Raw genomic sequence first — 288,358 nt, forward strand, 5'->3', positions numbered from 1 at the left:
ACAGAGCTTCAGTCTGTGCACATGTGTGAGAACCTGTCCTGGCTCTCAAGGGGAGGGATGGGCCTAAGCATTTATGCTTTGACACATACCACCAGCAAAATACTAACAGATTTTTACCTTATTTAATTATCTCAACTTCACAGGATATCCATAAACACCTTAGTCAGCACCATTCGTCACCTTTTGACCTTTATGATATTAATAACTCATAATTACACCACAAGGTCATGCCCACCTTGACAGTTTGCTGCACCCCCCTTAATCGTTGGTCACGCCCACTTTGATCCATCAATAAAATTTTGACAGGTGGTGTTTTCTATCCTCTCCAACGTTGAACAGTTTTAATAAAGCTTTATTAATCATGGACTGAATTACAGAGTCTTTATTGCCGTACAATTATTTCTTTTTTTTTTTTTTTTTAAATGATGATCCTAAGGAGAGAAATCCGTCCACTCCATGGTTGGGCGTCATTTCTTTCTTTTTTTTTTTTTTTTTTTTTCTCCCCCTCATTCGATGAACAGAGGGGGACTCGGCAGTAGCATGCGTCTACAGGGTCCCAAAGTTTCTGAGTCTCCTAAACTGCTCATGGGCCTGGGGGTTAGTCAGAGAGCTCTTAGGAATATTAAGCTCTGACAGAGTACTTCAAAATTCTATCCATCCGGTGGCACTCATTCACTTTCTTAAAGGAGCAGGTTAGATGTTTTACCAGATCGAGCAGACGAAACCCTCATGACTTTACCCCTGTAGATAAATTCACCTTTTGGCATCCAGCTACTGTGGCTCTTGGATAGTTTTTTTTTTTTTTTTTTCATCACCTACTCTGCATTTTTTAACTGCATGTCGGAAGGCTTTTTAAAACATCTTCCTCCTCCCCCACCTCCTTCGTCCCACCTTTCATCTTTGCATTCTCTGCCTGTTGTACTTCTTGTTGCGGTAGACTGGTTGAAGTTCATTCTCCCCTTGTCTGCTGAGGTTGAGATAGTGTTGGAGCAAAGTGTTGTACTTTTTAATTTTTTTTTCACAAGGATTCAAATCTTTACATCCCAATCTTGCTGGGTTGTTTGTCTGATGGTGCTGCCTGTGGGGCAACTGTGGGCTGACTCAGATGGTTTAACTGATGTGGGGTCACCAAAAACATTTTCTGCGTCTTCAGAGCCATGGAAGTTGGAGGAAGGGCTATCGTCTAGCGAGTCGTCCTATTAATTCCCCGATAATGGGGATGGCCGCTGTAAGCAGAGGGAAAAGGAAGCCTCCTGTTTGCAACACCCTGCGTTTACGCTTCACACTGGTTTTGTTATCGGTGATGAATCTGATATTTTGGTTTTTCTTCTTGTCTTTTTAACTGCTGGTATACAAGAAGGCTTAAGCTCCAGGAGTGGAGGAGCTTGAGCTCCAGCGTCCCGGTGTCCCCTCTCTTCACGCAGCCACCACGCCACCGTGTGACTTTCAACCAACAGATTAGATTAATCCTCCTACAACTACTACCCATTAACAGTACCCAGCTAGCCTTACCTTTAGCATGCTCCCCAGTTAGCATGTTTCCTCCTTAACCACAGTCACTTGCTTGCTCACTTGCTACGCTGCCAGAGAGATGTTGTTTACAGTGACCCTCTGTTCTTTCCTGTGAATGCCCAACTCGTACAGGAGAGCAATGGTGGATTTTGCAACAAATCCACGGCAGCCGACCTCCACTGGGCGAACCCGGGCGCTCCAACCTCGCTGCTCAGCTTCCGATGCCAACTCCACGTGTCTGTCTCTCTTGCACTTATTCGCCTCCTCAACTCTGTCTTCCCAGGGGACAGTTAATTCCACAAAGTACACTTTCCTTTCTATCTCGGACCACAACAGCAAATCCGGTCTTTCTCGGGTCACGACTATCTGTTGTGGAATGCTTAACCTGGCATCTAAATTGGGCCTCAGCTCCCAGGATCCAGACACACTTATCCGCCCCGCGCTGTGCCTGATTCTAGCTTATCTGGCCTAATCTCCCTCCCAAACAAACATAATATGCATATTCTCCTTTCTAGCAGATGAGGAATTTGCTTCAACCTGTTTTTCTTCAATTGCAGCTGCTAAGCATTTCAGAACCTGGTTGTGATGTCAGGTATATCTCCCTTGGGAGAGGCTAACCCTGCAACCTGTCAGAATGTGGTTAAATGTACATACACCAGAACAAAGTTGGCAGGCAGCATCCTCCCATAACCACTGGTTTAGGTTCTGGGAAGATGGCAGCACATCCTAGATGGCCCCTATGATAAATCTAATCCTACTAGCCTCCATGCTCCACAGCTCTCTTCAAGACAACTATCTTTTCTCTACACTTTACCAGTTTAACCACTGTCCTTGCTTTGCCTGCAACACTGCCTTAGCACATCTTACTGATTCCTCTTGCTTAAGAATTTCTTCCACTACCATTTTCCTCTTTTCCACTGCAGATGCCTTGCTCCACAGAGGTTTCCCTACACACAGTCCCAGGCCCCCACGCCCTTGTTATACATGACCTAAGATTTCCCTAAGCCTGAGGGCAGCCTGTGCTTCCTGAACCGCGTCTCTCAGATTCCACTTCCTCCCTGTTTTAACCATGGGGCTGTACGCCTATCTACTGGATCTTTTGACTAAAAGTAATCTCAAGTCTAGCCTAAGCACACTTAAACTCCTCTGTTAGACTAGTTACTGAGAGCTCCAGTATGCTTTTCCCATACAAGGCTGCACTGCTTAAGAAGCGTGGGATGAATCAATCATCCTCTCAAGCTTCTCAAGCTTTGTCAGAGGGACCTCATATACTGTGACCACATTAGTCGGGGCAATAACCCAAATTGCATACACCATAACCTCAGCTTTCCTGGGAGTCCTTACTGGACTATGCTTGAATCATTTCTTCTCTTGTCTCACTTTGCTAACTGAAGTTGGTGCCAAATCATGCTGGTGTGCACTAAGCATCCAGAAAAGCCGGGGATTCCAGCCTTTTGGACCACTATATCAATCAAGCCATTTTCCTCCAACTACCTGGACAGCCTCTGTGCCACAACACTGAAGAAGACCTTCTCCTCAACATTGAGCAAACTGATCAGTCTAAACTGATTTATCTCCACTGATATGGGACTCCATTAGGTCCCAGGGCTCTTGCACGCCTCACCAACTCCTGAACCTTTTTCCACCTTGGTGGGCTATTGTCAAACTGACTACCTATTTCTCCAATTGGTGGAATATCAGAGGGGAGTGTCATCTTCCTAAACCTTTCCTTATCTTTGTGTACCTCCATTACTCAAGTTGTCTATGGCACCATCAGGCTGCCATTCTTCTCTTTACCAAATAGCGACTTCACAAATCTAAATGGATCCTTGAATGCTACTCCAGCCTGCTCTGTCCTTCTATTTTTCCAAATGCCTTTCTTCTCCTCTGTAGCCTTCTTCTGCTGCTTCTTAAACATTCTCCTCTCCTGTATAAGTTTATCGATTTCCTGCTGACGCCTAGACCCAACTACCTCTCCCTCTGGTTTCTTCTGTTTCTCACTAATGCCAAATCTTTCCGTACCATAATCATAGATTATATTTTCCATCCTGCTCAGAACCTGCTCAGTCTTGCTTGCCATGTACCTCATACGGAATGGTTTAGCATAGGCTTGGCTACTGCCACAGTGAGGTGTTAACCCACTATAGCCCCGGTGGGGACTATTCCCTCCTTTCAGCTGTCTTAATCTCTTGTGCTATGATCTGAGGCAAAACTCCTTTAGAAGCCCAGTCCAACTGGAGAACCGGCCAGCAGACCAGCGGTCAGCTACTAACTAGCCTAGCCAGCAGCAGTAGGTAATAGAGATGATGGGACATGCAACTACACTTCAACCAAACACCTCTCCCTTCTGCTAATATCAGAAATAAGATACCAGACACCAGATACATTGCATAGTCCTAGCAGGAGGTAATGAGAGGTGGTGGAACATGCAACTACACTAATATATCCCTCTGTCTCTTGGGTGTGGCCTTGGGCAGAATTTTAAGCAGTGTAATGCTGTCAAAATTAATTTCTTTACAGCTCTCACAGTTCAGTGTGATACCGTTCATGCACAGTGACACCCCCCCCCACCCCCACCCCCCGGGTCTGATAGGCTGCAAACTCTTGAATGCTGTTCCTGCCCATCTCGTCCGTCAGCTGCCCCAAGTAGTTACAGTGGGGGAAATAAGTATTTGATCCCCTGCTGAATTTGTAAGTTTGCCCACTTCCATAGAAATGATCAGACTCTGGTTTTTATGGTTGTTTACTGGTTATGGGTATAGACAGAATATCAGTTGAAAATGCATAAAAAACACACAATCTAAAAGTTATAAATTGTTATGTATTTTATTAAGGGAAATAAGTATTTGATCCCCAACAATTCACTTAGAATTCAGGCTCCTACAGATTGGCTGGTGCGCATGTGGCACACAGCTGTGCTCAGTCAACTAATTACCAATACTCCTGATCTTAACTCGTCATGTATATAAAGCACACCTGCTCTAAGAATCAGTTTCTTACATTCCAACTTCTACAGCACCATGGGCAAGACCAAAGAGCTGTCAAAAGATGTCAGGGACAAGATTGTAGACCTGCACAAGGCTGGTATAGGTTACAAAACCATCAGCAAAAGGCTTGGTGAGAAGGTGACAACTATTGGTGCCATTATTCGCAAGTGGAAGACCCATAAAAGGACCATCAACTGTCCTCGGTCTGGAGCTCCCCGCAAAATCTCGCCTCATGGAGTGAGGATGATGATGAGAAAGGTGAGGGAGCAGCCTAAAACAACACGGCAGGAGCTTGTTAATGATCTGGAAGCAGTTGGGACCTCCGTCACCAAGAAAACAGTTGGCAACACACTGCGCCGTTATGGATTGAACTCTTGCAGTGCCCGCAAGGTCCCCCTGCTCAAGAAGGCACATGTACAGGCCCGCCTTAAGTTTGCCAGTGAACATCTAAATGACTCAGAGAAGGCTTGGGAGAAAGTGCTGTGGTCTGACGAAACCAAAGTTGAGCTATTTGGCATTAACTCGACCCGCCGTGTTTGGAGGATGAAAAAACGTGAGTATGACCCAAAGAACACCATACCCACGGTTAAGCATGGAGGTGGAAACATCATGTTTTGGGGCTGTTTTTCAGCAAAGGGTACAGGGCAACTTCACCGCATTATGGGGCCAATGAATGCAGCCATGTACTGTAACATCTTGGACAAAAACCTTCTTTCCTCAGCAAGAACACTGAAGATGCCTCGTGGGTGGGTTTTCCAACATGACAATGACCCAAAACATACTGCCAGGACAACAAAGGAGTGGCTCAAGAAGAAGCATATTAAGGTCATGGAGTGGCCTAGTCAGTCTCCAGACCTTAACCCAATCGAAAACCTGTGGAGGGAGCTGAAGCTCCGAGTTTCCAAGAGGCAGCCAAGAAACTTGAAGGATTTAGAGACTGTCTGTAAAGATGAATGGGCCAAAATCCCTCCTGCGCTGTGTGCAAACCTGGTGACCAACTACAAGAAACGTCTCATCGCTGTGCTTGCCAACAAAGGTTTTTCTACAAAGTACTGACTTGTGTTGTGCTTGGGGATCAAATACTTATTTCCCTTAATAAAATACATAACAATTTATAACTTTTAGATTGTGTGTTTTTTATGCATTTTCAACTGATATTCTGTCTATACCCATAACCAGTAAACAACCATAAAAACCAGAGTCTGATCATTTCTATGGAAGTGGGCAAACTTACAAATTCAGCAGGGGATCAAATACTTATTTCCCCCACTGTACCTGTGGGAAGAGGCGTCTCTCCCTCTCTGATGTTAATGAAGTTGTCTGTGTCATAGTATACAGAATCCTCTCGGGATCATGTACCATTTCCACATATCTGTACAGAGTCAAACGAGTGTAGGATGTGGTAAACAGTGCAATGAAAATGTTGTTGCTTTTCCCAGGAGAGAGGACATACCCATACTTCCCACGTTCCCATACTGCCACTGCACCAGAGCCACCTCATCATTCAAAGCCAAAACACTTGACATTGTATTGCTTTGAAAACAGAAACTTGAAAAACTTTTCAGGTTTTCTGATGAGGCTGGGCTGACCTAATTTGGTTCTCTGTGCAAATTTACCCCAAAAGCTGTCGAGACACAGTTTGGCTCTCTCTGTCTTTTTGTGGGTTTAGGTATGATTTTAGTGCGGTTTAACTCAATACCTCTGGTGGCTGCGTAGTCTCTGATGTATTTATTTTTGCTAGCCTCATCTGGGGCTTCGAGGGGAAACCTGAAGCCTCCTGTTTCCCCTTGTTGATGTAGCCCCTAAAAATGGTCGCTCTTTTGATTGAAATGCCAGACTTCTGTTATCTGGGCTACGCAATATCTACTGTCTAGGGCTTTTGTGAATTCGGGCATCATCCAATTACTGGTTAAAGCTCTGTCTTCATCACTATGCGTGTACAAACTGGCTTGATCGTTGATTTGCAGTGCACATGCGGCAGAGAGTAAACACCTTTGCTCAATTTTATGTGGAAAAGCGGGTAGAAACGGCTTCCGAGAAGGATGCACGACAGCTTTAATCAGGCCGAAGTATTCACGCGGATCTTTAAAACCCTGACAAATAATTTCAGGATGGCCGAGGGGGTAGTCAAAGTGTGCATTAACGTACAGATACAAGGATGCAACATCAACGAAACGAACCTGCTCAGTCTTGCTTGCCATGTACCTCACACGGATGGGACAAGTTCTACCTCCAAACAGCGAGGTTTAAAGGGCTGCGGTGCACGATACTGAAGGAGGAACTGTTTCACTCCATGAGATTTTGTCATTCGGGTCCACTCATGCTCATGAACTGTACTGAGACATGCAGCTTTGATCGCAGGTTTAGCAGCTTTGCTTGCTAGGCTGTGTAGAGCTGCTCAAAGGGATTCTGCGTCAGAGGATTAACTGCGCTGGGTCAGTAACACTTTGGACAGCCGAGTAACTCCCATGCTTGTTTAACACTGTAAATCTCTGCATAGCCGTCCACAAAGTATTTCCCCAGTTTTTTCTCTCCTCTGTTTAGAGTGTGTCAAACAGCGAGTTTTTCGCTCTGTGAGACCCACTCTAACCACTGAATCCCTGAGTTGGAATAGTTTTTGAATTGCTGGTTGTAGTTATTGGTGGAGGGTAGAGCCAGCATGTTTGGAGGGAGGAAATTTGTTTTAAAGACTTTCATGCAAGTGTAACCAATTCTAATGCTAAAGAGTCAACGCTTGTCTCTCGGATGAATTCTTCTTGAAATTTCAGTGTCGAGATTGCAATAAAGCACCGCCTCTTTTCTCAAATTGAATGTACAGCCAGCTTTGGTGGTGTACCAGGCTCTGAACTTTTTCAGTGTGTCTGGGGGCGTAAGGGCCAACATATAAGTGAGCTTCTGAACTGAAAAGGTGGTGAAGAACCTTTGCTTAATTATTCGTCGCCTGGAGCATTCACAGCATCGAGGCCCTTTGCTCTGGGCATGTCTACTTTGCACATGATTAAGGAGATGTATATTTGATGGAACACTTCGTCCACCATCAGCAGCACCTTGCTGGGGTGCCATACTTTGATGAATTAAATGATTGAGGAGTAGAGAACTGTCAAAACCCTTAGCATTATGAGCTATGAAGATGTAGCCTCTGTATTCCTGTTTTCTGAAATGTTTAAAGAAGCTAGCTGTGCAAGTCATGGCCCAGGAACGCCATTTCTTTCCTAGTATTGTCTGTGTACTGATGTAAAAGGGTACGTGTCTGCCTGATTCGTCTACAAATATTTCAAAATCATAAAACACTACACGCTTCGAATAGTCAGTTTCAGAGGAGTCATGTAACACAGATGGTCCTCGCCTGTGTCCTTCATGGAGCAGACCAGACATGTCCTGGCTCGACATTTGTGCAGGGCGCTGCTCCCCTAAATGCAGCAAGCCTTGATACACGCATCACGGAAACACCCCCTCCCATACTCGGCACACACTTCGAAGGAGGAAGAGATAGGGTTTTAGGATGCGATCCTTCGCATGTTTGAAATTTAGAGATAACACACTCACCCTCCGCTCTGAAGAAGACGACGATTTTACAATCTAAAACCTGTTCAAATTTAATGTTACCAAATGCCACAGGAGTGTCATGTGCTAACCCCACCTGATTCTGTAGCACCCCGTAGCACTGCTCAGTGGCCTGTGATGTGGTTAATTCACGGTTTAAAAGGAGTGCGAGGTTAATGGCAAAGCAGAGTTGGTTTCTAGAATTGATGACTATATTCAGGCAATTGTTTTTTTTTCCTGCAGATTTCATCGTCAAGGATGGTTTGCAGTTTTCTTTTAACACCCCCTCGGGTACTACGTACCACCTGCACAAGCAACTCCATCTGATCTTCCGGCATAATGGACATGTTTGATTGCACTAGTCAGTCGAGAGCCTCTTGACTTTGGCTTAGAGGTGGACTGCTGTCGTATGTGGTGATGACAGAGGTGCAGTTTGATGTTTCCCCCCTTAATTCTAGTTGTAGTACATCCCCCTGTCTGGGATAGGACACAGCCCTTTCTACTGCTGTTTGGAGAGTCTCCATCACATTAAGGTAAAACTCTGCATAATTAGTCACCGGATTGGGAGAGTTGACTGAATGGTGTTGCAGGTGGGAAGTATGAGGACGGACCGGGTAACAGATTGTTTAATGGATTGTTTACAGGTAGAAGGTTAGATGGGCCAGTCACCAGATCTTCAGATGGACGAACAGAGTGGGCCTGGGAGGGTTGAGGTAATGGTACATCGGATGGACAAATGACGCAGGGTTGGGAGGGAGGAAGTAATAGCTCGGGAAATGGAGGACTGAATGAAGCTTCTCTTAAACACTGAAGGGCCACATCAACACTTTCAAGATTCTGTAAATTAGAAGGGGTGTGGTGTGTCTGAGGCTAGTTTAAAATCTCTAAATGTTGTAATTCGATCAGTGGAGGTAAAGTTTGTGGTTGAGGGATATGTCTTTATGCTTAAACCGCTGACTGTAGAAATAGTAGAGCTGACTGCGAAACCGAATTTTCCCCTTGGTCATTCGTCATTAAAACACACACAGAGACACACAACTCTACCTAGTCGAAGCTGTAGCCAATTCCCAAACAGAAGTCACCATCTTCCAGAATGTCTTCAAAACTTTTGATTTTGATAAACGTTGAAACGTTTCTTCAGCTATCAAAATCATGTTAAAATATCACAATGAGTGACATGGCATTTTCGATGCTGAAAAACAGGTTTGGGAGACTATGTTAGGTCTAGTAAAAGGAATCGCCCAATAATAAAGGCATGGAGACTACTTACCCAAAAATGTGCTTCTTTGGAGGCTTTCAGACAAGACTGATCTCAGATGCGATGTCTTCAACGGCAGTCTGTGATGACAATGGAAAACCTATTAACTAATCACTGCAACTAAGTGTGTGAGAGCGTGCATGCATGTGGGCGCCTGTGGGGGTCCCAGCAGCCAATGGAGAGAGCTTCATATCCAGCCCAAAAGTATAGTTCATGTATGGACTCCTTGCTGCGAGTAAAACTTTATCATCTTTTGATGAAAGAATGTAACTGTAACTGAGTTGCAGTACAGCCTTAATTGTTCGTGACTCATGCTCTGGACAACAGATGTTTCACTTAATGAAAAGACTTTAAAATAGACCCCAACTTCTCGCCCTCAAGGTAAGTGGAGTGCCACAAATTAAGTTTCCTGAATGACGCTCACAGGCGTCTCACTAATGATACTGGAGTGTAAGCTCTCTTGCTCATTTTATTTTTCAAACCTGGCGCGGACTGGAGAATAAACTGCAACGATCTTCTTAGCTCCACTTGGCTGAGAGCATGGGCGGGGTCAGATGGCTTGTCTAGGCCTATACGAAACATCTGTCTGTCTGTGTGCGCGTAACACATACACAACAAACACTTAAATTACTACCGTATGTCACCTTTGACCTTTATGATATTAATAACCCATAATTACCCCCAAGATCATATCCACTTTGACCTTAAAAGTCAAGAGGTCACCCATCAACTTTTTGATAGAAAGTAGCTTTTTATATTTTTCAAGTTGGAAACTTGACAGCAAACAATAACTGTGATTGGGAGTATTTGGACTCAGAAGGAAAGCCCGCAGAAAGTAACACACTAACAGTACCTGATCCCCAACGATCTCCAGTAGCAACTCATGAGTGACCAATTTCCACAGGACTGGGCCCACCCAAAAAATATGGAAGTCAGGCACACTGGAACTACAGAGGCTGTTCCCCTCAACCCAAAAGACCCAAATTCCCCCAGCAACACTAACACCACTAATGGTCCATGTCCATCCTCTGATGAGTCACAGATGTTTTGGAGGCACAACGGGAGGCCTACTCAATATTAGGAAGGTGGTCATAATATTATCCTCAGTGTATGTTGTTGATGGTAGATAGATAATAGAGCAATGCACTCACTTTTTACAGTGGGGGAAATAAGTATTTGATCCCCTGCTGAATTTGTAAGTTTGCCCACTTCCATAGAAATGATCAGACTCTGGTTTTTATGGTTGTTTACTGGGTATGGGTATAGACAGAATATCAATCGAAAATGCATAAAAAACACAAAATCTAAAAGTTATAAATTGTTATGTATTTTATTAAGGGAAATAAGTATTTGATCCCCAACAATTCACTTTGAATTCAGGCTCCTACATATTGGCTGGTGCGCATGTGGCACACAGCTGTGCTCAGTCAACTAATTACCAATACTCCTGATCTTAACTCGTCATGTATATAAAGCACACCTGCTCTAAGAATCAGTTTCTTACATTCCAACTTCTACAGCACCATGGGCAAGACCAAAGAGCTGTCAAAAGATGTCAGGGACAAGATTGTAGACCTGCACAAGGCTGGTATAGGTTACAAAACCATCAGCAAAAGGCTTGGTGAGAAGGTGACAACTATTGGTGCCATTATTCGCAAGTGGAAGACCCATAAAAGGACCATCAACTGTCCTCGGTCTGGAGCTCCCCGCAAAATCTCGCCTCATGGAGTGAGGATGATGATGAGAAAGGTGAGGGAGCAGCCTAAAACAACACGGCAGGAGCTTGTTAATGATCTGGAAGCAGTTGGGACCTCCGTCACCAAGAAAACAGTTGGCAACACACTGCGCCGTTATGGATTGAACTCTTGCAGTGCCCGCAAGGTCCCCCTGCTCAAGAAGGCACATGTACAGGCCCGCCTTAAGTTTGCCAGTGAACATCTAAATGACTCAGAGAAGGCTTGGGAGAAAGTGCTGTGGTCTGACGAAACCAAAGTTGAGCTATTTGGCATTAACTCGACCCGCCGTGTTTGGAGGATGAAAAAACGTGAGTATGACCCAAAGAACACTATACCCACGGTTAAGCATGGAGGTGGAAACATCATGTTTTGGGGCTGTTTTTCAGCAAAGGGTACAGGGCAACTTCACCGCATTATGGGGCCAATGAATGCAGCCATGTACTGTAACATCTTGGACAAAAACCTTCTTTCCTCAGCAAGAACACTGAAGATGCCTCGTGGGGGGTTTTCCAACATGACAATGACCCAAAACATACTGCCAGGACAACAAAGGAGTGGCTCAAGAAGAAGCATATTAAGGTCATGGAGTGGCCTAGTCAGTCTCCAGACCTTAACCCGATCGAAAACCTGTGGAGGGAGCTGAAGCTCCGAGTTTCCAAGAGGCAGCCAAGAAACTTGAAGGATTTAGAGACTGTCTGTAAAGATGAATGGGCCAAAATCCCTCCTGCGCTGTGTGCAAACCTGGTGACCAACTACAAGAAACGTCTCATCGCTGTGCTTGCCAACAAAGGTTTCTCTACAAAGTACTGACTTGTGTTGTGCTTGGGGATCAAATACTTATTTCCCTTAATAAAATACATAACAATTTATAACTTTTAGATTGTGTGTTTTTTATGCATTTTCGACTGATATTCTGTCTATACCCATAACCAGTAAACAACCATAAAAACCAGAGTCTGATCATTTCTATGGAAGTGGGCAAACTTACAAATTCAGCAGGGGATCAAATACTTATTTCCCCCACTGTATATGTAGTGGTTGTGTCAAGATCACTGCCTGAGGGAAGAAGTAATATACGCATGGAAATGATGGGAAAAAAGCACATGCTGTCCAAAGTGACGCGGGCTAAATGTGAGGCACGTGATTAAGCACACTCACTTACAGTAACAATATAGTGGTATAACTATAGAGAAAACTGATCACACATCACGAGTAGAAGGCTGGAGCGGGGAAAGGTCAGCGGAGTCTAGAGTCAGAAGCAGAGATCCTCTGAAGACCATGAAGATCCACACTAGACTTCAAAGAATTGCTACTTGAGTTGATCTTGATGAAGATAAATGAGATGAGATGGCGTTCTTTTCATAGACTCGGCTGTCTACAAGTTTTATTGGCTGATTTTGGACAAACACAGGAGCAGTTTAATCTGTGAGACCTTTTTGGTAATTAATTCAACTGCCTACCAAGCTCCTGTGAGACATGCTTTTCTGAGTCAGACTGAAAATCAAGCTTAATTGACCTTCAAACTGATATTTAATCTTTGCCAGATTGCAGCATAGGTGGTTGAGGAGCTCTCGCCCTGTTACTTGCTGTCAGTTTGAGTCACCATAAATAACCAACATAGACTATAAAACTGACATCCACCCTCAATCACTACGATGTGTAGACCGTTGTATTTGCCTCATCCCATACAGCCAGCTGCTAAAAGCCAGTCTCATTGTGGGTCTCACAGTATTTGTGTGGAGCATATCATGTCATGATGGGATGTAATCGAGTTTCTTTTCAGTGAAGAATCTGTGTGGCCTGACGCTGCCTGATGAGTTCTTTGTGCGCCAAAGACTTCGAGCATTTACAGGCAGACGTTCAAACAAGAGTTCAAAAAGAGGAAAGAAATCTTTCCATTTGGCAACCAAATCACAGCATTTGTCTCGTCAGTGATGCACAAGGCATCAAGGACAAGCACCAATTTCCCAGTGAGTGAAGGAATACACCAGGTTGCCTTTTTATATGCAATTCCAGATGCCTCATTAGGGCTTGATGTCTTTCATCATTATTCTTTCATGTAATTCTGTAGTACACAGCATCTGCACTCTCCTTGCAGTGTTTGCTTTTTGATGAAAATGATTTACATAAATAACAAATAAACAACCGTTGGGGGGAAAAAAAATATATTGAAATTGAAAATTGCAAGGTGAACAGACAACATTGGCCCAGTCTTACGAAGTTTACAACTTACACAATCAAGAAATGGAAGCACCAGCTGTCTTTTCCCATCCAGCAGCAGGTGTCTGCTGCTCATTTTCATTTGAGCTATAGCATGTGGAGGCTCCTACAACCACACAACAATCTGAAAAATGTTAGTTTGACTCAAAATAATTCCAGCGGAAAATAACCTTCCAACAGATGACACTGACGTACGAGAAACCCCTTCACTAGTTTCTTGTGTTCTGTTTTTTTGAAGAGGTTGGCAGCATTAACAGCTGACATTTAATGGAGCAACCTGAAGCCTCAAGACGGAATGAAAGGAAGATGCATAACATTTAATCTTAAACAAGCCTGACCTGATGTGTATATACTATAATTATATCGGGCTGCTTCAAGAAGTAAACACTTTGACAATGACGCTGATGATGTGTTTTGACATCTTGGGTAAGAAAGTGCAGACCACAAATCTAATAAAGCTGTTGCCTTTTTTTTTCCACTTGTGTGCCATAATGGAAACATTAGTATTCATGGTTACTGTGACATCAGACAAATGCCACTTGTCTTTTAGCTTTCAGACGTTTTTTTACAGCTGGAAGTTGATCTGTAGCTTCATACTGATTAAAGATCTGCTGGGATAATCAAATCATTAGGTTGGGCTTTATGCAGCGATAGGGGGACACCACGTGGGTTTCATTGCAGGCATGCAGTAGGATGGTCTTCCAATCAATAAGACTCATTTTGTTGGAAACATTCATCTGGTGCTCAAATGCCATGAATGACAATGTTGCAGGTACTCCTCTGTGGTGTGTGATTATCTCTTTGTGGATGAGGATGGTGTACTGTTTGGACATCATGGTCAATAATGGATAAAAAGTCCAGAGCTTAATATATCTTGAGTTGATATAATGTATCTGTATCTGTATTTGAAGATCAGTTTGATAAATCCTGAACAATAAAGATAAAATGTAGTCATGTGATGGGGCAGCAAATGGACTGACAAAACTTACCTGGAAGAATGAATGAAGGTAGCCAGTTTTAAAAACTGCGTCTATATTAAACAAACAACACCAGTGATGTAGACCTGAAGAACTTGGTTGAGTGGAGAAATATCTGTTTTTTTTTTTTTGTTTTTTTGATAAACCATGACCTGAATCACTGACAATCTTTAAAGATATACTGTATATTGGATATAATTCAGTTTATGGAATAACTCGGTTGGAAAAACAGCCATCAACGTTAAACTGTTTCTGACAAATGCTGTTCAACATCACTGAGCGGGCTGTCTCTTGTGTATTTCCATGCAGCGTCTGATGGGTATAACTTTATTTCAAGGTTTCTCACACGCATAGGTGCATATTCCCAAAGAAGCTCCACTCTGCTTTTACGTGATTGATGTTGCTTTCCTTTTTTTAAAGTCAGAGTTTATTGGGGAATAAATAAACCTCAAGGTGTGCCTTGCACTGTTTATCTCCAACAGCCCAGCTGAATGAGACTACAACATGTTTCAATGTATTAGGAATCCACCCATGCTGCACTGTCTCCAGTTTAATGAGACAAAGTGGCACTTCAGCCAATCTTTGAGCCATCCTGGTATTTCAAAAAAAAAAATAATAATAATAATAAAAATATATATATATATGCCAATGTATCTGCATCCAAACAAGGTGCAACAATAGAAAGTGGAACAGGGCTGGGAGATCTGCATACACCGTGACACAATGGCTTCAGACAGTTTCCATATGGGGCTTTGGAACCAGTAAAATTGAAAATGAAAGCACAGATGCTGTCGCAATACATCGGGGGACTCGCAGTGCAACAAAGACTCTTACAACTGTCAGGATGTGACTTGTGTCGCTGAGCAGAGGCACCTTCTGACAGCTTCACTTAGTGCATCATCCCAGTTTTTATGGAAACAAAATTATCATCATATTTCGTATGTCAGTCAAATATGAAAAGATGGCTCCTATCCACCGGATAAAGCAACTGTCTGAAGTGTTTTTCAGATACATAATCTTCTTTATAAAGTACTTTAATGATTAAAGACTTTAATACGTTTCAATCAATTTAGCCCTCTTAAAAGTAATCAAACTTAGCAAATGCCTCAGTATCCCTTAAACTTATCTTTTAATGGGTTATTTTAATTGGTAGCGCTAATCCGAATATCTAAATTATTATCAAGATGTGGCGATCATATTGATGTTAGACTCTGCATCTGATAGGTCCACCTCATCTATCTCTGCAGCCATGCTGAACCCTCTAATTGGCCTTGTGACCTTCTTCTGTTCACAGTTTAGAATGTAGCTCTGAGGCTCCGCAGATGCTAGAGACGTGGGGTTTTAGGACTTAAGCTTATGGAGTATAAAGCCCAGTAAATGTCACTATCACATTCCTAAAACAAATGGGGCTTGACACTGCAGAGATTTAACATTTAACAGAAACATGCCTGTGAAGGTTCGCAGGCAGTGGTTGACTGATATATCCATAAAACTAAGCTGAAACGAGGGTGACTGAAGTTGGAGGACACAACCAACAAATGTTGTTAATAAAACCCTGACTTCTCCACCATTCATTTAGAACTGACGATAGTTGGAAGAAACATCTTAAAGTCCACTGGCCTTTGTTCTAGCTTTGTCCGCAGTCAAACACATTATAATTATAATTTCTATAACATGTTGATTTTAAGATATAGATATAATATACTGTATATTGTCACCTGATTTGACATTCTTTTTAGTGACTTCTATCTCATCATTCTGACTTGCTAAAGCAGATATGGTTGTGTGTATTCATAGGTATAACGGGACCCCTGTGTTCTATGTGTTCTGGATGAGATTGATGCAGTTATTCTTGCAGGCGAATATTTTATTGTTTCAGTGTATGTGTGTGTGTGGGCATCACCAGCCCTCCCTCGGAGCTAGTTTGTTGATCTTTAATGAGTAGAGCGACCTTGTGTGGCAGGAAGGACAGTGCTACACCTCAGTGAATATGGGGAAGAAAAAAAGGACAGGAGATGTGGAAGGATGGACAGGGGAAAGGAAAGGGGTGGGATGAGGATGCAGACCCTGGTTTAGGTAGGGAATGGAGATTAGATATACAGGACTGACAACAACCAACACATCCCAACACAACCCTGTTTCAACCCTTCAAACTGCGTTTTATCACTGAGACTTGCATCATACCATCTTCCCAAACTCTTCACTGGCTTCTCTAGCACTGTGGGCACCACCTCATAATTTATAACACACCTCTTGTTTACTACTGTTAACACTTGAAATACTCCTAGATTTACTTGGCTACACTTCATCATAGCCCAGTTACTGTTTAACTTATCCAGCAGTCTGCTAGTACATTGAGCAGTTCACATTGGAGTCTTCATATCATCCATGTAAGCCCTAATTGGAGGGAAGCCCTCACTGCATCTTTTCTCGACCTGTCACCTATTTTGAAGCTCTAATCACCTCCACTGACATTGTAAAAGTTAGTGAGACATTGTACACCTCCCACCTACCTAAACCTGCCTACCCCTAACTGCTGTCATACTGTAGTGTACTCTGCTGTGGTAAAGAAGAGTTGTATATCTGAAAAATAGGCTTTGACTAGGCCTTTGGTACTACCTGGACTCCAAAGAAGTCAAAAGCTTCCCAGAGCTGACTGTGAGATACTGATCCAAAAGCATTAGCCAGGTCCCTCGTTTCAGTAACTGAATTTAGTGCCAAATCATGCTGGTGTGCCGGGGTTTCCAGCCTTTTGCACTGACGTATCAATCAGTTCATTTTTCTCCAAGTAACTGGACAGCCTCTGTGCCAAGAAAACTTTCCCATCAATATTAAGCAGACTGATTGGTCTAAACTGATTTATCTCTAAAGAATCCCCCTCTAGGAACAATCCCCCCTGCTCTGCACCATGCCATAGGCAAAACCTGTTCCTTCCGTATTACCTTTATCAACTTCCAAATCTGGTGCACTCTTATACAGACGATGAAGGACAATATTAGGTCCCAGGCCTGAAGAGGCTCTTGCATGCCTTACCACTTCTTGAACCTCTTTCCACCGTGGTGAGCTGTTGTCGCACTGACTACCTATTCCCCCAATTCACGAAATCCCCCCAGGTGCTCCCAGGCCAGCTGGGAGAAATAATCCCTCTATCATGTCCTGGGGAGACCCCGAGGCCTCCTTCAGATGGGACAAGCCCAGAACATCTCTAATGGGAGGTGTCCGGGAGGCATCTTCCTCCAGATGCCCAAACCACCTCAACTGACTCTTCTCGGCGTGGAGGAGCAGCGGTTCTACTCTGAGCTTCTCCTGTGTGACTGAGCTCCTCACCTCATCTCTAAGGCTGAGCCCATCCGCCCTGCAGAGAAAACTCATTTCGGCCGCTTGTATCTGTGATCTTGTTTTTTTGGTCATTACCCAAAGTTCATGACCATAGGTGAGAGTTGGAACTTTGACCACTAAATTGAGAGCTTCACCTTTTGACTTAGCTCTCTCTTCACCACGACAGACCTGTTCAGTGCCTGCATCACTGCAGATGTGGCTCCGATCTGTCTGTCAATGTGCTGCTCCATCCTGCCCTCACTCGTGAACAAGATCCTGAGATACTTGAACTCCTTCACTTGACGTAGGACCTCCTCCTCAACCTGGAATGGGCAATCCACCCTTTCCCGATTGAGGACCATGGCCTCAGACATGGAGGTACTGATCTTCATCCTGCTCAACTTCCTGCTTCACACATCATCCGCAGGGACGAAATCATCCGGGCACCGAACTCGACACCCTTCACCACCCAGCAGTGCCAGGAGTGTCCATGAAAGTTATGAACAGAACCGGTGACAAAGAGCAGCCCCGGTGGAGTCTAATCCTCACCAGGAATGAGTCAGATTTATGGCCGGCTAAACTGACCCTAACTCGTGCTCCTTTGGTACAGCAACTGCCTCTAGCACGGGGTCATCCACCCTATACTCCCGGAGCACCTCCTACAGAAAGGCCCAACATGGCCCATTCGACCTCATAGTCTTCCACCTGCAGTTGAAATGTTGTCGGATGTGGGAATTAAAAACCATTTTGTCAGGTTCTCCCACCAGGCGTTCCCAGAAGACCCTCACTATTCGTTTGGTCAGTCTTCGACCTATGACCTAGGCCATCATAGTGCCAAGAGCACCGATGAACAACGCTATGTTCGAACATGGTGTTTGTTATGGCCACACTGCAACTCATATAGAAGTCCAATAACAGAACACTGCTTGGGTTCAGGCTCCAGGTCATGCTATCATTGCTAGCATGAGCGTTGAAATCCCCCAGAAGGACAATGGAGTCCCCAGTTGAAGCACAATCCAGCATCCGTCCTAGGGCCTCCAAAAAGGGTGGGTACTCTCAACTGCTGTTTGGTGCAGAAGTGCAAGGTAGCAACCCTTTCATCCACCCAAAGTGAGGCTAGCCCATGTACCTGGTGCTGGGCAAAGGTCTGGCAACCATGGGCTCGCCAACAAGCCCCAGCCCCAGGCCTTGCCCCAGGGCTTGCCCCAGGGTGGTGCCCGGTATCCCTCTGCACCGGATACACTATCCCTTGTTTTTTGTCGTCATCTGGGTCTTCTGAACCGCTCTTTGTCTGACCCTTCACCTTGGACCAGTCTGCCTTGGGACACCCTACCAGGGGAAAAAGACAGCATAGACCCTAGAGTCATTAGTGTACTCAAATTCAATAAGGTGATGGTTCAAGGAGGCCCGCTCTTTTCTTTTACTATTTTTCCTAATATTCTCCACCCTTCTTAATGCTGCCAAGCGCTCCCTCACACCTGCCTGGAAATCAGTATCTTCTTCTCTGTAGCTTTCTTCCACTGCCACCTAAGCATTCTACTCTCCTGCATAAGTCTATTGATCTCTTGCTGACACCTAGATCTAACTACCTCTCCCTCTGGTTTCTTCCATTTCTCAACAATGCTAAATCTTTTCTTACCCAACTTACTCTCTGCTGTCTCTTTCAGCTTACCTACCGCACTAGCCAAGTCATTATTGATGTCTTTCCACTTCCTGCACCTGGTGATGTAAGCCCAGTTTCTGACCACTGATATTTTCCCTCTTTGGCTTGCTGGTCTCACTGTTTGCCTCAGTGGACTTCAACCAATTGACTTGATACACTTAAGAAGTAGCTATCAATGCAGTGTCCCTGGGTTTCCAATCACTCCCTTGATGGATTCTGGGGCCTCTCACCATAGTTAACCTTCGCTAGCCACACACAAACCTGCCACTTCTTCCCATATCCATCTGAACTGCTAGTTTCCACTAACATGGTTCGCCTACTCATTGTCAAGTCCGTTCCAGAGTGAAAAATCATATTAGCCAAAGGTGAGTCATCTTCCACCCCTGCTGTCGCTGTCTTTAGGGGAATTGTATCACTGTTCAGATTTGTAGCAACATTGGGTGTAGCCAATGGCTTAGCAGAACCTTGGCTGCTGCTATAGTGAGGTGCTAACCCACTATAGCCCCAGTGGGGACTGTTCCCTCCTGTCAGCTGTCTTTCCATGCTATCACAAAGTCTTTCCCTAGTCATCAGCTGCACTGTTCACAGCAGTTGAGCATTCATTATTACACAGGATAAGATGTTACAATCCCTTGTGCCAAGATACCAGGCAAAATGCCTTTAGACCCCCGGTACAACTGAAAACTAACCAGAAGGCTAGCTGTCAGCAAAAGCTTAAATATGCTGGATTCATGTTAACATGTACTTAAAGAAATATAAAGTGTCTAATCAACCAAAGCTTTTGTGTACCTCCACATAGGTATGTTTTACAGTGTAGAGATCACCTCCCTTTGACTTTGGACTTTGCAGACTTCTTACGTTCTCAAAATCTATATAACACAAAGTCAAGAGAAAATCCCACAGTGCATAATGTGCCCTCTAAGTTGTTAGGTAGTCAACTTGTCAGCTGGGAGTGAGATTCTCTCAATACTTGTATCGATTGGGATTGAGTAGCTCAAGTTGGGGTTGACGATAAGATATGCTACCTTCGCTGAAATCAATGAAGCACAAGACAAGGGAAAGCATTTTGGATCAGACATAGCCAATGTAGTGTTACCACAATGCATGTTTATAATTCTGGGGAGGTGCATGCTGGTTTGGTAGTGTCCTGGCTCACTATGCCATACCTATGGTGTCCGAGTCCTTCAGAGAACAGCCAACAGCATGACTGGGTGGCATGTCCTGATCTAGGCAGTTTGGAAATTAAAATGAACTTATGGATCATAGTGTTCAGGAAAATACCACCTCTCTCATACACAATATGATTCACGGAGATGAAGATGAAGGTGAAGGTAACTGTCAAATCAATATTTTTACAGCACTCCTCAAATGAACATTGGTGGTCCACAGCAACATAAAAATCCACAATTTAAAAATGTTTTTTAAAAAATTTAAAAACAAAGTAATACAAATAAAACCACAAAGATACAGTTAGTGTATGATTTCAATGAAATCTTTCTAAATACCTCCTTTCGATACGAGTTTGTGGACAATAAAATAAAAACAAATGAAATAATGAAATCCAGAAGATTTATTCCAAAAAAAAAAAAAAAAATTTAGAAATGCTGTGATGGCAGCTAGTCTGCAAATAAGGCAAAATGAGAAAATAGAAAATGAAATTTCAGTCCCAGTTGGATATTTGTCAAGTCAAAACGTTTAAGGTGGAAACAGTTTCCATATGATATGAATACCTTTTTCTCGAAGCAAAACTTCTCCGCTTTCTCCACCGAGGAAAATGAATTAAGAATATGAAACCCTATTTTTCTTCTTGCACTCTCAGAATATGAAGTGACTTTATTGGGTTATACAGTATATCCATTTTGAGATGGATTTAATTTTCTTTTTTTTGTGTGTGTGTGTTTATGTTTTCCCGCTTTGTAGAAGCAGAAAAAGACTCCTTTCTGATGGTATCATATTGAAGATAATATAAACACCTAAAGTGACTCAAACTCTGGATTGTTTTTTTTTTCTCTCTTTGAATAACTTTTTCTCATTTCCATTCACACTGCTTTCTAAATAGCACCTCGCCTACATGTGGTGTGTCTGTAATTACAACCCTTCAGCTGTCAATTTCTCCACAACTGACAGCCAGGTTTGCTTTCTGCAGTATTTGACTCGCAGTGAAAACTCTTTTTCTCATGTCAATAAAATTCAGCTCTCACGGAGCTACCTTAGAACCTGTAGTCCAATGAGTTCTCATTGAGAGTTCCTGCTCTCAGTTTGTCTACAAGCTTCTGGGACCATGTTGAATCCAGACACACATTGTTTACATTGTTTGCTTTTGTTCTGAAAGCTTGCATTTAGGCCGCTGTAAGTATTTTAAATGGGACTGAGTTGGATAGAAATTGGAGAGCATAGCTTTAATTTGTATTTTGACCTGTTGGTGGCAGTGTCCTCACAATTTCCAAATGTAAGTAGACAATATTCAGCTTGAGTGAAATCATTCTGATCAGAGATTTGAATTTAATGGTTTACATGGACACATTTGGTGTAAATAAAGTTATGTTTTAGAACATGTAAACAAATACATGTTTATCTGATCAAAGTGGCTCTGCTGGTGTAGACCATCAAATCTGTGGGAAATAGTTTGAACTACTGGTTGTTTTGTTACCTTCATGTTTCTGTTCCTCCTGGAAGTGCATCACTCACGTTTACCACACGTGGAGCAAATGCACTCAGAAAGAATGGTTTAATTCCAGCCAGAGAGAAACCATCAGATCAAGTGTGTACATGGTTATTAGGAGATCAGATTTTCTGATTAAATGGATTATCAAAGATTTACATGACCCCTCTCAATCTGATTTGACTCCTTATGTTCAGACTGAAGTGGTTACAAGAATGTCGGCCTGGTAGCCAGTCTGAAGCTCCATCTCTGGGGGAGGGATTTCAGTCTGATCCGGTCAGAATTTACTATCTCTGGCCAGTCAAATGGTTTTGGCGGGCAAACATATCATCTGAGTGCTGTGGAGTTGTGTTTGTTAACAACAACATGTCTGTCTGAGAAGGAGATGTGATTCCACTCTTACCTGCTGACAATGAAATTACTTTAAAGGATGAACCATTAACCACATAATTTCTCTGATTGTTTGTAGGACTATCAGTTTTTGACACTTGTTGATACGCACATTACTGTGGTGGTTAGCACTGACGCCTCGGGTGAAGGGTGACTGGGGCCTTTCTGGGTGGCATTTGCATGTTCTCCCTGTGTCTGTGTGGGTTCTCTCCGGGTGCTCCAGCTTCTTTCCATTGTGCATAGGCATGCTCGTTGGGTTCATTGTTGATTCTAAACTTGCTGTAGAGTTTGAATGGATGTCTGTCTCTCTTTTCTGGATCATTTGCCATGTTTAAATGGAGAATTCGGATTATTGTCACAGAAACATGATGAAGCTGCAGCTAGATACAAATTCAGTTCTTCTTTGTTGATATTGGCTCTATGGAAACAAATTATTCAGGTTTATCTTGATCAGAGATCATAAATCAGGAAAAAAGTGACTAAATGGTAACAGTAATGATAAAAGTATTGAAGATCAAACATTTAAATGGTACTGTAAATTGGCACAAACCATCTCAGACTATTCCTACAGTCATCTGGTGAAGCTGAATTTAAATGTGTAATCGATGGTCTCTTTTTATCCGACTTCCTTTCTGCGTTCTTTCTGCACTGTCTGGTTTTCGTCAAAAAACCCCAAAACAAAACAAAAGAAAAGAGCAAGCCTATACCTGTTGTTCTATATTAAGTGTGCATCGCTACCTTGTTCTGTCCCTCCGTCCTGACCTGACAGCCAAGTCTATCAGTAACCCGCACCAAGGGTTAGAATGTGTTCAGGATTTTAAGCGGCCTGAAATACATTGTATCAGACTCCCAAGGTGAAAAGGAGATACAGGCGCCCGAGATTAATTCGAGCCACGGTATAATGAGGCTGCTCTCAGACTTCCCCGGTGAATAAAGACAAATGGCTTTTGTTTGTGCCAGCTTTGCCATCTTGCTTTGATAACTTCAATAGTTCCATTTCATGCCCAAGCATTCTCATCTGCCAGCTAAAAAAAAAAAAAGTGAAATAAACTGTAATTGAGGGAGGCTTTTATTAACTGACAGGGTATTTTCATACTCTAGTGGAAGTAATCCCAGGGGGTGGTGGTGGCGGGTGGAAGCAGGGAGAGCGGGGGCTGGTGGAGCTGGGATGACAATGCTGTCCTCTCTCTGGAGAACGGTCTTTCATCAAGCACAACAAATATCTCAGTTCCAATCGCTCTGCTCTCGGCTGAAAGAAGATTTGCATGCGTGACTCTTGTGCAGACGCCAACACATTAAAGGTTTTACCCGTCAGGGTCAGAAGATGCTGAAACAAATCAGGCTTCCTTACAGTGAAGTCATACAACCACTGTGATGATCATTAAAGCCCCAATCAATAAACGCTCTAACTGCACCAGTGCTTTCGCTCTCACTGTCATATCGGGGCTGAGGATTCACGGTCTGCAAGGTCACAGCCTCCACACATGGGCTGCATCAGTCATGTCTTTACGCGACCACAGATTTGACCCTAACCGTCTTATGTGCAGTGACCGGCTGACATCGCGAGTGAAATTCTCGACTCTGCTTCAGGTTTCTGTCATTCTTTGAGTTGGCTTTATTTACTGCATCTCTGGGGGACTTATGAAGTCATGTTGCCTTCAGAATTGATCAGGTTTAGTAACTTTATGAGATCACAATATTATGTTTCAGATATTTTGAGTATGGAAAAGAAGAGTAAAATAATAAAATTAAAATGTTCAGGTACTATAATGCTCAAGTGCATATATACTAGCAGTGCACCGATCAGCATATGCAGATGATCACAAGGTTCTGCCTGACAATATTAGAAAAACAAAACGTAAAAAAAAAAAAACTTTTTTGATTTTGGTCTATTCTCTGTGGTTCCAATACATGGTTAAAAAGAAACAAAAAACATTGTAACGTGCATGTTTACACGTGTTACCCAGGGATACTGAAGACACACAAACAAATCCCAGTAGATGATAAGAAACCAAAAACTTTTTCAGTAATGCAGGTTACATTACAGACGAGGAGAAAAGTTCTTCTCTTGATTGGGTCTTTTGTCATTCTGATTTTAAAAACAAACAAACAAAAAAAACACTTGGCTGCAAAACTGTCTCCAGTAGATGTTGATTTGTGCTGGCTGCTGATGCTAGCATACATGTCACACAAGGGGCCAGATTATGGCTCTCTGGGGTTCATTATTGATATGCGCCAGAAAATTGATCATAAAAGCCGATCAACTGACACATGAATCAAAATACAGATTTCTGTCGAAGCTGATAATTGGTAAACTCTCAAGAACAGTAACTGCTGCATGTATTTAATTATCTTCAGTTTGTAACTATTGTCAATTGTTTGAGAAAAAAAACACATCACAATAATTGATTTCAAAATGAAATGAGCCAAATGAGCAGCATGTTGACGGACGTCACGGATGCTGTAAACCCCGTCACAGTTAGACAATGTGGGGGCAGCTGACACTTGAAATTAACACCTGCTTCTTACTGTGTGGTGAACTATATATTTTTATGTTTCTGTGGAATATGAACACGGCAAAAGAAAAATAAATGGTTGCATTGCAGTAGTTCAGAAAACAAACTTACTTCTGAAGGAGCCCTCTATAGAAGGAGAAACTAATAAATGCTGCCTATACAATTTAACACCTTCTTTTGTCGCAAAAAACGTTTCATTCTTATATTGTATTAAAAAAAACTGCACTACTGTCACACTACTGTCTGCCTCTGAAAAACTTTTCGCTCTGAAACTCTGAACCTTCACCAAAGGCAGTGACGTTTAGAAGCATCTTCTGTGTTGTGGTTTGGCAAGTTATCTTTTCCGGATCTCCTGAATATTTAGCTGATGTGATGGGACCCTTTCATGTCGGCTAGCTCTAAAAGGGAGTCAACTGTGATAAAGATCCCAGTTAAAATGTCCAGCTTCACAGAATAAATACATGTCTAATATCTGAGAACCTCTTTAATATACTGTTCAAAAACTGGTTTGTTCAGACTGCATGTAAAGAGGCCGATGTCTCTCCAGCTCCTCTACAACTTGTTACGTACTGAGAACTGAGAATTTTCCCAACGAGGGCTGTGAGGAGTCATTCTCTTCTCGTTTAGGAGTTCTTGCAACTTGTTCTCTACACCTGATCTGGGCAGAACAACTGGATGCAGTTAAAGCAGAAAAGTATTCATTCTCAGTCTCTCTGCAGTTGTCCAATAGACTGTTTTGAGGATCAGCATCAGCTGGCGGAGGCAATTTAACGCACAGTTGTCGATCCCATTTTATAGCTAGCGGCCATGCTGCTCTGTGAGCTCCCAGATGCCAATATTAGCGGCGAGACCGCTTATCTCGCCTGGGTAAAGATCGACATACTGTGTGTGGGCGCATGCTGAATGAGCGGCGTGCCCTTCGTCATCAAGTTGTTTCTATCAGATTTATGCAATCATTGACGTGTGTGATGTATGCTGCAGTGGGTGGGAGCGGAGTTTGTCGTGAAGTATGAACAACTTGGGCATGATGAACCGTTTTCGTGAGGTGACGAGAACAAATTTCTCTGTTCTTGCAGTGGCTATAACAAGTTTGCTGTACAGATGTGAACTAAATGTGGCAGAAATAGGAGCTTCTGTCTTGTGCAGTAATGATCAGTAATGATCCTGTTACACCCAAATGTGAGCACACACCCTTTAAACTTCCGGCAGAGTCCCCAGCCTGCTTTAGCTCCACTTGCGCTCTACCTCTTCGATAATATTTGAATGACCAAAACACCATGTTGAGCTTCAAAATCACTCCTCAGGATGGGGTAGGGTTCATCCATCTTTATATTCTGATCTGAATAACATGACCACCTTCCTAATATTGTGTTTCCAGAACAGCTGTGACCCATCGGGGAATGGATATGGGCTTCTGAGGGTGTCATCTGAATGTTGTTAGTGGGGGTCTTTGGGTCCTATGGGTTGAGGGGAGGGGTCTCTGTGGATCATCCCAGACATTCTTGATCAGTTTGGGATCTAGTGAATACAGAGGCCAGATCAACACCTTGTGGTGTTTTTCATGTTTTTTTGAGTTGTTCCTAAAATGTGTGTGTCTGTGGGGATGGCTGCTGCTCTCAAGGAGTGTCATTGCTATGGGGTGGGGGGTGTCTGGCCTGGTCTAAGTGGGTGGTACATGTCTGAGGTACATCCACATGAATGCCGGGTCCAAATGTTTCCCAAGCAGAACACTGAATCATCACCAGATGGTCACTGTTATTTACTTCTCCTGCCAGTGGTTTTAATGTTACGGCTGATTTGCATGTACAGCCACTGGTTTTACACACAGCCTTCTGCATTAATAAGCACAGCATTAAGCCTTTGTCCGGTAGTGGTGTCTGAACATTCGTCAACTCCTCCACATCGGGCTGTTAATATTAAACGGTGACGTGCAGACTAATTCTGTGTCAAGGAAACTGGTTTTAGCTCTTCGCCTTCTTAGACGAATGTCAAGGTGACTTTTAAACGAGGTTTCTTTCTTGTGGAGCAGAACCTTGAGTCTGCTTTGGCAGTTTTTCGAAAAAATGCTCAGCAAGTGATGCGAGTTTTCACTTTGTAATTAATCAATTTACTAGCGTTGGAAATCTTGTTGTACGTGACTGTTATTAACAAACAGGACAATGGACATGGTGCTTTTTTTTTTTTTTAGCCCATCTTTGTGGTTCCGTAGAGGAGACAGAATGGTGTAATTCTCAGTGAACTTCTTTGAAATCCATCACCCAGGTGACAAAAGGGCTGATGTACAAAAATACATTTATTTGAAACAATTTCAAAATGACAGTTCCCTTACAGTAGAAATATCAAAATAAAGATGAAACAGAACATTACCGATGATGCATGCAATGTAGATTTTTGTGCACTGAAGAACATTACGACACTTTTGCCTGCTGAAAAGCCACCAATGCAAATCTTTCTCCGTCCATGTGTGGGTTCCTCTGGAGATCCGGTTCTTCCTTGATAATGTAACGTTTAAGATATCAGATGAGACAGAAATTTCCACTGATCCGAGTGACGACCGAATGAATGATGAGGAAATAAACGCGTGGATTTCACTGGTGACAGTTCCAATGTGTCTGCGCAGATAAAACACAACAGCTTTCTGCATCAAGCCTTTACAGAGTTATATGGGTTGCCACATTTTTAGAGTGCAGTGCATATCTTACACATCCTTCACAAATTCAAACGGTCCAGAGGAAAAAGAACAGAAACAATACAGTATGCAGTGTTAGAGATGCAAAAACCTTTTTATATTTTCTTTTCCTAATAAGAATCAGAACAGAGTGACACCATCAAAGCCTCCCACCCATGTAACATCCAGGCAAGCAAACAACATTTTACTTTTGATGTGTTGAATACAACGAAGCTAAAAAAAAAAACAAATTCTGTTCAGTGTGTTCTGTCTGCAGTAACGAGGCTTGGCTGTCTACATTTCTCTCATCTTCGCCATGGTGGATATCAGGAAGTTAGCCTGAGTCCATGTAGCTTTTGTGAGTCTGGGGAAAGTTGGGGTATTGGGGAGTTGAACTCTGTTAGGACAATACTCTGTCCTTTCAGCCAATACGCAAAGCAGTGAGTGGAGTGTTGGGAGGTAAATGTCGGCTGATGGCAACGGGGAGTGTGCGTAATTGACATCAATTTAGCCCCACTGGATTCTGTCTGCTTTGTTTGCACACTGTGAGTTCTAAACATAATTTGTTCCAGTCAGAATAAGAGATAATACTTTTGTGGCTGACTGCTGTTATTTAGGCAGCGTAAAGACTGGTACAAGAAACAGAGGGGCTAATGACAAAAGAGGCGCTGCACTAAAAGACGACTTAGAATATCCAAAACTCTTTATAGTTAGAAGTTTAAAGTTAACGGGTTTGATATAACATAATCGATGTCATATACATTAAAATACCTATGGTCTGTTGGGCCTTGAGTTGGACTCCATGTCCCGCATAAAAATTTAAATATTCTGAAACTGATCAGCGGACTTGTGAACTCTTCACTGTAGTGAACAAAATCTGTTGCATTTAAAGTGTAAAACCATGAGAATTAACCTGTTTTACAGCCTTCCACCTGTCACTAGCTGTGTTTCCATTTTTTTTTTCTTTTCCCAATATAAAAGCGATATTTCTGAAATTTCGCTAAGGTGCTTTGTACGTGTTTCCATTGAAAAGTGTTTTGCGAAGTGTCATCTTGCGATATCCCATAATTCTCATCAAGCGAAACTTCACTTTGAGGAAGTTTCATTTGAAACAAACTGGTCACATGACCCCCTGCGTCATCTCCGGTGACGGGGAAATGTGACAATAGTGTTTCCATTGCACTTTCACGATACACTTTTATATCAATATGTCCGAAAAACCACCTCATGAGACCGTAGAAATGTTTTAGCGTTATGTGAGTTTTTTTTTTAAATGTAGGTGTTTTCATTACCATTTTCTATTATTACTATTTTATTTAGGTTTTGCACATTTCTAGGGGTAATGGAAACACAGCAAGTGTTTGCTAACGGTACCAACCCTTCTGTTGCTCTGGTTAAGTAATAAACAGTCTATAGCCATGCTTTGTTTAGTAGTGAGCCAAATGCTAATGATAGTATGGCAGTGGTAACATGTGGATCTTTAGCACATTAGCATGCTAACATTCACCAACTCCCACTTATTGCAAAATGCAGCCTAAGTGATGTTGTTAGTTTTGCAAGTCTGTGATCTTAAATTTATGTAGGGGAACTTGCATGAATGCAATTTCAATATAATCCATCAGCTGTTTCTCAAAGCCAGTAATCCTCTGCCACCTATGCCTAAACATAGCTGAAGGATTAAAAAAAACAAAGCGTTTAATTTGAAATTCATTTGCTTCATTTTGCAACGCAGAGGAATTGTATCCCAAATGTGAACCCAACTATATAGGCCTACAAGAATTTTAGAGGATGTTCATGTAACCTATAAAATCACATTTATTATTATTATTATTATTTAGAATGAACGTCACCATATTTCTGTAAAATATTGTAACTTTGATCATAGGTTGTACAACAGGAAAAAAAAAAACTTTGTATGCTTTTGTTCTGGGGCTAAATTGGAGACACTGACTATGTTTTCACATGGACAATATTAAAACCTGATCAGATTCCAAATGTCAATCAGTATAGCAAAAAAAAAATGTTTAGACCTTGCATTAAAATCTGAAGTAGGTAATCTGAATAGAAATGGCTCGCTTTAAATACCTGCGGTTACACCTTACGCCCAGCTACCAATCGAGGTCCGATCTCAGTTTCATACTCTGTATGCAAATAAATGCCATTTTTGCCACATTTACGGAGCATACCATATTGCATACAGTTGCTCTCTAAAATTAAGGGATGTCATAGTAGTTCTTGTGTGTGCATCTTGAAATGATACATATTTTGAAACAATTTTGAAAGCTGTGAACAAACGCATTTATTTATCAATCTCTGCCTCGGCGTTAGTTATAAATTGAGATTTTCCTCTGAAACAACTGAACTCTTAAAGCTTTCATACACACCGTAATTTCATCATTGTGCTGTTTGAAGCATTAAATCTGCAGCCATAACTAAATAAAGACAATGCTCATTATTAAGAAAATACTAAATGAACTTCACGTGACTCCCCACAAAAAGCCAGAATGTTTTTTTTTAATGACAGAATCACACACAGTGTACTCATTAAATCATTTTGTTTAATTCTTGTTTGGATTTATTTATTATTTAGTTAACAGCTACGAGGGCGGAATATTTTAAAAGGCTCTCATTACTAATTAACGACATCCCTTGCAGTGCTTTTTTTCTTTTTCTGGCTATCTTTTTTTTTTTTTTTTCTTTCATTAAATGAATGAGGCAAAACTTTTCACAGAGTACACTACCAAAAGATAATGGGGTCAAATGTGGTCTCAGATCGAATCACTCTGTGCGTTTACACACATACTTTAAGCTGATTGCAGGGACAGATGTTAATGCAAGGTCTGGTCGGCGTCTACACTGATTCCAGCTTCATTCATATTTTCAAACAGTTGGTGGTTTTAATACCTCCATGTTTCTGTTCTTGTCACGTCACATGTTGTTGAAGATTTTCAGATTTAATGGATTTATTCCAACCAGGGAGTAACCATCAGATCAAGTGCTTGCATGGTTATTAGTTAGGATCATAGTTTCCTATTAGACGGATTATCAAAGGTTTACACCGCCACTCTCAGACTGGTCCAGTCTGTTCTGAGTGAGGTCATCACATGAGACACTTTTAATCTGATAATTGGAGGCAAGTGTAATGCAATAATGTCTGTTGCAAATAATGTTTGTCATCAGGGAATCTAGCTCAAAACTATTTCTATATGACATTCTGCTGAAAATATAAACATACTCAACATGATCTGTTCACGTTAATCCTATCCCGTTCATTTCCAGACGCATGGAGAGAAGCTAAATCTGTCTTCTTCTGATAAAGTTGTATCTGCATTAACTCATAAATCCTTTCTTCTAGATACACGTCACCCGACAGTAAGTGGCGAAGATCGGAACATAATGTAGGAAGAGCTGACTGGACTCTTTTTGACGAATGATTAGAAAATAACTATTTACAACACTTGCTTATCTACAACACAGAAATCGTGTCCTCAGTAAGAACATGCACAAGTCAAGGACCTTAGCAAAACAAAAAAAAAATTCATTTCTTTAAGTAATGTTTGAGCTTTTAACACACTTTCATAAACGGATTACTGTCAGACCTTCTGTCGTCGCCATGGTACTCAGACTACAAGCATGTAGAAAGTAATAATATATACATTTAACAGAACAAATGATAGTATTGTACATTTCAATAATATTCCCTGTGTGATTGGAGACTCGGACATTATAGTCCATATATAAGCAGGAATGATTTTCAAAGCAACGCCTTAGGAAATTTACAGAACTCTTCATAGTTTCCACGAAAGATATCTCACTCTGCAAATGAATGTTGTTGTGTAGCTTATACATCCACAAAACTCAACAGGTTTTGTCAGTAATTACAATGATCTCATTGAGTAAATTGACATTTGCTGCATGGATGTTGCTAAATGACACATCCATGCAAGTCTGTATAAATGAGGTCCCTTAAAAAACTATTAACATCGGTTGTGTTGAGAATTACAAAACAGAAAAAGAGAACCCCCGACACTGTAATACTTTGCTCTGTACATACACTTTTGAGGTGTGGCTTTACACACTAGTACAATTTGGAATCTCCCTTGTGCTCTCGCAGGCATTTCCGACTCCTCCTGAGCAGAAATAAATGAAACAAAAGAAGAACAAAGACGGTTAGTTTGACTTTGTCGCCTTAATGCCTGCAAAACCATTGACTGGTGTATTGATGTGGATGCCTTGTCCTTAATTTCCAATCAAAGGATTTGAAGCTGTTTAAAAGCCTGGAAATTAGAACGTGAACTCTTTTGAATAAATGTTAAAACGAAAGAAGAGCTTTTAATAGACAGCAAAGATAGACTGATACAGTCCTGTTAAGTAAAAACTATAAAAACCGATGTGAATATATCAGTGTTCAATGATCTTTATATAAGAAAGCTTGTGTTAGAAACTGGTCTTGTTGAATTTGACAGATGTGGGCTTTTACCAGGCAAACGCTCCACTGAAAGGCCGCACTTGTGGGGAATTCAGTATTCATTGATTCTGGCAGAACAGTGCTTTTGGCTTTGATTTTAGACCATTCTTATAATTCACTTCAACCTGATGGGAGCTCTAAATCACTGCAGTAGCCCTTTTACATCTTAACTTTCCAGGGCTGCAACTGCTATTTTATCACAAATGAATCTGGGAGAAAAACAAAAGGTTTGCATTTTAGCCTTAGATTTTATTTTGGGATTTTTGTGTTTTTGCATTTTTTTTTTCTTCATCTCTGCACTTTGGTGACCTTGTTTTACAACAGCTTCCTGTTCAGTATGGGCCAGCGTTCTCACCTTCCTCTTGTGTTAAGTCAAGGCACTACAAGGTGCTCTGTTAGATTCTGCATTAGGTCAGTATTCCTCCAGAATGAACACAGAGGTGAATAAAAAATATTCAGCTTGTGGCCTTGGAGCTTGAGGGTGTTCCAACATTTCAATTCTCTACTACTACTCTGAATTTCAACAGGCAGGTCAGAAGCAGCCGGCTCTTGGAAACAGCGAAGCTGCAGGAGTTTGTTGGATTCATTTGCCTCAGACATGGCTGACAAAACAACTTGGTGCCAGATGACCTGCAGTGCTTTCTTTCAGTAACAATGCAAATCAGACTCTGTACATCATAGGTGGTCAGTAATATGTTCATGGCAACTGATTGACTTGTTTATGACACGTATGAACCTTACTTACACAACAGGCAAGTGGTTAGGGACACTGTCTCATGCTAAGATACATGCTAAAGCGTGTTTGATTAATAAATTAGGATTTAACAATCTGCCATAAAATTAACTTGAGTTTAACATTTAAAAATCTCTTTCAAGTAAATGTCTTTGACGGTGATGTCAGCAGCAACGTTTTGACTGATCCCACACGTCATTAAACCGTGACTTACGTTTGACCCTGGCATCCAGCTCCTTCTCCATGAGTTCTTTGGATGTGGAGAACTCACTCAGTGTGATTTTTGGCGTGCTGTCGCCTTGGCCCACCGAGCCAATCATCTCCTGCTCTTTCTCCTGGTTCACCTCAGCGTATATGTTGATCCATGGTATTTTTCTATGAGGAGCAGGGGAAAAAAAAAAAGATCAAGAAATGAGCCTCGGAACAAGATGTCATGACGGCATCCTTCAGTAAAAACAAAAGGGTTTTATAAAGTCAGCATATTCCTTTTAAAGCTTTGACATCCAAAAACACAAGCTGAAGGGTGTAGGGCTTCCTCAACATGTTTCATGTCTCAAGTATCAGAGAAACTCTGTATCCCAGTGAACTTCTTTTTCACCACAAAGATGAAACATCCTGGGATGTAAAGATTACATCGGTATAATGATAAACCGCGGGAAAATTTCCGACACTTAATATTACCCTTTCAAAACTTGAAACATGTTTGATGACTGCACTTAGAGTAATTCACGGGTGATACGGCTCATTTCTCGAGAGGCAGCAGCACTCACTCCCTCAGATGCAGGTGAAAACTCGGAACCACTCTCTATGCAGGTGCCTTCCGCCATGTTTCCAGAGTTTTTTTTTTTTTTTTTTTCCACTAAGAGGACAAAGTCTGAAGTCTGGAGATATTTTGGATATATTAATAAGGCAGAGGGGAAGTAATTGAAGATGGTAAACCTGTCTATAGAAAATGCAGAGAAATAGATGCCACGAAGGGAGGCAACACTTCTAATTTAAAGAGCCATCTCTGTGAACACCACCCACAAATATACAGTGAGCGCTGTTTAATGTGTGCACATTTGATTTCTACCTAAGGTACTCCCAACAGTGAAAGTGTCCATCTTTAATGCATATTATATCATATGCATATTTTTATTTTATGGTATTGTGTTTACATTGTTTCAAATGCTAGTGTTGTTTTGATATGCACATTTGATTTCTAGTTGAGGTAAATTTAACAGTATTATTGGTTCTAATCTACAATTTGCACAAAGTGGAGCTACCTCTGAGGGCCGTATGATGTCGTCTTTAATTGGGGTTTCTGCAGGTTTGAACTAGTGGAATTGAAGACTTTTTAAGACCTTTAAGCCGTTAAAGGTTAAATTTAATACCTACACGATGTAAGACAAATAAGAAAAATCAGAGACCCAGAATTACTTTAAAAATAACACAACTCCCTCAAATCAGTATGTAGTCACTGGTGAGTGTCGGAATATGGGAACATCTTAAACTAGCTAGCCGAGGGTCCGTCAGTCTTTTAGAACTGAAGAAGCTACTTGGATGAAAAATCTTCAAGAGACCCTACAAGTCCAGTTGCATTTATACCATGAGATGAATGACTGAGAACCTTCAGACAAATTGAAAAACTTCTTTAAACTCCATTCATGATTTAAGCAATCTATTAGAATCTGGAAAAAAAACAAGAAAAACGTGCTCTGGTGCTGATAGAGGCGTCCATACTTTAAAATTGCCCCAACTATAATTACAGTTCAGTAACTAATTTAGAAGGAAATTATAGTGACGTTGGCATCTCTACCCATCTGCATTTGTGACACCTAATATACAACTTTATTTAGTCATCATTCAATTTATTTCCAATTATTATTCAGTATGGCTATTAATTGCTCTGTTCTGTCAACAGGCAGATTTTTTTTGATAAATGCGTCCATTGGACTAATGGGGAAAAAATCATATCCATAATTAATGACAGCTTTTCCATTTCCCTGAAACTTTTCAACAGAATAATTTTGAGCATGAATAATTTATTCAGCAAATAAGAGGCAAGGCACAGAAGCCGCATATTAAATCGTTTAAGCTCGGTTTGCTTTTGCATTTTACCACTGGCTGGCCCCACGCATTAGAATCAAGCAGAAAGATGGATCCAACTTCTAGAAAGACTCGCGGCTAGAGGTGATTGGTCCGGACTGTGCTCATCTGGTGTCATCAATAATTGAGGACGTGGTAATAGATACACTGTATAGTGGGGAATCTACACGGGCATGCTGTGTGTGCGGCACGCGGAAGTAATCAGGAAGATGCGCACCTCTTAAATTTGTAGATGAGGAACACCGCTAGGCCCAGGAACACCACCGATAGGAGCATGAGCATTGCTGAGCTGCTGTGTCTGGGGCTGGAGTCCACCAAGGGTGCTGTGGGAAGATGGAAGAGCATGATGAGGATGATGTTAATAAATATATGTGAGGTAATTTAACCCATCCCACTCACTGTAAACGAGAGGAACCTAATCAGATTTGGAGAATCGCACAAAGATGCATCATCACCTTTTTTGTCAAAGTGCCAGACAGACTGACAGCTGTGGATAATTTGGACAGATGACTGAAGCAGCATGAAGCGTCATACTGGCCCGAGCTGTAGATGGACGTTTTCTATGAGAATGAATGGGTCTTTCAGATCTGTAAAAGCTCCTGCCAATTGGAGAAGAAACCGATCAACTCTGTAGTTAAGAACCCTACGTTTGTTTCGTAAGGGTCGCATACAGTTTTGTTCAGGTTCTTGGCAGGTTTTGGGTTGGGGTTGTCGCATGCTTTTTTTTTTTTTTTGCTTTGTTTTTAAGCTCTCAAATGACAATGTGTAGTAGCGTAAAATTGCTGCTTCTGCAAATATGTCTTTTGAAATGGTTAAATGCACTTACATTTATCGCCGCCAAGCACTTGGTGTTATTAATGTCGCCGTGCACAGTTTTTCTTACGAGGCCTTCACCTTAAATTGTTCAGTTGTAGAAGAACAATGTCTGTCATTGAAGGGAAAATCACAACGCAATTTCCACCTCTCTCCTCAGAGATGAAGGTGCACACGCGGCTGACCTTTCTCAAGCAGCTTGAAGGCTTTTTAGACCTTTTGTAGGAGGCGAGATATAAAGTCGCATCCAGCTGGGTACACCGCCAATGTCATTAGAGGGCAACACACCAAATAAAAAAAAATAAAAAAAACAGCCTGGCATGTGATGTCCTGTGACTAACACCACATGCAACTCATGGCTATGTGTCCTCAGAGATGTTTACCTAATGACATCAGCTAAGCAATGAATCCAGGGAAGGGTGTGTCCAGCTGTTGGACATGGGAGTTGATGTGGAGTCCTGCACCATACGCCCAAAAAATACTTTTCCACCCTGTGTTCCTACTGTCACCGTGATTTGATCCCACAGCCTCCCCATTCCTAGAATTTGGGAAACATTGCTGGCTTCTCGAGCAATTGCTGAATTCTGCCTCTGCCCTCAAATTGTACAGTGTTCTTTCTCAAGGACTAAATAATCAACATAATTATACTCTGTGTAACACTCATTTTGTGGTTGGATGGCTGTAAAAGAAACCGAACAGATGTTCAGCTTTTGATGGCGGGCATAAAAGATCCCTCGTCTCAAGGAGCGCTACTTCAAATCAAACCCCTCCCATACTCCCCTGGGCTTTTTTTTTTTTTTTTTCATCTGGGATGGAGACAGGCTGACAGGAATTTTAATTGGTGGACCAAAGAAAAATTTCCATTGTCAAAACATGGTTATTGCTGTTGTGTTTCGCGGAACTGCCAAATGAAAAATAGAGAATCCTATGATATAATGGAATTACCCCTGGATGTTAATGTGGAGGATGATATAATGGCAGTATTGAAAGCGAATGTTTCTTACCCAGAGTTAGCTGTGTGTTGTACACAATCACCCTTACTCCGGGCTTCAACTCGAACTCCACCAGGTTTTGGTTCAGCGCACTTACGATTATGTCAGACGCCTGGTAAACAGATACAACAGGACACGGCTTGGCATGATGATAAAGCAAGTCAAGTGTTAAATTTGTCAAGCGAAGTCTTGTATCCCGTACCCGCTCCAGCTCTTCCTCACTCTTTTTCTTGCCCTCTGATTGGTTCTTGTGAGGTAACAGGAAGAGCTCAGCAGCTGTCGGGACCCCCGGGAACACGGCAACTAAGAGCTTCTCCTCCGGGAAGTCAGATACCTGTCACAAAAGGTGGAAATATGCATTATCACGCTGTGACACAGTGGGTATAATGACAGCATTGGCTTTGTCATATGAAAAAGAACACAAGGACACATCAGTTCGCTCAGCTGCTCCTATGGGATGGATCGTTTTGTGAATATAATATATTGACTATTCTGGGGATTGAAGGAAATGTGAAACTCTGTATAGCAGGGTGGCGGTGATGGTTTCCCTACAGAGGAAAGTAATGTGAAGTAAACCATTATGAGTTCATATTTTCTTTGGTAACACCCGTCATTGTACACACTAAATGAAGCAAAGAATGACAGCTTGCGAGACAATGAAAGGGCATCTTAATTAATTAACAATTGTCATTAGAAAAGTAATCTCGGGGTGGTTTATATTTAAATGCTATTTGTAGTGGATCAGAAATTGCAGGATTCGGTATAATGTTCCACGAAAAGTTTCCTTTGTAGTCTTAAGATGGAACTAAGTGATGTTCTCTGACTTTCATTCAAGATGTAATTGCCTGCCTGCCTGCGAGCCTCTGCTGGAAGCTAAGAGGTTGTATTCACTCAGCGTTAAAAGCACAGAGGGTTCAGACGTTCAAAAAGATTTTTCTTTTTTTTCTTTTTTGTCAGTCTCTTAAAATTTCCTGTCATTAAAACCGGAAAGAGGCCTATCGTTTTAAAGCAAACAGCAAATCATCAAACAAAACAAGACATTAGAATTTTTTATTAATTTCTTTTGAATATTTAAAGCTGATATTATAAATATGAAGACAAGTGAAAATATGACGTAATATGATGAAGTAATCACACTTATCAACTTTACCTGGTAACAAAAACATAGAAGAAAATTGCCAGAAAACATGGGACTCAGTCTGACTGGTCAGTCTAATTCCAAATTTCCAAAGATCTCGTTTCCAGTCTCTTTAGCAACACCTATGGCAGTTAAGCAAGTTTCGACCTCATTTCCAAGACGTCCAATAAGTGTGACTTCGTCAGGCTGTTAAATGTCCGCTCTGCCTAATGTCTCTAGCATTGGAAGGTCTCCACGGAAACTCGGTTTCAAATACTGTAAATGGACGTATTTTAAGATTTCATTGGTGGGTCATATGCTCCATCACCATTTTGCTCCTGCATTAACACCCTAACACCAATGGATGTGTTTGAGACCTCTGCACCACCTGCATTATCTACAATCTGCATTTGAGACTTGTCATCTGCCCCTGGTGGATACGTCAATTTTTTAAAGTTTTTTGCAGCAATCTTAAGCAATTACTTAAGCAATCCTAGTATTGCTTTATTAAAGTTGAAAAAAGTGCAGATATTTTAGTAAGACGGATTCTTCATACTTTGTAGATAATGTTATCGTAAAGTTGTTGAAAAGTTGTGCATGACATATGATGATTCAGGTTCAGTCGGTGATTACTGTCTTCTGTTGTCTGCAATTTTCAAAAATTCTATCCGTACATGATTATCTTTTTGTTAACCCTATGAAGTCTGACATGAAATAGTCGTTAAAAAAAAAAAGATTGCCAAAGACCAAACATGTATTTAAATGGACATCTTTGACATTGCTTACTTATGTACTTTACTCAAATATGATAATTTTCACACTTCATCAGTGCATTAGTGTTGCAGCCAGCCACAGTCATCACTCTGGGAACTCTACACCTCAGATAACCAATACTTTTTCCTTGCACCAGCAGCAGGTCTGTTCTGCTCCACAAGAACGAGCAGGAGGAGAGATGGAGATAAACATGGTGCTACAGAGAGACACAGAGTGTTGACCTTTATCTCCAGCCAGGAAATGTAAGCACATGCCACTTTTCCAGCGCAATTTATTGGAAAAGGGTGGGAAAAGAAAAAAACAAACAAACAAAAAACGCACAGAAGGCCTCAACACTCAAAGGCAACGTTTCTCAGTTGGACATTTCAGTAATTCACACTTGGTTAAGGTTATAGACCTATTGTATTAATTTGAATAGAAATGCCACGAGACAGCGTAAAGAGAAAACACAACTCTAGACATTAGGAGGGTGCTAGTCTTTAGCCCGTAAGACATGTCCAATGTCCAATATGTGGATTAAAACACAACTATTGCACTGACTGCCATAAAATCTGGCACACATTTGCACAGTTCATAGGATGAACCCAAATGCTCTGAATCATTTAGTTTATCCGTTAATATCCACAGGAGCAAATGTCCTAGTCTGGAATCCAGACAAACTTTCCCACCCACAAATTTACTGTGACGGAAAGTAGATCTGGACACGCTCCGCTGGGAAGGCCAATCAAATAACTTGGGCGGGCTTTGTGAGGCAAGGGACAGGTGAGTAAACAGCAACATTATCGTATACATCATTCGTCTGGAGTTTTTTGATAAATAATAATACAAGTATTAACAGTTAACGGTATTGAGCCTCAAGCCCTTTCAGATGTTTAGCTTTTAATCAGTTTATTTATGAGAAAAGCGAGACAGAACACAGGTGGCAGTCAGAGGCCACCTGTGTTGTTGTGTTTTCTCTGATAATTTATGTTCTTTGTACCCACTCCTTTGTCCGCCCATACACAAGCACTGAACTATTTGAGTGCCAAAGTAGTGGACAAATGATGGCTATGGGCATGCCTTCCAGTGAGAGAAAGGGCAGTGGAGGGAGAGATAAAGGGAATAGGATGACAAAAGAGGCAATAGCCACTGGAAAAAAAAAAATCAATACACTTGGACCGTGTTTACTCTCGCTGCAATCACTCATTAGTTTAAAGATCTGGCTGACTCACCGCTGGAAACAAAAATCAGGCCGAGATGGCAAGGAGGGAGAGGGGTGAGATCCTCGGTATATCCCAGCCTGCTTTGAAAGAAAGGGTTGCAATACTCTGCAACTTTATTTGAAGAAATACTATTTGAAGAGGATGAACTCCAGAGGGACATTAATTCTACAAAACCATATTTTGCTTTGAAACATTTTAGTTAAAATGAGAATCTCATGGATATGTGCCATCTCACTTTTTTAGGAATTCTATCTGTGATATTTATTGAGCTGTCCAAAAATTGTGCAGGTCACCCTTGTGCATCCAAAACTGTTGTCTCTCATCTTTGGGTCCTCTGGATTGGGGAGAGGGGCCTCTGTGGATCAGGCTTGTTCCAGTGCATCCCACAAATATAGATTTTTGAGTTGTAATGGCTGCTGCCATCAAGGAGTGTCATTGCTATGGAGTGGTGGTGGTGTGGTCTAGGCGGGTGGTACATGTCTAAGTACCATCCACATCAATGCCAGATCCAAAAGACCAAGTCCAAAAGCAGAACATTGCTTTGTCACAAAGTGTTACTTATGAAACCTGTCGGTGGTTGTAATGTTTTGGATGATCAGTGTATATCACCATCCATCTTCTGTCTATTACCACACAAAGCCTGCCCAGTCACTTTGATTGGCACGGCATATCTTCCATGGAGCGCAGTCGGTGCCAATGGAGTGACTCCAGACCGCTTTTAGGCAGGGAATCTGCAATAGCTTCCAGGCTAGGATTTAGCCAGATCTATAATGGTGTACTTCAGCACAGTGGAACAAATCAAAAGCTTAATAAGTGAAGTTAAAGTGAAACTATAATCATCATCTCCTCTGTTAGCAGGTTAACGAAGTTCAGCTGAGGTGAATGAGAATGTCATTTGTCTTGCAGGTATTTGGTGGACGAATCATAGCGTGACCTGATCCTGGCACCAGCTCTAAAGTTAATTTCAACCAGCCTGAAGGAACAGACCTGCTAGTGGTGCTACAAGAAAAATCCAAACCAATGGCACCAAATAATTGGAAACTTTACCTTCGGGTGGTGTTAGATGTCAAATGAAAGTAAGCTGACAGAATTAATCCATTGGGGAACGCAAATGCCTGAAACTAATTTCATGGTGATCAATCCAACAGTACTCATAGCTCTTTATTCAAATGACTAATCAAATTATCAACCTCATGCTATCCATGAGAGGAAAGGTCAAAGGGATTCATCATCTGAGGAAGATGATTGTATGACAAATGTAGCCATGAAATATTTTAGTCTGGGTCAAGGTACTGGATGAAATGACCGTCCTTCTCATTCCATTAGGTACAATCACTTAAAGCAAATCATATCTCTCATGTATTTATGAAATTCATCCAAATGTAATTCTGATTGCCCAATATGTTTTCTAGTAACTGGAGTTAATTATTAACATTCTATTATCTGTCAGAGGGAATCACTGTGCATGATTTACCAGGCATCCGCTGCATAAAAAAGTATTTCAGCGCCTCTGGGGGAAGCTATAAGGAGATTATATCTATAGCTTCCATTAACTTTCTGGGGAAGCTGAAAGGGAGCGTGAACATTGTAAACTGACTCCGAACTGTGAAATGTTAAAGGAAATGTAAGGGGGAGGTGGCTGGAGATGGACAGTGGAATGAAATAACCTCCATTACTGAATGTGCATTCATGACAAGTAGAGACAGCGGTGCCGAAATGAGGCGAGTGAAGAGCGCAACGTCACGACTTGAAACATTCGGCAGCCGAGACACAAAGCACTACACCTCCGGTAAATGGACCCTGACTTTAATTGCGAGTTGTTCCCTCTCTCATCTCCTCTTTTATTGTCTGGGAGTTGTTTACTGTGTTGAAAAGCCATCAGTGGTGGACTGGCCTCTGTCTCAGGCAAGACTTCTCATCCATGACAAAATGGTGGTAAAATAACCCTTCTTCTTGCCACTTGGACGCAATGCTTGCCTGGAAATGAACGCTGTGTCAGCTGCAGTACCAGATATGAAACAAGAATGATCACGTGGGACTACAATTTTCCCTACAGAAACAAGCTACCTGTATTGCTTGTTATTGTTTGTATGCAGACACAAAAAAGGCATTACTATGCAGCCCTGTGTAGGTTAAAACTGACATAAGGGAGGAGAGAAGAAGTTAAATCAGACTTAACATGACTCACACTGCTGTATTGAAGTTGAAGAGCACTGTAAGGTGTACAGTATATTTCTTCCCTGCGTGCTAATAGCGGATCAGAAGTACTTCCACTGTCTACTCATTGTTTTATTGTTTCAGTTTGGTAGGTGGTTCTTATAAAGTTATTACATTGCTCCTATTACATTTATGTTTCCATATTCAGTGATTACTTGCTCAGATACATCTAGCTCTTTTTATTCTTTCTTTTTATTCATGAAGTGACCACACACTGTCTCTAAACCCACACATTGTACTTTTTGAGCCTGTTAATCTCTGTGACTTTACAAATAAAGCACAGAATGTGTATGCACTCTTTTTAAGATCCATCTGTCCATTTCTGTTTGTTTATCTAAAGCTGGGTCATGGTTTACAAAAGTCCACACCTTAGCAGCATTTTCTAGTTGCTTGTGGGGGATCCCACGGCGTTCCTCTGCCAGATGAGGTATGTAATGGTTCCAAAGAATTCTGGTTGTACCTCAAGGTCTCCTCCCTACTGTGCCCATTAAACCTCCAATGTAAGACGAGACACCCAGGAGGCATCCCCACCAGACGCCCAAGTGACTTTAATCGAGCCCTTTCGACAAAAAGAGCAGCAGCTCCTCCTCCTCACCCCAGCTCTAAAACTGAGCCAAGCCACCCTACAGAGGAAAGTAATGTTGGCCACTTGTGTCGGCATTACCCAAAGTTCATGACCGTAGGTGAGGGTGGGAACCGAATGCTAAATCAAACGCTCTCCCTTACACCTCGGGTCCCTCTTACACCCTAAAGGCCCATTCCAATCTAGCCGTCCATCTCTTGCTCCACTTGACCATGTCCTCATACTTAGATTTCCTCATGTGGGGTAGGAACTAACACTCACACTTTTCAATTTTTTCATCTTTAAATAGCTGTAAGAGCTCACAGAGCACTCTTAAAGTGTCCATCTTTCTTAAAAAAAAATCACATTTGCGATAACTGAAGCACAAAAGCATCTAATAACTGGAGAAAGCATCAATAATTGCAAAGATTCATTTAGAAGGGAGTTGAGACATTCACAAAACAAGTCAATTCAGCCTGAATAATTTAGCAGAAGCCTGTGACCTCTGTTGAATGGATAAGTTGTAGTAATAAAAAGAATCACTATTTAGACATATTTTTACATCATGTGACAACACGGACCTGCACTTTAGAGCCGTCTTTTCCTGAGTCAGGGTTAACTGGGTTACTCATGAGATCCCCTTCAACCATTTTAAATATTCCTCCAGCAGCACCCACCTGCAGATTTAAAGCTCAATATGCCGGTAAGACGGCTAAGAGCACAGTCATCAAATGCAGCATGCTATTCATGAGCAGTGAATGACGAGATGAGTAGCACTTAACAATGACGGGTGAGCTTCCCACACACACATTGGGAACGCATGCACCCGTCCTACAATCAAGTGCACACACCCACGCGCACACACGCACGAAAAAGTGAAAGACATCAGTGCTCATAAGACCCTGCCACAACCCCGGCGCTTGAAGTTCTGAGAAACTCTTTATCTGTGACTTTTAAGATGAAGGAATTGGCACTCATGAAGCGATCTCTGGGGAGAAGGCGGGCACGGGCGTCTTCACACCTGTCTGATGATGAATCACGGGGTGGCCCGAGGGCGTTCTCTTGTCGCACCAGTGAGCCCAGAGTATTGGGCAGCAGAGGGATATAGGAAATAATTGAGGGGAAAGAAGAAGCAGGATGAGGCAGAAAGGGAAGGAGCGGAAGACGAAGGGACAGAAGGATGGAAAGGGAGAAAATATGAAAATCACTCACTTGAAGCACAGCCTTCTTAATTACTCTCCCCACATCCTGCCTCCACTCGGGTATGTCGGGGTTGAACTCATCCAGATTAGGCGAGAAAGATAAAAGCAGAGATTTGAAGAATTCTGTCGAGAAGAGGCGAGGGAGAATTGGCCATTAATTCACTCGGATCCGAAGGCATTATTCTCAGCGAGCTGTGCCAACTGTCATTTTGCTCAACTTGAGATTCAGGTAGTTAACACTTGATGAGAAGAAGAGGCTTTCTCATATCCCCCCACACGTCCCTTCGGCTAAATGTACCAGATGCACTTCTAGATAATTAGAAAATGTCACAGCTTTACGCCGAGCGATCCGCTGGTAATAAATCAGTGCATTTTACAGACACTGGATGGTGGATTACTTTAAAGAATATGTCTTCATTTGAAAGAGTTATGTGATGTATCTCCTTCAAGTGGGAATTGCTTTATTTCAGAAATGAATAGAGACTTACACTTCTTTCCATACAATTCTCTGCCAATTAGTATATACTAATGGTCATTAGATGGCAGTAGTGACATTGTGTTCCAGGATCAGGGTGAGCAAATGCTGACCTTTGACTGCTATGGTCTTGGTATCCTGCAGTATGGTGTTGGCTGCAGCCACTTGGACTGTGATGGTGTGCATTCCCTCGCTCGAAAAGGTGTATGAGATGCTCCCATCCAACGTTATCACCGGCTGAAAGCACAGATTTTAAGTTATAGGTAAATATATAAATCGTGTCATACCTCTCAAGCACCTTTTAGGTGTCTAAACCTAGCCGAAGGAAAAAAAAAAATAACAGTGGGAATAACTCACATGATTGTATCTGTTGTTGAAAGGACATAAAGGATAAAGGAGTGAGGACCCATGCTAGAAGCACAAAGTGACTCTTCTATAATTAATGACGTAGTCTCTAGAGGAAAAGTCAGATCATCAAAGTAAGCAGGGTTCATCCTCTGGTCATATTTGCATGAATCGGAATGTGTGGCAAACTGTAATGCATGTAGGGATAGATGTGTTGATATTTTAAATGTTTGACCTGCCGGTGGAACGAGTAGAAATCAGGATAACGTCATAAAAATCCCCTGGAAACCTTCAATCTGTCTCTGTTCCTCTACAGGCAATCGGAGTTATTTCTCCTGTTTCTTTCTGCTCATAACTTCCAAACCTCTCACACTGTCAAAATCAACATCTCAACAGCATTACTCTCATCCAGCGACCTGTGTGGCCCATCTATTCTCAGTCAGTATCCTTTAAATTCATTTAAATCCTGTCACTCCGTGCAGCCTTCGTCCTCCTTATATGCACCTCATCCTGGATGTCCAGGGTGACGGAAGTCTCTATCAGCCGGTCTCCTCCACCACAGGCTAAAGCGTCTAGACTCCGGGGGATCCTGTCCCTTTCTGCTACCTTCATCTGGGACTCTGCTCTTTCATGTCACTTCTCATCAATCTGCCAAGTTATTCTCAAGCTCTTGTTACTTCAATTCTGTGCTTTACTCCCAAATGTTGCTTCGCTGAAAAAGCTTTTTTTAAGATTTTTAAGTCTGGACCAAAGCAAAGTCAACGGATCAAAGCTAAATCACCATACCCCCCAATATGGTTGAAAGGGTTTAGAGTTAGTGAGCGGCATGATGCTTGAATGCTAGATAGTCTATTACCTTGGTAACAAACTTGTTTCCCTGTACAAAGCCTTTGTAGAATTGTTGACACAGAGTGGCACGGCAGAGAGGAGAAACATGCTTTCCAATTCTGATAGATTTTAAACTCACCTCTTAGCTGTGGCGAAAGTTAGAAGACGATAAGGAAAGCTACTTGAGGATAATAGTTTGCTTTTATTCACCACATCCATTTGGCTTGCTGTTGCACCTCGTACAGCTTTAGAATAATGACACAGCTAAAAGCCAACGCTGCAAGCATCAACAGTTAAAAGCAAACTTGTGTTAATGAGCACTGCCCTTCGGTGATTACCTCAGTGTTGTTGCCTAACCACCAGAAGTAAGTGACAGTGCGTGAGTGGCTCGGTAAGACCACTGCCGTGATGTTCACCTCCTTGTTTCTTATGACCACAAATGGGGTGAGAAGTTGGACATGCTCCACTGGACCTGAGAAGGAAACAGCACAGAGAAGATATTATTTACAGCTCACTCTAATGAGCCCCACTTGAGAGTGTCCTCCTCATTCAAATACGAAAAAAAAAACATTTGGCAAGATCACAAAACCGATGTCCACAACGTGTGAAGTTAGTCTCGGGGAGAGTAATACTCCAAACAGTATCACTTTTATTTGACCATTTAGGTGTGAGTGGGTTTTTGGCCACAGTCCACAGACCTACAGCTGAGTCGAAATTCTTAACAGTCCAAAGGTGTGAATGTGAGTGTTTGTCTGTAACTTGTGTTGTGCATTATGAAACAGATCCAGCCCAACTCCACAAAACAGTCTGAACAGGATGAAGCATGTAAGAAAAATGGATAGGTCATATACGCCGATCAGGCACAACATTGTGACCACCTCCCTAATATTGTGTAGGTCTCCCTTGTGCACAGTTGTCACTCATCACAGAGTGGACATGGGCCTTCTGAGGGGGTCCTGTGGTGTCCGACAACAAAATATTGTTAGTGGGAGTCTTTGGATCCTATGGGTTAAGCCATATATGAATATGTTTGGGGAAACATTAACCCTAAGGTTTGATGGATTTAAGTAAAAACTTCTTTCTTTCAAACCATTTTGTCGACTTATGTGACATTTTAACAAGATAAAGAATAAAGAAAGCAAAACATTCATGTAAAGCCAATATTAAGATGACATAATAAATCCTGAATCAAACTGTGGCATTTTCTCCCAGTTTGCAATTACCACAGTATAGAAATCAAGCAGTAAAGTGAGTCAGACAGACTTTTCCCAATTAGGCTGTCTGAGCCTCATGCTGGCAGGTGTACTAGGATTGCCTAATAGGTAAGACATATATGGCAGGGCGCTTTAACAATGCGCATGCTGTGATGGCAGGAGATGAAAGACTGTATGTTAGTGTGATCTGGGTCTCGGATGCCTCTTTATTTCTGAATCCATCGAGTTGTGAGACCGACAACAATTATTATAAATAACAATGACTGTAAGTTGGCTGTTAGTCTCTTTTTAATGTTATCCCTGAATGTTGGAGAGAAAATACTCCTCAGAAGGAAAACTTTTCTTCCTGCCTGCTGTGTTTTTGAACAAATGACAGCAGCTGATGTTTTTTTTTTTCAAGAGGGAAAGAAAGTTTTTTAAAAAAGAGTTTGCATTTGTTCACATTCTGGTTTGATAAACCGATGAGTGAAATTACAAAGCTGTTTTGTTCACTATTGTCACTATATCCCAAAATACATTTTTATGGTTTTCTAACATTTCTTATATGTCAAGAAGTTTAACAGAAACAGCAATTAAGTTTGACTAAACTATATAACAATCCTGAATCCTTGGTAGAATTGTGGTCATAGCAAAATGCAATGGTTGTTTGTTGGTGCTACACAGAGATCACCAACACAATGAGAATGTAGGCTACTCCCTGTTAGCGCTGATAATTGTATGTAGTGGAGTTAAATTCAGTTGTACCATGTAGCTTTTGTTGGTTGGAGGACCGTACGCAAGTGTGTGTTTGTAAACTCTGTGTGGACGTTGGTGGTGCCCATTTGAGTACATCAATGTGTCTCCAGGATAGGTGGGATCTTTAGCAATCAGTCAGTCCATCCTTCTCCTCCAAATTGCATTCATATGTAACATCATGTCAAATGTACAGTATTTGGGGGATGTTTTGTCTTGATTGTGGTCACTGGACACAGAAGTAACTGGGAAGAGTTTCGGATGGCCGTTGAGTGTACACAGTGACAATGACACCCGCAAGTGTCCTGTGTATGTGATTATATTTGGGATCCAACATTGTCATGGTTCAAGTCCCGAAACCATTGTCTTGGCTAAATAAAGTAGTTGTTATTAGTATTTTGGCAAGTAATATATATCTCACAGCAATTTGCATCACTGTAGATGCATAGGTTATGGTGACTGTTGCTCAGTGTGGTTGGCTTCACCAATTTTATTACCGGAAGAAACGTCATGACAAATGACATGAGTCTGAATTGACTTTTTATTGGCACTTTTCAGTCACTATTCATCTTGAAAGCCAGATGGGGACGTGCAATTGGTAAAAAGCATTTGCCACAGGATGGATTTCAAAACCCTTAAACAGTTACTGTCAGAAGTCTTTTTATGTTGACGTACTCTTAGAGCCCTGGCTTCCCATCAAATATAGTACAAACCCCCAAACAAAGATATACTTGTACCGGATGAACTGTGAACACGAAGGCTGTTGGAAAGATATGGTGTGATATTTATTTATTGATTTATTTTAATCTTGGACTATGTGCTAACTCACACTCCACCCTATAAATGTCCCTACTAATTCATATTAGCATACAGTGCATTACTGATTTCAGTGCATAGGTAATTTCAGTACTTACTGCTGTGACCAATGAGCCAGAGAATACATTTCATTATTGTTCTATATATATAGAGGCAGCACACTCATGCCCCACAGCAAAGTTCAGCTCCGGGTACTCCTGCTTCCTCCCACCATCCAAAGACATGCTCCATAGGTTCACTGGTGATTGTAAACTGGCTGTACGTGTGAGTGTGAATGGTTGTCTGTCTCTCTGTGTTAGCCATGTGATGGACCCTGCTTCTGGCTCAATCACTGGGATGGGCTCCAGCGGTTACAGAAAATGAACGAAACACCAAATGTACCAAACCATGACTTTTTACTATTTACTGTATCTATGAAGGCAAATGATACAGGCAGAAGCTACAATCGGTCAACTATTTCTGCAGACAGACATGAATGGATGTGTATTATAGTTTATTATATTGGCCTGCAATGACTAGAAGTCTTTATGCTGTCCTCTGCAGACCTGGAGGATAAAAGGCCTGGCCAAGAGGGGCAATTTTTTTTGTATAGCTGCTGGAACAAAGCTATTGTGATATCATTCCACTTTAACTTTTTTTTTCGGGCAATCCTCATTTCCTGTTTTGTTTGCTTGTTTGTTTGTTTCTATTGTGGCACAGTCGGGTGGTATTGTATCTCCTGAAGCACTCTCAACTAGAAAAATAGCCAAATAAACCAACAAAAAAAACCCAAAACAAACAAACTTGAGAATGCACATGAATCCAGACAGATATTAATCTAAGAAACTCTAAAGCCTTCTTCAAATGCATTCAACTAATCACGACAGAAGATTTTCACGTATGTTACCGTGGCAGACATTATAAAGTGATGTCATGACTAACAGGTCGTGTTGAGTCTGTTACTGTGGCTGATGGCAGCCAAATAAAAGTCCCTCTCTAACACTGCAAATACGTCAACGCCGTCGAGTATTTTTGACATGACACCTTAAGGCTAATGCTGTAAACCTCCCCACTAAGAAACTAATAGGACCTGACAGGGGTCTGGGTTGCTTTACACTAATCTCAGGGATGACGTTTCCTGTGGTGGACAGATGTAATGCGCTACTTTCGGGGAGAAACTCCAAAGAAAGGTTTGTGTAGTGCCGCAGTCGAGGGGTGCTCGTCTTTCCGCGGCTTCGGTTCACCCTCATCCTCTTTCACCAGGACTAATCTTTATCCCCACTTTGAGATGCCTGGTGCGTACGTGCGTGTGTGTGTGTGTTCCTGTACGTATGTATGAATGAGAGGAGGTGAGAGAGTCGTGCCATTAAATATACTCAGCTGAGAAATCATTGCGGTACTTTTTGGCATTTCTCCTTGACAGCTTCACCTACACTGGGAAATAAATCCAGCTAAAATTACTGCTGTCGTAAAACTTGATGCAGAGCACACTGGCTGACACATCACAACAGCAAGAGGTTAAATTAAAATGGATTGAACCAGTGAAAGAGTAACTAATAAGACTGAGAGACAATTCAACGTTCGGTGAAGGAAGCTTGAATAATTCCCATGGGAAATTTAAATAATGTGGCTTTTCACGGCAGTCTCAACGAAGCTGGACAGCGTGACGATCCTGGAATTTGTTGGGTGAAGCCTGCCGCACTTAAATAAACCATTGTTCTGGTGTTGTGTCCTCAGATAACTGGCTGTTAGCTGATCGGCCTGTCTGCCCACAGTGAAACCTTGCATAAGCATGTTTGTCATGACCTTTTTTCTCCCAAAGTTGTTTGTGTTTATCACAGCTGCTGTGTTACATAATCCCGTGTATAGGTCAGTGCAGTTCACTTCAGAGCAGTTCAGCATGGATCAGCAGCGTGGCCGTCATTCAGTTGAACATGTTTGAGCACCTGGAGCTGCCATGAAATACACAAATGGAAAGAGCATGTTGCTGCTGCCTCCTTTGTGAGCTAAAGCTGGAACCACACAACAAGCCAGCATGTAGATTCATTTCCAAGTGTCTAAATAGCGGAGAGCTGCTGGCTTCAGCTGACGTCATCATTTCTGAGGGGCAACTCTGTAATTTATGTAAGCTACCTGCTACACCTGCCAGTAAACTGCAGCATCATTCAGCAGCACCATTACGTGTCAGTTAATTCTTGAATTGCGTTCCACTTTTCAGTAGCCACATCATGAAGAGAAAATAAATAACATTATCCTGGGAGCTGGACCAAATGAGCCTGCTACCATCTCTGTTGTCAAAGATATTGACAGAGAAATAACTTTAAAGGACAAACAAGTGATTAATGCATTAGTAGAGAATGCCTCATTCACTTAACGTCACATCATTTGTTGCTTTGATTGATTGTATCCAGTCGTATGTGGAGGTATATTTTCTCTGTATTGGATGAATCACTGGTTATGGTTATGCAAGGCTAAAAAGAAACATCATTTAAAAGTTGAATTCTGTCAGCACATACTTTTTTCTAGCTACATACAACCTCAACCACCTTTACCAGTTATGTACTAGGGATGTGCTAATCGATCCAGAAATATCGATACTTCCGATCTGGACCTGTTTTGTAGAATCGATCTTCACATCAACACATCAATACCAAGTTCGCTTTCACAAGTAATGTTAATACTTTCATGACACTGAATCTGTAATCAATTCACACACACAAAAAAAAAAAACGTGAGAGAGGAAGCGCAGGCAACTGCTCCTCACACCAGGGATAGACCTCTATGGTGGAAGCCCTTCAGAGAGGCAGAAAATATTCAGATATATTATGAAAATCCATCACAGCCGTATACACATTAACAAAAACATATAAATGGGAAATGATAGAGAATGTAGAATGAGACCTTCTGTCAAGTTCTAACCTGACGCCCTCTTTGTCTCGTCCAAAAATATTTTTTTGTAATTACATTCACAAATGTTCACTGTAAAACTCTTTATATACAAAAGTGGACGTCTAAAAGCACTGGTGTTGGGATATTAGCCTTGGCATTACTTGATATTAGATTGAAAGGAAAGATAGTGGCATCGCACATCCCTATTATTTACAGCACGTCATGTCAGTAATGGTCTACAGTCTGCTGCTGCCTCTTAACTGATCTGAGCTCGCGCAATACCTCAAGGAGACTCTGGAGGATTGTATCGACAGTTTCATCTTTAACGCAGGGCTTTTTGGGGAACGCTATTCCCTAATTCACCATTTCCCAACAGTCCAAAACCTCCAGAACTGTTTTGCAGACTCGGATTCTAACTATCAAACATGTCTGATATTAATCTGAGTCAGTACTTTAACAATACCCGATGAGAGAAACAAGTCTACGAGGACAAGGGCGAGTGGAAGGTGTTGCAAAGCAAAAGGAAACTTCCAGCCCTCTAGGCTAATGCTAGTTAGCATTCTTCTGTAGACGGATATTAAAACTGGCACCTCCGGTTCTCTGATTTAGCCTTCTGATTTGGTTCTTTTTCTTTCACTGCAAAACATTAAACAGCAAGTTGTTTTCCCACAGTCTGTTTCATTTATTTCCTGTGATGCTGAGATCACATAAGGTGGTGCATTTAATACTCCCTGATCTGACACAATAATTGCAATATTCTGTGCTCTAGTTTCAGGTTGAGAGAAGAATACCAGCCCCTCGCCCCCCAGGTCAGTTAGTTTGGTCTGGTGTGAACACAGCTATTGCACTCCATCCTCCAACAAATCAAACTGAGAGACCAGTTAGAGAGGGTGGTCCTGGCCAGCTCGCAATCGTGTCCTTGAAAGAGTGGACACCCCGACAGAGTCAAAGAATCAAACTCTGGATCAAGCTGAACAAAAGTAGTACATAGATCACAGGAGCAGCAAGAAATGCCACTGCCCGCATCCACTGCTGCTGCTCTATTTTTGATTCGATCATTACCAGAAATCCATTCCCCCACCCACAAAATGGTGACCAATCTAGACATAGTGCTTGTCTTGATTGCTTTGTCTCGATTGCCCTGGTGAAAAATGTAAGTTTTGATTCGAACAGTAAAAGGGAGGGGGGGAAATGATACATGTGCCAAATTACCTCCTTGACAACAACCCCACATCTTCCTATGAAGTATATTTCAGTACACAACAAGAGAGGCTCTGGTGGTTTTATTTAAAGATGTGGACACTCACATGTGACGTGCAGGTAGAGCGTTGTGCTGTCATAACCCAGCGCGTTCTCCGCCAGCGCGGTAACACGGAAGATTCCAGCAGACTTGTAGACATGTTTGATGCCCTCCTCGGTCCAGCTCAGGTTGGAGTATGACACGGCGGTGCCGTCACCGAAGTCTAGCTGGATGTTCGTGCGCAAGGAGTCCCCCTGAAATGCAGCACAGCAGGACTTTTATTCAGCTGCACATGAAATCAGATCACTACCACAGAACAGACAGACAGAACGATCTCATGGCTGTTTCGAAAGGAACGTACTACAAAGGCCATGCAGATATGCTCCATAGAGTATAAAGGAACATCCTGATGCAAAGGATCAATCAGATATGAACAGTGAGAGTGAGTATATTAAAACTGGTTTCCAGAATCATAAGCAAAGGCCTGTAGCAGCATGGTTCAAACGGCTAAATGAGATTGGTACTGGAGTGGTTTGTAGCTGGAGGAATACAGTCCCAGCAGGTAGAACACATTAGTGTTTTAACACTGACCAACCACAGATATAATATAACTCCCCAAGGAGTTATATTGTTCTCCCTTTTGAAAGCTGGCAAGGTACATTTACAGCCAGCCAAATAGGAATAATCAGCACAAAGAAATATAATATTCAGCTTCAAACATGAATGTAGAAATGCTACTGGCACTTTAATTATACTGCGTGGCTTTGTGGGTGGACACAGACCCCGTTTCCCATAATAAAATAATATTTCAGGAAATTTCTTTTTGTCCTTAAATAGAAATTATATCCGTCAGGGGTCACAGTGACACAGCTGGAGGAAAGCCGGTAAATACAGGGGAGCGTTTAGCAGCTAACAACAAAAACATTAATTCAGGAGGCAGTGGAGGCTTATCAGGATATGACTGTGCTAAAGCTCTATTCGGATTTCATTACGGGGCGGGTGTCAACCGTTACAGCAAAAATAACAGCATCCATACAATTGAATGGTTTTCAATTTAATTGTAGACATAATAAACTCCATTGCTCTCAGATGATGTATGATGTATTACTGTGTTGCCATAAAGCCCATCCAAACAACCCAATGTTTTCAAGTGGATCTTTGCCAGAACCTAATCTGTTCCTAAAGGAGAGACTCCTGACCAACTTTCTGCCGCAAAAATCTTGTGGGAAGCATGGGTTAGGCTAGGTGGAGACCAAAGCAGAGCTAAAATATATTGAAATTTGTTTCTATAGGGCATCATTCAGTATGTCAATACGGTGTTAACAACTGGTTGGCACTTTCCAAAGGTAGCAAAGGTAGCACAAAACATCAGCTACAGCAGCTTAAAGTTTGTTAAAAGTTGAACCTTTGCATGCAATTTGATAACTATTGCATGACTGAAAATACATGTTGTAAATGCGTTTGTTTGAATGTTGTTGTATACACAGGTGTGTCTGCAGCACAGTCAAAGAGTGGTTTTAAAAGATCATTCCGAAATCATGTGAAGACAATCCTCCCCTCAGAAGTCTGCTTCTGCACCCTTCGTCACTACAAGTGCCAAAACTTTCTCCCCTCCCTAATCTGCTGCTGGTCTCTGCACCCGGCTAAATCACTGACCCAAAAGATCTCCGTCTGTCTTGATTTGTTGTTGTGGAGGCACTCCTGAAGCTGACTTTAAAAAGGTACAGTGGAGCACTACTCACATCAAATCACAGACTTATTGACATTCAGATTGGCCTAACTTTTCAAACGGGGGCAAAGACTGTAGTGTGATTGAAGCACCTGAGGATGGTTGATGGTAGACAGAACGGGAAATGAGCACAAGCGCTAATCCAGGTCGGGGTTCCGGACATGAAACATTCAAAAAGTATTACTGACAATGGAGGGAGTGCAAGGCCACCCCCTGCATTTTGCTGTGCACCGATGTTTTTAAGTAACCCCTATTTACTTTATTTATGATCGTATACACAGATCAGCCACAGCACTGATCATCTTGTGACAATGTTCTACTGGGAAACTTTTAAACCTGGCATTCGTTCATGTGGATGTTACTTAGACATGTACCACCCACTCCATAGCAATGGGATTCCTTGATGGCAGCAGCCATCCCCAGCAGGATGGAGAGAACTACACAAAATTAGGTAGGTGGACATAATGTTATGCCTGATTGGAAATATCAATAAAATGAATCTTAACGGACCCTCACTTCTCACTCTAGTTAAACTGGATCATCTATAGCCTCATCAAGCTTGTTCTGGGAGGAAGCACTGTCTGTTCATGACCTCAGCAATCGTGAAAAAGGAAAAGAGTAGGTTTCAAGATCATTTTCACTCTTGCATAATAAGAAAATTGGAGCATCTCTTAAAAATCATTACACAATCCATCAGAATAGGCTACAATTATCAGATGAAACCTCTCTGAGTTCTTGGTACAATTAATGGAGAATAGAAAGTTAGAGTTGGCAGACCTTTGGTTTTTTTTTGTTTGTTTTTTTTTTTTTTTACTTCCACCAGTCCTTTTCAGGTGAATACAATATACACGAAGCTGCAAAGATGGAACACTTTTTCATATTCAGAATTAAGTGGATCAAATTTCCGTGCAGCACATACTGTAATGTATGCCATCTGTTTACACATCCACTGGGAGCTTCCGGAATTTAAGAAAATAACAAATGCAGCTCAACAGTCTGTGAGGTTGTCTCCATTTAAATGATACACTGAACGTTTTCTTGCTCCTTGCGAATGTGTTCATTTTCATCAAAGCAACGGTAGCATCTATAATCATAGTTTTTAGCTTTAATTACATGACTAGATAATTACAGTTCTCTTAATCATTTCTCTCATCGGATAAATGTACAGATGTGTCACATCCCTTTATGTGACTGGTCTTAAAGTTTTGTGTGACTAGTTTTCATAAAACAGATGTTTGTGCTCTTTGATCTGATTCAATATTTATATATTAAATACTGCAAAACTCCCTCAAAGCTGCTCTTTGCAGAGAGTTGACTTGCTGCAAGTTAATTTGTGAGGGAAATAATTCAGTAGTTGTGGGATTCAATCATTAATACTAAACATTATTGATGTTGGATAGTGACTTTTTGGATATAAATTGGATATAAAGGATATAAAATGATTTATTTTTTGTACACGTGTATGTTTGCCCTTGTGTGGTGTGTAGTATTCAGTATTCAGCTGCCTGCTCGGTTTTCTCTGGGAAACACATCTGGCACAAGATGAGTAGCAGTACCGCGCCAGTGTTGGTGGCTCCTGATGCCACAGCTATCATCTCCGTGCTCATCCTCTCAGGCCTGTGTAGTCGAACTCCCAGCCTCCCCATCGGCACATTGTAATGCAGTGCAACTGGGACCTTCATTTGTGACGCGGCATTAGGATGCTGCCTTTGCCAAAACTCACAATAAAGTGAAATTGTTCTTGTGCTCTTTTCATCTCTCGCTATCTGAGCGTCTTCTTTGTGTGCGAAGACTCAGGAGGTTTGGTGGAAGCTTTTGGGGGCATTTTGTGTTACTGGTAAATTACATATTTCACAAGTGACAGGACAGAATAGAGAACAGCTAAAGACAGGAGCTGACAGCACGGCCATTGTTAAGAACTGTAATGAGCTGGCAGGCTAACAAGACGTTTGTCTGGTGGCGCCAATGTCACTCAGCTCTTCTCAGTGTCTGCCGTCCATTCTGTCCTCATACTTGCTCTCAATATCAGCCACAATGGGACTCACTAATCTGCATGAGAGTGATGCTGACCCATCCCTCTAAATGTCACTCTTTGTGTGAGTTTGTCTCTTGGGGCTCAGTGGATCCAAACACATCTCGGCTGGAGCCTGGAGACTGGGACATCACTGCTGTTTGAGCTGACAGGGATTTGGATACAGGAGGCCAGCATTTGTTCAGGTGTGTGTCAGATCTGGACCTAGAGAGTCGGTGTGACATGTGACGACAGCAGAATTTGTCTCAGTCAAGTCTCAGTCTCTGTGTTCCTCTAAGTCCGAAGACCACCGTCCATCCACACATTCCAGCCCTCATATCCACTTCAGTTAAAATGACCTCTCATCTGTTTGCCTTAATGCAGTTTGCTTAAGGTGGAAGGAAGCCGTCCAACCCTGATGCGGAACAAACAAGCAGACCGTGACAGTTTTACAGTTTACTGTTTTATCTTCGCAGTTGTAAGCAATCAGTCACGGTCTAAAAGAGTTTAGCTTGAAAGCAAAGGTGAAATTACCAATAAATTAATCTGCTGTTTGTGACCTTTAAAGGACTCTTCTAATTGAGGTACGATGAGGTAATCTGATTACTACTGCAAAAGAGCATCAATGACGTTGATTAAGTTAGTACTGTAAATTAGTCAGTTTGCGTGTAATACATCAGTACATCTCAATTTTTACAACAATGACAATCACAAATCATGGCAGCACAGCAAAGGTTAAAACATTACTCATAGAAGTTGTTGTCTTTGTAAGGTAACTGAAAGATGATTTGACTAATAGGAAAAGTATGTTGCAGCTCTAGTGTCATGCCCTCTGCCCTGTTCAGACCTTGCATTAACATCTGTCCTGGGGAATCTGATCGCAAGTGACCAGTAAAAAATGCAGGTGTGATAATACCCAGGATGGATTGAGGCCGCATTTGAGAGATCCAAGTTCAGACCACATCTGGAGGTGGACCGAGTCGCATTTGTCCACATTTGACTACATTCCCTTGATAGATTTAACACACGTCCCAAGTCAAATTATGTCATTAAATGAGGCATTCATTCAAAAAGACTTACAAACACGCGCCTGCTATTTGTTAATTATCATCTGCAAAGGAAAAGGCACTGACTAACCAAATAATAAATAAATCTAATCAAATTAAATTTGTGAATATGAGTGCACCGTGTGTGATTTTTGTCGTAAAATAATGTGACGGTATGTGTTAATGATTACTGATGCGACCATACTGATGTATGAATAAATATTCAGCTACACCTCAAATGATATCGGAGTTTATTTGCATACAGAGCACAACGCTGAGATCGGATCTGGAGAACTGCGAAGAAATGCATGTTAATGCCAGGTCTGAACACAGACACTAAAACCTCCTGCTAGCATTTGCCTGTACCTGTGCCTGTTAGTTTTGGACCCACTGGAAATTGCAAAGAATACACAGCTATACACAGCTCAACGTCTTTCAAACGAATCCTGGTGCTTGTTGTGTTCTGGTTCTGAGTTCAATGCTTAACTTTCAGCCAGGCACCAAGTTTTGTGTCAAGCAGAGAAAAATAAGAGATGACAGATTTTAAAAGGACTTAAATAAAGTACATGGCCAAAACCACAACAGCTACTGAATGCTATTACTACAGTTTTTTGGGCATAGTCAAAGGTAAAAGGTTTTAATACACTGATCAGCCACAGCATTAAAACCCCTGACAGGCGAAATGAATAACATTCACCATCTTATGACAATGCAATTGGGAAACATTTGGACTTGGCATTCGTGTGGATGTCATTAGACATGTACCGCCCACCTAGACCACACCAGGTACCCCCACCCCATAGTAATGACCCTCAAAAACAAACAAAAAAACATGGAAAATGGTACAAGATGTTGACCTGGCCTTCAAATCACTAGATCCCAAACTGATCAAGCATCTGTGGGATGATCCACAGAGGTCCCTTCCCTCAACGGGACCCCCATTTACAACATCCTGTTGCCACAGACACCACAGGACACCCTCAAAAGCTTCATGTCCATTCTCTGATGAGTCACAACTGTTTTGGAGGCAGAAGGACAACCCACACAATATTAGGAAAGTGGTCATAATGTTGTGCCTGATCAGTGTATGTCAGTGTGTGTAAGAAAAAAACAATTAGTGCCTTTTTTTTAACAAAAAAACACATTCAGCCAAATCACCCATAGTGACGCATTATTTTGGACCTCAGTTGAATGGTTGTTTTATATTCAAAAAAGAAGAAAAAAATAGAATAAGAACATGCCAGTCATTGCAACGGGCCAACAAAGTCAACAAGTCAGGGTGTGTCCCTCTAATACGATCGCACACAGCTTGATAATGGATACTGCAGTTAATATTTAAGCTGGGAACCCTCAGTAGTTGCAGCTGTCATGTTTGATCACAATGTTCGTCAGCAGGAGACTCATCAGGCTCCTCCAGCGGGGCAGAAATAGGTTTCACAAAAAGATAACATGAACACGAACAACTGTGGAACATTTTCTCTCTAATATGAGTGCAGTGTGAAGCAGAAGTGGCTGATAAAAATTCAAACTGACAAAACAACCGTTAGGCAGATCACAGGGAGCTCATATTAACAGAGATGGAAACACTGTGAGCATTTAAAACTTGTGCCGTGTTTGGTGAGTACTGTTTAATGGACTACAGATTCATATCAAGTCGACTCTAAGTAACTAAAATGATTCAGTAGATATGAATAAATCCTTTCAGGAGTTACACACCTTACGGGGATAATTAAAAAGTGCCAGTAAAATAGCAGAAGAATGTGTTTCTAATGAAAGAACAAAAAATGAAGTATGTTGTCACACCTTTATTGTGGACTGAAGGTGAACACCTCATTGCCAGTTTGCACACTTCACCTGACTCAATGCCAAATTTCCATATTATATACAATGACATTTGGGTGCAGTCATTGCAGTACTGATTTTTGCACTTTTGCACTGTTTTTTCATTTATTTTATGTATATATTTATTCAGATTGGTTTATCCTATGTTACTTATTTTAACGGAGCTTTTCCTCTCAGTCTTATGTCGTTGTTGCCTACTCTGTGTGCCCTCAATTAAAGTTTTTCTGAATCTGAATCCGTCAACAATGTCTACTCTCTAACTTAAGCACAGAGAAAGAAATGAAGCCAAATCTCATCCATGACAAGACTGAATGGAGGGGGAAATCAGTTTATCCAGACAGTGCTCATTCTGTCACCATCTGATTGAATCTTTCACAGTTTGGTAAGACACAGGAATTGAGTCAGGATTTTAAAATGCCAACGAGTCCAGATCCCCTCAAGACAATGGGCAAAGCTACACTCCGCTGTTCTCATTTATCTCTGTACTAGAAAATGTCACACTAACCGTTTCCACCCTGGACTTTCATGCACTGAGACCAGGCTGATTCCACTTTGATTACATTTCAAAAGGTGGTAAAGGAGAACACATTAACTCAAGTGGCTGCCTGGTTTTACTAAGACTGAAGGGAATGCAGCATTGTTGTGTTTCACTTATTTTGGCTAAGATCTGGTAGAGTTGCAGTTAACAAGAGGCAGAAATATAGATGTCCATATTAGATGTCACTCTTATTTGCTGATGGAGGCACATCCTATGTTTTCTTACATCCATCCATCCATTTTCTTCAGCTTATCTGAGGTCGGGTCTGTTGCAGTGGCAACAGAATAAGCAAGGAACTCCAGATGACAGACATTCAGACATTCAGACATTCCCAGGCTAGACCAGATATACAATCCCTCCAACGAGTACTGGGTCTACCCCTTGCAAGTGTCTGTGCAAGTGTGTCCAGGTGCGCTAGAGGCATCCAATCCAGAAGTCCTCACCAACTTAGCTAACCCCTTTTGATGCAAAGGAGCAGTGACTTCGCTTTGAGCTCCCACCAGGATGTCCGAGCTTCTCACCCTCTAAAGCTGAGCCCAGCCATCCTTTAGAGGAAACACATTTCAGCCAAAGATCATCTGGTAAACTGAAAGCTTTGTCTTACTGCTCAGCTACAGTCCAATACAATGGCTGCATTTCTGCAGCTGCACCGAACCACCTGTCCATCTCTTGCTCCACTGTTCCATCAGTCATAAACAGCGCCCTGAAATACTTGAAATCCCTTCGTTGGGACAGGAACTTGCCCCAACCCGTAGGGAACAATTCTGAATTCTCATCTGGCAGAACACTTATGGTGCTGACCCTCATCCCAACCACTTCACATTCTGCTGAAAACTGTTCCAGGGCTCCTCGGCATGTTGAAGCCAACAGAACCACGGCTGCCAATGAAAGACTGAGATAGTTATTCTTTTTGTGTTATTGGTTGTTTTTTGTCTGACTTGTCCTTGTTTCTTTGTGCTTTGAACCAATCGACATGGGTTTTAGTCTTTTGTGCTGCTTTTATTTTGTTTTGTTTTTTTTCTGGACCTTTTGTGTGTGGCTGTGGAGTTCATCGGAGCGGCCATGGTGTCCGTTGGTGTATTCCAAAGAGTTAAAAGTGAAAGAGCGGAGGAGGTTCAGCACGGCGGTGCCATCTGTGCTAAAATGTGTCTTTGGCAGCAAAAGGGATAGCCTGTGTGCGCTTGTTGGGACCACAGTGCGTCTGTGCCCGGCTTGGGGACTCTACGGGCAGATGGAGACACGCTCCTGGGTATTGGAGTTTACATCCCTACCTCAGTAGACAAGGAACACTGTGTGACCCCGATCCATGCCACTGTTGTATAGATGTAACGATATGAAAATTTAATTTCACGATTATTGTGACCAAAATGATCACGGTTATCATTATTATCATGGTGAAATGTGCTCAAAATGTTCAAAAAGAACTTATAGGAAAGATTTACTATAGCGTTGTCAAAGGATGCTACAGGAAATCTTTCCTGCCTCAATCCATACGCCTGTTTAATTCCTCATCTGCATGTGACAGATAACGCTCTGAACATTATTTCTTTTCTCGCCTTGTATTCACTTATTTCAACTGACTTATTTCCATAATCTTGTAAATATTGTGTAAATAGTAGATTGTTATATAGGATGTATGGTAACACTTTCTATGAAGGTTGTATTTATAGTGCCCTATGAATACACTCATAATGTTTTATAAGGTGTCTATAAAGCATTATAATGGTCATTATTACATCTATACATATTCACAAGTCGTTATAACCAACTTCATGATGCATTATGACAACTGGTTACGAATGATTATAATTTTAATCTGAATAGTGCATTATAAATATGTCAATATCTGCCTAGTCACTTGTTAGTTTTATAATGCATCATAACTACTTTGCTTTGCTAAATGTGCATAGTGATGCATAATGACTTTTGACTTCGCCTATAGTGCTTTATATCTGTAGTTATAAGTATATGTAATAAAGTTATAATAATTCTATACATCTCCCTACAGCACACTGTTATAAACAGCCATGCAATATCATAAGTGCTATTTGTCAGCGCTAAGTAAAGTGACAAGAATATGACACTATTATTAACAGATATAAGTTACTATGAGTAATTAAAAGGTGCAATGAACTAAGTCCTGAGTCTGGCATCTTTACCCCATATGCACAGTGTTAATATCATAGGTGTTATTTGTCAGCTTTAGGTAAATTAGAGCAAATGAAATGCCTGGACAGTAAAGACAAAATAAATGCATTTAGTTCACTTTATTTTCATTTAAACCAACACACATAAGCAGAATGATTATCAACGCTCTGAGCACATTACACAAACACATGAAACAGGCCACAAAAGTGGCACGGCGTGGTCCTAGAGATGTGGCCTTAAAAGTGCCTTTGGGTTGGTGAGGTGATTCAGGGTCAGAGGTCAGGAGATGGTTTGACAGCAACTACAAGAAGAACAGAGGCAAATCTTTAGTGCTCTAGCTGGGTTTGTTTTTATGCAGAAAGGTTTGATTGAAAACACATAAGCAGATCAGGGTTTTTTTTGTTTAAAGCAGCCTAATGAAACATTATGTTACCGCATATCGTGCAGGCAGCGCAGATTACCCGTAGGTGGCTTAAACTAGCTACACGAAAGTTACCAGACACGGCTAGTTTTAACTCACAAATTAGATCGTTTTCATATTCTTGAGTTTAATGATTGAAACCATTCGAAATCATTGCTTTAATATGTAAACGATGTGCTTCATGTAAGCAAAGTTAGGCATTAGGTCAAAAAACACTAGCAGGACAGAGAGACAACATACCTGTCCTGGAGAGGACTCAGAGGAGAAAGGAAAGAAAAGTCGCTTTACGACTAGTACATGCAGTCAATGCTTTACGACAGTGGGAGGAGCTGGGGACGGAGGTGGGTGGGTGGGGTCAGAGGTCAGGGGTCATGGACTAAGGAATGACACTTCTACAATAATAAAAATAAATAATATAAATAAAAACGATATCAAAATAATATCTGACGGCATTCAATAAAGGCGGACATTTCTAGCGATCCTGTATAAGAGACCGATATAACAAATAACCATTAATTTTTTTTCGAATCTCAAAGTGCCGAATCCTGCAGCAAAATTGACGTTACATTAAAAACCGAAATAAGACCATTACAAATCTAGTCTAAATGAAATTAAATCAAACCTCTTCATTGCGCAGTGTCCCATTGACAGTCGTCCTCATAGCACGAAATAACTTCCAATTGAAATACATCAGTTTGAAATTCGTTTCGAGCGGCATGAAAATTTGAGAAAAATCGGCAGGCACCAAACAATAGATTAATTTTCGTGACAGTTTCACATCCACTGTGACACCGGGTTGGCATTTAACCGCTTCTTTATACAGGATCGCTAGAAATGTCCGCATTTATTGAATGCCGTCATATTATTTTGATATCGTTTTTATTTATATTATTATTATTATTGTAGAAGTGTCATTCCTTAGTCCATGACCCCTGACCTCTGACCCCACCCACCCACCTCCGTCCCCAGCTCCTCCCACTGTCGTAAAGCATTGACTGTATGTACTAGTCGTAAAGCGTCTTTTCTTTCCTTTCTCCTCTGAGTCCTCTCCAGGACAGGTAGGTCGTCTCTCTGTCCTGCTAGTGTTTTTTGAGCGAATGCCTTACTTTGCTTACATGAAGCACATCGTTTACATATTAAAGCAATGATTTCGAATGGTTTCAATCATTAAACGCAAGAATATGAAAACGATCTAATTTGTGAGTTAAAACTAGCCGTGTCTGGTAACTTTCGTGTAGCTAGCTTAAGTCACCTACGGGTAATCTGCGCTGCCTGCACGATATGCGGTAACACAATGTCTCATTAGGCTGCTTTAAACAAAAAAAACCCTGATCTGTTTATTTGTTTTCAATCAAACCTTTCTGCATAAAAAACAAACCCAGCTAGAGCACTAAAGATTTGCCTCTGTTCTTGTATTAGCTGTCAAACCATCTCCTGACCTCTGACCCTGAATCACGTCACCAACCCAAAGGCACTTTTAAGGGCCACATCTCTAGGACCACGCCGTGCCACATTTGTGGCCAGTTTCATGTGTTTGTGTAATGTGCTCAGAGCGTTGATAATCATTCTGATTATGTGTGTTGGCTTAAATGAAAATAAAGTGAACTAAATGCATTTCTTTTGTCTTTACTGTCCAGGCATCTCATTTGCACTAATTTACCTAAAGCTGACAAATAACACCTATGATATTAACACTGTGCATATGGGGTAAAGATGCCACACTCAGGACTTAGTTCATTGCACCTTTTAATTACTCATAGTAACTTATATCTGTTAATAATCTTGTCATATTCTTGTCACTTTACTTAGCGCTGACAAATAGCACTTATGATATTGCATAGCTGTTTATAACAGTGTGCTGTAGGGAGATGTATTCATTATTATAACTTTATTACATATACTTATAAGTACAGACATAAAGCACTGTAGGCGAAGTCAAAAGTCATTATGCATCACTATACACATTTAGCAAAGCAAAGTAGTTATGATGCATTATAAAACTAACAAGTGACTAGGCAGATATTGACATATTTATAATGCACTATTCAGATTAAAATTATAATCATTCGTAACCAGTTGTCATAATGCATCATGAAGTTGGTTATAACGACTTGTGAATATGTATAGATGTAATAATGACCATTATAATGCTTTATAGACACCTTATAAAACATTATGAGTGCATTCATAGGGCACTATAAATACAACCTTCATAGAAAGTGTTACCGGATGTATGGTGTGAGTGCCTGTACATCGCTGCTGCAACTGTGAAAATTCCCAGTTTGGGATGAATAAAGCATCTACCTACCCACACTGAAATGATTTAACCAAATTTTATTTTGTAAAAACAAATAATAATCAGACACAGCTTAAATGATAATAAAAATAAATAAATAAAAATGGTAATTCTAACCGTCTGGAATTTTACCGCGGTTTATCACAAAACTGGTAATCGTTACATCCCTACACTGTTGCTATGCAATTGACAAAACAACGGGATTGCCTTGGACACTGTTTTCACAACTACTTTTGTAGTGACATATATTTCCGGACAGAGCAGGACGCTCATCATTGCAAAACACACTTCTACCTAGTAAATGCTGCCACTGAAGTCAGTCGCATTGTGCAGTTCTTTGTATTTTGAACAAAGACGAGTTCCTGTGATTTAGCTGTTACTTAAACATGATTCTAAAGACTCACCAAGATGTAAAATGAAGGTCTGAAAGCATTATATGGTCTATTCATATAGGAATGAATTTGAATTGCAGATAAAAAAAACAAGTCTTTCATTTTCTCTCCATCTCCGTCCTTTGATGCTCAGTGTGGAATGGCAGCTAAATTCTTTGTGAATTATTTGAGATTTTGTTGATGTCACATAACCCTTTATTTCTCTTTCAGTTGTTTACTTAAAACAAAGCCATCTGTAGACATAATAACTGTGTTGCATAAAGGGTTGCATAAAGCCAAACAATTAAAAAATAGTAATGATACAAACATTATTATATCACAAATCATGTGCCATTTATTTTTTGTTCTTTCGAACTCTATTTTTAAATGTGGCTCATAGCCACAGAGTCTTCTATCCATTAAATATTTAATGCCATTTGCTCTCCCCAAGAAATACAGCCATTGCGGGCTTCATGAATATAAATTAAACTTTGAATTCATCTTGAGAATTTTCTCAAATAGGGCTGATGCCACAAGGATCCTTTACCCCGTCCTCGTCTTCTTTTATCGCATCGTTCTGCCACCCACCATCATCCCCATCCCTCCTCCATCTGAGAAACTCACTCTCGATGAAAGAAGACATGCCTCGATTCCTCCACTCATCGCAGAGTAATATGACAACTGGGTCTGGACCAGACCTCAGGGGGACACACACTTACCTTGGGCTGTTCCTGCAGAAGCAAGAAAACACTCTTGTTGTTAACACCCCGAGGCCTGAAGTTAATATGATCATATTCTACCCAGGAACCATCTGATACAGTTTCCTAGTGACCAAGCAGCTTGGCAGGCCTGGCTCTGAACACACTTGCATTGTGAAGGCTCCATTAAAGATACCCTCTGAGGAAAAATCAAGTTTCAAATAGTGTTACCTTTTTCAAAATACTTGAAGATAAATCAAGAGAGAAATAAGCGGTTGAATTTCTGTGTTTCAGATACTACTATCGTTAGTATATGCGCCCATCAGAATTTTTTAAATATCAGCTTAGAAATTACTCAAAACTTTAGTGGAAGTCCTCAAAGTAGACAAAAAGAAATTGAACAAATTGAACAAAAATATCTTTGTGCAATTATTTTATCAAGATAGTAATTTCTTTATACCTGTGTATTGTAATAGTGAGTGAACCCTTGATAATGGCATCTGGTGTGATCTCCCTGTGGAGCAATAACAGGAACTAGACGCTTCCAGTATCTGCTGATCTACAGCAGCTTGGAGTAATGTCAGCCCATTTCTCAGTAAAGAACCAACTCAGTTCTGAGATGTTAGTGGGTTTAATCACATTACTGGTTTGCTTTGAGTCCTTCCACAACATTTCTATTGGATTAAGGTCAGGCCTTTGACTAGCTCAGATGCAGTAACACAGGCCGAAGGACAAGGACATTACCTGTTTCACAGAGGAGATGAGGTTCTGGTGCTTGAATGCAATGTTGTCTCATCTCCAAACATGACAGCTCCCATTTAAACCAAACAATTCCACACTGGTTTCATCTAACCACAACATAATTTCCCAATGGTATTTTGGCTTTACTGCAGGCTGTTGATCAAACAGCAGACTGGCAGAAACGTTCTGTTCGGGTCTCTGAGTCTCTGAGGTCTTGAGTCTTATTACACTTATTGGAAACACCTTTGAATGGATGGACTCAAATTTTACCTTGAAATTAACATGTAATCCTAGAGGTGTACAGGGTGTACTTCGCCTCTTGCTCAATGACACATGGGACAGACTCCAGCCCCCCCGTGACCAGCCAGAGGATAAGTGGTTACAGAAAATGAATGAAACAATGTTTTGAGTAATTTTTTTGCATAAAAGTAAGTGGACTGTGTCAAATTGGAAAAGAAGTGGATTGAGGTTAAGAATAATCTACCAACAATCTGTCCTCAAAACGTTTTACCCCTGTTCACACACTGGCATGAGTCTCTGGTCGATAATGGGTTATTACAATATCATTCATTTGGGAAAGAAAGCAGGATCAAACAGATTCTTCCAACAACAGCCAAGTATCTGGCTGTTACAGACCTTAGTCAAGTGAGTTTAAGGTAGGCATCACCCACGGATGCTCCTATTTAAATCCCAACTCTCCACCAGTCTCTTTGGATGACTTCCAAATTGTCTCCAAGAAACCCTACAAGCCCAGTTACCATTGTTTCAGCTTGTATTTTTTGGATACTAGAATGATTACTCAGCCTTGAGCGATCTGGTATACAGGACTTATGAGACAGAAAATAGTTTGTTCTATTTTTTTTTTCACTAGCTCTGTCCTTCAGCACTTCTGTTCAATCAAAAACTAAAGATAAAAGACATCTACTCATTGGATGTTTATTGATTAAGAGTCCAGAATTTCACCTCCAAATATATTGCAGGATTATATCTGTAAAAGAGAAAATTGCCACTAAGTCACCAAAGGATTATAGGCACTATTGATATAAAATCTGTCAAAGTGTTTCTTGTCCTCTGATGTCCAGAACACGTGTCTAGCTAGCCCAATCATGTTGATCGTATTCTCACCTCATCCAGATGAACCAGGAAAGTGACGTTGCTGTCCAGGTTGGCGGTGAGTTTGCCATCTTTAGTGGTCAGCAGGAGTCCTTTCGGAGATCTGTTGGGGCACTGCTGCTTCCTGGCCGTGTACATTTCCTTAACTCCTTTCGTGCAGTTGTTCAACACCACTTTACGGTACCTTTGGATAGATCCAAAAACTGAAATGTGGATTTTTTTTTTCTCAAACTATGACATTATTTTGTCTGCTTGTCGTTCAAGCTACTCATTTACAGAATAACATTCTCATTAAAACTAACCCCATCATGCTGCTTGTGGTTTACGGACTACTTTGTTGAACTCGGCAGAGTGCAGCTGCTGTGACAGAACAGCCTCACACACTAGATAACAACTGACAACACAAGCTGTGTCAGACGCTGAGACACCTTGGGAAGCTTAATCACAGCGGTCGTGAATAAAATAGTCCCACTGTGATTAAGCTTTGCGAGGTGTTTGTCCCCTGGGGAGGTTCCAGAATGAACACGCACGATGCATCTGCTTGGCACAACAAAGAAAAAATTGATTATAAGGGAAAATAAATTATCACACCAAAGACAGAACAACATGAGGTATAGTTGTTGAGGTGTGCTTTGACTACACGGTCTACTGCGGTGGGAATGGGTCTAACTTCATGGATGTGGTTGTAAATTGGTCTACTGAAATCTTAAACCATACAGTCCTTACCCTGTGCTGTTGAAGTAGTTTTGACCCTGGCTGCAGCTACTGGACACGGTGGAAGGATTGAACCAGAAGGCAGGTCGGCAGTTCCCGTCACCCCGCCGCTCATATCCATAATCACTGTTAGACAAAAAAGAACATCCACACAGCACCTGATCAATATCAGCATGTGAAAGGCTACATATTGTCCCACATCCACATTTTATCTCTTTATAGCTGATGTCCTGGGGCCTGTCTGGGTTAGAGCTGTGTTATTATCACCCATTGATTAAGGGCACTGCGCCACAGCACCGTTAAACTGTGTGTGTGTGTGTGTGTGGAGACACACTCGGGAATTGAAGGCTTTCTACAGTACATAAGGATGACTAACCCTCAGTTGCCTGCAAGCGTTTCCAATCAGAAGATGATTTACATCTAACAAAGCAAAGTAAGCAAGTGCCCGTTCTAATAATGGTCCTGACATTGATTTATCAATAATTACCAAGCCAGAACAAATAAACAAAACTAATAAGCCTGGAGCTGACTAGTCCACTAGTTTGATTCTGTGATTACGACAGTGTGAACTATTCATTATTGTCCTGTCAGGGCTGACTGGCTGTATAGATACACATGGCCAAAATAGGTGAAAGGTTAGTAACGTTGAATGGTCTTGTATTTATATAGTGTCTTTCTACCCTTCTACGCAAAGAACAGTCACAGGGATGGCACTACCTGCTTGTTCACACAAATACAGATTCAGCAACTTAGGGTTCACGTACACTTCGGCATGTGGTGCATTATGTATAGTGTCTACACCCCTAGAGAATCTCCTCCTAAAAATGACTCCTAACATCAGTGTCTCATTCTTAGTAGTCCTCACTAGACAAACAGAGCCTATCAAACAAATTAAATGTTATATTATGAGTTTGTTTGCTCAAGAGCAATCTTCATCTGTGGGGTGCAAAAGTAAGCGAACCCTTGTTTTCAGTATCTCCTCTGACCCGCAATTACAACAGCTAGAAATCTTCGAAAACTTGCTGGGTTTCTCAACATAAAGTGATGCTTCGGATTCTTCCACAACAATTTTGTTGGATCAAGATCAGTACTTTGACTTGGCCACTCCAAAACATTCATTTTGTTCTTCTTGAAATCAGACTTTTGTTTGCTTGGTGCTGCGTGACCCAGTTTCTCTTAAGATTCAGCTCACGGACGAATGCCCTGACATTTTCTTTTAGAATTCCCGGGTATATTTCAGAATTCATTGGTCCATCAAACTGTCCTGGCCCAGCAGCAAAAGAGACCCAAACAAGGAACAGCCTCCATATTTCACGGACGTGATGAGGTTCTGGTGCTGAAATGCCGTGGTGTGTCATCTCTAGACACCCAGACTTCTCATTTAAAACCAAGCAATTCTACTTTAAACCTCACTTGTATGTAATATATGGGTCTTGAATGAGCAAATACCAGAGTATAATATTTTTGTTTAATTTCGGTTGATTAGGTTCTCTTTATCAACTTTCAATACTTTAAGTCCGTTGATGTTTAAAATATTTTTTTTTATGCAGAAATGTAGAAAATTCTGAAAGGTGGAAATACTTTTGAGCAGGCACTGTATATGGCAGGTGCCATCAAAATATTTAATCACCATGAATTTTTCTTCACTTTGAGCAAAAGAAACATTTCTTTCTACAAACTATCTTTTTTAATTAATGAAGAGATTCATTTATTACTGAAATATTTTCAAACAAGGGCATCAAAACGGTGTGAGTTCCAGGGCTGCGAACAAAGCCTCCCCAATGAATATGACTATGACCGTGTGACTAATCCCTGGCTGCAACCTTTTGAGTGACTTTTTGTTTCTCGATTTCAGCTGTGACATTCAGATGGCAGGGTCAGAACTTGGTTTAAACAACATGAAAGCATGGATCCATCCTGCCTTGTATCAACGGTTCACGCTGGTGGTGGCGGTGTAATGGTGTGGGGGATATTTTCTTGGCACACTTTGGGCCCCTTAGTACAAACTGAGCATGGTTTAAATACCACAGCCTGAGTATTGTTGCTGACCATGTCCATCCCTTTATGACCACAGTGTACCATCTTCTGATGGCTACTTCCAGCAGGATAATGCACCATGTCACAAAGCTCATATCATCTCAAACTGGTTCCTTGAACATGACAGTGAGTTCACTGTACTCCAATGACCTCCACAGTCACTAGATCTCAATCCAACAGAGCATCACCTTTGTGATGTGGTGCAATGGGAGATTCTCATCATATATGTACAGCTGACAAATCTGCAGGAACTGTGTGATGCTATAATGTCAATATGGACCAAAATCTCTGAGGAATGTTTCCAAAACCTTGTTGAAAGTATGCCACCAAGAATTAATGCAGTTCTGAAGGTAAAAGAGGGTCCAACTTTTTACTAGCAAGATGTACCTAATAAAGTGGCCAGTGAGCGTATATGCCATATACAGTTGCTCTCACACTTGAAGATGGAATCTCTGCGCATCAGAAAAACAGATGCTTTGTTTTCCTTCAGTAGGCCTCAATGTATGCTTGACTTACTTTTAATAAAAATCTTGGGTTAAAACTTACATTGATCATACGTTTCAAGGATTTTCTATGTGACAAATTATATGATGAATTATTGCTCTTGGGTCCACAAAGCCAGAGGTTGGTTTGCCTTGCTTTCATGCTACAAATGAATGCCATTTTGGAACCAACCAAATTAAACTAAAAAAGCAACTGCCACAAGGCTCCTGATTTCCTCATTTAGTTCTGGAAAGAAGGCGGAAAATCTGACTCAGTCCCCGGTGGTCAGCATTCAAAACAGATGTGTGGTTATTTTGTATAAGGCAAATAAGTATGCACGTCACTGATGAAATGGAACACACTCGTCACACCTCCAATTAACTTAAACGATTCTCCTTAGAATTTTAATCATGTACCAAATAATTCCCTGCAAAACTGAACATGACAGACAGAAATCAGACTCAGACGGCAAAAGAAAAATAAATCAAACTTTACACTGGTTCAATGGGAACCAATTAGTACTCACTCTGTGCCTTTCTCCAAACATTATTTACATAAGGGCTGTAAGTTGGGCTTTTTTCTGGGGGGGCTGTTATTACAAGATAAAAAAAAAAAAAATACAACCGCTTAAGATTTGCATACAAATTGAAACTATGTACACCTCCACATGGTCTGAAAAGAATTACAAGCACAGTCAGCTCGCAGACAGACATCACGGAAACAGACATTATGAGCAAAAACTGTGTAAAACCACCCCAAACTTATCAGATTTTTGGAAAACACACAACAAATTGGGTAAATTAATGAGACGCATGGACTGAATATGCAATGGATTCCACTTAAAGTGCCGAAAATGGGCCTCTAGGATGAAAAGTGAAAGTAGCCTGCTCTCTCTGTCTTGTCCAGCCTGTATGCTTCAGTGTTAAATTACTGATCACAGGAGATGACTTCTTTTTTTTCTTTTTGAGCAGCAGTGATGATCTCTAGCTTGTAATTTTGTCAGTGGTGCTGCTGTATTTTCCACAACAGCAAACATCCATCAGGCTAATTTTCTTCAAAACATAGTTATTAGAAAACCATTAAAAAAAGCATGTGTATTTAAGAACACAGTGATGAACACAGTGAAGCTGACAAAAGCTCTACTGTTCCTTAATCTGTTTGCTTGTTGTGCTCCAGATCTAAAGTTACAGGATATTTGTGGCTAAAGCATGGAGACCGGATGAGCCCTAAGGAGCATATTTGAGAGGACCGAAGAGGCCATTTAATGGCTGGATGGTCTCTCTTGAAAATAAGAAATAGCTACTGAAGGATAGCTGTTTTTTAAGAAGTGGCTTGATTGGGATGAGTTGAGTCTCATTGTACATGTGTGGCAGTGTGTTGGAGAACAAAAGCTGCCGTTAATGAAGTTCTTTAGCAGACAGCGGAGGGAAACATAATCCCCCAATTATGAAGAAAGAGGGTGCTGTAAAAAGGCGCACATCATCTTACCATTCAAAGTCATGAGCTCTGCAAATGCAGGACTCAGCTGAGAGGATTCTGGAGTAGTCTTTTCCCAGCATGCAGTAGTTCCCAGGCCTGCGTTTCATATAAATCTGTTTTTGTCCCATCACGCACGGCTCACCCTGTTGGCACAAGCACGGTGAGCGACACATCTGTTCTCATGGCACAAACTTTACTCCAGTCTATGAAATGCGTCAGTTGTACCTGGTTGTGCAGGTGCCAGGTTTGATAGTCCTCCTCTGTGCATTTCCTGCTGAAGATGGATTTGTAGTCTATCTTAATGAGCTGCCATTCAGAGCGATGGCTGAAGTGTCCAAAAAAGCTGCAAAGGAAGCAAATGTCAAGAAAATGATTCGAATTACAAGTAGCATGAAAATGAACAAATCGCATGATTAACATAAATGAGAGGTGACGCAGTTACTCTGTGTATTTAAATAAAATGTTGAAGGTTTTCAGCAGTTCCATCAAATAGACAAGATCTCATTCTGTAGATAAGATTGATTCCAGTAAGGTTCCTTTTCCCTCTCGTCATGACCCCTAAGTTAGGAACCCCTAGATTCAAGTACAGCACAGAGTAGATAAAACAAGAATTGATGCTTAAAATTAATGCATCTGTATATGACACTATCAAAAAACACTATATGTTTAAACTTTATGTAATCACGTCATATTCTGAGAAACAAAGGGCTATAGTTTTAAAACAGGGTCATAATATGTGATGAGGGGTCACAAGCCAAAAAGCTGAAACGATGAAACTTTGGCAAAAGTTTCTCCCATGTCTCATAGCAAAGGCTATGAGTGTCTTCTACAAAAACATGAATGACAAAGCATTATCTTGACTGGCGTAGATTTTCTGGGAAGCAAACCTCAGCCAGAAAGTTCCTGAACCCTTTATAAAGTTCTACTTCCTGAGCAGGGAGTTCTACAGTATCACCTCAGAGGAACTTCCTGTAGGCCCTGGTTTCTCCAGTACCCCTTTCACATCGAAAATATGGGGTTGACACGGAATTTCAGACCCGGGTCGACCCGTCTTTGGTGTGCTTTCACCTCGCCAGCAGTCCCAGGTCAGACCTCCCGCCGCATGAGCTGCGTGCCTGTTTTTTCCTCCCTCTCGTCATCACGTTGACAACGTTGTCATTAGATATTTAAGTGCGCCAAATCTCCTCTTCTCCACAGATGCAGAGCAGCTTGCGGATCACATTGCCAGTGCGCTGCCATGATTGATAAAAAAAAGTGTGCCATATCACTATACAAGCTGTATATAAACACAGTCGCACATGCGCTATTCATATCGTTCCCCGGCGCGATTTCCCGAACATGACATAGGGCTGATATCTGTCCATCATATCTGTCCGTCATTGATTGGTCTCTTATGGGAACAGACCATAAAAGCAGACAAGTTTTTGAGCTGCTCTCAGCGCTGGAGCTTCTACAATGACACAGTCTGACAGGCCGTCCAGTGACAAAATCAGAATGTGACAGGCAGGTACATCAATGTCTTCGTGTAAGTTAGTGGGTCGACGCAACATTCCTGTTCACATCGAAGCCAAGCCCAGCTGATAAAATTCCGGGTCGATTGCTGGGTCATTCAATCCCGGTCAAAAAGTGAGTCGAACGACCCGCATTGACCCAGGTTTTTCATTTGGTGTGAAAGGGGGTCAGGAGAAACATAGGAATGTAAGCCGAGATTTTCAAAAGTTACTTGTTCCCAAAGGAATGTTCTTGTAGTGAAAATTAACCTATGCTTTGTACGGCCAAACTGAATCAGGAAGTTGATCTGTAAACCTTATGTGTTTGAAAAAATCTGATTGCTGATGATCATCGATCACCATGATGGATGTTCTGTTTGACTTCCAATCTCCAGTCTTTCAAACATGCACAAAAACTGACAGCAATTATGCTTTTTACACGTCCAACACGAATGTTGGATCATACATGAACATTTTCTTCTGCCAAAGCTAAAACCTTTATTTAACGAGAAAGATTGCAGAAGTTTTTTGTAGTCTACTAGTTTATTCTGAGGGCTCACATAAAAAAAAATAATGACGTTTCCTGCTTAGTCACGACTCTTGTTGCGGGAATATTTCAGACTAGAACACACATTTTCAGGGACTTCAGTGTTCAATGTTTAATCAGCTTGATTGGCTAAGCATGTGCACACATATGCAATCAATTAGTTCTCAGCACACATCTATTATTACACACACACACACACACACACACACACACAAAGAGTGATAGGACAGAAGATAAGCGTCTCGGGAGAAAGGACAAAACCAAGTGACCCTATAGTTTCTCTAGATACATGTTCCTCTTAACAAAGCAATATGGATTTGTAGCGTTCTTGAGAGTCGTGCTTGTTTCAGCTTGTTTTTGGATATTCAGCACTGTATATGACTGAGGATCCTCATGATAGTCCAAAGCTGCCCACTTACATCTCAAGGTGTAATGATAGCATTTCCTTTCACAAGCAATTTTCCTACAGTTCAGAATGATTATGCAGGTGACTCATAACCACCTGACAAACAGTCTACTTGATCCATTATCTGCTGTCAGAAAGAATAAATGCATCACATCTTTCAGTGGAGGCCTTTCTTCTTGGTACTTAGTCCATTTAGCTTTTCTGCTGAGGAAAAAAATAAATCAGAGTTCTGGACAGAAACCAGACAATACCCTTCACTTTTCACTCAGCCCACAGCGCATCCGACGAGGACACAATATTCAACACCTTTTAACACCAACACCTTTGCCATTCGTCACTTTGGGACTTACGTCATGATCTGGTTCTCGGCTCCAGCCTCCACCAAGACTCCGTCCACGAAAAGAGGCACAGAGGAGAAGCTGTGCTGAGTCCACTGCCGCCCCTCGTCAAAGCTGACCCTGTGTATGAGTGTCAGAACACGTTCCCATCATTAACTTGGCATCAGCAGCAGCAGGGAAACAGACGCTCTCCACTGGAGCCTGGTCACGGGGGAGATCAGAGTGGCTGTGTTGTCTCAACAGAGGAGTCTCTGTGCAATTAGCTACTGTAGCTTCAGGTAAATCCAAAAAAAGCTGAACGTGAAACGGATACTTGAGACAGTCTGTCAGGTCATCAAACCAAAGATGCACAAAACTGCTTTTAGAGAACATAAAAAAACAGGAAATGTTTTGGTATCGGAGAGGAAAAAAAGGTAACGTCACGCATCCTGGGTAAAATGTCTGGAGGAGAAAAAAGACCAGAATAGAACTGTTTCATGTTTGACTACAAAACTGCTGAGGGAGAAGGAGACAGCACAAAAAAAAAATTTGGACAGCTTTCATCATTGGGTCCTGGGCGCTATTGATTCTGACAGCTTATCAACATCGGTGCTGGAGTGAGAACAACTAGGAGTACCTGAGTTTGACACGGCTTGAAACACTGCTGAGGTCTGTGCATGGAAAAAAGAAACTCCTCTTATGTTACCTAACAAAAAAAAAAAAAAAAAAAAAAACACTGCCTTCATTTGACTAAAAACACTGGCAACAGGAAAATCCTCGACATGCACCTATTATGAGATTCAGACAGGGGTAGTGTTTAACCTAAGTCTGGCTCCAAAAGCAATACTATTCCATAGCTGGTCCACAGAGGCCTATTCTTCTTCTGACTGTCAGTTTTTTCTTCACTTCCTCTACCATCACACTTAAATTGGTTGGGAGACAAAAACCCAGCAGGTTACACTTCACTGGTTCTAAAACTAATTTCAAAATTGTTGCAAAAGTGACTGGAGTACAGATCTGGTCTCACTTGGATTAGTCTGCACTGAGGCAAAGCGTAGGCACCCGTTTTGGCAAGAGGAAGGCAACGTGCTAATGAGAACACTAAAGGCAAACTGTTCGCTGTTAATGATAAGTGAAAAAAAGCAGCAGGGGTGCACTCATAGTAGGGCCAGTCCCCCCACCCCCCTTAGCTGGCTCACACTCACCACTGATGTGCAGATCGATGCTCTGATACCAGATCTTTATGCTCTAAAATTGATTCTCAAATCACAATATTGATACTTCTGATACTTCAGCCATTTGAGGTAATTGTTATGGAAATTATTTTTATGCTGCTCTATCTATTGGTTTGTAAATAGTTAAAAGCATTAGATTACTCATTTCAGGAAAAAAAATTATCAGATTAAACTAAGACGTTGCTAAGTAACGCATTGCTGATGTCACTGGATGCAAGTTTTCATTTTTAAGTTTATAGTTATCTTCAAAATAGTCGGCCCTCCTCCTCTGATCAGCGTGAACCCTTTGCCGCTGCCATTGTTGTGATGGAGGGATGGTCACAGCTGCTGTGCTTGGCTTATGCAATGCCCTAGACTGCATTGCTATTTTGTTTTTTGTTGACATCAAGTGTTGTGCATAATTTATAAGTGCACTTTTTTAATGTAATTGTTACCTTAGAATAGCTGCGAGGAACTGGGGAAGCATTTTAAGAAGGAAACTTATCCAAAAAAGTTCTCCAAGTGGACATACCACAAATGTCTGGTTGGCACTGACGGCTGTTTCACAGCGACAAGGGCGCCTCCTTTATCCAGAAACCACACATTGTGCTCTTCTTCAAAAATCTGAGCAGACAGATACAGAAGTTAGTGTTGCACAATACAACTGGGGAACAAATAAAATAAAACTCTTTTTATTTCATTATTCACAAGACATCCTAACAAGTCACAGCCTGCCTGCTAAACCCAGCACTAACATCTCAGCACGCTAAGCCACATACAGAGTACAGAGAGCAGTACCACCGTTTGACAACTAAACAAACTGAAGAGCATGTCGGCTGAGAGCGGATCACTGTGTGACTCTGCTCTTAATTAAACTAACTTCACACATCACATCAAACCTCACATTCATTTCAAGGCCTTGGGTTGTTGGCTAACTGCACATCAATTGTCACTCATCTATAACATCAGTCCAAATATACTCAGAGAGAATGGATTCATTCCAACCAGAGATAAAGTATCAGATTAAGTGTTTATATGGTTATTAGGGGCTGAGATTTTGCTGTTGTACTGATAATCAAAGGTTTACACCACACAACACAGCTTCACATTCAGCCTGACTTACCCTGCCTATAAAACGTTGGTCTGGAGTTGCTTTGTTGGGAACTGATTATACTCTGGGCCAATTCAATTGTTTGAGTGGTTCTTTTTGGGGGGTGATGGACAAAAGAATAACAGCGGTGTCGTTATACTTGTTATTTGAGTGCACAGGAATTACATTTGTTTACAACAAATTGGCTCTGATTAGTTTTGGATTTATCCTGTAATTATCCCTTCATAGTAATAATGAAATCTAAATGTTACCAGACTCATATTCTGGTAAGAATTGAGTGCGACTATTCCAGCCTTTCATCCCTCTCAATCTGACTGCAAACTCCTTCTGATCAGGCCCGTCTGTCCTGACTGAGGTACATGAGAATTTATTATTCTCAATATTAGTGGAGTACTAGAATCCATAGAAACATATCTACTGAATGTGAGCTGGAACGTATCATACCAGAACTATGAACCTGGAACATCTAAAGGGAACTCTATCCTCCATCACTGATCGTCCCTTAAGGCCTCTTGTAAGTGGCTTATGTGTCTTTCTGGAGTGGTACCTGAAGGTGGCAGGGCTTAGCAAAGCACTACTTTGATTGCATAACAAGTCGTCCTGATGCAATATTTGTAAAGCAGCTGTTAAATGTTTAACAGCCGCTGTCAGAGTTTGTTATACGTGTCTGTTGGTGGTTGGTTCGTGTCTTACCTGTCTCCAGCTATTCCCAGCATCAGATGAGATGAACATGCCAACGTTGTTGTAAGACAGCTCGGCTCCAATATTTCCTGCAGTGGAGATGACAACAGAATATGGGACTGCAGAACCACAGTGAGTTTGCACACATAAAGAGCCACATGCGTGTTTTATATACACGCTGCCAATCACAGCACGTCCCTGATTCATTTATTATTTTGGCTCGAATCCCAGATCAGCTTTCTGTGGCTCGGCCTGTTTGAATAACACTGAGAATAGTCAGCTTAATTCATATGGACGCCTGCATCATTCAACATAAAGTCAGACGTGAAGGAGGGCAGCGTTAGAGCATAGTATCTCTTCAGTTTTTTGTGTGTGCAGCAGGCAAACTGATTTCCTCTGTTGATCTGCTCTACCATCTTGGCCACGGCTCAGTAAACGGGCATGTGTTTGATCTGGATGGTGTTTGTCATGTTGGTGAGATGATCTCTGCACCAGCTGACGTCTTAAAAGGCGCAGCGGGCAAAGTGAATCACGGTGCCAAAGCAAACTCTTGGCCAGCAAAACACAGACAGACACACACACACACACACAAAGACATGCCGTGCAAGGGCGGCAGTGGAGATGTATGTTTATTCAGCATTCTCAACACCAAAGACAAAACAGACGCGCACTCGCAGCATCTTTCACCGCTGCTAATACGTCTTCCTTCCCTCGTCCCTTTCATCTCTTGCACACTGCAGAACACCAACTGTTACATGTTGCATATCGGTGGACATGGGATTCCCAACATGTCATGGTATAGAAGTAAAAAGAGATCCAGCAGCAACTTCCAATGTAGCTACGAATCAGTGTTCTAATTTCCTCAGTGTTGTGACTGACCTGTGGCAACTATGATCCCCGGTGCAGAACTCTTGGTGGAGATTGTTCCCGACAAGTACGGGTTCTCTGACATTTGCAGTTGGAGATGGAGGGAACAAAAAGGCTAGAAAAGAAGAAAAAAAACAAAAACTATTGAAGTGTAAGGCAATTTGGAAAGAGAAATGTAGACATTAAAAACACACTTTATTTAACATAAACATAAAAACACAGCAAAACCATCACTTCATGTGGTGGATTTTTTTTATACTGGATCATATTTATCTGAAATATTGTATTACTCAGGTTTGCTGTGCATCAGCTTATTTAATTAACTACCAGGTAATAACAGAGTTAGAGACGAGTTATGTGAAAATGATAGGGTCAGAAAAACTGCAGAATGACAAGAAAAAAAAACATTATAATTAGCCTCCCAAAAAGAGCTAACCGCTGCCTTCATAAGTTTTGCTAATTGCATTTAATCTGTCATTAATACAAAGAACGATGGAATTTGCATTAAAGTGTGAAATCAAGCCTCCAGGGCATGCACACAACAGAAGACAATTACATTTGTTCACAGAGCAGAAAAAAAAGAGTGTCTGCTTTCATCTTTGCAGCAGACAGCATGTCACTGCTGTAAGGACATCAAGGGCAGCGGGACTGAACAGAGTAATCAAAAGGAATCTACAGCAGTAATTAAAATGTCATATCAATGCGCAATCACAGGGAACCTGTAAGTCACACCGCAAAGCCCAGAAATCACCTCATAAACAGCATGAAGTCCTACTAATGTCAGAAACATGATTCTTCTTCTTAACAGACGGCCTGTTAGCTGTAGTGGCAAGGCTGCCTGATATAGAATGAATGGTAGCGCATGCAGTAGATCTGGATCTGCCACCCAAAACTTGAGCCTGAAAATCTGTAGTATAGAAGCATGTGGTTTTCACAGTAAATCAGAGAAGATCAAGGAAACATCCTTAGGTCAAATGTGGTCTACAAAGTAAAGCTCTACATGAACGCTGTGCTTTATTAGGTACCATTAGAAGTGGTCTATATCCAGTGTGATGATGTTGACAAGTGTCTGTATAAGCACGTATGTTCTCATGGCCTAAATACACGTTTACATTTGTATACATCTTAAGGTGCTTTTAAAATACTACGGGGCATAGACGCCGTAACCTACGTACGTAGCCTACGTTGCAAGCCATTTACACGTGTGTGCTTGTCAGTCTGAATCGCTCTGAAATAACGCTAGTCGACGCTGTGTCTTTTACCCCCATCAGGTTCATTTTTGTTTCTACTTCTTGCTTCAGTTTCAACAACTGCTACTGAAACTTTCATCAAATTTCACCATATTTTGGCCGAACACGAGTCATACAAATGTCTGAATCTCCAAACCTCCTCAGTTAAACTTACCAATTCTTTGCTGATCCAAAACAACCAGTTTGAAGCCGAAACACACAACTACCAAGCAGACTGATTGCAGTTCTCGCACTCTGTGTCACCGTGGTACGTAGTTACATTTCTGGGGAGGTGCACATGAGTTACAGTGCAAGGCTCTGTGTCAATTTAATGCAGTAGTGAAGTTTAAACCGCATATTAGGGGCAAAGAAACATGAAGGGTAAATTCATTAATCTTAAAAAATTGAAAAATGTCACAAAACTATAAATTATAAATTTAGAATTCAAAAATATTTCAATTAGTGCCCTATTAAGGTTAAAACATGTACTAATGCAACTAATCTCAACTAAACAACCATATAATAATTGGTTCTTAATAAATAGATTTTGACCTAAATTACCTTAACTGTGCATTCACACTAGCAGTGAGAGAGCAACAACACAATACATTTCCAGTGGAAACACAGGGACACGAAACGGCAAGAGATGCATGACATAAACGTTTTTCTGGCTTCACCTTTGTGTTTGCTGTTGTTACTTCGCTAACATGTTGACGCTTCAACCTGTCACGTGTGTTTGCTTCACCTGTTGCCATCTGATATATACAGTCAGTGCCTGGTTTAACAGTGTTGAAACTGTCTACTGGAAGCACCTTCATAAAAAAACTGAAAGGTCATCACTTAGAGAGGGAACCAAAGGTTGCCTGTTCGATCTCCTTGTACAAATGTGTCTGGGGAAAGTGTGAAAGCATGCTGCATTGGTTGAGACTGTGTGTACATGTGGAAATCAGGATTTTCATCCCCCGAAAGACTGATTTCCAAAGAAATGCAGTCCCATTACAGCTTGTGCACAAATACAATTATGTTTTTTTTTTTTCACAAAAAGGTTTTCTGACAGATTTTACTATCAGGTTTGTTGGATCATTACGATTTTTCTTTATTTTATCTTCTAATAGTCAAAACTAGGTGCACGTGGCTTTTCTTTTGCCCCAAATAATTCTTGCAGTTCCACAGAGTTCCATTTTAGACCCTATACAGTTTTTGCGATTATTCTTGAACTCGTATCGTATTTCTCAAATTTGGTCTCAACTTCAGGCTCATCGAGTCTTGTTTTAATCATCGTAACATATGCAATATGTAGTTTTTAACCCCATTTTTATTTTGAATTTCTATAGCTGTTGCTTTTATACCTGTTACTTGTTTTCCTCCATTGAGTTGTCTACCGTCCAGGATAAGTGAAGCACAATACATTTTTGTGCATTATTTTTTCTCAATAACTATCAGCAAAAACATTTCCACATAAACTACTGTTTATTTTGAAGGGAATGTACCAGTGAGTAACTTTAGCTGATCTATAAGGCATAACAGTCCACTAGAGTGACATTATAACTTAATTAATGTACATTATTATGAAGTGACATAATTAATTGGGAGACTGTGCATTCTGGTTTGGTGTAATAAACCTTTCTGTATAGATGAAGTTACAATGTAGCATCTTACCAGTATGCAGTGGATGTCAATGCCTTCCAGATCTGAAGAAGGAGCCTGCAGGAGTCTCCAATCCCGGCCTTTATTATAGGTGATGTAGGTCTTCACTTGATTGTCTTGCCTCTTGTTGGCGATTAGAATGCCTTTAATTCCTGCCACCTGATGGAGGAATAAACAACATGTGAAATCTCGACTTTATCCTCAATGAAAACCAGCGGGGAGCATTTTATATTTTATATTCAACACTCCTCTTGTTTCCATTCTAGTTGTGGATGAAAAACACACCCGGTACACTCATAAAAAAAAGGCATTCTGTGTATTGGGGCAGCAATCTTCACAATGGCAGTTAAATGCAAATGGTGTGCCTTGCAAACACAATTTAGCTGAACTGGATGTATTTTCTTTAACTGTGGTAAGAGCTACTGGTAATTATATGCTTACACATCTCTACAATCCAAACAGTACAAAATGACAACCGTAGAGAAGTGTCACCTTTCTCACAGTGGCAAAAACACACTCCACATGACTCACAATTCCCTCGCTGAATGCACTCTGCTACTTGTCTCTCAGGGGTTGGACGTATCCCTCGACCAAACCATGAGTGTGATATGCGATAGAAAGGACAGAGTCACTCCAAATGGTTGCCATAGTGAGGGGCTCCACTTGGATGTGGTTCCCTCCCTGAAGGGGCACGTCTGTATAAGTGGCACTAATAGGCAGCACATTTGACACTGTCATAGAAACATGGCATTCAGGATGGATGCAGTTAACGAGGGTCGTCCCGTCCTTACCCAACGGAGCTGTCAATCGCTGGGGTAATTATTTATTGCCTCCACCTCCTCTGTCACCCACACACACACCTGCACACAAACAAGGAGAACCACCAGTGTCCACCAGCACACATTTCTCTCCATCCATCACTCCCGCCACCCACACACGACTTTCTTTAGGACACAGTGAAGGGCGCAGACGTGGGGCTCTATTCCACAGCACCGATTACTCTGAAAATTTGCTGATTTGCCGCCTCCGTGCATTGACGAGCCCTGCTATTTGCTGTGAGTGGAAATGGAACAGAGCGTAAAGCATGTCGACTGTGCTGCAGCAGGCGAGCGGAGACGGCGCACATCCAGCTGCTTTTAATAACTTCTGCTACCACTGGTGAAGGGAGGATGAGTCATAACTTTGACCATCAAGCACATGCGGTGAACGGAAGACGTAATCGTATTTAACATTTGGTTTTAGCGTGTAATCTGCTCTATGCCCTGCACTCTGAACAAACATCTCTGTTTGCTGACACTGTACTCAGCACTGCACTCTGTTGACATGGAAGCTTCATTTTTGGTATGTTAGTATATGGACCCAAATATAAGACCCATGGAATGGAACCACTGCTGTTTGGCATCGATAAAAATATACATGAAGTTTTTGTAGGTCTCCCTTGTACCACCAAAACAGTTGTGACTCAACAGAGAATGGACCTGGTCCTTCTGAGGGTGTTCTGTGGTGTCTTGCAACAGAATGTTGTTAGTGGGGGTCCTTTGGGACAACACCTTGTGCTGTTTTTTTTTTTTTTTTTTGAGTTTTTTTGAGTTGTTCCTAAATCATTTTTGTGTGTGTCTGTCTCTGGCTGGATCCTGCTGGGGATGACTGCGGCCATAGCCACATCTAGTCATCGCTATGGGGAGGGGGTGTCTGGTCTGGTCTAGGCCAGTAGTACATGTCTAATTAAGAAGAAGGCCAAGTCCAAACGTTTCCCAGCAGAACACTGTATTGTATACTGCACAAGATGTTCAGTGTTATTTACTTCTGCTGTCGGTGGTCATAATGTTATGACTGATCAGTGTTATAAAGGCTTTTTATTCCTATCTACTTGATGGGATGGATTCTTATTTGACCCGGTATTCCACATCCCACTCAAAGCATATCCAGTTCGTCTTAGAATTTTTTTTGTTAAATAGGACCATCCTGATTCTGACCAAAAGTAATCATAGCATAATGACACATAATATTTCTGAGAGCCCTTCAAGGTACTCCAGTGTGGGTTGAGATTAGATTTGAAGGTTGTCAGAGAGTCTTTTATTCAGCTGTCAGGTGGCGAGCGTTCCGGAAGCAAGGAATTGAGCGACGGAATGCAGGCGGCGCAATGAGTTGCAAGTGTAATTGGACAAGATTAGACAGATGTGACGGTGCTGGTTTGTGAAGAGCCTTTAAGTAAAGTAATAGGATCTTGCAGTCAGACAGAGCTGCTGAAGAACTGGGTTGATGTGGATGATGGATAGGTTAGCTTGTCACATCATAGAATCGTGGAATAATTCATCAGTCAAATTATATTTCTGACTCACATTTAACATTACAAGTAAAATAGAGAGAAAGGATTTGTCTGTAAGTGGCAGGTGATTTTGAAAAAAGAAAAAACACAGATTGGGTACATTTTGATCACAAATTAACCACATTTGTAATTTGAAGTTGGCACTATAGTGTACATTTTGCATGGCTGGATTAAACACAGTACTGTAAAAGAAAAAAAAAAGTAGAGGAGAGAAAATAGAGGGAGTGCTTAATATCAATGGCATATGATATTAGCTTGTTATAGTAACTTCAGAAATGCATGCAATGAGTCTATCTCTAGTCTGGTATGTCCAGGTCAACCTGGCTAACCACTCATTACCACTCATTGTGTCAGGGCAAGACACTGAACCCTAAATTGCTTCCAGTGGTAGGTGAGCACCTACCACATGTTTCCACCATGTGTGTGTGGGGGTGTTTGTGAATGACAAACATGAGCGCTTTGAGTACTACCCAAGGGAGACAGCTGTGTGTAAGTGCAGACCATTTACGCCATTACTTATTTTTGAGCAAGATCACAACACTAGAAAGCTCACAAGCTTGCAAAGCTGTTGAGTTCTATGTTAGAAAATGTGTCGGGGACTGTTGGGGACATACAGTATCTCAGAATTAGCATCTCACACTTCCCTTTATGCTGAAAACCTCACACATATGCATCTAAGGGTTAAAGTATGACCCGGTGAGGTCGCTTTCTTGCAATATCTTCATAATGAAAACTGGTTATCACTTCACTTCATATATTCCTCAAAATGTTATTGATATCATGTCATTTAAATGTTTTAACTTACCTTTTATATATTTTACGATATTACAGTTTTTGCTTTACTATCCCAAGCTTCCATAAGTGGGTCAAAGATGACCCACCTTCAATCCCTCATGGTAATCTTTGATTTTCTGGACCACACAGACTGTATCATAAGTGTGTGTGCATGTCATTCATTACTACTGTGTAATTGATTGGTAATGTACACATTTCCTAATCAACAGATGGAAGGTTTACACAGGAGACAACCAGAGTAGGAAGTTCAGAAAATCTAGAGAACACATTGTCAAGCAGTTCTGCTGTAGTTTTAGAAACAAGGGGTTCACTCAACATTGCCACAGACAACTTTTTCAACCCCCTCTTGCATCTCTAGAAGGATCTCAGTATTGCCAAAACTCTACAACAGATCAAGACATCTCTCCTCTAATGAAGGCTTTCAAGTCCAGGGAAGTTCACAACACAGTTTGGATTTAGTGGCAGCCTTACCTTGGGCATCTATGTCAGAAAAAAAGGAATGGCGAGGGAATGTATCACAAGAGTGGTGGATGAAAATAGCAGAAAATAAAACACATTGCACAATAAGACGCCATGGAGCAGAGGAGGCCCATGGTCCAACATACTTTACATCACCACCATGAGTGCCTATCAAGGTTTCAGTCATTCGTAAGTGGTATCACCGATGCATGGCATCTCTTTCCTTATTAGCTCTCAAAGGATCTTGTCACATACGAATAGCTAACTAGAAGGTTGCTCTGACATGCTAACCCAATACATTTAAGTAATGGGAAGGTGTGGGGTGTCAAAAGCTGCAACACTACCAAAAGAAGCAGACGGGGCCAACCAAAGATAGATAGGCATCAGAACTGCCTAAGTAACAAAGATCGTAAAATCTACAGTCAGTGCGGGAATTGCAGTCTACCTGTGTGCAATAATCACAGCCAGAAACAGGTAGTTTGTCATAACTGCCTACAGGGACGACACAACAAGGCACAAAAAGAGAAAGGTAGTGTCTGGATAGTTACACAAACACGGACATGGAAAATGGTTGCGTACATTGTTCTAATGCAAGTATGTAATTTTCTTTTCCAATTTTCAAGATTTAAACATTATAAAAATGTTAAACATCAGAAGGAGGGAGAAAGGGGATTTAAGGGACTTTGAACGTGATATGGTTATTGGACCAGACAGGCTGGTCTGAATATTTCGGAAACTGCTGATTTACTGGGATTTTCACACATAACCATCTCTAGGGTTTACAGAGAATGGTCCAAATAAGAGAAAATATCCAATGAGCTGCAGTTGTGTGGAGGAAAATGCCTTGTTGATGTGAGAGGTCAGAGGAGAATGGGCAGACTGGTTGGAGATGATAGAAAGGCAACAGTAACTCAAATAACCACTGATAACAACCAAGGAATGTAGAATACCATCTCTGAACACACAACACGTCCAGCCTTGAAGAAGATGGGCTACAGCAGCAGAAGACCACAATAGGTGCCACTCCTGTCAGCTAAGAACAGGAAACTGAGACTACAGTTCACACAGGCTCACCAAGACTAGACAATAGAAGATTGGAGAAACGTTGCCTGGTCTGACAAGTCTCGATTTCAGCTGCAATGACTGTGGTGGTGTGGGGGATATTTTCTTTGCACACTTTGGGCCCTTAGTACAAACTGAGCAGGGTTTAAATGGCACAGCCTACCTGAGTATTGTTGCTGACCATGTCCATCCCTTTATGACCACAATGTACCATCTTCTGACAGCTACTTCCAGCAGGATAATGCACCATGTCACAAAGCTCATATCATCTCTAACTGGTTTCCTGAACATGACAATGAGTTCACTGTACTTGGCATCATAGATGTGCAGCCAACAAATCTGCAGCAACTGTGTGATGCTATCAAGTCAATGTGAACCAAAATCTCTGAGGAATGTTTTCAACACCTTGTTGAAAGTATGCCATTAAAAAGGCAGTTCTGAAGGCCAAAGGGGGTCCAACCTTTTACTAGCAAGGTGTACCTAATAAACTGGCCGGTGAGTGTATATCTCTTATAGTCCAATTAAATCTCTGAAAAACACTATTAAAAACCTATATGTCTTAAAATATCATTTCCTCTCATCACCTTACCAGGTGAGGAGGAGATCATCTCGAACAAGCTTTTCCTGAAGTAACAGTAGGTATTCAGTTATACTATGTAGATAGAAGACACGGATGTGGCAAATGATCGAACGTCAATCAGTATTAAGACATTACCTCCCTTTTTTCAAATAAAACACCTTCTCGTTTAACTGAAACCTCTTGCATCTGAAAGCTCTTCGGTTGTCAGACCTTGTTATATTCTACTATTGTTTATGAAGAAATAAATGCATTTCTATGTGAAATAATTCTCCTGTGTCAATGTAATTTTGATTAAATGAACGACAATGTAATAATAATAATGTTCTAATGTAATCTAATGTACATTTAACAACACAAACACTGAAGTGAAGAATGGCATGAGAGGGTTAATGTTTAGAAATAAGTCATTCCGACGAGAGTGGCACGTCTTGGCTCCTTTGTGGAAATGAGGCTTTGCTGCTTTTAGTCGGCATAGTTGCGTTGTAATCTGCCTCACGTCCCCAGTCAGTCATCCATAGCTGTTAACAGCAAGGTGAGAAACAGATAAATGATTCGGATCCAGTGAACCCCGGGCCAATCACAGTGCTAATTGTGGGAAAACCACCTGCTAAAGCACCTCTCAGACTGGAGGGAAGTTCAGCAGGTGATGTGGAGCCCTGACGTCAACAGAAAATGAGTTTGCACAACAAAGGCTCATGATTACAGCAATCGCCCTGACTGACAATAAAATAATCCCTCTAATTTAGGAGATAATTGTGCAATTTTCTGCGTGTAAGAAAGAATAATTGATTTGGATGGGGGAGATGTGACTTCTCAAGTCGGAGAACAAAACTACTTTTGCACACTTTGTTTTCTCCTCTCAGGTCTGTCTGAACGCTTCTCTCTGGCACGTGCACGACGTTCAATTTGTCAGAGTCTAACATCAACAAATGGAATGCCTTCCACGGCATACATCTTCCTTTCTGTAATGGGTCTGATAAATCAAAGACACAAGTGTATCGTCTATCTCTTGTTTAGTTTCTGATCAGAAGAGGAGCTGTGTCCGTGTGACGGATGCAATTAAAGCGCGTTATCTGCATGCTGCTTGGTGGAAATGGTTTAACACTGCTGCATGGAAAATAGGAGCTGCACACGTATCCACATACTGTGCTGGAGAGGTAACGGCACGGTTAATTACCACCCCTGCTATTGCTGCTGGCCAGTATCTCACTTCCTTCCTTCACTCTCTCAATCACACCTGCCAGTGTAGGAGTGATAAACTGAGTTCACCGGGAAGTGGAGGAGGAGGAGGAGGAGGAGGAGGAGGAGGAAAGACTTCTACGTCTTGCTAGGAATGCAAACACGTACAGCAGGTAGCCGCTAAGTTAACAAGGTCATTACAAGTGCAGAGGTGCATGACAGTGAGCTCCCATTAAACATGCTCTTTATACTGTAGATGTCTACTGTCAGGAAGACAGACGACCACAGTCTGTAATACAAACGTGTCCATTTAAGGCGAGTCACTGCAACACAAACTCAACAGCAAGTGTGTGAACAACTAAGGTTGTCATTATGTGTTCATTTCTATTTCAGGTAGCAGCTAAAAAAAATATTCTTTGATATGCCAGTGAAAAGGTTAATTCACCTAAATAATTAAAGTGATATTTTAGGGTTTATTTAACATTTACTAAAGGATGGCTCAAGACGGAACCAGCATATCATTACACAGAGAGTAATTAGTAAAGAGTAGAGATACTATTAATGATTAGCTTGGCATAGCTTATCTTGGCTTAGCTAAACTTAGATGAGCTTTTTTTTTTTTTTTTTTTTTTTTTTGTCAAAAGTGAGGCAGGTAAATGCTTTGGGCCCCAATTCAACTCTGGTGTGTGTGCCAACAAGCAGGAGTCAAGACATCCCCATTAGTCTACTTGTTAGCTAGGAAGCTGAAAGAACACAGCTATGCTAGCAGTACAGCACAGTATTAATACTTCAGAACAGAGGTGTCTCATTCTAGGTCAGGGGCCACACTCCGTCCAACTTGATCTGAAGGGGGCCGGACCATTAACACAATAGCTTATTACCTTGTAAATAACAACAACTCCAAATGTTTCCCTTTACTCAAGTGTAAAGAAGTAAAAGTACATGTAATGAACAACTGTAAATTCCTTAAGAAGTGCAAGGTACAAGTGCAATTTTTTTTATTTTATTGAATATTTTCAGCTGATATCTTCAGTGTAATTTTTGCATATTACATATAATCAGACTGGACCCTCTGAAGGGGCCAGTTTTGGTGCTTTAGAACTAGTCAGCTTAGGCATTGTTACTAAAATAGATTTATTTAACACTTTAAGACCTAAACATCTGCCTGTGCATAAAAAAGCTTGTGGTATTTCAATTACTGTAACTCACCAACGTACAAAGTATGGCTGAACACTGGGAAGTTTCTTGAAAAAAAAAAGCTGACATTGCGGTAATGATGATGCACCGCTGCTGTCTGCTGCAGGCCTTGAGATCTCATGAAGGTCTAAGCACAACTTCCCAGCCACACTTTGAATATTGTCAGTAGCGCAAACCATTGTGAGTTACGGTAATTCAAATACCGTGTGCTTCAGCGGATTGCTAGCGATGGGGGTTTCAGGTTTAAAGGGTTAAGATAAGATAATCCTTTAATTTACCCTACAGTGGGGATGAATTAAATTATAAAGTGACATTTTGATTTCAGATGCAGCCAGTGTCCACATCGGTCTTCTCTGTAGTAGAAGCTGCTTTTTAGTAAAATCTTTTTGATGAAAACTTCTCTCTCTGCTCTCTTGGCATTTGATTCCCATTAGCAATAGAATTAGCCCAGCTGTCTGCTGTAAAGCTGCAAGGAATTCTCTTAAAAATCTCTTAACTCTCAATAAAGCATTGGTTCTGTAAAACATCAGATACAATTTAACTGAATTGATACTGAACAAAAAAAAAAACTGTCAGTTTGTGTGGACCAGTCAAACTGAAAGGAAAATAATTCGTATAACTATCATATCTGATGGACATGGGATGTCTCTGATGTTCCCTGTCTGGATGAAACTTCAGAGTAGAGACTAAACCAAATACTCTGATTCACTGAAACTTTTTCTTGTTTTCTCTCCTAATGTTTGCAGTAAACTTTCTGTTGTTAGAAAAAAAAATGTTTTGCAGCCCTGACAATGGGTTACATATATTTAAAATATATTTCATTTAGTTCTATTCTTTCTTTTGTTGTGAATTAAATGTCTCATAGTTGTCCACTGTAAATCAATGAAAAGCTGACTTTCATTTCATCAGATGCCTACCTCGTACAGGTCCAACATTTGGTTCCCTCCGATGCCCCTTGTGGTCTTGACATTTTCCATGGCCAAGGTGAAGTAGATCCCTCTGGTGTCAGACAGGTAGAGGTTATACGTGTCGTTCTGGTTCCACTCCTGCACCGCCGCAAACACCTGCTTCTCGTCCGTGCTGACGATGTGTAAATCCTATCAGGGAGCGGAGGGAGAGATTAAGAGGAGTTATGACTGGAGGCAGAGAGGAGATGGATTAGAACATGCTGACCCTACGGGACTGGTCATGAGATCAATGCTGTGGTGTGAATATAAATGGTTTAGGTATTGCTGTGAATGTGTGAAGATGTAGGACCTCAATAGGACAGAATACAAAATATAAAAAATACTTCTTCTACATGAACGTGATGTGACAGCCTCAGATTATAATACTTAATACACTTCATAATTAACTAGTTTCTGAAATCAGGCTGATTTCTATGAGTCATAATTATTTGAGAAAAAGCTCCTCTACTTACCTTAGGCAGGGAATATTTTGGCAGTTTGATTTGTATGAATGAGTCTCTCTTGTAGGACACGTAATAGGTGGCTCGTCCTGATGTAGGAACCTACAACAAAAAATGTACAATAAATTGAAGATCCTGAAAATTAGATAAGAGTGTTTCCCTCTATTATCTGGAGACTGCATAAGTATATACTATTGTACAGCAGCATTTCTGTTCCAATTGTTTCCAATTTTGTCCGAAATGTTCGGTTTGAGACTTCTTTGATTTGGATTAGCTGTGATCCAAATAACTACATTTCTTGAGCTCTCTGGCAGCACACAAGTTGTTGTCTTTTTGCCAGAACGGGCCAGCTTAATCGAGCTCAGCTAGAAACTTGACTCTCTGAATGTGGTCCTTGTCCCAGTTTACATGCCACGGAGAAAATCAAATAACTGACGGGAACATGTCCTCCTCCTCCACACTAGGTGGCGATATGTGTCTTGTCAGTGGGTTAATACGGCCCTCTTTCCAGTTGACCTATTACGTCTTACAATACACAAGAGTCATTCATGTGGCAGACTGGCATTTCACTTAAGTTGTCCAGTTAAAGTCAGATTAAGGCAATAATTCTTTTTTTTCGCGTGCATGTAAACGTACCGAGTGGTAACTTTCCACTTGGATTTCATTATGTTTATATAGAACTTTCTGAAAAGAAATAAAAACTCCATCAACAGAAGTTACATTCAGGAATTAAGGCATTTGCTGACTTATAGTCTCGCCTTTGTTGTGTGTGTGAATTCAAGTTAGTTTGCTTAATTCTTCGACAGACACAATAGTGGACTCTAAACAGCTCATATCTCTGATGGCGGCTATTTTGTTGTTGACAAATGTAACTCCCTAGTGCTTGGATGGTGTGGATCATTTTGTCACTGTTTTTTCCCACACTGTTTACACTGTGTGTATCTCATAAATCTGTCATGAGCATAATCAACAATTTCGTTCATTTGTTTGTTGCAAACTCCACACAGAAATGCCCCAGACCTTCTTGTTGTGACGTATCAGTGCTAACCGCTATGCTACGCTAATTTGTAGTCGGGGAAGTTGGTCTGGCTTGCCGGCCAGAACTGAGGTATCAAGCATGCAGTCAGTTCTGCGTGCAGACAATTTGAATAGAGTTCCATCAAAGACTGTAAGTCTTTAATAGCCTACAGAGATGAATTCTAAATTTGAAACTAATTGGCTAAAGTTGACATTAATGATTCATCAAGTTAAAGAGGCTTTTGTGTTAATAGGTATTTTTCTTCTTGTTTTCTCACTTGCCACATTCAGTTCCAGGCCAAGTGTTGAAAAGCATCTTGAGACTGTTTGTATTGTTATTGACATATATATTGTTGAATGGAATTGAAATGAAACAATTAGAGTTTCTGTTTTCCTTTTTTTTTTATTATTATTATGTTAATTGCTTGTAACTCTGGCTCTCTGTCGGTCATCATCAACATAATATTATATCTCCTCCAGTCGATTAAAACAGTGGGAGAAAGTGTTAACCGTATCTCAGTTAATTCAAGGTTCAGTATATCCAGGGAGCTTTTCATTTCTTTGTTAACTTGACCATTTATAGTGAGCTCCTGACTTGCATTCAGAGTATGCAGCCCTCCCTAGGTGCCAATGGACTTCAAAGTGGTTTCGAAGTGGACTTTGGTAAATATCTTGTGGGACAATCAATAGTCTCATTATTCTTTGTCAAGAGAAATCTTTAACTTGCCTAACTGAGCCTCATCTGCTGTCCAGGAAAAAAAAAGCCATCCTAAATAGACCCTTTGCAAACAAGCCGAGCTGTTAGTTTGTGCAGCAGAAAAACACAGGGGTCGGGGTTGCTGGGGAATTGTCATTAGGTCCAAGGCCACAGAGGACCATCACTTAGAGACGCGTGGAGCTTCACACACCACGTTTCCTCCTATGAGCAACAACGTGGAATTCATTAGAGGAAAACCTTCAAATCACCAATTGTGGCTCTCAGCTGAAGAGAAGCAATATCAGCATTAATGTTGTATGACAGTGCTGATTCCTTCCACTGATCCTGTAAGCGCTCTGAGTGGCTCATAAGAGGGAAGACACACTCTGAGAGGAAATATAGCCGCCTAGCAGGGAGTGCTGCAGAACAGTCCCACGTGCAATGGAGTGGAGGAGTGAGAGATCGATGGTCGAGTAACCAGAGGCGGTTAGAACTTTAAGAGGAATTTGTAGGATTGACCCCCCCCACACACCCACACCCCCCATCCCCCTGTCTCTTTCAGGCTCTTTCGTTTGTAACGCGTACGTGTTAAAGTGTGGAGGTGCTTGAATTGAAAGGGAGGTTTAGGTTCAGTGCTTGTCAGTTTACTTGAAAGACCTTGGAGAGGTCAAACAGGATTGAAGGATCTTTGGAGAGCTACTCTATTTCTCTGTCTAATGTGTTGCCAAGAGCAGCGATGATTCTGGTGCAAGGAATTGCCCGTAAGGTTGATCAGGTAGGTAGATTTTAGAAGAAATAAAAACTTTGTTCACTACCGGATAAAAAATTTAGTGGATTTAAAGCTGGAGCAGAGTACATTTAATTGTACAACTACTGCAAGTGGAAATTATAACCATAATTAAAAAGATACACGCTTAGTCACATCATTGATTCAGTCCCAGGCTGGCGGTAATGCTTGGTGGACTCTAGTGAGGTGACTGGGTTAGATTGTGTTTTATAAATTACTGATGGGAAGCATGGGTGTTTAAAAAAAAAAAAAAAAATCAAGCACCACAACAGAGTTTGGATATATTTGAATAAATTATTGTTCATTGCTGTGGACTAGCCGAGTAATTATCCTGACATTTCCTGTTGACTTTTAAATGCAGGAAACCTCATTTGCACAATGTCAAAGTAAATAATATTCACGCCGTAGAGGAAATTAAAATATAAGCCATAAATTGTGTCTGTGTTACTTGGGATTCAGGACATTTCAGACTTTTCTCGCGCACAAATCATGATTAATATAACGTAACAGGCGGTGGCTAGGATGAATATTAAAACTAGTTCGGCTTCAGAAAAACAAGGTGCCGGTGTTCAGCTGAGGTTAAACTAAAAGGGGTTTTACTTTTTTTTTTTTTTTTTTTTCCCCTGCCAAGCTAAATCATTTAAACAGAACAGTGTGACTGTCTGTGATTCTGTGGTGGCAGAGCCAGAAATTGAGCAGCAGTGGAGAGTGTGAACACCTGAATTCATCACTAGCTTTGCATTCATCTTCAACCAGCTGGCTGAAAACTGACTGAAGCTGGTAAAGGAGTATTAGAAAATCAAGATGCAATTGAGTAAAGGATGAATGTGTCAATAAAATGCTACTTAATGTGCATACCTGACGTAAGACATATACGCTGATTACCCAAAACATCATAACCACCTATTTAATATTGTGTAGGTGCCTCCAATACAGTTCTGACTGATCAGAGAATGGACATGGGCCTTCTGAGGGTGTCATGTGGTGTCTGGTAACAGGATGATGTTAGGATCCTATGGGTTGAGGGGCTGCTGTGGATCAGGCTTGTTCCAGTCTATCCAGCAAGATACTTGATCAGTTTGGGATCTAGTGAATTTGGAGGTCAGATCAACACCTTGTTGTGTTTTTCTTGTTTTGTTTTTTTGTTTGTTTGTTTTTTTTTAGTTGTTCCTAAACCGTTTTTGTGTATGTGCTCGTGTGCACACTGCTTGGGATGGCTGTCCTGTCATTGCTATGGGCTGGGGATGTCTGGTCTGGTCTACGTGGGTGGTTTATGTCCAGGGGCACCACCAGGAAAAGAGGTCGGAATCTATGTTTTGTTTGACACTGAAAAACGAATAATGAAATAAAGAAGTGTTTTTTCATTTTATAGATTTTCTGGTCTGAATTGAAATTCAAATGAATAAATGAATGGTACACAGAGTCTAACTCTAGCCTGTAACTAGCTAGCTTATTTCCCTATGAACTACAGGTTCATTTTTGCTGCTCACAAACTATAGAGACTTCACAGGTTTCCTGCAGAAGAACTTTTTTGTCTCTCCTCTCTCCTTTCCCTCTTTCTTTTTTTAATACTCGATTTTCATTTGCTACTGGGCAGCATTGTGACTGATGTAGCCATGTAACCGGAACAAACCATTTCATGCAGAATCACAGGGGTGGTTGATCAATAATATTTAACCTTCGATTAGCGGATATTTAACTTTTACTGCCAAAATCAAGTGAAAACAAATAGACCACTTATTTTTGCCGTTATGTTTTATTATTATATAACAAAATCATAGTTTTTATGATAATGGTTTAATAATTTTCTCTCTTTTTTACCTATCTTTTTGAATTATCCTAACCCCCCCTCCCCATATGGTGCCACTGTAGTGGCTGATCGATGTATCTTTTGCAATCCTACAATCCACAAAGTACGAAGCAGTGAGCTTTTTTTCCCCACGGTGCAGACTTACCTGTATGAATATGTAGTCATCCTGAACCACCAAGGAGCTGATGTCAATGTATCCAGAGAACGGATAGTTCCTGTTTGTGTCTGTGCACATCTGAGCTCTGCACGTCACATACTGCACATCTGTCAACACAAACGGGAAGGCAGTTATTCCTCCAGTGCTTCCTAACCTTATATGCACTGTACATGTAATAACCTAAATCTTTAATAGACCTGACTGAATCTGACCTTTTCTTCTTTCTAATTTGGTTCTTTGTACCATCTCATTTATTTTATCTTTGCAGCAGCATAATGAGTTCCCAACGGAATGACCTCAGACCAACTTTTCCCCATTAAAAGCATTGTGAGTGGAAAACTTTAGGCTAGCTTCCAGGCTAAGTAAATGCAGGTGTTGCCAAACTGTACATTTTAAGTTTGCCGTTAAAAGGGAAAAGTACATAAATCTGGCCGGTGCTGCTCTTCCATCAGGAGCTGGCATACACAGCTTCTCCTGTGGAACACCTTGGTAGTGCTGTCATTCAGAGTTACGGAGCTGACCATTGAAGGAGTGAAGAAGAAAGAACATATTCATCAGAAATCAGGGTCTGGGTCTTTGTGACGAGCCAAAGCCGTTTCCCCGGGGATACCTTCTTGTCTCCTGGAGGAATTCATTCCTATAGAGACCCGTTCATTACCCCTCTCTGTGTGTCAAAGAAACTTACTTCCATCGGGTGTGTGAGCTTCCATGTGCACCAGGTCTGGCTCCTTGTCTAGACCCGCGACAGACCTGAGAAAGGATGACAAACCATGCAGGAATATGTAAGCCCGATGACAGTGAATAGAGAGAGGAATGTAAAGGGAAAACGTGCAAGAGCTGCCATATCAAAGGGGATGGTTATCTAGGAGACGCCTTCTGCCGATTTTATAGCGGTTTGTTTAACTTTGTAGAGAGAATGCTGCCAGATGCCACTTCCCGCCGAGTCCTTACACCCCTTCCAGCAAAACAACACAAAGAAATACAAACTGAGCTTCTTCATCTTTGACTGAGTGGAGCAGGGCCACGACACCATCTACATTGAGTATATCTCAGCGCTATCCTGCTTTCGTGTTCATTCCGCCGCTGTTGGATTAGACTGGATGGATGCCGCTCTCCCATTGTGGCGGTATTTCCCTTGGAGGCTGATGAAGCCATTGTTTAAATGCAGCCAGCTGGAGTCGTGCCTAGCCGTTGCTCAAGGCCCATCCAGTGTTTAGTTGTCCTTGAAGGGGCTTTGGCGGTGAAGGGCAAAGCCAGCGATGGATTGTGCACAGTATTTAGGATTATACGACAATGGCACGGAAGCAGCTCCAAATTTATGGTCAAGTAATGGCGGACGCAGCCGACGGCAATTCGGGGTAAAATCCCAGCCACCTCACAGAGGGGGAGAGGAGCGGTGAGCTGGAATACATCCGGCCCTGCGTTTGTGATGAGTGTGCACTTTCAGACATACCGTAGATAAACTGGAGGGGAGTGAGCAGCAGAAGTGACCGGATGAGAAGCAACAGAAATGACCCGGATCCATTATTAGTCATAGCTCTCGTATCTGCATGTGTGCATCTGTAGAAACCGACCCCCCTTTCCTCCTGCTTCCTTCTGCCGATGTGAAAAATAATAATGTCGCATTTATGTGCAATGCGCCTGATATGAGCGGGGCGAGTGTGAGAAATGAAGTGGAATGCGACATGCCCTCAAACGGCGAACGGAAAGTGCACTTTGAAGACGGAGATTAATCTCTGCCTGATTGTATCAAGGGCGAGAAAATGTGCGGGAGTTTAGCAGCATCACCAGTCAGTCACACGCCTTGTTCCAAGCCATCAGTATCACTCGCTCAGTCGCGCCCAACTCGAGCGACGCTTTCTGCATTCCTGAGCAAACCAAACTTTGGAGAAGAGGAATGGGGCAGAATAAAGAAAAGACACGGCGGAGAACGGATGACTCACCAGTAGAATCTGTTCGGCGTGACGTGATCGTGGATGAGCTGCCATTTTCTTCCAAAATCTACTGAGCTGTACAACTGCATGAGAGAGAGAGGGAGGGGGAAAAAAGAGTGTTAGCAAGATGGATGTATGTTTCTACATTTGTCCAGCCTCTAATTGGATGGGCTGATTTAAAATCTGTAACAGTGACAAGTGAGGTGGAGACATGGCTGGTTAGTCTGGGGCCAGAAAGCAGTATCAGGAGACAGGCTGACATACAGTAGCGCTAAATTGCTATCTTCATTACCAACTGGCCATTCGAGCAAATGTATTGCCGTGGATATAGGCAACTCTATTCCCCTGTCCTGGTACGAATTAGAGCTATAGCTTTAGAGGAAGCGTTTCACAGGAATAATACATTAGAAGCGGAATAGATATGACGTTAATGTGGCCACTTTCAGCTCGATCAGCAAAGAGCTGGATTTGATTCAGTAGGTCACAGCCTGCTCTTGTATTAAAAACAAAGACCGTTTCTTTAGCATCCAATCGCGAACTGCGCATGGAATTTCCATGAAAGCAGGGATGATGTACGACCAGGCCGGCGTGGTGGTGCGCAGAATAGAGCCAGCGGCCCAATTTAAATGCACTAATTACATTTTCAGTTCTCGGGCAAATAATTAATAACCACGGCGTACTTGCCCGGCGCCGTATTGATTGATGTTGTAGAGGCAGCTCTCTTGCATCTTGCTGCGTCTGTGCATTGTTATTTCCTCCCAGCGAGGTGAGACCGTGGCCCCAGTTGAGCGCCGTGCTAATGTTCCTACTTGTTGGCTTTTATCACAGCAAATCTGACACTTACTCTGATAAAAGAATGCACATTTGTCACCAGCCGCAAACGTATTTGTCAGCATCGACCGACCGGGAAACTATCTCTGTCAGCAGGTGTGTTCTCCATTTAAGCATAACATTAAAAGTGTTCTCGCGTGCTCGGACAGCAGATTACATCAAGGATCTGCTTCTAATTTAAAGTGGATGTGATTCTTCGGGTTTCACATGTGGATGTCACAGTCTATCATATATTTATTCCATCATGCAGGCAGCACCTAAAGGCTGTGTGTCTGAAGAGCCAAGGATAAGCAAAGGCAGGGGATCGTGTGTGTCTCAAGCGTGGATTTACGATTAGCTAAGAGCAAACATTTGTCTAAATCTTTATGAAATAGCGCAGAGTCTAGTAAAAGGCAGCTATTCCACAGGATATTTTATTTGTGGTTGTTCCAGACTCGACAAAGGCAGACTTCCCCCCCCACCAAGCCTTTGGGTCGCTGCAACAGGGCGACAGGCACGGCCCCTCATCACTTTGGACAGTGACATATGACGCCAGCGGGCCGGCTCAGCTTCTCCTCACTCCATTCATCAGTTCAATGACATCTTAAATTTTAAAGCTTCGAAGCTGTCACAAAGTAAGCTTCATAGTTTCCCATTCACTTCCATAAATCAAAAGCGCGGCCGGCCAGCTGCCACGCCACCAGTGGAGCCGACAGCAGCTGAGGGAGTCAAAAAAGAGTTTAAATGGTTGCTGAAGAACTGCAGTAAACATGTTGGATCAGCTCATCTATTTATTGTGATGTGGGGTTTAAAAAACTTTTAAAGCGCACTAAGTTCTGGTTCAGCTCAGGTCGCATTACATTAGCATTCAGCTGAAAAACTGTGGAAAAGCAGTGCGCTCATGCCGGGGCGTAACCAGGAATTTTGAGCCCCATGAACAAAAAAGCAGAAGACAAGATCCAGAACTGTCTCCCTCTATTTGCCATGAAGCAGGCAAGCAGACAGATGATGAGAATTAAACACATGCAATAACATCACACACATAAAGCAACAGTTATAAGGTCATAAATCTGACAAAAATGACAAATATCACTCATATACACATTGAAAAAAATCTCGAAATGTGTTAAACTTCTCTCTGAATCATTAAATAATGTTCTATAAACATGGTATAGTATAACGTCCTCAGTTGTATTGACTTATTCATAAAGAAGAAAGTCAAGTACAGCTCACTACGCATTGGGCCACGTCTTAATATGCACTTAGCATGGTAACGCTACTTTTACCTGAATAGTGTTTATGATCATGATTGCATTTTTCATGCCGTAATTTCGCTCATTTCACTAGGCAGTATATACACCAACGAGATGCATTGGTTTAATCTTGACGTTTGTGTCAGGGGGAATGGGCAATGTAGTGATGCTTCACTGGAAAAATTCATCATGGAGAGGGAAGAGGTCAAAGCCATCAGGTGGCCAGCTTAGAAAAAAAGAGAAAAGAAGAGGAGGAAAAATGCGCAAGAGATAGAGTCATGCTGATGTATGTATGTTAATATTATGTATATAATATTATATATTCTATAGTGAAGTATGTAGAACTCGATTAGCCTGTTGCTTTGTTACTTGTTCGTTATACTCTTCCACAGGGCAACTGTTTCATTGTCAGTCCACCTAGAAGCTAAACCTGGAAATAATTTCTCACCAGACAATAAACTGGCCAGCACCAACTCTCCAGCCAGATGTATGTGGGGAGACACTGAAATAAGTGGAAAAAATGACTAAGAATCAAATGAACTGCCATGTACTTGGTGCGAGTCATATGTCCTTTCATCTCATGTCTATAGCACGCTACAAACACTACCTCCATAATTGTCATATTTTTATGTAAATAAATTAAACTGATTAGATCAGATTAGAAGACAAACTAACTTCCCTACCTTTTCAGTTAGAGGAAACACGTCTCATTCTGGCTACACTAGGCTAGGCCTTGCTCACGTCAAAGCTCAGATTTCCTTCAGCTGTCCCCTTTCAATAAAACAGCTTTCAAATGACACTCTGGCAGCTTTGATCGATTCATCAGAGGCTCGTTGAACTACATCAGCCTGCAGCTATTGATCACCTTTATGCAAACATGGCTGTCCTTCAAGTCTCTAAGCATCAAATCCTGGAGGCAGAGGGTTTATAAGGGGGCGGGTTATGGAGTTCTAAAATTCATTGTTGAAAACAGATCAGTTGTATACAAAGCCCCGGAAGACCAGAAGATCAATATCATCACACTTTGTTCACTGAGAGATTCAGATCCAGGGGTGACTAAGTGAGAACAGCAGCTCTCCCGTTTGAAAAAGTATAGTAGAATCTCAGAGGATGACTAGAATCTCTAAACCACTTTTCATGGGGGAAACAGGGACAAAATACTTTTACAGGGCTTAGACCGAACATAATTTATTAGTGGATGATGGTGGATTGGACTATGGAACACTAATAAATTATCAACCACTTTCATTAACAATGAATGCAAAATAGAACGATCTTGACATTTGGTTTCTGAGATTTGGACACAGCTCTAAATGTGTGAGAGACAACTATCATAAAAATATCTGTAGCTGTATATGACAACCCCATGGGGCACTAATAAAATAAAGCAGAAACAATTTTGGGATTGTAAGAACCTACACAGTGCTGTGTGAACCAATGGATGGGTTAAATGCAGTTAAAGAATTTCTGGGAGAATATCCAAATGTTACATGAAAAACAAGCCACCAGACCTTAAGTTCTATTCAAAACCAAGTAACCTATAGATCATTATGTCCTACGTCAAGGCTGTGTCATGGTTGTTAGAAGAACTAGAGGCAAATTTGAACTAATGCACTGAACTAATACGATCATCAAATATGCTTGTCTGTGCAGCGTTTAAGTTTGGGTTACTCCTCTAAAGATTGGTCACGCCCAGCTAATCACAAATAAGCTAACTGAGCTAAGAGCATTTGCTATCTCCCTAGAGAAATTTAGCTAAAGCTAGAAATAATATCCTATGCTAATACTTTGACAGCAAGCTTCAGTTGCTTCATATTTTGCAGGAGAGGCTTCAGTGGATGCAGCCCAGATCTTGCACCCTCTGTGTTTGGTTATGGATGGCAGGGTAGCCAAGTAGGCCCCATAGGTCCCCAGCCTGTCGTCTAATTCCTGTGTGCAGGCTCAGGTTTGGTGTTTGTTTTTCTCAGTGTTGTGAGGCTGATAAAAGGGAAAAGGAAAAAGGAAAGACAGTTTATTAGACATTTAATAGATGACTTAGCACTCATTTTTGTTTTCATAAATACCTTTTCTAGCATTTTGTGATTCAAATTACTGTCATTTTTTTGTGCCCAGAAAAGAGAAAACATGATGTGTATAAAAAAAAAAAAAAATGTGTGCGTAACCCAAAATAACTAAGAACATTCATGCTTTTCTGCTACTTAATCTCAAAGATTGTGAATCATTTCTGATGGTATGGTAATATAAAAACATAAGAAAATGGAAAGTAAAACTGTTCAAATTGCTGGTGTATGTTCAACTGTCCTTTTTTGGGAGAAGGTTAGGTTCAGTTAATTATAGTATAGAATAAAAATGGGATACGACATCATGATGATTAAAAGCTTCTTGAATTAGTCCCAGTGAAACTCAGTGTTGATCCACATTTATCGACTAAATCTCCAACATGAGCCACTCAGCTCCGCAGTGACTGGGCAGCCATGAGTGAACCTCAAGGCTGCCCAGTCACTGCCTAATGTTTACAGGTGTAATTGCAGAACAATACAGACACATCAGCACAAACGCTATCAACAGCGTAACCACCTACAGTGTAGGCTCTGCATAGACCGGTCACAGGGGAATGAACCAAGCTTTACCTAACGTATTCCTTTAGATTGTTCTGCCTCCAGCTACGCCACAAAAAAAAAAGTCATCATGTTTAGTAAGAGAAAAGCGTTCTACAGCTGGAATAAGCTCAGGAATAATTCATGTTCACTGAGATAAATGGAAACACACTCAAACACCTACATACGGTGTATCAAAGCCAGAGTTCTCATTCTGTGGTGTTCATCAGAGTTGAGGTCTTTGAGAGCCAGTTTCTCACCACGTATTCACTGCAGGCAGCGCTGGTTTGATCACATTTAGCCATAAACCACTTAAAGTGTGCTGCTGGCATACAGACTTAAGCATGTTGGGTAACACTTTCTATGAAGGTTGTATTTATAATGCCCTATGAATGCACTCATAATGTTTTATAAGGTGTCTATAAAGCATTATAATGATCATCATTACCATCTATACATATTCACAAGTCGTCATAACCAACTTCATGATGCATTATGACAACTGGTTATGAATGATTATAATTTTAATCTGAATAGTGCATTATAAATATGTCAATATCTGCCTAGTCACTTGTTAATGTTATGATGCATCATAACTACTTTGCTTTGCTAAATGTGCATAGTGATGCATAGTGAGTTTTGACTTCGCCTATAGTGCTTTATATCTGTAGTTATAAGTATATGTAATAAAGTTATAATAATGTATACTGTGTGCTATAATGTGCTATTTGTCAGCGCTAAGTAAAGTGACAATAATATGACACTATTATTAACAGACATAAGTTACTATGAGTAATTAAAAGGTGCAATGAACTAAGTCCTGAGTCTGGCATCTTTACCCCATATGCACAGTGTTAATATCATAGGTGTTATTTGTCAGCTTTAGATAAATTAGTGATTAGAAAGGTTTGATTGAAAACACATAAGCAGATCACGTTTTTTTGTTTAAAGCAGCAGACATTGTGTTACCGCATATCGTGCAGACACCGCAGATTACCCGTAGATGGCTTAAGCTAGCTACACGAAAGTTACCAGACACGGCTAGTTTTAATTCACAAATTAGATCGTTTTCATATTCTTGCGTTTAATGATTAAAACCATTCAAAACCATTGCATGAATATATAAACGATGTGCTTCATGTAAGCAAAGTAAGACATTAGCTCACAAAACATTAGCAGGACAGAGAGACGACCTACCTGTCCTGGAGAGGACTCAGCGGAGAAAGGAAAGAAAAGACGCTTTACGACTAGTACATACAGTCAATGCTTTACGACAGTGGGAGGAGCTGGGGACGGAGGTGGGTGGGTGGGGTCAGAGGTCAGGGGTCATGGACTAAGGAATTATATTTCTACAATAATAATAATATAAATAAAAACGATATTAAAATAATATCTGACGGCATTCAATAAAGGCGGACATTTCTAGCGATCCTGTATAAGAGACCGATATAACAAATAACCATTAATTTTTTTTTTCGAATCTCAAAGTGCCGAATCCTGCAACAAAATTGACGTTACATTAAAAACCGAAATAAGACCATTACAAATCTTGTCTAAATGAAATAAAATCAAACCTCTTCATTGCGCAGTGTCACATTGACAGTCGTCCTCATAGCACGAAATAACTTCCAATTGAAATACATCAGTTTGAAATTCGTTCCGAGCGGCATGAAAATTTGAGAAAAATCGGCAGGCACCAAACAATAGATTAATTTTCGTGACAGTTTCACATCCATCGTGACACCGCTTCTTTATAAAGGGTCGCTAGAAATGTCCGCGTTTATTGAATGCCATCAGATATTATTTTAATATCGTTTTTATTTATATTATTATTATTGTAGAAATGTCATTCTTTAGTCCATGACCCCTGACCTCAGACCCCATCCACCCACCTCCGTCCCCAGCTCCTCCCACTGTCGTAAAGCATTGACTGTATGTACTAGTCGTAAAGCGGCTTTTCTTTCCTTTCTCCGCTGAGTCCTCTCCAGGACAAGTTGGTCGTCTTTCTGTCCTGCTAGTGTTTTGTGAGCTGATGTCTTACTTTGCTTCCATGAAGCACATCGTTTATATATTCATGCAATGGTTTTGAATGGTTTTAATCATTAAACGCAAGATAATGAAAAGGATCTAATTTGTGAATTAAAACTAGCCGTGTCTGGTAACTTTCGTGTAGCTAACTTAAGCCACCTGCGGGTAATCTGCGGTGCCTGCACGATATGCGGTAACATAATGTTTCATTAGGCTGCTTTAAACAAAAAAACGTGATCTGCTTATGTGTTTTCAATCAAACCTTTCTGCATAAAAACAAACCCAGCTAGAGTACTAAAGATTTGCCTCTGTTCTTCTTGTAGTTGCTGTCAAACCATCTCCTGACCTCTGACCCTGAATCACGTCACCAACCCAAAGGCACTTTTAAGGGCCACATCTCTAGGACCACGCCGTGCCACTTTTGTGGCCTGTTTCATGTGTTTGTGTAATGTGCTCAGAACATTGACAATCATTCTGATTATGTGTGTTGGTTTAAATGAAAATAAAGTGAACTAAATGCATTCCTTTTGTCTTTACTGTCCAGGCTCTCATTTCATTGTGCCTCATATTTGTTTATAATAGTCTTATATCCACAACACCTCATTTGCACTAATTTACCTAAAGCTGACAAAAAACACCTATGATATTAACATTGTGCATATGGGGTAAAGATGCCAGACTCAGGACTTAGTTCATTGCACCTTTTAATTACTCATAGTAACTTATATCTGTTAATAATAGTGTCATATTATTGTCACTTTACTTAGCGCTGACAATTGGCACTTATGATATTGCATAGCTGTTTATAAGTGTGTGCTGTAGGGAGATGTATACATTATTATAACTTTATTACATATACTTATAACTACAGATATAAAGCACTATAGGCGAAGTCAAAACTCATCATGCATCACTATGCACATTTAGCAAAGCAAAGTAGTTATGATGCATCATAACATTAACAAGTGACTAGGCAGATATTGACATATTTATAATGCACTATTCAGATTAAAATTATAATCATTCATAACTAGTTGTCATAATGCATCATGAAGTTGGTTATGACGACGTGAATATGTATAGATGGTAATAATGATCATTATAATGCTTTATAGACACCTTATAAAACATTATGAGTGCATTCATAGGGCATTATAAGTACAACCTTCATAGAAAGTGTTACCGCATGTTGTGTTTCACTACTTGGATCTATGATAAAATTGTGTATATTCAGATTTATGTGGTAGTCTACATTGTGTTTCTTCCAGTCTTAACTTTACAGGAGACAGCTGGGCACATGGAGGTAAATTAAATACAGATGGAACAGAGAATTTCATTTATTCTGCTCAGGAGTTACCTTTAAAGCACTGACAGATAAATTATTGTTATTATTATTATTATTATTATTATTATTATTATTATTATTATTATCTGATGTATGCACCAATTGCCTTGGGAAAATGTATTGCAATGGCGTATTGCACAATATTAAAAGCCTAGCGCGAGTGCACTTTTGCTCGAGACATATGAAATATGAATCAGGATAAAAGATAAATGACTGCTCTGCAGTGGCCGTCTACCCTGGAAATCAATTAGGAAAGAAGTGGTGGTGCAGAGACGAGTCCCCTGTGGACAGAATGACATGGGTTTTCAATGTTCCAGGAAAGACCGTTCTGCTTCCACACATAACAGAACAGCTGACCCCGCTGTTAGTCCTCTGCAGCAAACTGGTATGAGATACTTGTTAGCTGCAGGCCTGCCACAGAGTTCACCGACTGTCACAGAAAAAAATGGCTAAGATCATAATCACAGCTTCCCTCTCACTGTGAGCTGCGAAGAAAGAAAAACAGGCATAACATGAAGCAAGGAGACAAACTATTATCCTCAGAGCGCATCATGAAATGGGTTGGACCAGCGACAGGAGGCCTATGCAGACTGTTTTAACTCTGCAACACTTTTCTGCCTGGATTTCCAACTATTGCCAGACGCTACACCCACTAGCTAAATAAGAGATTATGGATCAAGCTCGAGGGAGTGGGAAGTAACAGTGGATAAAAATGCTCGGGGATGGTGCCTCTACAGCTCTCCAATGAGTTTTCTTGTTTCCTATGGCAACAGATACAATCAGATGGACATCAGGCTTCAGAAACACTTCACACTTTAGACTCTCTCTTCCACATTTCTTTCACGAGACTATTCCTGTGTTTGAAAGCTGTTCCCATGTAAACAACATGTGCCGGGTTGAAGTTGAACATATAGCTCAAATCGATTTATCAAAATCTGGACAAACTAAATGTAATGTGGGCCATAGTTATGTGTCAAGTTTCCATGGATACTAGATTCTACATTTAATTAGAAGGAACCTGCCTCAATCAGCAGTAGTTACAATTTAGATTGTTTTAGTTCCTGTAGATTTGACAGTCCACAAATGGCAGAGCTACTTTGTCAATAAAGTTCTATGGTGACTGAGGTTTTAAGGCATGTAAACACATATATTTGATGAGATGATTTTTAACATTCACGAAAACAGCTAAGTTTGAATTGCAGATCACTTAGTCACTGTGGCCATTCCACATAATGTCATACAGCTGGAAAAGATGCAAGCCAGTTAGAGAATGCCAAACTTCTCTTGTCTGATTAGGCAACAACGGATCAATATAACGTAACATCTACAGCATTAACATGCTAACCCAAACGTCAAGACAGGGGAAGAAAATTTCTCATCGGTTTGAGCCATCATAAAATGCTTTGCAGTCCCGTAAAGTATTTTCTATATCCTACAGATAGCAAGAAGAAATGAAAGGCCAGGGAACCAAACTACTGTAAGAGACTAGCTTGGAAGCCAAACCAACATCAACCGCATATTTGGAAACTGATTATGTTCTGGCAAAGACTTGCCGAGGCCAACCGACTCCTTCAGGCAGGCTTTATGTGGTTATGGACAGGAGAGTAACAGCAATGCAGCCATACATGTAATCTGAGCACTGTGCAGTTGATTTGGGGCATTTAACAACATGAGTTCTTGTCTGCACTTGTAAAGCGCTATCAGTCTCTGTCCAAGTACTGTTTCAATTTAAAGTACCTTCTGACCAAATACCCAAATGTATTTTATTGCAGACAAATCATGTACGCTGCTGTTCCAGTCCCACTTGGTCCTTTTCTTCTCGGTTTCGGTTAAAACCAAAGACTGCAGAAAAAAATGGACGACGCGTCTCCATTTTCTCCCATTGGTCACACTGATGCTATTATCCCGGCGACATGTGTGGAAGCATCTTGTTGTCAATGACCCACCCACACATACACTCCACTCACTTGTGTTCGATTAACACTGCCCTACCTCCACGAGTTGCAAAGAAATGTTGGATTAGTCAGTGGCAACTGTCAGTCAACATAGCGCACTAACTAACTACAACGAAACATCCGTGATGGACACTTGAACATACAACAGCAGTAAATTAGCCTTAATCACCTGAGATGACAGAAATGATCCATTACTTTAGCTGGACCAGAGTCCATCTCATCACCATGGAGGGGGTGTGGCTTATGACAGCAGCCAGCCACTAGAGGGAGCTCCACATGCTTTGAGCTCCACACACTTTGGATTCACTCTTGAGGAGCTGCCATGGTGTCCACATTTTTTACAGTCTATGGTTAAAACTCAGTCCATAATGAGATCCCAGTGGATTGTTACCTGACTTATAGTCTGCTAAGATTCGAGTCTGGCTACAAGAAGACTCAGTTAAATAATTTTTCCTAGATTCTCAATCATGCAGCAGCCTTCTGACCTAACTTACACTTTGGAAAATTGCTCCAATTAATATACAGATAAGAAAAGGGCAGCAAATCCAATCAAGAGAATAATTCCTTTCACAATTTTTACAGTCTTCCCTTTGGTTCAAATTTCATCCAATTTTCTCCCGGGTTCTGCCATCATGGTCTGAACTACTGTAATGCCACACTCCAGCAAGTGAAAGTAAAGTGGGGGTTTTCTGAATTGTTTCATTTGCACAGTTTCTCTGCAGCATTGCAGCGGCAAGCAGGCCGCCACCCAGAAAAGCTTTTTGCATTAACATCAAAGCACAAACTACTCCACCAACATATAAAAGTTCTGAGAAAAGGATTAGGACTTCAGAATTATGGAAATGATAACTGCTGCATTATAGGGCCCTGTGTCCCACACAATTACTATAAGTCACTTTTATAACTCCTAATTAAGTCTCCTATAAATTCTTGATGCATCTGTGTACAGTGCTCTAAATCAGACGGCTTCTGTTGGCATCGCCTGGGGGATGGGGGGGTTGGCGGGTGGTTTTACACCCCACAATTTATAGTGCCTGTAAAGCACACAGCGGTAGGGATGATCCTATGTGGGGAGGTATAGGAAGGGACTATGCAAATGAACCGTCTGGATTGTTCTGAGTGAGAGACCATAAAGACACACAGGGGAGTAGACAAGAACACCCTCACTGTTGTACCTCTGCAGAATCATCGATTCAAAAAAAAAAAAAAAAAATCAGATTGCAAGTTTTTTTTAAAAAAAATCTGAAGTAAATTAAATAGATTTTCTTTTTAAAGTTAAATAGTTACTCTGATATTCTGCTATCAGGTAAAAACTCCAGTGATTCTTCAATGATAATGGTATGCAAGCTCTTCTGCTGTGGATTTATTTGATTTCTGCTAACTGAACACATTTGGCACTGCCGTTTGGAGAACCCACCACATTAAAAGATGTCACCCTGAGGAAAGATTTTTTTTTTCTTGCCATACTCTGGCAATTTATAGACAAATGATTAATCACGTAATCAGGAAAATAATCAGAAGATTAATCAATAATTAAAATAATTGCTGGTTGTGGCCCTAATCTGCAGCCATATTAAAGCAATCAGGAAGCAGCACAGGGACAAAAAGGAGCAGAAAGACAAAGAACCTTCTGATGGTTGTTAATGGCTCTTACACTGAACAGCCACAACATTAAAACCACCGGCCCTGCTGGGATAGTTTTGGACCTAACATTATTGTGGATGTTACATAGACATGTACAATCCACCTAGACCAGACCAGGCACCCCTACCCCATAGCAATGACACTCCTTGAAGTCAGCAGTCATCCCCAGCAGGATGCAGCCAGACACAGACACACACACAAAAATAGTTAAATAGCTTTGTTGTAACAGTGAGTATTTGTGGTGGTTGGCTGCTGTGGTTTGTTGCAGGGTGATTTCTATGCTTTGACTACACTGTGAATGGTGAACTAAATAGATATTTTATGTGCATTTTGACCATTTACTGATCAGCTTATGGGCTGGAGACGATGAGCTGTATCTGACACCAGCGCTCCTACTGCCTTCATTGACAGTTAATGGGTGGGAAGCCAGAGAGGCATCACATCAGTTTCTGCATCTGTTATTTCTGAGGGACAACTGAAAATCCTCTTACTGGGGTCCTTCACTTTAAGCTCCTCTTACTAGATTTTTCACGGAGCTGGTGTTAATGAGCAGAGAGCGACTGCTTTTGTTGACGTGTGTGAAGTGAAGGGCTGTAGTTTTGTATTTGGAGTGAGTGCAGATCACACTCTGCTCTGACAGTAACATGAAATGACAACCTCTGCTTACCGCGCACCAAAGAAAATGTCTGCAAGACGCCGAATCGGAACCCAATTTACGTCACTCCTAAAGGACACGCGCAGCCCACAGGCCACGACGTGCGGCTCAACAGATTAAAATATTATCCTGTATGTTAACCAGTGTCAAACTCACAGTCGGGCTTAATGGACAGATTCTGCCTGGCTTTGGGCTCACTTTCACACTGTGCACCTCTTCCTCCGGGTTTCTTCACCGATACCTTGCTATTCTGTCTGGTAGCCTTAGAGCGACACAACAAATGAGAGCAATCGGCACACCTGGCTGGCAGTCGCACAGGGGCTGTGCATACTCTCAGACGAAAGTGAGATCTGTACAACTCTTTTTCTGTTCAGTTGACTAAGAAAAAAAAAAATAATAAAATTCTACTTTGACTACAGGCATGTACAGAACAAGTTCATGTGCATAAACCGGAGCTACACATTCTGTATATCTTGCGAAGCGTCAAACTATGCTTTCAGAAAGTAATTTTTGCAGTGAGCGGATGCACGTATGCATGAAAAGGAGGCCTATTTTCTCCGTCGTGAGAGCAGGCGCAGTGTCTGTATTGCTCTGGTCGTGTGTTTCAAATTAACGTCCATTAAAAGTACCCTGGGAGGGCGGGCACACCACGGCTTGCTGAAGCGCGGCAGAGCTGTCGCAGCTCAGGACGATGGAGCTGAGCACTAAAGATACCTGCCATCTGGAGAGTCACTGGGTTGAGAAATGCGTGAGCAGCCTTTTGGCCCGAGCTCAACTCCACCTCTCAGTCAAGGGCAGGAAATGGGTCTGTTGAAATAGACGCACTCGGATGGATTTGTCTGGAGCGTTCCGGGCATTTTGACACACTCACTCATTTAATTTGATTCAGAACAAAGCTGAAGACATCAAATCTATTTTAAAGCTGAAATGGATTTTCTTTACGGAGAAAACAATAGTGTTAACAAACAAACCGTATCTGGATGCTTCAAAGTAACCAGCTTCTGCTTTGATTGAGGCTTTGTAAACTTGACATCCTCTCAACCAGATTGATTCTGAGAACTTGTTGGCAAATCGTCTTCACTCTGCCTTCTTGCTTCTTTAACGTTTGATGCTTTTTCACTTTCAGAAACTTTCTTTCTCCTTTCATGAAATGTTCTGGGCTGTCTGGCCTTGTCATGTCTGGAAGTAATGATGGACTGTTGTTTTCTCTTGAGTTGAGTGGTCCTTGTCAACATATTGATTACCACAGTAGCTGTATAGGGCCGTTTGCTGTATAGCAACGCTGTCGAGCGTCAAGCTGATCAATCACTCTAATGACACATCTAACTGGACTGTTCCCATGGACACTAAATAAAATGATTTGATCGGACCTATGTGTTTGCGCGCTTCAAAACATCTATCAATATAGATGTTTATTGACTCAGTGGCTCTGCTGCTGTGGAGCGTCAGATCTGCAGGAACTGAAGCAGCAGCAAGATTTTCTTTCTTTTTCATCAATTTTATGTTTACCAACCCCGAACTGACTCAGTAGAAGAAGATGGCCACATTTTCAACAATGCTGCCCACATGAATGCTCTTTTTATACCTTCTTCCAAACACGTGTTTTACCAACTGCTTGTTGTTTATGCCATTCTTTACAGTGGAAAGTTAAGGCATATTTGTTACATATTTCTATGCTCTGATTTGTCGTTGGAATATTCACACTTTCTTCTTTCTTCTTAGTAAAACAGATTAAGGAAATGTCACCACGGTCTCTACAGAGCTCCCCATATATACAGAGAACATCCACAACATATACACATTTATACATGCAAACTGATCAGCGACAAGACTGACAGATAGCTGACCAATTTGGGATGTAGGGAATTTGGAGGTGAGGTCAACACACTGCAGTGTTTCATGTTTTTGTTCCTAAACCATTTTTTGTGTGTTTACCACCGATCACTTTTGGATCTTATTCATGTGGATGTTACTCAGACCACCCACCTAGACCAGACCAGACACCCCCACACCCCCATAGCAACGACAGTCGTTGATGGCAGCACCCTGACACAGACACATAGAAAAATGGTTTGGTAGCAACTCAAAAAACATGAACACCACAAGGTGTTGACCTGGCCTCCAAATTCACTAGATCCCAAAATGATCAAGTATCTGTGAGATGATCCACAGAGGCTCCTCCCCTCAGTTCAGAGGACATTAAGGCCCCCTCTAACAATGTTCTGTTTCCCAGACACCACAGGACACCCTCAGAGGACCCATCTCTGATCAGTCACAACTGCTTTGGAGGCAAAATTTCTGCCTTTTCAGGCCAGGGATCTGTACACGTAACCAGATGGAATCAGTGTAATGAATGGGCATGGAGGAGGTGGAGCTGGGGTCATGTATTACAGGGCATGTGATGATTAAAACAAGCCTCATAATGAAATCCAAGTGGAGTGTTACCGTGTTAAAAAAAAAAAAAGTACCAGAGAACTAACCCTGCATCCAACAACGCGATTTGATTGTAAAACAATGTATAATGGCAAATCAAGCAGGTAAAGAAGAAATCTTGCTGTGCCAGGCTAGGATGTTTCACTGCTTCCATGTCTTTCCCCCTACAGAATGGATTTATTGCAACCAGAGAAAAACTATTAGATCAAGCGTTACGGTTATTAGGAGCTAATGGTTTCCTATAAAAACGGATTATCAAAGGTTTACACCACCTCCGCTCTCAATCTGACTGAACATGCCTTCTGATCGGAGAAGGAATCAAGGGATCAAGAAGGAGGAAACTCCACCGGTTACATTTTCACCGGGCTCACGTGTTAACTACAAATACATTTCTGGGTTTAAATGTAACCTGCTTAGACTGCAAAGCTAACAAAAAAAAATAACAACAACATCAGTCCAAAATTCAAAAGGTCACTTACCATTTCCAGCTGGCAGCACCGTATCTCTGTGTATCTGACTCAGAGGCGTGAAGGCCACTGGAGCCTTTGTGCTTCATCCCATCAAAAGTAAGTGTTTATTTATATCAAGAAAGACAATAATCCATGATTTGGTAACACTTTCTATGAAGGTTGTATTTATAATGCCCTATGAATGCACTCATGTTTTATAAGGTGTCTATAAAGCATTATAATGGTCATTATTACCATCTATACATATTCACAAGTCGTCATAACCAACTTCATGATGCATTATGACAACTGGTTATGAATGATTATAATTTTAATCTGAATAGTGCATTATAAATATGTCAATATCTGCCTAGTCACTTGTTAAATGTTATAATGCATCATAACTACTTTGCTTTGCTAAATGTGCATAGTGATGCATAATGAGTTTTGACTTCGCCTATAGTGCTTTATATCTGTAGTTATAAGTATATGTAATAAAGTTATAATAATGTATACATCTCCCTACAGCACACAGTTATAAACAGCTATGCAATATCATAAGTGCTATTTGTCAGCTCTAAGTAAAGTGACAAGAATATGACACTATTATTAACAGATATAAGTTACTATGAGTAATTAAAAGGTGCAATGAACTAAGTCCTGAGTCTGGCATCTTTACCCCATATGCACAGTGTTAATATCATAGGTGTTATTTGTCAGCTTTAGGTAAATTAGTGCAAATGAGGTGCTGTGGATATAAGACTATTATAAACAAATATGAGGCACAATGAAATGAAATGCCTGGACAGTAAAGACAAAAGAAATGCATTTAGTTCACTTTATTTTCATTTAAACCAACACACATAATCAGAATGATTATCAATGTTCTGAGCACATTACACAAACACATGAAACAGGCCACAAAAGTGGCACGGCGTGGTCCTAGAGATGTGTGTCTTAAAAGTGCCTTTGGGTTGGTGAGGTGATTCAGGGTCAGAGGTCAGGAGATGGTTTGACAGCAACTACAAGAAGAACAGAGGCAAACCTTTAGTGCTCTAGCTGGGTTTGTTTTTATGCAGAAAGGTTTGATTGAAAACACATAAGCAGATCACGTTTTTTTGTTTAAAGCAGCCTAATGAGACATTGTGTTACCGCATATCGTGCAGGCAGCGCAGATTACCCGTAGGTGGCTTAAGCTAGCTACACGAAAGTTACCAGACACGGCTAGTTTTAATTCACAAATTAGATCGTTTTCATATTCTTGCGTTTAATGATTGAAACCATTCGAAATTATTGCTTTAATATGTAAACGATGTGCTTCATGTAAGAAAAGTAAGACATTAGTTCACAAAACATTAGCAGGACAGAGAGACGACCTACCTGTCCTGGAGAGGACTCAGCGGAGAAAGGAAAGAAAAGCCGCTTTACGACTAGTACATACAGTCAATGCTTTACGACAGTAGGAGGAGCTGGGGACGGAGGTGGGTGGGTGGGATCAGAGGTCAGGGGTCATGGACTAAGGAATTATATTTCTACAATAATAATAATATTAATAAAAACGATATTAAAATAATATCTGACGGCATTCAATAAAGGCGGACATTTCTAGCGATCCTGTATAAGAGACCGATATAACAAATAACCATTAATTTTTTTTTTCGAATCTCAAAGTGCCGAATCCTGCAGCAAAATTGACGTTACATTAAAAACCGAAATAAGACCATTACAAATCTAGTCTAAATGAAATAAAATCAAACCTCTTCATTGCGCAGTGTCCCATTGACAGTCGTCCTCATAGCACGAAATAACTTCCAATTGAAATACATCAGTTTGAAATTCGTTTCGAGCGGCATGAAAATTTGAGAAAAATCGGCAGGCACCAAACAATAGATTAATTTTCGTGACAGTTTCACATCCACCGTGACACCGCTTCTTTATAAAGGGTCGCTAGAAGTGTCCGCATTTATTGAATGCCATCAGATATTATTTTAATATCGTTTTTATGTATATTATTATTATTGTAGAAATGTCATTCTTTAGTCCATGACCCCTGACCTCTGACCCCACCCACCCACCTCCGTCCCCAGCTCCTCCCACTGTCGTAAAGCATTGACTGTATGTACTAATCGTAAAGCGTCTTTTCTTTCCTTTCTCCTCTGAGTCCTCTCCAGGACAGGTAGGTTGTCTCTCTTTTCTGCTAATGTTTTGTGAACTAATGTCTTACTTTGCTTACACGAAGCACATCGTTTATATATTCATGCAATGGTTTTGAATGGTTTCAATCATTAAACGCAAGAATATGAAAACGATCTAATTTGTGAATTAAAACTAGCCGTGTCTGGTAACTTTCGTGTAGCTAGCTTAAGCCACCTGCGGGTAATCTGCGGTGCCTGCACGATATGCGGTAACATACTGTCTCATTAGGCTGCTTTAAACAAAAAAAAACGTGATCTGCTTGTGTGTTTTCAATCAAACCTTTCTGCATAAAAACAAACCCAGCTAGAGCACTAAAGATTTGCCTCTGTTCTTCTTGTAGTTGCTGTCCAACCATCTCCTGACCTCTGACCCTGAATCACCTCACCAACCCAAAGGCACTTTTAAGATCCACATCTCTAGGACCACTCCGTGCCACTTTTGTGGCCTGTTTCATGTGTTTGTGTAATGTGCTCAGAACATTGATAATCATTCTGATAATGTGTGTTGGTTAAAATGAAAATAAAGTGAACTAAATGCATTTCTTTTGTCTTTACTGTCCAGGCTCTCATTTCATTGTGCCTCATATTTGTTTATAATAGTCTTATATCCACAACACCTCATTTGCACTAATTTACCTAAAGCTGACAAATAACACCTATGATATTAACATGTGCATATGGAGTAAAGATGCCAGACTTAGTTCATTGCACCTTTTAATTACTCATAGTAACTTATATCTGTTAATAATAGTGTCATATTCTTGTCACTTTACTTAGCGCTGACAATTGGCACTTATGATATTGCATAGCTGTTTATAACTGTGTGCTGTAGGGAGATGTATACATTATTATAACTTTATTACATATACTTATAACTACAGATATAAAGCACTATAGGCGAAGTCAAAACTCATTATGCATCACTATGCACATTTAGCAAAGCAAAGTAGTTATGATGCATCATAACATTAACAAGTGACTAGGCAGATATTGACATATTTATAATGCACTATTCAGATTAAAATTATAATCATTCATAACCAGTTGTCATAATGCATCATGAAGTTAGTTATGACGACTTGTGAATATGTATAGATGGTAATAATGACCATTATAATGCTTTATAGACACCTTATAAAACATTATGAGTGCATTCATAGGGCATTATAAGTACAACCTTCATAGAAAGTGTTACCCATGATTTTTGATTGGTAAAGGAAATGTCGCCAGTGGTTTTTGATTGGTAACAACAGCTTTTTCACCACGTTTACTCATCCATCACCAATAGAACATCCAGCGTCTGTAGCCTCTATGTCACATATCACAGGGTTTAAATAGCAAAAATAACAAGTTCATGTTCAGCTGGCAAATACGTGTGAGCCGAGGATTACAATGACGGCAAACAGAAAGCGAAAGCACCCAAGGATGTAGACTCACTGCTTCCAATTAAATAAGGTTTGAATGAAAAGAGCTAATCTGAAGAGGACCTTTCAATAGCAGGAATCTATAGCCACAGACAACAACAGCAGCCGTATTAGGAATCTCACGAAATGGAAAATGCTAATTCTTTCCATGGAGTTAATGCTAATGAAAAGAAAGAATAAAAAATAAAAAAAGAATCTAATCCTGAATAATGTGTTTTCCCTTTCTCTCTGAATACTTTATTGAGTCTGATGTCCCTGTTGCATATCTGAAAACGTTTAGCCAGGACGCAATTCAGCTAGAAATAATTAACAGCATAAATTTGCATCATTAGGATGAATTAAGTCAAACATTGTTTGCATGGACGACTGAAGGGACTGCGCGGCGCTCTCAGAGAGGCGGTTTAGTATGTTCGTCCTTTCATATTTTATGAGCCAAGGTGGTTTCCTATTGGAATTCCGATTTTATCTGGGAAGCAAAACACACCTGTCGCAGTTTGGGTCTACGTGTGTGAGAGCGCGCACAGAACAGAAATGCAGTTCCAGGCAGCAGAGTTCCCTTGAGCCTGTTCCAGTCTCAATTTGAGAAGCAAAGCTAACGTGGCCGCTTTCCTTCGACGGACCGCTCTCCTCTTTCCAGCGCTCATTCTGTTGACACCTGCTCCGAAATGTAAGACCCTGACAAACTTGGACAGCCCATCCAGATGTGCCTGCACCTGTTACTGTGCAATGCAGAATATCTACAGGAAAATAAAAAATAAAAAACGCAGTGTTAGCTCCTGAAGTGTCCTTCCAATTCTCTGTCCGGTTTTGAAAGCTTGAACTGTTTCATTCTTTTCGGAGCAAGTGTCAAAACGGCAAAGGCCACACACATTGAAATGATTCCCAGCACCACAGACACATGACTGGAGGGAAAAATCTGCCGCCGGGCCTTAAATACACCTGAACATTTGAACAACTACACATGACAACCTCACTTTATGACACAGGGCAGGTCACAGACCATGTTACTTCAGGCGCAGCAGACTGTTAAGGCCCAGTCTTTGTTCTTGTGTTTTAATTGTTTTTTTGTTTTTTTTTTGTGTATTATAAATACATTATCTACACTAATCTACAAGGCAGTACTACTATGGGTGCGCAAGTGGCAAGATTATTTTTCCGTCTTTTGAATTAACCTTGGTTCAGCGACTGATGTATTTTTTGCACCCTTAATGCATGTACTCTGACGTAGATTTTTTTTCCATATTCTATTTTTTTTTTATCTAATTAGTATTTATTGCGCTCTATTTCCATGCAGCTGTAACACTCTTTCCCAGAGGTTCTTTAAAGTCTCACACGCTGGGGTTTCACAAATTTTGACAAATCTCTCAACAACTCAAGCTGAGCTGGTAATGCACATTTGTATCAAACCAAAATGCCAAAAATATCTTGGAAATTGCCAGATGTACTCATTCATAAATCCAACCTGCATAGACAGTTTTTAAGTCTTGGCAGCCAGAAACAAGGAGGTACTGGACATGACTAATGTTCCCATAAAGCTGGCCCACGAAATGTTAGAAGAAATGGTCCTGGAGTCACTCCGCTGGGAACTGATTGCGCTCCTGCAAGATCTGCCGTACCAGTCAGTTTGTTTGAAGGGTAACAGTGATGTAGTCGCACAAATCACCTGAGAGCTGTAGAGTCGAATACGTTTACAACTAAATGACTGGTTGTCTGTCAGATCATCCAGCTGTTTGAGGAGGTATCTGCTGAAACATGCTCCACAATGAAATGAAATCCAAATGGGGATTTACCGGCTTCATATTCTAAAACAATTACAGAGTGTCACGTTGACAATTAAGAGCTACAGTTCCTCATAACCTCAGGATCTGTTTGCTGTTTTACCATTTTTTTGCTGGACATGTTCATAGAGTTAATTGTGTTATGACTGAAATCCTTCACATCAGATGACTGTTTACATCCAGGGTGTCAAAATCATCTTAGTTCAGCCCAATTTGATTTGGGCCTGAAACATAAAGGCCAAATATTCCATTTGTTTTAATGCAAAGTACATGTATATTAGGAAATGTTTACATTCAATGAACTAACCTCAAATTTCATTTTCATGGCATTGTTGCCATCTGCTGTTTAGTTCTGGAGCTAAGTGTCTCCTTATGTCTGTAACTACGTTTTTTTTGCAGTTAGGCTCTCCTATGTGACTTTGCACATCCATTCAGACCGGGCCTTCTGTTGGTCGGTGTTGACGTTTGACACCCTTGGTTTGCATGGACGCTACGTGAAAGGAACTGAAAAGAAACGGAGAAATAACACAACTGCTCTGAAAATTAGGAACTCTGATAGAGGCCCTTACTGTCCTTGATCTCACAGTTCTGGGTCACCTCATACTCTATATGTGGGCTCATGCTCCAAGCATCGAACACGAAGACACACTTTAGATGGAACATGTTGCTGGAGGACAGAGAAGAAAAAGCACGTTTTGTCCTTCCGATGCACTGAACGATGGGATATTTAGATCGGTGTCACGGAACATGAGCGCATTCGCTTTGCGATTCTCATCTATTCTCAGACAGGAACAGATGTACACTTGAACCGAAAGTCCCGTGAAAGGTCCAACAGAAGGCTCCAGGAAGACTCTGTAACTTCTTCAGGGAACAAATGGCAGCAGTGACATTAGCTCAACTGAAAACGGCCCTGTCGGTTTAGCTCAGTCGTCCCCATTAGTCAAGTGGAAGAGTAATTCAGCTGATTCCCATTACACATAAGACAACAATATGGCGCGGGGGCGTCATTAGGTGCATGAGGGGAAAGACGTGATGAAGAGCTTACTGAAATGAGATTGGATTTAAACAAGTGCTGCCGTTGTCCTGAGGGCCTTACATGGATGCTCTTTGAGAGGATAGGTGGAGGCTGCATAATGATGAGACACTTAGTTTCCCCACTGTTCAGATTTATGGGCTCCAAGGCCTGTTACGATCATTAGGGGGATTGTGAAAGGAAAAGGGAAATGGGGTTGAGACTATACGGGCTGGGGAGGAGCTGGAAATTGCGCCGAGTTTTTTTTTTCTGGTAACGCAGCACTTTTGAACCATAAATCTTTGATCCTCTCCTCCCTTGTTTGTGCAATGACATTTTCTAATGGCGGATCCCTATTATTTTACACTCTAATTAGTAAATTACTAATGGCGTCTTAAAACGCAAGGCTTGGGGTGGCGACGAACAAACAGGTCACCCCCCGAGGGAACTTGGCTAAATCGAGAAAAATATACATTTTTTACGCAAGGTGGGTTAAAAAAAAACAACTGGGTTTTACTTTTGTTTGCTCGTGTTTGAGGTTAGTCAAACAAACCCCGAATGAACCGCAACAGAGAAAAAAATGAGTTATAAAAAGAAACACAGCACTTAAAACAACTACCGTGGTCTAATGATTGTTTTTATTTTTGCATAATGCCTGCAAGCAGACCAGAAGAAACTTGAGTCAGTAGATATAATTTCTCCTGGAAAGGCTACACAAACATCAGCAGAATCCCAGCACCAGTAAAACTGGGTGAACGGGAGTCATTAGGCTTTTGGAATATGCTGAATAATTCATACTGCATAATCAACTTAAATCAACAGCAACATTTGCTTTTATGTTACCTGGACTGGAATTAACCCAGAAAAAAAGTGATATTGTTAGCATGATGACTCTCAGCCCCTGAAGACAGGGGACGACGGGTTTGCACGTGGTGCGTTTGATGGAGCCCGTAAATATTACTGTGCTTTAAAGCAAAAAAACAAAAACAAAAGACCCATAATAAAAAGAGGTGCAGGTATACATATATCACACTGATGACAGCTCTAGAGGGAAGAAAAATTAATACATTTACATGGACAATATTACTTTAGCTTGATTGATTCTGATGAGAGGGGGGTAGTTCTTCATTTTAAGCTTTGATTAAAATGTATAACACTAATAGCTGTTTTTTCCCCATGAAATCCATAAAAATAAGGCTTTTGTGAAAGCAGCAGTTGAAAAATTGCTTACCAACACACAACCCATTCATAATCGCTAAATTAGGATAAAATAGAAGTAAAACCAATTTGGGAGCCGTTTGGGAACCACGGGAGCCGGCGCTTCTGAGGGAGCTGAGCCAAAAGAGACGGACTTCACATCACTTTATCAAAGGGTTCGCACTGTCCCTCTCAGCCTGATTGAAAATTCCCTCTGAACGAGCCCATCTGTTCTGACTGAGGTTGTTACCTGAGGAATTTTTATTCTGACTATTAGTGGATTACTGAAGTCCACGTTAAGCCCCGGCCCTCTTGCCCTGGAATGTAGCAAGACAACAGAGGATCATACAGAGAGTGTAAGTCAGCGGGAGAAACAAAAAAATGAGATGAGGCAGGTAGGTAGGGAAATTGTAGAACTTCTATCAATACAGATCGAGGGGAAAAAAAAATAATAATAATAATAAAAAAAAAAACAGGCAGTCACACACAGACTCACAACTCACCATGAACAAGGACAGCTGGAGAGCTCCACTAACAAGTTCGGAGACAATCTGTCAACACAGTTGTGGAGAGCTGGGCTGTGTACTTCACCGTACACTGAGGGGACTGACTGAATAATGGGATACAGGTGACACTGGAGGCAACAAATCACAAAGGCAGTAGGTGACGCACACGTGTATGGTAGGCTGTCATTTCAACATCTCATTGTCGCCCTCGTAAACATCAGCTGACAATACATGGTCCGCTTGCTCCAAAAGTTCTGAAACTCTGATCACTGTCAAGAGAGGTGTGCAGAGCCAACGAGCTCAGAGCATGTTCCTAAAAACTTTGTACATCTGCTCACAACACTGTGAGAACCCGGTGTGATGTTTTGTGCCTCGTTGCTGTCCCATGTTTTGAACTGCCTGTAGCCCAAATACACACATCCTGACTGCCTGCTGCGAAACTGTAGCTCAGAGAACAACTTGCATCCAACCGGCACAGAAATGAGGGGAGTGAGTGATATAAATTGTCACATCCCCCCCTCCAGAGGACAGAATATATGCATACGGTTACTGTGTTTTCCTCCACCCCGTCGAGAAAAAGCGAAGGCCGCTGATTCCACGAATTGACTCTAACCCGGCTTGTCACATCAGGCGCCGGCTCGGCTACGGCATCAGCGACCGATGATGAGGGGGTGCGTATGGTTTGAAAGCAGATAAACAAGCCAACCAGCCAGTTCATCTGATATCTATGCTTCTGTTGCCACGCCAACAGGAGGATGTCAGCGAACCCTCTATAGCAGATAGAGTTTAGGCATTTAATAAACATTCAAGTCCAATCTATCAATCTCCATTCGCTCTCATTTACTGGTTCATTTCCTTCCCTCTGTTCGGATGTCCCCGCATGTCTCGCAGCTTCACACGTGCACACCTGCAAGCGCACACCTTCAAATTTCTCTACCAGCAGCGCTCGCTGGCTCCGCTGCCCTTCTGTGGAGAGCTACGAATGGACTGACCCCAGCGACACTCTGACAGATCAGACCTTCAGACGCAGTGTATTTACTTAGGACAAGGTAGCTCACATCTACTACTATGACCTTTATCTCAGCCATTACCCAAGTCCCCAAAGTGCAATTCCTCTAATTCCCTCTAGAGGGTCTTCTGGCTACAAGGGCGAGTCGATCCACCTTCATATTAAAAAGTCCAACTTCATGTTAACAACTTGTTAACAACATGACAACAGGTTAGATGTTTTTAGTCTAGTTTGTCTGATGACAGTGTCTTTAAATACAAGTGACTCGGGATTAAATAGGGAAACAATTCTCCAAGCAACATAAATATTCATTAAGAGAACTTCAAACACTTTGGGGTCTTAAATACACTTCACAATAAAGGTCTCAAGAATTGGGCATTTAGAAACACTCAAGCACAACATTATGACCACCTTCCTAATATTGTGTATTGTGCCTCCAAAACAATTGTGACTCATCAGAGGACAGACATGGGTCTTCTGAGGGCGTCCTGTGGTGTCTGGCAACAGGATGTTGTTAGTGGGGGTCTTTGTGTCCTATGAGTTGAGGGGAGGGGGCTCTGTGGATCATCACTTGATCCTTTTGGGATCTAATGAATTTGGAGATCAGGTCAAAACCTTGAACCGTTCTTCTTGTTTTCTCAGTTGCTCTCAGAGCGCTGTCCAGTGGTGGCTTTGTTCCCAGAAAATCATGGAGCTGAAGAGAAAGCATCAAGCATTATCTTTTGTGAGAGTTATAGAGAAGCAGGAAACTTTCTTCTCCTCATTTCTGTTGATCCTCTACAGTGTCGGTTTGGCAGCAAACCTCCATCTGCTGTTTTGACAACGGAGTGACAATACATATCTGCTTTTCAATCACAATGAATTACTCCATCTGTTCTGTTTGCCTCTCCTTGCCATCTAGCCGTCAGTGCTACGCTGTATTCATAATTTGTCTTTGATTTCAAAGCCCCATTCCACATTTCACCATGAAAATCAAAAACAAAACAACAACAACAAAAAAAAAACACACACAATCAAACATTTCCTCATAAATCCGGGCCACGCCTGACCGGGTGTCACTTCTTGTCTTATCTCAACTTCGCGTTGTGAAGTTTTCATACGTGCCCACTCACTCAAGCCGATGCACTGCATGCACAGCCTTTCGTTCAGTCTCAGCGTCAGCGAGAGGTGTTTTTGCTTTGTTCTACGTCTTCACTCTGTTGAGTTTGATGGCGTATCTGCCTTTTTAAAAACTGATTACGTCTCTCAACTCATCTACCAGTGCTTTTCTGTTCTCAATTCTATGCACACCTGCATTGCGGTCTAGAATCAGCCTATTAAAGAACGCCCCCCTCTTTGATCATTTGTCCGTGATCTATTGTCTTTACTCCTTCAAATGGAGCCATTCCTGAGAGCTTTGTTTGAATCCCATATGTTCCCGTTCAGACTTGGTAATACAGCCGAAGCTACTAAAACTCCAGCTCCCTGCTACGGCAGCCCCGGCCGTAATGGATTAACACTCCTCTGGTGGAAACACAAACACACAAATTAAATGTCTGCCTCGAACTGGGGTTTGTTGTGTTTGCTGGCTTCCAGTAATGAAATTGGGGTGCGCATCACATTTCTGTGTGGATGCCTCTTTATGAGGTTAGAGCTGAACCATAAAGCCCCACCTCCCTGAAAAACTCAACATGAGTCTGTTGATATGTGACTATACTTTGGTGGTTTTATTCATTTCTCTGAAGTGCAACTTTGCTTATCTGTTGCTGGAGTTTCAAAGGTATTTGGATTTCCATTTGTCTGTGCATGGCTGGTTGCACCGGCAGATAAATATGTTGTCTAGGTCTGCGCATTGCTCGTGGCAGACCGCTGCTCACAGGTGTGCTGAGAAGTCACAACAGGCGACTGACAGGCACATTTTTAGAACATGAGAACAAAACAAAAATATGTCAGTCATGGATTTGTTTGTGGAATAGCTGTGAATGTGATGCGACGGTGATCCAGCAGTAGCAGCAACGCTGGAGTACGTTCTAGCCACTGAACCAGCGTGTCAGTCTTACTTGAGTTCATCCGAGATTATCTAGGCTTAGACAGACTTTCAAACCACACAAGTGTCGCGATTCCAAAGATGCCAGTGTCAGTCGGTCTGTTCGTCCAACACATTGGTCATGACTGAAATTTCAACTGCTGCTGAATGGATTTCCATGAGATTTTGAAGATATTCAAAAGGATGAACTTCAATGATTTCCTATTTTTTCCTCTAGTGGCACAGTGAAGCAGATGTTTTGGGGCTTTGAATGTTACTGATGATACTACTATACTTTCATGTTTCTGTAACGTTAAACTATCACATATAGCCTACCTATCTTCTATAACGTCTATATTATCGACCATTTTCCTCTAGTGGCCGTGAAAGGTTGCAGTGCTAAATAGGAAGAACAAGAATAGGAAGAACAGGAATAGGAAGAAAGGAATATTTGCTAACAAATATAACATAAACTAAACCTAACATATAAGCATGTTATCATACTGAGTTTAGCAAAGGGATGTTCCTGTCAGCAGGCTAACATGCTAAATTAATATCATGCTTACTGTAAATGGTATATGCTAACTGCTAAATACCAGTGTGTTAACTGTTACAAGAATCTGGTGAACAATTTCATTTCTGATCAATACTTCTAAAAGATGGTAGATGGTAGATGGATTTACGGAGATCCCGGCCCCACTTGCAGCCCATAACCATCAACACAGAGCGTGTTGAGGTGGTTCAAACCTATAAGTACCTTGGTTTACAGCTGGATCACAAACTGGACTGGTCGGCTAACATGGACTCAGTCTCCGAAGAAAATAGAAATGGCTCTGATGGGGAAGAACAAACTGATAGAGAAGTGGTGGGGCAGACGCAAGGACCTTGAACAAAATCCATACCATCATAAACAGTGGCCACCACCCTCTACACGACACCATAGTCAGACCGAAGCTTGTTCAGTGACAAGCTGCTGTCTAATGTAGCTATCTAATGTAAGCATGCTAACATGTTCATGCCAACATGCTAAATTAAAGTAGTAGATTTTAGTTTTCTTTTCTTCTTTTTCTAGAAGTGAGGCTATGTCTGTCTCTGGCGCACCACTTTAGGCAGTTCCTAATTCAAATCCATCTCCAACCTCACGGAAATGTGAAACTAAAATGCTCGATTAGGCCTAATGACAAGACAAGACATTTGGACGAGCATAAGGATGCGGAACATAATAAAGATCAATGACAATTAGTAGCAAGATACATTTTTTTCTTTCTGTCATAGGTCAGAAATTCATGTAAGGAAATAGCTGATTGCAGGCAATGTTTGATTACAGTGTACAGCACTGTGCTTGTCTCTGATGCAATTACTGGATGAGTTAATCACTACACAGTCCATTAAAGAGCGAAGACCTTGTCTCTCAAGTTTGCTGAGGCATAAGCAGAAATATGATAATATCCACTGCCGGAAACCTACTGCTTATAAGTCCCTACAATTCCACTGCTAATGATATACACGGAACTGTATCAGTGCTATCCCTCAGATGCTAAAAATATTTGGCAACGCACCATCAATAATAGCTGAGTTTTCACATCAGCCAAAGGGCATAAAGGTCTCTCATGAATAAGTGAGGAAATTAGAGAAAACAGTCTCTGTTGTTCTCTGGGCTTTTATGTGATGGGGAAAAAAACACGCCAAGATGCCCTAAAACCAAGTCTTATGGGAGCTCTGATGGTTCACAGAGAACAAGATGTTTATTCTATGCGTGGAGCGTCTCTACTCCACTGCTCTTTTGTGTCAGGCGAGTTTACATAACTCACACTTTTGGCAGCAGCAAAACTGGCGTTATTCTCAGAAGCCTACTTGGGACTACATCAGTGAGTAATTGTCTCCACAAACCAGTCACGGTCGGGAGATAAGAGCCTGAAAAGGTCACAAAATGTTCTAAATCTAAAAATACCCCCAATTACTCAAGGGGGAGTAGCTTGAATCTTAATTTTTAAAGAAGTCCTAAAGGAGAGTCAACAATCACAACAATTATCTCACCTCTAGCCTGTTTGTCTTGACGTGGATTCTGATGTCTCATGAAAGAGTTTCGCTCCCGCCTCAACATGTCCTCGGGGCAGCACTTAACCACAGCTAAGCGCCAACTTACAGCTGATTCAATTCAGAGTGACCCAGTCTGAAAACTATTAGCCGAAAATGAGCATATTAGAGCTTCTTGCTGCTGGCTCAACATTCGAGATGAAGTGTCGAGACTGTGAGGATAATCGGGTCAAATTAAGCAACCAACAATATCTGAGTGAAGCTCTTTTAACTAAAGAGACGGGGAACATATTCGTTGCTTGGAACAGCCACCCTGGGGAGGCGGTTGCAGCATGAGGACGACTCATACACGAGGGGAATGAAAATGTGTCTGACTGAGGCAGTAATGATGCCGAGTTTGCCGGTGATACTTCAAGTGATTCCCGCGATGATTAGCCACGTCCTCCCCATACCTGTAATCTTCATGGTTAATATGGAGTTACAAAGTCTAGACCACAGCCACTGCAGCCCTGTTGAACTTTCTACTCTGGAGCTTGATGTATATCCTGCCTTCACAACTGAAATGTATTTAATCAGTCAGATCAATAGCAGTTACTGCCATTGATCTTGTGAGTCTGTTTCATAGGCGAGGCAGGAACACCTCGTATACCTCGTATACGATGTAATTTTTATAGATACTGCAAGCTAACAGCTAAGGGGCAACTTTAATTAACATTAGGAAACTGTTTGGGAATTATGCAACAGTGGTGGTGACTGATTACTTCGTTCTATGCTTTTCATTCTATCAGAATAATTTTGTGTTTTGCCCAGAACGTTGGCTCATAGCAGAGTCCTTTAAACTCTCCTCCTCCCCTTGCTTCACAGGGATTTGAACTTCCTAAACCTGGACAGTGCGTTCATCATCTTAATACGCACCTTTAGGATTTTAAAAATAGCGAGTTTTATTGCTGTATGTTACGACCCATAGTAGTTTTGTGTGTATGTGTTTGCAGCCTGCTTCGAGCTACTTCAAGCAACCTGAAGACTGGTTTGTAAGTACCTATTTCCTCCCCAAGCCGCCCTCATCTCCCTTCATCTGGTGCAACCTATCTGAATGCTGTCCCCATCAGGAGCGCTGGTTAAAAGCTTCATTTCACTGACATTCAAAGCAGCTGTGTCGAGTGGAGAACAGCATGCCTCTGTGTCAGCTTGTTAGTGAAATTGCCGTTGCTAGGTAAATGTTTTTGCATAGAGCTTTTGGAACACTCTTTGTTATCAAGATCAGAAATGTCGCACGTCTCGTACCGTAGCTGGGGCAAGGTTTAATTTCGTTTTTCTTTTCACATATCAGATTCTTTTTTAAATGTGGAAGTGTCGTGTATAGAAACACTAGGTTTAGTGGTGCCACTCCCACCTGGTTTATGTTTGGTTAAGAGTTTTCATAGGGCATTTTTGTTTTATCCAACTGTCAAACCTTTTTCCATAACACTGTGGCACAGTAACGAAGCTCGGATTAAAGTTGTGTTCCTTTTAAATATATATATATATATATATATTTCAATGTGGTATTATCTTACAAAACTAGCATTTGGCCTAATGTGCCTAATTGTGAATAGACACTTCCTTGAAGATACAGAAAATAAAGTAATGCTTGAATGCAAAAGTACACCTCTACCTTTTTCACTTAGCTTTTATTCAGTGGCATTTAAAACCCTCCTCCCTACATACAAGGACCTAAAAGGCCTAGCTCCATCATAAGACCTCACAAACACTTGCTCCAGGCTTACTTGTGGTAGAGCATTCAGCTACCAGGCCCCTCTCCTGTGAAACCAGCTCGCAGTTCGGGTTCAGGACGCAGACACCCACTCTACTTTTAAGGTTAAGTTTCAAACCTTCCTTCATGAGAAAGCTCATACTTTAGTGATGCTTCTACGGGTCTAGGCTGCTACTCAACTCTCTCTCAGTCTCCATTCGTTTAAATGCCGCCATTGCATGTCATTACCTTTGAGTCTCTCATCTCATGTAGTTTGTTCTTTTTCCAGTCTGTACATTTCTGCGCGGTTTTAATCTACGATTGCCGCCCACACCAACCTGCTCACTGTTTTGTTTTTTTTTCCTCCGAGTGTTTTTTCTTTCTTTTCTCCTGTAAGCCTCTGAATCAGTCCTGGGAGACCGTTCTGTGCTCTGAGCTTGATTCTGCTGGAGGTTTCTTACCGTTCACCTCCGCCCTGTCACCTGTGTTAAGTGCCACAAAAGTGGCTATTGTCGGGTGTCTCTCTATGAAACTATAAGGTCTTGACATTTACCATGTAAATGCCCTGACACGATTACACTGTGATTTGGCTTGACATGCATAACAATGGACTAAACTAATCTGAATAGAATAAAAGAACCCATGGACGTCACAACTTTTCAGTTTTGAGTTACTGGTTTGAGAAATTTAGAGTGGATTCACATGGTAAGTTTCCGTAATTAGTAATGGGGAAAAAAAAAAGAGAATTCAGAAAGGGCAGCAGCACAAGAAAGCTGTTGAACGTACTGCACCCATACCGCCATTAGCAGCAGGCACAGTAGGCTTTCATGCAAAATGATACCATGAACTTCACAGAAATTGACAGTTTTGACCCGGCCTTGCATTGAAGAAAAGACTGAGAGTGCTTTTGACTTGGCACAGTGATTCCTTTTGAAACTGGAATTCAAAAAAGTACTCACTTGTCCAAGAAAAAAAACACTGCTCAAAAAGCTTTGAGAAAGAGCATGAATAGAAGACTGATGAATGCTTGTTAGGTCAGATGAAACTAGAATGAACTAGTTTGGATCGGGTGGGGGCCGGGATGTTTGGCATGGCTCAAAATGTGCTGAAAAATGAAACAAGGAGGAGAAAATGTTACATTTATTTGTGCTATAGCCACAATGAATGCAAGTTTATAAATGCAAATAACGTATTGAAACAAAATCCCACTCCTAAGAAAATATCCAGTAGGGGATTTGGTCCCAACAATTACACAATCTCTAATCCAAATTTTTAATGATGCTGACCCAGTCCATATTCATTTTAGTTGTGCTCCTTATTTTCGTTACGCTCTTCACTCTGTGAATAAAAGCCTGACACTGACTCATGCAGCGACAAACTTTCCAGTGTTTTGTCACTGACAGGTTTGATTCAGCCTCCACTGTTCACCAATCATCACCTTCCTCCTCCAGGTCCCCCTGCAGAGCCATCACTTTAGCTCTTAGGTCAGAGTCACTGACCTTCACGGAAGACGCTTGTTAGTGCAATCTTAGAGCTCTGTGTGAAGATGATGTGCAGAGCTCCATACTGGGTGACAAGGCCCAGTGAAGGTGACACCATGATCAACGCTCGAATCCTTTTAGTCGCTATTACTCTTCTGTCTATCACGGCATAAAGCTGCCCAAAGGATTTAATTGGGCTGATCTGACTTGGCTTCCAGTCTAGTTTCATGGCTTCACAGTACACTCGCCGCTGCTTCGAACTTCTTGTTTACACTTCTTATTTTAAAGATCTTACTTTAAAAAGGGAGTCCAAGTCAAGTCATATATAACTGTCAGAGAACACTGGGATCTTTTCTTGTCAGACATATAACAGAAGAAGAAGATCAAGTTGTCTCCATGTTTTCAACGTTGCTGCCCACATGGATTCAGGCTTCGTTCCTATTTTCAAAGACTTGTTTGAGCAGTTCATTGTTTCGCTACCTCCATGTTTCTGTTTCCTGGAAATGCATCATGTCACCAACATGCTCAGAAAAAATGGATTTATACCATGCCACAGAGAAACCACAGTGATCAAGTGTTCACAAGAGTTTTCTATTGAACAGGTTGAAGGTTTTTATTCTGGTTGTGCTATGATTCTGAAAAATATGATTTCTCGTTCATCTGTTATTAAAAAAAAATAGTAAAAAGCAATATGCAATATGTGATGTGAAATCTGTCAGGGTTCTGTCTTTTATTTTGTGATTATGGTTTTGAGTTTCCTGTTTTATTTTGTTTAGTTTCATAACTTCCTGTCTGTTGTGCCTCGTGTTGCTGTCTTGATGTCTGTCTGCGTCTTGTTTTGAGTTTCCTGTTTTATTTTGTTAAGTTCAGGATTTCCTGTCTGTATTTCCTCGTGTGTCCTTTGATTGTTCATTGGTCTCACCTGGTGTGATTGCCCTCATGAGTTTCACCTGTGTCTTGTCATCCCTGAGCCGTCTTTTGTATTTATAGTCGTGCCTTCCCTTCGTTCCTTTTGGTGTTGTTAATGTTACCTTCTTATGTTTCTTACCTGATGTTTTTTCCTGGCCCTGTTTGTGTCCTGTAAGTTTTAGTATCATGTTTCTGGAGTTTATTTTTAGTCTTTAACTTTACCTGTCTGTCTGCAGCGCCTTCTGTTGGACCTTTGTTTGTTTCCATTAAATACCCTTTTTCCCTGGATTACCTGGCTGCCTCACCATTTGTCCTGCACTTGGGTCCTCACCTCAACACTCACCAAATCTGACAAAATCAGGATTTTTCAACACCTTCCCAATATGTTTGAATAGTTCAGCACTTATGTTCTAATGGTCTAAATACATGTTTACATTTTCTACATGGAAATGAAACAACACAAAGACTCCTTCTGATGTCTCAAATAAAGCCCTTCTCTATTCTTCTCAGGTAAATAAATGATCACACCATCTTTTTGGAATTTGTGTTATTGAACCAAATTCAGCCAGTGACCGAATGAATCATTTAATTAGCTAAATTGAAGAAAACCACAGACCCTAGTTAAGGTGTGTATTGGTGAGTTACACAAAGGAGGATGTCAGTAAATCACTTGCAGCTAGCTGTGGACAATGGAGAAATTGAGCGCAACCTCACCTTCTGGTCGTGACTGTAAGCTAAGGCCCAGTCCTCTTCGGTGGGGTGGAATAAAAGGCTCAGGACGTAGAAAGTGAGGCGGTACTTCTGGTAACTAGCTCCCTCATCAGTGCTGATGAGCACGCTGCTCTCAAACTCCGGATCGGTCAACACCATGATCTGAGAAAGGATCAAGAAAAAGAGGGCGAGGAGGAGGAAAGATAGCGAAAAGAGAGGAAGGTGGGGTGGTAGATGATAAGTTAGAGGCAGGAGCAGTGTCAGCAGAAACAGCTCAGCATTTTGGCACACGTCAAGCGTATCCTTGGCAAACGGTTTCGTTATATTTCCAACTTCATTTCTTGAGTGTGACTCCTGTGCTATGGCTCCGTGATGCTTCTTGTGCACTCTGTTGTTTTTTTTTTTTTTATTATTATTTCTTACCAAAATAAGACGCTGCCCACCGCCGCGCAAACATGAATATAAACCAAAACGTAATATTATACCTGAAGCACAAAGGTGGAGTTGAAATGCATCAAATGACTTGAGCTAATGTACGACAGTAAGAAGCTTGTAATCCGGTCGCAATTATGTGCCGTACAGACTGGGGGTTGAGCAGCCATGCATGAATCCGACTGCACAGTATGGTATTAGCTTTATCTGCTCGTGCTTTAGCATGTCATTCCTTACCATTTCTCCTTCCAATAAAATTCTAATTTCAAATTTAACAGCTCCACTGTGGTAGAAGCCCTAATTTCATGCTTGGAATATTTCTGCCGGAGAGATCACAGTTATTACAGAATTCAATAAGAACAGGAATTCCACAATGCATATTTCTTTCAGCTAATGACATTTAGCGTCTTTGCAGAAACCGATAAAAATGGTCGCAGGTATTCCTCCTCAACTAAATAGAAGGTGCTTAAACACGTGTAACATATTGTAAGAAGATAATGCTCATTTGAAGATGGTGCTATTTGTCTGGAATAAATTAGTGGAACATTTCATATATTATGTAGGAAAGCAGTTACGACGCCAATTTGCCTATTTGTATGCTTTATAGTAAAATCACAATTAACATCCAGTTCATTAAAAGACCAAGGAAATGGTAGGAAATGTAGCATGCAAAAACATTGTAATAGGAAAACCTTTGGTTCCTCAGAGCAAATGAAAGAAGCTACATCTTAATACATATCCACAAACAAAGCATAGGCTTGTCACTTTGTTGGACGTTCCAGGCTCTACTCTTCTAAGTAACCCTCTGGTCTCTTTTTGAAAATATCGTCTAATTCTTTACTACTGGCTAATTGGTGCTAGCAACCAAAGTTGTGGACAGTGTGTCCTTCTCTGTCTTTCATGTCAGTCAACTGAACCAGTGGCTCCCACTGGTTGTCCCTGGAAATTTAAGATCCATAATATTTTGTCATGTGTGGACACGTCTTTATAGACCTCTTCATGGCCTATGTCACTGTGACGCCACAATGTTGGCTTAAGGCGAACGCTGTCACTGTCAACTGTGAAAATGTCATCTTGTTGTATTTTTGAGGCCAAAAATCAAAAAGGCAAAAACACTAAGTAGTTAAATTCTATCGCATACCAGCCACTACCAGTTATAGATAACTTAAACTCAACACAATCAAAAGAAAAGATTAGAGTGAGACAATCTCTCTTTTTGCAGTGCACATTTGGCAACAGGTGAGATTAATATGTAATACATAATCACTTTCATCCTGGGTAACATTATTAAGTTAATCGTTAATTGGATTATTTACTCTTGATGCTAATGCTGACCCCGAGCTAACGCAATGATGTTTTGCCTCCAGCTAAGCCCCGCCTCTCAAAAAACAGCACACTGTTTACAAACCGTGAAGGGGTCTATAAAGATATTGGAATTAGTTGTTGCATTTGCAACATCAGCCTTAACATTTATGTCATTTAGTCTGATGTCTTGACACATAACATATAAGAAAATATCTCCACCAACTCCTAGTGAAACAATCTGTTCCTTTGTCCGCAAGGTATTCCACTTCCATACCCTTATCAGCTAAAGGCTAACTGTATGCGATTTTAGCAAGATAGCATGCGGTGGCTTTATAAAACACAAATAAAACGAATAAAAAAAAGAATTCCCCTGGGCTACAGAGACGAGTGATAAATCCCCATGTTTAACACGACTACATGGACCAGCGCAGCGCTTTTTTTTTCTTTCTTTCTTTCTTTCTTTTTTAGAGTATTTCAGCCAGCTTTAACTACAACACCCAGGCCTATACAGTGACGGCTGGCGTTTGCGGTCGCAGCCCAAATGGATGTGTTCTCTCTCTCTCGTCAGTTCCGTTTGAATTGGAAAAACAGTAGCACATTTGTCACTGACAGGACCGCTAACTCTCTTTCCAGAGCTTTAACAGGGAACCCTCCCCGGTGGTGATTTAGATAAATAGTTTTTCATTAAGCACCGATAAACAGGCAGCACTTTCTCAATCTGGCCCGAGCGCGCAGATTCTGCCATCCATTACCTGTCACTGCGTGATGCCAAGGCCTCCTGATATCTGCAAGTGTCTTCGGGGCTTGTCAGGTATAATTTTCAGTTTTTATGCAGTAATCAGTATGATTACTGTAATGATAGTGTAAGCAGCAGCCTGAATCTTTTAAATTGCGAAATACCTTCAAGAGGTGTATGAACATTATTGAAGGTCTTTATTGAACTTGAACTGAGTGGCATGTGTTATGTTCTGCTCTCTGTGCTCTTGATGTAACTATAGCCTTCAACTGCAGTGCTTTTAGCTCATCTTTTTTTAAACCTTGATTCAGAGAAGCTCTTTCATTCGAGGGGGGTCCTGGACAGCGCTGCTAAGTTCGCATTACTCATTTGCCACCATGTACGTGTGAGAGCAGCCACATTACATCCCAGCCTTACGCATTATGGTAGGAAGCCTGTTTCTGTCTGTCGCCTCTGCGATTAGAAAAAAAAACTAAAAAAACAATTCCAAGCCAATACAAAGACGGGAACCCGGCAAAGCAGCCAATTTCTCTTCTGCTCCTGAAACAATTGGTCTCAAACAATAATTATTCACTTCCAAAATCACACTGACAGATGGCATTAGCAAGGGGTGATTAAGATTTCCCTCACAGCATCCACTCAGGCTTTGTGAGGAAGCGTGCGAGTGAGGAGGGTAACAATACGGAATCGTTAGAGGTTGGAGGGATAACCTTTGTGTTTTATCAGCCTGATGTTGAGCTGTGCATAAGCTGCAGCACAGAGATAGAAGCCAGCAGTAGTCAGATCATGAGGTAAGTGGAGGTATAGATCAGAGACGGAGGGAAAGAGACACCCTGCAGCAAATGAATCATGTCATGCCAGATCAATAGAGCTTAGTCTCTCTTTGACGGGAGGTTTTAACACAGTTGTTGCCGCAATATGCTCATTAAGCAAGGATCAGGACTTAATCATCCACATTTAGCTATCATGTTTTTACTGTCTTGCTTCCTCCGTGGCATTTTAACCGAGCATGTCTTTACTTTTTATTTAACCTAATCTATCAGCCGTTCGGTCGGGGGATGAGCGAACTTGGGAAAAGACATCAAAATACAGTCGGGGAGATTCACTGAAGGAGTCTTTTTCAGAGGCTTTACGCTAAATGTCACTACTATCATTCAAATCTATAATGTGACATTGTAAAAGGTCACATGTTCACTTACGATCTGGACGACGTAAGGGGAAGGGATCCCGCGTGTGTGTCCGGAATTGCTGCAATAGACGTGTAATGAGTCTTTCATCACATGTAAAAGAATATCACGAAGAGATGCGGAGGATTACATCTTGAGTGATTGGGTCAGACGGTTCTTTGTACAGAATGCAGGCGGACGCTAAATAAGGCCACTCGGATACAAGGAGACAACAAAGGAACATGGCCGGGCATTCAGGCAAACTTTCATCCATCTACCGGATGGTAAATCGAAATAATTAGGCCAGAGATAAGGTGCTGGGGGACAATCAGCACAGGGGCAGAGCCAGAGGTCAAGCACCGAGGTGACATGACACTATTTCTTAGCTCACATGACTCACTTATAGAGTCACAAAATGCTTTCACTTGTTCGGTTTGAAAAATACCCTCAATATGTGGTGTATATTGGGAGAAAGTATTTAAGAATTGGCATTAGGTTTTGTTTACACGATGATGATGATCTAATCTTATGAGGGCAGTAACCAAAAATATACAAACATGTCGCATCAGCAGCACAGAGATCCTGAGGGAACCGCATTCCATTCACGCCCTTGATGTGGAATTAAATTTACTCTCCAGAAGAAGAAAAAAAAAGGCAGGAGCAGTGAGTCACGAGGAGTAATCACTGCCGCTGTGATCTGTTGCTTGCCCTGATGTATTTTTTTTTTTGTTGTTGTTTTTTTTTCTCTCAATAGTCCCGGGATCATATTAACTCCAACTATCAGGCATGCAAATGTATTCAGGATCAGCACCTCGGAGCGGCCCTCGAAAAGGTGACGCTGATGAACCCGAGCACCTCCACAACAGCGAGCGTGCCCTTGTCACGCGCAGGAGTCGTGTCTTATTTTCCATAAGTCGGATGATGACACGTGGATTCTGATTTATTTAAAAGGTGTCTCGGCGGGCGGGTCAACCTGAACAAAATGATTATTTTCAAAAAGTTTTGCATCGCCTGACTCAATACAGGGAAATTCGACTCTAGCCGAGGCTGGTCGTGATTTCATCTTTATGCTGATGTCCTTGAACCTGGGAGTATTAAGCCTGCATACTAAAATATATTATTTACCTCCACAGACACTCTTTTTAAGTGTTATTGTTGCCTGTTACTTTAAAATGTTTGCAGCTTCGGAAATTCAGTTTCGCAGCTTTATGGCCACTGTGGTCCCACAAAGCAGTAAAATCAGCTATTTGGAAAATTATATAATAGCATGTATCAAATGATAAATGTGATAATAGTGAGACAATGGGTCATTTTTTCCTGTCAATAATTATCAACCTGTGCCGCTGAATTCTAAAGACTCTGAGCTAATTGTACTCATTACCAACAACTGCTGTGGTCTGCTCACATTGCTTCCTTCAGCAGCATCACCCCTACTGACCGTGTATAAAGATGGATGAACCCTCCGTGACATCACCTGCATGCTTCCTGAAAAGCCGTTTTAAAGGTGTCTGCCTGTCTCCATCTTGGCAGTGCCTGACTCCGCCTAACTCCCAGGAGCAGAGGCTGATGGGTGACGCTGAGGCAGACAGCTAGAAACCTGGGAGGACACCGATCTGTCAATCAAAGCAGCCGCTCCCTTAATTCTGCAAAACCTTAAGCCTTGATATGTTTTAAACAGATGAGTTCTATGAAATGTGTCCCTCGTACAGTTGTCACGAGTAGAGACATTAGCTACAGCATCCAAAAGTTTTTTTTTTTGGACTCAACTGTAAACATATTTATTTCAGTGGTAAAAATCAGATTCAGATGGAGGTCAGTGGGGATTGACTCGCTATTGGAGACTGCCTCTAGTGGACATCAGAGAAACTGCACTTTTGACATTTGGTATCGTCTTTAAGTCTTGCCACTAGCCGGGTTTACATGATTTTTTTTTTTTCTCCTAAGGACTGAAATCATTCCAATTGAAGGTTTCAGGTCAACTGTTTACTTGTGAGGTGATCTATTCCAATTTACACCAACTGTTGCTATTGTTTTTACACCATTATTCTTAAAGCAACAGCTTGATTCAGAAAGTCTGTGGGGTCATATCCACTTTTGCTATTGTGTTGTTTAGCCTTATAGTAGTCTGTCTTCAAAGATTTCCAGCAGTTCCAAATTTGTTCTGCGCTTCGGTCTATCCCGGCTTCAGTGCATTTTTGATGGACCTTTTTAAATAGTTCAGTATTTCTATTTTTTTTTCCTGCCGTCTAAGCATGCGTTAATATCTATTTTTTTCAGAGCTGTTATTAAAAACAAGCTCTCCAGCTCCAACAATATCCCACCCCTGTGAAACCGAATGAAATTTCATTTCATTTAGGCCTGTTGATTCTGACTGAAGCGTTTATGTGGAGTATTTATATTCGGTTTGGGCTTCTAAACTGATTGTAACTGGAATATTTGGCTCCATGTAAACTCAGCTACTAAGAGTAACTACAGGAGTGGTCTTAGGACTGAAATAATGAGATGATGAAGGACGTCTGTTAAGTTCTTGGCTGCAGCCTGCAGGCTTGAAGCTCAGAACATTCTAATCTATTGCAAACCAGCTACCTTCAGCTTCAGCTATCATTTTTGACAGTATTTAGGGAAAAAAATATGCATAGGCAGGCACATTCAAGTTTCAAAAAGTTATTTTTCAAATATTTTTCACTTGTTACACCATTACATTTTTTCTCCTATATACAGTAGTTCTCAGTGTCAGCTAAAAGCATAAATGGATACAGGGGTCAAATATTTGTATTTATTATTAAAACTAGCAATAGAAAATAAAATAAAACATTTCGTGACCTTTGAAGCTGGTAAAACTAGGCTCATGTACTTTCTGGTGCTTACTAATGAGGGTCTCTTAATACTTTGAATTGTTGCTGAGCGTTGCTATTTTGTCACTGAAACAGTGCTTAAACGTTAAATCATCCTAACAAACACTGCATCGTAGCATAACAAAAGATGTGCAGAAGCACACGTACTGACAACAGCAGTGACGCCATGTTGTCCTCCCGGCCTTTCGCTTGCTATTGTGTCACATAACGTATGCTTTATATCTGCACCACTGATCCTACAACTGATTTAGAAGAACACTCATTACCTCCTCTCCTCCTTTCTATTAGGAGTCTAATTGACAATTTTATGGGGCATGTGAGTGCACTGTACGTCATATGACATTAAGAACATTAAACCCATACGGTCTTTAAGCCAAGTCAGCCAGATATAAAATTAGAATATGAAGACATGATGATGCATTATTTCTTATGGTATATTAATTATTAATATTATTAGTATAATTATATTTTAGTCCAGGGGTCTTCAACGTTCTTCGGGCCAAGGCCCGAAACTGATCTGATGGACAGACTATAGGGATCCTGTCCCTACTATATGTTTTCTATATTAAACTCAGCCTAGTGCTATTTACAAATATACATTATTATTATTATTATCAATTTTGCATTCAATATGAAACTATTAAACTATCCCTTATCCCTTTACTAAAATATATTGGATTCATGTTAATGTGTATTTAAAGAAATTTAAATTTCTGGGGGGAAATTGAAAAAATATATAAAAAATGTCGGGCTGCAGTGCCTCCACGGACCCCCTGGGGTTGCGTACGCCCTTTTGAAGACCTGTTTTAACCTGAAACTTACAGCTGCCTGAGCACCTCTCAAATAAAAGGTCTGAACTTGTCTCTGACTAGCTAAAAGGACTTTGCATTTTACAGCTAAAGAGACAAGTACTTCCATCTACATTTAAAATATGAAAACATGGAATTACAGTATTTCCCCTTTAAGTCAGCTGTATTTGAAGTATTAAGGGCTGTCACCAGATAATCTAGTTACGTGAAAGAGAGCCACACACTCATTCACATCTTTCACTTCAAGAATCTAAACTGTTTCTCTGTCACATGCTGAAATAGCTCAATAATGAATGCATCAAAGAAAAGCCGTGAACTCCCTCAGACATGTCGTTTCACAGCAAAATGACCAAGAAATGCCAATCTAAGTGCATCAAATTCACATGTGATAAGAAGACTGTGCTATTTGTTTCCTTTGGTATGCTTTGACGTCTTCTTTTCTTCTTAGCTTACTTAAAATTGCTCTCTTAATCTACATGTGCTGTAAAAACTCAACCATAACGGCTGACCTGGTGAATGTGTCATTAGTGGGTCCCGATTGGCAATTTGCTTGGGTGATAATTGACGTTAAATGTCCTTAGACATACTCTTCATGCCATTACATGATTCAAACAGTGAGGCTGCTCACGGGATGGCTTGTCCCCGGAACAAATTGCCTGTAATTGACAGGCTCCATGTAGAGCAGTAATGTCCAGATCTGCAGCCTTGCATGTCAGAGTAACGGATCAGTTTAATGCTTTGCTTCATTTGCTACACCCATTTGCAGCCTCTAGTAATTGGCAGCGTAGGCTTAGTTCAATTAATATTTCTTTATACTGTAAGTGTTTTTTCTTTTGAAAGGTCAAGTGCATGCATGCAGACTAACAACATATTGATTCAGAAGAAGCCTTGGGGCAAACCAAACTGTAACCAAGCTACTCACAGCCCCCTGACCTTTGAGCTGTGATTCTACTTGTCTATCAAATTGTCACAGGGAGAACCAGATAATTGGAGATCAGCACATGAGGGAAAATCTGGTTTGCTACCTGATAATATAGGTTTGGAGACAGTGGGATTCAGAATTCGTCCTATGCCCCTAAATAAAATCAAGCTAAAGGTTCTTAAGGTTAGAAAGGTCCTTTTAATTGTTTCTCGTTCAATTAAATTAACATAAAACCAAGACAGATGGTGAAAAATTTAATTCAAATCACATACAGATCAATTAACTAAATCCGTGGAATGTAATTAACAGGGCTATCTTTCAGATTAAAGACATTGGCAGATGGTTGGCAGCTGGCAGAACTCCTATGTCTTCACACTCTTTCTATTTTGTGGCCAGAAATTTGTAAAATTCCACCTTAGGTTGTTGACAGAAATATCAGTACAGAGGAGCGATGCACTTCTGCAGAGTTTAAACAGTGTTTTTGTTCACCAAACGTTGCTGTTGGGATTTTGAGAGGTCCACACCATACCATAAACTCATACATGTAGTGAGCTGTTCACTTAGTATCGTAGATGTTTTTTTCTCCCAGATATGTAGGGATCTGATCCTTGTTGGGTTAAACCCATTTTCTGTATGAAAAAATGGATAAATTAATTCCCAGCAAATTCATGAATAAAATGGGGACTGAGTCTGAATGGAGCTGAGGAGTCTGAAATAGTAATGTGTTTCTGTAAATAATGCTTATTTATCCTGTTTTGGACTTAGTCTGGGCCATATTAATGTACCATGCTAATAATGTGCACAAACACACTACCCTGAATTGCGGGGATTCTGTCAATTAAGGCATTTGATATAGTATATCTATGTTTTGCGACACCAATCAAAACAAGAGTGACGTAGACATGATTATTGTGTTGAATTAAACCCTCTCTACAGTGGTGTGGTGTGGTGAGCGTGGCAGGACTGAATGGTATTGTGCAGATGAAATCAGGGCTGTGCAGGCAAAAACATTATGCTGAATTCATTAAACATTAATGTGAAGAAAACAGCTTAAAAACAGACCGGCCTCTTACCTAAGTCTCTTTGAACACAGAAACTTATGTAGTTTGTTCTTGAGAGATGTACATGAATAAAAGAAGAACCAACTTTAAACATCTCACCTTCTTCTTGTTAGTGGGACAGACGTAAAGGTAACTCAGGACCGTCTTAGATCCGACTTTGTCATTCATTCTCTCATACGTGGAGCCGTAGTCAGTGGATCTGAATGAAAAGAAAAAAAAGCAGTGAGAGGAAGGAACATTTGTTGTTGACAACCACACACTATAGCCGCACACAGCGTTTACTGAAATCTAAACCACGGATTACTGGCACATTCACATTAAATAATATTCATATTGCTGGGATGAAAAAGAATGCAAAACCGCATCCCACTGTGCAACAACAGGCAAGATAAAGGCTGGTATGGAGCTGTATATACAGTATACAGCAGCTCTGTCCGGGAGTGTAACCCTTGGCGATAGAACCAGAGGAGGTTAACCAATCATCTATGGCCGCCAACAAAAATTAACCATTCAAAAGTGTCTAGGGACCTGGCACTGTAAATAAATAATTCTCTCCTGGTGACTACTATGAAATAAAATATGGCAAGTGCAAAAACATGTGAATGTTCCTGAACCCTTGGGCTTTAATAATTTAACAGTGGGAATGAGTCTGTTAGCCAGCCCAGTCCCTAGAAACTCCACGTGAATCCATCACCACTAGTAACTACCAAATCCGCCTTCAAGTAGCACATTACAGCATTTGCAGGCCTGTGCTGGGTTTTCTTTCTTTCTTGTTTTTTTTCTGTGAGAGCCAGGATTTCTCTCTGCAGGGGCAGATGCACCCATCCACAATTGTGGCGTAGCTCCCATTTGAATCTGCAGGCTACTTCACATTGTGATGTGGAAAGTGAAGATGATACCTATTTCCACCTTCCTTCCTTTCTTAGTCAAACCCTGCTGCTTGTTCTCCTTGAGCGGGAACAGGACTTTAGAGGAATTGCAAAGAAACGTCTCCCATTCAGATTCATTCGCAAATGCCTAAGAGAGACACAGTAGTTTCTATGATTACAAAGCACAATAATGAATCAGGCAGACACCATCATTTCAGCGGAACATTAAAGCGGAGGGGAGTATAAGTATAAGCGAAATGATCTGGATTAGGAGCGGTGACTACACTTTTAGTCTCTGTGCAACTGTTGGAGACTCCTGATAGGAGATGTCATAAATAAATCTGAAACGTGTTGTGGTGGCATGACATAGGAAAGCACTACTGCCAGACACCATCTAGTCACCGTAACACATATGCTCAGATTTCTCAAATGAAAGGTGGTGATATTTTTATCTTAGATAACAAGGGGGTGTCATATGTCTTGATGTGGATCAGGATTAACTGAGACCTCCCAAACATTCATACTCGGTACGAGTCCTAATTAATAGGAAAAGCTGATTTTATTAGAAGGATGAAAGGTGCAAACACACATCACATTGGTGATGGTTTGCAAAGGGGAGGTTGTAGGTGGTTGTTGGCAGTGGAACAAGAATATTCACTGAAGTACTACTGCAAAAACAAGACCATATCCATGAAATGAGTAGATTCTTAACATGGCTTTGCATTGTAGTAGTAAATATACAACCATTTTATGCCTTAATTAGTAGTAGTGGTGACTTGTTAGGGGGCAATAGAGGGCAGTAGGGCGCTGTCCCAACAAACTTGCAGGAAAAAAGTACAGTACACACAGTAAACTTAAATTACCAAATAAAAAAAACTATCATGGCATCTGTTCACTCATACAATGTGTCTGGCTAATGGTCACTCAGTAGCCCCATTCCACATTGGTATTATTTGAATTTTTTGTGTACATATGTTTCAAGGGCGGGGGGCACTGGCCAAATGAGTGTGTATGTAGGTTCTTCAACTTTTTGCTTAAATGTGATTTCATGCTGGTCTCTAATCAGCCACTTCTCCTTGCCCCAGCTCTCTGTGCCCCTGGTCAATCAGCATCTTTTTAATGTCATGAAATGCAACACCTGTCAATCAAAAGTCACACCCTGAACCACCTAGATGCACGGGCGTGACTGCAACACATGTGAGTGGCAGAGATGGACATATTTTCAAGAGACAATGACAGCTTCAGAGGAAACAATGGAAGCAAAAGAAAATTCAGGACCAGATCAACCAGACTTAAAAATCCAGCAGCAGGCAAGTGCCCATGGACGGAGTTCCAACTGGGGCTTCTCCCGCTCCTGTTACCCAACTACGGCTGGCCAGCTGGATGCCATATTAGCAATGCTTTTTCTTTATTTCTCTGCTTGCTTTTTCAAACTGCTCGCACCGAAGTTTTGTGGACAACAACAGGGGTCAGAGTCCTGAAACATCTCTTTGAAAAATGTAAATTCCTAATCTGAACCTTAAACAGATTACCCTTTAGTATTGTTATGTGTTTTGAATTTCCTGCACATTGTATGTGCGTCTCCCAGCTGAACGTGCCTGACTTCACCTGCAGGTGTATCACAGACTTGTTATCTGACAGGAGGCAGCATGTGAGGCTTGGAAAACGCATCTCAGACTCCCACACCATCAGCACAGATTCCCCTCAAGGCTGTGTCCTTTCACCTCTGCTCTTCTCCCTGTATACCAATAGCTGCACCTCAAGGCCTGAGTCTATCAAGCTCCTGAAGTTTGTGGATGACACCACCCTCCTCAGGTTCATCTCCGGCGATGTAGCTGTAACAAGCTGGAGTTGAACGCTTCTAGGACAGTGGAGATGATCATGGAACACAGGAAGAACACAGCCCCACTCCTCCCTATTACCCTGTGTCACTCTGCAGTTAACACTGTGGAGTCCTTGCGGTTCCTGGACACCATCATCTCCCAGGACCTCAAATGGGAGCTGAACATCAGTGCCCTCATCAAAAAAGCACAACAGAGGACGTACTTCCTGCGGAAGCTGAAGAAATTGAACCTGCCAAAGACAATGATGGAGCACTTCTACACTGCCATCATTGAGTCCATCCTCACCAACTCCATCGTCACCTGGTACACTGCAGCCTGTGCTAAGGACAAGAGCAGAGTACAGCCTGTCATTTGCTCTGCAGAGACGGTGATTGGCTGCAGTCTATAGTCCCTCAAGCTTTACACTTCCAGGACTCTGGACTTTGCAGCAGTCCCGAAGAGGTCGTTGTCTCTCTTGGTCTTGTCCTTGGCTTGTACCTTGGCCTGCCAACTCGATGATGCTTCGGCAACATTAGTTTCATGAGTTGGTCTTGCACCATTTCTCACTACTTGCAGGGGAGGCCCTGTGGAGGTTGTCATCTTATCTGTCCTCCAGGTAGTAACTGGCTGTCTGAAACCAACCTCGGTGTCCCACCTGCCAGTACTTGCTGGAATTGCCCCGGCAAATCTCTGACAGGATGAAGCTGTCCTCAGCCTGGCAAGAAAAGTATGACGGGTGCATCCTGAACCAAGCCACAATAACACCGGCACCACCAGGCACAAGAGGTGCTACAGTCTATTCCTTTCCAGAAATACCTGGCTGGCAGCATTATGGCAACAGACTTGGAAGACAGCTGGGGCCTCCCACATCCACCAATACATCAGGGAACCAGGAGGCAGTGTAAAAGGAGAATATCTGCCATCTATGATCCTTGAGGAACCGTCTATGCCCTGGGGATGGCTGCCTCAAATCATCTCTGAAGAAGTGGGGCCTATTAGACAGTACAGCATGTGAGTGTGGTGAGCATGAACACACTGTAGAGGATATAATCACCGGCTGCCCCCTTTACAGCCCACCCTCAGAAGCTGGTCTCTTTGACTTAGGACCAGAGACGAGGGCCGATTGCTTGACACTGAGTTGGACATCTGATGATATAGCAATACTGTACGTAAACAGTGAAGAATTATCCATCTACCAAACCATCTTCTTTGAAAAGATGGCATTTTACATGCTGAAGAGAAAGTCCCCTTAATGCAACACCCGCATACAGTGTAATTTAGTAAAGCTAATAGTAATAAGATAATAAATGTGTATGTTCTATTATGGTGCAGTTACATTTAACAGCAAAGAAAATATTTATTTAGATTGTATCTTATATCTAGTTAAATTAAATTTACAAGCCTGTCCACTGTGTAAATGTCAATCAATGACTGTGATTGGACAAAACTTCTGCAATTAAATTAAGACAATCTAGAAGTCTACAAGTGTGTTTTTCAGACAAATTTGGCCTGATCTGCCCTTCAAATTACATTACGTCTTCAGGAAATGGCAAGTTTGCAATGGTTTGAGCTCTACTTTAAGGCATTCTCAGTAAAGTAAGAAGGGTTTATTCATGACCATATTGCATAGTAAATCAGTTACTGCAGTGTTTTTTTGCACACACAAATATATATATATATATATAATATATATATATACATATATATATAATATATATCATATATTTTTAATAATATATATATATATATATATATATATAATACCTCTATTGTTTCTAAAATATGAATGTACAGGACCTGAGCTCAAGTCCTGTACCAGAAGTCTGGGAGCTTGAGGGTCCTGTGCAATATCTTCGCTGTTTCCAATATTCTACTCTTCTGGACAGAGATCTTAGATGTTATTCCTGGAATCTGCTGGAGACATTCCCATTTTGTGAATCACTGCCTCAAGTGTTCCTGTCACTACAGGGACCACTGTTGCCTTCACCTTCCACATCTTTCCTCTTTCAGTTGCTTCCATCGCCTGTGATTGCTACAACTACCACTACATACCTTTTCTGCTGTTTTTCCACCACCTGATGGTTTGCCATCACCTTGTGTGGCGTCCAGCTCTTCGTACCAGATACCCTTTCTTGGATGTCTGCCACAGGGATGGTTATTGGATCCTGTTTAGGGAGGCTGCTGTGGTCTGCTCTCATGTCCGCTCACCACTGTGCACTGGTGTTGTGTTATGCTTCTTTCTCTCATGTGTTTTTGCAGTATTGTTCATTTCCTTGGTGGATCTTTTCTTCATTACCCTGCCATTGAGAGTAGACTTTGGATTTAGTGGAGAGCACATATTCTCCTGGATTCCACCTCTCTGCTGTTAGAGCTGTGAGCCTTTACTCAGCAGTCTCTGAGGCTTTAGGTATTAATAGCTTGTTGTACTTCTTAGGTATCCCCTTTCTCTACGTACTTTTGTTGTTGTGACATCCACAGATGAGTGGATGTCTGTAACATAACTGCACATAACTTCAGCCTTAACTTTTTTGTTGTCCAACCTCCCCATACCCCTTCAGTATGTCTTCTATAAGCACATTTTCTGTTGCATATTGCGTGTGAAATCACGGTCCAACATCGACTTGTGTTAATGGAGGGGGTGTTCAATCTACAGAGGGGCATATGGCCTTTGGTCAGTGTATTCTCACTGTACCCTTTTTCTTTCTTCTGAAGTTGTACTAGTTCATATACTTAAGTTCTTGTGCAGTGCTTGAGTACATGTACTGGATTACTTTTCACCATGGTGTAACACAAATCATTTCTAACAACTTCTAAAAGCGCAGTGCTCTTTTCACCTCGAGCATGTGCTTGCGGGGTGTCTACAAAACAATTCATCTTCAGCACTTTTGTGCTGTCCATGTGCACCAGTTGTGTCTAAAGGTTTTGTGTCACAGCAGGTTATTGTACATTCTCAAAAGCAGCCCACAGCAGTGGCAAATGGACTGTCAGTTGAATAGGTGAAGAGAACATTTTTGCTTTTCCTCAACCCTACAATCCCTGGTCTCACTGGCTTTATGTATGTCTACAAGAAATAACAAGAGCACAGTAACCATATAGCACCTAAGATACACATGCTTATTGTATTTCCCTGGGCCTTGTTTCTTCGTCAGCAAGTAATTCTAGTCATTTCTTGCCCATTAGCTGAGTCCACTGAGATACAGGTTTACCTTTTGTTTTGTCTGGTTGCTAATGCGCAGCCAAAAAGACATTCTCTAAAAGCTGTCGGGGGAGGAAGAAAGACAAATAAAGCCAATACCTGGAGCGTTCTGTATATCTGAAGCACAATTTAGAAAAAGTAACCTGTTTCCATTTCTGTCGAGGCAAGCACTTTGTGAGCTTTCCCGTGGAATGAATGGCTGATTCAGGCCTGTGGTGAAAGATAGCAGCCAGAAATATTTTAGCAGCTATCAGTAAAAGAGATTAAAGCAGATCTGACTCAGGATGTTACACCAGACTCTCTTGAGTGCGGGATTGTCAGTAAGTCTGTGACCATGAAACAGACTTACCACACTGCTATATAAGAATATAATCGATTGCAGAACATGCAAGGAAATCCTCTGTCAGGCTCTTTATGCTTTGCTTTGTGAGTAAAGTCATTATGCGAAACTGGGAAAAAATAAAATAAATAGTAGTAGATACAAAAACTATATCAGCTGGATTTGCACTTTCACAATGTGGAGGTTTCAATTTGTGACCATTTGTAAATTGAAGTCCTCCAATTTTTCGCAAAGCCAGAGACAGGCCACAGAGCCCTGCAGCATGTTAACATCAAATGAAAGGAATAAAAGGCGGACAGAAATTGCATTAGGGAATTTTTGGGAGGTTTTGGCAGATGGCTGTCAGTAAAGCAGAACAATTCGGCATTAGTGTACAACACTGTTGACCATGCTCTGGGGAGGGGAAGAGAAAAAAGCCATGCACTTCAAAGGCTGAAAAAAGGGAAGGATGAAAACTCTGAGCAAATCATCTTACTTTCTCAGGATTGTACAAAACACATCACCCTGAAGCATGCAGGAAGAAGTGAACTTTATTGCAGTGCTGATCTGGTAGAAAAGGAAAGGTTACTGATCTCACTCTTCTGCCTGCACAACTGACCCTGCCTTGCTTTGGCACTGAATGAACAACAGTTTGTGCATGCATACAGGCACATAGAAGAGAGCAAAAAGATGCCACAAAAATCCCAAATCCATGTTCATCAGCGGCCCAAAGATAAAAGCATTGTCAGGCGGTATTCAGAGTCGAGCCAAATCAACAAGTCAAGTCAAGTGTCTTTCCTCTCAAAGAAAGGTCCCACAGAGTTGCAGGAAGATAGTGAGAGACATGAGAGGCAGGAAAATGTTTCTTAGTAGAGAACCCTGCGGCAATATCAAGCCTGAAGACTCTGAATACCCACTGACTGATGCGCTCGGAAAACATTCTGAGCCACGGTGAACTGAAGCATTCTATGCAGTGCTGAAGGGTCAGAGGTAGAAACGCCTGAATGATTTGCGGACATTTCCATCGCAAATGTCGGAATTGTTGCAGTCTTTTGTTCCAGGGACAGACTTTAGGGCTGTGACAAATCCCATTCTGTTCAAGCCATAGGTCCTCAGCACTAGTCCACTCTATGTATGAAATCTGGGGAACTTTGTGTGACCAGGAAAAGAACTTCACAGAGCTGTTGCCAGAACAAAAACATGGCAAGCTGTATTTACCTGGCAAAGGACAAACTGTACATTTGTCTCTTTCTAATAATATATGTGCAAATAGTACAGAATAATAAGATTAAATATCCAAATTCTACGTACAATGTGTCTCTTCATTTATCTAGAGTTTGTTCATAGTATGGCTAGGCTTTACTTTATTGTGTTTATTTGGTCAGGGACAGTGCATATGAAAAACTCAACAGCGATTAAACGTACATGTATAGAAAACTGTAAATATGCCAGCGTTAGCAGAGTTCAGCTGCAATCCCTGGGACAGATGTCAGCGCCAGGTAAAAGAGTAAAACTGTGAAACTACATTTTAAAACTAACAAGGTAAAATATAGCAGAACATAAAGGTCAATATGCACAGTATCTAGGATAGAACTAGAGTGAGAATAAAAAAGTGCTGGAAAGATACAAGTGACAGGACAGGGGAAAAAGACAAAAAATATAATATATAAAAAGATAAAAAATATGAGGCTTAGGCACTCCCTCACAAAAACGGTTCCACAAACCTCACAAAAACAGTGAGTGGTCGTCGAACATTGTGTAGCCTTCAAAGGATATTGGATGCGTGGGATGTTTGAAAATTAAGCAAGTTTAATCTCAGGTTAAGGGTGGGTGGTATACTAGTATCTGAACAGGATACATTCTGAGTGCTTGTGGACAACCGGGCCAATTATGAATAACATCCCTCAAAGAATTCCTGAGATATTGGCACCGACATGTGTAAATCCCAGAATACCTCCACCCACAGCTTTGGAAGAAACTACCAATTTGTACTATGTTTTTACAAAGTAAAGATATATTTTTGCAGTTGCACTGACACCTTTAAATGGTTTACACGGTCTGACTTACGCTCGTAAACACAGCATTGTCTAATTTGGACCAATGCCACTGAAAACAACTAAAAAGGCAGTCAATGTCAATGAAACCGTTAAGATTAGAAAACCACTGTTATTACGGTTAAAAAAAAAAAAAAACATTCTGTGGTAGTTGGCGTCATTTAAATGCTAATCAGTGTATTTGTCAGCCCAGTTTTAACCTAGAGCACATGTGTGGACAGCTGGGTGAATTGAAGATCAATGTTTGTTAGGTCAGAACTGCAGACTGAAATGCGTTTGTATGTGTGTCGGCCCTGCAGCGACTGGTGACCTGTCTTGGGTGTTTCTCTGCCATTTAGTCCGAGGCACGAAGGGAAAGACTCCATCCTCACAGTGAGGCCGAACAGGAGGAAGCAGGCACAGCGAATGAATGGATGGATGACTTGCCCGAGGCAATTAGTCCGTTACTTGCAGCCAGTGTGCTGCTTCATTCAGCCAATGGATTATTAAGAGCTTTAATCCAAAACTCTAAGCAGGCACTTCAGACAGAGTTCAGGCAGAAACACTGTCATAAGTCACTGTTAAAGTGCTCAGTTGTGTTTGCCACACTGGTTTCTTATAAGCAGAATTCCTGTGCAGCAATTTTCTAATGCTAAAAATATGTGATGTTCAAAGGAGTTTGTTTATGGTGTTGAACTGAAAAGAAATCACAAGCACCCTCACTTGTGATTTCTGTAAAGTTTAAATGCATGGCAGATACTGTATGTGAGAGTGTAGGTGGCACATCTTTGGAAACTGCCAGAACGAGATTCTAATCATAGAAAATACTAACTCCAGGGTTCCTTGGTAGAATGGGATGGAAGGTGTTTATTGGACTTTTGTAATCTTGTTTATCCATTGTCTTTGGCCCATTGCATGGCCTTCTCATTTCAACAGTCTAGGAGTGCAGTGTTGCCAGATACAGATGATGGTTTCCACTCCAAAAGCTGGTAAACTGCCCGAATGCACACAAAACTGCCCTAAACATTCTGTCAGTATATTTTTCTTTTCATACTTTGATCACCCAGATTGCTTACACCACTATAGCCTATAGTAACGAGCAATGCAGATGAAACCATTTCAAACTGCAGCAGTAAACTACCACAACTACTCATTTCTAATTAGATGTTTGAGTAGTCATTAGCCATAGGCCGATGAAGTGTCTCTCTACTCTTTAGAAAAAGGAACAAGAAGTGCTCTCATGGTCTCATAAACACAGACTGTGTTGCAAAGAAGAAATCTACTTTAGTTTTGTTTGAAATCAGCATTAAAAAGTAATAAGAAAAACTGCCAAATGTTGTTCCCCTGCGCAACTCTACCCACAAAATAAAGTTCTAAATCACCCAACTAAAGACAAAACTGCGTCTGGCATCACTCATGTGTCAGGAGGCCTTATACGGCCTCCAAAATCTGCTGCATGCACCAGACCACAAATAGTTTGGGCAGCTTTTAATTCTTTTTTTTTTTTTTTTCAAGGAAGATGTGGTCTGCAGTAGGCAGTGGGTGTGAGGGGAAAAAAGTACAAGAAGTGGTATTTTTCTGGGAAAAAGCAGCATCTTATTTAATGGACTGTGCAAAGAATACCCAATTAAAGACCTCCAGTCTGCACTCCAAGCCACATTCATTGTACGCAGCACATCTTCTTTCAAAGCACAGGACAATACCCTGGAGCCTGGAACTGTTTCCTTGCATCTAAAACAACACTGAAGGGGAGGAAGTATGCGGTATTAGAGGCAGACAGTGAATCTCCATTGTCTTTAATCTTGGGCTGCAACAAATGATTATTTGCGATTAGCTGCTCGATTATGTTTTTATGAACTGACTGTTTTCTGGGTTGTCTCAGAATAAACATAATGATGACACATCTAAACTTATCTTTGACCGAAGATCCATTTTAAAAATTCGAAGTTTCACCGAATTATACTATTCAACTGAAGTTCAGATTTATTCGTTATATACATAGACCCCTTCACAGTTTGAAAACAATGTGACGTATATGAGGGGCGGGGCTTAACTGGATGCAACACATCTCAATCACTATAGCTTGTAAACGGCAGTTAGCATATTTCAAGAGACTGTTTTGAGAACCCTTGAAACACACAGGTAACGTTGCGTTAGCTCGTGGTTAGCGCTAGCATCAATGTGTAACAAGTATCCGCCAAGTAATGATGACCCACCTCTCTCCCGATGACAGCTGGGATAGGCTCCAGCAAACCCTACGACCCTAGTGAGGATAAGGGGTAGTAGATATATTAAATGCTTAGGATTGCACATGATTTAAAGGCAGGGTATATGACTTTTTTGCCATAATTCTGTCCAAATTCGATAGTAGCCTGTTTGCATATTATAATTCAAGTGTTATGAGAGAATATTTGACTTCCGTGCCTCCTACTAGCACCTGCGAGACGGAAGTTTCCCACCAATCACAGACCATTTTACAGTGTCACTGTTTTGGGTGTTCCTATTGATTTCTCTACATACGTCATGCGCATTTACATCATATTGCTAGTCAATAACTATGCTGAAGCAATGTTTGTTCATAGATTCAATTTGTAAGCTGCATTATCCTGTAGAGGGTAAGCAGTGACATTCACAAGCACATGGGTAATTTTCCTTACATGGGACAAATGGACGTTGTCTTACGTCCTATCTACAGCCATATAGGACCACCAATGTATGAACCTAACAGGTATGTCTATGTGAGAGGAAACATAGCAGACACAGGGAGACACAACAGGTTAGAACACATAATCTAACTGCTTTAGTTTTGTAGGTCTATATGTGCAGAAACAAACTTCTGCTGAGGTCTTTTTAAAAAAAAAAAAAAAAAAAAAACAACTGATAAGGACACATCGACAACTCCCAGGCTGTGCCCGCCAACCAGCAATCAGACTAAATTCACTTCAATAGTTCAGATACTCAGCTACAGTGGCCAGCAGTTTCAATTTTAGTAAGTGTTCAACTAGCTTCTTCTTATTATTTGAAATCTTGGCAGCCTTGGCAGTCATCGATGACGTCAACGAAGTGTTGCAGCCCCTGCTTCCATTAGCGAAAACACATTCGCCCGTGGTCAAGACTCAGAAGCAAAAGAACCGATATGACATGCTGAACGGCCAGCGAGTACAATGTATTATATGATATTTTGACATTACATGAGGTCAAAAAGAGAATACGAGGTGGAGATTGTGTTGCGGCGTGTCGTGAGCCGAGGCAGCACATATCCGGCAGTTTTTAATAATCACTGCTCCCATCAGCAAAGCATATCTCAGCAAGGAGAGTCACAACGTACAGGCTGTCAAGATGTTTATCGGGACAGTATACATTCAGCCTCGGCTACCTACCTACACACACTTGCATCTTTCCATGTTTCCACCTAAGGCGACGGCTGCACTATCTCTCCTCTGATGCAAAATCCACTGAAGCATAATTGAAAATGACTTTGGAGAGCTGCCACAATGAGATTGGAAGATATTGTAGTTGCAGGTGTTATTGCGGCAGAGCACGAGAGTTGTAGGCGACACATGTGAGAGCAGAGCAGGGCGAAGCGTGGAAAAAAATAATGGTTCCTCAAAAGACCGTACGCCAACGTTTTTCTTTCAGCAGATTAGGAATGGAGAGAAGGATGTGTCCGTGCACGTGTCTGCATCTGTGTGTGTGTTCATGTATGTCTGTGTTAGTGGGTGATAGTGAAAAGGAAATTTAAAAACAAGGCATGTGTGGGGCAAACAGCAAACAGTAAATGTGCCAATCCAAGCCACCTCTAATGCAAAGCAATGAGAAATTCAGACAACGCTGCAGCATTACAAAAAAAAATTAAAAAAAAGGCAAGAGACTTCACATGTGATGAAAGTGTGATAAAGAGTGATGTAAGAGCAGTTGAAACAAAAACTGTATCCCATGCTGCCATCAGGCCCGACCAAATATAGGCCTGACCGCCTCACTGCACCGCAACATGCTTGTCAAATACAATGGCGAGGAAATACCTTAAAGAAACAGCTGGCGTGAGACAGAAGTGCTGACATTCAAAGATTGCTCTCAGTGACAACATTTGTCGTGTTTTCCACTTAAAGCTCATGTTCTCAATTCAACCTTGACACGGTAAAGTATGCCTCATCCCTTTCTCCGCTCACGGCGCATCAGAATGCTTTTTTTCAGAATGAATCTTTAAATAAAATATAAAACTTTTAAGTTTCCTTCCAGACATGATGACTTTTTCATGAGGACCAGAAGGACATTTTGGGTTACAAAGGAGAAATCTGGTTTTGACATGCCACTAGCTTTGACATGCATCATGTCTTGTCTTAAGTAACCTCAGCCTAACATTTTTCTTCCCCTATGTCCACTCTGAGGTGAACCAACTACCAGCTCCCGTCACAGTTGATCACAGGTGCACAGTGTGTGATTTAAATCTTAGTCAGAGTGCAGGTTCGGAGGAAAAAGCCCCAAGTGTATTTTTCAACCTTGCAAAGCTGGCGGGCAAAGAACAACCAGAAATGACTTTCATTCATTATTCATGCCATGAGTGAGCCTGGAAAACAGCGATTCCATGGCTACAGAGTTTATAACACAGTGTATTGTGGGAGAGTGGCAGAGCACCGTAGAGGCCAGTAGGTCTGAGTCTGTATCTGGTGTCTCTGGAGCGTTTGTTTGATTATAATTGACATGTAAGGGTCAAAAAAGATGGCAAACAGTCCATGAGCTAACAAGAAACCAGTGAGTAGAGGAGCTCTCTGCTTAAAATGTTCCGGAAAGATGGAGTGATTGATCAGAAATAAAAGGCTCAGTTTTGTCTTAGAGAAAATCAGCAATCCACATTAATTGTTTTAAAATGGCTCCCAGGATGCTTGCAGCATATAAAGGCAATCAATCTACACCGATCAAACAAAGTAGGAGAGGGGCTCTGTTGTTCGTCCCACAGACACTTGATCAGTTTAGGATCTAGTGAATTTGGAGGTCAGACCAACACCTTCTGCTGTTTTTCATATTTTTTGAGTTGTTCCTAAACAATTTTTGTGTGTCAGGCTGCGTCCTGCTGGGGATGGCTGCTGCCATCAAGGAGTGTCATTGCTTTTGAATCCAGGTTCCCAGGGTAACCTCGGAGCTTCAACTTTTTTTCATTTGTACTCGTCCTCTGACCCTCTGGCCCCCGACGTCTCATAACAATAACGGTGGACTACAGGCTTGTGATGGTGCTGCATCAGATATTGACCCTTGATGGGTGGCTACAGGGCGCTACAATGAGCTAAAAAGGATTACGGACTGTAATCCTGACTGTATGTTTGTATACGGTGTGCAAGGTTGATGCGCATGCTCCACCTCTTCTTCTTTGTTTTTTGGCTGGGGTCTCTAGGAGAAACAGTGCCACGCATAGGCCGAGGATATGTACTACAACCTGTCTACAGGAAGACATTTATGGAGAAATATTCGACACGAGGCCAAGGAAGAGCAGATTGTTTTCGTACAGGTGGACGTGGCCTTAGTAAAAGCCTAAAGTGTTTTTAATGTTGTGACTGATTGGTCACAATCAGTCAAAATCCAACAAAAGCTGGTTGTTAAATATCAAAGTGGATCCAAAACTACACTAGAGAAAAGTGGATTATTTTTGATTAACTCCTTAAATCCTTGGAGCCATCATGCGCTGTGAGTTGCAGATAAAGTTGTGAGTTGCAGAAGTGTCCAAAGGAAAGAGATGTTGTATCCAGATCCCTCCTTCTCCATGGTTCTCGGTTCCCAGCTAAGAGCATGTCTTTATGGAAAACAATGTGTAACTAGCTAGGTTTAGCCAGAATCAATTCATATCAGACAATGAGTCTGACAGCGCTCGATTTTGATTTCATTATGGAGCGTAAAAATATACGTTTGGACGCATTTCGCCAGTCTTCAGACCAATCAGACCATTTTGTTGTAAACAAATTTAACTGCAATGTGCTCAGATGACTCGTATGAGTACGTCGCTGATCTCTATCTATGATCACATAGAACATGTCCAAATGATTTAAATGACTCTGTTGGTCAGACCACAGAACTCACAACATAGTTGATTTTTTTTTTTTTTTTTTCAATGGTTACTCAAAGACAAACAAACGTAAAAACAGCAGCAGTGTTTCCTTTGGGGTGAAAATAATCCACTTTCCTTTTGTGCAAGCCCCCAGGGAGATTATTAAAGGTGTAGAGCACGAACGTCCGGGGGGGTCAGCTGTTCTTTCACACATCATGTCCTCGAACGTGTCCACCCCACAGTGTTTGAACACGGCTTGATGATCCGTCTTACTCTCAGGGACATAGCTTTCCTTTTGAAACTGCTGTAAGTGCCGGAGTCTCCGACTACTTTTCCCACTGTGAAGTGATGAGAGCTAACTTTTGATTCACATCTGCCATAACTCATTTGGAAATAAGCCCGTCATGTCCCGTGAAGGCAGACTCCAATATTAAATCACGCCCTGCCTTTTCTGCCAACATGGAAGTCACTCGCTGAGGATGAACAGCTCACGATTGTTTATAAGGATACCAGCTGTTTCTCTGGTGGAGACTTGGTAAAGTAGATGATAAAAGCCAGGCGCAGGTGTAAGAAGTCTGAGAACGCTCTTTTGTTTGATCGCCTGCTCATTTGCCAGTGCGCATCCTGTTGCTGTTGGGGTAAATGCATGTTTTGTTGCCGTTTCTAAAGAGGAGAGAGGGCGGCGGAGGTGGTGGGGGCGGCGGGTGCTCTCCTGGAAAGTGAGTGGGATGCTATGCTTCACGACTCTGCAGTGCCTTTATCTGCCACCTTTCTTCTTTCTGATAAGAAGCTCCACATCCAATCATGTGGAACTTATAACTCAGACATGTGAGAGTGAAGTTTTACCAAGGTAAACAAGAAGAAGAAGGAGAGGAATCTGAATAATAGGCTCCTTTCCTCCAGCCTCCACCAAACTTTCCTCCTGTGCTGCACACACTCACACACACACTCAGCAGTCCTGGCTGCGTCTCTCAGCGTTGGCAGCAATAATATCAAGCCGTCCGTGATGTCAACAGATCTGAGCCTGTAGCCTCAGTGCTGGCTGTAACTGGACGCTGTGCAAGCAGCCAGCAGCTGGTAAGGAGGAACGCACAACGTGGACCTAGCTGTAGCACACAGGCCACCAGCTAGAGCACATCAGCACAGTCCAGCACCTCGCTGCAGGCGAAACACATCATGATGTTGTCCTCCACGGAAATACTTGTGTCATTCCAGATAAGCTGTGAAGTCAGAGCTCTGCGGCCGCCCACCCCTCTCGACAAACGTCGGACATTTTGTCATACGTTTCATGGGTAGTCACTTTCCGCTCTGTGTGAATCCCGGAGTGAGACAGATTTATCGATTGGGGATCAAGAAAAGGTGAGGAGTGATGGTGACGGGTACAAATCAAAGGCCGTTAAAAGACTAAGAGATCTCTGATCGCGAGTGGCTGATGAGACTTTGAGTTGATTGCTTCAAACCAAAACAACGGACTGGAGGCAGCTCACAGAGAGGGAGAGACGCCCTTGATTCAACATAGTGTGGAGTTTCACGTTGCCACCAGAAAAAAAACAAAAAAAAACCCAGCATGATTCTACCGTTTTCTGTCATGACACGGAGCATGCATCGGGATATAAGGAAAAGGCCCACCAGTGTGTAATTAAAAAAGGTGAGAATTTAAATATTGTTGGAAAGGATTAGAATAAATGACCTGTTCAATCAAAGGGAGAGTGATTTATGTGTTAACTCCCAGCCAATATGAGCTATAATTCATGCGAAATGTAATTTAGATCTGCACGCATGTGATGGATTAAGCTTTTTCAGGCTAAAGTCAGTTCTGCACTTTAACAAAAATCTATGGAATGGGGAAGTTTTGCCATGTTAACAGATGAATATATATATATATATATATATATATATATATATATATGTATATCTAGTGAGGCGTGAGATTACCAGGTAAAAAAAAAAAGATCTTATTTGCTGTTCCACTGGAAAATTGCTGCTACTGCTCTAATGGCTTCATTATCAGTTTTTAAGAAGGGATAGTGAAATTATATTAGCAGGTTTCACAGTTTCAGAAAGGGCACAGCTTGGGCTTAATTCACAAATGACAGTAATCAATGAAAAAACAAAAATAACTTTCAGAGAAATAAACCATGGCCCAGGGTGCACTACGCACAAGCTACTAACCCTGCTAGCTATTTAGCTGTGGTGCCTTACACAGCAGATAATTATGATATTAATGTTAATGTGATGGCACTGTATCCGAGATTTGAAGTTGCCAAAATATGTTCAGGTATTAGCAAACAGGATACAGCAGAAGTCATCTAACCCTTCGACTGTTTCTGTTTGGTGTTGGGTAGCTGTTGCACAGTGTGGTTATCAGAGGTTTTGTGTGTTTGTCTCTGAATTAGATATCTTTCTGAAAATGTGCATGATGAGAGAAGAACAACAAAGGGCGATATAAAAAGAGAGACATGGACATAACTGTTATTTAAAAGTTAGTCGTGTATAATTGTAGAGATAAATAAGCATATATCTGTACTGACTGTCAATACATTCAAATATTCAATCTCTAATTATCGCATGATTTCCACGGTTTATGCACATATACTTTTTGACACGTGTTTAAAATGTACCTGAAGGGGCTGTTTTTCCAGACTGTGTAACTCATCAATTCCTCAGCTGCTCATAAAGCTCATTGCTCACTTCATAACTCACATCGACAGGGAATGCAGATAACTTTTCAGCTTGAAAGTCCTGCCAGATGGTTCTCTGAAAAAACTTTTCCTGCTTCTGTGACTTGTATTTTTTATATATTGTATATTTTTTTATTTAAACGGTTTGCAGAACATTATATAGAACATTCCTGACCTATGATTATACATATATATTGAATAAATTAACAAATAAATAAATGAATGACAAATACATAAATGAAAAAATGAAATGAGTCAATAAATCAATTCAAATAGGTTATTTAAAGTAAAACGTGTCCATACATAAACACATACCTTCCTATACCTATACCCAAATACATACATACATCTAAGTTAAGGCATAAAGATAAAATATGAAAACAGAACAGCTAAAGATAAAGCAAGTGAAAAAGTTTTTATTGTATTTATAATAGTAAAAAAAGTATCAGCAATGACGGGTAGAGGAGCAAATATACATAGGTAATGGCTGAGTAAGATTTTACACAAAGGAATTCAAATCAATTCCCAACAGTACAGCATCACATCATCGCTCCATCGTGTGTACATTTTTCAGTCTCTGGATCCATTGACCTATGGTTGGCAGTTCTACATCTCTCCAGTATACTGTAATCATTTTCTTTGCTACTAATAATAGAATCAGTAGAGTAATAGAATAGGTCTTTGGGTATGGCTCCCAACAAAAATAAAAATGGTTCTTTGTGATTTTACTGCACAACGTATTACTGCAACTGCACTTCATGTTCTGCTTGCTTTCCACGGTGCTTCTGGACTCTCGGGGACTTTGTTGGTTGGCTGGTCCAAGACTATAGTGAATGTAGCCCCCCCCCCCCCCAAGGGATTTGGAGCAGGACTTGTCATTCGAAGGAGCCGTTCGTTTACACATTTCTGCTCGGGGAGACTTGTTCCAACTCGCTATCCACTGTTTATGGATAGCGAGCTTTGCTAAGGAACAGAATCTAAATAAAGCGTCGGTTTCTGTGGGTTGCCACTGTTCATATTACACATTGATTGTTACACATCATTTCACCCGTTCCTGATATGAAAATGTATATTGGTGCAGCTTTAACCTGCAGCAGCTGTATCAGCCTCAACCCCCTCCTGAGTGCTTTCATAGAAGTGCTTCTGAAAAGTTCTGGTGAGCTCAGGCTGGCAAGGTTTTGAGGGAAATACCAAGTCCAATTGCGAAAGGTCACAGACATCAGGTGGGTCTCTCTGAGAGAGCCAGGCCCTTATTATGGGCACTGACCTGTGAAATATCACATAGCCTGTGAGCATGCTCAGCAAAATGATGCAATTTGAGAGGATGTCACTCTTCACCCCCTGGTGACCCTGTCCTGGCACAGTGGAAGAGGAGGACTCTACAGTCAGGGATTGATAACACTCAGCACTCTTTCACTCTCCGTCTCCGTCTCCGTCTCGGCCTCTCTGACGATCCCTTGTAATTTTGGCAAGGGGATCCCCTCCGAGAGTGATGACCGGCACTGAAATGTTTTCTTTTATTTAGTTTTTTTCCTGCTCTTTGTGATGTACGGTGGAAATCAATTTTAAAGTGACGTACCTCAGCATTCTATATAATATGGAGTAAATGGTTATTATCATGAAAACATTTACAAAACACATACACATGTTTGTGTATTAGCTTTTAAAATCAAAGTTTGCCAACAGAAGAAAATAAAGTTTTACCAATTTTAAATTAAAAGTATGAATAACATAAACAAAACAAACTATTGTCATTTTAATAAAGAGGTGAGGAAATACATAATAAATAGAATAATAAATGGATTTCCATGTATTCTGTTGTTTTATTTTAAACACAATGAGTCTGCTAACAACAGGAAATGAATTAGTCAACAGTTCACTACGGCTGCTCCTGCTTCACTCCCTAAAATATTTCAAAGTGATCCGCTGCCAATACAAATGAGTAAAAGTACAGACGTCTGTGATAAACTCACTGCATTACCTGTGATCACTTCGTAATAAAACTCAGGGGCGTTTGATGTGAAGCAGCGGCAGCAGGAAGCGTTCAGTTTGCACTGTTAGGAATCTTTGTCTAGTGTCTGATGATGATTTATCATTCTGAAGTGATATCCAGATATAAAAGACTTTTAGCAGGAACTTAATACAACATTTATACTTGTGCTGGGTGATTGCTCCCACACTCCAAAGACATGCTTGTTAGGTTCAATAGAGAGAGGTTAATGCCTCCTGCTTCCTGTTTCGTTGTGAAATCTTACCCCTCCTCTTGTTTCAGACTGCTTCTGTCAAGGTTCCATGTCTGTCTGTGTCATGTTGTGTTTCCTGTTTTATTTTGTTAAGTGCTGGTGTTCCTGTCTGTGTTTCTTGTTTGTCTCTTGATTGGTAATTGGTTTCACCTGCGTTGATTGCCCTCATGTGTCTCACCTGTGTCTTGTCATCCCTCAGTCCTCATGTGTATATATAGCCCTGCCTTTCCCTTCGTTCCTTGTTGCGTTGTTAATGTTACCTTCGTGTCTTCATGTCATGTTCCATGTGTTCATGTGTCCATGTTTGCATGTCATGTTGAAGATTTCTTTTGAGTTTTGGATTTTGGTTTTCATGCCGTGCGCAGTGCTTTTTGTTAATCATTAAATACCTTTTTGTTTGAGATCCTACCTCATCAATAGTCCTGCATCTGGGTCCTCACCTACAACATATAACCTACAACCTCCCCTACCTGACAGCTTCACTTACTGCCCCTGTGGTTTTCCCTCCAGTTTTGATTATCTGCCCCCGCCTATCATTCTTGTTCATTTAGTGTGTGTTTCTCCTCCTCTCTGTGCCAATTTGTCTTTCTACATCAGTGTCAAATGTTCCAGCAATCTACTCACTCCTCATCATCTGTTTTCCTGTTTTGTTTTTTTTTTCTTTGCTTATATGTGCTGATTATCATGCACCGAACCACCCTTTTGCTAGTAAACAAAACTGAGTCCTACTTTTGAGGAGTCTTAAGAGTTCATTGGTTACCGGTAATATATATAAGTCTGTTTGTCCATGACTTTCCCATGTTGCACTGCCGTCAAATGAAAGCTGGGATAGTTTTCGGCCCCTGCAGCCCTCTAGGATAGGTGGTAGCTGATAATGAAGGAATGTTGATCTAAAAATGAGTACCTCCCAGAAACCTCTTGTTTATCTGGCTTTATTCTCACCATAAATGACTAAACTTCAATGTGTTGTGTGGGGGGTGGTTGGTAGATACCACCTTTGTTTGAGTGGATTTAATATTCCTCAGCCAGTGCACAGGTACACACACACACACAGAATGGTGAATCTAAATTCATGGCTGGGTGCGTTTGACACTTGCTCTGATTGAAGCTGCTAGACTACCACTTTGGTATGATGAAATAATGACGGATGAGGATCAGTTGTAAAGTGTCCTATTCTACAAATAAGTCATTTTTGAGATGCCTGCAGTAAACCTTAAGTGTAATTTTGGAGGTCTGGTAATGTTTTGAAAATATTCAGATTAGAAACGAGGAAGAGGGCTAAAAATTTAACTGAACATCGGTGTATGAACTGCAGATATTAACAGAACAAACTGTTGAAGCACATGTTTCTTTGGAGGGGTGTTACAGTGATTTATAATAGTAGTGCAGTTACATTGAGCTGAGCCTCTACAGAGACAGATGATTAGCAGAAGGTCATATTGTAGAGGTCGAGATACTTCTACTCCCTATGTGGCCTCTATATTTCCTATAATACAACCAACACCAACGCTCAGTTGAAAACATACCCTCTGTTATGATGAGAAGTTCATGACACCTACATACTGTATATTTCAGCAATTAATTTCCAGACCTGAAGCAACAAGTGTTGCCACCAGTTTCCTAATACTTTATAATCATTGTCAGTTTCAGTGACACTAATTTCAGACGGTTATTCAGTTAATGATTATTTCTTCTTAATAAACATCACTACAGCTGTGATCAGGATGTTAATAGGGCACAGAGAAGACTGAGGAGAATGCCTTTTCTTTCTTAATCAGATCTGCGTTAATTTGCCGAAGGCGTGACTGAGACCCATTAAATCAAAATAATTAGACTCGAACGCCTCATCATTTGCTGTGAAAACAGAACCGAGTACAACTACTGCGTTGTTCCAAGTAGGATAAGATGACAAACGTCTAGAGAAATGCTACATGTCTATTAGCATTTTCATACGGAGGTCTGTTGGAAGAGTTGTTGTCATGGATACTGACTGGACCCTCTGAGGACCCAGAGGATAGTCGGCTAATTGATAAGCTGTGGTACAGTGGTGTAGCAGTTAGTCCTGATGCCTCACACCAAGAAGGTTGTGGGTCTAACTGAATACAGACAACAATGTGTCCCCTCTTCCTTGCATTGGCCAAACTGATGCTTTTTTCCAAGGCATAGGGGCAGCACCATCTATCAGATCCTGCGCAGCATGTTCCGAGAGTGGAGCCATGCATGGAACTGCGTAATCGATGACCCGACCAGACTCGCATTTTTGTTTGATTAATACTGTAACTCCACCAGTTACAAAGAAATGTTGGTTTATACACCTTATTTGTTTCATTTTTTTTCATGGGACTGCTACGCGAACCAGATGGCATGGCAACTGGTACTCGCCATTATGTCACATCCTGTTTGGACAGCATCAGATAACTCACTAAAGCAAAAGCCTGTGGGATGAAGCCAGGGTACCCAAAGACATGCTTGGTTTAAATTGGCTGTAGCTGTGCATGAGAGCATGAATGGCTCCGCCCCCACTGTCGTAAACATAAACATGCCTAACTGGTGAATTGACGGGTAAGGAACGACTGGCGGGAATTGAAGAGAAGCTAACAGCTAGAAGAGGCTCTCTGCCGATTGCAGGCAATCGGACAGAGTCGGCGTGTAACATGCGGCCTCGTGATTGGCTCAGCAGCGATGGGGGCGGGGCCTACCATGTACAGAAAGCTTAGATTGACAGGTCTCGGCTACTGCTGACAAAAAGATCTTCTGCCTCCATTTATCCCTTTACTAAAACATGTTGGAATCATGTCAATGTGCATTCAAAGAAATTTAAATTTGTGATGGAAAAAATTGCGGGGGAAAATCCAAAAACAATAAATAGGGATACCACCCTTGAAGTACCTCTACGGACCCCCAAGTTGAAGACCTATGTGCTATGCGTTTATACGAATAAACATATATGTTTATTCACATACATGTATATACACAGTATGAGATACAATAGGAGGTAAATATAAGAGATTGATAATGAATGACAAAAATGCATGGAGCTTGCATTTGAAATTTGCATCGTAGAAAGGTTTAGTGTGTATACAGAGCGCTCATACAAACAAGAGCACAGAGGCATACAGTTCATTAATAGTATTTTAGTATTTCCATTATAGCTGTGTTAGTTGGTATACTGTAGGTATACCAACTATTAGAGGTATTCTAAGCAGGTTGGATGAACCTACATTCAGGCAGGAATATAAGCCAGGAACGCTGGCCACACTGATGAGGCCATGACCAGAGGAGGGTAGTACGAAGGGACATGGGAGACAAAGAGAGGGTCACGCAGATGATCACATGCCATACAACAGCAGCACATTAATCCACGGATAAAAAGATGGAAGAAATTATTGAAAACTCCCTGTGATCAGGTCAGTGTGTTTGTTCTGCATGAGGAACAGACTGACTTGATACCAGTGTCCATGGCAACGTTTCCACTGATAGTTCAGCTCCGGGTTCCGGTGTTTATTCACCTATCGGACATCTTCCTTACCAGTTCATTCATATATAATTGTACCAATATCCAAGTCGTAGCTATAATAAAACTCAATATAAAAAAATGACTGTGTGTGTGTGTGTGCACTGCACAAAGAAAAAATATCAGCTCATCGTCAGACTTCCTTCCAGCTCTGTGATTCTGTAACACACTGAGCACAACCTCAATAAGCACACTGCATGAAACAACTGCAGCATGGGCTTCTTTTCCAAAAGCTACACATATAGAATGTGCCAAATTCATACAGCCATAGGAGGGAAATACAAGTCGACCTTGTTGTTGCTGTTAATTTACCCACATCTGAATACCTGCGAATGAACCCAGGCCTTGTCGTATTTGATCAGTTCTCATGCACAGAGGGACAATCCTCCAGAGGCCAGATGAGAGAGGATGAACAACTTTGAAGGAGTGTTTTGCTGAGTTGATTCCCCTTCATTTTTTTTTTTTTTTTCTTCTACCGCACACAAGGCTGCTTTGAAAATTATGCAGATACTGACTGAACAGCTTTCATTGTTTAAGGTCAGAATGTTCATTACGACTGACACACTGACTGGACGGAGCTTTGAAGTGTTGCCACTGCCTTGACCTTTGCAAAAAGACAGCGTTAGGCTTGCCATTTGGACGTCTTCCTGTGAAGTGATAAACATTCTCTTCAACTCCTCTTCAAGCCCTATCAGGGCTGGAATCTCAATTTGCCGGAAAAAAATAAAAAGAGAGAGAGAGTGCTACAGTCGAGCTGATGCAAATCGTGCTAGTTTGCCTTTTATCTTTCCATTCTTATCACTTTTTGAAACTGCCTCCCTTTAACTTCATATACTTGGATCATTCCCATCCAAAATGTTTTTTTTAAATGAAATGAATATTTCGCTCGGCCCTTCAGATCCACTGAAAAGCCTGGGTGGACAGCTGTAGGTTTGTGGGTGAGAGGTAGCTGGGATGGCTGCCAGTAACGCTGCTCTCCAGCCACAGGGAACGGTCCCTGGTCGCACACCACAGATAACTTACTTAACCTGATTACGTCCTCGCTACAGATTTCAACTGACAGGCTACATTTACCTTGGATCATGGTGAGAGTGATATTCCATTGGTGAGAAGCAAAGAATATGGTCACCATGATTTAAGTGTACTTTAAAGTGTAAAAGCAGCTTGAAGCCATCGATCTGAGACTGTAGCTACAGAAACTAGCTGAGGGTAAATCGCAAACACTCTATATGATATCTATATTCTTTTCATGACTCTTAATAAAACTATTCTTGAGTTTGCCCCATGTGGAGTAAAGATTTGATGCCCCACAGGAAGAATAAAAGCTCATTCCTTAGTGAACACTTTTCAGACCAGTTTTTGTTTTCTACAATTTACCTTAGTTTGCAGTTAATTATTATTATTTTACGGTGATCATTGGTCAGCTGCATGGGTTGATGAGGTAACTTTTGAGACGGTGCTCAGCAAAGATCACTGAAGACGACATAATGTGATTAAGTGGAGCATGGCTCCTCTGACAGAAGTTTTTTTTTTTTTTTTTTTTCCCCACCTCTGTTGCATTATTTCACCTCTACTGTAGACTACACAATGTTCTCCGCACCATCTGTGGTGGTTATACCGGAGCGTATGTCTGGGGGTGTTTACGCAACAGGGACTCTTGAATGCATCAAAGTGAGCTGATTTTATCTTTTTTTTGCAAAATTGTCATCGTATACTGGAACAAAGACAGAGGAGAAGGAACTCTTGTCAGAATCGTTTTGGTGCTTGCCCATAGTTTAGACATGCAGAGCAGAATCTCATTAGTAAAGAATCATTTAATCATTTAAGAAGTGTATCTAGACAATTTTAAGACAGAGTCTGCTGCTAAAGTACCTGCGCTATGAGGAGGGATTAAGGGACTGTATTTTCCTTGCACTTAGTTAAACACCAAAGCACAGCTCTGTTTTAGCCTCCAGGCTCAAATTACACAGAAGCTGTCTAAATGTCAAAAATGGCGAGCAGTCTCTTTGGTACCACTTATCATTGTCAAACTACCACTTCAAGTTGAGCCAGGTAAGCAAACCTAAGAAGTGTCAATGTTCTACTCTATATGACTGTCATCTCTGAAATCTCAAAGGACAAAAAAGTTCAGATGGAATCTTGTACGTTTCTCTTTCGGCAAATAGAGCTTCTGTGGTTTAAACTGTGGCACAGAAGTGTAGCAGTAAAAAGAGAGGCCGGTCAAAAGGCAAATGTGATCTGAAGCAAAGTACTCTTTGTCTTTTGGTTGCAAACAAACAAATCACTTTCACCCCATTTTCCCCAATAAATAAGTGCTGACTCCCAGTGTCCCTGTCTAATCACTCCTGCATCCAATCACCGTTTTTATTCAATGTTCCCTTTGCTGTGGAAGCTATTTTTAATATGCAATATTACCCAAGATTGAAATGTCATGTCATGTCATTTTTATATATTTTTTTCTGCAAACAAATAGAAGAACAGGGAAAAGACGGGGGCATGTCAACATGTTTAATACAAAGCTTGAAGGAGAACATCTACTTACAAATGGGGAGCTATGTGTGTGGCATGTATAGTGGTGTATTGACACCATGCAGACAATGCCTCAGACAGTCCCTCTGATCAAAGTGTGTGTGTGAAAATGTTCATAACACTTATCATAAAGACTGTGATAATAGTGCCTGATCCAATGATAATTGGTAATATCTATAATATATATAGAATTTTAGTATTTTGCCAGTATAATATGAAGGTGGTTAGCAAGTCGTTTCCACAATCGACTAATCAACATTAGTCGATTGTGGAAGGGAAATTATTTATGTGATTTTGGAATCACCACTTTCATTCTAGCAAAAGAGTTTTCTGAAAAGTTAAACATTTTTGAAACACTGGTGCTAAAAATTGGCAGAGTCGAAAAGCATATTTCCCATTTTTCATCTGCAGAGGTTAAAAATGCATAGGACCTCCCAAGTGCCCCAAAAAAATGTTCTATTTTCATGGTGTCTTTAGAAATGAAAGTTTATGATACCCAACAAGAACCTGGGGCTGATGAACATGTCCAACAAAATCCTTTCTGGCTCATACATTAAACACGATGGTTCTCCTTCATACATCTTGATCAACTTCTCCACAGTCTGTTTGCTAGTGATCAAGAGGATTTCTTTACTGTTGCCTGTAATGAACTAATATAGTTACTGATATCCTTGAAAAGTAATGCTGAATTAAACTATTATAGGTAGTAGAGTAAATCTTAATGATCCCTGATGCTCGGTTTTATTCCCTGAAGCCCCCCAAAATTTACACTTGTGAGCTTGTCCGCCTGGCTCGCTCTGTAACAAAACATAAATGCTTGTCAACGCTGTCTTTTTTCTGCCAGTGAACTTTCATTTCCACTTCCTGCTTCACTTTCAACAATGTCGACTGAAACTTTCGCCGAAGACGAGTCATAGAAATGTTTGTATCTTCAAACCTCCTCAGTTAAACTTTCCTCGACGTGTTCCATCTTCATTGATCCAAAACAATCAATTAGACAATTGCGGAGATGGAGAATCAGACGTCCGTCTGCCTATGGTCTGGGCTGTTGCCGTAGCTACGATGTCAAATTGACACAGAAGCCTAAACCGCCTCTGGGACTATCTGCTGATTTGTAGATTTACTGATCCAGCTTAAACCTCTGGGAATGCATTTCCAGATGAGTTAATATCATGTTTGATGTAAAATCTGGATGTTCATTTCTGTCCTTTCACAATAACCAATGAGAGAAACAAGTCGACATTGTTGCAAAGCATCAGATGGTGTCGCCACACAACAGTACAAACTAGTCCCCTAGGGTTAGACTACTGAGCAGGCTACTGTATATAGATATTTAAACTGACCTCTAGTTCTTTCTGGTGAACTGACACACTGTGTTGAGTCTACACATACATTTTTTTATGAACTCTAATTTTTCCTTCCTCATTGCAAAGTATTATGAAGATTAAAAAAAAATGTCCCTGTCCAGGTTAAAATTCGTGCCAATTCAGAGATCAAATAAGGTCCTTCCAGTGCACCCTGATGTGGCACGATAACCTGGGATTTTAAACTCCTTGTCTTCTTAAAAGACAAACCATCTGTGCAAAGTTAAACTATAATTGGCCAGTGGTTGTTTGGAGAGGTTCAGTTCAATGAGGGTTGGATGAGTCCTGAGGAGGATTTGGTTGTGTGGCATCATCCAAAAAGTCAAAGAAATATCTGCATCTGGGCTTGAAAATGGAATACATGTACAGCAGTTCAAACTCTCACCAGGGACATGTTAAAGATCCTTTTGTAAGTGTATTTTTTTTCCTTTTTAAAATATTTGATGTGCATTGTTTTATTCTCAGTTTGGGGCAAGAAGCTGAGCACATCATATAACACACCAGAACAAGAAAATGACAAACAGCCTCTGCTATAGCTTTCACAGCAGCAGAGGAGCAGGTGAGGACATAGCGCAGGAACAAGTGATTACAGACTACATGTTCACAGTTACATGAGAAAATAAATGACAAGGCAACGCATTTGTTTTATGGGTTTAACACAAGTGTAATTTTGTCAGTTTGCTTTGCAGCCAGTGGAAGTTATATAAATGACGTGGGCGATGCAGTGATGCACTGGTAAGCATTGTCGCCTCAGAAGGCTCTGGGTTTGAACCCTCCAGCTGCCTGGGGTCATTCTGTGCAGGGTTTGCATGTCACTTGCATGTTGTGAGATCTATTTTGAATTCTCATTTAGAAGTGTGTTAATCAGTGTTACAAGTAATTATATTCAGGGCAGAATAAATAGCCCTGAATTATGCTTAATAAATGTTTTATAGATAGTAAGAAGCAGTTTCAGTTTTCCTTTCTGAAGAACTAACAGACACGGATCTCAACAATGTTCAGCCTCTTGCTGCGCGTGTCTTCTCCGAGTCGCTTCACCTCACATGCTAGGACATGCTAGGGTTATTAAATTATCAAAGCGCCAACACAGAGGTGGGATAATGGCACAATTGAAGCATCCAAAGACTTCCTCTGGATAAAGTTTTATGAATGAAAATGTGTACTCACCTCCAAAGCGTGCTCTCAGTGACACTGCCGATGTGAAAATCGTAGAGCTTCGTTAGAATCAGGATCACCTGGAAATAGAGAGAGTTTGACTATTACAATCATTTTATAAGCCGATCAACGTAGGGAGTGGAGTCGACTCTGTGGCTGTAGAGTGGCTGAGATAAGTGAAAAGACGTTCAAAGCCCAGACTAGTACAATGATTTAGGCTTCTGGAGTTTGAGTATCTTTGGTTCCATTCAATTCATTTCAGCTCAGTACAATTTTATTTCAATAACAATGCAAATTGTCTCAAGACACTTTACAGAACACGGCCTGAAGGCCCCAGAGCAAGCACTAAGGCGGCGGTAGCAAGAGATAACACCCTTTAAAGAGAAAGAAACCTGAAGTAGAACTCAGCTGAATGATTAGTTACATTTCAGATGTTGACCAGGAATGAATGTTAAGATGGAATTTAAAATCGACACTGAAAGACACAGACTTTGTGTTCGACTGCAAAGGAGACATAACTGAGACTCAAGGCAAAGCATCCGGTGTATGAAGAGCAATGTACTCTGCGGTATAACCTCTTGACCTTGCTCTTAGGAGCTTTGTTTAATAACTGAACTAATTAAATTATGAATGCAAGTGGTCAAAATGAGTTTGCTTAGAAGTTGTTTCAGCTCAGCCTTGAGTCAGTAATTGACATTTTGGGAAATTCCTTATTTCCAATGCTCTCAGTGCATTTAAGATTCATTAATTTTGTTGTACCTGTACAATGACAATAAAGACATTCTACTGTAATATATGTCATGTTTTTATAATGTTCATAAAAACATTTTCTTGTAGAAGACACCTATGTGTCTGTTCAGATGTAACATTACGATCTAGTGGTGGTGGTGGTCTGGGTCGTCCAATTAAAGACCTCCTGTACTGAACATGGTTGCTACTGCACCACTGGGGCTGACGAGATTGTATCTGGAAACGCATGTTAACGCCAAGTCTCACGTTAACAAACACACGTATGTAAATGTGCTCACTTGCGACCTCATTGTCCAAATCAGATCTCAATGCAAGGTCTGACCAGATCCTTAAGACACTTAAGGAAAGTGGTTCATGAGAAAAACATTTCTCTGTGAAGGTAGTTCTTTTGAGTCAAGTTGGCAGGGATGTGCATCATGTGGAGCCAGGTGCGTGGCAGTTGGAGAACATGGTTATCAATTCTTGGAATGTCTATGCTACCTTGTGTGACCTGCTACCATTTGGATAAGTGAAGGAAAAATTGAATGTATGCCACTTCAGGACAGTACTACCAATAACTATTTGCATTAATACTAAACAGGATTCTCACAAACAGTAAACGGGGACACTTCAAGGTGCCAGATAGATGAGATAGATGAGCATCTTGGGAGGTACTACCGTACAGTGTATCCAACTCTGTGTATGCCACTTTAAAGCTTAGGTTTTCTCTTGACGGAGCACGCTGGCATCACGGCCCTTGTGGAGGAGTCTGATCCAATAGTCTCTGTGTTCACAACTTTGGTCTCTGTTCTTTTGGAGAGACAATCAGCAGGCGAGGCACTTTGATAGTCTCTGTACAAGTCCTCAGAGCAAATAAGAAAAAATGAAGGCCAAGTCTGCCGTGACAGGATCAGTGGTCAGCTGTGATCCTCCACTCCAGAGTGGATCACGGGGACAGCTGGAGGTGTAAAGTTGTAGGTAGGAGACATCAGAGGTAATACAATTAACCGAGGGGAAAAACGGTGTTTGTTTAACCTAACCATCTGGTAGACGCCAACTGTATTCACCTCCAGGTTACACGAGGCGGTTAAATGTGTGTGGAAAAAATTGTTGCACAGGGAGGCATGCCATCACTTAGCACTTAGGACACATTTGACCTGACCTCACCGACATGAAACATCCTTTGACATAATAAGATGCTTTTTAGATCCTCCGGTTCATGCGTTGTTATCAGTTGTACAGATAATGATAGGAAGTTGTACTTCCTCCACTCCTTGACTCCTCCACCTTGCAACAATGCTCTGCTTATTTAAAGCAACCTGGCATGCTTGTATTGAGTCACTTGGCAGGGACGAGGTATGTCCTTGGCCCCTTTAGCACAAGTCAGTAATCAGCAATTAGAAAATAAAGCTCTAAAGAAGTGTCCTCACACCCAAGACCTCCAACCACTCACGCTCTTGTGAAGCTCTGCCGGCCTGCAGACTTCCAGGACCTTTCCACTTTTGGCCGAGCGTCACTCTTCCCACAAGCCTTTTGAACAAGCCAGCTGCTTAGCAGGGACCCTTAGCTAGAACTTGCGGGGAGATGTGCCACGCGCCCAAGGGACCATCCTTGGCCACGGCTGTGAACATAAGGCTCAGGCCAAGCAAGGCTGTAGTGCCAGAGAGAGGGCAGCGCTGAATCAGAAGAAAATGGACTCCACCGCAAATCAAAACTGGATGTTTGCGTGTACCAGCATGTGTGTATTCTGTTGGAAATCACAATACAGCCGACTATATCTGAGACAAAGTGTGTGTGTTTGTGTGCTTGTGCAGCCTTTGTGCTGTCAGACGCGTGGCCGTGTCTGAGTTCTGCTTGGGGCTTGACACATGCAGACATAAGTCGTCTCATCCCCACATGACAATCTGGATTTGAAATTCACATTGAACAACCAGGACACCAGCCAAAACACAGACAAAGCACCTTTGTCACTTCAAATGCTTTTTAAGAAAACCTTAAAAGGAGTCTCAACAACATCTTTTCAGTCGAACTTAAAAGCTTTTTTTTTTTTTTTTTTTAAAGAAAAGAATGTTTAATGCATTAAGCTGTGGACCTGGAAAACTAATGCATGTGGGTTTCAAGGAACAGCAGGCAGATAGTCTTACTGTTTATTTACATGCGTGCTCTCAAATGTTGTTGGTCTTTGTCCAACAGAGAGCGAGCGTGATGGAAGAACAAATCTGCAGCTCACTTAAATACATGGTGGACGGGGTATTTGTATTTCAAGTACACTCTCCCCTTCTGAATACCCAGTTGACTTGCAATTATTGAATCAAAATGTCAGTCACATTGTACTCTCATAGCCTTGTTGCCTCAGCAATTAACCAACTGTGGTGAAAACATATTATTAGCATAACTAGATGTCCCCCTCTCCTCAAAGACCAAGTCAAAGTGCCAGACACAATTTTGAATATTGGTTCAGCTCATAGAATGCTAATGACAGTGTTAATGACTTTTCTCTGAGAAAACGTCCAGCTTGTCTCATTGCAGAGCAACGGTTTAATTGTGATCATGACCCGAAGAGGTGTCACCTTCGATGTCTGGTAACGGCGCAGGGCCGTATCACATGTGTGAGTGAAACGTGACTTTCTACTAACTGCACTGAATTTGTTTTTTTATTTATGCCACAAACGTCAAATCTAACAAGACATTAACATCCATACAAGGAGGGATAATGAACTCAATTTGTACAAAATCAAATTCTTTAAAGCAGAAATGCACTTGAAACGCAAACAAAATGGACAAGAAACATTAGCATGAAATGAACAGGATTAGCAAAGTGTCCTCGGTGAAACATTAGTAACATTTCCGTAATTAATCCTGATTTAGAATTCATTTTACACGATTCAAAGACTCTAGCCACACTGAGTGGTTCAAAACAAAACATTTCAAACTCGAATCAATGACACAAAGAACTTCCAGAATACACTTTTGTATTTCAGCTTTAGACTATTTCAGAGACATGTTCATTTTACGCTACATTGAGAACTAAAAATACTCTCAATGCCTTTCATTGCGAACTGTCACGGCACTCCATTATTGACAGTATTCCGAAAATAGGCTTTACTTCAAACAAACACCACAACGGACGACACCATAACGGCAGTGATCATTATCTCGACGTGATTAAGCATCCCCGCCACTCTGTAGCATGTCAACAGCTGAGCGATTACAATGTCAGTCAACGAGAGCTGTTTATGAGACACAATGACAGAACGTCAACCTGGGAAATCAGAACTACCTGTTGACACCAAGGCCAAAAAAACATTGAATCGTTTTTGTACAATTCACCGTGGCCGCAAAGGAAATTGAAGCCATGGACTTCATGGCAAGTGGATAAATACACAGAAGGGGCTTTGAATAACTGTGTGGACCATAAGTGGAGACAAACACAAAGCTGAAATGAAGTGGGATATAACAGCAGTGAGAATGAGGCCTCAACTGTCTGACTTTTGTTTCCCCGCTCGCTGTAATAAAGGCTGGGAGCGTGGACCGCTCTAACTAGGTTAGTGAAAGGTCTTGTTTGCCCTTTTTCCAGTACAGCCAGAGAAGCAGCTTAACAGCACATTAATTATGAAAGATTAGAGCCGCACTAATCAATATCTCCTACATAGTGGATACGGTGTTAGTGGCAATTATCGCCCAACTTTGCCGCTACTTTCAACTTTCAATTCAATTCAGTACAACTTTATTTGTCCCCAAGGCAATTCAGTTTGACAGCAATAAGCAGCACCCATGCCTACATAGACAGTAACCAACATTCAAGAATACTAACACAAACCACACTAACACAGGTGTCCTCCTGTGTCTCCCAAGAATGCACAACTGCTAGGTGTGTTAACAGAAAATGAACAATGATGTAAAAAGTACTTATTAAAAGTAAGTATTGGGAAATCAGGGGTTCATTCCCGCATGGGCGGATTTAGATTTAAAGAACTAACGGCAGTCTAAAAGATCAGGAATAACGATTTGTTTTCCTGGATGGATCTTTAAAACGCCTTCCTGAGGGCATGAGCTGAAGGTCTGCAGCTAGGATGTGGTCATGTTGCGCCATAGCACCCCTCGCTTTCTTGACCACCCTTTTGTCCCAGAGACAGGACAAGCCTTCCTGCTGCATCCCAGTTATTTTGGAACACGCCCTCACAGTTTTGTTCAGCGAATATATGTCTTTTACACCCATGCCATGCCACTGAACCAGTGAATGAATGAAAAACTTAAAATACTTACAAAACAAACACTGCATCCTCCTGCTTACATTAAAAGAGTTCAGCTTTCTGAGATGAGCCCTTTGTTGTCCTTTTTTGGCAGTCACCTCTGTGTTGACATCAAATTTTAGTTGTGAGTCAAAGACAGCCCCCAAGTATTTGTAGGAATCTACAATGTCCACCTCCATGCCACGGACAAAGTTAACAGCTGGTTTGCTTTGATTCTTGCTAAAATTAATCACAATTTCTTTAGTCTTGGACACGTCTAGGTCGAGACCATTTTCTCACACCAGGTGACAAAGGCAGACACAGCACACTTATTATTTGAACGTGAACCCTCCAGAGGAAGGCTTTCATGCCTTTGAGGTCTATAAATTCGAAACTCATTAACTGCTGCATTGATAGCAACATGTTGTTTATATTTAAGAAAGAAAATCTAATTATTAAGTGTAAAGTTTTAAAGACTAAAAAAAAATATCTGAGGGATCTGGAAAGATCCAAATGGCAGTACAAAATATCTGTAAATGGAACCGCTTGGACTTTTTCTCATGAACCACTGGATGCCACATCAATATCTGTACAGAGTGTCTGCTAGTCAGACACATGGGAGGAAGCCTACGCCATGTCCCACACACGTCATGACAACGCCAGGCCTCCCATTTCAGCCTTGAGTAATGTGTGGATTTTTGAGCAGAAGGGTTGTTTTGTTGGAGAACCGGCGCATCCCCTGCTGCCTTATGTTTCCACGGCGTGCGGCGACGGGCGATATGTCAGCTTTGAGCACCGCATGAGCACGTAGAGCACCACATCATTAAGCACATGTAAACACGGACTCCAAAGAGAAATAAGCTCTTTTAACCTCGAGTGACTACCAGCGTGTCTTAAGCAGCGTGGCACCGTCACAGCGGAGAAAAATTAAAACAACAGTCTTTCGGCTGGAGCTAGTCACTCTAAATGTGCCAATTATGGCGTTATCAGTAAGCACAGATTAAATGCATACAACTCTTCAGAGATGAAGGCCATCAGCGGATGAAAGGAAGGGAATTAGGATGTGAAATGAGTTGTGTTTGCGCGCATAAACACAGTCCAGCAGGGCATGCTGGAGCTGTTAGTCTGTTTTAGAGAAGACAGAAGTAATGTGGTCCTTGTGGACGTCGCTCACTCCGCCTCCAGCTCCTTACTACTACTCTCTTCGTGACTCTGCTCCTTCATGCTCCCTCTCACACTTTCTGTCTCCATGTCCCACTATTTGAATCTTTCCTTCTTGTGATTTTCTCTTTTTGATGCACATCCTTCTCTGTGTGCAACCTACCTCATTATGCCATCCTTCATGTCTCTGTATTTACCTTGTTCCTATTTTTTTTTCTCATAAGCCACATCTCTGTGTATTTGCCCCAACTGAAGCCCCTTTATCTCTGTTTATCTGGGCTTGTCTTTTCCCTCTCCCCCTTGCATCATTTTCCCTTGGTTTTGCTCAGGCTCCTTGCCCATACCTCTTATCTTTATTCTGTCAGTAGCGTTTCATATTCCCCTCTTAATGTTCCTCGCCTTCACTATCTCCTTCTTTCCTTTCCCTTCTCGTTTCCTCTCTTTCTATAGCCCCTCTTTGTTTTGCGGTGGCAGCAATGAAGTTGCTGCCTAATCTCATGGGAGTTTGTGAAATAGTCACAAACCGAAAAAATAAATAAATAAATAAAACAATATAATAAATAAATAAATAATGATCCCACATGGGACCCAAAACAAAGTCCCCTGCATCAACGTCCATGTGTGACCTCTGGAACATCTGGAATACATTTTCACCATCTTGCTACGAGTCACAAAGACATTGCAACAGTCATGTCCAAGGAGACAAATCAGTTCCTTGTAGCAACTTTTAATGCAAATGAATGTCTTGTCATTAGGTACACTGGTGAAAATGAATGCATCCTAAGTAGGGTTCAGCATTTTACAGCCGTTTTTCCCCCCTTAGCAATACTGAAACTTGAAAGTTTAAGAAAGTAGTACAGTGTACTTTATATATATATACATATTCTCTCTATTCTCTCTCTATTTCTGCTTGTACACGGTGCACAGGCGTAGACTCATGCTGCTTGGGCCTTTTGTTGTTCTGATGAAAAAAAAAAAAAAAAAACACCGTGTGGCCTCTTTGAGGGACGACTGGCTCCGAAAAGTAGATGTTCATCTGTGCTGAAGCTTGGCTGCTGACGTTAGCATACATAGCACGCGAGGGTCCATTTGGTGGTACTTGCTCTGACGCCCCGGGGGCAGTTATGTTCTGCTGCTCCTGTCCAGGACATCACAAAGCAGATGAAGTATGTGGGGATGGAGTACATTTCGGGTGAGTGCCGGTAAAATTATAGCAAATAAATCTGCATAACCAGTAAAGTGTTTCTGTTACTAGCCTACTGACTTCAATGGAGTTGTAGTAAATATTAGGAACAAATGCTGGTACAACAGAGTACGACAAGTCATAGCTTTCAAAATGAAAACAACAGCTCTGTTATTTGGATCTGATGCTGAATACCGTAGGTGCAGCTTTTTATATAACAAATACTTTAGAGAATGCACAGCTTTAATGTAAGTTTCTGCTTGATGGGGTGAAATGTCATTCAGTGAAGAGCTAGAGGATCAAGGTGGCGCTACAAGGTGAGGGAAAGGTCAATCAAGTGGCCGACGTGGTGGGAGTGAGATTGTGAGCCTATCTACTTTATCACCTCAGCTGGATTTTTGGACTATGGGAGGAATAACCTTTCCAGCACAGTAGGATAAACCCATCATATAAGCTCTGCAACCCCCCCTCCCTCCAAAAAAAAGAAAGTTATAGGTGCTGCGATTCCACTCAGGCACACAAGATCCTACCTCAACTTCAAAGGCTTGAGATAGAAATGTTACCATAACAACCACTGGCTGTAAAGCAGCTGCAAATTCTCAAAGTTTTTCTGGAGCCAGAGCTTCTAAAGGTCTAGAGACACCAACTTCTTTTTTTCACAGGGGATTAAGTGACATACTCCAGGATGGGTGATACATAAATCCCAAAAACGTACCTCCAAACTAAATTGTAAATTTTTGGCTGCAATGCCTTGACACATCTGCCTATGCTATTTTCACTTTACATGTTCCTGAGCTGCTGTGTCTAATATTTGCTGCCATTTTGAATGACAGTCCTGTGCACCAGGTGAATCAACTCAAAAATAAATAAAGCCGCTACTGTCCTTAAGTTTCAGTGTGTCAAGTATGTCTGGGTGTTTATTTGGAGCAAGTCCAGGATGTTGCATGGAGGCATAATATACACAGTGTATTTCAACTTCTAATTAGACTAAAAATATTTGTGTATTCAAAGCGAACATTTACATTGTCTTAAACAAGCTCAAGGTAGAATCTTCTCCACAAAGTGTTGGGTGGATGAACAGCTCCAACGTTATTAATAGCCTCCATTTGCATTGGGCTATTTTGGGTATTTCATGCAGGACACCAGCCATTAAGATTTCCTATTTGCCCATTTTTCTTCCCCATGGTGCGTCTGTCTCCCAGGCCAGCTCTTGAGGAAGCCAAGCGAATCAAACACTATCTGGCTGTCCGTGGAGCCTGCACCAGGGGTTAGAGCTTATCACAGTGCAAGCACGGGTGCAATAAAAACAAAGCCTGTGTAGACTCCCTGACTTCTCTCCATCATACAATGTAACACGGAGGGACAGATAGAAAAAATGGAACCAGTGGAATTTCACTGACACACAGACAGACCAGACAGACATCACAGTCGCACTAAAAAAGACATGCCTCTATCGCATGAGCGGACACTGATGGTAGAAGAGGGCAACACTGTGAAACTACAACACTGCATCTTTGAAAATAAAAAGGGGAAGAAAAGCAATTCAGTTTTTTTTTGTTCTGCTCCTTCTGATTCCTCACATCTTATCATTAGAGCACATTGGAGGGTTAATTCAGCGGGAGCCCACAGTGACAATCTGGTAGATGTTCAAAGAATTTCCATTTCTCAGAGGGTGACTATTTTTATAGAAAATGTAGCACTGCGTACTCACTAATTAGATCACGAGGCAGGAGATCCTGCGAGTATGCGAAGATACTGACAAACAGGAACAAGTGTACTGATAAGAGAACCGAGTCTCAAGAGAAATAATTTAACAAATCACTAATGCTGACCTTTGAATTCTAACCTCTTCCACTGCAGATTGCTTAGCTTATTATTATTGTTATGTAGTATTGTGCAGTTTACATTGAATTTAATTCCAAGTCTAAGGCAGAATCGATGAGAAATTGCACCCAGCTAATGTGAACCTGAAGATATACATGAACATCCTCCTACCGTGATCCCATCTATTCTGAGGTCCCACAGGGTTTTATTGTGGGTCCCTTTTGATTCAGCTCGTCTCTCTTGGACGAACACACATTTGTCTTCACTACTATGCAGAAGATACAGGACAGTGGATCCACAAAAGAAAAAAAAAATGAAATGATTAGTATCACCTAGTCTAGCCTGCTCAACTTAAACGACTTAAACAATGTTTAATCAACGACTAAGTCCAGGTTTCCATTTTTTGACTACACAGGTAGAGTCTTGCTTTGATCAAGTGAGATATTTACTTACTTCAATCATTCCGCTTGCTTTTATATGATCCATACTTGATTAATGGTGTAACTCTGGTCTAAACAGGTAAAATATCTCACTACAGCCTGTTCAAAATAGTTGTACCAGCGCTTATATGTGCTTGTGATCATCATTAATTATCACAATGTACATTGTTTTTGTAGGAATCTGAATAATTCATTGAATACAATCTCAAACCTCAAAACAGGATTTTGTAAGAAACTAAGTAAAGGTTCGTAAGCACCTCCAGAGATCCAGCATGCAGCGATTTTTACAGGCTGGCTCATGTTTCACGAGACCAGCAGATGTGCGGAATTGGTGTAGTGTCTCTTTAGAGAATAACAAAGTAAGAACTAGCTTTTAATGATATTAAGAAATGTATGTCGTATTGAGTGTGTCATTTTCTGTTCTGGTTAAAGGAAAAAAGAAATAGAGAAGTGTTTGTCTGGCAGGAGCAGTTATTTCCTGTCAGTGGCATCTCTAAAATGTATGCTGTTACACTTGTTTTTGTGCTTTTTTAAGAATGAAAATAGTCAGTCTTTTGTGATTAGTGTGAAAAACAAATTCACAAGTAGAGGGCCGCTTGGGAAACTAGCTGGGAGACAAAGTCAGGGTGAGAGGTCTCACCTTACTGTGTCTTATTGTGACATTTACTTGTCTCATAGCAAATGTTTTTTAGACCCACTGGATGGAGACTGCTAACTTTGACTCTCAAAAAGCCCAAGCTACTATTAATCTAACCAGTAGAGGTCACCTTCCTCTACTGTGAGTATGCTTTTCCCCCAGACTCATCATTTGTGATAAGACATTGCTTTTTGTTCAGCAAACGAGCAGCAGGAATTAGTTGGAATCTGTCATTTCCATCTTCAAAATGATTTCCTCTATTCCATAAATTCCCTCTGGTAAGCACTGGTAATGTTTCCCACAGGGAGGAGAAACGGGAGCTTTAACCGCAGATGAGCTAATGTGTCACTGTGGATCTTCACTAAGGTGACACAATATGAAGGCAGCAGGACAGCTAATTAACAGCAGGCTTCAGCCTTAATTCTTAATTACATTTGTTTCTTAAGCTCTGACGCTGACCTCTGTCACCGCATCGCACTGCTGCATGTGTGAGGGATGAAGGTAAAAGACTGCTCTGTCACCGATAGTGTATCCTGAGCGAATTCAGGTGCATCTAGCCAGAAGCTGCAGACACACTAAAAGCATCAGAAGTGTGTTGGGCATAATTAAAATTGCAATATGTTGTCCTTTCAGGGACATTATGCTATCCATCAAGCACTTGATCCATCGGCTCGGCTCGACACAAGCCAGCTCGCTGATGGCTCAGGGGCTGCTTACGTTGACATCTGCTGTGACAATGCTGGGTTAGCAGACTCTGAAGTATGGTGCCGCTGCACCATCCATTAGTGTTATGCCTTCCACCTGGCCGATCGACAGCGTTTGGGGAGTCATTCGAGGCCAGACAGTTGCTTTTATAATAGTGAAAGAAACTAAAATAGATGTTTATCTTTGCTATGTAATTTTCTTTTTCTTTTTTTAAGTATAACCCAGATTTCTAAAGTAACACCTGAATTTCTATAGTCCAGATAAACTGAAACTTTTTAGTAGTCATAATACTAAGGGCCTGGATATATGTTAGCGGATACCATATTGTTGCAGGGAATCTGAACCTCTTTAGGCATGTGTCTATAAAGAAAGGAGGTCGGTAATTAGACCCTCAAAAGACAACAAAGGATCCTTTTGTAGACACAAGTATTTATAGGTTACATATAGATATTCTGTTCTTTTTAAAGGGGGTACAATAAATAATAATAATTTAAGAATTCAAACAAAAATTAAAGAGAATACTTTCTGTTTTTGGATTTTACATAGTTAAGTCAAACATTACTTTTAAGACTCAAATATAGTGTATTAAATCAGCAGCTTATCAAAGACTCGTACCAGTGGAAATTAAAGCAGCAAGGAAATTTAATATGGTTTAATAAAACCATAATGTGCTTTTTTCCCCCTTGTATCTGATAGCTCACTTTCAGTTGAATGAAATTGAAGATTTGAAAGAAGAGAAGATTAAATGGATAAAGATAACTTTCCATATGTGAAATTACTTTCTCTGTCACTTATTGACATCTCCCAACATGGTATCTGCTGGTAACATAAATATGTAACGATAATATACTACATCAACACTGAAAAAAAATGCTGATACTCTTTGAGGGGACTCCATGAATGGAAAAACATGTAATAAAAATATTTTAAGAGTCTGACCCAGTCAACGCTCTTGTCAGTTGCGATGTGTCAAATTCTTCAGATCTGAATGCTTTGACAGAACCCTGTTTTTTGCTGTCAAGCTCAGTCAGCTTCATAAAAACAAACAAAAAAAAATCAAAATGATATATGTTTGCATGCTAACATTTGTAAAGTGTTGAGTAGTGTTAAGTAGGGTTGTGTCACATAGCTCTGTGGAACCTGGTCATGTTTAACTATTTTTATAGTGACTCTATAATATAGAGTCCATAGATTAATTGTATGATTTCCTTAATCAACATTACTTTAAGACAACGAATCGTACTTTATTTCAGTATCCGTTTTAATTGTATGTGGGTTACTTATCAAGTTTTTGTTATTCTTATCGACATCTGAGCTGCTTAGAAAGCTCCCTGCTCAGTTCTTAACTCGGTTCACATCAACGGTAATTGCACACGGTTTTGTTCCTGTAGTGCACCATTTAGCAGGACTTTGAAGCTGAACTTGCTTTCAAAAGACTGTTTCTCTATCTATTTGTGAATGTTCTGCTTCTTTTGGGATTTTTGGTACTATGAACTGCCACGCACAAATTCTCCTTGCTTTCTGTAGATCATTTTCTGATTAACGTGTGTGTGTAACAGCGTTGAAAGGAATTTGTGTCACCTACAGCAGCCCTTGTTGAAACCAAAGGTAGAGGACATTGTATTTCTCGTGCAACGTCACCTTTTTATTGAAGGGGATTTCTGAAACTAATGGCAAAATGACATATGATATGAAATAGATTGGAATATTGGAAGCATTTGTAAACCCCTTTTGTAGTATTCAGTTTCACTCTGGAACTTCTTTTCCTTCCAGGAAAAGATTCACTGATGTGGAAAACAACCCCACACTTTTTGTCATAAGCGCAGACAATTTCATTGAATCAGGTCAATCAAACTGAAAACACCAACTTTCACTGCGGTAAAGTTCCAGAGAGACACAGCGCTGCTCCCCGGTGCCGCTGACATGTTGGGGACTGGAGCTTCAGAAAGCTTGCATGTCTCATCTCATCATCCGGTGCCATCACAGGTCATGGGCAGCAGGCATCACTCGGTGCCAACAACAGTAGCCCCGCAAACAAAACAGTTGGTGCCATGTGTTCCATGGCATGATTCATTTTGACATGCCTAGCGTCTGGCATCCTCACAGCTAAGGCTTTTTAAGTGAGTCATGTCTGAGAGTCATCTCAGACTCCCGACTGAAGCCGAGGTCTGCAGTTTGCAAACAAATCCCTGCATAAACACTTTGAAAGATGTGAAAGGTTTACTCAGACTATACCGAATCTAAACACTTTCTACATGATGAAGCGCCTCATTCTCTCACAAACATCGCAGTGATGACACCATCACTGAACCAGCATCTCAAAAAGTTGAGGGTGTTCTTTAAAAGACAACTTTGACTGGGTTAGCAAAGAATATTGATGTCATAGACATCTGTATGATATCCTCCAAGTTATTGCCGGAATTTCCTGCAAAAGTGAGAAAAAAAATATGCTGAACACAAAGATTAGTTTTATATATTTGGATTGAGACAGGCCGGCTGATTACATTCCCGTATGGGGGAGCTGAGGCGCTAGAGCCTCGAGTAATTCTCTAACAGTGTATTTCCCCCAAATATTTCCAAGGAATAATGTGAAGATGTGATGATCGTAAAGCATGGTACAGTAAGACGATCTTATTCAAGTGGTAATGCATAGGCTGTAGATGCAAAAATAACATCCTGCATGATATGATGTCGTTCGTGCGTGATACCATGTCTCCAAACCAAAAACCACTGCCACACAGGGTCAAGTTGTCAAGACGACAGCATCTGTGTCAAGCAGCAAAGGTTGTACCTCACTTTCATTAACCCTTTACAACCAAACCTGACACATCGGTGACATGTTAAAGCTTACAGTTTTTGAATTAGCGTGACTCACTTCCGACATTGCTCTTCCGACATAATTCAAAGTGTGGCTGAACACACTAGCGGTGTGCTTTTGTCTGGATGACCTTTGTGACAGCTCAAGGATATAACTAACCTAGGTTTTACCAACAAATTCCTCTAAACAACTCTATCTTCCTGGATCTCCCTGGTCTTGCGTGTGAATTCAGGCCATTGGCGAGTTACGGTAATTCAAATACCACAAGCATTTTTTCATCCGCGGCCAGATGTTTAGGTCTTAAAGGATTAATAAAACCTTGATTATTTTTATGGAAGTATGGTTAAGGCTCAGAGACTTCAGTGGTTTGGGAGCTTCCGTAGCTAAATGAACACACCAGATAATTCAGCAATGAGGCAATCCCCGTAGACTTCTGGGTTTAAATGTCTGACTTTACAGCAGAAATACATGTTTACATCCCAGTACAAATAACAGCTTTGGTCACCACACTATTTCATACAGGTGAAGTTGAGTAATTCCAAGATGGAGTCTCCCAGAGACAACAAGCTGAGCTTCAGAACCAGCCTTCTGCAAGCATAGGGGTGACCCAAAGCAAGTGTACTGCATAAGACAATGTGTTGAATGAAGATTCTTCTTCTGGAAATTGATGATTTACTGGTGTTTGCTGGAAAACGTTTTCTGCAATGTTCACAGTTTAGGAACAAAATCAATCCCCAGGTGTTCCTGTCTGAATGTAAATGAAATGGTAGAGTGATTGGTCTGCTAGTGTAGGCAAGCTGCTGTCTTAATAATAATAACACATCAGTTTTATATAGCTCTTTATCACAGACACTCAAAGATGCTTTAATCTTCTATTTTGTCTTGTCATACGACTCAAAAGGGATTATAAAAAATGCTACCAAGTAGTCTAATCTTTTTTGGTAATGTCTATATTTGAAGACTTAGCATATTTGACCATATTAATAAAATATTATAGTTCTACAAATCAAGTCCAATCTCATTGATATCTCATAGAAACAGCAGGGGGAACTTGGTCCTTGTAGAGACATGACAAAGAGATCAATGACCTGATCAATAATCCAGCCTCACCCAAAATATCGATTTGTTCTCTAAGAATTATCTTTGAACTGAAACAAATCACTCAAGCAAAATCACAAGATATCTGAGTTGGGTACATTTTGAAAGCCCAGTAATCAATTAACCTCGACGAACCTTAAAGGACTATGTTTTTATTCACTTCATTAAAACCATGCATAACACTGGCTGAATGATTCTGTTCTCTCATGGGACGGTAGAAAAAAAAAAAGGCTTTACTTATCTATCCAAGCTTCAGTGCAGCTGTGAGCGACTTCCTGTAAACCAATTAGAGGAAGAAAAGGTCATGCAGTAGCCTTGGAGAAAAGGAGATAAAAGCCTGATTGGACTGGTTCATGCTCAAATTTTGACCATCACACTTTTCACTTATTATTATTCTGTTCAGCATAGAAGTGTGTGTGTGTGTCCAAACATTAGATCATCTGTGTTCATGTGATGCAGAGTGTGCCAAAGAAAACTGATAACGATCTATACTGAAGGCTTGTGAGAAGAATAACAACAACATGAGACTAACTGTACTTATCAAGGGAAACAAGGAAAAAGAGTCAGCTGCACAGAGAAAATCCAATGCAGGAGTAAAACTGCTGCACACACACAGTGTTGTCCGTGAATATCGTGGCACTCCATTTACAGTTCAGTCTTTACACCTAAGAATATCATATGGAGCCTGAGAAATCAGAACGATTCCACAATTTACATATTTCAAAGATATTTTGTTAATAAGCGGGAGCACTTTATGCTTGTATTTAAATCACTTAAGCTGTTTGGACTTGTTTTACTGATGAGAATCTCCTCAGGACGGATTCAAAGACATGTGAGTAGATGTATAGATGGGCCACGTAACATGCAGCAAGGAGGGATTTCATTTAATGACAATTAATTAATGATCAGGGACTCATATTTTTGTATGAGACATTGTGTGCAGTGGATAATCTAGTTCTTCAATAATAGAATAAATTCAATAAATACATCAGAACAGACTGGTCTGATCAGAAGTAGCTTGGAATCAGATTGAGAGGGCTGGAGTGACCCTTTATTAGCAAAGTCTGATTTGCTGATACCCATGTAAACACCTGATCTGATGGTTTCTCTCTGGTTGGAAAAAATAAATTCTTTCTGAGGGCACAAGTTTCCACGCGGACAGCAATGTCAAAAAACGTGGTGAAGTTAGTTGTAAAGTTGAAGAACAAATACGTCTTCGACGCAACCACTTTGTCCACAGGGTTCTACAGTGATCGAAGTATTGGCGCGTGCAAACGCACATATTTGAGCAGATCATTTTATTCAGTGTCCATGTAAACAGTTGAGTTGAGATCTCTGTTCTGAATGACTTTAACCAAGGTGAAGAAGGGTAAATAAAACTAGATAATCCTTTTAATCCAGCAGCATGATGAATTCCTTTCGTCGAGGAGTTGAGAATGAGGTTGTGTTTGGTGCCGAACTAATTAACATGTATTTTTTTTTGTAATAATTCATCATTTCTTGGCTGCGTGTCAGATTCAATAGCAATCTGAGCTCATCCCTTTGAGAAAGAAAGAAAAAAAAGTGATTATTTTTTTTTCCGTGGCTGGGCTAGCTTACCCTTTAAATGCGTGGTTTTCATGTGTGTCAATCAGTAAACTGCACAGTCCCCAATCTGAAGAGTGATTTTTGTTCTCTGCATGAAGCTAAAATATCACTCTGCACCTCCTGTTGCTGTGGCAGCATTATCCACTTTGTTGCCTTCAATGCAGAAGGCAAATAAAGGCTCTCATATTGACGCAGAGAATTAGGACCATTAGGTCTCATTAAGAGGCTCGATCAGGTCTGCTTTTCTTGGTGTTCGGCTTACCCCGGAGAGAGTGGAGGCTTCAAGTGATTGCTACAAAGAGAAGCACATTTGTTCTTTGTCAGGCGCTGTGGTGCGGTGGTCTGCCAAAGATTCTCCAATTTCTTAAGCCACTGACATGGGAAATCCCCCCCACCCCAACAAAAAAAAAGCACTAAGCAAACCAAGGAGCTTGTACTGCTGGTGCTGTTGTTGTTGTTGCACCGTGGCAAGAAAAATATAGCGACAGAGATCAAGGAAAACGAGATGGAAACACAGTATGCATTTGATCTTTTTTCTTTTTTTTTTCCCCCCGAAACTGATCAGCATCACAGAAAGGTCTTTGAATGCAAAATAAGATGTATGGCTTCTGCATGTGGATTCATTTTTATTCATGGCTGCGGAAACACCAGCGCAGTTTTTATATAGTGTTTTCTTCATAAATAAAGAATGTGCTCATACTTTGCATGCTCCCCTTTTGCACGGCGCTAAATCGAAATGTTAAAAGTGGAGCCTCGCTATGCGGCGTGGTATTAAACTTGCTCTCCTGGCTGCTGCTCCCTTTGTATCTTTACCAGCGTCGCTAAGCTATAAATAGGGATCCTGAGAAACTCAAGGTAATAAACGTGTCAGTATTTTGCAATGAAGAATGATGCCTTTGCTGTTAAGTTTCTCCATTGGGCTGATGTATCATGGAGGTTGAGCTCTCATTATCAACTCAGAGGATTATAGGCACTAACTCTCTCGGAGGAGGGAGCTGTCAGCACTTCTTGGTTCAGGTGTAATTCAGCGGCATAGCAACTCTCTGGCAGCTGAACGGGGACATATCTATCCACCGTTCCATTTCTCTCTCCGTCCCCCTTCTCTGTTCTCCGTTCTCTTTACTCTCCCCCTCCGTCCTGCTTCCTTACCACCGTCTCCCCCACCACCACCACCACCACCTTGGCCATTTTCCCACTCCCATTTCCCACTATCGCTCGCCTTCATTTCTTTCACTGCGTCTGAGAGTTCAGGGTTTTCATTGACTTTGCAGGCTCTCATCAAACTCAGAGGACCACTGGAGTTGAGCCTTGCGATTCCTGGAGCCGACGTCTCTTCTCAATTAAAGCCGGCCCCTCAGTTGCGCATGTGACGGCCTTGGCAGTCAATTAAAAGATGGATTTTTGTTCTCTCTCTCTTTTTTTCTTTTTTTAGCAGAGTTCTGAACTGAATGTACTCTTTGCTTTAAGTGAATATGTTTGACGATGGGAGTGTGTTTTGTCATCGCCGCAAAGGTTGATGAATTTTTCAAGGACAACCTTTGTGTAGAACATGCGGTAGAGAAGAAGATTAGCTTTAAGGCAGCGTGGTTGGCAGCATTACAAAGAGTCACTGATTTAAGCAAGAATTACGTGATGTGCGGCCAATATGTGCAGCCAGAATATACTAACAGGTGTTAATTTTCCATGATTTTTTTTTTTTTGGTAAATTGGAAATGTAGCAGCAGTGTGCCCTTAGAATGATGTTAGACTGTCAACACATACAGGCCTTACTGTTTGTTTAGTGGTTTTATGACTGGAATTCACTTTAGAAATTACCAACCATATAAATATTTATCCCCAGACTATGCCATCCCCCATGAGTCTGGAGTGATGATTTGGAGTCTGTCTGTTCAGACCTGATTATGCTCCAGCAAAGATTTGCTTAGTCACTTGTTTTTTCTTCTTCTAGTAGAGATGTATAGCCCAGTGTTTGTAACGTGAAATATGTAGTACTCTACGGTCTATTTGCAATGTTTTTGCCACCTGTAAAGTATATAATATAACATCTTTTGTGAAGAAGGCATTATTTACTGTTTGAAACTTGTCTGAAATTACAATAAGTAAAGTAATAAAATAAAGAAAAATAATACTTTTCTATTTTAAATGCTAATTACTCTTAGTCTCAGAGAAGCCTTCTTCTGCCTAACCCAGTTACAGTCCATGAGGACGAATGCACACGGTTCACTTCCTTATTCATATATAGTCGCCATGTTAAATCAAATTAATTTTAGGATTTTACTAAAAATAAACACAAAAACCTCATGGTTTAAATGATGATAATAAAGTTATCTAACCACAGAAAACTGCATTTTGTTTCCTCAATTACCTCAGTTAATGCCCGTTGCTGTGTAACAGTTCATGTTTTTTATTTCAATTTAATAGACTCATTTTATCAATTTAACTATCAAAAAAAGATTTTATATTATTGCCTTTTAGTGAAATTGAGATGAATAAACTGTTGCTGTGTGACAAGGCCGTAGAATAGAGGGTTAAAACTGCTTCTATGCAGATGGTGGTGAGGTTTTTAAATAATGTAAAAACCCTGCTCGTGTTTTGCTTGGACTTTTGAAGGCTGGTTAGTGGAAACCCCCTGGACCCACATGCAGACACGCACAGAAGGAAGCAAGACGGGATGAAATTAAATTTAATACAGATTTACTCAAGGTAATAAAACGCGTTGCAGGGCAGGGTACGCGGGGCAATGCAAAAAACTTTAACGAGAGAAAGAGTCGGAACGCAGGGAGGCACGAGGAACCAAAACACTAGGAGACACCAACGAGGCTAATTCCACAGGGGTGTCCCACAGACGGCATGATAAGGGACAAAGAGAAAGACTGTATACACACACACGGGTTGGAGGACTGACGAGACACAGTTAAACAAGGAGAAACAAATAAAACAAACAAAGAGGGGAAAGATGGGAAGTAAATCGAAAAAAAAGGACCAACGAAGAAACTTTCAGAATAGAAATAGGAATCAAAGAAAAGCAAACCAATACCAATATCATGACATATTCAGTGGTTTCTCATGAACGTGTAAGCAAATATTTCTTAGCTGTCTTTTACATCAACTTCAATTAAACTAAAGCATTTTCGACGCCCGTTGCTGCCAATTCATTCAAACGAAAAGTCGCTTCTTTGCCAGTAACAAAACAACATTTGTGGAGCTTTTGTTTTGTTGGCTGCCATCAGACTTCTGAAACGTGGGCTAATGCAAGGTTTGCTTCTGATGCCTTTCCATGATGAACACAAACACTGGTAACACCATCTGACAACAAGTAACAGCAGGGAATTATCATCAGCTGTTCCTAGCCCAGTCCATTTTGGAAAGGCACAACAGAGCTAAAGAGTAGCATCAAGCCTTCCCTCCTGACAGATAATGGAAGAGGGGTGGGAACGGCTGCATCGGTTTCGGGGCTCAATCCAGCATGAAAGCACACGCGCGCAAACAAAAGCGGAGCCAAAATTATTTGACGATTTGTCAGGTGACGAATTTTGCTTTCAAACTAAAGAAAGAAAACTAAATTTTCTGTTTTCTGTTCAACTAGTGAAAACATGCGCTAAAATGCCGGCTGCTGGCCCATAGGGGTTTGATGACTTATGGTAAACACAAGAGAGAGCTATGTCTTTGGCAGAAAGAAAACAAAATATTTAATATAGCTGGCGGGAGAGGCTGTATATCTTGTGTCTTTATGTGGCAGAGGAGAAACGAAGGACCATGTGTTTTTCTATAAATCCCAGGAAACAGGAATTTATGTTCATTGCGAAAATCAATTAAACAAAATCGCTGGACCCTGAAAGCTTAAACGTGCACGCTTTACAACTCACATCACGTTTGGAAATGTGTCTCGTGTTGACAAGAAGCAAAACAGAGCTGCAATTCCTTCTAAAAAAAAAAAAAAAAATCAATGCTTTAAGGCTTTATTTCTGATACTTGCCACCACACTCAAACTGCTCCACCCTGCAATGTGGTAGAGTGCTTTTGTAATCACATCTAACCCGTTTGTATACGCCGTTAGGTGGGAAAAATAAAACTTTCTTTGGAGGCTAAAGAAAGACTGAGTTTTCTCAAGGTCTCTATGTACGAAAAAAAAATGTATCAAATATTATTGTAATTCAACGGAAGTTTTTGTAATGCATTTGAGATACTGTGTGCTCTGAGGCGGCAGCATCTCTGTGGATATTGCCTTTTCAGTCTAGTGGCAACAATAAAACATTACACTGCCTCTCGATTATATTTCCAAGAACCCAGAAGTGCAAACTATAACAATCTTTCTGTATGGACTTTACACTCAATTTAACACACACCAAGGACATTAGGTGGTGGTCTCCCTGGGTCTTGGCACCAGGGAGACCTAAGACATTAATGTAGTCATTATGTGGTTACATCACCCTTACTTTTGTGAGGAACTATTGTAGGGTTATTATGTGCTTCCAACTCTAAAAACAACCCTTTGGTAAACACCCCCATGACATAGGAAACTAAAAGTCATACTTCCTTTTGGTCAGTTACCTAGCAGACACAATAGAGGGTATGCAATGACGTCAGTGCCGTCTGGGGCCATGCCCCCCTGAGTGGCAACAACATGGTGAAATGTAGTCGTAAAAATACTTTTATAATTTTATTGTTGAAACTGAAACAGTTACTACTGTCGGCCGTAACTACGCCAGAACAACAACATCGGTAAACTTATATTGCAGCCCACCAGAACGTAACTTAAGAAGTAACTTAAGGTATGACTTCATCAAAAAATACAGCATAAATTAATGTTACCTGGCACAAAATGAAAACCACAACACAATGTGTTGTTTCTGTGCCTGGATTCCAGTTGTTTTTTTCCTAAAGCAGTCATCCATTTACTTCAATTTCCTTTGGCTTTCAGGAGCCTTAAAATATGTCTCCAACTGCTTTTCAAAACACTTGGTGCCGTCAATCACAGCTCTTTCCAATTTTTTTTGTTTTGTTTTACAATTTAGACGCTATTAGAGCCTATGATTCAAGGTAACGCGACTAATCTCCATGTTCAGCTATCAGTTTTTGCCACTCAATGGCTGTAACCATGGAGATTTGACTAGCTGTGACATCACATAATCAAAACAAAAACAAAGTATGACCCCAGAAAATAGGCACAAATTTTAAAAACTAAAAACCAGTTGCAAGGGATTATAACCAAACCGGTAAACAAGTTTCGACCAGATGAGAAGCTAAAACGACCGAGTTTAGATCAGTAAAAAACCATGAGCCATGAGAAAAACCAGAGCAACTCCTGACCAACTTTTGACCCAAAACATCGTAAGTGGGAAAAGTCGGGCCGACTTCCAGGCATTAGAGTACAATTATAGTATTCAACCACCAACTTATTATTGTTTCCAAAATACAGTTTCAAAAAATGACTGGTCCCAAGTGATATATCTAACCTGCTAAAGAAACTTTTGTATAATTTTCTCTGTACTGTCTCTCTGTACTTCGTAATTCTTGGTGTTCACATACTTTTGCCAATATACTCTAGATAGGAGAAACATATCATTAGGTAATTTCCTAAAAACCTCAGGCTGCCTATGTTTCCAGATGGGCAGATGTCCCACAATCCATAATACACTTGATGAATTAAAATGGCAGGTTGCCAATTAAATGAAAAATAAATAATAAGAAAAACTCTTGCATAAAAAAAAAAAAAAAAAAAAAACTGATGGAATTTTCCATAGTCCAAGAAGGATGCAGGGCAAATTAAAAGTGCTTCCTCACAAGCTATTGATGACGCATCTTTGAAGTATTGAACAGGTTGTGGGTACAAATTCATTTTAGTTTAGCCCCTTACAATAACCTGTATTTGTTAAACGTCCGTCTACTGCGGGTTTGGATATTAAAAACTATATTCATGCTCAGTGAAAGCCATGATGCTTTAAACTCCCCCTTCATAAATCACATTTCTGATAAGTGTGCACCACCAGTCAAAACTTTGGACACATGCTCTCAGCCTGTTTCCAGAAATCATTTAATATGATTGGATAACAGCGCACGCATATTGAATATTAGAGCATAGTATGGATTTCAGTGTTCTATTTCTCTTCATTATCGTACATTTAGACTTGAGCTGTGCCAGGAGACCCGGGCAAAGGTCATTATCTGCGGCATTAACATGTGAAATATAATCATTTGTTGGAGAAAATGAGCATCGTGTGGGAGTGTCTGTCAGTTCGTGCTGTCCTTGAGTGCCTTTTGCGAGCTCCGTTAGAGGAGGGTCTGTCGGCTTTTGGAGCAGCCGGCAGTGACCTTTCAGACGGCCTCCGGTCACCTCTTCAGCTTTCACTTCCCGTGTGAAGATTGCGCTGAAGGCTCGCTGACATCCACCGGCTCCAGCGCATCTCTTTTTCGGATCCACGTGATGCAAGACACACACGCTTATTTCCTCGCGTGCTCTGTCACACAATGAAACCACGGCGAGCCTGCCAGCCTCCTGTGTGGGGTCACACGTCTCTCAGGCGCTTTCCTGCCTTTCTCCTCTCCTCCTCCACTCGTCTATCTGTCCCCTTTTTTCACTCAGGCACACGCACGCTCAGTGGATCAATCTCCTCCGGATTGGATTGATGGCCCACGGACCTTCTGCTGACTAAGGCGTTGCCAAATATAGTGAGTTATTGGGAAATTATGCCGAGCTGCCACTCTATCTGTGCTGGTGATCCACTTTGTCAATCCTGATCTTTAGCTTCTGTCACCGCAGTTACCACCCAGTTTGACTCTGGCACCTGACACTGCTTAGCGAGACAGAGCAGATGTCCCCACAGGCATGATAAATGCGTCCCAATGATGTTATTTTGATCAATATTTGGGACCGCCACAGATAAGTGTTACATTTGTTAGCTGGATTCTGGCTTCTGGATTCTCCGTTAGTTGGGAAATGACGGCACGCGGATGTGGACGAACTGGAAATAAAGTGATGACGCTGTCGAAGCTCGTGGCTAGAAGAACAAAAGAAAAAGCAACTCCCCGTGTGGACGGGGGGGTTGATGAAACAAAGGCAGAATTTATTTTTGTTTGATGTCTGGTCATTTCCATATGTCCCCCTTGCTCTCCTAGCCATCCATCACATTTCACTTTGGGCGAGACAGCTGTCTGAAGCTGGAGCATATTCACAGTTCAGCAGTCCATCAAATTGAACCAAATACAGTAATTCTTCAGTCAAGCTGGAGCAGGGGGTAGAAGGGGGAGTGAGGCAAGAAGTGTCAAGGAGGCAGAGCCGTGTTGGTGAACCCTGCTTGCCTTAACCCCTTGAACGCCCGCTGGCGTCTGACATGGTCACTTTGTATTCCACATGCAAGTCCAGGAAAATGCCAAATGGCATTTCCTGTCAAAGCGGATGTGTTTGCTTGAATACGAATCTAGGAACAGATCTATAGCTACGACTGGGGTTTGACCTAGATACATAATCAGATGCTTTCGAAGATTAAAAGAGCACAGTAAATGCTTACGTTTAGGCCTATGAAAGGATTATTGACATTGTGTTATGAAATCCAATGTTCCAGTTTCTGTGGTATCGGCATCCTTGTTTATCAAGTTGACTCGTAAAATGTTACTCTAACATTAGTGAGCAACGTTAAAAATAAGACATGGGCTTCAAAATGGCCCTTTAAGCCAGGCAGTTTAATAGTTTGAAAGGACTTATATTTCTATAAGATGTCACATAATGAACACACATTAATGATTCTCAAAAAAAATATATATATTTAGTCTTACAAGTCTTACAAACTGTGCACCTGCTACTATTACTCCTACTACTACTAATGCTTAATAAAATAATATACAATGATAATGCTAATAATAAAAAAAACAAAAACGCATACAAAACTTGGCTATGCTAGCACAAGTGCTAAAGTTTAGGGATCTTTAAAAAGAAATGTGTTGCTGCTGGATCCATAACTGGAGTAAATATTATTTATTGTATACTGTAAAGAGCCACTGGACAATGAAATTTAACAAGGTTTGTAGATGACAATATCCCACTACCTTTAGACTCATGCAAATAAGGTCAGGTGTGTGAGTTTGTAGTAAATGACTGATAACGCATTGAATTAAGGACAATAGAGACACTACGGAAGACACGGATGGATCATGTAATAACAAACACGAATCCTTTCCATTATACAGTCGTTTTGTCTCACTTCAAACTGGGGCTCCGACCCCTTGGGCCTCTGAGCCAGTGCCTGGTGGTCATGTTCAATAATCCTTTCATTGTGTTAGAAAATGATGCTGATACCTCACACACGGATTCCACTCTCAGCCCACACAAGATAACAGCTTTGTCAAAGGGATCCAAAGGTGCATGGCTGCAGCAGTGACTGAAGGAAAGCCAGAAACCTCCACCTCACTGGTGGTGGCAGACCCGACAAAGACACTCGTCATTGAACACTGAAAAGACATTGAACGCTTTTTGTATGGAACGTCTATAGTGCGTTTTGTCACCATGAAGAATCTGAATCAGAACTGATATTATCGGACAAGGACATTTGCACGGTAAGGAATTCGCCTTGGTGTTTGGTGAATAATAGTAGCAGTGAGAAAGAATAGGAAAAACTTAAAAGGAAACCTGTCACCATTTTCAAAGCTTTCAAGCGTAACACATTTAGAGAAGAGGGAAGAGGTATTACCTTCACTAAAGTGAGTGCAATGTCACGGTGTTTTATTTGTTTCATAAAATCTGGTGTACTTTCACGTTTGTGTTTAGTCACTCATTGCTATATGGCTGTTATACTCTCCAATTTCTGGTTTTGGAAGGAAAAATGGCAGGATTGACTTCAGAGACCTAATTTTTCTTTCCTCCAGATTGTACATTTTGATTTTGCTGTTGTGGTGCTGTCAACAATTTAATTTTTGTTAAGTTGAATCAAGTGGAAAATACAAAATGGGAGTTATGTAAAAAATGTTGAGCACTCATGAAGGTGTTACCTTTAAGACAGTGGCCCTGAAGAAATGAATCACAAAGGTCATTTCAAATCCAAATCATGAAGGAAAAGCATTTCACTTCAGAACTGTATCTGTACCCTTCCTTCCTTCTTCTTCTTCCTCTCCTCTTATCTTTTCTTTTTTACCTTTGAGAGGTTTAGGACATTGAGAAAAAAAGGCTTGGTCTGAATGAGCCTTTGTTCTCTCTGGACATGTTGACTCTTCCCTTGAGAGCGCCTCGTTAACCCTCTAAGCAAGCACACAAGTGCACTTTATTTAATGCACGGAGGCGGCAGCTAGCCAACTGCTGCACATTTTTATATTATGGCAGGCTTCACTCAAATCCCCTCTATTAAGGGCTGCCAGCTTCCACTCCTGCAATTACTCATTATGTTGTGATCAACCTGTGGCTTTCTTCTCCACAGTGGCGTGTCCTCCTTTTCTCTCCCAAGACAGATTTAAGCATCCTCATGAATGCAAATGAAGAACGAATTACCTTATTAATAGGGATTCAGTCGCCCACTTGCACCACTACCATGTCACCGTGGAATTATTTGCATGTCCTGGTTACCTTGAGAGCTCCGTTGTCAGGGGCAATAATTCCTGCTTGGTTTAAGAAGACGAATCGGTCCCATGCAAAGGGTCACACGGTTCATGGACCTCTATAAATGAGTTTGAGTGGGAAAAAGTGACCTGACCTGCAGTAAGTACATCAGAACTCCCTTGTGAAGCCAGAAAACCTCACAGGTGAGAATCTACTGGCGGGGCCTTTATCCACCGACCCCGTCGGACTCTGCTCAAAGAAACGAGGCCTCTGCTATCCTTATTTACCACTTACAAGGGTAGATGTAGAGCATAACTAGTCATGTGGTTGCAGAGGTGGAGGTTTTGATGGATTGACTAGTTGCTTTCAGAAATGGATTATGTCATGTGAAATGATGTTGAACTTCTGTGGGCAGGGAGGAGATGAATACTTAGGTCTTTGGAGCCAAACACCTTGGTAGAAGCTAAGCTTCCTTTTACAAAGCCAAGAGAGCTTTCGGCTTAGTGCAAGAGGAGCCAGAGATCACTAAGTTCTGGTGTTGGGGGAGATAAGGCGCTGTAGCTCCACAATGTGTTGAACTACATTTCACATGATACTGGGATGCATGTCTAAAGAAACTCCAATGTACCGAATCGATCTCTTTCTTGCATTTCAGAGCATTCGTTTTTGGAACTGTACAAATAAGTGAGAAAATGAACAACAAATATGGACAAACCACCATAACACAGTAAACGTCTTTAATTTTTCTCAGCACAAGCAAGCCAACTTGTATATTTCTTGCTATGAAATGATATGCTACTTGTCATGCAAAGGAACGAACAAAAGACAGCAGTCTGGACAATGAAGACAGATTACATCTGAAATACTAGCACAGTTAATTAACTTGAAATTATGGTCGGGTAAACAGAGGCGCAGTCTGGGAATTTCAGCCTCTGGCTTTAAATGAATGTGTCAAAATGACAGTTGTCTCCTACCATTTCAAATTTAACGGATACATTTGAAACCTGTACCCGCAGTGACTAGAATTGCAAGTCGCTTCATGGAAAGGAGATCATGGCCGACCACAAACACAGTGACACCACCAGAGACTTGAAACTTTTGGTCAAACATTAAAGTCTGCAAAGATAACCTACTTTCCACCCAGAAATTCATGTGACTCACGCACTTTAAGAAGTCTCGACGAACAAACATAAATGAAAGCGAGGCAGGAAAACAGCCATTGAATAATCTGGGTTCTTAGAGCTGGCGATTCATTCCCTGTAATGTTTTATTAATACCGCCTCTCCGCCTGAGGGGTAAATGTTTCTTTTCTAGTGCCACACATCCACTTTAAGAAATCAATCATTCTGCTCACTAATAGCGAATCATCTGCGTTGGCAGGCTGGTAACATCTTTTCAAAGCCACTGTCTCCGAGCTGTTGCACTCTGATCAGATACTGCAGATTAAAAGAGATGGATCTGTGAAGCTTGATGAAGAACACAGAAATTATATAATAATATCTAGATATTGTCAATTAAATGTATTCGGACACGTAAAAGATGATATAAGATATTCCAATGCAGGATTTTATAGGATTGTTTTCTTGGCTGTTGGAATTCAGGTAACAACAGAGTATTATGTCAAAGTTTCTAAGTTCTACCAAATATAACACATGAGGATGTACTGAGATAAAACCTTTAATTCATTTCTTTTTCTTCAGTGTTCTGGCGCTACATGTGTCATCTTTGTCAGTGATGGAAAGAAAATAATGTGGACGTTTTGATACGGAAAGGAACCAAAGATTTCATCCTTATTTCGCAACGTGAGTGAAGTGTGTGAAGCTGCATTGACCATTTAGCATTAAGACGTCAAACGAATTTACATCCAAACATGTTCAGAAGTTTTCGCTTTAGTACCATCGCGACACGTTCTTATTCCTACTACTACTACTGCTAGGTCTCACAAAACTGGGATCCCTCACAGGCTTCCCACCCACAAAGTCAGCTAATTGTGTCTACTGAAACGTAAGTGCGACCACAGAGGTGCAGCTGCACAAAATGTACACGACAAAATGAGAAGAAAATGCAAAAATACAAAACAGCATGTGAAAGCTGATGGGTCCCAGACAACAGTGAAAACATACTTCGTCTATCCTTGGTCTAAGTTATATATCCCTATTTTACGAGATGACATCATTAACGTAAAATGAAACCGATTACTGATGAACCATTATATCTGCATCAGTTGATTTCCTATCTAAAAACACAGCGTCTCCCTTTGTCATTATCTGCTTTATTGGCTGAATAAGGATCTATTTTTGGATTTTCGTTTTTGTTGAAATCCCACAGCCCTCACGCTGATTTTTATTTATTTATTTTTTTTCCAATTTAAAATCTTTTCTGATACTCTGGTACATAGAGATGTGGAGGCACCATGGCAACAGAAATATATATATATATATATATATCTTGGTCATTTGCTTGTATAATGAAAGCCTGCCCTGCAGCCAGCTCTGTGCCAAGCATATATATACAGGCGAAACCTGTCTGGCAAAATGCCCTGGCTCGGTTCACAAACCAAACAAAAGAGTCGAAAATGCAGAATAGCCACAGAGCTAACCTTGACCGCAGCTGCCACTGTGGGCGGCTGATGGAGGAGCGGGGGAGTGGAAGAGGAAGAGGTCGCGAACTGCCCCTCTGGTACTAAATGGATAATTCAACTCTATTCCACTAAAATACCTACTGGAGCTAGGAGGCAGTAGAGTTTGTACAATACCTTGTGCCATCAACAGCATAACAAGCTCCATCACCTCTTGGAATACAGGAATGAATGGTGAGCAACCCCTCCACGTAAACACCTCCTACCCCCACTTTCTTTTCTATTACTTATTTCTACCGTTCCCTGCCTGTAGCTCGATACAATCCATCATCTTGTGCTGTTAGCCGGGGTTCAGCTTCCTCAGTTTCAGTGTGTGCTCAGTGCACCATATGGTTTCCCAAGCAAAACATTTCTCCTCTGTATCCAAATGTTTCTGCCCCTGTTCTTTTGACCTTTTGTTATTAATAGAAGAGATACAGAGTCACTTAGGGAAACTCTGTTACCACACATATAAAGACCGAATGAACAGGTGAAAACTTCCCGACTATGCCCTCTTTCTGTAGACGGTGGTTTGGGCCTTCACATCGCAACTGGATGCTGTCTCTCAAAATAGCAAATACATCAAGAAAGGAACTCCTTATACAAACCGGGGATAAAAGAAGCAGTTCTGTGAGAATTGTGAATTGATGGAAATATTCTTATCACAGTCATTGTACAAATACAGAGTATAAATCTTGCCACTGCATATTTTAGTAAGTAAGTAACAATTAAAAGCTGATATAGTCCAGGATTCTGGGTTTTGTTCTGAATTGGTAGGCTGGAAGCCAGCCCTGAACTCTCCCCACCCACAAACCGTTGGGAAGTGATTATCCCCGGGCAAAGTTCTGCTGGGCCAGTGAAATCATTTGGGAGTGCTTTATTTAAACAGCTATGTAGTCACATGTGTCACATCATACGTTTGCACCATGGAAATGAATTAGTTTACAGCAAAATGGGTAATTAGTTGCATTTTTCTTCTATACCTGTCAGTGCCCACCCCATATGATGTGTGGGCAATAAATAAAATAGAAGGGATCTGGATCCAGAACAAAGCATCTACTCACCTAAAACAGAATTAAAAACTAGGAAGAACTCAAGGTTTCGTCTTATTTTCTATGCCACTGTCGCCTTGGTGCTATGGGAGTTTCAGGCCGGGTTTCGTGAAGCATCTTGATGAGACAATTTGTACTATTATGACAAGGTATAAATAAATAAATGAATGAATTTAATTTAATTAGATTGAAATTTACTAATTAAAAACATGTATTAATTCACAAATCCAGAATAAAGCAATCAGGATGGCTGATTTATCCCACTGTGGGATAAATTACCTTATCTTCTGTCCAGCTCAATGAAGGCATCCATGGGAAATAAGAAAGCCCTTCAAACCACGTTACTACAGCTTCCATCACATGTATTCTTCCCATGTGGACACATTTTCTGACGAAAGTGAAGGAGGTCTCCCGTGTTCTGACTCGCCTTTTATGATCATACATCACACACGATACCTGGCAGCCTGACACCACAAGCGAACAGCGAAGTAGTGAAGAGATTAATGAAAGTAACTACTATTAAAGTGATGTAATGACTTATTGAGCGCCTGGTTTGAAAGAGGAGCATAGGAACCAAAGCTAGTGAATATCTTCCTTGCGTTTTCTCAGCACATGCATTGTTGATGTTGTGTTGCCCGGAGGGTATTCCTACCTCAGGATGTACAAGGATTAGTCACACTACCATTTATCTGTAAATGTTGTTTTATCCCATTTTAATGGAAGGATTATTGTGTGTAGTTTGCTTTGCTTTGTTTTCACTGACAATAGGTGTTCATCCCTGGTCTGCCAAAAGGCTTAACGACGTGCCACATGTCTCTGTAAAGCAAAGCTCGATAACAAAACCTTGATAACCACTCAACATTTCAGGTGCTATCACGGTATTATCAAGTGACTTGAGCTGGGCCGCATAATCAATACTCCAGGTTTCTCCAAAATGTACACTCAATACGTCTCACACTACCTAAATGGTTCTCCGAACTGAATACTCTGCAACTAAAATGTGCGATAAAAGCAGACTGAAGCACGAAAGCAGCCAGACGGTGGAACTGCCAAAACATTAATTTAGGAAAATCATTAAGCCACCTTCAAAGACCTTATCGAGGCATCTCGTCTCTCCGCTGCCTCAAAGGGGTAAATATATCCTTTCTGCAGCAAAACAGTTTTGTTAAGACACTCACTTTTGTTGTAAAGTCAAATGAAGGATAAAGAACCAATCCGTCTCATGTAGCTCATTAGAGGAGAGATGAGCCGGGTGTTCTCTGCAGAGTAGGACTCATCAGCTGTCACCTGCTTTCCATGTCTGGGAGACAGACAGCCAGGGAGCTGCACAAAGCTGAGCGCAAACAGTCGGTGTGACGGTAAAACATCCAAAACAACCACATCAAGAGGAGTGCTCCACATCATTACGACTCAACAGTATGTTAGCAGCCTTTGTGGAGATTAAAAGCACCGAGACAAACACATGATGCAGACTCGGTTTACATATACATGCCTCATCGGCCCGTCACTTTAAATCCACTCTCTAGGAATGACATGTTGTTCCCAGTCTGTTCCCTATTTGTTAACCTGGGGAAAGGTCTGGCTCAGGTATTCATTAAGTCTGCTTGATCCACGCCCGAGGTGTGAAGATGAATTGTCCATCAAGCTTACTCCCATCCCAGGAGAGCTTTAAAGGATATCCCACCGCTGCTTCACCGATGGCATTGATCCATGTCAGACGCGTTGAGATAAAAGAGACAGGTTACAGGCTGCATCACATTTGCATTCTGATTTCTGGTGACCTTTGCGTCATTACTGAGGTAATTAGAGCGCTGCACAGTATTTACACCCTCCAGAATTTTCTACATTTCTGCATAAAAACAACTTAACACATCAGCGAAAAGAGAACCCAGTCAGCTTTTCCATTGTTTATTCAAGAAAATTTCCAATTTGCTCATATCTGTGAGGTGCAAAAGCAAGTGAACCCTTAGCAGGTTGGAGAAATTGTGTTTCCTCACAAGAACTACTTCCTTCAAGTCCTTCCACAACATGTCTTTTGGATTAAGGTCGGTACTTTGATTACCATTCTTTTTGTGGAATCATTTGTGTGGTGGGCAGGCAAACTGCAGACTGGCAGAAAATGTTTAATTCTCTTTAGAAAGCAGTGGCTTTGTCCATGGACACACTGCCATGTACACCATGGTTGTTCCACCTGATGGTGGATTCATGAACATTAACATCAGTCAATGTGAGAGTGGTCTTTAGTTGCTTAGAAGTTACCTTGGTTTCCTCTGTGACCTCTCAGACTTGTGTGCGTCTTGCTTGTGGATTGACCTCCTCCATTTATTCACAGTCTGTCTGACTGTGGATTTGTTGATTCTAAATATGTCGAAGGTGGTATGGTAACATTTTTCAGCCTAATGAGTAGCAACAGCTCATTTTCCGAGGCCATCAGAAAGCTCTTTTGGCCATGCCATTGTACACTTCCATAAACATGTGCTGTGAAGCCCAGACTGTGATAAATCCCTGATTTATTTAAGGTCTTATTTAAAGTCAGAACAGATGAACTCTCATTTAATCTTAAAATTAACTTGTAATCCTAGAGTCGCTTACTTTTGCACCTCACAGATATGTAATACTGGCCCATTTCCCTGGATAAAGAATGTGTACATTCATTCATTTTCTATAACCGCTTGTCCAGAGAGTCATGGGGTTGATGGAGCCTATCGCAGCTGTCATTGGGCGAGAGGCAGGGTACATAGTGGACAGGTCGCCAGTCCATCATAAAGCATAATATAAAGAACAGAAAAACACAATACTTCTGTTTCATTTGTTTGATTGAGTTCTCTTTGTCTACTTTCAGGTCTGAAATACTTGGCACTCATATATTCATATTTAATTTCAGCATCAATGGGTCACACGCAGAATGATGAGTGTTTTTATGACGTAGAAAAACATAATTGTTAGAAGGTAAGTATGGAAATTTGAAATCAGGTTTGAGGATTTCGTACGTCATATATTACCATCAAAACACAGCAGGGCAGTGAGCCCAGAAACATTCAGTCATAAACGACTATTTTCAGGCAAATATGGAATAAAGGAAAAGGAATAAATGGTTCAGTATCTCACTTCCACAATTTCCTCTTCCATTACATACTGTGACTGCTTTCAGCTCAGCAACATTTCTACTGACATCGTCTTACACTTCCTGCTGCAATTTCTTTCAGGGCTGAAGTTTAAACTGCTTTCAGGAGACTTCAGCTTCTTTCAGCATTCCTATTTTTAAAGATTCATTTTCTAGGTGCCTGCATTTTCACTCCCAGTTTAACGAGAAACGGCTTGGCCTTGGTAATTAAATTACAGGTTACCTCCAACAAGTCGTGACAATGGGAAAATGTAGAATCGTAAAATAACTCTGTTACTCCTAAATCCCACCCTTAAATACACACGGCTTCACTTACAAGGAAAGCTCATTCTGTCAGAAAAGTAAATGATCGTCTCACTTCCCTGGTTTTCCCTTGTTTCCTCAAGCAAAAGACTCACTCTTAATCTCTTCACGAAATGAGACTTATAAACAATGAGAAATTCACCAGACAGCTTCTATTCCATTCCACTGGAAAAGGTTGAAGGTAGCCTTGGGCAAAGCTGTTAGTGCTTCATGCTCCAGCAATCTGGCAACTTCTTCTGCTGGGGAACCTTCACACAAGGGTGAGAAAGGTTGTGCATCTTGCCAGACGGCATGATGCGTAGTTTCCTTTTCCCACTTTTTTCGCTTGTTTTGTTTTATCAATTAATTCATTTCGTGCGCAGATGAGAAAAAAGGGGAATGAGTATGTTTAAGCTGCACCACAGACAGATTTAAGACGCCCCACCCTCTCTCTCTGTCTCTATGTGACGGATGCTGCGTTCGGTCCAAACATGACTAAACCGAATTTAGCATGAATGTCGAGAAGATGAGGAAACGTGATTCAGGTGCGTTCTCATCACTTATCGCTGCGTCATGTACACAGACACGCATATAAATAGTTCCCTACTCCAACCATGTAGTCTCATGAAAATCTATAAAGGCCTAAGGGAGCGTTATTGAATATTTTTGGCTTAAAAAGAGTGTCTTTTAGAGATTGACTTTACCTGAGTTAACCTTGTTTGGCTGAGTGTGATAAGGCTGTCACTTTGGCCAATGTCCTTTTTTAAAAATCAATAGAAACAGGTTGAATTCCTCCCTTAAAGTGGTCTACCTACTGCATGCGGCCATCTTTCCTCCTCTCTCTCAAGAGGACTCCTGCAGAGGATCTCTCTGCTCATTAACCCTTGTGCTCTTCTGTACCACGGGGCTCTGTTTTTTTTTTTGTTTTGTTTTTTGGGAGCATTTGCTTCTTTTATGTTACTCATGCCGTTTCATTGCTTGACCAGATGCTTCCCATCACTCCTTTGGAGCCGCTTTAGCACATTTTTGCCTTCCTGTGCCTCTGCCCTCTGATAAAAGACTTCTATCACACTGGTAGCAAAGTCCTCCTGTTCTCCTCTTCAAACCACTGGAGGGTATCCTCTATCAGCAGTGTCCCAGAACATTAAATCAAATATATGTCCTCTTTGAGCAGCCTCTGCCATATGATCCCCCTCCCGGCACTTTTTCAAGGAAAGAGTCGAACAAAAATGTGTGTGTCACGTGACTTTCCACCAAAACAACTATGCAAAGGAGATAAATGAGGTTACAACACAGTTGTAGATGGATGGGTCAACAATAAGGGAGGAGGTTAGTTTCCTAACAAAACTAAGTGTTTCTCTAAACCATAACCTTTCCACAGTTCTAATCAAGGTTTATTTCATAATGACATATTATATCAACCTAATGAAAAACCTAATGAAGTAATTTTAAAATACCTACTAATATGCAGAGGGCACTGGTGAAAGTACACACATTATCACTGTACTCTATAAAATCTAATGTTTTAATACATTTTCAGCACATTCCAGTAACATATAGTTTTGTTTTTTTCAAAACGTCAGGTGGCACAACCGTCCGAGCAAATGAACAGACTAAGAAACTTTTTTTTTGGTATTTTTAAGATAATAAATTCAAAATAAAACATCATTCCATGATTTTATGTTTAAGAAACTTTCAAATAAGCCAACATTCACACTTGCTAATAGTTTTAAAGCTTTTGATGTCACATACAAACTTTTTGTCCAACAGCTTGTATGCCCTAAAATGTGTGCGTGGCACAACTGTAAAAACAGGACTTTTATTGTGAAATAAAGAGGTAGTAACAGCAAACAGGATGTTGCATCAGCCTGAGGACTCCAAGTAGCCTTTATGGTTGAGTGAAAAGTTTTGTAAATCTCTATCTGAATACTGATAAAAAAAAAAAAAAAAAAAAAAGCAACTCTGTCAGGGGGTACGACCAATGTAAAGCTAGGAATATGTCATTTTATGACTAAACTCTTTAGTTTGTTTAAAAAAATATATGTAAATATGACCGTGCTAGCAAATGCTAAAGCTAACGTAAGTGTCCAAGAAGAAGCCTGTTTAGTTTGAAATTCTTTGTGAAATTAGATGAAAAAGTCAGGTGGCGCAACTTCAAGGAATGTCACAATATGACATAAATAATGTTGTTTAAAACTCTAAGATTATATATACTACAGTTCTAAAGTGTGACAAAGCAGTTCCTGAAGTTGTGCCCCCTGTAGCAGACCACATACCTGCCACAACACCACAATACCACAACACCACAATACCACAACAGCCAACTTGCAAACAGTACCCAGGCCAGTGCCCAAGATAACAGTGATCTGAAAGGGATGTTTATCTTAGTGACATATGAAGGACGGCCGTTCGCTGGGAAAGAACTTCAGGTACTTGGTGATGCAATTGAGGTGAGCCACATGCAGCAGTTGGGACAAAAGAATAAGTTTGTGTGGCGCCATCCTGCTGATATCAGAGCCTGATATCAGCCTCTTAAGCTAAGTCAAACATACTGGGACTGCTTTAGTACACACACCTGAAATGGGGTTTATTTACCTTCACCATTGTTGAACAAACATTTCCAAATGTTTTGAAATATTTTGTCAATCATAACATTTATTGTTAAGCACAATCCCTTTTATTTAATATGTGGTTAGTGTTGCATTCCAGTTGCCAAAACCTTGGAATACTTTGGATGAATGGCATCCAAATTGATTGCATTTGGATGTATTAAATTAAAATTTTCATTTAAGCTGATTTATTTTTTTTTTTTTTAGACTGTTGACTAATGCATTTGTTGGAAACAGCATATTTCTTGTCTTTACTCATTTTCTCAGGTGGTGCGACCAGGTAAAATATCAATTTAAACCAATAAATAATGGGTTAAAGTGAACAAATGGTTGACAGCTATGATGGGAATAGCTACTGTATTGAAATCCTGTCATTTGCATATTTATAAATTATTTTTCCATCTTTAAATATAAAATTGGATGCTGAAAAAAGGAAATATTTGACGGTATGAATTAGAACACATTGTTCTAGACTCATAAATAAGCATGCCATCCATTTTGAAAATAAAATACTTTTTTGTACGCTTTACTTGTCATTGACCCCATAATAAATCTTAATTATATTAAGCAGCTCTGTGTGCATGACATTTATCCTCCCGTAGCTCAGTTGTGCATTTTGTCATAAACTTCTACTGTCTTTTGCAGACAACTTGAAAGCAGCACTGTCACAAACAGATCGTACAAGACCAAAACCACAGTCGGTATTATCCTTCCTCATTACGCAGCTCTCTGTCCCTTTAACGACTGGTGCTTTTCTTCAATTACTCGGATTTCTGTAATCCTTAATCCCCAACACAATATGGGCAGTTCATCAAAAGCATTAGCTGACAGGGCCTAAAAATCTCTCCAAGGTTTTTGGTAATTTCTCCTGTTCCGTCATTCACTGGTTTCAAAGGGACACTGGCAAAAGTCTCGTGTTTTTGATACGTGACATGCCTTTGCTAGGGTATTTCCAAGTGCGTGCGACCAGATGGTGGCGTTCTGCATTCTGCTTTAAATACAAATACAACAATCTCAGCCTCCAAAAAAGCAGAGCGGCAAAGAGGAAGAACTACAAAAAAATAAGCGAGTAATTAATCTCACTCTCGTATATTTTGACATCCCTTATTCATATATTTGCTACAAGACTAATCTCACATGCTGCAATTAATTTTCTTGAGGGAATGCAGAATCTTTAGCACAGAGAATCCAGGCAGTATCAGGGTTTGGGTCTAATGAAGCACAAACTACACGACTACTCCATTTGTGTTCCATTTTAATGAAATGACTAAACATTGCCTTGGGCCTGAGTGTCAGCGGAGCAGTGAAGAATGCATTACTTTGACAAAAAGGAGTTTTTGTCTGTACTCAACATGCCCCATGTAGTCGTAATATGTCAGTGAATTAAAGTATTTTTTTCGAAAACCAGTGTGATGAAACTGTTCTCAATATCCAGCCCCCGGTTGCACACCAAGACATTTGACAAGGCCTTTGTTCTCATCATTGTCTTGGCAGACAAGCTTTATGAGCCATGCGTTCAGCTGAAATACAGTGCAACACCGTTACAAAAACGTTTCCACTTTCGAACAGACTGAAAACATACAGCAAGTATCTGCCATCGCCGATTTTACATTCTGCTCTGTCACGATAAAGCGCTGGGTTCTAGTGCCAATGTGGGAAATGCATCATGAACTTAAGACAGCTTCGTTTCTCACAGTTAACTTCCCCCGTTCGCTGTCTTTATCTCTCTCTCCACATTTCCATCTCATTCTGTCGCTCCCGTTTCCCATTCAGTTGACACTACATCACAGAAACTTCCTTTTATGGTTTCCCATGTCATTTCTTATACTCGGCACGCATTCTCGCCTTCCACTTTTTCTCGCCACCTTTACTTTACTTCTTCGTCCGTGTCCCTCCCGCTTCCTGGGCCCTAGACGGTGTTTTAAAGTTTGGCGTTCCAATGAACGCGATGGGAAGCATGGGCACCCCAAAGAAGGCCCGTTGACACTGATTACCTTAATTTTTGCTCCCTCTTATCGTCTGTGTTTGTCCCCACAGTACCTCACTGAATTTTCACACAGCTTCTGTTTCTGTTAGGCAGCCGGAGCCCACCGATGCATGTGAATCGCAATCAAATGTGATCTCTCCCCCTTTCACTTGGGCTGTCCCTCCTTTCCAACTATGACTCTGCCCCATCTTTCACCAGAGCTAAAAAAAAAAAAAACAGATTCTTCCCTGCAGTGCTTCTAATGCAGCAGTTGTTCAACTGACTTTTCGTGATGTAAAATACAGTGTTTTCTTTCTTTCCTAAACCTATTTAAAAGAGCCTAGAGACACATGCTAATGCCAACATGGCAGCGTCCTCACTGCGCCGAGAAGCCCTAAGAATGTTGATGCCTGCGCTGCACAGCACGGCAATAAACCCTAGACATTTGTCTCTGCACCACAAATACCAGCAGCACGGTGGCATACGGACAAATGTCAGGGGGAAAACGTCATCCTTCCAGGACCTGTTAAAAAAAAAAAAATCAATGCGTCTAATAGATGCAAAAAAAATGTCAAGGAATCACAAAAGCTGTTCGGATTCATCCGACTGCAGTCACATTTTCATAGAAATGTATCCAATACCTGTTGAGATACTTCGGTCTGGACCAAAGTGTTTAATGAACCGACAGGCTGACTCTGACATTCAAAGCGGCGCACATCTCGTTCTGCAGCGCTCCTCTTTCAACAGAGATCTCTAAGTGCACATTTACCGCACTTAAATAAAAACGCAGAGGAAAAGGAAAAAAAAAAAAAAAAGATCTTCTCCCACTGTCTTGTTGACAGTGCTGTTGGCCTTAGCAGTGGCCCGGTCCCGATGACATTAGAGCCGTGTGTTTGGTAACTCCCCGTGGACGTCTGGAATCTAATTATCTTCAGCTCTGCGCTCGCAAAACATTGCCGGGACATTTCTCCCGCTGTCACATTACTGTGCATTCTGGGATTTCATCTCTTCCAAGAGAAAAACACAGATGGCACATTGAAACTGATGTGTTCAGGACTAAATGGCCCATGAACATTTTGCCCTGACCTCTTGCGCGAGTGCTCCCTCCTAAAAGAGAAAAATGCGCGCCACCTTTGTCAAGGCATGGCCGAGCTCTCCTCTCCTCCCCCCTGCGTCTTACTGTTAGTCCAGGATTCTGTTTAAAAATGCGCCTCAGTTCACAGCAATGGAACTCGCTCTCCAAGCCAGTCGGTCACGTGCCAGCATGGCATCAACTTCTAATAGTCAGAGTAATTTGCCGTAACATGCTGTGACTCCACAGGGACACTTGAAAATGGACATATGGACAGAGGCTGTGAGGCAACGAAAGTCACTGCAATTAGATTTTCATCCAGGCCATCAACAGCTTGTCAGCATGCCATTCCATCGCTACTTTCTCAGCAGGGCAGAACTAACAACAAAGACGGTGGAGTGTGCGTTAGTAGCACCTGTCATTGTACAATAAGTAAAATGCTAGGCAGCACACTGAGGCCCCTTTTACACAGATGCACTTGTTGCCAATTTTTTTTTATGAGATGGACGTGAGGACAATGCTCACTAAAAATGTGCATTAAAAAAGATCTTCATCAACGCAATTTCCCAGAATTGTGTTCACATATTAAATTACGACAAAAAAAAAGAAAAGCTTTTGAATGACTCTGCAAATTTCCTCAGACTCAAGTGTGCTTTATAATGTTTGAGACACAAAGTGCTGTTAAAAATATGCTAAGAAGGATGACTCAATAGCTCATCTGGTTGAACTGGTATGAACAACGTCACTGACGCTGTCTACGTGTCAACCCGTCTCGCTGCCTGTACCCATCAACTGTGAGGATATTCATTAGACAGAGACCCTGGTGTAAATAATCTTGTTCTTGTGATACAACCAGTCAAATCAAAACTGACAAAAAAGAAGACAGAAATTTTAAGTCTCTCCACATTGTAGCTGTGTTGTTGGCCATTAGGGCCACTGCACAGTTTAGTCTGATTGTTGGTCAGTGGTCAGAGGTTAGAGTTGCCTTTGTGTTCTCGTCAGTTGTTTGTGAGAAAAGAACTTAACAGAGACTCCAGAGCAGGTGCTAACGGCGATGCTAATTGTTACGCCCCTCCGCACTACCACTGGCTGTGCAAGTGTCTTTGGCTTGTGCTTAATCACCTTAACCAGCCACACCTGAGAAGACTGAATAAAGCTGAAGAGGCCTAGCAGGATCACTTTTCAGCTGCAGAAGCACCATGTCGCACCTGTCGTCTTTTTGTTTTCTTTTTAATGAAATAAGTCCTTGTTTTATGTAATGATAAAAAATGAATAGATATTTCAGTCCTGATTCACATACTGTCTGCTGACAGTTTACGTGTTTGACTGCTTGCGTATTAGCTGGGGCAAGTTGGAGTTGCGTGATAAAACATAGTGATTTTGCCTACATGTCTCCTCAGCTGCACGTTCAACAATAATGCAGTTGAATATTATCTGTTTTAATACTTTTGCCAAGCGCAACGGTGTGTTCGTCATGATCCCCTGCTTGGATTATTGATTTTCTCCGTAATTAACTCAACTGAAATACAATAGCTCATTAAAGCCTAGCACAAGCACAAGTATCTGATTTGTGCTAAAGTGTAAAAGTGATCTTTGGTCTCCATTTCGAGCAGTTTCATTAAAACTTATTAGGTTGCTGTGAGTTTGTGGGAAAACACACAGGAAGATATAAATGGAAAACTGTCTATCTCTCATCTCATCTTTTCTAACAAGAGCTTTGGGCAATTTAGAAAAAAAGTATTTTCAGTCAGCTGACGTTGTGCCTACAGACGGTTCATTGTGCGTCGTTCCTGGTTGTGGAATGTTTCTCCCCCTTTTTCTGACAGACTCCCATGCCAAGCAAGTGTCTCTGTTTCTTCCTTCATCAAGTTCAGAAGACAAGACTTTGACTTGTCATTAAGCATATGAAAAAATACCATATGGACACAACTTGGAAGTTGTAGACCTGCGTACTTGAACTCCAACTAGCAACACTCACAGATGATATATGCTCTCTCCCTTCTAGATTCTTTTTATAAAGTACTAGCTGACTATATGCACAGAGGTTCTGACGCCATCACTATGTCTTTAGGAAAGCTTTATGACTTAAGTTGATGCATAGACTCCTTTGAAAGGCTGAAAGTTTAAGACAGATGTTCCATGACTTTAAAAAACTAAGGAGTCTCTGCAACAGTTCACAACAAGGGCATGTGTCACCAAAATGAAGCCTAGCAGGAAACATACTGTATGGTAAATGGTGCGCGTAATAGCGGAGAATGCCTCCAAAACTACTATGGGAGTCTCTCTTTCTCCCTGTGCATTTCTCTGTTTCCAGTCAGTTGGAATTGACAGATTTGAGGCAGAGCTAGAGGATACGAGTTCTTGATGGTCTCAATGTATCACTGGATTCTGTGAAATTAGGACAATTTCCAAAGGTCAGCAGCACTTTAAAAAGCCTGCAAGTAACTGTCCTCACCTCGACGGTGGTTTCATTCGACTGATGGAACAAGCTGCTGTACATGCAGCCACCGGTGGAGTGGAGGAGAGACTTTAACCCATCTCCTTTCCATTTCCCTCCAAAAAAAATGCAAATTCTGGGCTTTTTGCATGCACACGTTTGGGATATGTTTAGCTTTCTAAGACGTTATACTGAGTGATCGGGGGAAAATCATAAGGGATGAAAAGCTTAATATGGTTAAGGAAATGTTGGCAAAGTCGGTAAGTCCTCCACTCTACTTCTGACTGAAATATCCAACAACTGAAATTCAGTGTTCAGTTCATGTTTTAACCCAGTATTCATTCATTAAGTTGCAAGACACAATATGCTTACTGGTTATTAGATGAGACTCAGATATTAAAACTGTCTGAATGATCTGAGCTTACATATTAATATGACTCATCTTAATCTATACATTAATCTGTTTTTGGATATTCATTTCATATGCAGAAAGAGAATAGAGATAGAGAGATAGTTGAGAATTAAGCCAATCCAACATTAGTACCATTTTGCAGGATGGTGGATTTATTAACAGGGAAAATATGTAATGATAAATCTGCTTCTGTATTATTAGAATCTAATGAGGCTTTGCTTTTGTCAGATTTCCCATTCAGCCATCATCTGTCTTCTAGCACAAAAGATGTAAGAAGTATAGTAATATATCTAACATGTAAGCCCATGAATTCATGTTCCGGGTTGGAGGTAGGTCTTCTATAGGTTTTTCACTGTGGTCCTCTATTGTGAACCTTTCCTTTGTGCCCATTCTGTCTCATTCTTGCTTTCACTGGGTGACAGAAACCCTCGACTTCATGAGAGCCTGCAGCCGTAGCCTCGTGGCGGCCGGCAGTCCAATAGATCCATTTGTGCAGTTGTGCTTTGGATAAGTTGCTTGGAGACATCAAAGTCATAGATTCTCGACACTCGCCTAATTATTGGCACTCAAGAGCCCTTCATTTAAATTCCTCGTGGGAGACTGTACATATTATATGTGGTGGAGAAATGGAGGCTGCGAAACGGCCTCAGAGTTCAGAACGCAAACAGTATAAGATAAACAACTTATCCAGTCAAGGTGGGAATTTCTGCAAGCATACTTAAGCAGTCAGGGAATTTGCGTCTTGCTGTCTGTCTGAGAATACATATGTGAGATGCTGTGAACATGCTGAGCCACTCCGCTCACACACCATTTAATATATACTTAATGTGAAGCGCTGCTGAAGTGCCTTTTTATTTTTCGTGCTTTGCTTAGCAAAGTGATTGAATTCAATTATTTTTAAGTGAACTAACTGCAAATCACCTCAGTTGGATTGGATTCATAGAGACTTACAGTTTTGACCTCCTTGAGGCCCTAAGCCAAAGCCTCCAGTACTGTCCCCTTGATCATCGACGGTCGATAGCAGGAAGCGCTATTGGCTGATACTGATTATTGTGAGTCATTTCTATCCAAGTGTGGTTCCAATAAGGGAAAAAAAATCCCTATAATGTGTTTTTTAATACAATATGTTACTCAAAAGCGCTGAAATTCCATAATACAGGGAACAAAATCTATCTATTTACTCCTTAAAACCCATTTAAATTCCCTTTAATACCAGAGCATCCCAAAGCAGACCACATGTCTGGGGCTGGAGTCTATTTTTGGTGCACAACAGAGAAGTACCTCGTAATTCTCGCACGATCTGATATTGTTTTCTGATTCGCTGTTTAGGTGGAATATTGGCTGATAACTATCAGTGACCGATTGATTAGAGCACCCTTACCGGGATGACCCATGGACGAGTGTGGAAAATAAAGCTAGTTTAATATCGAACATCACAGACTAGTGCTCAGGAACTTTAAATCTGATGGTAAAAGATAATACATTACAGGCAAATTAATAGGCATTTTAGAAGACAAATGAGACAATTCTAGCAAATGGGTAATGGCTCATTATATTGCAGGGTGATTATTCAGCGGAATTCAATTTAAGGGAATTCAGCCTGGGGAGTCATTACGGCCACAGTTAGTCCTCTGTGTGCAATTGTGCTGCCACCCATGATGAGAAAAATACCTAAATCCAATAAGGTGACCAGAGGTTCAAACCGGGTCAACACGGACAGGAAAAAAAAAAAAAAAATGTCCTCAAAACATTGGCTTTGGCTACATGTTCATCCAGGAGTAGATACAGTGTAGGCTGTTTGAGTAATATGAAAGTCTAGCCTGGGTTTTTCATCTATTGTATTTGCCTTGCTAACTAGCAGGGAGATTAATATTTAAAAAAACATAATTTCAACCTTGAAACAGCTAGCATGCTGTATTTTGCATTCACTAATGACCAGCTGGAGGCAAACTTTACCTCTTAATGGAGCTGGCAAGCTTTTTAATCATGACCCCAAAAATACATCTGCACCTAAAGTCTAAATTACAGCAAAAAAACATTTGAAAGAAAGGCGTGGCTTTATGAAGGACACGCTGATTAAACCCAAGATAATAACACACATGCTGATGCTGTTAAGCTGAGGATTAGTGTATTTATCCAAATACCTTGAACTCCTTTTGAATACTGGGTTGTAAATCTCGTAATTGCAATTCTTGAGGGTTTTTACGGTGAATATACATAGTATATTTTCATATTATACATGAAGCCAGTCAAAAAGGAGTATCCAGCTCTCAAACAGGCAGCGGAAAATGGAGCAGAGCTACTTGAGTTCAACCACCCAACAGGTGACAGGTTGATGATATTAGTGTTACATGAAAAGATAGTGAGGCTTTCACAAAGCTGTGAACAACAATTAAGTGGAGATGGAAGTGATTAGTCTCTCAACTTCATCCTCCTTTATGATCTTTCCTTGGTGGTTTTAAATAGGTCAATATTAACTGATTTTTTTTTTTTTAAGTGAAGTCTTCCATTATTCCATTCTAGTCGATCTCTGTGCCTAAAATGACTTCCATTTTAATTGTGTGGAGACATTATCTGTGTTTTCTGGTTTTCACTTTTCCATTTTCCAAGTCAGTGGCTAAATCTAAAATAGACTTTTGATATTCAAAGTCAGTATTTTTGTACAAACAATTGGTAAAATGATTACATGTAGAGGGAAATGTGTTACATTTCAGCTCATTCATTTTTCTGTTTAGGTTCACTTTCCTCACACTCTTCAGCTTCCGTTACGACAGCAGGCAGATATGCAAGGGCTTCACTCAACAAGCTAAAGTGAAGCATTTACTCACGTAAGACCAAGATATTTCCTTCATGGGGTCCATGGAGGCTAAACGGAGCTAAAATAAGAATTCATTTTGGTGTACATTTGTACTGAGGTGGAAAATATATATATATGTTGGATTTATGCTAAAACAAGTAAACGCTAAAATTTCAATCTTTTTTTACCAGATTTATCCCACATGCGCAGAAATCAAGGAATATTGCTTTTATATTTGACTTGCGGGCAAACGTTTCCTCAGCGTACATGTGAAGGCGTCGCTGCTGATTGGGTGTGTGAATCTGAGCACCAGCTCAAAATGGAAGCGGAGATAATCCACACTAAACGGCATCCGTTCACTGGCAGCGCCGGTGAAACATATAACGGCCGCATTTTCAGATTGTGCAGCGAATACGCAGATTGGCTCCCGAGAGAGTTAAATACCTGAAAATCAAGACCAGCTAGATGAAAATCGGCAAACTCTCGCAGTATAATACCTGGATCAGACTGAATTAAAAAGGGATTTTCCTTACAACTCTCCGAGAAGCAGAGTCTGCTGCTGCTGAAGCATGGAAACCAAAGCTGTATCCTCCTGAATGGTAGAGCACTTTTCCAGACTGAAGGGCAGACGTTGCCAGCTTTGTCTCGCCTTCAAGCCAAGAATGCTAATTGGGCTATTTAAAGGCTGCCCATCGAGGGCCAAAACAGTGAACCGTCTGTATTTAAATCCGCTGATCACTACATCATGCGTCTATATTTATTGCACATATTGTGCGACTAATTCATAGGCAAGGTGGGATGACTGCAGTGTCAAATGTACACATGTAAAAGGCCGTGACTGACAACGTTTTCTACGGTGACTGACATCAGGCCCCCACGCAGTTAAAGACCGGGTGGCATGATGCAAGAGGAAATATTCTCACTACAGGATCCACGGCACGATTAATGAAGCGGTGACATTATATATTTATTTAAAAGTCGTTAGGATTCAGGGCCCGAGGAGCCGCATCCCTTCTCTGCCGCGGCTCTCCAAGGAGCATTCGTTCAGTTTGGTCTACATAACAAAGAGAAAAATGAAAAGCTGCCATAGGAGCCCCCAGGCTTAAAGCACACAAAGCCTTAAGTTTGCGCTGTTGATGGAGAAGCTTTAAGCACGGAGGAGGTATTTTGTGACTGAATGTTTATAGATTTAATTAAATTACAAGACAAGACAAAAAAAAAAAAGAGAAAAGCCCAAAGGCAAATCGCAATAGCATTTAACAGAGGCCTGCTGTGGCTTTGTTTGAAATGAACAATCAGCCGGAAATCCTTTTTGAGGATTAATTCTGCTTTATATTCTGCATAATATGCTGACTGGTAATGGTATCAGTGGGTTTATTAAGTAATGGCTGCGCTGAGGGATGATTCTCAGTAGTGTGATCAGGGAAAATAAATGCCAAGCAAAGAGGAACAAGGGGCGGATGCGGCGTACGTGTGCATGCACGTCCTCATGTTCTTTAATAAATGCCTGAGTGTGAATGGTCTTGAATTCATATAGAGCTTTTCTACCTATCGGTACTCAGAGGATCTCACAGACATGTGCTCATTCAGATTTTCTGTAGGTGCGCTAACCTTTCATCTCTCCTCTTCCTCATAACCCAGAGGCGACAAACTGCCACGGAAGGCCGCCATCATTATATTATCTCATCAATTAGTCTCATCAGTTAATCTGGTGACATAACATGCCCTCAGACTTCACTGAGAGCTCACGCTCGCTGTGCCCTTGCCCGTGCGAATGTCCCTGTGATAAAAGCCGAAGTGTTGCGCAGCGCTGATATTGCCGCGCGGGAGGTCGCGCCAAAACGAAGAGGCTTGTCGAAGTAGTGACACTTTTCACGTCTTACAGCAATAACGTCCGCGGTCCCCCGAACACAACAGGTCTGCATCAGCGCGCCGCTCGGGAAGCGGTGACCTTTTTTCGCTCCGCACAAATGAGTTCCCTCGGAAGGCCAGCGTGGATCGAGTGGATGGGAGAGGTTGAAATGATCAAATTGGAACACGGCATGAAGAGATTACCTCGAGATAAGGTCAGGCTTCAAGACAGGGTAACTTACAAGTGAAGTTAAGCAATGGCCAGATGGATCCCCCTTTTTTGTAATCACTCTGACTGCCTTCATACTTTACACACTTGCAGGTGGTAGATTTTTAAAAAGCATTACACAGCTGAGTGAAATATTATAAAAAAACCCCTCTGAACATGTGACCTGTGCTTGCGTGCCAAGATTTACAGAGCACATACCCAGGCGTTAAATACAAACTCTCTCAGCTTCTTGCATATTTACATTTTCAATACATCTGACTGAGACTGAATACTGTAACACCATGTAGTTTATGCTTTGCGAAATGCAAAAGACAACAGTAAATTGTAAAACAGTAAATTCTCCTCTTTCAACACGCACAACTCCTGCCTGGCGGTGTTGTCTAATATTAACATGAACTTTCACCCCTAGCGCGGCTCCCATAGGGCCACTGGCCAGGTGTTCCGGGGGGTTATTGGGTCAGCTCGCCGCTGGGGGCCACTGCACTGAGTGGGAAACAAGGCAGAAATGGGTCAATGGTGAGAGAGGGTGGCAAATTGAAAGTGACGCCGAACCCCCAGTGGAGCAGGAGAACATGGATGCTCTGTATAAATTATAGAAAATAGTAGCCCTTCCAAAAAAAAAACAAAAAAAAAAAACAAACTGACACATCTGTTAATGTATTAGAAATACATTTTTATTTACTGGGCTGTTGAGAATTAGGTTTAATATTGAAGGAAGAGTTCAAGAGTTCAAGGCTCACAACCTCAGCAGGAGGTTACTGCGGCTGTACTGCGATGACTTTATTGAAGGTGGCAGCATCTAGGTTCACTGCTCTCACCAGCGTTTCCAAACTTCATTTTATATGATACATCAGTTCACGGCTCTGTGACGTCACCCGCACGTTTAGTGCGTGAGTGTGTCATCTCCTGTACTCTTGTCAATACCTTAACTCCACTAATTCAAGACTGGTCTGAGAAGGGGGAGCGTGCGTGTACTTTCCCAACCTGAATGACTCTTTGGGAATGAAATATTAAAATGTGTGTGCTGAGCAGGTAGTGAAGTCTTTTTTTCCCCCCTAAAAACTGCTGCTTCCTGCTGTGACCAAAAAACAGGCAGCCGGCCCACGGCAGAGAGTCTCTTATTCTTTCTCACGCACTCTCTAGTTTTCCGTTTCTCACTCATTACTTTCTCTGCCACTCATTTCCCTCTCATTTCTGCTGCTGAAAGGTTCAGACAAGTGCAGCAGGAACCTCACTGGGTCAGCGCCACACACACACACACACAAACACACACACTTCACTGGGAAGAACTGAAAACGCTAAGGAACTAATCTGAATTGTAAAGTCAGCCATAAGCTGTTAAGCTGACGCTCAGCAAAGAAAACTATAAGTACAGCGTAAAATTAATGAATAGCAGCCCAACAATGGCTCCGTTTACACAAGGGCTGCATCAAATTATTGTTTTCTTCACTCGATTAATCTAAATGTTTTTGGTTTTTTTTTTTCAGTTGTTGCTTTCGGAGAAATCGTTTAATTATTTGAACATGATATCCATGAATGAAGAGCCAAACTTTAACTACCTGATTATACTGTTAAATAAAGTTTCAGATTTATTCATTGGGATCACTACAATAATTAATGAGGTGTCTTCAATCTGTCATGAAGCTGTATTTTCACACTCACGTCCCATGTACACCGTTCAGCCACAACATTAAAACCGACAGAAGTTAACGCCATAACCATCTTGTAACAACACAATGTTCTGGTATTCATGTGGATGTTACTTAGACATGTACCTCCCACCTAGACCAGATCAGACTGCCCCCACCACATAGCCATGACACTCCTTGATGGCAGCATCCTCACACAGGCACACACACAAAAATGGTTCAGGAACAATTCAAGACAGCACAAGTGGTTGACCCCAAGCCAGTGTTGTTTTCGTCAACGATGACGAAAAGATTTCATTGACGCCCCTTTTTTAACATGACGATAATGAGACGATGTTGAGCTAAACATGGCTCTTTGATGACTAAAGCGCGACAAGGCGTGTGTGTTTTCGTAGACGAGATAAAAATGGACATAAATGTTAGCGGGTGGTCTGTCAGACGTTCAGACTGCATGACATTTCTGCCTGTTGTGCTTGTAATCTGTCAAAAGCTAAAAAGTAATAGCAATGCTGCGGCATCCTATCTTTGTTTGTGCATCCAGTCACTAGTCACACACACGCAATTGAGTTTATTAATTCATTATTGCCACATGATGTTACTCGATTATCTGACAATCGGCTTGTGATAAATTTCATCGTACGCTTAATGTTTTCTATGTAAATCCTGGCACAAATGGGCTGCTAACATCAGGCTTAAGTTAGCTTGGTCATGCTAACGTCATTCATCAGCTTATGTGTGTGTTACTGTTATATGCAGGATATGCAGAGATTTTTGGCCAGGTAAGTATAATACATCGTCTTATTGACACATAGCGACTGAAACATGGAGGGAAATGTAGCATTGCAGACCTGTTGCTGTTGCTGTGTCTAAATGAACAGCACACTTCTATAGCTGATGTAACGTTAGCATCACGTTTAGTCCTGTTTACATTCAGTGACGGTCTGGTCTGGCAGACAAGGTCAAGTTAAGCATATGCGCTCCTCATCCAGTGCTCATATTTTGGGCATGTGTATGTTTATTTCACTTTGGCAAATTCTCAGAAATAAAGTCACAATTGCCAAAGTAAGTGTTTTTATTCTTGGCTGTGTTGGAGTAATGAACATTGATTACAGTGTTACCACTTTATCTGTGCGTAATGCATAATCTTAGTAGTATTCAGTATTTGCTGTTGTGTGGAAACATGGTATGTCGAAAACCCCTCCTTTGTTATTGTAATTATTTGTTAAAATAGCCCATCTACAAGCTCTCAATGTGCTGCCATGTGCTTGATCTTGTATATCTGCTATTTTCACAACTTTTATGTGACACTCTTGTGTGATGCAGTATGGCATAAATCTATGAAAGAAACACAAGTTGAAATATGGAGATAAAAGTTTTCTGCCCAACAGCAATGAAGTACAGTGTGGCAGCATCTCCGTCAATGGGAAAGTCTAGACTGGGGCTATAAACCTGGTTATTATACAAAAGTGTTAAGGTTTATTCTTGTTTTATTGCAACGCTTTATACAACCTGTCAACCTTGATTTCAAAATCCAATACTTATTGACGTACATGAATTTATTAAAGGATTAATATTTTCTTTCTCTCTCTCCCTCTTTTTCTTTTTTACTAAAACTGACCACATATAGAAGTGACTAAAACTAAAGACTAAGACTAAATCTAGAATGGCTGCCAAAAACAACTTTGCCCCAAACTGATCAAGAATCTGTGCGATGGAACAAGCCTGATTTACAGAGCCCCCTCCCCTCGACTCATAGGACCCAAAGGCCCCCACTAATAACATTCTCTTGCCAGACAGACTGTTTTGAAAATGTTTTGCCTGATCGGTGGATGTCTTTGTGAGAGGAAACACAGAGGACACAAGGACAATATTAACCCTAACCTTAACTCCACATAGAAATAACCTTCACGCTGTGCTGTTGACCAATACTAAGGTACTAAAGGTTGTTTCCACCCACTATGAGATAAACATTAATGGAAATCTACATGGTTTAGTTTTATACATCTATACATGCACGAATAAACTGCTAATAAAGGAGCACTGCCAGGCAGCCATAAGCATCACCATTAGCATCCAACAACAACAATCCCCAGGCTCTGACCACCAGCCAACAATCAGACTAAATTATCAGGAATAGTCCAAATACGACTTCTTCATCTTTCTCTTCTTTTGAGAGTTTGCCATATTACTGTCTTCTGCAAGATAAAATTATTAACAACAAAGTGTCTCTCAAGCGTCACTGAATTTTCTCTCTTTTGATCTTTGGATCTAGGCATTTTCAAAAACCACCGCAAAGCGTCCACGGAAATTGATATATTTATGAGCTGTTGCAGCCCTTACACATGAATTATGCTTTGCTTGCTGGTGTTGTTCAAAAAGAAAGCCCAGGTTCAAGTCATTATGTGAAGAAAGCCTGTATTACCGAGCTTTTGAACATTAGATGGAACAACACATTACAACAATCATGACTCAAAAAGTCATAACAAAAAAAACACGACTCCTTTTATTTATTCACTCTTTTGTCAACTAATCTTCTGTATGAAAAAATAAAAGTAGATCACTGTACGGTTTTGAAGTCTTTCAAGCCGTCATCACAGGACCATTGAAAAAGCAAAGAAATCATAACTTTAATATAACCTTCACATAAAAGAACATTCTCATTGTAAAAAAAAAAAAAAAAAAAACATTTCAAAGGCCTTCATCTTCTTCGACACACCTACCCACTTAATGTTAGAATAACATGTCAGTACTCACACAGTCAACAAAATCTTTTGTTAAACAGAAAAGAAAAGCAGTAAAATAAAATATAAATAATTCATAATGATTAAATAAAAAGATAAACAGGGCTGTCCAGTGGCTTAGTTACGTTCTTTCAGTCGTCACGTTCACTAAGCTAACAAGTTGAATGACTCTGGTGTCTTGACTCGAACTTGACTTGCTCACAGACAAACTAACTAAGTTAACTAATATTAACTGTTGAAGAAAGAATAAATCAAAAGTTGTTATTAATCTTCATTTAAGTGGCATTCACACGACATGTGATGGGATTCACTGTGAAGTGTTGTCAGTCAGGGGCCCCTTAAAGAGATCTCCTACTGTCATTGACTTGGCATGTTGCCACTGTTGTAATTTAAAGTTTTTCAGCCCTGGTGGGGGTCCCCTCCCCCCACCACCATTTGCCCTCAAGAAGTTTCATTTCCAGATGGCTGCCATTAAGACCGATGTCGGCTGATAACGATGTACGCCCAATAAAATGGTGCATCCTTGCAAACAGCAGTTTAATGCAATGTGAGTTTCATGTAATGACTGTTTTTTTCAAACGATGAAACACAACCAGTATTTGATGTAGACAATCCATGTGTATTTGCATGAACAGTTCAAACCACATAGAGTGGATATGGTTTGTTCCTTCATGTGCACTAATAATTGATTTCAGGTCAACTGTAATGCAATTGAAGGAGAAGAATAATCCAACAAGCACACAGAAACACAAGCTTCAAATGTCACAATATATCAAATTTGGACTATTATTTCCAAACCAGGCGATTTACTTTTTGTAAATTCTCTTATATGGATCTTACACGGAAATAAAGCAAGTCATTAGTCAGTATTCACAACTGGCGAGCCCCCTGATAGTGACGTAATTTTGTGTGTGTGAGGGTTGAAGCACCTTAAGAAACTCTAAACTCGGAAACCGAATTTAAGTTTCTATACCATAGCCTTGGTTCCTGATAAAAGACAACTACTAATTAGTTCCAGGGAAACTGTGTGTTCACTGTGACATTAAATAACCGGCTTGGTTTCTATGGTGTGTAACCACAGTAACAGAGACGCAGACAAGCCTCAAAATGGCAACTGTAACCCACAAGCTGCAGGTTGTCAGCTCTGTGAACATTTGGATGGTCTGTAAGTGATCATCTCTCATCCACACTACTCACCCCACTGCTTCGGGCAGAAGTTGGGGACAATGTCATGGCTGGATGATTAGCTAGTCTTGTTGGTTAACACACGGTTGACAATTCATTGACTTTCTGACTGATAGTTGAGTCAAGCCAGAGTTCTATGAACTGAGCGCACTAGAGATAGGTAAAGCTCGTCCATACAAGCGTACAACGTTCCATTGCACTATGGGATGGTAAGGTTTCTTCCTGGATTTGGTCAAATCCTAAAAAAAGAGGGAAAAAAAAGATTCTGATTGCACAACTTAAAAATATAAATTAAACACTACACTGTAGTGGGTTAATTCACTTCCTGGTCTATGTTTCCATTTATAAATCCATCACTGATTGGCCATTATTCTTTATTTGTTGCAAATCTGTTGACAACTGTTGTATCGTCTGTTTTTCTGAATTTCACATAATGTCTGACACAAGTTCAAACACATTCTGCCAGGAGGTCGAGCCAATCCAACGAGGTCTTCGTTTGGAACCTAATGAGACCTTGAGCAACAGGACTGCTGATTTGTGTTTTGTACATTTAACATTTAGCATGGCTTTGCTGCTATTAGAAATACACGCAAAAGTTCTTTAAGCGGAAAGAATTCCCCATCTCGATCCCCATCCATTGTCTAAAAGTTCTTCAGCTCCAGCTGAACATTGCTTCTGATAGGCCTCACATCTGAGCTTTATTCATCTGTGCACAGAGGGTACCTAGATAAATGAGAAAATGATTAATGGTTATGCAGTAGTATTGTGGAGGCAAAGTGATTAGCCCAGTCAAAATGACAGTCATTAATTAAAATAGCTGCATCGTATCCCCCCGGTCTGCTCCCACCCTTTAAGAAGAGAAAGTGGAAAGATGAAGGTAGAGGCCTTGGGCAAATTCCTGTGCAAGACAGAGAGACAGACATCAGGAGGCAGACAGAAGAGGAAGGAGTTTGAGTTTGATTAGACAAGCTCGGAGAGGGGCTCTGTTCGGCATGAGGGCCGTTAATTAGAGGCACAGTTCAAAACGATCGCTCCCTCCCGCTGAGCTCCACACCTCCTGTACGCCAGTTCACCAGCATGCCACCGCATGCCGTCACGTGCCAGTTCCTTCATCATGCCCACGGGCTTGCATTTACATCACTTCCTCATCGCAGCAGGCCACCGTGGATCACCTTCTCCTCCTGAAATTTTTGTCCTCATCAGGCCAGCATCAGGCCAATGTCATCCCTGTTATTATGAGGGATGTTCTAATCGACACAGAGAAAATGTATGGTCTTTATGCAGGTGGATAGTCCTGCAAATAATCAGAGCCAGTTTGTTGTGAACAAATTCAACTCAACAGTGGTCAGGAGACATGTTTGGACCTTTTATTCTTCCACTCAACCACTACAGAAAGCTCATCCAAACTATCTGATAGACCTAGGAGATCTTTACCGGAGCATAATCAGTTCCCAACAGAGTGACTCCAGACCAACGTTCCACCACAAGGACATTGGTGTGGCTTTCAGGCTGTGTCCTGGAAATGGTGCATGTAGAGGACATCCTAAAACACCTACTAACACAAGGCTTTGGATTTTGATATGAAAACACATTTGATCTCGACTCTTGTTGCGTTGGATATAATACATCAACTTAATCGTTCTCCGTTTTGATTGCAGTGTTTGAGGAATAGCATCTCTTCCTCTAACTTTAAGTCAAATTAGAATGTCGGCTGCATCATAAAGGATTTATCATTCCAAAAAATAAAAAGGACACGTCAATCTTTTTATCAGTAGATGGCCCATTATCTTTCTCTGCCGGCCTCTCAGTCAGAATGCGGTGGAAGAAGTGTCACGGAGAGTAACCCGAAATGGCCATTCTGTCATTTGTCATGGTGTATTTTTTATTACCTTTTCTGGTGATAAAAGAGGCTATTTTCTGTCCAATTAGCACAGATGTTCACTTGCTCCCACCTGTCCTCTACCTTGGCTCGGCACAGTGAAAGAGGCAGGAGATTACAGCCAGGCCCTCTCACCCTCCCCGTCACCCCTTCAATCATCTCCCAATGGGGAAACGCTCAGGTCAAACATGACGAAGAACCACTTACTGCAAATCCAGTTTCTTTCCACTGTGTCAGTCCTGTCAGGAAGAATATCAAGGGCAGAACTCATCCAGACAAGGTGCCCCAGTATCAGCACTGAATGGACACAGCGATTAAAAAGAGTGCGACAGTGAAAACTAATCAACAGGTGAAAACCGCAGCCTTAACAATGCGCTGCAGAACGTTTCGCACAAGTGGGGAGTTTCTTCTGAAGATCTGGTAGGAGCAGTTGTGCGCCGATTACATTTAGTCACACAACAAAGTGACATTCAAGTGTGTGTCAAAGGGGAAAAAATTCTATAAATTCTCTATTAAAAAAACAGCTAATTGAAATATTATAGTGAGCTGAGAAAACTGGTGCTGCAGGAATCATTTCAGATTTTGATCAATATTGGATTGACTTTCTTGCTGAGTTACATAGACTGATGTCATTCTCAAGTATGTATGTTAAATACATAGCTGCAGGCTAATTTCAACACTGGATCTAACCTGATAGATTAAAGTGTCCAGCCTTACAGCAGAAAAGAAAAACCAACTCTTCATCAGGCACGGCCGTCTACTTGAGTTTCAAGCACTTCAAGAGCTTCAAAACTGCTCTACAGAAAATCTGCAGGTCATGGAGGGTTTGTCTAGCTTTATATAAGTTATAGACAATAGTCATACCTAAATGATTTAAATAAAAGTCAAGTGTTAATAAAATTGACATATACTGGTGTATACTATACTATACTATACTATACTATACTATACTATATACTAGTATCATTAAACTGTCTACAAAACAATATGTTAAACCTCAAAAACAACCTTGTATGCTCTACAGACCTTTAATAGTCTAAGTTACCCACAAAACTAGCAGGTCGACTAATGTGTTTAGCTTGGACTTTTCCGTCTTCGAAATTTTTGTGCCGCAAAGTTGGTTTTGTAATCGATGTGCTTGGATCCGTCAAAGATCTGCTGTGCCAATCAGAAGACTGACAGCGACGTACCTGGCGTAACAAAAATGTCTGTCGCTGCAGAAGCGCGCTACTTATGGAAGTGAACTGCCGCTTATATTATTTTTTTTTTTTCACGCAAAGTGCCAGGGAGCCATGGCAGCCACCTTCTTTGAGCCTGACCGTATTAATGCAGCACTCTGATTGATCAGCATTCACCCCTCATACACGCTGGATTTACGGAGGCACAGCCCACAGCTGCCACAGGGCTGCCAGACCTGAAGAAAAATGGCCGGAGGAGCTCTCCCATCCACCTAGGGAGCCTCCAGACGCTATCACCACACAAGCTATTTACTAATAAAGATTTACACTGTTTGTTTGTATGTATTAATAAATCAGCTCTGAGTGCATGTGAATGACCATGAATCTAAAACGGTAGTAGATCTCTAATTGCCTCCCACTGGGTTGAAGTAAATATATAGCCTGTTTTTACCTCCTAGGGTTCACTATTTGACTACAGGGAATAAATGCTTTTCTTTTAATTGCTGTAACCATGGCTTCTGGGGAGCTTTTCATTTGGGTAGACTTGATAGCAAAAACTGATCGTCCCCAGTGCCAGGCTGCGGATTTGTCAACCACGCGTGCAGCTCTATGTTAATCGAAGTTCTGGAAAAGCTTATTTCTTCCTCATCCCTGTGTTTTCTAACTCCAAATGATCTGATGGGTAAACTTCATGCGCCTCAAATGGCAGTGTTTCAAATTACAAGTGTCGTCCAAGGGCAAAATGTCACATTGCCTGAGGTGTTCCTGGCGTCTCTACGGGGTGGACGTAAAAGAAGAAGGAGATACCCTCTGAAGGTCGCAAAGTAAGAGCATGATATCTGTAACGGACAGAAGGACCCTTGGCGGAGAGGAGGTGGAGGAGCTGAGGAGATGGTTTAAGTTCCTGTCCTTGGGGAAATCTCCATCCATCTGGGGAGTCGCTGAGAGCGCAGCCAATTCACACGCTCTAACAGGCCTTTAATTTGGGGAACATATGCTGCAGCTTAGACCTTTTGGAACCTGTTTACACGGCAGAAATTGGTAGTTATGGTGGACATTAGCCGGTAGACTCGATGAGGCATTCATAATGTTACTTACAATTGCATACACATAGCACTTCCTAACAACCACGTGATGTTGTTTTGATCTTACTTTATGCATTTGCACTTTGTTATTGTCAGTGACACCAAGCAAAATTGAATTTTTCACATTACAATATGGAAATTTTAAGACCACAACCTGAGCACATAATCCCTGAGAAAAAGGTGCCTCAGTGCCCCTTGTTTTCATGTGTGGGGATGGTGCAAATTAAATCCATATATTGTCGCAGAACTAAATCTCCTCTTGTTTTCTGAGGGTACAACCTGGAGGAAGGAGCGCGTTAACACTCATAGCAACTGCTTATGTAAAAGTAGACCATTTTAACTAAAGGCTGTTGTAACAACAACATGCAGACATGTGTCTGATTTCCATTCTTCTTTTAGCTCCATATTGGTCTCCGCCAACTCATGACAGACATCTCTCTGTAATATCTACATAACATCTAACTGGTGTTCTACTATCACAAGATAGATGCTCCTGTTTGGAGCTAAGCAATTGGTGCAGTGTAGTTTCATTTTTTTCAGGTGCTAACAATGTGATGCCGTTAGCAGACATCTTACAGTTTGATCGAATATTTTGTTGATGTAATGTCCTTCTTGAGCTTAAGATAGCTTACATTTGATGCCATTTGTTAAATGAAATTTTTATCTAGTGGCACGCAACGTGATCACAAGAAGCATTTGGCATGAATAATAAATGTGGTATCAGTGTGAACGGAGGTGCTTTATTTATAATAACACTGAAAACGTTCCAACAGCATTCAGCCTCCCTCAGTGTTGCATTTGGTTTTGCAGATATTAGCTGGTGTAATCGATAACGGTGCAGTATACGCCCTTCAGCCACAACATTAAAACCACTGGGAGTAGAAGTAAATAACACTGACCATCTTATGACAATTTAATGTTCAGTGTGGATCTGTGGGATGAACTGGAACAAGCCTGATCCACAGAGGTCCCTCCCCTCAACCCATAGGACCCCCCCACTAACAACACTGGCCAAAGTCCATTCTCTGATGAGTCAGAACCGTTGCATAAGAGCAAACAATATTAGGGAGTGGTTATAATGTTGTGTCTTACCAGCGTATGCGCGTCTGTGTTGTTGGTGTTGGGAGTAAGCCCTGTCTATCTGGGGGTTGCTCCTTGCTACTAAGCTCTAAACCAGTCCTCCTTCCGTCCACCCATTTCCCAAAGACTCTGTGCTTATTCACCAGCCTTCCAACTCTACCCAAATCTTAACGCCAATTATTCACAACCAGCTGCTGTGGCGATAGCATCGAGCTTGAACCTTACTCAGTACTAGTGCTCTGAGCTTTAACTGTATCCTGCTGCAACGAACCACGGTGCCGAGAGAAGTTTACCACTACAGTGGCAGCCCCGGAGGGAGCACATAGAAATGTGGAGCGGGCTCTTTCAGTAATTTCAGTCGCAGCCCCCACCATGCACAACGGAGCCCGAGGTGCAGATATGGTCCGAACTGTGAATCCACCCACACTGCGTGTCACTCCGTATAACACAGAAACTGTAAGCATGCTATCTGCGCCAGGCACACATACATGCGCACGCACACAGGGGGGGCTGCAGAAATGCTATTGCGCACGCACACACATGAACTGGGAGGTTTCGTCTGAAAAGATGGGAGTCGACTGCAGCATCGATGACAACGGGTTTTATATGTTTGCACCGACCGCGACGTGCGTCCAGTGCCGCGTTAATTATCTGTAATCTCTTCTCAGAGTTGGATGTTAGGTTGGAGTATGAGTGGAGCTCCGCACGTGGACACGCTCTTTGTCTGTCTCCTGATAGAACACTTTCCACTCGGCTGAATTACCCACTCCATGATGACTCGGTGCAGCAGAGCAAAAAATGATGCTCCCAAGACTCCCGCGTATTCTGATTCTTTCAAATGGAGTCTTATCCCCCACACGCCCCCACCCTCATGCCGCACATCCAGGCGGTGGCACAAACATACCCTTTTATGGATCGAGGTGTTTTGATATCCCGCAAATAAGGAAATATCAGCAGCAAGTGGATATTCTTTGATAGATTTGTTGCATTGGCCGGTGTATTCATTTACTGCATATACACACAAACACTATACCTTAATTGATGGAAGGTTTATTGTATGTGAGGGAAACAGATGGAGGGATGAGAGGGGCCACGGGGAAGGAATGTGAGGAGTGGAGTGCGTAGATGAAGGAACCCACAGTGAGGCTCGAGAAGCTTTTGCTCCTTGTTCCCCGACTCCCGCAACAAAACGTGGATGAGAGAGCGAAGAAAACAGACAGTGAGGGAGTGGGTTGAGTGGCACATTGAAAAGGATGAAACTACATGTTACCTGTGCTGGGAGATCCTGTAATTATATGACTAACAAAAGATTTTAATTAAGATTAATGGTGCACATTGTGTCAAGTTTTCCATGCGGTTGTCATTATTTTAATTCGCAAAACCAATTTGCAGAGCTTGTACAAACAAACCTGCAGAATCATTAAGTAAATCGTTTATTTGTTACTCCCCTACTGTTTCACTGATTGGTTTGCCCCACCACCCGCCGTACCCTCCCGTCAACACTCTAATGCTCCGGATGGATGTCTGTCTCGTGTGAAATGGGCGGGCGGTGCCAACAGGGCCTCCGCTGACCTTTGACCTCGTATTGACGGCTCATCTGCCTCAAGTTGCAGGCCGGGCTCATGTGTGACTAAGTTGGCATCGCAATGATATGTTAAGATGTGTCACGGAGGAATTTGCTAGATGCTGCCGCTTCTGTATTGACAGCCAACGATCAGGGGAATAAAACATAACAAAGTATATGTAGAACATGTATTGAATGCATTGAATTACCATCATGTTGGGCCATGAAAATCCACATATGATTAATTAATTTTGTAGTTTTCACACTTACTTCCTGTGGCAGTAACGTCCTGATATTATCTGGGCTGTCCCCTGACCCAGAGAGATAAAACCTCAGGGCCCCACTGCTCTTGCTCTCTTTTCCTATTCCTCTCATTGTCACCCTTCACCGCTCTGATGCCTTGTTGACCACAGAAGTGGTCATCTCCAGTCTGGAACCTTTCTGCAGCGAGGCCAGAGCCTGCCAAACTCCCCCGTTGGCCGTGGGCGCAATTCCAGCAGAGCGGAACATGCTGCAGGTACGACACAAAGTCTACCCGCAACGTTTAACAACAAAAGGAGCAGCGACTGGAGTTGGCGCCAAGTGTGCCAGTGAATTAAGGAGCGACTGGTTAACTCTCCAAGACACTGCACAGAAAAACTACAATCTTCATCAGGCTGCAACTATTACAGCTGATCGCACTGTGCTTTTTTTCATAGTTAAGTTCCGGGTAAGGGGCTGTGCCACACCGCGTGGTTAATGAGTCAGTTGAGTTTCACACGGTCTTGCATGTTAACCCGCTAACAATCCTCTTTTCTAACCTGGTCCTTTAAGGATCACAGACACAGGCTCATGCTTGTAACCCAGCCACACATGAGCAGCGTAACGTTAGATCTCCAGGTGAACAGACCCTTGTGTCCTGCATCGTTCTTTCTGGCGCAAACCTCACTCACACTCACTCACCATTTGTCTTTCTTTGATTAAATTTGATTCAGTGGTGTTTTTATTTATTATTTTGTGAGTATATACACTACCAGTCAAAAGTCTGGACACACCTCCTCATTCAGTTCATTGAGAAGGTGTGTCCGAACATTTGACTGGTAGTGAAAGCTGGTGGCCTGTTTAATGTTGCACAGAAGTGAGTGTTGCCAACCTCCACTGGCTGAACTCCAAATCCATCTATCCTTACTACTGTAACTTTGATTATAAGTATAATTGAACTATTAATCAGATCAAATTCATAATTAAGAATATATGGTGACACTTTATAATGACTGGACACCATGAACAAATAGTAAAGCATCAGTGAATACTTCATCCATCATTCATAAAGCATCCTTCTTACAGAGATCAGTCAGCAATGCATTAAATTTAAAACATATTTTCACGAGCTCATCTATGCCTTGTAAAGCTTTTACAAAGGAGATTCAAAAGACCAGTTATCTTGTCAACAGGAAACCAAGACAAACACAACACAAAGCTGTGAAGCAGACATTTAAGTCCTCACTTGATATAAAATGAAGAAACATCACCAAGCTCGTAAAACGAGATTTCCACAAAACGTAGCTGCAGTCAAAGTACACGAAGCCTCTGTAATTTCACTTAAAAGAACACGTATGACGTGGCTGAATAGTTGATGAGCTTCTTCAACCGGGTGGCTCATCTCATTTTCATAAATAATAAAAAATAATAAATGAATAAAAAGCTTATAAAATAATAATAATTTAGACGGCGGTTGTCCAGCTAGTTTAAGACATGACTTCTGCTTTTATGAACCACTGATGAGCTTGTTAATAGTAGTTTGTCAATGCGTTAATAGGCAATTACATATTAAATATATACCTTCTAAATTATAAACTCATCATAAGTATGAATACAATCATGAACACAGTACAGAGACGCTTACGAATAAAGAATAAATCATTTATAAACTACTTAATAGTGAATTAATATAGGGATGCTTTGTAAATGATGAATGAAGTATTTACTGATGCTTTACTAATTTGTAATAGTGTGTAGTTACTATAAAGTGTTTGCTGAATTTGCTATTTGGCTATTGGTCCCTGTAATAAATGTGACACCCTGTAATTAATAAGACGCTTATTATTGAAGAAGAATTCACCACCGTTGCATGATAGCACAGCTAAGCCCTACGCCACATGACCTTCCTGCAGCAATAGATGCGCGACTATACGATGAAGTCACTGCTGGGCCGCGGCGCGTAAACACTCTGAATGTCGAATGCAGCCGTTAACACGTCTCTCATTCTCCTTTCCTGTCACTTCTCCGCAACGTTCTACCAAGCAAAGCTAAGTAAATAGGACCTTAAAATAACCTGTAAAAAATAAAACAGCCCAGAGATATTCAAGTGGTAGGTTCCACATCTGGGGCCCCACAGGCCAAGGACACAATCCCATGCGAAGCGTTCCCTCGGTGTGACCGCTGTCTGTCAAAGTAATGCATCTTTATTTGTGGCCTTCGGACGTATTCAAACAATTAAGGAATGAATCCAAAAGAAAGAAAAAAATAAAAACCGGTCGGCTATATCCGATCAATGGCCCAAAACACAGAAGCATTGGAAGGTCTGAAGGTCAGTCCTGGCAGTTAAATGATCATAGAAAATACTAACATACAGGATTTGTCTGGTCGCAGGTTCTCTAATGTCAGAACCAGGAAACTTGCATTCATTCATTGTTGCAAACCACCCATAAACAATTCCTGAAAGACCCCGTCCCCACAGGCAAATTATTTTATGGCAGGAAGTTGATCTAGAACCGCTCTTGCTCCAGCAAGGATGTGGCTGGTCAGTCACATCCATTTGGTTGGACTGTTTTTGGTGATGGACAGAAGAGTGACAGTTAGAAGTCATACACGTCATCTAAAGATCCTATTTGTTTACAACAAGATTGAATTTAGAGCCGTTTACACCGTTCACCAGATAGGAGAGCATTTGCTGAGCGGGTTACTACAAGAGAGATAATCCGGCTGGTGAAGATTATTTGCTTCTTCAGCCTATCTCTGGATTTAAAGAGTTTTACTTTCACTGAGCGATAGGGAATTTAGGTGGAGCCGAGACTTAGCAGCGCTGTGCTTTGGGATATAGTGGTCACACTGTGCCATATGATTTCACCGCCAAATCATCCACTCCCCCTTAGGCCAAAGGTGTGTCAGCTAACCTTCATCATTTTTGCCCTGCTGGTAAAAGCCAGTGTGTCCTTTCAGCCTTTTTAAGTCAGGACACTGAACATCCACAAATGGCCCTTAATTTTATTTATTCATCACCCAAGGGGACTTTTTTTTTTTTTTTTTCGCAGCACCACCATCAGGACAAAATGCCCAGTTTAACATATGAAAGCTGACAAGCAGATTGAGCATGTTGATGTCTCCCAGAGGATGTATCTTGTTATTTCCAGACATTCATCACCCTCCCTTCAGGAGGCCCAAATATCACGTTTACACGCGAGATAACAGAATGCTACTCTGATAAGAAGACTGTGGCGTCATTTGCCGAATGAAAATATGCTGCCAAGGAGATGGTCCAGAAGGCCAATCAATCGCCTCCGCTTCCACTTGATTCAGGTCCAGGAGGGTCCGCGTGGAAAACTTGAGACAATGTGCACCAACTGTGCATACGCCATATAACTAATCTGGACACACATTTGGAGCATTAATATGCATGCACTTTCGTCAGCATCCTTGGTCCCATTCTCATTAAGAGAATATGCGCGCCCCTCTTCCTTGTTTTTCCACCGTGTCTTTTTGGAGTTCGTCCAGAAGTTCACCTTTGTTGTGCACCATGTGAATTTCATTATGTTTCAAGTGACGCTGAGAAAAAAAAAATAAATAAAAATATCTCTGCACGCAGTTGGATAGTCCTCAAACCAATTAGGGCCACATAAATATTTTCACGTGCGTGGCAAGTGAGCTGTGAAAGGGCAGCAAACAGGATCCGGCTCCAGCTGGGAGGGACGAGCGGGGCCTGATGCGCTTCAGAGGGACTGATTTGAGATGCTGCAGGAGGTGCTCTGTAATATTTAGCATGCGCCGAGCTAGCTGCTAGGTCGCGAGAGTCCACGAGAGATGCTGCGTCTCTTTATCGCTCGGCGTATGACTGCCGCTGCCATGCCTCCATCTCTCTGTCCGACTCTTCACGTGTCCCCCCTGCCTTCTCTGAACAGACGCACGGAGCAAACAACAGATCTATTCATTTCAATCACTGTCATGGAGCCTTTTCATCTGCCAAATAGCCATTCAATCCTCCCAACTCTGTGTTTATCATCCTTTAAAGCCGCACGCTCGAGTAAAGCTAATGAATAATCAGTGGTCTCCGCTCCTTCTCGCTCTACTTCTCCCTCCGTCCTCTTGTCCTATGGCTTGCACGGCTCGGCATTATTCTTTAGGCTACCCACTCCCTCTAGTGATGGACAAAGGCACTGCCTAAGGAGCAGCCAGCAGGCAGGCAGGCGGCAAATGTGGGACCATGGGAATGCGGGAAAGCGTCAGCCTCCTTCGCTGCAGGCTGGACGCCGTGCCAGGCTGCCGGTGGGAAACACAGCAGCGGACTGAGAGCAACACTTGTTCGACGAGAACACGCGAAAAAACAGTCCCTTCTGCATGGGAATGACTGAGTGCAAGTGTCGCGCTCCATCTCAGGGAACGCGGTGGGCTAAAGAGGGAGGCAGAAGGAAGCAAAAAGCATACGGGAACAGCGAGGGGGCGAACGCAAACACACAATCACACTTGATTAAAGCGTTCTCTGCTGAGAGGAAGCATTTGTATTTAAGTGGCACAGTGTGATAATTACCTGGGCTGGGTTTCTTTTCGGAGCTGCATGGGTTTCCCAACAAGACCTAGTTTCCCCCAGCCGCAGTGCCCCTCATCCATCTCACTGGTCGGGATGATGTAGCGCTGCCTTCACTTGTGGCCCTACCTCTGCGAATGTTAATAATCATACACAGCTTCCACTTTCCTAACTGCGTTTCCGGGGCACTTATCAGTGGGATATAGTCGTTGAATGATAAACGCCGCGAGCAGGAAAACAAACAGGGTCCGCTCCTCTAATAGCTCATCAGTTATTATATCAAATTTTCTGTCCGCGCGCTCGGAACATCCCACTCATCTCACCGAGAGTCGAGCTGGATGTATGGATGTGCGATGAATGGAAGTGGTCACTCAGGAGCACCATGTGCAGAACAAATGGATAGGTGAGTCAGAAGCCAACACGCGGAACTGAGCAGAATTCATTAAACTCTCCATGCAACAAAACACTGCTTCGATTTGGTCTCATTTAAATTCCATTATGTCTTCGCTTTGACGTGTTTAAAATCAGATAGGGAGTGAAATGAGACCTGTCCTCTTCAAGATAATTAATAATCCGACGACACAGTGGAAATAGGCCATTATTCATAATTTACTCGGTTTTAATAAGTGGCCTACTTTTATATATTAAACAATAACATATTCATTGTTGCATTCAAATTCCGGGCATGATGAGCCTCCCCGCGTGTTTTGTCTCAGACACCGCGAGCACGTCTAAATCCCACGTTTCCAAACAGAATGCAGATTACCTCGGCGATGTTGGCATTTTACAGGTCTGGTCCAGTTTCTGTTATGAGTCAGGCTCATCTCCCTGATGAAAAGGTCAAGGCTGAGCTAATGCTCCTGCTATCGTATTCTGACACCTCTGGGTAAATGTGTGATAATTAAAAAGGGCTTTGGCATATGGCTACTATCTCTTACATGCTGTGTGAGTCAATGTGAGTCATTTGCGCCTTATTGGGAGGGGAAAAAAACAAAGAAAACAAGACTCCCACCAGGAAATCCAATGTGTCTTAAGATTCAACCTTTGCATTTGTCTTTGAAATTATGAAACAACAGGTATCAGCTGCAGACGACCAGTGGATACAGTGTTTCTAACCAGCTGGTAGGATGTGAGTCTGTTGTGGTTTGGAATTTTGAGTATCTCCTGTTTTTACTTTGTAAAGTTCTTCCTTGGGGTTTGTCGCCTTGTGTTACTAACCCTGTTTTTCCATCTTTGATTGCTCAGTTGGTTTCTTCTTTGTGTTGGTCCACCTGCGTCTCGTCTTAAACCTTCCTTGTGTTCCTTAGTTTTCATCTTGATTCATGTTCTTGGACAACCTGTTCTTCTCTGTTTGCCACACATGTGACAAAGTGATTTTTGAATTACGCACAGTGACTCACAACTGTGAGGAAGTTTTAGAGACAAAATTAGTCTGGGTTAGCCAACTGTCAACCGTTGTCAGAGCACGAAACAATTCCTTTGGATTTAATTATGGGGCATGTTAGAGGCAATACAGAACCTCCAGTCCTCCAATCCTCCAGATCCTCTACACGACTGCAAAAACTGAGAGCCATACCTCGCTGTTAAGCGTCTGTCCATCACAAAATAAAGCCTGGCCCATAAATTCGTCTGGCCAAGCATCGGTTCTCCACGTAGAATCTCCACAAAACATTGGCGTGGCTTCCGGGCTACAGCGTTCAAGTATATTTGCTTACATTTGCGGGTGGGCCACTCATGCGTGAAAAGTTGTAGACGCTGTATAAAACGAGATTAAAGAAGCAAAAGACCATGTCCAATTCAGATTTCAGCAACTCTGGTCTCATTCTGCTCATGTCACTCATTGCTGACGCCGTGGCAAATGAATGCGAAGCAGCTATGCTACAAGAAAACGCAGCACCTGGGAAAGTCTCACTGTGGCACAAGTGTTGCCTATTTTCGCTGTAGCCTGAAGGTATGTGACACACCAGGAATGATACTAAGCACCATTGATTGTAAAGGGCCCGCTATCTGTCTCCTTGTGACAGGACTGGGACAGCACTGTACCTTCGCTGTGAATTATTGGGACTTAGAAGTTTTAAGCTTCTACTCCAGAGCAAGAAGTGTATTAGAAAAATAGGAGGGGAAAAAAACACAGCAATGTAATGAAATATTTAACAGGCTCATTTCACTGCAACTACTACGAAATAAGTGATAAAGCCCTACATTAATAATAATAATAATAATAACAATAATAATAATAAAAATAATCTAGCCCTTGTCCGTCCTGCTGTTTATGTGCTGCTCTCAGCAGCCACGCTGCAGAAAATCACCGAGCTGTTGACGCAGGCAAAAAAGAGGCTCACAAGCTGGAGCACGTAAAAAAGTGTCACACTAAGGGTATTTATTTAGTTGCCCGCCTGTTACCACTCATTACTCAACATTACTGCTTGTACAACCCCCGACTCAAGACTCCAAGAACAAAGCGCGGAAACAAACGCGGAGGGAAATGTGCAAATGAATGTCGAGGGTGGACGTGGGGCCACATGGGGATGACTCTATTACTGCAGCAGGGAAAACACAAATTATTTAGCTGTTGAGGTTAATGTAAAGTAGAGGAGACATCGGTGCTTTCTTTGTCATTATGGGTTCGCTATGTATGATTACATCCATTCACGGCACACAGTGTTGTAATCCTACTTTTATTCGGCTGCCGCAAACAAATGACGCACTGGGGAAAGGGAAACAGAGAAGTTTTTGAGCTAAGTTAAATAGCCGACAGCTCTTAATCCACTTTGCCTCATTAGGTTTTTATGTGTCGGTGGCAGCTCACATCCATTAGCGGCAACACATGTGCGTTTTCACATGCGCGCATACAGAGAGTTGACGCGCGGGGCGAAGAAAAAAAAAACAAAAAAACGCATGTTCACACATCGACACCATTTATCAGCGCAACGTGACGGCTTGAGGCAGCCGCAGTCTAGTTTCCAGAATCTTTGCAGCCGTGCCTGGCAGCAACCCAGAGCGTGATGCACGCGGACCAATGCAATCTCCTCTGATCTCTGTGCTGACATCAGACAGACGCTGACTGGGAGCAGAATGCAGCAGCCCCTGCTCCTCTGCGCATTAGCTAAACAAACACGATTACAGGTGGCAACAGTTTGGTAGTTAGCGCCTGCATCCAACAGACAACAAAGATCATCGCAAGCGTTGTAATGGATGCAACTCATTTTAAAATTCACATTTAAACACTTTTTTTTTTTTTTTTTTTTTTTCCAATTTGGTCTCTTACATTTTCAATCTATTTTAAAGATTCCGTGCCCACGTTGGCTCAGAATAAATTGCTTTTTCTCTGGGTGAACAGACAGTTGTGTGGTTGTGGCCCAGCAAAATTTATGTTGTTAAGTTTGCTAACATTATCCACTTCAAGCTGCCAGACTACTTAAAAGGCTGTCGCGGAATACTGAATATGAATGTAAATATAAATTGTAAATTTTTATTTTAATTCCTCTTCGTTCTTTTTAATGTTTCGCAACTTCAACAGCAATTTAAATAGGGCAGTGTTTAGTTAATTGCTTTCCATCTTTCAGTGGTTTCTGATTTCCTGTCAGCGTGCAGAACGACTGCATAACTTTTTAATGGGTCCTCAGTGGGAATTAAATGCCACAGGCTTGATGTGTTACAGACACCTCTATTATTTGACTAACCAAACAAAAAAAATAATAAAATAAAGGACGTCAGTGGCACCTCTACCTCGGCCTCTCTTGCTCATTTTTTCAACAGGATTATGAGAAAGCGGTGTACTCTCTGTGCCAGTACAAAGTCCTTCCCTCTTAGAAAACACCTATAAAAGAGCCTGGGGATTATTAATTCATTGATATCCATGACCACTCACACTCTCCTTTATAAAACAGCCTTATATTATATAGCAGCATCCCCATCAAGCCGTCCAAACAACTCTTACGCCGTCATTAAAATTTTTAAAGCAGCTGAGCGCGGAGGCCGTGTAAATAAGAGACAATTACTGTGTTTGATAGAAACGTAACGTCAGGAAGTATAGGCAAACCGTGGAGGGAGGGACTTAGACCGCGTACCACGGACGGGTGTTAACAGAAAACCGAAGTCCAAAATCTACAGCATCCATCTCCCGGCGCCATCAATGAAAGATGCTTACACAATCTGTTTGGTAATGGCCGTGTTCTTTAAGCACGTTATTACCATTAAAATCCAAATGGAAATAAAGGAGCCAACCTGATTGTAAAGTTAATGCAGCGCGGACACATTTTACGGCCACTTTCAATCTCTCCTAGATAAACCAGTAGATCACTTTAATTAGACAACGTGTTAATTGACTGCGGGTCCGGGGGTGCGATGTGTCAACATTAGTCTCCATCAACGGCGGCCTCCTCCAGGCACGACACTACTCACTCCAACCGAGAGTGATACTGAGAATGATGATAGAGGCCGCGTGCGCGCTTCATGTTTCGCCGGCGCTGAGAGACTGAGAGAGGGTGGAAAGAAACGGAGGGTGAGACGGAAAGGAGAGCGAGGCAGACGGGGAGGAACGCAGCATGCGGTCTATGGCTTCGCTGTGGTCTGACATTATTATGTGCTCATCGTCTGGCCGCTCTCCCCGGCATGCCCATGTTTGGCAAATGGCAAGGGACATTACAAGGTATCGCACTTGGCTCCGAAAAAAAATAGGATAAGGTCAAGATGCGCTGCGCCTCTGGGTCTGGGAAGTCTCCGACTCGAAGCCTGATGTTCCCTAAGTCAGTCCACAGACGTTAAAACTGTGGGAGATGCTCCTCCCTGATAGGTGAGTCCCACACTCTCTTGCTTACCTCAGATGGCAAGAGGCCACTTACTGGAAGAGGAATAAAAGTAACACACTGTAACACAAAATGACACTGTAGCGCACCAATCTGACTAACGCACATATACTTAAACACATGCTTCTCTCTGACTCGCGCTCTCGAGCGAATAACATCATCACCCTCGTACCGCTGAACGGGATCAGTGGCCAAGCGGATGATTGTACTCAACTCTCTGAAGTCGTAGCGAGGAGGCTTCCATCATTCCTCAGCCACCGTGGCAATCATACAGGGAACATAATGAGGCCATTAGATTTGGCAAAAGCAGCCTTTAAAGCCTCTCATCCAACCAGCCGGGTTTCTGCTTTCGCTCACGCTCGCGGCTTCTTCGGCTTTTCAGTGGCTCGATGTGATCCGAGGTCGGCGGCGCGCAGCGAAAGCGGGTGCAGCGCATCCTGATTTGATGGCTTCTTGAATGGCTTCCTTAATGCGACGGCGTTTCTGCGCTGAGGAGAGTTTTAACATTCAGTGGCACCTTTAAGTGCATCTGCTGACCTTTAACAGGAGATATGAAATGCTAAAATGTGCCGACCTAGTTAAGCGGTTTGAGAGGAAAGGAGCTGGGTCTGTGCGCGCGCAGTCACGAGGGTTACGTTTCTAACAGCAGCATGTGTTTGTGTTTAAAACCAGGGGATCAGCCGCGTTCCCCTTAAAGGGTGGACGAGACAGTTAAGAAAGTGACAAACTGAGAAACGGTTTCATCCATTTCACGACAGGTGCACTGCAAAAACACGAAAGGAATTGTTGACGGGATGGGACGAGACACAATTATTGTTCTAAGCTTCATGACTACTGGAGTTGCTGACAATTCCTACTGATGAGCGGAAATGATGTGAAACAGACGTTCTTATTATTATTATTATTGGATTAATAACCTGATTCTTAAGAAGCATTTTGATTATTGGCTGCTGTGAGTTTTTGCAGCGCGTTTCTGTTTTCGATTCTGTTGTATCCGCAGTGCACCTGTTGTCAAATGAATAAAAACCTTTTCTTAATTTGCGTGTTCGCTATTCGCACGTGCTCTCTCAAGCTGCAGTGCGTTGCGCTCTCTCTGTCACCCTTCCAATGCAAAAAAAACTAGCACTGTTTGTTTAAAATTAGAAAAGAAAATATAATATATATTATAAAAGCTCACCTCATAAAAGCTCAGCGTGTGACCAGCTTGATGTGATGTTCTTTTAAAAAGCCTCCTGCGCGGAATCAGGAGGTCAAGAGCAAGCATAAGCCCAACCCTGACTGTTGGGGAACTCCAGCCAAGACTCCAGCTCTGGAGGCTAGTCAAGACACATTCACCATTCATGTTTCATGGCACATGGCTTCATGCCATGATATCACACATCCGCACACAAAAAAAGGAAGACCCAGGAAAACCAGTGATGAGGAATAAATTTGTAGACACTAATTAGGAGGAGGGAGGGCGAAGGCATCTCAGATGGGTTGCATTATTTATGAAAATCTCCTCTTTTTTTTTTTTTTTACCCATCCTCCTTCAGAGCAGACGGCCACCAGTGTAGCAGGAGAGGGGAGAAAAGAAACAACTTTATAATGTATTAGCATCAGTAATTTTGGAGGAGTGAGACTTGTGCCTCTACATCCGAAATCACCTCCTCACTGCAGGGACACTTGCTTGAGAATGGTACATACGGCTCCGTCCTTGTGGGGCCCTTTTTTTTTTTACAGAATGGACTCTGCATGTAATGACCATAACATGCACATAGCAGCCAGTCACGCAGATGAAATATTCTGCCAGGACATTTTTTTTTCTTCTTCTTTTCCCCAGGATTTCACATTCTTTCAAAGCAGGGATGATTCATAAATGCCAGAAGGATCAAGTATTTTAAAGCCGGTCACGCGCGCGCGCGCGTGTGTGACGTCGCTTCGTGACATTTTTGTCTTCAAATACCTCTCATGAGAGCCGGCGTGTGTTCCTCCGGTTCTCAAGAGGGATTTGGGAATTTCAAACGCACACAGTCGGCTCTATTGATGACCTGCCAGATATGGATGACCTGCCGCTGTGCGAGTTCTCGCAACTTTAAAGACCGCACGAGTCGAAGGCATACATCTTTTGCCAATGCTCCGCGCCACACCCCCCCCTCCTCCATCAATTGCACAGAGGACAACAAAGACAGCGCTGCGTGGCACAGAACATTAAACAAACATCAAGGAGTCGAAGTGTGGCAGCTGAAAAGCCGATAGCTCGGAGATTGTGTACACTTACGGTAACAGTCTTCTAAAACGAACATTTTTTATTTTCATACCACTGGAAGGGAAATTCAAGGTTCCCTCACAGTGAAAAAAAAAATAAAAGGCCCCTCTAAAGCTATCCATTTTGTATTCAAGCTGTCAGTCACAATGCCATTATGCTCATGACTGGTGAGGCTAAAAGGTTACGCTGCTTCAAAAACACTTCAGGAGGGAACTTGTCACGTCGCCATAAAGAGGCTTCCTTGGAATTATGTCCATGAATATTATAAATGACAGTTAGTCTCAGCATGGCCACCACAACAGTGTCTCAGGTTAAGGCTTCAACGCAGCCTGGATGAGCCCGAGGCGCAGACGTGAACACTCGCTCGACGGCAGACGCATCGACGGGGGGAAGAAGACAGCAGGTACAGAGAGACAGCGAGAGTGCATTAGCTTTGTGTACACGCCTCAGAGGACACGCCAGCACCCCCCAGGGAAATCTGAGCAGCTTCAAGTCCTCCTACAGGTAGTCACAGTACAGTAAGACACGGCCAGGCAGTCTGCCTTAAATAAGAGCGGGAGAAAGTCTCTACACCAGACACTGGTTGTGAATTCATGGCGGAACCAATTATCTCACCAGTCAGCCAGGTGAGGTTCGGCTCCATTTATAGTTTTGGCATTCAGTGCTGAGGAGTTGGTAGAGATTTGGACTCTTTGCCGATAATCGGCGTGCGGCAGTTTCAGGATCGTCGCAGTCAGAGGACGTTGAGAACAAAGAATTCACGATCTCCATCTTTATTTGGCAGAGTTCTGCAACTACAACAGAGCGAGGGGCTGTCAGTGCAGGTACAGCGGCAGCCTCTAATTCAAGTGCAACATTGTTTGTTCAGGAATGAGCATCAACACAGTATGTGCCTTCCGGTGGCGTCTGTCTAATTAAAGCCCCCCCTGTGCTACAACATCTACCTGGGAACTAGACACACATGGGAAACACCCCAACATGAAAATACACAACAGTGAGATTATGAATAAAATACCGAGCACCTTTATGTTTTAGGAACATCCACATACAGAACAAACTAATGGAAAGGGGTTTGAGCATTTTGACTATACTTTAAACTACAAATGAGTTTCTTCAGTGTTTAAAGAAACCAACACTGACCATACGTTTAAGGGGGAGGCAGTCATTGCTAACCTTAACCAAGGCCTATGCCCTGGCTGTGACCTGCTTTGTTTACCACTTAGCCTTATGACTGCGACTGTAACACCACAAGTCAGAGATGGATAACTGCCTTTTAACAATAGGTGGGTGACACCGACTACTAGTACCTTCCATTTTATTTACAGAAATGTAAAGCGGCCTCTTTATTCAAAGTGTGGAACTCGGTAACCACCTGGCCCCGCATCCAGTGTTAAGGTTAGAAAATAATTGCGGTCAATGTTCAGAACAGCTGGCGGACGGAGGTTCACCCTGCTATCTATTTTCAGATTCTCATAATGGGAAATGTTACGCTCTTTTTCACAAGCGAACGCTTCAGTTTAAGTCACCGTATTAATATGAAGATTCTTCAAATGCTTGTGTACATCAATCAGCCACAACATTAAAACCAATGACAGGAGAATTAAATACCATTGACCATCTTGTGCCAATACAATGTTCTAATGGGAAAACTTTCAGAACTGGCTTCCATGTGGATGTTAGTTAATACCACCACCCCATAGCAATGACACTCACTAATGGCAGCAGACATCCCCAGCAGGAAGCAGCCTGACACAGACACACACACAAAAACTATTTAGGACAAACTAAAAAAAAAAACGTGATCATCACTAGATCCCAAACTGATCAAGTATCTGTGGGATGATCCACAGAGGCCTCTCCCCTAAACCCATAGGACCCAACAACAACATTCTTTTGCCAGACAACACAGGACACACTCAGAAGGTCCATGTCCATTCTCTGATGAATCACAACTGTTTTGGAGACCTACACAGTATAAGGAAGATGGTCCTAACGTTATGCCTCATCGGTGGATTTGCGGTTCAAGGAAGAAACACACGTACTTACAGTATCTTCTTTTGTACTGGCTCAAGGTCAGACAGTTGGTTGTGGTTAAAAGAACTGCTGGGTCAAAGATGCAGCATAATCAATGTCATGATTAAAGGATAAAGTCAGAGCAAGACTGTGATCAGGATTAAAAGAATGGGGATACAGGGTATTACTGACCAAACAGAGACAGGTCCTTCCCAAATAACCATATGCAATTACGTTATAGGTCACAATTAACTTTTTAAAATTGAGGTTTTTGCAGGCGAAGAGGACAAACTAGTGTAAACTGTAGTAGTCCTGACTGTGCCAGAATCAGTAGTGTCCAGGAAATCATGTGGCCATTAGATCACCTGGTAGAGTCTGAGAGGTCATTTAAAACTGTTTGATTTGACATTGGGTAAAAGACAAGGTGCACAACTGATGTCCTCAGCTGGAATAGATGATACCTTAGGATGTTTTACATGTCTGCACGAACAGTCGCTGTTGGTTTGTTTCTGGTGAGGCCCGTCTCTCCTGTTCAGACAGATAAAAAAAAGAAAAAAAGACGGATCCCAACCATCCATCCCACCAGTTTAATCATCCTGTTAACCAGTAACTTTACTACCGCTGCAGTTAGGTCAGAGGCCTAAAAACGTAATCTTCCGTTCATACGTCTCTATTCATCACCGGAACAAGCAAGCAACAGCAGATGAAGATTAATCTGAAGACCTCTCTGGAGGATGCTCTCCAGGCAAGGTCTTTTTACTGCCATGAAAGAAGAAAAAAATATTGAAATAAAGGCCTCAGTCTCCGAGATAATTATTAAGGATTTAAAGCTAAGGGCAGCGGAACACGATAACCTCCTTGCCCTTTCCATCCAGCACATCTCCACACACTCACACACAGACAAACATGTTCCCTCACAGCGCCTCAGTCTTCACTGCGGGTTAAAAAACAAGTTCATGCACCATGTCATAATCAGCTCAGACAAGGCTGAATATGTGGGCTTTTTTTTCGTTTTTCAAATGGAATAAAGCGAGAGGAGCAGCCACAACAACAAATTAAGCTTGTGAAACCACAAAGAGGAGCCCACCGGCTTCCTGTGTGCTTGCAAGAATGTGCAAATGACTTTGATTCATTTTGTCTCATTATTCTCTTCGTAAGAGGACCCACTTGTGTACGAGGAGCACAGTTTATTTTTTTTGTTTTTTTTTATGACTATTTCATACGCAGAAGTAAGCCTGGATGATGAGCTGCTCCTTTGCAGAGGACAGTAAGTGGAACTGTGAGAACTATTTGCAGCCACTGTAAAGATTTACACATTATGGCAGCAGGCTGCCCCTGTCTTTGACCTGCACTCATGTTGTGACACACAAGGACTGCATGATGTCCTCCTCCATCCGGAAACCCCACTAAGCTTTCGGTGCCGAGCATCTAGTGCTCTTTGTGTTTTCCTCAAGATATTTCTTTCTCTTTCTCTCCGGATGTACTAAAATGTGTTCAACTGATAAACTGAGTGCTCAGTAGAACAAAAAAAGAGAGCAGATTTCATTAGGAAACACCTTGCACAGAGAGGCTAAGACCACAGCCCTTAAGTAAGTGTGTGGTTATGGAACAAAGGATGGGATCTTTTTATTTGCAAAACACATTCCCTGTAACAGCCTAAAGAATTAATTGATCCTAAAATAAAAATAAAGTAATAATTTACTCCTGTTTGTGTTCTGGTCAATAAATTTAAAAAATTCTGGAGAATCGGGAGGAGGAGAAATTACCAAGGATTTAAGGGCTTGGAGACTGCAATTCTCTTTACCTTGTATTTTAAATTGGAATAAAAACCTTGGGTCCGAAAGGAGGAATGAATCATGCAACCACGAAGCTCAGATTTGCTGCGACTAAATTATAAATATTCGTCCTACTAAGGGTAAAAACCACCACAAGCCAAACGATACAGTCCCAGTTCACGGGGGTGAGGTCACGGACACGGAGAGACGGCTCTAGATTTGTTTCGGATAATGTCACAGAAATGTTAAACCAGACGAGGGATCGTGCGTAATTTGCCGGAGAGTCAAACGGTGGCTGCGGAACACAATACACAGCGCTGGGCAGGTCTGGCATTTAAGGAACAGTGTGCGTCGGTGAGCATCTGTAGCTTCCAGTGCACCTGTTAACAGCGAGCCCAACTCAGCGGCGCGGCACAGCACAAAGTCCCTGCTCTGTGCGTCACGGCTCTGGCTGCTCAAAATATCCCTCTCTCCGCACAGGCTGCATGTGAAACGTGCCAAGCCTGATCCAGCAGGATACAGCAGAGGCAAAATAACACAGCATGGTTGTACTTACGCTGCTGTTCTGTCCTGACCAGTAGACCACCGCGTGGTTATGCGCAGAGTCCCCTGTCAGAGCGAAAGTGCTGCTGGTGATCTTGGGCTCATCCTGCCTGTTATTCCCTCTCCCTTCGTCCCTGTTCCATCTGAACCCGGACCTGCCTTGCCTGTGCCCGTCCAACATAGAGCCACGGTCCTCGGGAGCACCCACAGCCGCGTCGGTCCGGCCGGTCAGCCCGCTCTCAGTGAACTCGGCAAACTCAGGACCGCTTCTCTTCGCTCTCTGGAGGGCAGCGTCCTCACCCGTCTCCGGCGGATCGCTGCCGCGGTCACTTTCTTCACTGAAGCTGGGGGCATCGTCCTGTGTACTAACTCCATCCAAAGTGGCAAACTGATTAAAGTGGGGGGCATCCTCTGGTGACACGCCTGTCTCGTTGTCGCCATCCATTCCAGCACTGTGGTCGGCAAACCCGAGTTCCCTAAACTCTACTCGGATGCTTTTTAGGGTGCTCGCCTCCTCTGTCGGGTCGGTGCGTATACCCAGCTGTAATTCCTCCCGGCGAAGTTGAACTGGCGACGGGCAAGATGCACAAGTTATCTCCGCTTTGACATTCAGTAGCGCATGGGCGGCTATCATCACCCACATACCCAGAGATAAGTGAGAGCCTGGGCACAAGCCAGCCCAAGTCTCCATAGCTGACAGAGATTTTGGGGGTGGAGGACGGTTGAAGACCTTATCCGACACTCCCTTCTCTCAGGTCGATATGGAACCTATGACGCCTCGATTGTCCGTCTGTTGGTTTGGGGGGGAGGAGAGAGAAAAAGTGCTCCTCGGCGAAACTGTTAACGTCCAAGGATCGTTGGTCGGGAAAGCCACCACACAGGAGGGAGGAGCTGTACCACAGCCAGCTGCCGAGTGTGCGCCCGGAAGAGGGAGAGATAGATAGAAAGAGAGAGACAGAGAGAGGGAGCGAGAGGGAGAGAGGGAGGAAGGGAGAGCGAGGCGCTGTCCGTGGTGCTGAGTCTTCTCCTGTTCTTTGAAGTTTAGATGTGAGCTTCATTGTGTGTGACATGTGACACGTGAAATGACACCGTTTTCTCAGATCAGCCCGCAGTTAATGCTCAGGGAAATAATGCATTTATCCAGACCTTACCTCATACTTGGCACATGTAACCTGTTGAGTTAAAAAGAACTCAGGTCACGTGTGCGTAACGCAAAGTCCCGTCAGTGCGAAGTGAAATCTCGTTGGCGAAATGGAAGGTTTTAAGCACAACTACTGCTGGAATAAAATCTTTCGTGCAAAGTTCAGTCCGGACTGATCCTCTGGTCAGAGTCTGCAGCGCCACCACTCATAAAATTACTATTATTATTATTATCAGTGGTAGTAGTAGTAGTAGTAGTAGTAGTAGTAGAAGTTGTAGTGGTAGTAGTAGAATAAGTATTGTCTGGCAGAGTTATTGTTATAATGTATTTTAATTTAAATTTAGAATAAGTAACGATCTAGGTTAGATCGTTTCTCTCTCACAAACCAGAGGTAGCTGCTTCTTCTTCTTCTTCTTCTTCTTTCCTGGTAGAAGACCCTGGTCAGTCTGACGGAGTGGAGAGGGCGGTGGAGGGGGGGGTCGCCGCTGGTGATGCAGAAAAACTCACTGATGGATTGGGAAGAATTGGCAGCGAGTTGCACCACTCCTAGGGGGAGAAATAAGGCTGCGCCTAGAGGCATGAGGGGGAGAGAGGGGGAGGGAGGGAGGGGAGGAGGGCGGGAGGGAGGGAGGTGGGGGAGTGCTGGGACTGCTGCCGCGTTGTGCGCATCAAGGGCTCATGAGATGCTGATGAAAACATGTTGGGGAGGCGTATTTCTGAAGCAGCGTGGTTGTTTGAGTGACTGAGAGTCCAAGTGCAGCCCGGTTATTCATTAGTGATCCAGCGTGTTGTGTCCTTGTCTATCAAATTGACTGCACAGAAATTGCCTATCGGGAATAACCCTGGGGAATTTTGACAAATCATGTCGGAGTGAAAGACTGCTGCAGAGCAAAGAGGAACGTTTTACCGTGTTAAAGTGGAAGAGAATCACTCAGAGTAATCTGATTACTTTGGATCTTCTCAGAGTCTTCAAAGGAGAAGTGGACTAGCCTGAATCTGAATTTTTTATAATGGCCAGCAGGGGGCTATTCTACTGACTCAAAAAAGAAGTCTGATTGCATAAAAATATATGACCCTAAATCTAGTGATTTATGACTTCACTGAAATAAAAATAATACTAATACTAATAATAATAATAATTGGGTTTATGTCCTCATTCGTTTCACTGGGGCCTTTCTGTGTGTTTGCACGTTCTCCCTGTGTCTGTGTGAGTTCTGCTTACTCCCACTGTCCCACGACATGCTAGTTAGGTTCATCTGTGATTATAAACTGGCCGTAGGTGAGTCTGTAGACTGGTGACCTGTGCAGTTACAGAAATTTAATCAATGCATTTAACTATGACTACTGAACAATCTTGACTGTGGTTAACGGAGAAGAACACCCTGCACCACCGGTCTAACACTGTCTACCAGACATTTTTGTCCTTAGTGACTCTGTGTGGAAGGTAGTATTTGTTTTCACAGCGTTCTATTGACTTATGACATTATTATTGTTATTTTGAATTTCAAACTTTGAGTGGCTGTGTTACAAAAAAAAAAATGTGCCACATTCACTATCACAGCCACAATGACAACAAAGAGGAACAATTTGCCCAAATGGACAAAAATGTCCCTTATGATGCCTGAAGGTTACTATTTAAAATACGCTGCACTACAGGTCTAATATACCGTCTACCTGATTCCAGACAGTCCAGTAACTGTTAACACAATTAACCAACTCTGACAGTTGGTTGTTCCTAGCTCTGGTTGACTATCCATTTGCATATTTTCAACCCAAAATGTTTTTGAGTGAAAACAGCAGAATATAAAAATATTGCTGCTGTATAGATGGAACCCATCGTTCTTGCTGTCACCACAACACAGCCAATCCATCTGGGATTTATCTGACGCTCCAAACCCATTAGCCACAGGTTACATTTGGTGGTAGGAACCAAAAGTTTACACGTATAGCGTTTCCTTAGGGTTAACATTCAAGGAATTCAGTGTCATATGTCAATGAACTGTATCAGAATTGTTTCAGGGAGATTAGTTCAGCTTGGTACCCGTCTACCTCGCATATTATTCCCTAAAGGTTTTTCTTCTATCATTTCTACAACTAGCTGAACTTCATTAACATTCCACTGACTTGTTGTCACCTCACTGTCAGTCGCTTCCTGTGCGCACGCCCCTTTGCAATTACCTTACTGAAAGATGCCGTCTTCTAGGTTGAACTACTTGGCCAGGGAAGTTTTCTTGCTATTCCCATTCAGCCCACAAACAATGTATTGCCATAACGTGATGCACAATATAAACACTCTCATCTAGTCTCATCTAGAAAGTTTTGCAAATATGAAGCCTGCAGGGACAAAGAAATCACAATAGAACGAGGAAGCAAAACAGCTTTGTTAGATATGTCCTGTTAACTCTTTCACACACGCTTCTTTTGTAGATGTGGCTTTAAGGAAAAACGCTGTCCAGGCATCAGGGGATTCTACAGTTTGTGATATTTCCAGTCGGATGTGTACATCTGTAACTCAGCGCTGAACACATAGCTGACTGAAAAAGTTGGAGCATTTCCGGAGTTGGTGGAGACCAAAAACATTTGACTGCATATTGCTTACATTAATGGTTCTTGCTAATATAATTCTGTATTAAGCCCAAAGTGAAACCCAGTAACGTCTGTAAGTCTTGTACATTTGTACATAAACAGATTTTGTTACCTTTGGGCAGAACTGGGTAAACTCTCCATCTCATTCTTTACCTGTCTTCTGACTCCAGCTACTTAGTGTACACAGACAAGAGTGTGTTTAACTCGAGGCAAGAAACTGAATAATACATCTCCAAAAATGCCTGAGAACCAGCTCCCATCAGACAATTAGCAAGCAGGCCGTGACACCAAGCAATTCAGATCAACAGTGGACTGTATGCCAGGGCTGAATTATTTCAGAGCGACGTTGTAATGAGGTTTTAATGAAAGTGGATCAAAGTTTTCATCTTTTGTGATGCTGCCATTCATCAATTACCATGGTTTACTAATGGAGTGGAAATTATTAATCCCTTTTAACAATAAATCATATGGAATTTTTTCAAATCAATCAACAACCAAGTAAGATGTATTTTGTATTTACGGGGAGCGACACTGAGAATGTTTTATGTCTTAGAGAGATGTCTTTTGGAGCGGGGTGCTCTGGTGCTTTGAGATCACTCTTTAAAGGGAGGAAACGTCCTTGAGCAAGACTCTTAATTCGTGTGCGAAGCAGGGGTGCTGATCTGTGGCTGACCCCACCCCCTGTCCCTGCACTTTAAGCTGAGACCAGTAAACTATCACGTTATATTATAACACTGCATTAAAAACAGTCGTGAGATATGAAGCACTTCAACCGTGAATATCACATTTATCCAACAACTTACTGCCATGAAAGAGTTGGTGGGTGTTAATGATGGTAAAACCAAGGATGAGTCATCACAAAAATGTGGAGACATTAATCAAGGTGGCTTTAAACCACTACACTGTTGAGAAAACTATCCTTCAAAACCACTTCCCTCTTGTGTTATTATTATTTTATTTTTTTTTTTAACAAATTCTTATTTTTAAGAGTGCCTTCACTGGGATTTACAGCCCTGGTGAGATGTTTCATGTTGGGTAATGAAGGCATAACATGTGGCTAAACATGATATATGAATAGGTTTAAGTGAAAGGAAGCCAGGTTGCGTTGCTGTTACCAGTGGTGGTTTAAGAAGTGCAAATTGAAATCTGCTATGAGGAGAGTAAACGAAGCACTGAGGAACGCGGGCTCGTAAAGATGGCTTGTGGATGACGGAGCTATTTCACCTGAATCCAGACTGGAGCTTATCCCAGCTGTCATCGAGAAGTGGGGTACACCCTGGACAGGTCACAAGTCCATCGCAGGGATAACACAGCAACACACAATCATTCACACTCACACTCACACCAATCAGCAATGAGCCTTACAAGCATGTCTTTGGAGGGTGGGAGGAAACTGGAGTACCTGGAGAAAACCCACACCCACACAGGGAGAACATGCAAACACCACCCAGAAGGCCTGAGCTGGACTCAAACCCGGACCTTTGTAATCATAATCACCTTTGGTTGGTTTTAAATCAGCATTACAAAGTAAATTTTCAGTTTTACCCAGAAAATAAAAGTTAAAAACACTCTTGTATGTGTGAACCTGCCCAATCTGGCAACACTGGACACAGATAGCCTCCTTCCTGAACAGGGCAGACACTGTTTACATCACACTCCTCACTACCCAAGTACTGTTCAAAGCACCAGCTGACCACGTACAACCCAAATACCTGGCTGTGTTCCTTCCCTGGCAGTTTAATGGAGGACGCATCAGGAGGTGACTTGCGTGGACAGTATTTGCAGAATTCATTTCATGCTGGTCCATTGTTGCTCCAGAACAAACGATCGCACTGCTTCCTCCCATCTGACTCACTGGCACATGTGAAGGAATACGAAGCAGTACCTTAGTGGCTCAGACATATGGACAAAGGAGCTGCTCCCTCTCATTTTACATGAACCTTTTAGCACATCCCTTCGAGTAGCCTATTGATTATGATATATGACAAATAGATAATCCAATCTACAGTTCATATATAGAAACAGTACCCCACCATAACTTGATTGTAGTGAGCTTGAAGAGCAATGTTCATACAGACACCTCAAACCCAGAAGACTCATAGTAACCAATTAGAAGAAAAGAGGTTACAAATAATGAACGAATGACCATTCACTCTATCAAGGCATTTAAATACCAAAATCACTCTTACTGTCTTCATCAGTTCTTTATCAGAATATGACACATGATCTGGATTAAAGTATGTGTCTGTGTGTGTGTGTGTGTTTCAACCGATATGGAGATAATTTGTAGATACATTTGACTTGGCAAGTGATTGCAAAAGAGACTTGGACATATAACAATGGGTTCTTTTTCTACAGACAGCTGTGTGGATGGAAACTCACCTGGATAGTGGATGAATAAACCGTATATTTCCTGAATATCTATCCCTCCATTATATATATATATACATAACTGCTTATGCTGTAGGGGGTTGCGGGGGCTGCAGTCTATCCCAGCTGAAATTGAGTGAGACGCTCGCTGTACATACAGGTTGTTTTCTGAATATATTAAAAATGTAAGACAACTCGTGTAAGCTCAGAAATTTGCAAGTGAAAAAATAAGAACTCAAATATCTAAATGAGAGAGAAAAACAAGGAAAAATAAGTAATTTATTCAAAAGAATTAGACAACTGAATTAATCATATATTTTTTCATGCTAATTACACTTTTGGCTTCATATTCATATCATAGATAAGTGACGGAACAAGTCCAGTTGCCCTTGTTTCAGCTTGTTTTTTCACAGGCTGTGACCTGGATGACTGAGAACCATCACATAAGATGCGTTTGAGCAAACAATCAGTGCTGTAATGTCTCTGTTGAGGACTGTTACAAAAGGCACAATGTCAGTCCACAAGTTCTAAAGTGAATCAACTATACAAATCGCCACCCTGACGGTCACTGGTAACAGAGTCAGACATTGTTATCTGCATGACAGTATGTTACTGGTGAAGCTATTAAAAATGATAGAAAAGAGTCTGAACTCACACATACAACTAAGAGGCTGCTGAGCTATTAATTAATGTACGCCGTGCTGGCTTATTTGTACTAATCTGATTATTGCAGCCTGAATGATCATTGAACCAACAAGTGAACTGCAGAAAGCCTGTATTAGCTTTCTTTGTATCTTCACACCTGTAGTTAGCACTGAAGTGTTTCTGGACCATAATACGCCAGTTTACCTCAGAAAAACAGCCCAGTAACTGCATAATCGATGACCCTGAATTGTCATACTGAACTAAACAATGTTTTCAATCCCTGAAGCCATTTCCACCCCTAGTTTGTTTGGTTTGATGCAAACTGGCTCAATTAGCGTTGTCTTAATAATGGATACAGAATAATGTAAGGGTTTAAATAAAACAGGGCGTTTCTCGCGAAAACCACTTCACAGCCTCTGGCTGTCTTAGAGCAAAGACTCATATGCCTTAGTATATACCGTATGTACCATCTGCACACTGACGGCAGGAGGTCACACGTAGTGAATCAATACAAAAAAGGACACAGTAAATACTCCAAAGCCTGGGGAATCAAGTACTGTCAGCAAACATGTGACATTTGGATGAGGCTTCAGTGGGTTTTCTAGCGCATCAAGCTAAAAGGTCAGGCCATGATAGAGAGTCCTTGGACACGCAACTGTAATTGACCTTTTCCTTTGATAGTAAGGCACAGGCTGACATGCTTCTATGGGGGCTTGGTTTCATTCACTGCTGATCAAATATAATTAGTTAAGTTGCTCAGGGAGTCATTAAGTAAAGTCACAGAGGACAGTGTAAAACCCCAGCTTTCGTTATCTTGCTCACACTGTTCAGTGCCAATGAGCTGCTTTGATTTGAAAACAAGATATTCATCATTTCACGGCGTAAATGCTACTTGTGCTACTAGTTACTGTCATGACTGCTGCTGTGGCTTTTTCTTGCCTTTAAATGTTAATCTAATATATGACATGGCATGATATAAGTGAACGTTAGACGTTTGATCCTGTCAAAGCATGATAAATGGAAATGTTTTCTAACTGTACATGTTTATCTCAGTCATCTGTCATATGCAAACACACATAACATATAGCATTAGCAGCCTCACTACTGTGTGTGCCATTATCTTAGGGCTCTGCAACATTTACCGTTTGAATCCTGCAACCTAGAAACATTTCAACAGGCATCAGAGTGTATAATAAAGTTTTATCACATTGTATAAACTTTTGCTTTCTCCCCATGTTCTACTGTGTCACAGTATGTCTAAAAAGTTTGGCCCGATTGTCAGTAATAAAACTGCGGTATGATAGTAATGATGGCCTTCAGAATGTGTGACGCCTTGTGACAGCTTGCGGTTGGATTAACCTGTTTGGATTCTAATCTGCACTGGCACTCGTGTTCAGCTTGGTCTAACAAGTGTAATTAAAATTTTAGCACATAAGCTTTAATTAAAATCCAGGAACAAGACTTTGCATTACTTTAAAACTGCACTTATCAATATTTTTAAATTAACAATAAAGCAAATGTGTGTCCTATTAAAGGTGTCACGTGTGGGCTTACTGAAGAATTCACAGAGAAAAATATTTCACACTCCTCACAGTTGTCCTCACTTGTGGAATTATTCTAGTTTGGTGTATTTGTTTTAATTTTGCTATTTCTCTAATTGTCAGCTACCGGCTACTAAAGCACTACATACACTGTATTTCTTTCTTTCTTTCTTTCTTTATTCCAACTCTCACGGTCCTATGGCGCCGCTTCATTGAACGGTTGGCATGGCAACTTCTAGTCATCTCAACATCACTTCCGCCCGGGGCCACACGCCAGTAAGTAACAAAAACGGGGTGAAATGTAGCAGTAAATACAGTGACACTGGGAAAATGTGGATTAACAGACCAAATTAAGGAGTTGACAGTGATTCATATGAACTACCTAATAACAAATGGTTCACGAACACTGACATGTGACCAGAAAGTAATCCTCATATTTATATGGACGTGATTTCACCCATTTCTTCATTCCTGGTGAAACTAAAAGGAAAATAATAAATTACCAAATCATGAATGTTACATATTACCAGAAGTGCAAACCACTAAACAAACATCCACATGCCATACTGAATCACTGTACTACTATGATAGGATGGCTAATGGCTAATGAATGCTAGCAACACAATGAGACGTGCCTGTTAGCTTACAACATAAATACACCGCTAAAATGACGGCACATAGAGCAAACATAGACAAACAAATCAATAATACATACCGACGATGCAACTCATAAAAAGTTTGCTGGTGTGACTGGACCATTGACTGTATATATGAACGGGACACGAACATGAGCTGGCAACGGAACGTTCTCATTCTTGAATAAAGTTTCGATTCAAATTTGAGAATCACTAACTGCCAGACTAAATCCGGCCAGTAGGCGGCGGCATTGCACTTTCAAGATCCTCAAAACAATGAAACACATAAAATCATTTTTATGACTTAAACGTGAAATCTCATAAAACTAAAATAGAACACTTAGTTTCTGTTATTTTTTAGTAATTTCAGAGATGATAAATACAGCTAATTAAAATATGCCAACACTGAAAGGTTATCCATACAATACTATATTAAAAGTTTGTATGCAAATGACACGTACGTGCACGCACGCGTGTACATGTGCGCGCGTGTCACAGGCATACAGTCATCTGAGGTAATGCAGAAACACGGTGGAAAGTAACCAACTGTGGCGACACAACTTTGTCAAACACAAACTCAGGTTAAACCACAACAGCACAGTGTCAGAATTAAGATGCAAGTTTTCATTTTATACACAATAAACAATAATTTATTTTAATGGGCTTGTTATTTTTCTTTCTTTTTTTTTCTTTTTTCAGAGTTTGAAGCAGCATTTTCACATATTTTCACATATTCACATATTTTATTTCATATATTGTATTGAAATATTTACTTACATATATACTTTTTGCCCCTCAGTGGCCGTAACCATGGAGACTTGCTGTGACGTCACATCCATACCAAATAACTAAACTAAAACGGAACTTATCAGAAAAATGGACACTTGAGTATGCATCAGTATTAAACTAACTACCTAAAATGACTGAAACCATCCTTGGAAGAAAAATATATATATATATATATTTGTACCTTTTAGTTTTAGTCCAGTCCAAGTCCCATCCACTAACATGGAAAGGTGCAGCTTGTGACCTAAACCTCAGCCAATCAACGGGGGAAGCTCGACATGCTTTGGCTTCACTTTTGAGGAGCTGTTCCGCCGTCCATCTTTATACAGTCTATGTTTTTTTCCATGTAGGGAATAAAGGGCATGACCAATATCAGCAGTACTACCAGTGCAAATACCGCAGATAAATCAGCGGAACACAAACTGGCTGTAATTGTCAGTTGCAATCAGTTTTTATCTGGAAGAGACATCCTTCACTGGACTTTTATTCCATGCAACATCCTTGTTGACACAAAAGCTGTAGTTTAGAATATAAATGTCTTTTTTTTTCTTCCAAATAACTGAGAAAGACGTGAGGTTCAATGTGCTAAACTGCTTTTGAGATACCTGTCTACAGACGAACGTTAATGAGGAGGGACGTCAGTTCATCTCCTACCACCGTAGCTTTACCAGACCATGTGAACTGAGCTCTTAATGTGTCCGTGAGGATTTATCTTTTACTACACGTGGAGTGGTCTTACACAGACAGGCAAAAAGCTATAATAAGATTTGCAGCTGATTTAAGTGAGACTTTAATTGTCACGTCGAGCACTTTGAATCAAACTAATCTGTGCAGGTTAAAGTAAATGCATCCCTCATATTTACACATCCAAGTACAGAGCCATTGTTCCTGCCTCTTCCACCAACATCACTTAAATACTTCATGTTGAATCTCTTCATCTTTTGATCACGCTGCCACTAATTGCTTGTTCTTTGCACATCTGACAGCCTAATTGCTTGTATTGCTTGTGTGTTATTTTTCTTCAAGGGGAGCGCAGGTGATTAATCCAGCCATGAACAGTGTTGTTTTATGTGACTAATTGCAGAAGCCTCGAGCCATCCCTCGCAGTGGATGCCATTTGTTTTAAGAGGATAGATGTTTGAAGTGTTTGAGCACCATAAATTCAGCTTCTGCTGATTTCAAGCCTTCCATTTAGTGTCAGGCGGCGTGAGGGGCAGGGTGAATGGTTGCTGTATCGATTACTGCTTCAGTCCTAAATAGAGACTGACAGTTGAGGCAGCTCCTGGACCCTCCAATGGCTGAGTCAGTGGCTTGTCGCTGTCACAGCCGCGCTTTCCAGTGGCAGGTTTGTTCCCCTATCAGTGGATAAGGATATCCATCCTCACACCACAGGGTCCTCAGCAGGCAGCCACCCTCCTAAATGGACAACGCTGCTGAATATAAACAGGGCATTTCAGGTAACCAGCGTCTCTCTTTGGATTCATTATTCTGCCATACTTCAGGGACATTATTATTTTTATTTTTTTGAGTGCTGGAGTAGGGAACTTGGGGGCAATGCTTTGAACTTTATCGTAGCTCTTTAACGGTGTGTGAGAGAAGAAGAAAGAGTAAAACGCGTGACATGACAGGGTCGGACTGGCTGTGAGCTTTCAGGAAATCAGAAGTCAGATATGAACCACTTTGTCAGCAGTGCTTACCTCATGCATGCATGCAAGTATCCTGTAGCAAGTTACTGATTGCTTGCCTTGCCGCGCCAACTCATTTGGGAAAAGCCAGAATAGAACTTCACTGTGGGGACTGGGGGACATTTTAATGTGAATGGATCTTGGTGACAGACAGTTAATCAGGGAGACAAGTACAGTCACTCTCCCTGAGTCTATTATTCATTACTGCTGGTGCTAAGCCACACCTCTCAGATGCCTCCAACGTCCTGTCAGTTTGAAAAACTAAGAGGCGTCTCCTTCCTGTTTAACTTTCCACTAAGTCTTACATAATCAGTGTAAAGTTCAGTTCAGAAAGTGGCAGATTTATGAAAGAGAAGCTTGCTTTATTTGCTGCCTACGGGATCACGGACGGAACTCAGGAAGGCAAACACATGCTCCGTTTACATGGATGGACATCAACAGGAAAATCCGATCTTCTAACAAGGATGTTAACACTTGATCTGATTGTTTCTCACTGGTTGAAATAAATCCATTATTTCTGTACATCCTTTGCACAGTTTCCAGGGGTGACAGCCACGTGGACGTTCTCCAAACAACCAGCTGTTCAAAAAGACGAACAAAGCATAATCCATGTGGACAACATGATTTGTCGATGATTTGTTTTCATGTACTGTACTGTATTACTGCCTCTGTTCCTTTGGTGACTGAAGAAGATCCTCATGAAGTAAAAGTTTAATATCGGAATAACAACATCGCTGAGAAATTTCACAATATAAGCAGGAGTAAATCATTCCAAACGCAAAACTAAAGGGATTCTTTTATTCAAAGACAATTCATTCTCACAGTTAATCTCATCATCGCACAGACCAATAAAACGAGCGTTCTTCTCTCTGCAGAGTTCTTCTCTATTTCCAAAGCAGGTCTGTGAAGACAGCGTGGGGAGGAATTGAGGACACAAGCTGAGAAAACACAGAGAGTCCATTAAAACCCAAATCATTTAACACGTCCAAAGACTTCACACATTAAAAGCCAACATGAAGGTTCAACTCTCGGCTCTCTGAATCAGTGATTCCCAGGATCAGTTAGAGTGCGCCGGTCTTTCATACAGTGAGTACTTATGTATGAACATCTCACAGCCCCACACACAAAGTTCACGTCTGTGTGTCATATCCACAGCTACTAAAGTTTAATATTACCACTGTTTTTCGAATAAAAAAAAAAAATTAACGCGGAGGTACAGAAAATTTAAACGTGATGTCACTGTAATGATAAATATTATAGTATTTGAAAAGAAATATCAGTTAAGTTTGTCCAGAAAAACCCTGTTTCCCTCTGATAAAGTTTCAACAGATGACCATGATAAATACTGCAGATGCAGAGGCACAGCTGATCAACAGGTAAATTCTTGGGGTCCCCTGCAAGTCAAGGGGGAGGGGAGGGGGGGACTCACCATGAGGCAACCCTGCACTCTCAATCTCTGTTACGTGATGTATGCACGACTCTTTGAAGTAGTTAAGAATGACAGGTTATCCCTTTTGGATTGCAAAATGAAAGTAAAAAGAAAGAGGGGGAGAAAACAAAGCACGACAGTGTTAAGTGGAGCAGATAATGACGATTAATATTAATACTAGACTGAATGCTTCTAGTCCAGGCCTATCTGCAGGGAGAGACATTTGAATAAAATGGGTTCCACTAGCATGATTTTATTTTGTTTGTTCTTCCCCTGATGGTTGACATTAGTTAACTTAGCTCGCAGAGCGTCGCGTGCTACTCTGTCGTCCGTGATCAAGTGCACTACATGCACAGGAGTCGAGCCACAGCTGTCAGTTGACTTATAAGCTTAGCTGGGGGGGCTGAAACAACGTTAGTTTAGTAGCAGTTAAAGTCAGATCAACTCCAGGATAGCAGCGGTGTGTGCCGGTGGCAGTGGCCCTCTGGATATTTTTGGACCAGGGCCCCAACACTCTCTAGAATCTCCTCTGAGCAGACGCACACATCTCGAAGTTCGGACCTTCAAAACACCCGATCCGAGAAATTAAAATTTGTATTCAGGAAACGATGACATTGCAAGTCCTCATCACCGTGGATGAATCCGAACATACATAAAATACATTAAAAAAAATACATAAAATCCCAGATCAATGAAAGGGATATTTTACTTTCATTAGTCACTGCTCACCAACCTCTACACAGAAATCTGTTAGAACTGAATGGTCTTCAGTAGCTTTATATGGATCTGTAGAACATGACAGATTGTTATTTCATGTTTTAGTGTTCACTTGTCTTAAATCTGTATCTGTGCCCCTAATTCAATGAGTAACATAGAAAGGAAAAAACCTCGCTCAATCATCACTCGACTCTTCAATGTCTCTCAGCTGCGTCTTCATCTCAAATCTACAGTTTCTATCTCATCAACGGCCTCCCCAGCTGCATTTACAGAAATCAGGAAGGTAAACAATTGTTGGTTAATTGTCGGACGTAGACACCTGATAGGACGGTTTCTCTCCATTCTTTCTTAGCGTGTATGCACCACGTCAGCACCGTCATGGCTGCAAAAGTGTACTTCTTTGTTTTGAATGCACCGTGTAGCTGCACAATATTTTAAATGAGTAATACAAAAGGTGTAAAGGAGCAACCTCCACACAACTGTTCCTCAGCCCTTCAGTTTCTGTCAGACCACTGGAGGGTTTCGGCCTTTTTTAGCCCAAATCTGAAGTTTCCATTTCATCAACAACCTTTCCAGCTGCAGTAACTCTTGCTAGTAGGCTAAGTTAGCAGCTAACTTGTTATCACAGTGGAACATTTAGAAGCATAACAAAAAAGAAATGAATATTAAAAAAAAAAACATTCTGCTACAAAAGTGTCAAAGTGTTGAATTAAACTTTGAGTTAAAAAAGGGAAACTATATTGTATCTTTCAGTTTTAACTTCAAATGGAAGAGAAGTATATGTATAGCTTGAAGTGAAAATCAACATTTGTTTGGGGCTATATTGGCCATATCGTTTCTTTCCTCGGCATTTCACTGTTATAAGAAAATAGCTGTTGTACGCACAGCGAGCGCAATGCTTGAACACCAGCAGATGAATTGATGAGGAAATAAAATATTCATTGGAAGGAAAAGTGCAACAGGAATGAGAATAATCCAACGCTTACTTCTGCTGTTCTGAAGCAGCCAGGTGACGACTGTATCCACCCAATCTTTTGAAAGTGATGTCTTTAATTAAAGGAGCATGGGAATCGTCAACGCTTTCGTTCCTTTTCATTTACAGTTCTCTGTTTCCTCCGTTGGAGATAGAAGAGGCAAACTGCTTTATTTCAGAGCCTCTGAATAATTGATGTGTAATGCTGTTGTGAAGTGGAAACCACCTCATAGTGGCTGCTCCAGTGAGCAAGGCAGACACAGTGCACCTTTGCAAGCTGCCTTCTTATCTGTCCAAAGATGGGGAGAAAAGGGTGGACAGGGGAGAGGAAGGGGAAGACAAAAGAGAAAAATAAAAGCAAATAGAAATTCCCCCTCCCTGGCCAGCGATGTCACTGACACGGCTGACGGTATCCTTCTGCAGGTTAGACAGGAGCGCGACAAAGAGCTAAAAAAAAAATAGAGTAGAGCAGCCTCTCTCTTTCCACCTGAGTTCTCCTGGACACGTTTGACCGTTTCCCCCGAGCTGCCCCCACGCTTTCTCTTTCTCTCCATCCCTGACAAGATGTTCCTGTTGTGTAGACCTTGTTTAAATGCTTGGAGCTGTTCCGACTAGCATGAGGCCTCAGACTAAGAGGGAGATTAAAGCAACAGTCTCTGCTGCGTTGAGGAGGCGGCTGGAGCAAGGGTAGCGGGAATTTCCATTTTTCAATTTCTCATCATCTAACATTTTTTTTTTTTTCAGCGAGCAATTCATCTGAAAGCCCCCGCCCCCTTTGAGGATAGGACGAAAGCATTCGGTTCGCAGCAGTTCGGGAGATAGGCCTGTGTGTGTATGTGAGTGTGCGTATGTTCACAGGAGCATATGATGCGCACTGTATGTGCATGTGGATGTACAGAAAGTGTTTAACTAACCGAACTGAAAAAAGCAGCCAAATGCAATGGTGAAAAGGGAAACTGAGAAAAAAAAAACAAAAAAAAAAACAGATCGCTGAGATCTGCTCCTCCTATTCATACTATTCATATTCTACTATAAATATTAATGAAAACCTGCTGCCAACAAGCTTTTAAAGGCCCGGACAGTGACACATATCTGGTGTCCCCAGTCTGCTGCTCTGCTAATATGTTATAGCTGACAGTACAGGCAGTAACAGCACTGCAGTGTAGTATCATGTGACAGTAATGTGATTACTTTAGTACCAAAGGCACAAAAGGAATAAGAGTCGAGTAGAAAAAGATCAAAATTGAAGCCTTTTTTCAACACTGGAAGAAGAATATTTGTGTATCCTATGACACACTGGTCATGACATAAAAAAAAAACTATTAGGCTAAGGATACCAGTTTGAAATTAAATACAGATACTGGAGTTTAATCTTACCACTCTGTATGTTCCAATTTTAAATTCAATATTTTTATTAGGTATAGACCCCAGGAACGCTCCACTGCTACAACATCCTGCCAGTTTCAAGAAAAGTTTTGGTGTAAAAAAGTCACATCAACAAAAATGACAATGACACTGGTTGTTTCTGTGACTTGATACACTTGGGAAAGCAACAGCAACTGGACTTGCAGAGTTTCTTGAAGACTTTTTTATCCAAGTTTCTTCTTCAGTTCTAAAAGTGGTGTTGTGAACATCCTTGTGTGTTCTGCTGTCTAAAGATGTGAACGGGGGTGAAGAGCTCGGTGGACTGTTTTGTACATTTTTGACTACATTGGTCTGTTTTTGCCTGGGATTTGACCTTTCTTGTTGGTGCAGAGTGACTCTCACTTTCAAAAGGAGACCCACTCAGCAAAACCCACCACAAAAATGACTTGGAGGCAAAGTTCACTACCGTACCTACTGTACCATGATGGATCACATCACAGCAGAACACAGTCACACTCCTGCTATTCTGTACAGAAACAGAACTCATCACAATCAAATTGTCACATGTCCTCAACCTGTGAAGGCTACAGAGAAATCTTTAGTTCTGGGCTGAAGCAAGTTTTTAGTTCGTTCAATTTGAGAACCGTTTGAAGTTGCTTCTGGTTTATGCTGGATGCCTTTTCTGCACCACAGTGCAAGAGGACGGCTTGTTTCATTTATGGGCTCATGTCCATATGCTCAGGCATTTCCTTTTCTTTAACTAGACTAGAAACTACACAAACTTTTTTTTTTTTTTTTTGGTGTTGGCCTCCTGCCCCATGTCCTAGAAAAGCAAAGAGCCGATGCCACTCTCAAGCTATTTATTTATTTTTTTTTTTTCTGAGCAATGTTTCTTGGCGCTGAGTCCAGATTAAAATCAGCAAGCCAGTGGTGTTGGACAGATTGCAGCTACAACTAGCCTCACCACAAAGCAAAATCCTATCATCGTGTGTATAATCTCTAACAAAGTTTGTATGGATTTGCTGTGCATACAGGGACCTGCATGCAACGTTTCCTTTATAAACCACAAGCAACACAATAAGCTGTAAAGGGACAATGCAAATGCCTCATGAAGTTTTGTTACTGGTGAAAGGTAATCACACTTCTCAGGATCTTCCACCTTACAAGCTGAAATAATGACAACTTGACTTGTAGAGTTTCTTGAAGACGTTTATTAGGGTTTTTATCTACGGGTATTGTCCCCCTCGATCTTGCAGAACTAGGGTCTAAAGATATAAACCAGGGTGAAACTGCTTGGGGGTGAATGTTAGTACTGTTCCGTATGGTTTATTATCTCAGTCCACCTGCTCTGTTTGGAGAGAAATTTTCCAATTTCACATAGATGAATTTTCTTTCAAACTGTTTGTGTTCTCTGGCTAAAATGTGACTGTCTAAAGAGCTGGTTGTGTTGAGCCAAGCATCTGTGAAAGGATTGTCTTCGTTTCTCCATTGTACAAGTCTGTACATTTGGATTTGCCAGTTTCCATCTGCAGTATGTCAACTATTGTTCATTTCACTTCACCATATGCGTCACCAGTTTTCGCATCTCATCAGGTTCATTATTATAAATCTCAGTTTTTCCAATAAATGGTGAGCAGCTGAGATCGAACAGTATCCATCTTGTCCCAAGTAAACCTGAGTTCAACCCCCTAGACAAAGAAGGCATGTTCAGGCAATGTGCCACTCGATGAGGGATCATCGCAACCCAGCTCTTTCAGTCGCTTCTGTATGTCAACCCACTACTTTACCAGCAAAGTGGTGTGTTGTTAATGTCCGCTGGACACACAGCTGTAATTTTACCCCTACAGAACTCAGCAGAAGAACTGCTATTAAATTCCCAAAGGTCAGGTCTTAGTCTTAGGTGTTTGTTCAAAGAGTTTGCATCTGTACTCCACATGAAGAAGGACAGACTGGAGTACTATTTCAGGACAGGATCCTATTTGTTAGTGTTGAGTATAGTAATTTTGCTGAGATGTGTTTTTTTTTTCTTTTTTTAGTACAGAAATTCCATGAGCATCTATGAGCAAACTACAGGCCTTAAAAACAAAGCCGACAAGCGAGTGACAAAACCTGCAGTTCCTCTCATGGCCACTTGAGGCTTTCCCCAAAAGGAAATGAATTCCCATAGACCTCCACGTTCAAAGTATCCACATTTACAGCAGAAATAAGCATGTTATCAGGCTGGTACAAACAATGATGTTTTGGTCTCTGTTGTTCATTACTGCACTTATGACAACTGTACGGGGAGAATATTTGTAGAAGTCACCTGTTTAAATTATGCCAAGGCTAACACATATGCTGAGTTAAGGATGTGGCTGCTCTGAGTGACAGTTGGGTTCCCCCATAGGTTGCTGGCGTTCCACCTCAGTGTCACACACCGCCTCGGCTCCACTGACGCTCCACCTGTTTGACCGTTTTCGATTTAGCGAGGAGTAAGGTGGAGTCAGGCACTGTCAAGATGAAGATGGCCAGAAGAACCATAAGCTTCAAAACTGCACTTCAGGAGACATATAGTTAACGCCACTGATGGTTTATCCACCTGGATTTAAAGTCAATGGTATCGTCTCCCACAGGGGAAGAGTTGGAGGGGTCCAGGGAATGAGAAATGTGTAACAATTATCCTTGGTTCTTGTCGAAAGTCCTGCAGGTTGAGCAGCAGAGCATCAATTACCCCCATGCTGGCGACACCCTTGTGCTCCTTTTGCTTGTATTAGCTTGTGCTAAACTGATCCCTGAACTAAGGATGGATCCCAAACTAACTGAAGTTCGGAGAACTGGTTTCAGTGGATTAAAGTATTTTTTAGGAATTTGTTAAAAATATTGGCTTATGTGCCATAATTTCTTTCTTCTTTCTCTCTATCGATCCTGCCCTCTGGCTTCAGCTACCGACCGAGTACTTTATTCATCTGCTGCTTCCCCTGTGACTCTGGTCCAAATTCAATTAATGATTTGAGATCCTCATTTACATTTTAGCTGTGAAATATTACTGTTCAACACTTATAACCAAGGTATAGTTATGGTGAGGCAACACCTACCTAGACCAGACCAGGCATCCCATAGCGATGACACTCCTTGATGGCAGCAGCATACAGCCTGACACACACGCACACACACAAAAAGTTTAGGAACAACTCAAAAAAACATGAAGAACAGGACCTGACCTGGCCTCCAAATTCACTAGATCTTAAAATGCACTGGAACAAGCCTGATTCATAGAGGCCCCTCCCCTCAACCCATGGGACCCAAAGGCCCCCACTAACAACATCCTGGTGAGTCACAACTGTTTTTCAAGGTACAAGAGAGACCTACACAGCATTAGGAAGCTGGTCTCACAAAACGGACACTTTAAAATGGAAAAAAATGTTGATTTGCAACAAGAGAAAAGTGGTCTGTTGTGGAAATCAGCAGCCAAAGCTATCATCACATACATGAATACTCTGATGGAAACTTGCAAGAAAGATTCTGATGAAAAATTTGCTGATTACTAATCACTGCTGAAACAAACGTGGGAGGATTAAGCGAACGATAGCAATGTTGGCGCTGCATCCACCCTAACATTGCCTCCGTGTAGAAATTGCAATTCAAGCATCTTACCGAAGGGTGAAGATGATAACTGATGTCAGTGTTTTGTCTCAACTCTGTAACTCTGCAGAGCTTTGTGAGCTACTGTAGACCTTCTAATCCAGCCCTTCCCTGATGGTGGCACAATCACACCATCTGAAATCAATGTTTGATTGTGACATTCACTGTGCTCAGAGAATGCTTATCTATGGCACACAATCTGCACCGACAAACGGTAACAGGAAGTCAAACTCTTTAAACAAATACTGTGTTACTGCCGGGAAGATCTTTGTATTCCTTCATCATGCCTCTGGTCTTTCACTGTACTTTCAATCTCCTCTCCCCTCACTGCAGCCCACAGCAGCACTTGTTAATTATCGTGGTTAGATGTCAAGCAGCACAGAAGATCTGGCATGGCACCTTCCGCTTCACCTTCCATGAGACACTTGTGTATAATTAACTGCCTTAAATTGTTCCTCTGATCTGCTTTTAATTTGCTTTCGTTTACAACAGAGCATTTCATAGCGACACTGCCATACTGAGTCTGGGTGGAGTGGGGAAATATTCCTTTAGGAAATATAATGGCAATCGTTATGCGACTCTCAGGAATGCCGATTTATTCTGATTCTGGGAACAAGGCATTAACTAGTTTGCGCAAACCTCGTTTCAATTTCCCTGCATTACTTATTTTAATACGGCCTTTGATAACAAAGCTCGGCAAGAGTGCACAGCGGGGATTTCATTGTGGAGGAAAAGTGATGGATTCATTTTCACAGGCAGTTGAGGGATCAGTCTTAATTATCTCAGGTTCTGGCCTTTGATCTGATGCCTGCTCGTGTCTCTTGGCGCCTGAGGTGTCTTTACACATCATATTGAATATATTTCAAGTGTGTGTGCTTTGGGGTTCGTGTCTTTGCGAGGACCAAGTGTTTTGGTAATTGAGAACTAGTTGCTGGTTGTCCAAGTGAAATCAAGGCTGTTTCTGGAATATAGCTAAAGTCTAGCTCTGACTGCATTTAGGGAAAAGGGACAGGGGGTTTGGGGTTAAAATTAGGAAAAATGAAATATTAGAATTAACCGTTTGAATTTTGGTTTTGTGGAGACAGAAACTGACTAAATCCTCGTAGTCTCTAAAAAGTCCTCAAAATCTGTAAAACAACAGAGTCCAGCTGATGGAGTAAGCAGGAGAACATCAACCCCTTGTAACAATTTAATATTAATGATTCTCACTTCAACAAAGCAACAGACTTGTTGTGTCTGTCGCTTTGTGTTCCATTGTCTTTATGACAAAACAAAAAAACAGCACGACGAGCAACGGCAAATGCATGCAAATGAAGTCAAAAAATACTTGAGATTAATGCATGAGACTCTTGGTTCCTGCTGAAACTCAGCATGGATATTAATGCAGGGTCTGAACGCTGCCCGAGGAATCATGTGGCCGGCTTAAAGTAATGGTGTGAACACACCCAGAACTCAGGCGGCGACGCGCACAGCAGGGGAGCTCTTGAATAAGTAGAGGTTTGCCTTATTCATTCATAAAAGTGTTTGTAAATGACACCTAAAAGGGAAAAAAAGCACCGTAAGTGGTCGGTTCATTAAGCCGTTAAGCCCATGATAGAGCCTTTTAAAATGTGCTCATTGTAGTTAACCAAATAATTAATCAATCTAAGCAAGAATTAACAAACTAAATTATGTCACATAAGTGGCCGTGTTAGTAGTCACGTGCTTCTGATACAGTGGTAGGTCGAGATCCATTAGAGGCGGGAGCTGTCATCATATTCTACTGCGCCGCAAATGCTCATTTTAATACGGAGTGTGAAACTGAGATTGGATCTCAAAAGCTGCCTGGGGGTGCATGAGGAGGCGCATTTTAAAGCCAGGTGCGCCTGCTCACAGGTACTTAAATCTGTGTGTGACAGGAGTGTCCAGGTCAGATGTTAATGCTGTCCTGCATGTCTTGTGCCGCTGTGTCTGTCTGTTGAGGCAAATTTTAGCCTACAATGATATTGCTGAGAAAACTGCTGATGATCCCTTTTCACAAACACTTCAGTTTCATCATCTTTCTTACAGATCGACTTCTTATCGGTCATTGCTGCTTTTAAATCACAATTAACCAACCACAGCTCCTCATCCCTATCATGTGAGCCAACCCGACTCCAGCTAGTTCTTCTCAGTGACTTTTAACTTTCTTTTTTATTGGTTTTATACAACAGAACAATAACACAGACAGACATTGTCCCTTGACATTTCCAGAGTCTTTGTGTTCCCTAACTTAGATATACAAAAAAGGAGCCCTTTACACTGGTTACCCTAAAGAAGATGAGAAAAACAGGTATTCCAAACAATATCCCTTCAAGAATTTATTATCAGGTTACAATTTTGTTCAGTATTTAACACAGTATTGTGTCTCAAAGTAAAGGTCAATCAGTCCATAATATGATATTGAATTATCCATTCTATAATTGTTGGAGGCTCCTTCCTGGTTATTGTTTTTTTTTTTGTTTGTTTGTTTTGTTTTTTCTTGCCACCAAGTAATTGTAATAGATATCTGTCCTGATGTTTTTGGTCTATATCTCTCAGTTACACAGCAATGAAATCAAGTTCTGAATAGATTATTGGTTTGACCTCAGCTATCACATCCAGCCAATAAGACATTTTGAGGACTCTTTGGTTTGTGATGTCTTTATCTTGGGACTTATGAAAAAGCCCAATGTGTCTGATTCAACACTTAGTTTTTGCTTTGGCCAAATAGAAGGAGGGCTCTTCAGCAGGCTGTGATAGATATATAATAATAGTTGGTAATGTGCTCATTGTAATTATCTCTATACAGTTATACGTTCACTGGTAATAATAACCAGTGGTTTAAGTCTCCTCTGATATCAGCTGGTATGGAGAGTAATTACATCTACAGGTACTTACACTGCTAGATATGATTACATTATATTTCCATTTAAATTCACACTTTGAATAGAAGTTTTCTTGTGGTTTACAGTTAAAAGTAAGAGGTAAAAGGCTCGTCTCTATGACTATGGGGTGTCCACACCCTGTGGACTGTTAAGCAGTCCTTGAATATCTCTCTGAAGGTTTTATGCCAATCCGATGAGTAGCCGTTGGCACCAGGCATTTCATTCAATTGCAGTTTCGATATAGCCGTATATATATTTGCTGCGTTATGTTGTTATTCTGCTCTGTAAGCGCCAATGGTAAATCTAATAATGTTGGAAACATCTGCTGATTCAGAGGTTAATACTGTGTAATATGTTTCAAAGGAGTTTTTTATTTGTTCTGATTTGTGATGCATCTCACTGGTCCAAGGGTCTTTTACCTTTTGTATCAATAATGTGTTGTTGTTTGCATATCCTCCATGCTGGCAGGGCTAACCTCATAGAGCAAAGCATTTCAGTCGATAACAAATGGGATTTCTTTGGTAGTTAAACATCCTTGTTTGGCCTGAACACTAAAAGTTGTCTGTGCGACAAAAAAACAACAACAGCAAAAAAACAGACAAACTGTGATTGTGATTGGAGTCAGGTACACATAGTAAAAAGCAAAGAGAAACATTAGTACATTCATATATGTGGTTTACTTCAATACATAAACCTTTCTATAGGAAATAAACTGTGATATATCTCGCCTTTGCCTTGGATACGTTTCAGCCGAACTTCTCTTTGGAGGCGTGATTTTGCACCTGTCATTATTCACTGAAGTAGTTTCGTTTCCGTTCTGTGGGTGAACTCTTCGCTGGTGGATCGGCTCCAGAATCCTCCAGGATTATTACCCTTTCCTTCAAGTCGTCCATCGCCTCAGTTGCGCTGTTGCATGTAGCTGGACCTGTGTCAAAAAACACTGAGCTTCGTCAAGGAAAGTGTCTGGAACCGGAGCCCTCTCTCTTTAAGCGCTCTTCTGGTGCTGGAATCAGTCTTCCTTTTCAAGTATTTCAGTCTGGTAGTCATTTCTGCAAGGACTTGCTCAAAAAGCACTCTCGCTCTCCTCCCTCTCGTAGGAAATACCTTTTTTTCCCCCCTGTGCAGAGCAGAGGACCACTTCTTTTGCTTTGTCCTACAAAAAACAGACCTTTGACCTCAGGTTGGTTGTTCTGTGAAATCTCTGCAATAATGATTCTCTGAATAGCTTCCATAGCTCCTTGATTAGTTTGGTTGCTAACACTGCCCCGGGTGTTTCCGCTTTCTGTCAATGAGTTGTTGTTGTTGTCCTTGGATTTTGTTGAGATTGCCCTCTGGCTTCTCCTTTGTTTCCCCATTTCATACTATTACAACTCATAACCAAAACCTCTTGACCCTCTGGAAGTCACCAGCTTCAGCTGCTGCTTGTTCCTGCGCCATGTCCTTAGTGACAAGTAGTTTGTGTTAGCTTTTGGCTGAAGTCCTGGTTGCCCTCTTAGTGCCTTTCAATCAGGTTTATACAATGTCTACGACTTCATAATGAGGCATGATGAAGCCTAAGTAATGAGGTAACAGTGAAAGGGCCTTGTATTGCTTTTCCCAAGCCCTTTAACACAGAGCCCTGACCTTTTTAATGAGCAGAATTAATTGGGCCAGGCTAACCTTTTAGAGCCTAGCAGTGAAATAAAACCAGCGTTCCCGGGTCGCCTCATTATGCTACACTAGCTTTGGAGTGCGAGTGCTCTTTTTCTCCCTGTAGTTTGGGGATCCACACAAGCCAGTCAGCGACTCAGATGGGGAATAACTTTCAGGTCAGTCCAATTGAGCCTGATGCTCCAAGAATTGACTTTTAGTCTCTCCAGTTGAGGGGGTATACTACTGTTCACTGTCAGGAAGTGCGACACTAAATAGACGGAGTATAGTGTATCCGTGCACGGGACACAGCAGAGTTCCGCTTTATAGAAGACATGCAGTGTCTTTTTGAACCCAGCTGTCATGGTCCTTGTGTGCATCGTCCATCATTAGGCGACTATCCCGTTTTATTGTTCCAAGAATTCATGCGAAGGTACAGACAATAACAAAAACTGTATGTAATACTAGAGTACAAATTGGAAAAACATTTAATTTCGATTTATTTTCACATGCACATAAAAACAGGTTTGGAACAGGGACGGATTAAATGAAGGTAATGAAGGTGACTATGGCTTCTACGAAGATGGTGTTCTAGTAGGTAAGAGACAAAACAGAAACAAAAGTCTCCATTAAGTGCTTTATGTTTACACTTTTGGTCCTTTTTCAATTGCTTTTTTTTACGTTTGGTGTCACATTTTTATTTTTTTCTTGTGCTTTTAGTCACTGCTTAGTGACAGAATAGAAAACAAAAAGTTGCGCTAATGGATACAAATCATGGTTTTCTTTTACAGCAGCGAATGCAGAGACTGGACTGAGAGGACATAACATTCATATTCTGATGCAATATCAGAGGGTGTTGTGTTTTGCTATACCCTCACATTATTCTCTTTGGATTTCTAAAGCTATGGTACTCAGAACATAGCTCTCTGCCAGAACATGATTCTCTTCATATCAAGTTGTTCCCCCTAAGAATAACAGTTTGAGTATCTTAGAGGATTGTTTACACGTGAGTATGAGAATAACAGGCTGATTGGAGCCTTAAAATTCTGTCACTTTACCAGATTGTTGTGGTTTATTTAAACTCCCTTCCGTAGAGGTCTTTCAAGCGCATCCACCTGTGGATGCACAGAATCCGCCTGGAGAGATTATATATGCCTCATTTGCCCTAGCATTAGGAGTATTTACTCTGTTCCTAGTCACTGCTAAGAAAAAATGGCATGTTTGAATCCTTGCCTGGATATAAAGATGGATGAAGTGAGTCTTAAGCAGCTGGCTGACATAAAGGCAGAAGGCATCAATGCCTCACCAAAAGCCCTAATTCTGCAAAACCTTAAGTCTTAATATAATATAAACAGATCGATTCTATGAAATGCCTCCCCGTACAGTTGTCTTGAATGGAGAAACTACCCATAGAGACTAAGAAAAATTGCTGTAAATTTAGCCGATTCACTTTCAGAGCCAACCTCAAATAGAAATGAGAAGAACTGAACTTTTTGTCTTTTTTAAATCCTGGAAATTTGTGTCTGGTTTAAATAGATCACTTTTGCCTGAAATAAGGCTGCTTTATTGATTTAGTTCCTCCCAGTCTTTCACTGCCGGTCATGTCAGCTGTCATCAGTTTTCTTGGCAAACGGCCAAAATAAAACATTAGTCGCCTCCCAGACTGTGGCCGGTCAGGCACAAGTCTCTACTGTTGCAGCTTGAAAGACAACTAGAGGACTTGGTTCACTGGCTCCGTGACTAGTTGTGATCATAACTGAACGGTTTTGCTTTGGTTGTGTCTTTGAGACATTTAGATTGGGTGCAAAGCTAAACTCATGCAGTGTTAGAGTATGTGTGCAATGTGTTGACATGGTTGTGCTGGCGTAGTGTTGTACTGAACCAGAGTGTTCCTGATATCCCGCTGCGTGTTGGTAACACATCTGCCATATCTGATAAAAGCACTGTGGCGTTTAAGTCTGTGTGGTTTGACAACACTTTCTTCCATAATTTACACAACTGTCAGGCCAGAAATATCCATAGCACTGTGCATTCAAAAATACAACAACCTGGCAGAGCAGCTGTAATAGTTGCCAGCAGTAGTTGCCAGATCCTCTCTCCTTTTTATTGTATCTGTATTCCCCAAACTGGTAGACTGGGCAGTTTTCACTAAACCAACACACCAGCTGTGACTGTTAAGCAAAAGAGCGTAAAATAGTTCAGAACAAAAAGTTCCCGCTGTGACAGTTTGGTGGCTGTCTCCACTCATTGCTCATCCTAACAATTGCTGGTGAGCTTAAAGAAGTACCAGTCTAAAGAAGCTGACAGCATGACCATGGATGTTAATGACATTCAGCGAGTTGTGGCAGTGATTTGGCGACAAGTCTCAACTTTGAGGTTTTATCCCAAACCTTTGCCGCAAGGAAACGCTGCCCACGTCTTTGGATCCTAACAACAAATTCACCATGCTGATAGCGGGCGGCGTTTCTAAATCTAATTCACTTCAAATAGAGAGCAATGACAACAGGAAGAGAGGTAGCCCCATCCATACACCAGCGATATTTTTATGTTTTCACATTTGGTGTTGGAAATGTTCAAGAGGGTTACCCTGGCAACCAGAGCCTGGAACATCAACTAGCAATCAACAGTCCGCTACAAGGAGATGGACGACGAGAAAATCACTTGATATGCGGACAGAGACTAGGACTGCTGTAGAACTGTGAACAAACTGCAGAGTTTTGACATCTTAAAACTTAACCTTAAGCCTCTTTTTTAGGGAATATGTGAAATGACTGATTGGGACTGTAAAGATCTGGGACCTATAATCAAACCTTCTGCAGAAGCGGTGCGTCAAAGGTGGTTCCTTCCTCCTTCTCAGAGAACAGCAACTTTGTTGAACCTGACTTTCTGCTAGTTGAAGACCAGAGGACATGTTTTCTTTTAAATTCAATGGTATATCAGTAGAGAGACAAAAGACGTAATGGGTGAAAGAGAGGAACAAGTGATGGCTTTGCACCGTGAAGCAGTCCACAGAAACTTTATGAAAATGTGACCGTATCAAAGTTCCTGTTGAAAGCGTCAGCAAAGAAAGAAAAAAAAGCAGTGACATAACAAGACCTGACGAGATGTCGCTGCTTTGCCCTTTCAACATGTCAAACAGAGGAAGAAGTACAATTTCTGCTGTCTCTTAGGATATAAAGCCACCTGTCTGCGACCTTGACTTGCATCTGACTACCTTGCACAGAGAAAACTGTCAAGAATATTATTATATTATTATTATTATTATTATTATTATTATTATTATTATTATATCACTATGGTTGTAGAAACTACATTTGATGTAACTCAAAAAAAAATGTTTTTTTCTTAAAATCACTTTCATCATTCATGGTCTGTATGAAAACATTCACTTTAACTGTTTTTGCAACTGCAATTTGACATGGACTCATCCCAATCTATCTGAGCTGGGTTAAGGTGACTGTCAGGTCTCCTGATGCAGAAATCCAAACTGTCTCACAGACCCTGGGGGTATGTTTTAGCTCAGTTTTTGTACTCATTTTGCTACTGAAACACCAATAATGGCTCAAATAAGCTCAAATCAGATGCCAGTAGCTATACTGGTTAAGCATTGCCTTGAATTTCCTCACGTTATCACCACCATCCAGTCTAATGTCCATTCCCTGTATTTCTTGGTCCAATCAGTTCTATTCTTCTTCGTCGTCGTTCTGCAGCGGTTCCCCACTGTCTCCTCTAACAAGTTGAGATTAACTATGTGCTTTAATCTTGTGGTTTTCTCATGAACCTTTGGAACTCCTTTCCTGGGGCACGTTCGACACAGACACAGAGGAAACTCTCCGTAAATGTTGTGGACTGACTGACCTTCACGTCTTAAGGTCCTTATGGGGAGTTGTTTCTGTTCTTGCCGTGATATAAATTACTACGGTAATTGAAATAGTTTGATGTGCTGCATCGACGGAATACAACTGATGTTCTGAATAGGAAGGAAGAAATTCCATCTGTCGAAGCTGGTTGAGATATCATCACGGCGTGACATAAAGGAATCGGAACTGCAGGAATATGAACCACAGCTCATTTTTTTTTACAACTTTGATGTCTTGGGTCTCGTTTTATAATTTGGATTAAATGATATAAAGATAAACCTTTTTTAATGAGTTGGCATGTTAAAACTTCCAACTGATGCTGGGTATACCGTATATTCATTAGAGCAAAACAATACTAGGGTTTCTCCTTTTGTTTTGTTTTTTATGTCTGTGGAGCTCAGCATGCAACTGCTCAAATTTAAATTCAGCTTATCTGAGAAACCAGGTCAAAGTATCTCTCTTTTCAGCCAAAGTGAAGCACAACCAGCAGCCCACAAAGGCAGTGTTCTGTGAATTCCACCTCACTCCTTACAGCAGAGTGTAGCTGATATTGTCTGTACTGATCATTTACACTGAGAAGACACCAACCCAAACAAGGGCAGGCTGATTTGTCTAGAGGTCAAGCATGTTGGTGCTGCTCTCCAGCTTGTCCAGTGGGACTGTGAGCTAAACATGTTCTGCATGATATTCAGTGTTGTTCTTAGTGGCTTGTCTTCACACCCAGAAAAACACTGTGTATACCCAGGAGTGCAAAGTCAATACAACTGCAACCAGTGACATTAAACCATGGTCTTATCGGTCTCTCTTCAGCTGTCATCTACCAGTTTGCACTGTAGTTTCAAACACACGTGAAATTATTTGGTGCATTTGTGTGGAAACAGATCTGTTTCTGTGCTGCAGTGACTCACAGTCTGATTTATTTCAAGAAAACCGTTGTGTGGAAATTCCGAGTGGGAGGCAACTTTGAATTCTTGTTGACATTTTATCTGTTGATCCAAGTTAATTTCCAGCCGCGGTTACAGCGTCCAAATTCACACAGAGAGGAGCTACAATCACAGACAAGATGCTGGGAGCTTGTGTTGAAAATGTCCTTGTTAGTGCCAGTCAGGCACAAAGTCTCTCCCATCGAGATGCAGAACTTTAAACTTTTCTGGGTGACATCCTGAAAGGACAAGGCAACAATGCTAAAGCAAAAGCTCCTTAGTTCTTGTTACTTCACAGTTTTCCCCTTTAACGTGCTAGCCAAAAAGCTACAGTGTGAAAACAGAATAGGTTTCTACACATTAAAGCACAGGAAGTGCATTTTATAGACAGACTATTTCAAGACTTGTCTTAAATAATAAACTAAAAGCAGAATTTCATCTGCACTTGTTGACATTTGTTCTCTAATTATCTCCTGAAAAGCTGACAAACTCATACTTCGTGACTTCAAAACTCTCCAAACAGCAACTCTTTAATAATGCTCTAATCAAAACTATGGATGAAGCCGTTGAGTTCTGACTCATCTCTGCTGGGTTTTTTGTTTTTCTCTTAGCACATTGTCCGGTTTATGGCCCAGAACTAAACTGTTTTGATTTGGAATGGCAGCTCTCATTAGTTCCAGATGAGGCAGACAGCTGTTTTCAGAAAAGAAAAGACAAAACCTCTTTTCACCACCCTGTATTTTTCCCAGTTAGTGACAAGCTGATGAACACATAGGTTTTTATCTCTGAAATGGAACTAAATGACTGCCAGTTATTGTCGTTATTGAGAAGAAAGTTTACTGATAGTGTTTGCTGATAGTGTGTGTGTATATATATATATATACACATATACACACACACACACATATATATATATATATATATATATATAGAGAGAGAGAGAGAGAGAGAGAGTACTGTATCACCATTTATGTTTTGGCATACTTGAACACATGTCTTTTGTACATAAACCCTTTTAATGACTCGTTACATTGTGAGAATCTGATTCAGTAGGTAAATAGTTTATTATATTTAATGGCCAAATTTAGGGTAAAAAAATTAAAAAAGAAGGTAATCATCAATTATGTTTTGCATTTGTGCCAGTTTAGGTTATGAAAAGAGACCTTATATTTGGTGATTATGTCATAAACTAATAATATATTGTATTCTTTGAACAGGTTATTCTATTTCATCCAGAAAGACTTTCAGACATTCATATGGAGGAGCTGTAAAAACACAAAAACAGTCTCAGTCTGTCACATCCAGAGTCAAATAATATGCAGTCACCACGGACGTGTGGTGGCGTTTGCCATAAAGAAGAAACTCTCCCCAAATCCCGTGTGACTAATTGCAGATAACTTTAGAAAGCCATGTGTGACTTGGGAGCGACTGCGCTTACAATGAAAAATGGCTGTGACCTTTCTAGTTGTATTTAACATTCATGGAGACAATTTGATTTGCTGGTTTAATCCTAATAACGCCATTAATGTTTTGTATGAATTTCAGGTTTTCTCTGAGAAACAAAGACAGTTTTTAAGCAAACGGTATGGGCTTCTCTGTACTTGTGATGGAAAGTTCAAACCACACGCACTCGCATTCTGACTATTTCACCCGGGTGGCGATTTTCCTTGTGCCTGGCCGCCGTTGAAATGGCAGCCCGCATTAACAGTGTGATGTTTAGTTCACAGAGTATTAACCAGGCTTATCCCTGCAGTGTCTGATGAGCTGCTTATCCCTCCTAAACCACCCAGCGATTTTCTTTCCTTTTTCCTTCCTTTTTTTTTTTTTTCGAGGGCAATTCCCCTTTTATGCAGAGGAACTGTGAACAAGCAAAGAAAGCAGCCACGCTACCAAGCACAAACAGGCAATTAGCTAAATACAGGAGCATAAATAAGAGCTTCAAGCTCCCACAAAGTTGGCTAATGCTCGGTTGTTCACCTTGTTCACTTTCAGCGTGTGAGCGAGATTTCCTCTGCATGCGCGTATTACTTTAATAGATGATTCATGCATGATATTCATGGGTTAGATTCAGCCTGACTGGGTAATTGCACAGTGGATATTGTCTTTCCAAATAGAGAAAATGCCCCTCTTTTTCCTTTTTTTTTCTTTTTTTTGCATCCCCTTTCAGGCCTAATGAGTATTTGTCATTTGTAATTACATTGTCAAGTGGCACACTGACATTCTTGCGTTTACTAAATTCCAGGCGCCACCCAAACATTGGAATCAATCCATCTTCAAATTGTGTGCCAGCTTTTGTCAGTACAATCCAGCCTGAAGAAAAGTAAAAAAACAAAAAAAAAAACAAAAACAAAACAAAGCCCAATTCTACTTTATATGCTAAAGATTTAGTCTAGGTAAGAATGCCTTATCTATATGCAAATTATAAGTTATCAACTTCAATAACTGTTGAACGAGGTGTCTCCAAACATGCTAGTGCCTTCATTTGTCAGGCTGCCAGGGTGGCCCAGTTTCTAATGCAAAGTGCTCAATCTTGAGGGAGATGGCAGCAAACACAGACAAATAGTCTGAGGGAGCGGGTAGTTAAAGCACAGGACTCCAGTGATGATAATGAGCCTTGTTTGCGTGGCCCACTTCATCTTTATAGCAAATGATAAAAACAACCAGCCAAAAAAACAAATGAAAAACACCTCTGCGGTGCTAATTGAAACAATTTCTCTGCGCAGCGAGGGTGAATTGTGCAGTTTCACAAAAGCAGAGAAAGGATGTCCTTGAGAGCATTCGGGAACACTGTCCAAAAACAAGCTGCGGAGAGAGAGAAAGAGAGATATAATTCCGAAATAATGGCTGACATTTTCTTCATATACCAATGGTTCGCCTCTTATTGTACAGAAGTCATTTCCTATGGCCTCCGGGCAGCTCCTTTCCAATAAGACTTACTGCAAGCGCCCGAAAAGGCAATGACACTGCTGAGTTAAAATATGGAAACTGCACAGACACTTAATCCCTGTTCAGGTGGGCCACGGCTTGTGCTGTTGGTGCATCTCAGGTTGTGGGAGGGGAGGACAGCGGGAGTGAGGTCATCCTTTACACAGATAAATACTCCCTCCATGACTGTAGGATGAAAATGTGGGAAGTGAACTGAAACCTCTGCCTTGATTAGAAAAAGATGTTCAGGTCTCATCTTTTAAATCTTTTTTTTTTCCTTCTCTATTCTATGAAATGTTTCTTTCACAGTACTGTTCTGTGTTTTGATGGTTTCCAAACGTGTTAATCCTTACACTTGACCTCCTGTCTCTGTGATTGCACTCACCTTTCTTGCCTTGTGTACTCAGCCTGTGTGCTCCTCCCCTCATTAGTTTCACCTGCCCCTTGCTAACCTATCAGCCCCATTTGCCCCATCTATTAAGAGAATCTCCCATTGCACCACATCACAAAGGTGCTCTATTGGAGTGAGATCTGGTGACTGTGGAGGTCATTGGAGTACAGTGAACTCACTGTCATGTTCAAGGAACCAGTTTGAGATGATATGAGCTTTGTGACGCGGTGCATTATCCTGCTGGAAGTAGCCGTCAAAAGATGGTACACTGTGTTCATAAAGGGATGGACATGGTCAGCAACAATACTCAGGTAGGCTGTGGTATTTAAACCATGCTCAGTTTGTACTAAGGGGCCCAATGTGTGGCAAGAAAATATCCCCCACACCATCACACCACCACCACCAGCCTGAACTGTTGATACAAGGCAGGATGGATTAATGCTTTCATGTTATTTAAAGCAAGTTCTGACCCTGACATCCAAATGTCAACAGCAACGTTTCTACAATCTTCTATTGTCCAGTTTTGGTGAGCCTGTGTGAACTGTAGTCTCAGTTTCCTGTTCTTAGCTGACAGGAGTGGCACCCGGTGTGGTCTTCTGCTGCTGTAGCCCATCTGTCCATTCTCCTCTGACTTCTCACATCAACAAGACATTTTTATCCACACAACTGCTGCATACTGGATATTTTCTCTTTTTTGGACCATTCTCTGTAAACCCTAGAGATGGTTATGTGTGAAAATCCCTGTAGATCAGCAGTTTTGCATGTGTATGTGTCAATATATATGGCCCTGTCTCTCACTTTGTTGATTCCTCTGATATCTTTCATCCTGTTTTTTTTTTTTTTTTTTTTTTTGCTGATTGTGATTTCGAAGTTGTTCTCTCCTTTTAGTTTTTGGGATTAGGATCAAATTGTGTTGAACTACCTTCTTTTGTTCGATTTCACTTCTAGACTACCTGCGTTTTCAACACATTATATTACTACCTTATTTCATTCAGTCTTGCTTCCGTGTGTGTGTGTGTGTGTGTGTGTGTGTGTGTGTGTGTGTGTGTGTGTGTGTCCTGCCTCTGGATCCTACCCACCCACAGCACAAGCAATGCACCCACAGTGCCCTGATAATATTGCTGACTTCCACACTTTGCTGCTGTGTTTGGTTTTTTGTTTTGTTTTTTAGTTTTAATAAATTACATTTGTGTGGACTTGTCACTTTGAGCCAGTTTGGGCCAATGCGTTTTAGTATTCATATGTTCCCTTGAAGCTTTTTCTCTCTGTTCCTATTGATTTTTCCATAATAAACACAGTGTTCAGCCATAATGTCCCTGGCATTCATATTCTCTATGAAGATTAGGAATGTTTGCCATATGACACAAAATCCCCGAGCACAACCTCTCATAGAGAGGCGGATTTTCTCCAGTGTCAAATGGTGTATAAGACCTTTAATCCACAGCTTAAAAGTTGTAGGTGGGTTTTCTTTGCAGTTAAACAATACAAGTCATCTCGCTAAAAGAGAAAAGGCTAAAATATTGTGTGCCTGGTCGCTCAGGCGTGAAAGTGCATCTAGCTTTGGACAAAAGCAGATTATGTGTGGCTTGGTGCTTTCCTATGTCGATCACACAAAGGGCCGCAACATTATGACCGCTGACAGGAGAAGTGAATAACATTGAGCATCTTGTGACAACACAGTGTTCTGCTGGGAAACCTTTGGACCTGACATTCACCAACAATATCCCATTGCCAGAAACCACAGGACACCCTCAGAAGGCCCATGACCATTCTCTGATGAGTCAGAACATATTCTTTGGGCAAAAGGGAGACCTTCACCAAATTGGGCAGGTGGTCCTAATCTCTGATTGGCAAACACTAATTAAGGATGTATCCTGTGTAGTCCATCATCAGGGAGTCTCATCCCTGAGTTTTCCTTTCACCGACTCTTTAACAAGGACTCCAAATCATCAAGGTTTAACAGTGAATAGATCATTCCAAAAAACCCTTTGTAGCATGGACTGAGTATCAAATGGGATCTAAGAGAGAGAACTGGGGGATTGCAATGGAGACGAAGTAGAAAAGGCTGACATAAAACTGCAAAGCCACAATGATACTTTGAAAAACGAGAGCAGGGGACAGTACACGTCAACACTAGCTGATCAAAGGATACAAAATGTTATGAACAAATGGATCTCTCATTGTGGTGATCCCTCTTCTGACCCAAACATCAAAAGCTCCATCAGTTACTGAAAGTGCGAATAGGTGAATTTTCACTATAGTGGCACAGATGCAGAGTTCAGCAGAAAAATCTCTTGAAGCGTTTTTGTGTAAACATTTTTCCTTTTTGGAAAGGAAAGGAACCGAGCCAGAGCAACATCCACTGCCCACAACCAAATGGAGGTTCGCCATTCATATTCTCATAAGAACAGAGTTTAGATTGGAGTTTTTATGCGCAGCATATTTTTAAATATATTGTTTTTGGCTCTGGGCCTTGTGTATGTGTTTTTGTGTTTTCTCCCTCTCTGTCTCCAAGCTGTACCCTTCCACCTTCCCCTCACCTGCTGCAAGTGGCCACAGGTGAAACCACTCTCAATCAAGGCCTGGAGCAGAATAAAAGCTGGTGAAGATCAGTGGTTTTAGCCAGTGGGTCAACCAGCAACCAACTGACCAAGAGAGCTGTGTGCGTGACCAGCATTAGCTTTTGTGAAACCACTGTGTGATAGTGTTATCAGTTTCAGTTTTGTGCGAGCCTACCTTAGTTTGCTTCATTTTTTTTCTTTCATATCTTGTACTTCGAACTCTACCCAGAACATAACATATATTCAAAACAATATTTAAAAAAATAGTGGTACAAACTACCCATTTAGTTATGAATCTTGTTTTCTAATGATATGCATACGTATTTCCTATTTGAATGCTTTGGAGACCTTTAAAACTGTTTAATCATTGTTTTTATTTTAACATCCTTGACCTGGGATTCCGAACAAAGCTACTCAGCTGAGATGAGCAGAATCTCAATTAAACAAACTGAACAAAATTACCTCATGTAAGCAGAGGGCATGTTAGTGCACATGCGTGATGAGTTGTTTTCCTCAACTCTGCAAACACTATGCATGGAGTTTTCAGAACCCATAAAATTCTAATGGTAAGTGAGCGCTGTGGGAAAAAAGATCCATTAGTTCTGGTCGTTACAGATGATGTGACTTTTCATTTTGTCTAATTTTAAGAAGAAATGGTTTTTGTCCGGCCTCATTATGTGCAGGTGCACAGCTATGCTCAACGCATTCCCTGTAAAGTCTGAACTTAACTTTGAAAGCTACTGCAAAGCCCTGGGGGGTTCAGATGGAGATATTGGACAACAAATTCAATAATGGTGATCGGAAAGGAGAAAAGTTTGACCACACCATTACTCTCAAAGTATTTAACTCCGTCTTAATTTATGTATTTATTTTTAGCAAAATAAATGCAATATTTCTGAAAATTTGATAAAGTACAATCGCTTCTCTTAAATTCAGGCAGGATTTCAATTTGAGGAAGATGGACTTCCAATGAACTGGTCTCAGGACCTTGTGCATCATTTCCGTTTCACTGTTTCACTCACATTGCACTGTTGCGATAAACCTTTATATCGATATGTCTGAAGTGTGTTAGCGATAAGGTTTTTTTTTTAATTTTTTTTAGAAATGTCGGTGCTTTCATCACCAGTTTTTATTGTGATATTTAGGTTTTATGCATTTCTAAGGGCAATGGAAATGCAGCAAGTGTTTTAAAAGTCGCACTTTACTTCATATGAGTCTTTTCACTTGTACACATTGTATAACTGCTACATTTCTGGATTTATATAACCTCATGTTTTATATAACCCTCATGCTTTTGCTCTTATTTTAAGGAAGACAGTTAATTAAACACAAGAAGCTTCAACCAATATGTTGCATTATACAGCGTACGTGTTACTATAGTTTCCTTTTTAACGTTCTTTCACCTTGGCTTGAGCTTTGTGAAGCTGCTGGTACTGGGTCGCCAACACCCGCCTGCTGAGAGGAGCCTGGCTGCCTATTCTTCCATCTGTCTGCCTGCGGAAACTCCATCCATAGAGGCAAATTGTCACAGAAATTCAGAGGGAAAGGGGTCTTTTTTCCCCAGTCTCTTTGAATGTCAGTGAGCTGCATATATCTAATACATTTGAAGGCAGAATTGTTGAGATCCAACGAGGCTGATTTGGGCCTTAGAAGCCCTAAGAGCTATAGCCCTTATCTTTTCCTCCTTCCCTTCGCAGACGGCAACTGTAAGAACGTCCAATCGTCTATGCTGCAAACGCTCTTATCTCCACTCCGCCGCATACCTTCTCCCCGCACTCACAAAATTGAGCCACAATTCATTTAACTGCACGTTAACGGTTTCATCCAATATGCGATATGTCCATCTGGAATAAAAGGTATTTGATATTCTGCCATCACGTTAATTGATTGCATCGTGTAAATATAGCACACAGTAAACTACTCTATGTAAAGGTCAAGGGATTTCTGATGTCACAAGATGCTCAGAATTAACGTTTTTTTATTGCAGCAGAGGACACAATTCACAGTGTAGCCCCTTGAAGACGACCGTTGATGCTATTGTTTTAAGAGCTCGTCTGGACAACTGAAATCAATAAGAGAAAGAGAAATGCTGTTGCTGCAACTTAGATAACAATTTTGTTACGGCTGTCCTCAACTCCCTGTTTGTCTTCCACAAGAGATATTAGGGAAGGTAAACTTTGTTGTGGTGTAGACGCATACAACAAATAAAACATAAGGGGAAATGTTTGCGTGCAGGGAAACATAGTACATCATTGTAATAGTACGCCGGCAGAGCAAACCAGCAGTTCACAACTTGGTGTACACCTACACATATGCTCAGCTCAAAGCTGTTCAGTAATGGACTCAAACTGTAAAACACTTAAGGCTGCACATCTTCCCTCAGATATGAGATACACCACTCCTTTTTTTTTTTTTTTTTTTTTTTTCTGAGACTCATCCATGGTTGCTACATTCTACATAGCTTCAGGTCATGTTAGCCTTTCAGAAAGGTTATGCAGTTCAGTTTCAAATTCCTGCCAGATGGTTCTCTGGACAAGAGCAAAGAATCAATGTGTCTGGAGCAGGGAGATTGAAGTATGAAAACTATCCCTTCCGGGTAAATTATTGTGCATGAACTAAAGTGATCAAGTGATTAATCACGATTAAACATTTTATTCTATCGATGGCTCTAATTATGTTTTTAGAGTTATTCCTAAAGCATTTTTTGTGTGTCTGTGTCAGGCTGCATCCTGCTGGGGATGACCGCTGCCATCAAAGAGTGTCATTGCTATGGGGTGGGGGAGCCTGGTCTGGTCTAAGTGGGTGGTGCATGTCTAAGTGTCCATCCACATAAATGCCAGGTGAGCACCAGCGACACAGTCTGGTTTTGTCCAAAGCTAGATGCGTTTTGATAGTCAACATTTAAAACCTTACCAGACATCTTGAAAGTACCCCCCCACCCCCAAGATGATTTTATATTGTTTAACTGCAAAGAAAAACCACCACAGTGGTCAGTGTTATTTACTTCTTCTGTTGTGCTTGATTGGTGTATAGACACTAGTATAATGTTCCTCTTAAAGTTAATATATTCATGTGCATAGAAAGGTCCATAAACAGAAACTAAGCTTCATGATTTAACAACCTCAGTGTGGGGGTTCATAATCTCCATTAAATTAGGTTAGCTCAGTTATCGAAAAACAACAGAAGTGATAGCACACCTACCAGACATATACAGCATGGGCCTCTAAAAATTCAGAAACAAACTAGTGTGAAATGATCACATATCACAGTAGGCCAGTAAACCTCATAGATGTACCTGCGGGGTACACTGAGGTTTAAGTTTATGTACTGACTTGTACATAAAACCCACAGGCAACAACCTGTACTGTTTTTGCAAATCAGAATCTCTCTCGTGGAAGCCCCTTTCACAGAAGATTTCACTCTTCTTGTTAAGTCTGTCAAGATTTTACATCTCACACCTGGATTTGGGCAGTTGCAGAGATTGCCGTCCACATCTGGCAGGTCAGCTCTCAATCTCCTCAGAGGACTTCTGAACCTCTGACAGTCTTTTGGGTTCTGATACTGAACTGCTCGGTTACGTGGTTGGGTTGGATTATTGCCCATGAACAGTCCTCGTGGTTCCAACTTTCTTCCATTTTGAGGCCACTTCTCTCTTGGGAACAGACTTTAAGAAACGGTGTCAAACTGATTTTACCTTGCAGGTCTCCAGGGAATCCATGCTCCAAAGCTCTGGCTTCATAGTTAATACGCAGATATGTTAATCTCGTCCATACTTTATAATCCCATTGTCAGTTTTTCATGTCATAGCAGTGGTTTACTGGAATTAACTTTTAAAGTACCCAATCATATAATGGCTGTATAATTTCCTGGTACTTCATTCTAAATCCTTAAAAAAAAAAGAAATGAGTAGATGCATAATGTGTGTTCTTATCCAGACTACTTTCTGCATATTCAACATTATTAGTGCACAATGGTTCTTATTTTGCAATTCTTTCCAGGGAAAATCTCATTAAATCCTGGGACCTTTTAAAATACAGCATCACTGGTAACAGAAGCACCCAGAGCAACATCCAAAAATCCAGACTCCAGTGTTAATGGTTTAAACACAATACCCTCATGCATACCTTCCTTTCAGTTTAACTACACAAGTGTGGTCATGAGAGGAAAGGTCTGTAATGTCCATTCATCAAGAGATAAGAGACCATTATTGCATTTCCTCTTAATCTGTAAAAAAGACTGCCCCGCAAACAAAATGATACACCCATTCACCGACAACCAAGGGTAGGAAATCAATCTCAATGTCGACACGCCGTCTGGATGAGCTCACCGCTCAAAGTAAAATGTGCGTCCTGAGATACACAATCAATGTGACGCTCACATGACAATAACTGCGCTGAGGGCAGGAAAGAGAAAAAAACGAAGCTCATTTTACCTGAGACGTGTCATCTTCATTGTACGGAGAGAGGGGCCCTGCAGGACTCAAGGTTGCCCTCTATCACGGGGAGAAATCATTAAGGTGGGATGGGGAGACAAATCTACAGAGCCCCGCTCTCTATTCCCCAGCATCACCGCCAGCCTGGTTATTGGTATTCCAACGACTGCAGTGCATGGATGTTGTCATGGCAAGGCCAGCTCTTTCTCTCTGCACAATTGACTGTTCAGCACATTTACACCACGTTGAAATATGCTTTGCAGCTCCCACGGTGTTTCCCAAGTTCATTGATATGTGGCATATCGTAACAAGGTGACGTCCATCAAAAGTCAATGTGCTCGTGTCTCTCAGCACTACTACTGCTACTGCTACTACTACAAAAAAAGAAGTTTCATATTAGCTTGTTTTTAATGGTATGCACGGAATATGCTAAATCGACAAAAAAAATACAGTTCCTATTCTGTGAAAGGCCTGACTCAGTCCGCACAGGTCTCATATGAAACTGGGCGCATATTGCATCGCACCCTCAGACGTGGAGCCTCAACACTGAGGAGCAATATTTAGTGAGGTAGAAAATGTAGATTTTCACAGGTTTACTGCGTTTTCTCTGGCGTCCAAGTCTTTCCAATTATCAGGTCATTTGTATTTCCTTATTGCAGACTTGGCAGGTAGCTGAAGTCTGTTCATTTTCTCCTGGGAGCTGTGGCTGCACTCTCCCAGACGCCTCCATTGATTATAGAGGCTGATAGGACCGGGCCTTCGGGGAGCCCGTTCCGTAAATGCAGCCCTCTGTTTGCCCCCCCGTGTGCTGCTCAGTGTCTCCTCTCACTCCGCTGGAAGGTTATACTCTCTAACTACATGTCCACAAAACACACATACGCGGTATGGGAAACCAAGAGAAGGGTAATCTGAAGTGGGAGAGCGAAAACAAAGGCGCAGAGAAACTTCTCGAGTGTGCAGCTGCCGCCAACACAGCTCCTCAGACGAACGTAAATCCTTCTTCTATTTAACCTCCTCTCTTTTATGTCACTTCATCCCTTCCTCCCACCTCTTCCATGCTATTATTACCCGTTACATTAATACCAGGTGCGTAATTGTAATGATTCCCCTCTGTTTGGTAACACGGAGATGCGCAACATTATTTAAGCACTGCAAAAACTGGCAGATTCAGGTCAGCCGCTCTGCTTATGATGAATCTGGGATGCAAAGCACAGTGCTGGATACCCACGTAAACAAACTGAAACACTCTGAATCAATTAAATACAATGAGGGTATTTTCTGTTTCCCTCATGTGCTCCGATTAGTAACTTGTGCACAGAAAACAAGCGGTTTATGTTTTCAAATTGAAGATTTGGGGCACGCTGTTTATTAATTTAATGCTTCAGCGCTAAACTCAATTCTTATTATTGTAATTATGTTTTAGAAGCAGAAGAAGGCCGTAATAGAAGGCTTCGGATCGGGAACTAAATGGACCTTGTGGTAAGAAGGCTGCATCATTTGTGGAGTTCCAGATCAAAAAACACGGGGATATAAATGAGCTGAGAAAATAAGCAGATGAAGATTCTGTGAGGTTATCTGAAGCCAGAGTATGGCAACTAAATAGATTACCATTTGCGAGCATTTTTTAATTAATCCATTTATGAAACAATGTTCTAGCAGGCTAACTCCAATATGCTGATATGATTCTGTTTGATTCTTGAAACAAACTAAAGCTTGAGTGATGCTTCTGTGTTGTCATATACACCAATCAAGCATAACATAATGTTGTTAGTGGGGGCCTTTGGGTCCTATGGCCTCTGCTCCTTTTGAGTTGCCATTGTACGTATTCAACATTATCATTGAAGTGCACACGTGTAAATATTTAAAGCAAAGACACTGTTATGTCCTGGTGGCAGCAGCAGTGCATGTGTGGATGAAAGTTGATATAGACCAGGCTGAAGGGGCCTGCAGAGCTTCAGCTGTAGAAGCTCACCAGGCCTCATTCTTTGCCATCTCTAAGGAATAAACCATCTTTTTGTAAATCCAGCGTTGGTTTCCACTTTATGTTACAACCCTCGAGTCAGGTCATAACAATCACACAGACACTCTACAATAACTAATCGCTCTCAGTAACATGACGACGTGTGGGGAAGGGATACATGATCATACTTTACAGCTGCACTGTAGCTAGACTCAGTTCTTATCAAGATGTGAGTCTGATAACACTCCATTTAGATTCAATTATGGGGCACGCCTCAACTAATTAGCGCAACAAAGTATGCTGCATTTAGTAATTAACAAATTCTCAACAAATGACTTAATCGCTGTTTACTGTCCTTGAACGTGTTTTCACTGTCACTATGTAAATCAGACGCGATAGTGGACTCTAAGAAGCCATTTTGCCAATTCCACGGCGTTCTTGTTCACTGTCCACCAAGGAAACATTTGCAGGAAGCTAGCTACATAGTGTTGCAGGGTAGTAAATGCACGTCCAACCGAATTTGCTTCTGAAGTGTAAAGACTTCAGAAGCAAATAAAGTACCACAGAATAACCAAAGCACAACACTTGTGTAGTTGTGACTGTGCAGAGCACAAGTTTCCATTAAGACTCATTTTAGAACATGAATTATAAATTGGTGTGCGAGAATGTAGTGTGCTCCGAACATGTATGGAGGATATTTCATTTAACACATTTATATGAGCATGCGAAAACACACAATTAAAAATTAAAATCAGAGCGGCCCAAGGCATAGCCAACCAATCGCCTGCTTAGGCTTAAGCCCCGCGCCCACTAGAGGGCCTCCAAGAGCAATTAAGAAAGAATTTTAGTTCATTTATTTATTTTTGCGTGTATGAGTGATGATTTCTATATGACCACAGCTATATTATTGTACAAAACACAATTTTATGTCAACATAGTGCTTTTGCTGATGTAGACCTAAATGTCAAAACTCCACTGCACCAGCTATGTGGGCCTCCTGCTGTGCAGTGCGCATCCAAAGCGCAGGTAGTTGAAGGCAGAGGAGGAAAGAAGAAGAGGAGAAAATGCCAAGATATGGGATTGTTTGCATGTCTTGGTAATGGAGTGTTTATCAAAGAGATTTGTGTAGCTGTTAATAGCAAATTAGTTAGCTAGTCAAAAACTACAGAAATGTATCATTTAACTGGCTGGTTAAATAGCTTAATGCTCATGCTGACGTGTTTGTATTTGTGTGATACTGAGATTTAATTTTTTGTTAACAATTGATAGCGAACATTAAATGTCACTTTGTCTTTGCCAGCAAATGCTAGCTTAGCAAACATGACTTGTGTGTAACATTACCATTACACCCAGAGGTTTGAGAAATGTTGTTTGCTGCTGGTAGTTTATGTAAGTAAAATAAACATAAACTTTTTACAGCAACTCATACATTATGTGAAACCTGCCCAGAAGCACTGTTAAAGTACTTTGGAGGCAGAATCAGCCCAGTGCTAGTCCATCCTCAGGCTCAACTGTGGGTAATGCATCAGGTGAGGGAAGACTGTCACCATATAGTATACATTTCATTTCTACATACAGGAAGAATTACACGAAAAGGGAAATAGATTAATTCAAAGTACCTCATTAATATCTGTGTATATGTATAGTATATGTAGGTCCATCTCCTATACAGAGCTCTGTCTCCCACTGATCCTTGTACTGTCCACTGTGTACACTGATGGGTTGCTCTACCAATAGCCTGCACTCACCCTGTGTCTGTGGGATCTGCAGAGCGGAGCTTTTCAAAGCTCAAATTAACTACTTGAGATCTTTCATGGCACAAGGATCTTTCATGGCAGTGATTAGTATTAACTGCAAGGTTGGCCATCAGATTTCTTACAGCGATGTCATAAACGACTTTGCCTCCAGAAAAGCCAGGAACCTCAGGTTTTTATGTGTGGGTGGAGTGTTGAGGAAGAACAGAGTAGCAATAAGAAAAATAAAATGTGTGGATTTTTTTTTTTTTTTTTTACAAAAGGTTTTGCTCATATTTACATAAATTTACATAGTTTTAAGACCCAATTACTCAACTTTGTATTTGTTTTTTTTTAAACCATTTTGTTACCTTGTTTCAGAGAACTCTGTTCATCTATGTGATTATTTAAGTATTTGCTTGATATTTTATTGTTTTTTTTATTTAATTCTGTATTTATCTAATTCTTTGTTATTATTTTGATATATTTAAATTATTTTATTTGTTGTTGCACTTTATTATTGTTGCACTTTAAATTATGTTTTGCACATTGCTGTTGCAGTTTTTTGAAATCAAAAAGAATAAATCAAAAGTTATAGTTGTTTAAGAGTAGTTTTGACTGTGCTTGCTGCAACAAAAATAGCATACATGTAAAATCATGTCAGACTGACAGTAGGATATTCTGAGCTGCAATGAATTTATTGTACGTGTGTGCATGATCAGCAATCAATATTACTGGCAGAAACCGAGGACCCCAAAATCAAAATTTGCTAGGGCCCCATGGAGTCTTGGGCCGGCTCTGATTAAAATAGTCAAAACTACAAAAACAATATTAATATGTCTGAAAGAGTAGGAAGAAGCAAATGTTTATTTAATCATACCCTTTCTCCTTTATCAGTAATTAACAATCACCAGTTGACTTCAATTCACAAATTAAAATGAATGTGCCAACACCTCATAAATATAGCACATATGTAAATTTTTAAAGACAAAAGAAAATAAATAATGTAAATAAACAAGTGAATAAATGATCTGTGAAAACACCCGGTGATCATCAGTGCTGTGAAAACCATGTTTTCTACGGCCTGGGTCATGCTTGGACATTGCTTGAGGAGCTTCTACAGCTTCATTCCACATGCAGAAATATGACACTTTGTGTCCACACATTAAAAAAGATATTTTAAATTGTACTCTCCCTCAGACTGTAATCCCCATCTCTGTTTAAAAAAAGAAAAAAAAAAAGAAAAACACGTTTTGAATATTTCCACAAAGCAGGTTGTTTATTGCTTTGTGCATAATTTGTGCTGTTTGAAAGTGAACCAGGTCACTTGTTCACTTTCAATGTTTGAATAGTGAATGTGTGTGATTGTTGTCACTGGCATTATGAATTATCCTCATGGCTCTTTTTTGCAGTATTCATAGTGATTGTAGTGTACATTTACAAGTATTACCCCAAACCTCTGCAGAGTAATTTAAATATGGTAAAACCAGTGAACAGTAGAGAATGTGGAGTGATTTGTGGTCCAGGATGTGTTTTGCCTTACTGAGTACTGAAATGCTTCTTCTGAAATGCTGTTTTGTACATGTTTTGAGTGAGATTTCTGGTTTATTTTATCATTGATTATTACACCAAGAAACTTATTTTGATGAACTCTTTCAATATCAACACTTTCTACTTCCACGTGCACTTGAGTATTTTACTTAAGATAAGATATGCCTTTATTCATCCCACAGTGGGGAAATTCTCGTCGTTAGCAGCAGCAGCAGCAGACATTCAACATTAAATATACTGGAACAAAAAATATTTGTGCCATCAGCAACCAATACTAATTTTAATATTTTTGATACCTTGCAAATATCATTTATATTAAAGATGAACAGTTGCGGACCCAGTACTGGCCTCTGGGGGACACCACAAGCAGTGTCCAAGCATGACGATGTACACATTTTCACACATTGTTTCCTGTCTCCTGAGTAACTTGTCACCCAGTGCCATATTATGATTCATTGTGTCAAAGGCTTTTAAGATCTATGAATACTCCAACTGCAAAATGTTTGTGGTCTATTGCGTTTGTAATTTCCTCAATTGATTAAGTTATTGCCAGTGATGTTGAGCTGTTTGGTCCGAATCCATATCGACTGTCAGAAAGTAATTTATGTTTTTCTATGAATGTGTCTAATCTGTTATTGAATAGTGTTTCTAGCATTTTGGAGAATTGTGGAAGTAAAGAAACAGGCCTGTAATTTGTGAAGTGGTGTCTATCCGCAGTTTCATACAGCAGCACAACTTATTTAATATTTTTGTTTTGTGTAGAAATTTACCAATTTGGAATGACGGGTTACAGGTGAATGTTAGTGGTTCTGAAACACCCTCAATGACCCTTTTTACAATTTTCATACCAGTTGCATTACAATCAGTAGATGTTTTAGATTTACATTTATTTACAAGGTCTGTTATTTATTTTTCTTCCACTGCTGTAAGGAACATCGAGCTGAGAGTCCTATCCATAAGGTTATCATCCCAAACCTTTCGATAACACTAGATATGGGATTTTTTCTGCCAAGTTTGGTCCAACATTTACAAAGAAATTATTAAAACAATTGACCACATCATCCATATTGTCCTTATTAATGTTATCAATACAATATTAAGGGTAACTTTGTTGCTTGGAGTCATTTTGAATAATACTATTTAATATGTCCCATATTCCTTTAATATTTGTGTAGTCGCCTGGTAGGAAGGCTTGTCTGTTCGCTTCTCGCTGCATGTATTCCTCTCCCAATAACCATGTAAATATTGGAGTCTTGTCTTGCTGTCATGGCAGATTGGATTCAGTTTATTTTACCTTCACCTGAATTTCTGGTGAGCATTGCCAGTTACATTAGCAATGCATTATTTATCTTGGCATTTGACATTGCAGTACACATGAAATTTCAAGGCATAGCAATGACACATGCGCACACATACGCAACACTTTCCCATATTGCAAGTAAATGTAGGTGAGTGTCAGTCTTATCCTCAGCAGCAGAGAGTGGGAGGCCTTGCTCCCTCCCTGGCTGAAGGGATTCAGCAGCACTTCGGTTGTTCATCTCCGGAGTTGGTCGACTGCACAGCTCCATTTGTAGCATCAACTGTCTGAATGCACAGCTTGTTAGCGGCTCCAGGCCAGTGAGCTCGCCGCGGTGCAATGGGGACCCAAGCAGGGAAGCAGCAGGCCCACCGGCACTGCTGGCCCATCCTTAATGGTCATCATGGCAGACAGGTCGGGTACTGGTTGGGGAGGAAGGAGGATGGGGGAGAAGATGGAGAGACAAGAGATAAAAGGAGAAGACGGAGAGGCCGACGCAGCATGACTCATCTTTGATGATATTAAAAACAAAAATGGAAAAGCGGACGTCTCTCGTTTTCTGTCTATCAAACAACTGCCGGCTGCAGAAAAAGAGCAGGAGAACTGTCAAATTAATGTGGGCTGTGGGCTTAACTATTAGGAAGAGTGGGGGTGCATGGAGCGCAAATTACTGCATATCTCTGAGAAACTAAAACGCATGTGACCCTGAGGTGGAAATATAAAATTGAAGCCCAGGGAGACGCATGAGATTATGGGTTTAAAGAAGAGCATTCTCAGCCCCTTAGTTAGTCAAATATTGGGGTTATCTGCCAAAGGTGAGACATGTTGGTATCGTATGGTGTGAGGTTCTTTTGCTACTCCAGTAGA

At 41.3% G+C, this 288,358-nt stretch overlaps 1 protein-coding gene across 1 annotated transcript; it reads right to left on the bottom strand.

Annotated features, from left to right (window-relative positions):
* Positions 1-28,566: 28,566 nt before the first annotated feature.
* Positions 28,567-242,779, bottom strand: sorcs3 (sortilin related VPS10 domain containing receptor 3). Its single transcript, XM_047579158.1, has 27 exons — positions 241,864-242,779; positions 166,950-167,017; positions 139,274-139,373; positions 129,892-130,050; positions 96,733-96,806; positions 95,475-95,539; positions 94,778-94,896; positions 90,334-90,423; positions 89,831-90,010; positions 81,325-81,471; positions 78,449-78,551; positions 77,582-77,658; positions 76,310-76,401; positions 74,597-74,704; positions 72,029-72,146; positions 71,813-71,946; positions 67,817-67,930; positions 67,103-67,274; positions 52,204-52,390; positions 45,605-45,738; positions 44,207-44,330; positions 43,629-43,741; positions 36,747-36,878; positions 36,557-36,656; positions 34,957-35,062; positions 32,866-33,026; positions 28,567-31,580 (listed from the first exon to the last, which is right to left on the bottom strand). The coding sequence occupies exons 1-27, from the start codon at positions 242,539-242,541 to the stop codon at positions 31,522-31,524; spliced, it is 3,714 nt and encodes a 1,237-aa protein (XP_047435114.1). The 5' UTR covers positions 242,542-242,779; the 3' UTR covers positions 28,567-31,521.
* Positions 242,780-288,358: the final 45,579 nt, after the last annotated feature.

The sequence above is a fragment of the Mugil cephalus genome, chromosome 2, assembly GCF_022458985.1.
Source record: "Mugil cephalus isolate CIBA_MC_2020 chromosome 2, CIBA_Mcephalus_1.1, whole genome shotgun sequence".
NCBI classification, from domain to species: Eukaryota; Metazoa; Chordata; class Actinopteri; order Mugiliformes; family Mugilidae; genus Mugil; species Mugil cephalus.

Excerpts from the sequence above, each read along its gene's own strand:
- sorcs3 (XM_047579158.1), bottom strand. The coding sequence starts at position 242,541 with ATGGAGACTTGGGCTGGCTTGTGCCCAGGCTCTCACTTATCTCTGGGT. Across the intron at positions 167,018-241,863 it reads GGTCAGGACAGAACAGCAGC|GTGATCCTGATTCTAACGAA; the intron begins GTAAGTACAACC and ends CTCTATTTCCAG. Across the intron at positions 81,472-89,830 it reads AAATGTTGGACCTGTACGAG|GTGGCAGGAATTAAAGGCAT; the intron begins GTAGGCATCTGA and ends TTCCTCCATCAG.